The following is a 288,358-nucleotide window of genomic DNA, read 5'->3' as shown; positions in this document are numbered from 1 at the left end:
AAGTGCACTTTCACGACAAAGAGATTGCACTACGGTACTTATATGAGGTGAACTGAAAAATACTATTTCTTTTTTACAGTGCAAATATTTGTAATAAAAATAATATAAAGTGAGCACTGTAGACTTTGTACTCTGTATTGTTTAAATCAATATATTGGAAAATGTAGTAAAACATCCAAAAATATTTCTAATAAATTAAAATTGGTATTATTGTTTAACAGTGTGATTAAAACTGAGAATAATCACAATTAAATTTTTTAATTGAGTTAATTTATTTTCAGTTAATTACTTGAGTTAACTGAGATTAATTGATAGCTCTAGAGTAAATCCACCCCCCCCCACTACTCTTGTGCTTAAATTTAAGCATATGCTTTTCTGATTTAGGTCTGGAATGCTCAGCTCTTTGCACAATCAACCCATGTATGAGTAAAGTATTTCTAAATGCATTTCTAAATGTATTAGTACCTTGAATGTTTACAGCAGGCATAGATATTATTACTAAGGAAACTGTCTCTATATCTGTAAGAAGAGGAATTCCTTGTAGCTTGAAAGCTTGTCTCTTTCACCAATAGAAGTTGGTCCAATGAAAGATGTTACCTCACCCACCTTGTCTCTCTTATATTCTGGGTCCAACACTGCAGACATCTGTATCTGTAAGTCAGTCTTGGTTTGTGTGATTCATAGAGGCTGTGTCTACCCTAAAATATCTTGCTCCGTTTGACGCGTCCACACCACCCTCTCAGCTTTTGTTCTCTGGCTTATGTGAAGGGTACAGAATCCAATACTCCTTAATAGACAGTAATATTGACTCCTAATGAACCTGAACATTGGGCACTGACCCTGTTGATATCAGATGAATAGTTTCAACATCAACAAGAGGTGAGGTGATTTAGGGTGAAGTGTGCCATACTTGACATCCATATGGTTGGATGTTTCTAGCGCTGGCATAGCCAGACAGAAGCAGCCATTGTTCAGTTTGCATGGAAATGATAGAAAGGGAGAAGGTGATGCTTTCAGAGGAAGTGAAAGTGTTAACATTTGCCTCTGTTTGGTGGCCAGTGAAGATGTTTCTGCATGAGTATAAAATGATGAGGCACACAGAAGACATGCAAGATAAAGCAGTTTCTCCTCTCTTGGTGTTCACACCTCAACTGCTAGCAGAGCACCTCACCCTCCCTGATTGAACTAACCTCGTTATCTCCACACTGATTTATACCTGCCCCTGGAGATTTCCATTACTTGCATCTGAAGAAGTGAGGCTCTTCCCACGAAAGCTTATGCTCCCAATACTTCTGTTAGTCTCAAAGGTGCCACAGGACCCTCTGTTGCTTTTTACAGATTCAGACTAACACGGCTACCCCTCTGATACTTCAAGGAGGAAGTGTTTCAAAAGTTGGAGGAGGTGCACTAGCTCAGGATACTGGGTATGGTACCTGTGAAGTTAGCAATACTCTTTACCCTAGCAAAAAGAAAAGCAGAACACTTCTGTTTTATTCTTGCCTTCAATTTTTTCTTTTACGGTAACAAGTCACTTTTTCCCTTGTGGAAATGTGATTTGCATAAAATGGAAAAATTTCCACTTCTCATATATTCATGATTTTGCTTTGTGGTGGATTTCATTCATTTCATTACATAAAGCCACCAACCCCTTTTATTTTCCTTGGGGTGCAGGAGACTTGGCAAAAATGGTGAAATTTGTTTGTGGACAAATTCACATCTCCCCTCTCCCCATATCCATCTGAAAAACAGCATTTGCTAGTAGAAATGGTACATCTTTGCCCTGTATATTCATGTAAACCTTTGTTTTAATATGTGAATACTCACAAAAGTGTTGCAAGGCCCTGTATCTCTTAGCACTGCATGGACATGCCTAATTGGACTGACTTGATCACCAATGACTGTAGTCTATTGGATTCTTTGAATGTATGCTTCAACATTACTGTGCATTATTTCTTAGGATATCTAAAAATATAAATAATATGTAAATCTTTTATCATAAATTTCCATAGAGTTAATTTTTGTTCTGGAGGAGAAGGCAAATTTCTTATATCCTTCTCAGATTTATGTCACTTGTAAAAGTTAAGCTCCTGCTCTTGTTTACACTGATGTAAATTCAGAGTAACTTTATTGAATTAAGTAGCTTTCCTCTGAAGTTTCACTCATATAAATGAGATCACAGTCTGGCCTTGCTTTCATTCCACCAAAACCAAATATTATAAGTATAAGATCATATATAGGCATCCAGACTTTTGGAAACTTAAGATGAAGCAAAAAGTAAAAGTAGGAGGGTGTTGTTAAAAGCCTGAAAGGAATTGAGCTGCAGCACACACAGAAAATCCCACAAGTTCAATCTTCATTATGGATGTGGTGACACACTCTTTGCTCTCTTCAAATGAGTATATTCCATAAAGGACTGCAACATGAACCAGTAGTTAAACTAGCACAGATGTTGCTGGCAATATTTGAAAGATATTTACTTCATGTTATTAGTGATCAACTTTGTGATTTTGTAAGGGGAGTCCTCCTCATGATTTCCCACAAGACATAATGTTTGCCTAGTTGGAAAGAGCAAATGACTACATTGTAGGCAGGTTTTGTAACCTAAATACTTCAGACTGACGTCATAATTACTTGGCCCAAGTAGGCCTCTTCCCATGCCTTATATCCTTCCTTCCCTCTAGCCTTGAACCCTTAGCTTTTCAGAGTGAATGCCATTGGGACTTTCAGGGATGATCTAGCCCTGCCTTCCCTCTGTGGTTTCCAGAGCTCAGCTTGCAGCATTGCTTCCTTTATATTACTTTAGAGACCTCCCTTTGCAACCTGAAGAAGTGGGAGTGGTATGACCACCAGACTCTCAAGGTAACAGACGTCGGGATTTCCTACACACAGACATGCACTGGTTTAATTAAACTGAGTCAGTTAGGGCTGGTCTGTACTGGGGGGGGGGGGGAGGGGGGAGAAATCGATCCAAGATACACAATTTCAGCTACATGAATAGCGTAGCTGAAGTCGAAGTATCTTGGATCGAATTACCTGGGGTCCAGACGGCGCGGGATTGATGGCCGCGGCTCCCCCGTTGACTGCGCTACCGCCGCTTGCTCTGATGGAGTTCTGGAGTCGATGGTGAGCGTGTTCGGGGATCGATATATCGTGTCTTAACGAGATGCGATATATTGATCCCGGATAAATCGATTGCTACCCGTCAATACGGCGGGTAGTGAAGACGTACCCTAACTCTGATGAAAACCCCTGTGTGGACACACTTATATTGGTTTAAAAAGTGGTTTAGCTTGCTCATGTAAAGCTAGGGTTAAACTGAGGTAAGCGTGTCTATACTCAAAGAAGGATTAATTTAACTAGTTTGCTTTAGAAATCACTTTGGTTAAGCTGATGCAACTTTGTATATAGACCAGTCTTCATTGGTGAAGGAGAGTGTTAACAGCTGCAGCTTGCTTCTCTCTCTCCTGAGCCTCCTTTACCTTTTCAGAATGAAAAAATAGGGTATCCCATATTACAGTAAAAGCCAGGCATAAGGGAAAGAAGTTTCTCCATGTCTTCTTTGCAGTCTTCACTCCCTGTACTATATTTCTACTCCATAACATTAATTCAAGTTGCTATTTATTAATTTCCCTACTCTAAGTTTCACCATAAGTCTTGCTCCCCTCTGTAACAGTAACCATTGGACTCAGTGGTTATTGATCCCTGTCAGGTGACAGAGATCTGACCTCTTGGAACAATAGATCATTTTGTGAGATTGAGGCCAGGCAACAAAGCTCCATCTCTTTCCAACAGTCCTGTTTCACACCCCTCACATCATTGTCCTTTTCTTTGCTGTCTAGATTTTGGTCTGCTCTGTCCTTCCCCTCCCATCTTCTCCTTCCTCACTTTACCTTCTGCTAGTTTTTCCTCCCATCTTTTCTCCCCCTGCTCTTCAATCTATACCCTCTTTTCTCATCTGTCATGTTTTGCCTTCCCACCCCAGATGTTCTGCTAATAGGGCCATGAGTGAGCTAGAGCTAGCCTGAAGAGCAGGCACTGAAGTTTTCACACCACCTCTCAGCTGTTTATAGGTTTATCGGGGACTCGAGGCACTTTTGGGCCCTGATGCACAACTGAGGTGGTTGGCAGTGGAGAGGAGTTGTTGTAGGGAGAGTTGCCTCATTGTAGTGTTCAAGTGTCCAGGGAAAAGGGGGCTTAGAGAGGAAGACTGGCTTGGTTTCTCCCCCTTCCCATTTAAGGATGAAAATAGGCCAGGAACAGCACCTGAGCTGGGCTGCAGGTTACTAGTGCTCTGGCAAGTGTGCAAGCCTTTCTAGGAACATATAATCTCAGCCATTCAAATGCTGAAGGGGTTGACTGCTATGCGTTTCTTGCAGGAGATTTCTCTAGTACCAGGCCAGCACTATACTCAAAGTGCTTCTGTTATACTGTTGTCAGGTTTTAGTTCTCTTGGCAAAGGGCATAGAGAAACTCATTCTGCTCTTACCCTTGTGTAATTCCGTCAATGTCAGCAGAGTTACTGCAAATTTACATTGGCACAAATGTCAGAATGAAGTCCATCAATGCTTAAATATTGATATTTTATTTAGCATATTATATAATTACACATGCTGTGCTGTAATCAATAGAGTAGTCAGGGGGAAAAAAAAAAGCAGAGGCTTGATTTATACACAAGTTGAGTCTTATGTTGTATCCCTCCTCTGTACTAAGTCTTGTCCATACAACCTTCTCCAGAGCAACATGTTTTATTCATATGCATCTCTACAGCAAGGGTCAGATGATAAAATGTCATCTTTACAGCCTGTGAGAGCTTAAAAAACTCTATAACTTGCTGAAATAATAGGCCGATAACACTCCACTTTCTCTTTCATCATTCATCAGGATTTTCTACATCAGACATTCTGTAGAGTGTGCCTGTCTCTTGTCATGCTGCATGCGGCAGATTGGCTGTGTAACTGTCAGAACAGGGCCAACTCTCTCTGCCAGCAGCTTCCACTGAGACTGGAAAACACGACAGTAAGAGAGGCAACCACAGAATGTTTTTACTAACAAAATTGGAAATTAATATTTTTCTTTTCTATAGCACTCTCCATGAGAAGATCTGTACATGCTTTACACATATTAAGCTTCAGTCCCACTCTCATGGGTCTTATCCTTATTTTAAATTAATTGACCATGGCCACACAGAAAGGCTATAGCAAAGCAAGGAATAGATCACAGCTTTTGATCACCAGTTGATTATTTTTAACCAAAAGACCATTCCTCTTCCTCATTGTCTCTAAATTAAATGCTAAACATTAGTGTAAGAAATAGTTAATTGTGACCCGACACACTATTACCAGATTGTAGCTGGCCCTTGCATTAATGTGCCAGCATCTTCTATCCCTTTGCAACTGCTCCCTTACGCAGAGGCCAGTCACCCTTGCAGCTCTTGCTAGCCCTCCTTTCAGTACAAACCACTACAGAGAGGATAGGGCAGAGGCAGAGCCTCCTTTGAACCAGCTAACTGAACTGGCCAGTAATAGGGGTGTGAACATTGGACCCTCCTGAAACGGTGCAGGGGGTGAGATTCCTTAGCATGCTAAATAGCTCAGGGAGTCATTGTGTCTCCCCAAATCGCCATGCTTCCTGGACCTCTCGCTGTGGTAGAGCGGCTCTGCACCATCTCTTATGTAGGACTGTGCTTTAATGGCACAGTCCAGCCCAAACTATTCTAAGCCACAACTATAGCTAGAATTGGAAAGTAAAAAAAAGATTTCAAAATGTGTTCCCCCTCCCCAATAAACAAGGAGCTTGGCAACAACAGTAATGTATATCATGCAGTGTTTGCAAGTGCACAGTTCCTTTAACCTCTCTGTGACTCAGTTGCCCTTAGGGTCATCTTGGAAGAACAGGGATGACGCTCAGACCAACAATGCCCACATCCCCAGCGTAGTTGGATGTTTGAATATTATTTCACTACTAGTGACTTCAGCAGATATTAGGCATCAGAGTTAGCGCCTACTTGAGGATGAATGGGGTTAATTTGCAGCTCTGAGCTACTGTGCCTGCATACGCTCTATGTAATTCTCAGTGGCATTTGTTTCTACCTTCAGCTGACAGTAGTGCATTGGTTCACATTTGGAAGATTTCCTTTATCAACTATGAGGCCTAAACTAGTTTTAAAAAACATTAATGGAAAAGGATGATTTTGTATGTCCTTTACTGATCTTCTCATCTATCTAAAACTGAGTTTTCCCCCCTCCTTCTGTTTTTCCTTCATTTTAGAAATATGCGGAATTACAATTGCTGACTTCCTATGGACTAGGTAAAAATAAGGCCCTCAAAATAGGCAGAATCCTGAGCTGCAGCTTAGCCGTCTTTTGAAGGAAAGGTGTTAGGCGAAGAAAACTTCTTTGTGAAAGAGCTAATTGCTTGATAGGAATTTGAATTGAAAAGGTCTGTAATACTGAAACAAAAAGTTTAAACAATCTGACTTAACATCCCTTTCCTTTCCAACTGAGAATTGGAAAATTGAGAATTGTGAATTCAGAGTGTTGCAACTTAAGTTTCTGTCTCTTGTGATGTTACTAACACATTATTCCAGAGACACCTGTAGCAAAAAAATAGGGATGTTTAGACCGGATATTTCTAATATATATATTTTTAAATTATATATAAAAAACATTCAAAAGCCTTACAGGTCATAAGAATTATTTTTTTTAATGTGACTCCAAAACAAAAGTTAAAATTGTAGTTTCTTTCATGAAAAAATGACTCTAAAAATGGCATTGTGGGATCCCACATTAATGGCCTTTAATTTCCAAATCAAGTGTGCTCAATTTTTAAGTGAAAAGATGATTTTTCTAATTGCCAGTAATAAACATTCTGCAACTAAATTTAGTCTTCGGTAACACTTGTGCATATCCAGGGTCATCAACAGGTTTGCACAGGGATAGGCGATACTTAAAATTGTTTGCTAACACATGTGAAGGAATGGAAACTAGCTCCTTCCCTGTTAGCTGTGTTGACTCTGCAGGGCTAGCTGGTGTTTTAATATAATTTTTTTTTTTAAATCACCGAAGCAAGCAGACACTACAGAATACATATGAGTAAATCTGTTGACTAAGAGGATGCCAATTTTACAATAGAATTGTGCCTTCAGTTCTGCAGAAACTGATTGGATCACCAGAAAAATGCCAATACTTTCTACCAAAAAATTAAAAAAAAAGTTGCCTTTATCTAATCCCTAGCTGGCCTTTTTGTAAAACAGATTAATATTATTTAACTACCTTCACAGGGTGTTTTTGAGCTTCAATTAATATTTGCAAATGCTTTGACATACTCCGCTGCAAGTGAAAAATATGGTACTGTGTATATCAGGGGTCAGTAACCTTTCAGAAGTGGTGTGCCGAATCTTCATTTATTCACTCTAATTTAAGGTTTCGCTTGCCAGTAATACATTTTAACGTTTTTAGAAGGTCTCTTTCTAGAAGTCTATAATATACAACTAAACTATTGTTGTATGTAAAGTAAATAAGGTTTTTAAAATGTTTAAGAAGCTTAATTTAAAACTAAATTAAAATGTAGTGCCCACCGGACCGGTGGCCAGGACCCAGGCAGTGTGAGTGCCACTGAAAATCAGCTTGTGTGCTGCCTTTGGCGCGCATACCATAGTTTGCCTACCCCTGGTGTATATAAAAAAAACCTTACTAAAAATGATGATAAACAGTCACTCATAACACAAGTTTTTAAGTCCCATGAAAATGAGGAATGTATTATTCATATACTTCTAAAAATAAAATACCTAATTCTCTTTTAAAAAAAAATCCCCTTTTCTTTTGTTCAGTAGGAAAGTGTTTTCCCCTCTACTATTGGTAGCTCACATGCGCCTGTACACCATTTTGCAGTGTTTAGATTCTTCCAACATACTTCCATTTCTTGAATATCTTGGGTTTCCCATCCACATTCCTGTTGTTCTATTCCCAGAGAGAGTGTAAGGGACAAATCCATAGCATATATATGAGGTTTGTGTTCTTTTCTCCGCATTTCCAACATGTCATTTTGTCACTTCTGCCTGCATTCTGGCCACTTTCCAACTGGACAGTTTCCAACATGTTTCAAAGAATTTCCTGCTGGACTTTCAGCCTTAAAGAGGTGGATTTATTGCACAACTTGATCCACACTCTAATATTAAATAGAGCAGTTCAAATCTTTGCTGCTTGTCTCTGGTATGCAGTGTTGTAACTATGTCGGTCCCAGGATATTCGAAACACAAGGTGGATGAGGTAATATCTTTTATTGGACCAACTTCTGTTGGTGAGAAACTTTTGAGCTGACACAGAGCTCATAGTTAATGAGAGAAAAGAATTTTGTAGATAGAAAGACAAAAATTTACAAAATTCAGTAATGTCCATGCAAAGGGATGGATGCTCATCAGCATGGACTGGGCGGGAGTGTTACACTACTATAATATTCATTCTTTACTGCTTTGTCTTAGTAATAGGTGAGATTTATTTAATTTAGAAAGAAAGAACGAAAGAATCAGTCTTTATCATCAGGTAATGACATCTCTAGGTAAGGATTTTAAATACTTTCCATTATAAGGCCCTGTTTTCAGTTCTTATAAATTGGCCAAACTTAAACCTTTCAAGTTGAAATTTTCAATGCCAGATGTCCGTCTCAAACTGTTTTTTTAAGTTTCAGCTAAAATAGTTCTGATGTTTCTCAGACTGAGGTTGGGGAAGAATATTTTTACCCATGTTAAAAATAATTCTTAACAGTTCTACTGAGAAGCTCTAGCACAGTGGTCGGCAACCTCTGGCATGCGGTTCGTCCGCAGGTTCGGCCAATCGTGGCTCTCACTGTCCGTGGTTCGCTGCTCCAGGCCAATGGAGGTGGCGGGAAACCGCAGCCAGCACATTCCTTGGGCCACACTGCTTCCAGCTGCCCCCATTGGCCTGGAGCAGCGAACCGTGGCCAGTGGGAGCCGTGATCGGCCCAACCTGCGGACACAGCAGGTAAACAAACAGGCCCGGCCCGCCAGGGTGCTTACCCTGGTGAGCTGCGTGCCAGAGGTTGCTGACCCCTGCTCTAGCAGCTCCATGCTTTGGAGTAACAGAGGGTCCTGTGGCACCTTTGAGACTAACAGAAGTACTGGGAGCATAAGCTTTTGTGGGTAAGAACCTCACTTCTTCAGATGCAAGTAATGGAAATCTCCAGAAGCAGGTATATATCAGTGTGGAGATAACGAGGTTAGTTCAATCAGGGAGGGTGAGGTGCTCTGCTAGCAGTTGAGGTGTGAACACCAAGGGAGGAGAAACTGTTTCTGTAGTTGGATAGCCATTCACAGTCTTTGTTTAATCCTGATCTGATGGTGTCAAATTTGCAAATGAACTGGAGCTCAGCAGTTTCTCTTTGGAGTCTGGTCCTGAAGTTTTTTTGCTGTAAGATGGCTACCTTTACATCTGCTATTGTGTGGCCAGGGAGGTTGAAGTGTTCTCCTACAGGTTTTTGTATATTGCCATTCCTGATATCTGACTTGTGTCCATTTATCCTCTTGCGTAGTGACTGTCCAGTTTGGCCAATGTACATAGCAGAGGGGCATTGCTGGCATATGATGGCATATATAACATTGGTGGACGTGCAGGTGAATGAGCCGGTGATGTTGTAGCTGATCTGGTTAGGTCCTGTGATGGTGTTGCTGGTGTAGATATGTGGGCAGAGTTGGCATCGAAGTTTGTTGCATGGGTTGGTTCCTGAGTTAGAGTTGTTATGGTGCGGTGCGTGGTTGCTGGTGAGAATATGCTTAAGGTTGGCAGGTTGTCTGTGGGCGAGGAGTAGGGACCCTGCTTTGGAGTAGGGACTTGAAATTTGGCAAGGGGTAGTGATGGTTTTCACGATGTGCTTTTTGATGTTCCTGTGAAAATCTGCCTCAAAAATTTGACCAAGTTATAAACCTTCTGGAAAAAAAAAATCTCATTTTGTACATGCTCACTAGAAACTTGTTACAATTTGGCAACTAAATGATCTGGCGATTTCATCCGCCCTGAGCGTGCTCCATCTCTCACAGCTCCTACATGCCAACCAGACTGCTCATGAGCCATTGGCACAGAACAACTCACAATACTACAGCCCAGGACTGCAGGGACTGAGGTGAACTTTCCCTGCAATTGCTCCTCCTATCTGTTGGGTGCTACTGGGTACTGCAATTCATAGCAGGGAGACTCTCCTGTGTGCTCAATGCACCTCCTGGCTAGAATGCAGAGAGGGCTCCAGAACGGGAAGAACAAGGACGTGAAAGAGACACAAGGCAGGGAGCCAGGGGCAGGAGCTCGAGGAAAAGGAAGTGAATAAGCCCTTGGCAAGCATGGAGTTAGGAGTGAGTGGAGAGACTGGGAATGAACAGAAGTGGACATAAGACAGGGACGGATAGGAACAATGTGAGGGGTGGGGGCGGGGGAAGCCATAAGGATAGGAGCAGGGATGGGACAAGGGCAAGATTTGGGAGAGAGAAAAAAAATGGGTAGGAGCCAGGGAGCATAGCACCAGCGGAGGGGACAGAAAGAGGCTGGGTGGGGGCAGGAGCAGAAGGGTCTGTAATAAGTAGAGTACACACACTCCCTTCAGAATCTGGACGTGAACCTCTTATTCCCAAGTCTCAACATTCCTTTGGCATAGTGTGAAACCCACTGGCAAAGGGTGTATCTCCATCCCCCTCACTTTTGCATGCTTGACTTGGCAACCTTAGTTTTCTTTTAACATAGTGTTGGGATGTAAATTAAACATTTATATTGCAGTAGCACCTCAAAGCCACAATCTGGTTGGGCCCCATTGTGATAGGCAGTGTACAACACATAATAAATGGCAGTGCCTGGTCCAAAGTCTAAAAATTCTAACTTGAGATGTTCCCCTTATAGGCAGATTGTTTTGTAAATATGAATTGTTAATCCATCTGGGGGTGGGGGGTGTGAGTGAGTGAGTGTGTGTGTGTGTTAGAGAGTGAGTGAGTGAGAGAGTTTTAAACACTGGGATTGTCTATACAATGTTGAAAGTACTAATCCCTAGTACTATCTACAATGAAGGCTAATCTTGAAAGAGTTAGTGCTGTAAATGGCAAAATTTTAAAGTAAAACTAATGCCCATAGCTCTGCTTCTGACATCTATACAAATAATGAGTTTTCAAATGGCATATGACACATCCAGATTGGTTCAGTAGGAAAACAGGTTTTTGTTTTTTTGGATAAGGATAACCAGATGGACAAGGATTGTATAAGTATTGGCAAAGGTAATGCTGTTGAAAGGGTGACAAAATGTGTTAAGTTAAAGTTGGATACTCAGCTTTTCATCAACATTAAATTAAAATTGCAATCTGAACATGCCACTCTATTTTGTAAATTCATCTGCCAAAAAGAGAGAGAGAGAGAGAGAGAACACGAACAGCAGAGACTAGACTATTTTCCCCTTTTGTGGATATACTGAGTGCATAATGTACATAAAAAAGAAGTCAACATCAAGAGCCTGATTTTTAGAATTTTAGACATGTAAATGCACATAGAAAGTGAGCTCATTTGCATGCCTGATTTACAAGCATATGGTAATATTTAAGCTTGGAAATGGTGCATGCCTTTCCCCCCCATATACTTTGCCATTATTATCCCCCTCAAAGTAATGATGGGGAATGGAAAAATTTGGCTTCAAGAATGGCTTAAAGCTGAGGATATACAATGCTTTGGTGATCATGGCCGTTCCGTCAAGATTGAGAAGAAGTTGGATATCATTTAGATGAAGCATCTCCATATGTCAAAATCATTCAATGGTATGAATTCAAGTTGAATGAAGAGCTCTGTCTTCTAAACTGACCAGGTCCTATTCTCTCAAACGGTTGCTCAAGGCTCTGTAAGGTGTTACAGTCATCTCCTCCAGATGCCTTCCAATTTCCCTTCAAGAATCATCTTCAACTTTGACGCAATGAAACCAAGATGGAAAAGATCCCCCAGAAGACCTAAAACACTATGGCAGGAGGACATGGTCAGACACCTGTCCTTCAGAAGACTTCCCTCATGTAATGCGCCAGGTTTGGCTCATGACAGAACATCATGGAGGCGCATAACTTGTTCAGTGGCCTTTCCACTGTTCAACCAACAGCATGAAACCTAGCCTTATTTCTGTCTTGGAAGAGAAATAATTTGACCAGAGACAGACTATTAAGCTCTGGATTTAGCGGATCTGCAAGCATGTACATGTTTGAACAGCTATGTTAGATGGCAAAAGCAAAGCTCCATCTCCTGACAGATGTGCTACGGTTCTCTGAGAGCCACTGCTCTAAACCTATCCAGGTTACTGTACCCCTTTCAGGAGTCTGATTTGTCCTGTGTACCCCCAAGTTTCACCTCACTTAAAAACTACCTGCTTACAAAAGTATCACAGCACACTATCACTGAAAAATTGCTTACTTTCTCATTTTACCATATTATAAAATGCATTAGAATATAAATATTGTACTCGACTCACCACTGAGGCACTTCAGTGTGGCTACATTGTGCCTCAGTGGTGAGTCGAGTACAATATAATGTGGAATAGCTATGCTTACATTTCAGTGTAGAGTATATAGAGCAGTATAAACAAGTCATTGGCTGTGTGACATTTTAGTTTGTTCTGACTTCATTAGTGCTTTTTATATAACCTGTTGTAAAACTAGGTAGTTATCTAGATGTGTTGTACCCACAGAAAACCTCTGTACCCCTGGCTGAGAACCACTGCTTTAGAACTCCCAACATACAGCTCTGTGTTCAAATCCAGTTTCTAGCCAGACTAAAGTTTCTGAAATTGCTCCAAGAACTATATATTGTAACTCTTCATATATATTAAATTTGTGGTCTGTATATTGAGATTTGTCAGTTCAATATACAACCCCATGATTCATATGTCAATCAGCACTATCCTTGGCTTGGAATCTCTGAGACAAATTTATTCTGGTGTAACTATGGATTTCAGTGGAATTACACCAAGAGTAAGTTTCTGCATCTGTGTCTTATACAAATGAGAGACATTTGTGACATTAAAGGACCCCCACACAGAATTCTTCCTTTTGATACAATGGATAATTGTATTAATCAGAGAAAATATGGTAACAATTGTCAAAATTCCCCCCTTATTGCTGCATCTGCAGCCTCCAAAAAGTATGCTGGATGCTTTACAGAACACAAACAGGTGCCCTGCCTTGAAGAGCTTACAATCTAATTTTAGACATGTCAAGATGAGTAAAAGTAAGAACACTCTGAAGGAAAGGAAAGACAAGGATTATAGCCAATAAGATCACAGTTACTTAGTTTATGCATGTCCACATCTTGATGTCTTCATCATTACAATTATTGTTGATGCCCTTCGGTGGAATACTTCTGAAATGCCTATTTCAACCCCACTCAGCATAATCTGTAGTGGTTAACCCCTTCTGTAAGGGCTCACCTTTCCCTTTCAAATAGCACTTCAGCATTAAATCTGATGTTTATGTATTAGTCACTTTTAACACAACAGACCCACTCTATTTAAACAGGCAATATTTGTAGTGGACTGCATATCTGTAAGGACTCAACAAGGTATCTTGTTCAACTTGACTATAGGAAACAAAGCAGCATTTAGGAAAATCAATAGAAAGGTACTGTATTTGAAATATTTCAGAGTAGGTCAATATTTCCCTGACTAGTGGGAGATTTCAGTCAGGAGACCTTGGCACTGAAGTAGTTTTTGGAGGCTTCTTCCGAAGAGTAAGAAAACAGGATTTGCTTAGCCTGCACTGCCTCTGAGTAATCAAAAGCCCAGCTGGAACCCATAAGCAGCTATCAGCTTTGTGCTTGTGATGTCACTGTGGCACTGGGAACATTTTTCACATACTAGGACAGCTTGGATGCAGTCTGCTAGCCTAGGGAGCTTATTAACCAGTCAAACTACAGACAGTGAAGCCTTCCATTTTGCAAAGTAAACTTTTCATTTTGCTAGGGTGATTATGTATTGAATATGCCTTTCAAATGCAGTGGATGCATGCGGGTTTGGATTTTTTAAAAATATCACTAATGCCAGCCAACACCAGATAAACCCGAGAGTGTCAGAGCAGATTATATCTAAGTGTGGAATCATACACCATCCATGGTGGTTTTTTCTTCCCTCCCCTCCCCCAGATTATTTCTAGGGAACATATTTCTTAGTTGTAAATATTACTAACTGTAATGTCAAGAATTCTGTGTAACACACTTAGTATGTAAGCAGCATTTTAACCAAAGGAACTACACTATTTTATTTCAGTATTGGCAGCTCTTAGGAATAACGTGATTTTGAATACTAGTGAAGGCAGTCTTACAATGATGTAAAAAGAGAGAAGAACCAGCCATATCATACTATAGTTGTAGCCTAATGGAAGATACACTGAAGTACAAACCCAGAGACCAAGGTTTCATATTATACTTTGGGGTGTGGTTGTAACAGGATCTCTACTCACCACTGAGGCACTTCCTTGTGGCTACCTCTGGGAAATAGCTCCACCCAATCTGACACCCTTTCTGTCCAGGAGTTGCAATGCTTCCTCTCAGTCACTCGGGGTGCTCCTTCTTCATGGCTCAGCTCTCCAACAAAGGTCTGCATCATCCTTGCTGCCATATCCCTATTCCACCTTCATCAGGCCTCCATCCACCCATCTTCTGGGTAAACCTTTCCTTCAGGGCCAGGATCCCACGGCTTCTACTCTTACCCTGGGTTTCTGCCTCTGAGTTTCATACCTCCAGAGAAGAATTGCAGGCTTCCACACTGCAGCCTTCTTCTGCCTCACTTCCTGGCCTTATACCAGCCCTGCTGCTCCTCTCAGCTGGGCTCCATGCTCAATCAGTGCTTGCCTATCAAGCCTAACTCTCCCCCAGGTATGGCCTACCAGGTTACTTAACCCCATCTAAGCCACATTAACCCTTTTTGACAGGATGTCACTGTCACTCATCAGTATCACAGATAATTAAGAACTTGCATCCAGTCACTTCAGATAGAGCTCTAGGTACTATTTCAAACTCTAATATACAAGAGCCAAGTATCATCCACATTGCTAAAGGCTTTTAAAAGAAATATGCTAGATTAGGTGCCTCTGTAATCCACATTTATAAAGTGCCACCTCTACAGCTAGAGCACATATAGAAGCTTATGACCCTGATGGGACTTCCATGCTAAGAGAACTGCTTCTTTAGCTCAAGTGGGAAAGATTCATAATTTACATCCACATGTCCCAGGCAGAAGGCCCAAACGTGGCTATTGTTCCATTTGGCTGTGTTGCCTGTAATCACTAGACCACAATCTGCTTCCACAATCATGAAAAAAAACAACAACAACCAGGCCTGGTGCCCAGCGTTCCACTGCTGTCCCTCTAAGAACTATGTAATGCACTGGCAACACGTGTGTTGGTCTTCACCCATGTGGGCTGATTCACAGAGAGGTTAACAGCATACTTTTCCTTTTCTACCAGCAACTCCTCTAGTTGAAGTGTAAGACTCTATACTGTAGCTCTGAAGGTTGTGGGTTCAAGCTGTGGTGATTACCTGGGAATGAAAAAAATATACATATTTGTGCAAAAGATAGTTTAAGGACCCTGCACATAGTATCAGGATGATTTGCTAATATTTATTTTACTTCTGCATTTTTAATATTTGTATGGTGCTAAGGGGAGCTGTACCTTTAAGAATAAGATGAGGCAGTCTGTGCTTGAGTCAGAGAACAATATTTGGGAGATTTTGCCATTGTGTGCAGACACTAAAAAACCTGCCTGTGTCAGCTTCAAAAAAGACCAAGCTTGATTTAATATATAAACTTATCAAGCCATATTTTCAAAGGTGTACTGTTAGCAGCAGGACAGAATTCCTCAGGGCACTGTGAATGAGCCAAAGAGAGCCTTCTACCTATGGGTCACCAGTCTGAATCCTGCAACCATCAGCAGGGATTAAAAATTGTTGCAGTCTAAGGGATGCGTGATGTCAAACTCATTGAATATAGAGGCTAAGTCCCAGCTCCAGCTCCAACATCACAAACTCCCGGTCGTACTTAGCACTAGATTGTAAGCTTTTTGAGACAGCAATTCTCTTGCTTTTGCTTGCTACAATACCTACCATAATGGGGCATAACCTCAGCTCGGTCCAGTCCTCTACTGAGAGCTTCTACTGTGGGGGCGGCAAACCTCAGACCTTTGCTCATTGGCTGGTTATCAGCTTCTGTAGGTGTTTTTTTCACCTCAAGTCATAAACCTCTGGAACCTCAGTCATCTCTTGATGCTGACTTCTGGTGAGAAATAAGCAGGTAAACTCTTACAGAAGATAAATCCTATTTTTGTGCAAACACCATAGCAGGGAAGAGAAAGCCCAGAATATGTCACTTGCAGAATTGCTTTAAAACCATTTTTTTTCAAAATTTCATTCATCAGCAGTAGCTTTTTAAAAATATTGTTGGCAAGTCATGAGCCAAAAATGAAAAAATATTAGGATGGAAGAAACATATCTGTTTGGCAAATCGGTACCTGGATGTTTAAGCTGTAATGGCCTAGCCAGAGGTTTAATAGACCAGAAGTGTGCTGCTCCAGGGTAAGGATACACATTTTACTTACACCATGCTGCAGCCTGATATATAACGTAAAGCTAGTAAAGGCCAAGGGGAAAGTTTCCACATAAATTACTCCATGAAACTGCAGAAGAGCGTGAATGTTTATAGTGTGCCATCATTCAATCTGACTGGTTTGTTATCCAGCAAGACTCAAGAAAATGGCTGGTACAGTTCTACCAAAACAACATTTGTAGTTTTTCTGCTGTCATAGCTTCTCAAACTTCAGAGAAATTTTTCCCACTTATTCAAAGATGAAGAAGATAGAAAAATATTTCTGTAGCAGCATCCATATGGTAGATGCTTAAGGAAAGTCTCTGCTACAAACTGCACACATTCAGTTACAATTGTGAGTATAAACAGACATAGAAAAGCACAATGCACCTCATAAGAACTGAATATTATTCCTCGCTTTTTGGAGCAGTAAAGGGGGAGAAAAGCAAGTATTTTGGGATGCTAAATACTAGCCCTCAGACTTGCTGTCCTGAATTATTTGTATTACCCCACCATCCATATTTTTAACCAGAGCAACATGCCCAGAAGGATGGTCCAGTGCTAGGACACTTACCTGGGACTTGAGAGTTTAATTCCCTCCCCTGCCAGACTTCTTGTGTGACCTTGAGCAAGTGTAACTGTCTGTAAAATGAGGATCTATTACTTTCCCTATCTCTGTGAGAGTTAATACATTAAAGATTTTGAGGAGCTGAGACACTAAGATAATGGGGGACATGTAAGTTCCCAAGAGGAGGTCTACACTGTAATGTAAACCTAGGCTCAGACTCATCTTGAGACCAAATCCCACTTCTCTCTCTACACAGGACCCAGAGTCCTAGGAGCCTGCGGGGTTGGAGGGTTTGAGCCCCAGTCAAGCCAGGGCCCAAACCCTATTCCTTTGCAATGTAGACACAGCCCCCCACTCCACCACATGACTCAGATCCTAGGAGGCCACCAAAAGTATCCCACAATCCCATGTGCCAACTTCCTTTGTCCTCTCTAGCTCAAGAATCACCAAACCACTCCAGGGAAAGGTAAACGCCCCTTGCTGTAGAGCAGCAGTTCGGCAAGTCAGCATTTAACCCTTCTATTGCTAACTGCCAAGCTGCAAACACTTTTGGAGACCCTTCTGTGTTTGCAGTGGAAGCTGACCAGAAGAAGTCCTTTGCAAAGCATGCTGCTTCATGGTTGCAGGAGCACAACCAGCTTTTGGTTAATCTCTGGTGTGTGGCCAGCAAAACACTGGATTTTAGTAAGAGTACCAGGAATAACTACATATGCCAGCAAACAACAAGGAAACTGACAGCATTGGAAATTTGCTCGACCGGTGACCAGTGTAGGGAGCAGATTAAGTGGCTCAAGACTGAGTACCGAAAGGGACGAGAAGCATACCTTGGGCAACTTGCCAACATCATGCCCATTTTATGAGGAGTTGGACTGGGGGCTGGGTACTGCGCCGAGCACAGAGTCAACAGTGGTGCATGATGATCTTACATTGCCATACCTGTATGTTTGCTGTTCTATAATTATTCAATGGTGCAACAAGCTAGCTGGAAACAGTCAGCTGTGGGGCGGCAAGAAGGTAGCAATGTGTTCCATTTACAAATCTAGTCCATTTCAGCTAAAGGTAGCCCATGTAGTCAATAGGTGACAAAATCATTAGTCCCAAATACAACTGGGATTTGAAATTTTATGCAGAAATGTGCTGGGCAGGGGGCAGGGAGAGAGGATAAAGAGGATGGCAGTGGAGTTGTGTGTATAAGCATCCAATCATAACAGACTAAGCCATGTGAAAGCTAATGCAGCATCTTGTCGATTTCCCTCATGAATTCTGACCCAATCCTGGGGGCTGCTAGCTGCAAACTTTCCCTGTAGCAGGAACATCAGATAGGTAGTCACATTTGAGGAAGGGCGTTGTCACAGGGCACTCCACTCACCCCTAGGGGCCACGTCTAGGGATTAGCTCCATTCAGGTCTGATGCCCCCTTCTACTGCTCATTGCATGCGCTGCCGTTTTTCTCTCACTCCCTGTAACTCAGACTGCCCCTCCCCCGCAATCCCAAGTGGTTCTGCAATTTTTTGGGGAAAAATGCCATTTTGATTTTTAACTGACCATTGTCTCTGCAATTAAACTGGCAGTGCTCAGGGAACTTCTGTGGTCTGAAACAGCTTTCTCACAACATACCAAAGTTCAGTCTGGAAAAGTAACATGTTATACCCTTGGAATTTCACAAGGATTTTTTTCTGTGCTCCTGCACTGAGCCGTTTGAGACAATAACCCACTGTGTCTTGTCCTACTCCAAAGCCCCTCAACCTCTACTGGCTGCGGTACCTCTCTGCCGCTTAGCCATACAGCAGCAGAAGCCTGCATCAGCAGACCTTTACGGTCCATTCCAAGAGGAAGAGTTTTCATGATGAACTTATGGTTGAAATTCTGAAAAGGCACAACAAGCAGGTCCACTTCAAAAAACAGAGGGACTTACAACTAGAGGAAAGTCATGGCGAGAGGCAAGAGGAAAGGCTCATACTGGCTGCACAGCTTGAGTACAGGGTTTCAGCATGAGAGCAGGCTCTTGCTTCGCAGCTCCTGGAACAAGAATGGCAGCTAAGGGAGGATGACAGAGCATTGCGAACAGCTGACATCTCTAATGGCTGCCAGAGTATCAGCTCCTGCTGCATAACCCACACCATGGCCTGAGTCCCCTCCATGGTACCCTGTGATGCAGTCCAGAAACAGCTTGGACAAATCCATGGCTAGGTGACCCATGCAATCAGGCCCTATGAATAGCAGGGCAGGGCAGGGCAACTGTGCCCCATGTAGTCTTCCATACTGAGCTCCTTCCCCTGGCACTAAGTGCACTGCAAACAGGGAAGGAAGGGAAAGACGAATGAGGGGCCTGGGGACATTCAACCATAGGGGGTTTTGTCTTGTACATAGTTTCACTGTTTGCACTTGTTGGTTTGTGCTGTATGGTTTGTTTTGAGTCTTTTTAAGGGTGTTGTTGTTGTTACAGGTATTTTGGTGGGGTAATGGCAGCTGGCCTGCCTGGCAATGGATGAATGACGTGTTTTTCTAATCTATATTTATAAATAAAGCTTTTTATGTTATCAAGAAAATGTATTGCTATCACTGCATCACATCATACAATGTGTATTTAAAATAATAAAGGTAAACACGATCAGGGACTATTCCTCAGTACAGTTAGTTACATCAATCCCTATATCAATCACTTCCTGGCATCATTCCTTACTATGAATCCATGTCCCCCTCCATTGGATAAGCAGTCAGGTCATTCATAAGCACATTGCATGGCAATCAACCTCCCCCCAACCTCTCCCTAAGCAATGAAATCCCACCACAATCAATCAGCTCCTTCCCCCCCGCCACAAGCACATGCATAAAGGTACTATTCTCCCTCTTCCACTGGGCCATGTAAATCCAAAATGTGGGAGCACAAAGCATCCCTGACTTCTGTTGTCTTGGTGCATGCAGCTCCAGCTGTGGTAGGTGCACTTCCAGGCAGAGTGTACTGATTCAGTGGCCCCTTGCTGTCATAGGCCCATTCAGGGGGAAAATGGCTCACCTCTGGCTTCAAAAAGACTGTGAAGAGCACAGCAAGTCACAATAATGCACACAGCATTGATGACACTGGAATCGGTCTAAATATCTTTAGTGGGATTTCAGTCTGACAAAAGTACATTCAACAGCCATTCTACACCTGCTGAGAGTGTAATTGAACCTCCTCTTGCTAGGCCTCTGAAATCAGGGCATGGTTTCATAAGCCAAGGTAAAAGGAGGTACATCCAGGGTCCCCCAGAATAACAGTGGGGACAGTAACTCCATTTATTACAATGTCATTTGGTGGGAATAGTGTCACAGCTTGTCCATGAGTGTAGATTTCCCATAGGTGAAAAACCCTGGCATCACAAACTTTTCCAATACAACCCATGTTGACATTCACAAATCAACCTCTGTGGTCCACAAGAGCCTGGAGGAGTACTACTCTTTGTGATTTATGTACTCATGTGCTCCTTGAGGAGGGCAAACTAGGGGCACATGAGTCCCACCAATCGCCCCTGTGCAGTTTGGAAACCCCATCCTCTGAAACCCAGCTATTACTTCAGGAATCTCTTTAATGCCCATCTCCTTGGGGATAAAAAACACACCTGATTACCTAGTTGACTTGCCAACACCAAAGTGGTTGGCAAAGGACCTGTAGAAGTCTGGGGTAGTCAGCTTCCAGACAGTTATAGCAACTCGCTTTTGGACCTGCATGGCTGCCCTCATGTGGGTGTCTTTATCCTGGAAGGTTAGGGCAAACTGCTCACAAATGTATCTTCCTTCATGCAAAAGCCTTTCGACCCATTTATGGCCACCCCAGGTCTGTATGACAATGTGGTCCCACCAGTCTGTGCTTGTGGCCCTGCTCCAGAAGCTCCGGTCTGCATAGGGGACATCAGCAGTGATACAGAGTATCATAAACAGCTTCAGTTTGAATTTGCAATGTTTGTGTCTTCCTCCTCCTGCACCCTCAGAAGCTCTGTCAGGTGCCTCCAGTGGGTCAGAAAATGTACCCAAGCATATCTGCCTGTTTCCTGAACCAGGAGTGGAAAATGCAAGGGAGAGTTCTTCAAAAGGCACCTCACCTCATCCACACTGCTGGCCCTGGTAGCTGGGAAAATGTGGACCAAAATGATGCTTGCGAGGATGTGTTGGCAGGTTGTTCAAACTTCCTATAATGTACAGCGTGGACATTCAAGTTTTCCCATGCTGCACCATAATCAAAGGGATAGAACGGACGCATTTTGAGAAGGCAAAAGGGAGTCTGGGATACAGTTGACTTGATTTGTGTCTACGTGCAGCAGTGTGGACACTAGTGCCCCAGATTCGAGCCCGGGTAGAAAATTTTTAATCTAGGGTTGACAATCAGTGTAGACGCTCAAGCCCTGGATTCTCTAACCCAGGGTCTGCTGACTCAAGTCCCACTAACCCTGGGCTTACATTGCAATGTAGACATACCCTAAGAGTCTGAGGCCTTGTCTTCGCTACAAAATTGGATTATGTTTGAACATAAGGAGGGAAAAGTTAAGATAGCCACGATATTACTGAGCAAGGATTTTGCAGTCTCTTATAGACAAGGATGAACTGTGTCATGGTGACAAGTTATGGTAAACCTTAGCAAGTATTTGAACACAAATATAGGATAACAGTTCCTGAAGTTCAACCATGATTGGTTGACAACAATGCTGATCACAGCTTGCCCTTGTCTGCATTAAGGGCAAAATTGTGGTCTGCATCACTTTAGTTAATCTGATTCTTCATATGTGTCCTACCAATCAAATTTTGTAATGAAGACAAAGGCTTAGAGGCACTCTAACCAAAGCATGTGTGTAGGTTGTCAAAGTTACCAGGCTAACTGCATCTCAGATCCCTCCTGGTCTCTGAGTGTACCTACTCTAGGTCTCAGGCTTCTAGTGGAATCACACAATTCTCCCACTCTCAGACTGGCCCCCGTGTTGCAATCTACTGTGCATCAACTATAATTTACCACAGCAGGTTTGACTTATGCTCAGACTCTGCAATTCTGTTCCCTTTGGGACAATAACTGGTAACACTGGTCTACAATTTTTGAGAAGTCGTCTGCTTCAGAGATAAAATGTGCTATTTATTATGTATTTTGATGTGCTGAATTCAAATATGACAATTAAAACAACTGACTGGCTATTGTTTCTAAGATATTTAAGTTTTTACATTTTATGTCTATGTATATTGTGTAGATAGTAGAGTTTTAATCCTAAATTGTAAACCTAGGTCTTTTCATGTGTTTATGGTTGCTTTACATGATATTTCACCTGTCCTGTTTATGTAACACTTTAAAAATCAGCAAAAGGGTTATATAAATCAAATTTATTATGAAACAAAAGGCAAAAAACTATTCTGTACATAGTTTAGTCCTATTCAGTGTCTACTCGGCGCTTCTTGGCTTGTCTCTTGTATTCATTAAATAGAGCATCTCTTATCACTGTCCAGCAATAGTCTGCAAGCATTGATGGGCTCCATTTGCCCTGATAGCGTTTCTCCATTGTTGCAAAGTCCTGGTGAAATCGCTCGCCGTGCTCGTCGCTCGCTGCTCCGCAGTTCGGTGGAAAAAAAACTCTAGATGAGAGTGCAAAAAATCTACCTTTAGTGACATGTTGCAACCAAGGCTTTTGTATGCCTTGAGGAGGTTTTCCACCAACAAACCTGTAGTTGTCTGCCTTGTTGTTTCCGAGAAAATTTATTGCCACTAACTGGAAGGCTTTCCATGCCGTCTTTTCCTTGCCACGCAGTGCATGGTCAACTGCATCATCTCGAAGAAGTTCACGAATCTGAGGCCCAACAAAGACACCTTCCTTTATCTTAGCTTCACTTAACCTTGGAAATTTTCCACGGAGGTACTTGAAAGCTGCTTGGGTTTTGTCAATGGCCTTGACAAAGTTCTTCATCAGACCCAGCTTGATGTGTAAGGGTGGTAACAAAATCTTCCTTGATTCAACAAGTGGTGGATGCTGAACACTTTCCTTCCCAGGCTCCAATGACTGTCGGAGTGGCCAATCTTTCTTGATGTAGTGGGAATCTCTTGCACGACTATCCCATTCGCAGAGAAAACAGCAGTACTTTGTGTATCCAGTCTGCAGACCAAGCAAGAGAGCAACAACCTTCAAATCGCCACAAAGCTGCCACTGATGTTGGTCATAGTTTATGCACCTCAAAAGTTGTTTCATGTTGTCATAGGTTTCCTTCATATGGACTGCATGACCAACTGGAATTGATGGCAAAACATTGCCATTATGCAGTAAAACAGCTTTAAGACTCGTCTTCGATGAATCAATGAACAGTCTCCACTCATCTGGATCGTGAACGATGTTGAGGGCTGCCATCACACCATCGATGTTGTTGCAGGCTACAAGATCACCTTCCATGAAGAAGAATGGGACAAGATCCTTTTGATGGTCACGGAACATGGAAACCCTAACATCACCTGCCAGGAAATTCCACTGCTCTAGTCTGGAGCCCAACAGCTCTGCCTTACTCTTGGGTAGTTCCAAATCCCTGACAAGGTCATTCAGTTCACCTTTTGTTATGAGGTGTGGTTCAGAGGAGGAGGATGGGAGAAAATGTGGGTCCTGTGACATTGATGGTTCAGGACCAGAAGTTTCATCCTCTTCCTCGTCTGACTCAAGTGAGAATGATTCTGGTGCATCAGGAACCGGCAGTCCTTCTCCGTGGGGTACTGGGCGTATAGCTGCTGGAATGTTTGGATAATGCACAGTCCACTTTTTCTTCTTTGACACACCTTTCCCAACTGGAGGTACCATGCAGAAGTAACAATTGCTGGTATGATCTGTTGGCTCTCTCCAAATCATTGGTACTGCAAAAGGCATAGATTTCCTTTTCCCGTTCAACCACTGGCTTAGATTGGTTGCACAAGTGTTGCAGCATGTGTGTGGGGCCCACCTCTTGTCCTGATCTCCAGTTTTGCAGCCAAAATAAAGGTGATAGGCTTTCTTAACCATAGTGGTTAGACTGCGCTTTTGTGATGCAAAAGTCACTTCACCACAAACATAGCAGAAGTTATCTGCACTGTTCACACAAGTACGAGGCATCTCTCCTCACTCTGGCTAAACAGAAATGTGTCCCTTTGCAAAGTCAAACGCTGACAAATAAGAGAGCACGACACTGTATGATTTCTAGAGCTGATATAGGGCAATTTGTTCAGCAGAGTGATGTAAGCTTCGTTATGATTGCATCATCCATGACTTCTAGGAATAACATGATGCAATTCATATCATGTATGATGCAATACCAGCTTCAGATTGCATCATTCATTGTTTTGCCTAAAAAGCAAGTACTGTCCAAACCCAGTCATAGATTTATTCATAGATCCAGTCAAAGATGTATTTTAGTCATTTCTGGTTTAAATTGAAATCCCTTCCCTTTATAACTCACTTATCCTCCGCCATTCCCAAGTCAAGGGTCGTATATACTGACCCAATAGCATATCTTGAAAACTAGAGCCAATCAACAATTTTAAGCATCATTTTCTTTCTCAGTGACCCAGAATTAGTAAAGTTTGACTACATTTATTTCAGAAGCATTTTGGCTGTAGAGCAGTGTAATCGGTGACCAAACAGCTTCCTTAAAACAAAATTTTATTCATATAGCACAAAAGCATTCAGAGGAAAAATATAGCTTAAGAACAATAAACCAGACTGTACATGTCTGGCTTTTCCCTAAGGTGTCCCTGGCCCTGGGAAAATCCAGCTTTTTAAGACTTCCTCTCCACAGTCTCGCTCTGTGTCAGTCTGTCTCCTTGGACAGTTCTGACAAGTGAACTTTTTAACTCTTTAGTGCTCTTCTGATCACCAGGCTTCCAGCTTCAGCAAAACAAGGTTTGCAACTTGTTTGAGACAGGATCCTTGAAGCTAACAGCTTGCCCCATTGTTTTTAAAAAGCAACAGAGGGTCCTGTGGCACCTTTGAGACTAACAGAAGTACTGGGAGCATAAGCTTTCGTGGGTAAGAACCTCACTTCTTCAGAAGTGAGGTTCTTACCCACGAAAGCTTATGCTCCCAGTACTTCTGTTAGTCTCAAAGGTGCCACAGGACCCTCTGTTGCTTTTTACAGATTCAGACTAACACGGCTACCCCTCTGATTGTTTTTAAAGTGTATATATGGGTGTTCTTTCTTGGAAAGCCATTGTGTTGCTTTCATACACACAGGGCGTCCTTAGGCATACGCAGCATACACAGCTCTGTAGGGCACCATGAAAGTTGGGGCAAATTTCACGGTGCTCTAGGCAGCTGCGTGCTGCATACGCATCAGTACCAGCCCCGGCAACCAGCCCTATCCCTTGGCCGGCCCCCCCAGCAAGGGGCAGGGCCGTCCCTAGGAGGGTGTGGGGCCCTGGAGAACTCCCTCCGCCCTGCCTCTTACCCCTTCCTCCCTGCTCTGCCCCTGGCCCGCTCCCATTCCACCTCTTTCCCCAGCGACCCCACACTCACCAGCGGCGGTGGGAAGTGACGCAACCCAGCACCAGCCCGTTCTACTCCGCCAGTTCTCAGCCACGGTGCTCTGCTTCCCGCCACTGGTGAGTGTGGTGAAAGGATCGCCCCATGCACTCACTGGCGGCGGGAAGCAGAGAGACGCAGCCCCAGTCCGCTCCGCTTCCCTTGCCCCGGCCCCAGCCATAGCCATGTCACTCAGGTTGGGGAAAGGACCGCCCCTGGCTCTCACCGGCGGTGGGAAGCGGAGTGCTACGGCTAGGAGCTGGTGGAGTAGAGCGGCCTGGGGCCGGACCGCTCCACTTCCCACTGCTGCCAGTGAGTGGGGGATCCCTTTCCCCAAACCCCCTCTCCCAAGCGATATGGCTGGGGCTGGGGCGAGGGAAGCGGAGCGGCCTGTTCCTGGCCCCCCGCTAATCTCCTGGGCCACTCTGGGCCTGTGGGGCCCCCAAAAGTGGCCCCCCACAGCTCCTGCCTCCCAGACCCTGGGGTGGGGGGGGAGGCCTGAGGCTGTGTAGGGCACCCAAATGGCTAGAGACTGTCCTACATACACAGACCCCACTGAATTCACATATTATAGGCACATAAACTCTCCATTACCCCTAAGATACAACAATTTCCCCTTACCGACCAAGTCACAGTGTTAATAACATTACATAGCATTAGTCATAACACTATTACATATCAGCTCTGCATCTGTCACATAAGTGTTTACCATTGAGTAACATGAGGTACTACTCCCATTCTCTGCAAGCTAGGGAAAAGAGACAGGTTATCCAACTTGGAAGTCCTGCATGACAGAACAGAGCACTAGCCCTAGGTGGGCCTAGTCTGTACAGTTTAAATACTAGAGGATTATTTTATATCGCTTGAAACATTGGTACCTACAAGTTACATCCTCTACTGCAGCAAGCTGGCATATTTAGATTTGTATTCCTCTTTGTTCTGGGGAAGCAGAATAGACATAGGTATTAATAGAAGAAATCTTGTCAGAAGTCCCTGGTCAACAAGTCTTTAGAATTAATAACTCTTTCCCATTAGAGATATCAAAATCTTATCTAAAGATTTCTGAATGAGAATACTCAAAATAGTGGCACAAGGACTAAATTAACTTCTTACTTTCAGGGGTGATTTTTTTTTCTCTTTTTAAATTGTAGGCAGCCACCACGCAATATTCTTGATCTACAAGGCTGCAACACTAGGGGCAGGCTTGCCTGGAATTGCACTGACTACAACAACTTCTATCATGCTGACAGCAAATGGGCTACAATGACCAGGGATAGCTGGTCATCAAGGGGATCTGCGCTTCCCAGCTTAAAGGTACAGTACTTTCCCTAAATTTATAGCTGAAAATTTCAAATCGAGACTGTGGTAGTGGCAAGAAAATGATAGATTAAAGGCTGGCTTCTTAGGCCTCGTCTACATTAGGTGTGTGTGTGTGGGGGGAGGGGGGTCGATGTAAGATACGCAACTTCAGCTACAGGAATAGCGTAGCTGAAATCAACGTATTTTATTTAGACTTACCTCCCGTCCTCACGGTGCGGGATCGACGGCTGCGGCTCCCCCCTCGACTCCGCTACAGCTGCTTGCCCTGGTGGAGTTCCGGAGTCGACGTGAGTGTTCGGGGATCGATATATCATGTCAAGACAAGACGCGATATATCAATCCCCGATAGATCGATCGCTACCCCCCGATCCGGCGGGTAGTCTGGACATAACCCTTAGAGTTGTGGAGTTTGGTGCTGGTCCTGTAGAGCTTGGCAGCGCTTTTTAATTGAGGAACAATCATATACTCTGTTCTAGAAGAAAGTTTAGCTAAATAAACATGCTTAAAACTAAAGTGATCAGCATCAGCAGGCCAGTCCCTATACAGGTTTTTAGGGCCTATATAGAACCTCAAAAAACAGGTCTTAGCACCTGTAGTGTATAGTATTCTAGAAACACAGGAATAGTTGGAGCACTAATAGTCGCCAAAGCAATACTGGTTTGTTAGTTTAGTGATAACTAAACAAATACCAAGAGGAGATTAACTGTCTAGGCTTTTTTGTGTGCATGCGCACACACTCCTAGGCCACAGAGGTTCAATAGTAAAATAAAACGGCCCAACAGTTCATACCTGAAAAGAAATGATTATAGGCATTGTTGGAATTCAGCTCCAGAATGGGGACCCACTCTCTCGTTGCTCAGATACCAGCTCCAGTCCTCTTTCCATATAATTCAAGTTGGATACCCCAATCACCTCATCACTCTGTGGTAGGGGAAAGGCCATGAAAACAAAAGTACTCATGAATCCATTCTTCTCCAGCTGAAAACAGTTCTAACTCCATCCGTAACAGGGCAACTGATTGCTCTCTGTATGGGAACCTCTTTGCTCATAGAAGGAACAATGGAGCTTTCCTTCTGTCATAAAGGCTTTTTTAGCAGATCACCATGGGATCATTAGAACTCCAAAATTCAGTTTATAGGAGACTGCATTTATTTTTAAAAGCTCGAGATAGCACTAGCGAGCTTATGAGTGACTGTCTTGATCTTGAGGGCTCTCTGGACAACATGCAGTTCATACTTGTAATTCATAGACTGTCTTAGTCCTGGGATTGAGCCAAAACAGAAGATTGACTGTGACATATTACAAGGGTAGTTTTTCAGCATGTGGATTACTAGTATGTGGCAATTAAGCTAATTTTATGTGGGAACAGCAGTATCATAAGGTCAGAGTCTTGTGCTTTGTTTACCAATCCATCCAGCTGCCTTTTCCCACATCTAAAATCCTGGCTTTCATTTTTAGTTTCACTCCATTGCTTTTCAATTGTGTATATACAGAAAACAGAATAGCAAGAATATATTAAGCCATCACTGGTTATTGAACTGACTTCATCCTACCTATATTTTATCATGTCTCCTGTACTGGAGGGAAAAGCTATTCTTTAAAACACTATTTTTCTTTGTTTTACACCAGAGTTAGCATATAGTCCACAGTAGTTCTATCAATTGCAGCTCACTGGGGTAAAAATAAAAACAATAAAAAACTAGTGGTCTTCAATAAATAAGTAGAGAAGGTACATCACCACCAGCTTTGTAATTCCAGTTGCCATTTATTTCATGGAATATAAATCTTAAAGCAGGTATCTGCCTCTGGTATTAGTATTATTTTGTTTCAGGACATTTTTTAAACAAATCCTGAATTTTGTTGGCAAGTATCAACTCATGGAATTGAGGTTAATAGTGAAAAATTACATCCCCAAGCCTTGACTGCCTTAATCTGTTTTGAATACCCTATCAGTTTTATTACTCATTGTTAGTCTCAGAGAGTCTACGTTTTTTTATTTACAGATGTACACGCCCTCTCCTACTTTCTGACTCCTCTGCTTGGGTGTTGCATGTGTACTGATCTATAGCTCCTGTTGATACCATTCAATTTATGCTCCCGCTTCTTGTCCAACTGCTGATATCCTGTTCCATCCTCAACCCCTCATTCATTCATAAAATGTTCCCTAAAATAACATAAAAATTCATAGAAGATTAGGGTTAGAGACCTCAGGAGGTCATCTAGTCCAATTCCCTGCTCAAAGATGGACCAACCCCAACTAAATCATCTCAGCCAGGGCTTTGTCATTCCGGGCCTTAAAAATCTCTAAGGATGGATTCCACCACCTCCATAGGGAACCCATTCCAGTGCTCCACCACCCTCCTAGTGAAATAGTTTTTCCTAATATTCAACCTAGATATCCCCCATTGCAATTTGAGACCATTGCTCCTTGTTCTGTCATCTGCCACCACTGAGAACAGCCGAGCTCCATCCTCTCTGGAACCCCCCTTCAGGTAGTTGAAGGCTGCTATCAAATCCCCCCACTCTTCTTTTCTGCAGACTAAACAAGCCTAGTTCCCTCAGACTCTCCTCATAAGTCATGTGCCCCAGCCCCCTGATCATTTTCCTTGCCCTCCACTGGACTCTCTCCAATTTGTCCACATCCTTTCTGTAATGAGGGGGCCGCAACACAGGATGCAATACTCCCAATGTGGCCTCACCAGTGCTGAATAGAGGGGAATAATCACTTCCCTCCATCTCCTGGCAATGCTACTAATGCAGCCCAATATGCCGTTAACCTTCTTGGCAACAAGGGCACACTGTTGACTCATATCCAGTGTCTCGTCCACTGTAATACCCAGGTCCTTTTCTGCAGAACTGCTGAATTGTTAGGGTCAATGCATTAGCTAGCGTTCTCAGCCTTATTGATTAAGTCACAAGTAAAGATCCAGTTTATGGACTTATCCTAAACCTAGGTAGAAGTTTTCACTCAACAGGAGATAGCCGCATAACTCAGCACAAATGGTGCTCTGGTTACGGCCTAGACCAACAAGGGAAAATGCAAGTCAGGATTACGACCAAGAGGCACAGCTGTGCAAGTGTTCTCTGCATGCTACTAGGCCTTCAGTCTCATGAGCACCAAGTTCTGTTTACCTTAAAAAGGTCACTGTTTTGGTAAGAGTCCTATGTAAAGGACAGGCTATGCAGTTCACCACAAAGTGAGTGAGTGTGAAATCCTAGTGATAATAGAGTAAAACAAAGTTGTATTCACTGAATGTACGGGACAGAGCTTGGTACCACACCAAGCACTGTAGGAGATTCCAGATATATGTCAAAAGGCTACAAAGTTTACAGTTACTGGTTCAAAATAAAAGAAACTGAAGCCATTTCAGGGAGATGCACAGTGAGGAGAACTTGATGCCAGGAGTTATTTTTCTTGTCCCCTTCAGCCTGAGATATTACTAATCTTTATGGAGTTCAAACTGAAGATGGAATGAATGGTTATAAAGATACAAACCAGACTGTACCTCAGCTCTATTCCCAAACACAAGGGTGCAAAAAAAATTGTTACATTAATCCCCTCTCTTCTCCGTGTATGTAATGATTGGCTGCAAGGCCAACAGATCCAGTCGCTTCTACAGTTTCTCCATTCAAATCTCATGCTGCTCTGAGGCCTCCAGACTGGAGAGTTGCTTGGTGCACTCTGGACAATATCCAGCTTGGAAGCTTTAGAAAGATGATGGATTTAGCATAAAAAAACTGCCCTGAAACAACTGGAAATCTGGTGAAGTCTGTGATTGTTCATGCACATTAAAAAAAAATAAAAATAAAATAAAGTAGAGAAAATTGAGTGAAGCACAAAAATACAAATACAGAATCTCAGGCTCTTACGGCACTTGGCACATGGACAAGTATAAATAATTTTGTTTTTAAAATAAAGTCATATAGATGTTATGAAAAGCCTTATGTTATGAAAGGGTAAGGAGTGAACCTGGAAACAGGCACAGGCCTATGTGATATCTATTGAATTAAGAGATAACTAGTTCCTCCACAGAACCTAATTAGCGAGGGCATTCGGAACATTCGTGTTCACTCAATTTTCATTTCTGCTCACAGATCACTTTTAAGGTATCAGCTTTGGCTGTGTATAAATGGAGAGGGGGCATCTGTAGATTTGAGTAGAGTTTAGGGAACATAAGCCCTCGAACCTTGCGAATACTGTCTATTACAGTGGTTCCCAAACTGGAGTTCATGAACCCTGAGGGTTCACGAAATGTTAGAGGGGGTTCTCGGGAAAAAAATTCCCTAATGGCGGACAAAGCTGTCCCTAGGGACCCCGGGCAGCAAGGGGCCAGCAGCACGGAGCCATTAGACTTCCACGAGCTAAGCAGATCAAAGCAAGTATATCTATCACACTGAAGAGATTTAAACTTCAAGACTCCTTATAAATGGAAAGGGAGGTGGGTATTTTTTGCTGTTTTTAAAATTAAATAGGCAGCTGGTATTTTTTATTTTAAATTATTATGAAGAACAAGTTTAAGCTTTGTTGTAATGTGTATTGTTTGCCTGGATTGCCTGGAATGCTCAAGACCTGAATGCTTGTGTAGGAGGAATTCTGAGTTGGCTTCTTAAATACCTTCATGATGTTTCACATCTGATACTCCTTGATGAAACATAGGAGCCTTGTCTTATAACAGGCTTATTCAAAGTGATACAAGCTACGAAAGTGAGATATTGGAAGAGTGTCGCCATTTTCATAATGTAATAAAAATACTGTAATAATAAATAATAATAAATAGTGTGTAATAAGCATGTCATAAAAACAAATTTTATATTTCCCAGATCACTGCTTTTATAATTTATACTCAGATAAGGAGAAAATCCCTGGAAATATTCATTTTTAGGAGGGGGTTCGCGAGACTTGACATTTTAGTGAAAGGGGTTCACAGGTTGTTGAAGTTTGGGAACCACTGGTCTATTACAATGTCATATCTGCTGCTGCACTACTGATAATGGTACTAGCCAACTGTACCCATCAATGCAGTGTTCAAGCCGAGCTTTATCCACCAGAAGCAGAAAAACATTTCTAAGAAGATATTTAAAAGGAAAAAAAAAGGCAAGACAATTTAAACTGAATTCAAAAAGTTTATTGCACCAAATGTTGCAAAGAAATAGACCAAAATTATACTGTACATAAACAGCAGTAAGAAAAAAATTTCCACAGTTTGATACTGATACCCATTCAGTCAATCCTAAAAAAAGGAAATCCTCTCATAAAACATGCAATAGCAACACAATTAGATTTGCTTCTAGTATGGATAACCAGTTATGTATGTCATTTTAGTCCATTTAACTGGAGTAGCTAATGTATAGTATATAATTGGCAGTTTAGACTCAATTCTGATTGGAGTTCTTTTAAGTCAAGAGCGGAGGTTGGGGAGAGGGAATCTTGCTTTAGATAGTGACCAAGTTGTGTCACCTTTACATACAACAGTTTGGTGTTTTGAAAAAAGGCTTTTCACTTTCAAGAGTGAAAATATACAAGCAAAACAACTTACTTATTATTTTGTTCTCCAAATTATAGCTATGAAACACAAAAAATTAAAAGTATATATTCATACATTTGAGGCAGAAGAACTATAGTTTAGATTCATTAATAATTTAGGACGCTATAAACTAGATTAAAATGTTTAGCTCTTATTGAAACTGCTTTAGATTAAAAGACTTTAATTATATGCAGTCCTATAGCTTAGTGTTCACCTGTACTGGCATTTCTCCCCCAGGTCTGTAAAAGTTTAATTTAATCTGAAGAGTGTACATTCTTTACATTGGAATGTGTAAACTGCGGTTCTGTAGGGTTTTGAAAGATTACTCAGCCTCACTTGTGTGGAAGAAAAATATGGATTAAGAAGTTTACAAAAGATTTATAATACTGATAAAAATAAAAAAGCTTTGGAATCTTGAAGATTTAAGCTACATTTTTATTTCACTGTAAGTTTTAAACATTTTTCCTGTACATTCATATCACTTTTCATTCTATTAAAAAAATAAAACAAACATGCTATAAAGATGTCTAACACAACATTTGTACATACTTACTGCTCTGTCATGCCCAACCAGCAAGATGCTACAAAAATGTTCAACAGGTAAGCTTTACAAAGTTGAAGAGCCCTAAAGGTAGTATCCTGTCAATTGAGGTAGTATATTTGGTGGGAGGGAGAAATATTTAAGTTTCTTTAAACTAAAGCCACCATTTTTTTTAAATTAAGAATTATACAAACCTTAATTTTAGAGATCAATTGAGACTAAAAATAGGGCAGTCTCGTGTAATTAGTGAAGAGCAGCAAAGCGTTATATAAAAGGCAATAATTATACTGTAAAGATTTTATATTGGGCTGAGGAAAAGTTGATTGCATTTGAATCAATTCATACATCGCCTTAAATTAACGTACAATTTTATCAAACAGCAGCACTTGTTGGGGGTAAGTGGTAAATTAAGGATTTCTGATCAAGGTTCTAATCCTGCAACATGCTGTGTGCAGGTTGACTTGCCTTCAATGGGGCTCCATGTGGATACAGAGGTCTGCTTGCAGGCATCTCTCTGCAAGTCAGTTCAGACGGAAGCAAGACAAGCCATTTTTTGTTGAACATAAACAGGAACTAGACAAACTAAATTACTATGAAAAAACTGCAGGGCATGAAGTAATGAGAATGCATAAAATACAGAATTCTTGCATACTTACAAGGAAAGTCATTACACACACCTACACACTTACTAAGCGGAGAGGGGAAGTTTGCCAACAGGTGCACTTGCTATGTCATTTGGTTTCAAGCAAACCATGGAGTGGAGGTCAAAGCAGCTCGGGGGAACCAAATCAGGGCAAGCAGATTTCTTCATGTATCAGCAATAAGATAACCCAAACCTCAGGAAGACTGTAGCCACTCTGAAGAGCATATTGGGAAAAAGGATTAATTGTCTACAGTGCAATTAAACACCCATGACTGGCCTAGGTCAGCTGATTCATGCTCATGGGGCTTGGGCTGCGCGGCTATAAAATTGCAGTGTAGACATTTGGGCGTGGGGTGAAGCACAGGCTCTGGGACCCCAGGAGGAGGAAGTGTCCCACAGTCCATGCTCCAGCCCAAGCCTGAAAGTCTATACTGCAATTTTATAGACCTGCAGCCTGAGTTAGATGACACGGCCCATCCCTGGGTGTTTCATTGCTGTGCAGACATACTCTGAAAGTACTATGCAAAAGGAGACTCCTGGAATGTTAGATTGGAGAACCAAATCTTAAATAATCTTATCTGTTTAGAACTCATACCTGGAAATTAAGAGTCTTTCAACTTGGACACAAACCTTCTGCACAAAAATTTCTCATGGTAAATCTACACGTTCCTCTCAGACAGACAGAGACAGACTAACAAGATTAAGGGCAATTCTCTGTCATATTTAGAACAAAATGAAAATCCCCATAATACTCACCTTTTCTCACTTTAATTATTGAAGATTTTCTTTAGAAAACCCAATTATCAGGGCAGTATGAACTGAAACTCTGTACTTAAATGGGTCCCTACAATGCTGGGAATTCTGGAATCACCAGCAAGGATGGTTCAGTGAGCCAATTAATAAATCCTAGCAGGTAGGAATGATTCTAGTCGGAAGAGTTCATGTTTCTAAACAAGTATTTAGACAGCTTCGTATCAAATGCTAAAAGTACCCAATACTACTCATGTCTGTGTTTCCACGGAATGTTTGATAGTCTAACACTCTGCTTGGGTGGGTTCCTTGCCTCTAGCTTTCTTTGAAAATAATGTTTTTATTTTCTTTTGCCCTTTCTTGGTCTAAATAGTTTCATATGCTGCTCAATAGTGTTCAATGAAAAAAGTAACATTGTACCTTGCTGTGTATACATTGTATGTAAATAGTAAAGTTTGTGCCTGTGAGCAGAGAATTTTAGATAACTGTATACTATTATATGGAACAATATAGAGACTGGTGCTATGAACTATTTGACCCAATGGGCAAGTTTCTTCCTCAAAGCAGTTAGTCCTTAATAGATTAGAAGGCACTGAGATGATAGTGCAAAAGTTCTGTAGAATCATAGTGGATGTTCATATTAATAAATCATGATGTCCAGGCTTGTCATTGTCCTCTTTGTTTCACTTAAAACAGCCCCTACTTTCAGTGTGAATAAAAGGTCAACTCCAAATAGTAGCAATGCATTTGACCAGTATTTTTTTTTTTTAAATAAACTTTTGTTGAGTTTATGCCAATTGGTTGGTGTATGTGCGCACACACACACACACACACACACACACACACACACACACACACAGTGTAACACATTTGGTAACATATTGTACGTTAGCTTGTCAAACGGAAATATCTTAGATGGCAATATTGGATTCCATTAAGACTTAGGACCAATTCCCAGTTTTACAGGTCATACAGAAACTCAAAAATCTATTAATGTTGTAAATGCAACAATGTAAACTTGTAGTAGAAATTCTATAAGGCTTTCTAAAAAAATCCTCCTCTCTCTCAAAAAGCCTTCTTCATACTAATGTTGGGGTGGCACTACTTATAATCTGAGCTCATTCTGTTTTTTCATCAGTAAAACTAGAAGCAGCTGCAGCTTCCTTTTATCCTTAAAAAAAAAAAAAAGAAAAAAGAAAGAAACAAACCTCACACATGCCACATAACTCAGCTGCTGAGTCAAAGTTTCTTGTTTTGAGCTGGCCACTACTACAATACAAAAGGATGTTTGTGTTCTGCAAAACTTCATGTCCATCCAAACACCTCTGTATAGGAATGCTACATACATAGTTTACAGCGCCAGCTCTGCAACCAAAGAAGCACACAAAACACCATGCGATCACAAGTGCAGTATTAGAAGAACCATCCTATTCCACCTGTTCTTTTTACTGCCACCTCATGGGTTTTATTAGCAGTGTTTTCTGCTAACAGTTCAGTGTTCGCTGTAGTGTTTACTTTTGTCATTTAAAAAGACCGCAAGGATGCATTCACCTTCATGATTCGTTAACTTCAGAAGCGAGTGTAAAAAAAAAAAAAAACCAACCTGAATGCCTTTTACATTATGTAAACTGAAGTCTTTAGATAAAGTGTCCAGCTGAAAGTTGAATCAAAAGGTGTTGGAATGCACTGCCATCACCTGCTCCCCTTTACCGGTACTTGGCACGTCTGTTCTTCATTCAAGATTCCTGTAGTTTGTTTAGGGAATGACTATCCTGAGATTTTAACTTATAAGAGTATTTGAGCAACATACGGGGAGTGAGTGCTTGCGATAGCAGCCAACAAAGGCAAGTCATTGGATTCAATCCTAGAAGTTTAAGAAAAGGAAGAAGGCTTTTAAATATTTATCTATCCACCTTTTACCGGAAACAAAGAAACAAAAGTTTCCCCCTCCGTCTCCCACCTTCCTAATCCACACCAGAAATAATTGGAGGTCACTCCCTATATCACTGGTGATTTAAAAGGCTGAAGTGAGGTCTCTTATCATTAAGGGTTCATTATTTTTATTATTATTTGACCAGTCATAGCATACCAATAAATGTACAGTAGTATATTTTCATTTGTAGATTTTTACAAAATAAGAGATCAGTGTTCTTGTGTCATGCATTATCTTTGCTTGCTTTTAAATTCTTCACTAATTCACAAAATTCAGTTTGCAGCTTCTTCCAAGCCATTAGTGTGAAATAATCAGGTTCTACTGCATTAGTACCACACTAACACCAGTTTGAAGAAAATAGTCAGTTTTTCACAAGTATTGTATATAATCAAAATCAGACAGGCTCAGTGTTTCAGCACCACAACAGCTTTGCACCTCCTGAGACAGAGGTTCATGTTCTTAGCACTCCAGGTAAAAAGTTAAAATTTATTCACCCAGGCTCTACAAAACTCAAGATTCCACAAATTGAGACTATGGCCATAATAAACAATTTAACATTCCAAAGGCATATTGCATCAAAGCCTCAGTAGATGTTTTTGACAACAGATCCTGATCTGAACAGCATTACAGCTGAAGTTGCTTGACAAGAACACATACCCACTCTGCAATCAAAGCAGGAGTAGAAAAAGCACGGCCCTGTCAGCTATGGCGTTCAGATCAGGATATGAGATTTGATGAGAAACAGAATGGAGCACCTCATATAGCTGTGGGGAGGGAAAGTTAAAGAACAGGGAAAGCAAAGAGTAAAAGGAAGGAAGTGTGACTTAGTGGCTAGAAAACTGGACTGGGACTCAGGAGACCAGATTTCTATTCCTAGTTCTGACACTGGCATGGTGGGTGACCTTGGACAATTCCCATAACCTCTATGCTTCAGTTTCCCCATCTGTAAAATGAGGATAATGATATGGCCTCCTTTGTAAAGTGCTTTGAGATCTACAGATGAAGAGTGCTATGTAAGAGCTAAATATTATTATTATTATTAAAACACTAAGAAATAGCCAGAGAAATTGCAAGCTCTTTTGTTCGGTGTTTGTACAGCACACAGCACAATGGGGTCCTTGTCTATGATTAGGCTCCGAGGTGCTACATTAATACAAATAATGAAAATCAATAAATGTAGGATTGACAGAGGGAGAAAGACAGAAGAAAAAAATGGACACAGTCTCTTCATTTGGCTGTTGGACAAGAGGAATACAGTGAATGTACAGAAAGGCTGAAAAGTGAACAACTGAGAAAAACTTCAAAGAAAACCAAGTCATGCACCTTAGTGACTGAGTTACTGTACATAACTGATTAAAAAAAACAAACCCAAAATGTCACACATGATTAACAGCAAGAAGGCTAGCATGCATTTTTAACAGTTAAAGCTAATTAGTATCAGAACTGATTTCTGTCTTATTTCTGAAGATGGGCTTTTAAATTATTGTAGAGAACAAAATCAGTAGGAAAGGGGAGCGGAGAACACAAGCCAGTCTGACCAGCACACTGAGAACAGCTATGTGTGTGTGTTTGGTCTTCAGGATGTAGACAGGTGCACGTGTAAAGGCTGCATGTAAAGTGAGTAAAACACACTATTATATATAATTGCTGAAAGGAGAACACCCGTTCGTGTCCCCACACCTGCCTTTTGTATCCAGAACAATGAATACTCCTGACCCCCCCCCCAAAAAAAACCCAAACAAACCCCAACACCCCAACATTTGGAGGCACTGCTTCTGCCCACCCTGAAACTTCGATACAAAAGGGGGAAAAAAAGATCGGATTGACTGATAACAGGCCAAGTCCCATTCTGTTTGCCCGACAAACTGCTCATAAAAAAAACGTTAATTTTTCTTCAAGAAAATAAGGACCTGCTATGGTTCTTGATGCTAAATTTTAAACAGTTCAGTTTGACTTCCAGATAGCTCAGTGGCACACGTTTTCACACTTTATTTAGCATCTCTCTCATACAAGCCTAGAGGGTAGTGAGAAGCAAGCCTACTCACTGAACAGTGGGGTAGCATTTGAACTTCAAGGGAGTTTGGTCAATCTTGCCAGTAGTTTATAGCAGCTCTAAAGTCTTACTCACCCCAATACAATTCCTAGCTCTTTTACATGAACTCTTGTATGTCCTCGCAGGTATTCCGAAAGCATTTTGCTTTTGAGGTACATCTCCTGTAGCCTATCCTCAAGATGCATTATGCACTGTAAAAAACACACCAGAAATTTCAAGAATCGATTTAGCTTTCATGTGAAATCATTGTAAATGTGTAAACTCATAATTTTAGCTATTATACCAGGAGGCATGATGTAAGTTTAGCGTAACTTAAAACCCCCAAAAGAATAGGCATAGTGCTCTTTGTAAGTGGCCAACACAATCATAGCAAAACGGATCATTTTTCAGAGATTTGGGTCAGGCTATCTTTCCTGGCTAGCACTTTTGTTGCAGTCAACCAGCCATATCCAACTCCCACTGTAGTCAATGACAGTCTTTTCACTAACTTAAATAAAAGCTGGATCTGACCCAAAGACATTTAAGGCATCTAATTAAAACTGAAACTTGAAGACTTTGACTAGGCCATCTTTATTACTAGTCACTACTGTTTTTCTGAAAGATACAACTTAAATAGCTGAATCTAAAATCGGAACTTTATAGCTCTGCAGAATTGCCAGTTTTGAAGAAACTAAGAATTATAAAAAATAGCACTTTCAATTTTATTTTATATTTGCAATAAAGTGTATGAAGACAGTGACGTGGGCTGGAGTGACAGGTTCTTTTGTTCATTAATTTATTTTAAAATCTCATTTATGAACCCCTTGTAGAGGTTTTGCAGTACTAGTGCTAAAGGGTTTTAATATTGGTTCAACGGTGTTTAATAACTAAATACTAGTTGTCAAATGGTAAAAGTTGAAGTTAAATTGGTATTTCAGTAATTAGACTTTTAAAGATCGCATTGTCCATTAACTAAATATACTAGAAGTTCATATGCTTTTTATAGATTTGAGAGAGAGAAGTTAAGTGTGAGAGCAATTATGTAAGAGAATAGGTGAAATACCGGGTGCTATTGCAGTCAGAGGCAAAACTACCAGGGGGCCAAAATTACACCCAATATTTTTAGTGCTAGAATATGAACTGGTAAGACACTTTATTGCATATTTTGGTACAGGACACAGGATGTGTATTAAATTTGATACATCATCTCTCTGCAGCAAAGACCAGTTCACCAAAATCAAACTAATTCAGCTCTGCATGCTCCTAGAGATGAAGGCAAGCAGCGTATGCAGTAAGTCACATTGCAGAGTACATCTGACAGGAGAAGGCAGCAATTAGACACGCACCAGGAGCATGCAACTTTAGGTCACATTAAGTATATTTCTCAAGTTTAAGGAGTAAAAACCCTGCATTTGTTAAAGCATATGGAATTCTTAACACTGTCCTAGAAGTTTGAATTTCCTTTTGTATTTTATGCTAATGTACAATAAATTCTGCTAATTAAAGTGTAAGACAGAAGAGAGCTGTGCTTGGTAGGTAAGATAACATTATTTTGATGTTCTTTAACAGCATAAATAAATATTTGAACAATCATTCTTTCAGTTCATAATGGTTCTTATATACTTGAGAACAGATAATGGACCAACTGTTTAATACTTTGGGTAGTAGGAAAAGGAGATACCATCTCACGACACAGTGCTAGCTAAGGTGAATTGACAACAGCTTGACTTAACATTTTCACTAAATACCCACATCACAGACGAGGATCAGAACATGGTATGAGCTAGGATAACACATTCTCCATGCACCCTCAAATGCAAAGGGAATCCATTAATGCAGTGGTTCTCAACCAGGGGTATGGGTACCCTTGGGGATACGCAGAGGTCTTGTTTATACTGCTCTATACTGAAATGTAAGTACAATATATCTATTCCAATCGATTTTATAATTATATAGTAAAAATGAGAAAGTAAGCCATTTTTCCGTGACCGTGTGCTGTGACTCTTGTATTTTTATATCTGATTTTGTAAGCAAGTAGTTTTTAAGTGAGGCATAACTTGGGGGTACTCGAGACTAATCAGACTCCTGAAAGGGGTACAGTAGTCCGAAAAGGATGAGAGCCACTGCATTATGCATCCTCAATAGACTGGCTTAGGGATAGACATCCATATAAGTAGGTGTACACTAGGAATTAATTCCATAAACTCTTGTCATCTCCTGAAATTTGCATTTCCACAGTTTACCTTCTCAGTTCTTATATCATTAATGTTATATGGGATTAAGAATTTTCTGAAAGTAAAGAATATGGATGGTAGGTAAAGAGAAGTGTTTACCTCTCCGTTATACTCCATTCTAAAGGAGATTCAGCAGCGTCACACTCTTATATGGTAACCTTTACAAATAGAACACTTCCATTCACTGAATGCCAGCTAAAAATCAGAAGATACTTAGAAATTTTTAATTTGATGTGTGGGTACACCAGAAAAATCCCCTTCATTCTTGATGGCTGAAGAGTTCAGGCTCATCATGCCTACAGAGGCGTGAGAAATGAAGTGGAATTTTTCAAATTTTCCTTATGACTTGTACCATTGAATGAGTGAAAAATTATTCACAAGTCAGCTTTCAATATCAAAGATATGACTCAAACTGGGATATAAAAGTTTTGGGTGAGATTTCTTTTTAAAAAGGTGCATTTAAGCAGCATCTATGCCGATTTTAGTTTGTTCTTTCCACTAACCATGGACATACTCCAATAGGTGGGCTTTAATATGGTCACAAATCTTGACGTACCACAATGAGCACACCATTGACCTGTGTTGCCTATAGCTCAGAGCTGTTCTGTTTTGTACCATACAAAACACAGTCTGTTGATCTAAACAATGGGTGGGTGGCTCAGAAGAAAAACTGACAAGAGAGACAGTCTGCTAAGACACAAATTTAGCAGCATTATGTTCATCGTTGGCAGGGGTTCTGTGGGAAAATAGTATGTGATCATGTAATTCAAGACTGTAGTATAATGCATACACACAAGGTGTCTGAATTAAGGCTGAACAGGCAACCTTAATTCTGGCATTTACTAACTTCTGAGTCCTTGACTTTGCAACCTTAATGTTCTTTTAATACAGTTTTATATGGGTAATGTATCTGTAGGTGGGCTACACTGTGCATGTTTAGTATATTTACTAAATTGTTTCACTGTAATTGAAAATCAGGCAGGTAATACCTGAAGGCCCTAGCATAAGAAATTTAGCACACATGACTAAACCATTCTTATTAGCCACAGTTGTTCATAAAGAAATACTTACAAAGTCAGCTGGGAGGTGGAGTTTGTAAAGCTGTAAAATGGACTGCAGCAAATTGGACACTTGACTGGAGACTAAGACATCTTTGCCTAGCTTCATACTGTCCATCATCCTTCTCTGGCTTGTAGCCACCTGTACATTCCATTTATCCGTATCGGCAATAATACAGACAGCTTCTGCTATGGGCTCATCTAGTACTGGATGCTGCAATAGGTACAAAACAAGAACACTAGCTATTCAAAACATTTTCAACTGGTGTTCACAACTGAGACTAAAAGGCTTCACTAGCACTTAAGTTTTGCGGGGGAGGGGTGGAATGATAAAGTGGGAAGAGTGTTTCAAAGAAGTGAGACCAAACATTTGTTTTTGTCTAATAACAAAAGTTTTTATAAAAATAACGTGAAAACTGTGGAGAATTTGGATTGGATTTTGTTATGGTGAAATAACTAACAAGACAAACTTGATTTGGGGCCAAAGTAAAAATACGCAAGTCAGATGTGTTGATTTTTTTCTTTTAAAAAAAGATGGGTGTGAAAGAGACAGCTATATACTAATTGCAAATTTCTTTATACAAAAGGAATCCCCAGCTCCCATATTGGACCAGCTTTAGTGCTGCTTTCTCTTACAGGGGAGGCATAAAAGGGTTAGACTGGGGGCTAAAGCTGCGGCCTGTGTGTTTCAAAGACAAATTTCTGTTCTGTAAGTGTGGAAAAAATTGCAATTTCATTGCTCAATTTAAAACACTCCATTAGAGAAACACGGTTCTTTTTACTGCTTACTTCCTGCACTGCTACAGATAGCTAAAGGCACTTAATGTCTGCAACTAGGGCTTGTTAATCTTTAGTCGGCATTTACTGTGCAACTATAAATGTTAATTTAGTGATAGATCAGTTACAATAAATTACTTGTTTTGAACGTACAAATAGAGTAAAAATCAGACATTTTAGACATGGTCTAACACACAATGAAGCTTGTGCTTATGGCCAACTAATCTGCACTCAGTCATCTGTGCTAATGACTGGCAAAATCTCCGTCCCTACAAGATTTCTCATCTCCATAGTAACATGTACCGTAGTAGGTGGTAACTGCATTAACAAGCTTCCAGGCACCTGCAGACCATCTTAGTTGTGTACAATGCAATGCAGTCAGCCTGTTAAGGTGACTGAAAAGGGAAGCACTTCAATATTACATTTTTTCCTATTGTAAAGAATAATCCTGTTAAACTTTTCAAGTTGTAAGTAGAGAATTAGATATTTCCCTCCCCCCCATTTATGTTTGCATTATAAGATTTATACAGTACAAATGAAAGGGCACATGTGAAAGGGTTGTGTGTGTGTGTGTGTGTGTGTGTGTGTATGTGTGTGTGTACTGTCACATGTTCTAAGAGTCAAGAAGTGTGAAGTCTCCATATTGGTCACTAACAACTTGTTTTATTGAACAGTAGCTATCCTCTATCTTTTCCCCATCCAGAAAATGTTCTCAGTAAGATCATATCATTCCTACTATTAGAGGTCAGTGGCTCTGAAAAAATGTAGGGAAACCTACATGCACTGCATGAAGCAGATCTGCTGGTAACCACTGCTTGAGTTTTTCATCATTACTTATTCCATGCAGTACCAGATCAGGCATGTATGTGGGACAGTAACCACCGAGAAGTGACCTTCCAAAGTTTTTCACACTTGGACTGCTGATTATGTTGGATCTGAAACAGAAGAATATGAAGCCCATTCAAAAGCCAAGAGCATAGCCATCCTTCAGATATCTCTCCCCATTCCTCCTATAGGCACAATAAGTATGGTGAACTTGTCAGCATAATAGACTTGTCACAAGATCTTCAAATACATGAAACTGATGCAATTCTTATCTGACAGGCTACATTTAGATGCTGTTGAGAGACCTGACATTAACTAGCCCTCAGGTTTACTCTGTGCCTGGATCTGTAGCCTGTTTAAATTTACATAGCAAGTCCTCTGGCATTTAAAATTAAGCAGTACTAAATGAAGCCACACAATGAAAAAAGAAACAACGAAGCAGAGTTAATATTGGTGTACCTTAACATTCCCTGACTAAATTTAAACAGTTAAAATCTAGAAAACTAAAATGTTTTGAAGAAAAGAAGACAAGTCTGCAACTGTTAGGCCTTGTGGAATATATAAGCTCCCTGTTTTGCAGCTAGTTGGCTTGCTGAGCTTGAGAGTTCATTGCTTGGTTCAGTGAACACTTAACTAAATGCATATGCAGTCTCCAGCAAAGCAAAGGCATCCGTCTTGAATCAGAATTATGCTTGCATTAAATTTTAGACTTCATCCGTGTACCAAAAAGTGTGATTAGAATTTTTATACTCTCCCTAAACTCAAAAGGATGAGAAAAGTATTTTACTCAAACTTTCACAGATGTTCACCTTCTGCCAGAGGACAAACATGGAACATTTCAGCCTTAAGGGAACAGTTTTCAAGACCCTACACAATAATAAAGCCCAAATAACTGGCTGATTGAAGTTCATAGAGCTCTGCCTGGTCACAATGGCTCTCCTGCACTGTTCAGAACTTAAATGGTAAAAGATGTATGTGGGGGATGGAGATGTTATAATGGAAATTTAATAACAACTTCTAGCAAATATTATACGTTAAAGTTACTTTAAGTACTCCAGACCAGTCTTAGGAGGTTTATTTTATTTGTTTTTGTTTTTAAGTAAATGAATTTAAATGTTCATGCTGGGTAGACAGTGAAGTTTTCAATTCAAAGCAAAGGCAATAACTATGCACACTCCCTACCCCACCAGCATGTGTCTTAGCCCTGGTGAAGGACCAGAAATCTCTGAGAAAAAAAGCCCTGTCAAATAAACAATTCTTTTGGCAAGCAGTCAGTGTATCATCCTACTCAATCTCTGCCTTTTGCTGAGACTGCCAACAAGGGACACAGTTGCAACAGCAATTTTTACAGTACAGACACATCAGCAAGAAACTGAGTTGAGACCCCATGCATTTCACAGACCACTGAACAGCTCTTGGGTAGCAACAGCGTTTGACCCCAGTTGGCACAAGATTCACTCAAATACATTCTTTACCTTGGTAAAGGAAGTTCTACTTCTGTAAATTCTTCATGCCTATTGCTGACATGGCCTCGAGGGTGTAGATCAGAGATACATGAAGCACCATCGTCGTCGCTGTCTCCAAGTGCACTATCTGAACTCTCATTCCTAGGAATATCCCCTTCAATTCGGAAGGAGATTTTTCTTCCAGCATCCCCATAGGGGACATCTTCAGTGACTACTTGGCCAGAGTCCTGTACGTCAGAACTTGTTTTAACAGAGTCAAGTGAATGGCCCTCCCCATTCTTGGAGCACAGGATTCTAGCTTCCTTTAAGATTTCAGTTTTTACAGTTTCTATTTTGTTATCAGATGGCTTAAGTGATTCATCTGACAAGCCACACCGAGTAGAAGTATTTGCTACATTCATTTCAATTTTATTACCCTCAGCAAAATATTCATCAAATATACTTGCACTCGCTTCACATGACGGAATTTGTGCATAACAGATATTACGCCTAATGTGTAATGGGTTAAGGGAGGCTTTGGAAGTTTTTTGTTGGCTCTGGGAAGTTTCTGCAGGCACATTTGGTGGACTTGAAGTACAGCTTGCTACCTGTAGATTTTTTTTGAACGCCCTAAAATTTTCATCCATGTCCCTCTTGCGAGTTTCTAAATCAGACTCTGGCGATGTAGAACTTCCAATCTGGAAGGTGACCCTTTCTAAATGAGGACTCCTATCAACAAACCTCTCAGGACACGGTAGAACAGATGATCTGCCAGATGGCTTTTCTGCCACTTCACTCGTGGTCTGGTTGCTATTCTTTAAGTCATCCGTTAAATCCTCTGATTCTATTTGTTCTTCAAAATGATAGGACACAGTTCCTATATCAGCTACCTTCCCTTTCCTACTGTCATCTACCATTCCTTTAGACTCAGAACTGCCAACTGTGCAGTCTTTTGATGCAATACAGGATGCCCAGGAGCTCTGATCACCCTTTCCTGTTACTTCTTCATTCTTTTCTTTTGAGGGTATTGGCAGAGCAGGAGAGCTCTCTGGGTTACTGACATGCCCCACCTTGCTACTGGTTTGATTTCCACCATTCTTCTGAGGTAGGATTGGCGGCACAAGAGCAGGTTCATTCTTAACAGTGACAACCACATAATCAGATTCTTCAACCTCTCCCTTTTCCAATGTAGTTGTGATCTTCCTTCCATTTAGCAGTTGCTCTTCCTCTCCAACTTTCCCATTCCAGGTCAGTTGATTTTCCTGTAGCTCAGAGCACCGTAGGAAGTATGTTAGAACGTAGAGAATACGTTGAACTAATTCTTTATGTTTTCCAACAATCACAGTCCGTGTCAGCCTAACAGGAGAGCCTATGGCACCATACAGATCACCTGTGCAAACATATAGGGAAACAGGTACTTCACAAATGTGTATGTGGTTACACTACAAGTTTCAGAAGTAGAAAACAGACATTCAATGCATTCTTTGTAAGAACACACTTACATAATTTGGGCAATTCCTTTTTAGATCATTTTAACATGCTTTGCCTCACAGCAAATTAATGGAGGTTTGAAACATTTGTTTTTCCTTTTTTAAACCCAGTATTTCCTCTTATTTGCACCCAGGCTTGTTTTCATAGGGTTGATCATGAGCATGAGACTGCTAGCATTCAATCTCAGTCACCTCTACACTACTGGAAGTTTTGTTTTACAAAACAAAGCTTACAAGATGTTATTTTCATTAGGAAATGGAGACAAGGAAAGTAAGTCTTTTTACTTATATGCTGAGCACATTGCTACGGAAATCAGAAGCAAACAAACAGGAAGCCCAATTGACATTTTTAATAGAGTTTCTAGGAATAAAAGCCAAATCAAAGCCTTGATCCTAAGAACATACTCACAGGATTAACTTTATGCATGCAAGTAGTCCCACAGGGAATAGGGAAAGAACAGGTTAAAGATTGTTAGATAATTTAGATGTATTGAAGTTGGCAGGGCCTGACAAAATACACCCTAGGGTACTTAAGAAATTAACTGATGCAATCTCTGAACCATTAGCAATTATCTTCAGGAACTCATGGAGGATGGGTGAGATCCCAGAGGGCTGCAAAAGGGAAAACATAGTACCTATCTTTAAAAACGGGGAACAAACGGGGACCAGGGGAATTATAGATCAGTCAGCCTAACTTCGATACCAGAAAGATACTGGAACCAATTATTAAACAATCAGTTTTTAAGTACTTAAAGGATCATTGGGTGAACACATAATAGCCAGCAAGCATTTGTCAAGAACAAGTAATGCCAGAACAACCTAATTTCCTTCTTTAACAGGGTTACTGGCCTACTTGATTGGGGGGGGGGGGGGGGGGGGGGGGGAGGGAGAGAGGAAGAGGGAAGCAGTAGACGTGATGTAGCTCGATTTTAATAAGACTTTTGATGCAGTCCCAAATGCCACTCTCATAAGCAAACTAGGGAAGTATGGTCAAATTGAAATTACCATAAAGTGGATACACAACTGGTTGAAAGACAGTACTCAAAAAGTAGTTATCAATGGTTCACTATCAAACTGGGAGGATGTATCAAGTGGGATCACCGAGGGGCCTGTCTTGGATCCGGTATTTTTCAATATTTTCACTAATGACTTGGATAATGGGGTCGACCGTATGGTTATAAAATTTGCTGATGATACCAAGCTGGGAGAGGTTGCAAGCACCTTGGAGGACAGCATCAGAATTCAAAAAGACCTTGTCAAATTGGAAAATTGGTCTGAAATCAATAAGATGAAATTCAATAAAAAACAAGGGCAAAGTACTTCACTTATGAAGGAAAAACCAAATGCACGACAACAAAATGGGAGTAACTGGCTAGACAGCAGTACTGCTGAAAAGGATCTGTTCTAGTGCATCACAAGTTGAATATGAGTCAGTATCAGTTGTTAAAAAGACTAATATAATTCTGGGGCATATTAACAGGAGTATCATCTGTAAAACATGAGAGGTAATTGTTCTGCTCTACTTGGCACTGTTGAGGCCTCAACTGGGGTATTGTGTCCAGTTCTGGGAGCCACCCTTTAGGAAAGATGTGGACAAACTGGAGAAGTCCAGAGAAAAGCAAAAAAACTGATAAAAGGTTTAGAAACCCTGACCTATGAAGAAAAGTTAGAAAAACTGTATAACCTTAGTTTTGAGAAGAAGGGGGGAGGGACCTGATAGCCTTCAGATATGTTAAGGACTGCTGTAAAGAGGATGCAGCAAAGGAGATTTAGGTTAGATGTTAGGAAAATCTTTCTAATTATCATGGTAGTTGAATACTGGAATAGGTTACCAAGGGAGGTTGTGTAATGCTCATCATTGGAGATTTATACGTACAAAGTTAGACAAACAACTGTCAGGTATAGTCTAGATATACTTGGTCCTGCCTCAGCATGGGGTGATGGACTAAAAGATGACATCTCGAGCTCCCTTCCTTTACATTTCTATGATTAACAGTTAGGTGTATTAAAGCAAATGCTTGCTTGCAGGATTCAGGCTTAAGTTAGTATTATATGTATATAAACTTATAATAATAATAATAAATAATAATAATAATAATAATAAGACAACACAATATAAAATTTTAAAATAAAAACTTAAGGTTTGCAGAGACTGAGCAGTTCCTTCATAATTAACAATATAGTTTTATCACTTATGGAATGCTGCAATTAACTGAAATCATAGCATTTTAGTATAATTTAATAATAAAACATGCATTTATAAAAAGCTTTCCATTTTTAAAGCTCTTTACAAATATTACACCCTAACCTTCCAAAAGATTTGTTTTTAGAAAGCACTTTTGTACTATGAACCCTGTCTTTTTAGGATGGAACCACCAGAGGGCAACATTTTCCTTCATACTGATGTACATTACAATAAACATCTGAACTCACTTTTTTTTATGTGAGAATAAGAAAGAACTGAGATGATTCGAGTTCAATCATTTAGAATTTGTCTGGGTCTTTAAAACTAGTATTAGCTTCCTTCTGAGCCTACCCCATAATGTACACTGTTACCAGCTCTGAGTTTGGGTAACAATTTATTTCCCTTCTTTCTTGTAGAACTACTGGCAGCTCTTCCTGGGAGAGAGGACAAAATCTACTGCCCAAACAGGCATCATACAGCTCCCTCCAGCTGGCTTCTATATACCTCAGCCCTGGCTTCTTGTTTCCCTAAGCCAGCTCCCACTTTCCTGAACCTCAAAACACCCAGTCCCTTACTCCTCTCCTCAATTACTCAATAACTCAGTAACTTTTCAAAATCTCTCTTTCTGAAAGCAAGCAATACAACTCTTCACCACAAATATATATATAGAGGAGTTCGGAATCTTCAGTGCCAGAGAGGCACTGTTCTCAGTGGTGGCAGATGACAGAACAAGGAGCAATGGTCTCAAGTTGCAGTGTGGGAGGTCTAGGTTAGATATTAGGAAAAACTATTTCACTAAGAGGATGGTGAAGCCCTGGAATGGGTTACCTAGGGAGGTGGTGAAATCTCCATCCTTAGAGATTTTTAAGGCCTGGCTCGACAAAGCCCTGGCTGGGATGATTTAGTTGGGGTTGGTCCTGCTTTGAGCAGGGGGTTGGACTAGATGACCTCTGGAGTCCCTTCCAACCCTAATCTTCTTTGATTCTATGACAAGAACCAACTAGAACTAAGCTAGATGATAAGCAGCAGGAACATCATACTGACACGGAACTATTGTTATTCAAGTTGCTTCTTTAGAATTTCACTAAATTTTCTGGATTGTTTTACATTGGACAGACCATATATAGGAGGGCAAAATGGAGTGGGGGTGGGATTGCCCAAGTAGTGGAATTTTTGAGAGTAAGATTTTATGCATGTGATTATCTACTCTGCAAACATTCATGTCCACGTACGTTGGCTCTGAAGAGAAATGTTCGGAGATGAATAAAACTGCCAGTTATAAATATTTTGCCAGCTCTCACTCACGTGCTTCTTAGATCATAGAATATCAGGGTTGGAATCAGTCTAGATCCATCCTCTTTGGAACCCCCTTTCAGGTAGCTGAAAGCAGCTATCAAATTTCCCCTCATTCTCCTCTTCTGCAGACTAAACAATCCCAGTTCCCTCAGCCTCTCCTCATAAGTCTTGTGCTGCAGTCCCCTAATTATTTTTGCTGCCCTCCGCTGGACTCTTTCCAAATTTTCCACATCCTTCTTGTAGTGTGGGGCCTAAAACTGGATACAGTACTCCAGATGAGGCCTCACTAATGTTGAATAGAGGGGAATGATCACGTTCCTCGATCTGCTGGCAATGCCCCTACTTATACAGCCCAAAATGTCGTTAGCCTTCTTGGCAACAAGAGCACGCTGTTGACTCATATCCAGCTTCTCATCCACCATAACTCCTAGGCCCTTTTCTGCAGAACTGCTGCCTAGCCATTTGGTCCCTAGTCTGTAGCAGTGCATGGGATTCTTCCATCCTAAGTGCAAGACTCTGCACTTGTCCTTGTTGAACCTCATCAGGTTTCTTTTGGCCAAATCCTCTGATTTGTCTAGGTCCCTCTGTATCCTATCCCTGCCCTCCAGCGTATCAACCACTCTTCCCAGTTTAGGGTCATCTGCAAACTTGCTGAGGGTGCAAGTCCACGCCATCCTCCAGATCATTAATGAAGATATTGAACAAAACTGGCCTTAGGACCGACCCTTGTCCATAGCCACGTGATTTCATGTATCGAGATACGTAGTAAGCTATGTAGGTAGAAGAGAGTCACCACATCGGAGGACTTAGGGCCAGATTTTCTAGCCAGTTTACTACCCCTTTGTGCAACTGAGAAAGAGCAAAAGGGCTGCAATTCCATTGCCAATGCCCAGATAGAATTTCCCTGGCATAGAGGAACCCTCTGCTTGCCCATCTACACTGCCGCCAGGCACTGCGCCTCTCTCACGCCCAGTCTCCCTTTCCCAGCGAAGGGGGTGCACCAGCGCTCTACTATAATAATACTCCACTGGCATAGGGTCCATCAGGGACCACAAACCAGTGGCAGACTTTAATGCTGCCTGGCAGTAGCTTTAGTTTGTGTCAGACGAGGGCTGGCCAGAGAATCAGAGAGCTGGAACCAGCTCCCTGACATCCTCCCACCCCAACCCCAACATGCTTACAGATGACATACAACTTTTAATCTTGTCTGCCTCTGCATAGCTCCCATCTAAGAGGTATTTTTAAAAATAACTGTGTATATTCAATGTATTTGTAGGGAAGTGCTACATTTCAATTAAATAGGTTAAAGTTTAGAAACTGTTTTATACCATATATATTTTTTTTGTTTAAAAAAAGGTTTTCTACTGACCGAGCTGTGCCCAGAGAGAGTTATAAGGATGCGATTTTGCCAGCAGGTTTACAGATTGTAATGTGCCTTTCTCAGAGAAGGCCTTTATGGGAGGATGGTCAACTGGCATTACAGTTGGGACCCACGCCAGGTGATAGGTCAGCACCGCAGTCAATAAAGCAGCTAAGAACCTAAAGAGAAAGAATAAAACAAAAATAAGATCCCAGAAAAAAAAAAAAAAAAAAAGATAAAGGTATTCCACCTATGCTCATGTCTGCGTGCTTCCTATTATGCTTGTAAGCATTAGAAAACAAGTTACTGTGTATGTAAGGGGATGATGCAGAAGGAAGCATACTGGTTTTTGTTGATCTGTTCTATCAGAAGTGTAAATTCCTTAAGAAAGCGCTGGCATAACTGGTTCTTTTCCAAAGTGCTGGACATCATGGTAAGCCACACAGGTTCTGCGATCCTTGGAACGGAATACAGGTTCCAGATTGTAAGTCTACCAAAAGAAAGAAAAAAAATAAGCTGTTAACCTGTGAATGAGGTTGCAAAAATATATAGAAGAAAAAATAAACAGTTTTCTTCAATCTCTTTTATAACATCTGTTAGGAGTTCTAATAGTTATGTAGGTTCTGTGCAGCTAGTTAGAGGCTCCACTCACATAATGAGAGGTGTTCGGTAGGACACTAAATTATATGAGATGTACCATAAGTGCGTTAACAATATTCTAATCAATACAATTGCAATTTCCTTGACAAAGAAAGTATTCCTCTGAGCATGCAAGGAGGATATGAAATTCATCTCAACACAAACTAAACAGTTGGACTAAACATTATAATGTTTTAATGAATCAAAATGTATTGCTGCATCAAGTTCAATAGGTTAGTTTTACCCAGTAATTGCTTCACATACAATCAACATTTATTTCATAATACTTTCCGGTATATTGTGTAATCAAAGGATGCAAATTGAGACTCTAGGAGCACCTTTAAGACTGAAGAACTATGCTGCAAAAGTTTAACTCTGAATGAAATCTGCAGCTCAACTCATCATCCTGGCTATGCAACAACCAGTCAGGTGCTTTACCACCTGAGTAAATATGCCCAGATGATTAGTCAATACATTGATCATGCAGTTTTAGAAGTGTGATCTTAGACATACAATGATTTGATGGGTAGCCTGATATCAAAACACAAACCCATCACATATGGCCACCATCTCCAATAACGGCTGTTAGTATACCTCTAATTTAATTCCAAACAGATTTGCATTATCCACAGTTAAATTTCTAGCTGAAGAGATTATTGGCTTCTACACATTTAAAAGTTTTGTACAAATAATCTTCACAAGTTAGCAAGTTCAGAAATAGCCCTAGTATAGTGGAAAGTTTGGGGCTTTCCAGATCATCTAGTTAAATTTTCTGTTGTTTTATGGGTGATTAGTGCATGAAAATTAACAACAAAACGTTCTGTCCACTTTACATTTCAAAATCTACCATTTACTAGAGCAATCTAGCGGTGTGTCCCCAAGCAATTACTTGCATATACATACAGTGTAAACATACAATTCAATTTGTGTGTGTCAAGTTTCTTTCCTTGGATGTTTGTATAAGTTGATTTTACCTTTGATCTCTGGTTATTTATGCCCATTTTAGGTTGTCTGTATACAATTTACTTTTTCAAATTTGCTAAAAACATTTTTTCTCTGGTGATAAGAAGAGTTAGTTTTCTTAAGCATGTTATTTAAAACATGCTCTGGTGTGGTATGAATGGCCTCAGTTTGGTCTCTTGCCTCTGGGGCTAAACAGCGTGTGAAGGCTGATTTTTTAAGGCTCGTTATTCTTCAGTGATCATTCCGCAAAAGTTACAAAAGGCTTAGATCCAAGCCATTGTAGCTACAGTACTCCATTATCTACATTGTGTATGTTTTAAAATGTATATTGTTTTAAACTTCATATCATTTTTTCCTTTGCACTGTATACTATCTTGCCAACTGTAGACAGGAAGTGTATCGATGCTACAAGAGAAGCAAAGGGTGAGGGGTACGGAGGGAAGAAGAGGAGAGCTTGAAGAGGAGAGCTTGGGGGAAAAAAAACTAGTGGCATAAGACAGCAAAAATTGATACAATAGGAAAATATTATATTGGGGAAAAAGTCAAATCTAAGTCATAAAAATCAAGTCCGTGGTGTAACACTCATATTTTACAGTTACATACTAAGAACTACCTTAAAAGAACATTAAGATCGAAAAGTCAAGCACTCAAAGAGTTAGAAAATGCCAGAATTAAGGTTGCAAGTAGGCCTTAATTGGACTTCCATAAGTATATGAATTACGATACAGTCTTTAATTACATGATCATATACTATTGTTCCACTGGACCCTAGCCTTCTTCAGTGCACAGAGTAGATGTTGCTCACTTAATGATATTCAGTATTTTGTTTTGTCCTGATTCAATGGCCTGATTTTCTGTATGCTATTCTAACCCTGCTCTATTATTATCAGAACTATTCGTTTCCTGAGGAGCTATTCTACGGTGATTTTCAGTTTAGTATGAGTGCTTCACAACATTGACTTATTTTCACAAATTCTATAGCAAGGTCATTTTTTCAGTCAGCATGCCTAGTGGTCGGGGCCTATGACCCTCTCTCACTTCAAGTGTGTCCTGAACCCCTTGGATGGGGTTCAGCTATGTCAGCTTCCTTGCTGGTAACTCCTGGTCCTGCCCATTGCAGGGTAGGCACAGGGGATCCTGACCCAGGATCCTCAGAGTGTGATAGCATGGGATGGCCTAGGTTCAGCCCACTTCCTGCTCATCTGCTCCTGGGCCATTTCCCACACACCGGATGCCTCAGTTTGGGGCATGGCTGTCACTGAGTTACAACACTTTGCTTCCAACCCCAAAGTCTGGGGGCTTATGCAGGTGACTCTCTGGTTCCTGTGTACATGGTTCTCCATACCTCTGGGGTGATGTCTCCACGAGCAAGAGGGAGACTCACAGCCAGACCTTCTCATTAATGTTTTTTTCCCCCTACTGTTGCAGGGTAGTCCTCCTCCAGAAAATGGCTTCTCTCCTTCCCCCTTGCTTGGGCTGCTAAAGCTCTTTTTATACTGCTCCTTTCCCCAGGCAGTGCCTGAGGGTCAGAGCTTTCCCAGCCCAGTACAGCTCGTGTCCTTCCCCTGCCTTAGTGTGGCGTTTATAAACTCCATCACACCCTGTGAGGCTAGGGATCAGTATTCTTCCCCATTTTACAGATGGGGAACTGAGGCACAGAGAGTTTAAGGTCAAAAGTACCCCCTAGTTTTGGGTGTTCAATTTGAGACACCTAAAATGTGATTTTTCACAATACTTAGCATGATATAGCAGTGTGTTCAAAGCACAGCTCCTGCTGACTTCACTTGTAGATTTGAGTGCTCAGCACACTTCTACACATCAGTCCACAGGCGAGTGAGTCAGGCACCCAAAATATGAGGTACACACAATTAGTGACCACCTGTGAAAAGTTGGTTCAAGTAGCTTTCTTGCATCACACAAGAACTCTGTGGCCCAGGCAGGAGTAGAATCTAATCCTGCAGGCAGCACTCAACTGCCTTAACCATGAGATTGTCCTTTTTGTTCCTGCCTGCCACCCCCCACCTCTGCCACTACACACCTTCCAACAAGCAGGTGTCCTATTGGCAACACACTCCTTTATTATATGATCCTGATTCATTCCCAGAGCACAGTCCATGCTGAGTTTTAAATGAGGCAGAGGTCTTGAAGAAATAGTAGTTTGTGATCATTCTGTTAAAAAGACTATCCTCATATGTGCAAGGGGACCAGATTAAGATTAAATGGGTCTCTAGGGCATCAGTTTGGATCTTTAGAGCCACAAAACAGACCTATACCACTTAAACTAATAAAGTAACTGATAGCAGTAATAGGCTGTTATCCTCTGTGTGGACAAGCGGCTAGAGGGGGATCAGACACACACTTTGCATGTGGATTTCACAACTATCTGCTGACAGCAGAGGGTTGTTAGACTCATGACTCCTGGGTTCAATTGGAGGAGAGTGTTCTCTAATGGTTATAGACCCTTCTCCCCTGTGCCCCCAGCCTGTCTGTCTTCCTCTGCTCCTATCCATCCTCCAACTTATCACCTCAACTCCCACCCTCCAACTCCTGCCTCCCTCCTTCCACCTCTGCATTCCAGTCAGGTGTTCTCCTGCCTCTCTTCCTCACCTGGTTGCTGAAGGACTGAAGTGGGGGGACCAAGGGAGGGGCATTGAGAGCACAGGAAACAGTCTCCCCGCTATCCGACACCACAGCTGCTTTTCGCAGCCTGGGGGAGCAATTGCAGGGAAAGTCTTAATCAGTCTGTGGGCTGAAGCATGCTCCTTTGCTCTGTGGGGATGGTGCACATGCAGTCCAATCGGCAGGTACAAGCCACGAGGAGAGATTAGCTACTAGATTAGTAAATCTCTTTGAACATGTGTGAACTGAGATTTTTCAGAGACTTATAGCAGGGCCACATTTGGGTGGATTTTCACAGGGATGGCAAAAGGCATCACCCCTCTGCCAAATTTCAAGTACCTGAGTCAAAACAGGGAAGCATTCAAGTTTCTCAACACAGCAGCTGTAAGAATTTTTTAAATATAGGAATACAGTGCATTTTCCCCTACTGTCATTCTCAGAAATGGCTGAACCATTTTTGCTGAAGTTTACCACCTGAGGCAGACACCTAACTTGGAAAAATTTAGCCCAAATGATTAGTTTGGCAAAGTTATTGAAAAAACAGGGTCTTAACAGGAAATACCAGGTGACCTTAACTTCCTCCTATAATACAATGTAATAACAGCTCACCTGAATTCTCCCAGGGCATCCATGACACGGCTGATATAAACCTGTACTCTTAGGCTGGATTCTGCTATTTTTCTACAGAGGATCATGGCCTTGAACAATAAAAAGTGACATCTTAAAGAATGCAAAATAGTTTATATCATCTTTATAGGCTCATCAACATTTTTGAACTGATTAACAGACACTGTGGCTCTAGCCCCGATGTTATGTGGCCACTTAGGATAGCAAGAGCTGCCCACATCCCCATGTGTGACTGCGTAGGACCAATCTAGGACATGTGATCAGGTGCATGGGGGGGGAGGAGAGCAAGGGCTGTACACCAGATACTCTCCTCCCCGCCAGCCCTTTCAAAGCAAGCATGCACGCACTCTCCCATAATGCATCAACCAGTTGAAAAATCATCTAAATGGGAGAAGAGGATCATCTGCACCCCCAAATCCTCCTTCCAATGCAAAGAGAACCCAGGGAGGGACTGTGGTCCCAAGGCACAACTTTTTCCAATGCAGTTAGTAAGGCAGAGAAGCTATGGGTTACCCCCCCATGCAGGGCTCAGTCTGCAAGTTGGCTTCACCCCCTGATTATTTATGCCTTTCTAGGCTCTAGAGTATTCCATCCCTGCTTAGTGCTTATTGTTCAGACTCCACTAAATAGCATTCTGTACCTTTTCAATTGCACTCTTTAACTTGTTCATATGGGATTCAAATAGAGGGAAGTGAGAGAAAAAGAAGTCCTGGAAGTGCCTCTGTGCGTCTTCTCTTTCAGGCAGGGAGAAAATTACACTGATGGCAATTTTTTTCCTCCGAATCACTGCAGGATTGGAACTGCAGCTTTCATCAGCCATGCTAAAAGTCTCTTCGGTGGACCTGCAATGAGATAAATGGTAGGCCAGTTACCCTGTGCGTTTCCTACATTTGTATACAATGCATAGCGCTGTATGTTAGCAAGAGATTCTAACTATACCTCCAAGTCTCCTTCAATGCCCTGCAAAAATTTTGCCCCCGCTTACTCCCCTCCTTAAAAATGTCACTCACTCACAGGTAGCAGAATGTTCTCAGTGGCACAACTCAAACTACAGAACCCTTTGCTAGAATGCAAGCCACCTTTTCATTAAAACTTTCCTCTAGGAATAGCACCCATAAACAGAGCCCCTGAAAACACTTCTGTGTGGGTATTTCTGACTGACATCACCATCATATCCAAATGCCTTATAAGAATTAATACATTTATCATAATATCTCCGTGTGGTAGAGGCTATTATTGCCATTTTACAGATGGGCAATGAAAGCACGCGGCACATTAAATAACTTTCCAAATATTACAAAGGAAGTCTGTGGCAGATCTGGAAAATGAATCCTGGTCAGCTGAGTCCCAGTTCAGCTCCGTAATCGCAAGACCATCTTATCACTGAATTCACACAATCCTGTTCATGGCAGAATTCAGAAAATTTGTTATTTGTACAGTGATTAAGTATCTACTCCAATGAGCTTACTAACTGAGAAAAAAAGACTTTATTGAAGACAAATCACCACCACTTTGATACCTGACTCAAGTCAAGTATCTTGATATAAAATACTAGTGGAGACAACACACTCATTCCCCCCCCCCCCTTGATGTAGCTAGTTGGTAAGCCATAAGTGTGTAGGGATGTTGTGTTGACCTCAATTACCTAAACCAAGGTAAAAACTGCATGGGCCTTATCTCCGCTAGGTTATGACATCAGGATAGCTCTCTCAAAGGGAAAAAAAACAAAAACAAAAAAAAAACCAACAACACTTTTTTTTCCAGTGACAACATAGCATTGTTTTGTGTAGTACTAAACAGGACCAAGTTAAACAGGTCATTTAGCTACTTTCACTCTCCCACTCCTACCAGTCCTCTCTGTTCCCTTTCTATCTTATGGCAGCATCCCCGAGTTTCAAGGAGTAATTTTAAATCACTTAAGAGCCTTGCTTACTGCTCCAATCAGCCAAAAACTAAGTCATGGCAACTGCACAAAGTAATCTCAATAGAAACCACAGAAATATATGGCGGAATAGGACAGGACCTCTTAGCCTGTAAGGTATGACCCAGAAGCCAGTCATGGGTTGTCCCCTCCTGATTGGGTTGTGCTATCCTTAACTTCTAAGCACCATTTCTCTAGCATTGGCAGTTCCATGGTGTCAATGAGTACAGTATGCAGTACCAGGCATTTGATCAAGAGTGAGAGACAAGTCATCAGAAAGTGTTTGGAGCCAGAGATCAAGAAACTTATGGTCCATGATGAAAACCATCTAGCTTTTGACTTTACATATACTTAGGGGTCTGACTGGAAAAAATAAGTAGTGGTTATCTCTGACGCTCGGCTACTCAACACCAAAATGAGACAATGCTTACAATAGAGTGTATAGACCTTCATAAAATTGTTTAATTTCCTGCAAGCTAGGATCAGCAGTGGAATAGTTAACCATGCTGACATTGTTTTTAGGGTTAACGTCCTATCACGATGAGAAAGTTCACAAGTGCCAGACCTATGGCAGATACAGGCAGACAGTTGAACTCTGTTTACATTTTGATGGTTATTGTCTCAGCCATAAAGACTAGAGAACCTATTTAAGGGGAAATTTTGATTCCACAGCACAAGATGGAGATGACAAGAAGAGATGAAATAAGCACCCAGTGGTAGCTGCTCCTTTGCAGGCCAGTCTGATCCCTACATTTACTAACCACAATGAATTTCTAAAGGCATTGTGACTATGTCTACCCTGCAATAAGACACCAAAATACCTCATAATGAACATGCCAGGAAGCCAGTAGAGTTTTTGGAGGCTATTAACGACCATAAACCAAAAAACAGTGCTTTTCAAAAAGCTACTTCTGTCTCAGAAATACAGTATAGAATGCCTTTATGGCTTTTTTTTTTTTAAATAGACTATTACAACACAGCGTCATGTAACTGGCAAGGTATTTGTCCTACCATACATTACCAAATGTCACTGAAGTCATGTTTCAGTGTGGCAAGGAGGGAATAATCTTGCATAGTTTAAATGCACCCAATATCCAATAGTGCTGCCAAATGCCAAAGGATTGTCAGAAAACCACATCAGAAAATACAGATATTTGCAATGCAACTCTGAGTCTACTGATGTTGCTGGCTTTGGAAAAGTTATTGCAATTAACTGAACTAAAAGAATGTTTCAGAGGGTATATTATTGTGCCAATCTCTAAAAATACTACTGGTAAATTTGTAGCATTTTCATTTTTTTTAAAAAAAGGAAAGCATTACATAGATGTTGTTCAATCTATACAGACTGCACTTCAGTTGCAACAAGCAAAAAGCTGGCTATTTGAACTAAGGTCTGTGTATTTTTGAAAACTCATTCTAAGCAGAAACTGTTTTCTGGCTGATCTAGTCAATGAGTTGAATATACTAAATTTGTCACCACAGAGGCACTAAAGAGAAAACTGAGCTTGTGGGAAACAAGAGCTCAAGATGATACCATAACCTCCTTTGAACTCCTTAGTAACTTTAGTGCAAAGATAGAAATTCCCATGAACTTTGTGAAAGGGACAGTAAATCAACATATAAGGAACATCGCAAACGGAGTTCTTGTATAGTTTCCTATAGTTTGAGATTGAGAAACAGAAGTCTGACTAAAACAACAAGGAATACTAACACGGCTACCGCTCTGACTGTGAGAACTCTTTTCAACAAAGCTGCTAATTGTGCTTGACTGACAAGTAACCGTATGGAGCTGCAGACAGAAGGTCTATTTTCTTTGGGAAGCTGGTCTAAAGATCAGTCAGATGCTGTGCAGTTTTGGCTGTATGAATTAAAGCACAGATTGAGATCAATAGCAAAAATCCGTTGTTTCAACGGTACTTGATTGTTTGACCAAATGAACCTTTGAACATAGCAACACCTGTAATGCCTGACAGCCTAACTATGGATCTAAAATACCTTTGTGCAATTTCCTTCTCTACTATGGCTGTGATGAAAGCAAATGCACAGAAGTCATTTACCTCTGGAGAAAGATTTGACGCTGCATACTGCAAATATTACACCAAGAACAGAGAAAATAATGTTCAGCAAGCAGACATAAATTCTGTCTTTAGGGATAAGAAGTTAACCACTTTCAGTTACAAAAACACTGAAATATATTTGAGAATGAACTTTTTTTTAAAATGCCTCTTTAAATGAGATTTTAATTAAAGGATATTTTTTTACACTAACTTAACTGATCACTATAAGATGATCTAAATTGAACACAATTTAATTAGCTAACCAATGCCTTGTGCTTTGTCTAAAAGGTATTCCATTAGTTTTTGAACTTGAGGTCACTTTCATATGGTGGGTTTCAGGATAATTTCTTTGGCCCACAGACCAAAAGAACGCCAAAATATCTGTCTGTAGCAATGATTAATGGAACAGAGATATGGGGCATGGAAATGGTTCTTCCAAAGTGTTTGTAGGGCACTTAGCCTGTTTAATTTGTATATTTATTAAGACAACCTGTGACCCATTGGCCAAGTATCCCTTCCAATGGTAAAAGCCACAGAGGGGGCTTTTCATGTGGGAAATCTGTACATAGAATCTCTGTAAGAGAATCAACTATGTCATCTCATTGGGGAGAAGTGGGCTTTGCATCTCCTTGATGAAGGCTACAGGAGCACTTGCATAAGCCTGGAAAACCCTCAGAATCCACAAGAGGACAGGGTTATCAACCTCTAGCACCTCCAGCTCCTTGGCAGTGGCTGACCCCAGCTTCCCTGAAAATATATTACAGCATTAAGTTGGATAACCTTTTCCAGGTAACTTCCACCACACTGGAGGGCAAGGTGAGAGAATGAAAGCCAATTCCCAAAGCCTGCATCAACTCCGTACTGTTCCTAATCTGCACAGAGAGGGATCCACTGGCGTCAGGCCTATGAGCATGCATGCATATATGCAGGTCCATTTGTGAGGGAGGGAGGTAGCTGAGAGGCATTCCTTATCTTGCTATGAAGAAGCAAGACTGTCTATAAGCCAAGTCTTGATGAACCCCATAACGTTTTCGTCAGACCAGTGGCAAATGTATTGAAGTTATTATAGCCAAGCTTTTGGCTTTTGTTTTTGGGTCATAGCTTTCCCCTCCCCCCCCCCCCCCCCCAAGTTGTGCCAAAATCACTGCTTGAGGCATCCTGTACATGCCAAGAGAGTTGTCATAGTCTATTGCACCAAAGTTTTGTTAACAAACTGGTTAGTGACTAGTTATAGTAGAATATAATTGTGCACTAATGATGTTACATTCTCCCGCATGTCAGTAGGTAGCTCCATTCGTTCTTCCAGTAACAGCTGAGAGTTTAATTTTCTTGTTTGAATGGGTGCCTCAGAAATAAATGATAATCCTTCATTTGAAATGTGTTCATTTTCAACCTCATTTTGTAGTCATTCATTTGTAATAATCTTAAGCAACACTTAACACTAGTATGTAGGAGAGATCAGACTGTTACTAGGAAAAAAAATGTTAAATTGACTTGCCCCTTTAAGAACAGAGGTTTGGCCAATTTTAGCAAATGCAGCCCAATTATTATTGTATTCCAGCAGGGAGAAGCTCACAACACTCACCACCTTGGAATAATTCCATTTTCTAAACTTGTTGTTTGACTTCGGAGCCAGCGGCGCTGGTAGCTACTGGAAGAGGAGGATGAGGAGCTTGGTGATGGGAATGGTGTAATCAAGAGACTACTCAGAGATGCTGTCAAGAAAACACACACATGGACATTTTGTAGGGTGCTGATTAAACAAAAACACTTTTCCCTTTGGCCAGGTTAACATGAATATAATTTTTGCCTATTGATTTTCTCATTTTTTTAAAAAACAGTAGCTTTCCTTTCTGTCTGACTCATTCCCAGCACGTGAAACCATAATTATTTGAATTATTCTTGCTGCCTTAACATAGAAGACGGCTTTTTTCTTAACAGCACCAGAATGTTATATGTAGTGGAGACTAGACTGATGGCATCTCTCTCCTCTGTGCTGGCTTTGTACTCTTAGGACAGATTGCTTCAGAGGAGATGTTGCCAGTCATGACAGGCAGGCCAACCTCTACCCACTGCTTTTCCACCCACTGAGCAAAAAATCTTCTCCCCTCTTTTCTTTAGTGGAAATGCTACTGTTGATTTCTTCCCTAGCTTATACATTTATATTACTGAAGTACTACATCGATGAGAACCAAATGAGTTAATGATGTAAAGGCAGAGTATCACAAGACATCCCCTTTCTTACTGATTTGTAGGGGAGAAGGGGAAGAGTATGTCCTAGCAGCAGAGCTGATGAGCAGAAACCTAGTTTATAGGGAAGGGAACTGCTCAACAGATCCACAAGTTCGTGCGGATGTGTTATAAGCAGCCATATCCAAACTCCACCCCACTGGTTGGGCGTAACCTGAATCTGTTGAATCACTGTGCTAAAAAGCTTTGCTTTCATCAAATGGGAGAAAAAGAAACGCAGATACCTGACCGAGCAATGCCGCTGTCTCTGTCCTCATTTTGCCCTCTGCTAGGCATATCAACGGGGGTGCTATGTGCTAAAGTAAACAGATCAGATCAACAGAAAACATTACATGCTGCCTCATATTGTCAGTGTTAAGCAAAGTTTATGTTTAAAGGCCACACAACAGCAAAGTCACATCCAGTGCAATTAATTTAAGCAATAGCTATGTCCACACTGTGTAAAAAATAGTCAGTGTTTGAAGAGGTGATAGCACGCAATATTTCAATACTGAACACTACTAGTGGAATTGCCTTTTTTATTTTAGACTAAAATACCTTCTAAGTACCTGTAGGAATCTGAACATTAATTTATATACACTGAAAAAGTCATACAGCTGAGAATCAGCCCCATGAAAGTGTCTCAGGTGGAGTACCCAAAAATGGGAGCACCCAAAATCTCTAGTCACATTAGAAAATCCTGATTTAGTTTATTTTTGTAGCATCACTGGCATTGAACAGGCTAACAATACTTTATATGGAGCATCAGTTTCAGTTGTTTTTAAATTAACCACTATGCTTGCTTTATAGCATGAAGCAAAAACTCAATCCAGTGTAGATCACCAGTAAGTGTTAGTAGCATATATTCACTTAACTTATGAAGCATGCAAGATTTGTGAGGGAAGTGAAGTAACTTTTCATGTTTGCAATCAACAGGATCAGTTAGATCCAAGGTTTCCCCAACAGCATAAGTAATCATCAGGCCTGTAAAAGGATCTTTTCATATGTAAAGTAGACTAAATGCTACTTTCGAATTTAAGATAAAGCCTTTAATATTGTAAAATCAAAAAACTTAACCACTCCCAGACTCAGTTCAATAATGTCTTAAAAGCGTTGCCATTAAGTGAAAAAAATCCACAGGTCAAAAGATATGGGAGGAAAGCAAAGAGGGAAAGAAGCAAAAGGGAACTGCACACCAGCAAGAGATCAAATGTAGACCAGGAAATATAAATCCTCTTAGAAACATAAGGGCTCATTTATTATTGAATACACATTACATTAGGAAGTTTCCTTAATGTGAACATTTGTGGTAGAGGTGGGAGGGAAGAATAGGAAGCAATTTAATGCAGCCTGGTATTTCAAGGCGGCTTGAGTCAAAATATAAAGCCAATATGTGCCTATCATCAATATCTTCATCACTTTAGCCCTTTGTTTCTAGAGTGTAATTATGGCTCTCCTGACAAGATTCAGAAGAAGCTGGATTACTGTGGGTGGGTGGGTGGGTCATACTGTGCTCAGCATTCCACACAAACCTGCAAAGAAAGAAGCACTCCGGATGAGCCGGAGGGGAACTCCTTCAGACACACCCTGCAGCACTTTGCTGCTACACAGCTGTAACACACCTAAAAACAGCAACGCAGAGAGAGCGCAAGACAAAAAAAAAAAAAAAAAAAAAAAAAACACAATTAAAGACAATGCAGGGGAAAATAATTTAAAAGAAAGAAAAACAAAAACAGATGGCCTCATCAAGAAAAGATTATTTTTTTAAAATAAAATAAAAAAATATTTACCTAGATTACTTCCACTACGGCAGGTCCCCAAACCATTTTGATTAGAGCTTAATTTTCCCAGACTGGGATCTTGGTTGATGTATTCAAAGCTATCTTGCAAGCTAAAAAGGGATAAATATCAAAATTTCTAAGAAGGGGAATAGAATGGCTTCCACTATCATCAAACTACACTCTGTTTATTTGCTTTGTTACATAAATCTAACTTTACCACCAAGCTTAAAGATTAGCAGATATTCCTATATTGTAACAGATATTTATAATGGAAAATAGATTGTGGAGGACTGTAAACTTTAAGACTGTACCTTTCAGAATTAACTAACTTTCCATGTTTGATCTCTGCCCACAGTGATTTTGAGGGGTAGAGGGGAATTGAGCAAAATCACATCAGCAATTTTTGAAGGGCGGGAGGGGGAAGAAAGAGAGAGAGAGAAGTAGAAAAATATATGCACACCTTCATTATATTAAAAAGGCAACCTTGTTGGCAGTGGGAACTTGTCACTAAAGATAGAAACCCAAAACCTTTGAATGTTTTTACAGGCCTCTAAACTTTGAGTTTCAACCACTGCTCATCCAGAGCACACTTAAAGAGTCAAAGGGTACATCTACGCAGCAATTAAACATCCATTGCTGGCCTGGGTCATCGGACTCTGGTATATTGGGCTTGGGGACTGTAAAATTGCTGTGAAGATGTCCAGGCTTGTCTTGGAGCCCAAGCTCTAGGACCCCACAAGGCGGGGGGTGGGGTGTGTGTGTGTGTGTGGGGTGTCCCATAACCTGGGCTCCAGCCTAACCATCTACACTGCAATTTTTAGCCCTGCAGCCCAAACCGCACAAGCCCAAGTCAGCTGACCTGGGCCAGCTGCTGCCATGCTGTAAGTCATTTATTCCAGTGTAGATGGACCCTGAACGATCCCATTCCTCTCTAGCCTTCGTGGGACAGCTAGAGCTCAGCATGTGAATACTGCTCATAAACAGTCTCACTCTCTCCCCCTTTCACTCACTGCCAGCAGACATTTGGGCATTTGGTTTTATGAGCTTTCCAGTTTTATATAGACCAACCTTAGGAGCAGACACAGAAGAAATCTAAAATGAGAGTGAGAAATGACAGGAAACAACCAAACTTACTTATTTGTGCTTTCACTGAAGCTTCCCACTCTGGCTGAGAAAACTTTACTTATCATAAGCTGCGGAGGAGAGCTGAAAGGATAAACAATCATCATCTCAGTGACTCAACAGTTCCAATACCAATACCTTCTCCATCCCCATTTCCAAGCATTTGGCAATATGGATAATCCTAGAAGAGGAAATTCACTTACCGTATGTAGTGGATTTTCAAGGTAGAACCTTTGTAACTCATTGCCACTGAGCCAAACATCATTTCTCCAAGCATGTTGACATCAGAGGCTGGTCTAGTGTACTATAGATAAGTAAGGGGAAAAAGGCCAGTCATAACCATTGTATTATTTTAGTGTGGTGCTCAGTAGTACTAAATTTTGAACGTGAAGTACAAGTTATCTCTGCTTCCCAGTGAAGATCAGCATATACCAAGTGGTGTTTGTGCAATGCGTACTGTGACAGGTTCGGGCCAGATGGCTACAGGAGAGTGATCCTATTGGGATCCAGGAAGTGGGTACAGGAGAGTGATAGAAGGCAGATATATTAGCCTCAGATTAAGCAGGTCCCTTTTCCCTGGGTAAGGTAACAGGAGTGGTTTCAGAACAATCAGGAACTTGCTGGAACCAATTAAGGCAGGCAGGCAGGCTAATCAGGACAAAAAAAGGTTTAAAAAGGACCTCACTTCAGTCAGTGAGGGCCACGCAAGTAGCTGAGAATGAGAGGGTGTGCTGCTGGAGAACTAAGGAGTACAAACGCTATCTGGCATTAGGAGGAAGGTCCTCTGGGAGGCAGCCATGGGGAAGTAGCCCAGGGAGTTATAGCTGTCACACAGGTGTTACAGGAAACACTGTAGACAGCTGTGATCCACAGGGCCCTGGGCTGGAATCCAGAGTAAAGGGCAGGTCCAGATTCCCCCCATCCCCTCAACTCCCTATTGGATACAAGAGGAATTGATCTGGACTGTGGGTCCCACCAGAGGGGAAGTTCCCTGGCCTGTCCCCTGACCTACGAGGTGGATCAGCAGAAACTGCGGGGATTGTTCTCCTTCCTTTTCCCCATGCTGGTCAGCGATGAGGTTAGCTGAGTGAATGGCAGGTTTGAGCCAGTTTAGCCACTTTTGCAACAAACAAAACAAAACACTGAGGGCTGCCGTGAATCTCTGAGGCGAGCAAATCCGCCAATAAGCGCAGGATCCACCAAGGTAGAGGAGGAACTTTGTCACTAGTTCCTATTTGCACCAACTCTCTCAAAGATATGCAATGAAGAAACTCATGCAGTCTCTGCAGCTGAGCCAGACACAAGTAATTTTATATCTCCCAGCCACATTTCTTTATTGTAGGATGTTGCTTAAGAAAGACTGAAGCATTGCAGGTCTGAAGAGTCTGGACCCTTAGGTGTTGTTACTTTTAAATTTAAAAATCCTTCCCGGTCTAAATTAACTCATTTAGATGGCAAGATATACTTGGAATGACAATTTTTAAAAAAGGAAACAAAATAAGTCCTATTTCCTACTACAGTCCAAAGATCTACTACCAGTAAGAGGATAAATTCCTATGTACAAGTTCTCACCACAGTTAAGGTAGTAACTTGCATTTCAACACAAGGATACAATTTCTTAAAACAAACCCAATCCACATGCAGTCTCTCACGTGTCTCTTAGCATAGGACAAAGGTTTGCCTTTTGTGAGGAGATTCACACAAGCGATTTTAGAGAAGCACATAGGAATTTTAAAAAGTAGAACACTCATTTTTCTGAGTCTTGAATGTCCTTTTTTGAAATCAGCACCCGAGAAACTCACATGTGGGCTTTAGGAGACTGGAAAAGTGCATAAAAGCAACAGACCTTGCTCTGTGGAATTAGCTGCCTTGCTCGGACTAAATTTAAAAAATTCAGTTACTAGAGGCACAACCACACTAGAGAGCTTACAGGTGCAGCCATGTCGCTGTAAGCTGTCTAATGTAGCTGCTCTAAGCAAACGGGAGAGAACTCTCCCATTAATTACTCCAGCCCCAGCAGAAAGTTGTGTTGGTGGGAGAAGCTCTCCCGCCGACACAGTACTGTCCACACCAGCACTTATGTTGGTGTAACTCAGGGGGGTGATTTATTCCTCCCCCACCCCGAGTGACATAAGTTATGCCAACATAAGCTGTAGGATAGACATAGCCTCAGTGGCAGGCTTCTAGGGATTTTGCAGGGGGGGGGGGGGGCGAGACAAAAAAAAACCCACAGGGTACGCACTTTTTAAAGAGAAATTTAACTTTAAAAAGTCACTTACGACTGAAAGCTTTTTTCTAAGCCTATTGTTAAGGTAACACCTAGCCAAAACCAAAGGCTTTCTTTGTGGTTGTACAGAGGACCTGAAAGTATTTAGCCATTTTTTAGAAGCTGACTAGATTTCATATTGACAGGGTCTGTTTAAAATCTTTCCCATAATCAGCTGGGTTCAACAGCTCCTGCAGAAGTTATGAGCATTGGCTCCTGCAATGGAGGACTGAGGGGAAAAAAAAAAAACATTTATATTTTTCTAGACCAAGAATGTAAGCACCATAAAGCACTTGCATATTTTTGAAATGTCTAAGTTTAGACTATAACTATTTTATGAAAAAGTTCAGAAATACTGAATTGTGAAATTTTAAAAACTGAACATAGGAACTGCTAAACTTACATAACACCTTAAAAATAAAACACCCCTCCTCCTCAACATGTGGAAGGAAAGAAATACAGTTCAGATCCCCAGCATCAGTTTCATATTTGACATACTACAAATTCTACTTCAACACTTAAACAGACATTTGTGAATTTAACACAAAGTTATCATCTTTATTAATTCAGTGAAAATCTATATATAGATTTGCATCCATGTGTTAACATTACCTGGTACTTTGGAAGCTGTTCCTTGACATGCTGTGTACAGCCCACTGATGGACTATGGGAAGAAATACTATTGGTCCCATTGCTTGCTTGGCAGCACTTGGCAGAAGCCTTTCCTGGAGCATCCTCTACTATTTTCTGTGTCAGAAAAGGTTGATGATGAAAGTAAGTTTAACAAACATGAAGATTTCTGTTTCTAGCGGCACCCCTGTGATCTCAGAAGAGTTTTATTAAGAACATACTGGAGCAAAAAAAATAATTTTGAAAGATTTTATTTGTGGGTTAAAAAAAAAAAAATCAATCCAAGTCATGTTAGTAACTTTGGCTTTTCAAGAAAAAGGGAAGTGATGCCCCGGAGAACAGAAGTGTAGGATTATTCTTGAACTTAGTCTACCAATGAATTAAGTTTTTGTTATAGAAATACATGTCACACACAGTATATAAATATTCTGCTTCTTCAGCCATCATGATCCTGGTCAAAGTAATTTGTTACAAATCTATCTACAGCAAATGTTTTTTTTTGTTTCCTGTTTGCATACATTTCATAGAAATCAGGAGTGAGATGCAATCTATAACATAATTTGCTAACATTTATGCAAATAAATCTCATTTTATGAGCCACTTTCTATGGATAGTGTGCGGTCAGTCTCTTAAATTGCATGGTATTGTTTCTGCTTCACAAAATTAACATCAGATTTCTTCAACAGAAGCATAGTGAGAAAAACACAAATAGAGAATAATTGGCAGGAATATTAGGATGAATGATCATTTGCGTAGAAGTTTAAGAATAAACCACAAGCTGCCTGAATATTTAGTGTATAATATTCACCTGTCAATAACTGCATTGCCAACTCCCTGAGTTTACTCTCAAATCACTGTTTGTATTATTTGACTCGCTCTACCTAGGCAGTTTTTACTACAGAAAGACTCTTAACCTTTCAACAATTGCATGCTGTTTACATAGTAACATTGTGGTAAATGTTATCCAAGAAAAGCAGCATTTAGCTTTTTGAATAAAATTAAAAATAGAAGTTCTTGCATGCAGAGTTGCCAATTTAAAACCAATATTTTTTGTTTAAACAACAAACTGACACAAACCCCTTTTAGGTACCCATCAAAAGGGCTAGTTTGCCTAGAATAAATGCTGGCAAAGCATATGTCTGGCTACATCTATGCTAGGAGCGGGGGATGTGAAATATTGTGCTCTCGTAGAAATATCTGCGGTAGCTCTCATCAAGCTAACATGCTAAAAACAGTAGTGTGGCATGAGCAGCAGCATGGACTAACCACCTTGAGTCCATACCCCTCAGGTTCAGGTAGGTTTGTGCTCAGGATGGCTAGACCATGCTGCTGTTTGCTGCCACCCGTGCTGCCCCAACTACACAACTACTTTTAGAGGGCTAGTTTGATGACAGCTAGAGTGGGTATGTCTATATGAGCCGGGAATCAGACGCCCAGCTCCAAGTGTAGACATACTCTTTGAAATTTTTTCATTTTCTTAAACTATTAGCATTGCAATCATGACAAAAGGTCTCAATCTGGACCTCATTGTATTGGACACTATACACAAATACTGAAACAACAATCTTTGGCACAGCATACATTAAAAAAAAAAAGCCCAGTGTTGTAACTACATCATTGCACACATGCTTCACTGGTGCAAAGCAGGGTTTAGTGGATTAAGTTGCATCTGTGTAAACTTTGTTTTACACTGATACATTAGGAGTTTGTACTGAAATAGTTATAAAACCAAGAAAATGGGAACTTAAGATGCTCTTGGGTGGGGCTCGGTGAGAGATGGCAGAGACAATCCAGTAGCGCTCTCATAATTCTAGAGAACAGAAATGGGTTTCACTATAGCAGTGGCACAAGCAAGCCCTCTTACTATCAATTATAAAACTAACCAGTCACGTGTAGAGGATTTTGTTGTTTTTTCTACATGGAGCCGACTGGTCTTTCATATTTTACCACATATTTGCATTCCTTTTGTGCAGCTTTTGCTTGGCACTGCATTTATGTAACTGCTGCTTATCTAATTCCCAATGTGACTGTCATTAGGTGGTTATAAATGCACAAATGTTAGTAGTCATGTGCTTGACACAAGCTATTGACAAAAACAGCCTTAATATAAAGTGTTCTGCTCTATGCCACCCACAGGAATAGCTAGAATGAAACACATTAACTATACTACAGCACGATTAACCATACTTTTCAATATCCTTGTTAAATAGAAGATAATCTGCCTAGTTTCCCAGATAAGCAGATTTAAAGGTAAAACTGCCTTAAATCTATCCTATTTGTTTATATGAAGGGGAGAAGCTCCCTAATTCTTTGCTCATTCGGGGCTTGACCCTGTTCCAAACTGAAGTCAAAAGAAGTGTCACATAGACAAATAGCTGCAGGTTTGGGCCCTAGCCTGGAAAATGCCAGTGCTCCAAGTGTTAACTAGGGCATTTCAAACCCATACGTATTTTCTGACTTGCAGTTCTGAATATTTAGCTTTAAGTGGTTATTTCAGTGTCTGGTATGAAAATAAGGTGCTATGTTCTATTTGTTATAGGATATTTTGAAAACACAAAGGAGACTCTCTCGAAGGACAATATTTTAAATGGAGATTTATATTTTATAAATTAACCTTGTTTAAAATGTTTATGTCTTTAAGAGGAGCAAAACATTTTTATATAATTGTAAATACACCTTCCCATTCTTCTAAAGCATATGCAACGTTGTGTAATCAACCCCTTGGATATATAGTACTGACCTTGGTATTGGGGCTCATAACAGAAAAAAAAAAAGAATTAATATAGGCTGCTTTGACCTGTTTACCCTCATAAGTAGATGATCAGTCAAGCTCATCATGTGTGCCTTACTAATGTGGGTTAAGCCAACATGTGATACTCGTGCAGCTTAATTTAAATACAGTTTCAGATGGCTGTGTTTAAACTTTTTCATGAGAGCCATTTCCACAAAGCACTGCTATTTAAACTGTACATTATAGCTAGTAATTACACATTGACTGTATCAGTCAACACATTCCAGTCAACAGTATTAGTTGTAATTTGAAATCTATCCAATGAAACTGTTTTATAACAAAATGGAGTTCCAGGGTAGGTCTATGCTTAAAATGCTGCAGCTTTTCCCGTTGGCGTAGTTAATCCACCTGCATGAGAAGCCCTCACATCAACACAGCGCTGTCTACACTGCGGATTAGGTCAGTGAAACTGTGTTGCTCAGGAGTGTGGGTTTTTCAAACCCTTGAGTGATGTATTTATACAAATGTAAATGTATAGTGTAGGCCTCACCTCAGAACTGTAACTGAGTAGAAGAAAAGTACAGCTAACAAGGAAGACATACTGTATCACTTTTGTCTTCTTAATATCAACTGGACATATTCAAATACTGTTTAAGTGTAGCCTTGTAGATCCAGATACTGGCAGAGAGCAAACCACACCTTAATTGTACATTTCCTTGTTTTTGCTGGTTTGTCTCATAACATCCAAATTATGTATTGTCTGCTATTGCTTCAGTCACATGCACATACTCTACAAAAAGTAACAAAAATGGAGTGGTGACAAAAAAAAAAAAAAAAAAAAAAAAAGAAGTACAGTGACTTCATTGGTTTAACTAAAGAGATCCAAAGGGAAGACAAGTGTATCTGAACACGTGCCAACTCCCAGTGAAATAAGCAGATATCTCTGTGCAACTCGTGCAAGGATTGGGCCTACGAAATGAAAAATGATCAGCTTCAACATATACAAAAATTGTTGATGTCAGAAAAATACTAAATTAAAAAAGGACCAAGTGCATTCAGAAATGCCTATGAGCAGGGCCTACATTGTTTTATATCAGTCACCATATTTTTTTAAAACAGCAGTAAGCTGGAATATGTTATTTTAGGCTTTTCGGATGTAGCTGTAACAGGTGTGTCCTGCAGATTTCAAAAAAGTTTGCACTCACAACAAATGCAGCAAAAACTTCCAAAATAAAATGCAGAAATGAACACTGTCTTTTTAAATTATTTCCATTCGGGGCCAGAGAACAAAAAAGAATCAAAGGACAGAAGCATATTAATGTTTCATACCTGAGCTGCTGCCTCATCAACTTTGCGCACTGCTTTGGAATCAAACAAGACCTGTCTGCCTCTTCTCTCACAATCCTGGTAAACTATCAGGCGGATTTCATTCAAGTCAAACTCCGAACAGGACCAGCTGTGGATTGCAAATACAGTCAGAAGTTATGTTATCTCACCAAAGAGCTAACGGACTTGAATAAGTGAAGGAAGTATGTACTATCAGCTGGATCTTTTGCACAATGGTGGCAGGAACCACAGATGCTGTTGAAATGTCAATGAAGAGGATTTCATGGAAGTGCTGAGTGAGCTGAGCACCCATGTTTTGATAATGAAAAAGCCATGTTACAACCAAGTACATGTAGGGAGGCAGTGCAGTTATAGTGGAAACAGCACAGTCTTCCCTGCAAGGATTTTTAAAATCCCCCTTTATTGACTGCTGTGCTATTTACATATTGTCAAAGCTGAGTTATCCTCATACATTAAAGGAAGACTCTAAAAAGAGGGAAGTCCTTTCAATGCAGTAATGTTTCCTGTGGTATTAAAAAAACCTGAGAGCTGAAAACTATGCCACCAGTACCAAAAGGAAATTAACAGTAAAAACATGAATAAGCCTGAAAACCCAGTGTGACACAGTTCCGAGCCTGTATTGGTGGGTCTCACGCTTCCGGGCAGATTCAGGGTCCTCAGAAGCTCACTAAGGCCCTCAATGTGACCTCCCTTTCTTTGTGTAGTGGCAAAGGTCACAGCTTTATTAAGCTCCTTTCATCACAGGCCAGTGTGGGAAGGGGGGAATACCCCACAGTCTTTGTTGTTCCTTAGAGCTCAGTTGGTGCAGTCCTGCCTAGACCTAGGCCTGCGTCCCCTTTCAGGGGGTTGCTGTAGAGCAAGGGAGTGGGGGGAACCCAGGCCCACCCTCTACTCCCGGTTACAGCCCAGGGACCCTAATAGCAGCAGCTGTTGGCAGCTTCCCCTTCACCACTGGTGCTGCTTTGATTCCCTGGGCCACTTCCCCTTAATCCCCTTTTCCTAGCTGCACCCTTACCTTAGGATTCAGCAACTCTTCCTCTCCTCCAGCTCCTTCTACCTGGGCTCTCTTTAAGGACACTGGAAGGAGAGCTTTTAAGCACTATGAGTGGGACCTTGATTAGTTCCAGCTGTCTCCATTAGCTTAACAGCCTTAACTGACTCTTTGCAGTTAATTGGAGTCAGGTGCCTGCATTAGCCTAACTACCTTAACTGGTTAATTGCAGTCATGTGTCTTGATTGTCCTGGGGTAGCCTTTGTTTGGCTACCCAGGGAACAAGGACCTGCTCATCCTGAGGCTGATACAGATACGTTCTGTTCCGGAACGCCTTGCGTAAGTCGAATTTTGCATAAGTCAGGAAAGTGTACCCGACAATTACGCCAAAAAGTAAAAAAAAGAAGAGCGTACAGAACTTTTTCCGTAAGTGCAGATTTGCGTAAATTGGCTTGCGTAACCCGGGGAGCATCTGTATATTTGCCTTCCACTACTCTTTTATAGCCTTCTGGTCTGAGTCCGTCACACCAGATAGCCACCACATGCACAGGAGCTTTAAACTCCTTTTGGGGAGGGGAGGAGACACCCCAGAAGGCCACAAGTCAAGTACTTAACCGCATGGAGGGAAAAAATGTGAATAAAAGCAACTATGGTTTTGTAATTTAAAAAGATAAATAGCAGTAGTGCAATGGCCACATTGGAAGGTAAAAGTAGACATTTTAAGGTAGAGTCAGAACCCACACTTTTAAAAACAGGACTGAATGTGCATACTTTTACAAATCATGGTTGGGTTCAGCAGGTTTTTCTACTGTGTGCGATCCTTATGTTTGGAGCTTTGCCATCAGAAACGTGGAGGCCCTCAACTGATTGTTGACTGAAATCTAAACTTTTATCTCAAATAAGCATGTGACAATCAAACTATTTTTGTCCAAAGTGCAGTCGAACTAAATATTTGTCTCTATTTAAAACATAGTACCGTAGTAAAGGACCCAAGGTTTTTACCCCACAAAAACCAAAAAATTCCCTCTTCCTTTTGTTCCTTATATTAACATAATAAGGGCCCAGTTTTAAATTCACATGAACTAATAAAATTTCAGGGGTAGATCTTAGAAACTAAGTGAACAAGTTACAACAAACAAACAAACAGCGTTTTCAATAATGCCAGAATGTAAACTAGCTATTTAAATGTACACACATTTGTTATATTCTATAAAAATTACCTGAACCTGTGCATCAGCAACTGATTTTTGTCAAAAATGTAACACTCATTTGAAGACTATACATACATATACCACGATCAGACACAACAACAACTGTGTAGTAGGGTGAAGGAATGCATATGGCTGATGTCTTGGTGTCAGTGCAGTTAAGAACTCTTTGTGCTAGTTGATACGATACCAATAATGAAACCTATGTATAATTAACATGTCTCAGTAATGCTTAAAAACGTGTTAGGCCTCGAATCTGTAAGCTCTGACCGTCAAACCTCTAGAGTTCAAGGAGGTTGCAAACTCTGTGCCCTCAGCCTAGGTTAACCCTCTTACATTAAGAACACACTGTTACAAGCATTCTGATTTCAGAATAAGGTGACCAGATAGCAAATGTGAAAAATCAGGACAGGAGGTGGGTAGGTGGGTAATAGGAGTCTATATAAGAAAAAGACCCCAAAATCAGGACTGTCCCTATAAAATCAGGACATCTTGTCACCCTATTTTAGAATGACTGTTATGGAGACTTACTGCTATTTTATGTTTTTTTCAATGTTCAAATTTCATAAGTGAAAGATTTAAGATTAGAAATATGACACCTTCTTATATTGATTTACTGGTTTGGGACTTCATACAAAAAATCCTACAACTCTACCAGAAGCACAATCCAAGTGTGAATAAAATTAAGTTATCACAGACATGATTGGTTTGTTAAATATGTGAAATCAGAGACTATACTCAATTTAATAAAATCTTTAGAAACAACATGTCATGGATATGTAATATGTTAACACCCTGTTAAACAGAGAGATGAGGACTGTATTGCTGTATATCTCTTTAAACAAAAGCTCACTGCTATAATGATCATGCTTTCCTTTTTGATACATACCTGGCAAGAAATTTGTACAAAGTACAATAATTTCATAACTAAAAAGAGTTAAAAAAAATCACATTGCTTTGCAAATAATTCTCTCTTCAGAGCACTTTTCCCCCTTCACCTTAGTTGGAAGCTTCTCTTCTTTCACTTTCCCCATGCTGTAATTTCTTGTTACATTATTTATGTAGCTTTGACTAAGCTCTTCAGGGCAAGGCATATCTTCTTGTCTGTCAAGCACTAGGCAGTTATGGCATTAATAAATCATAACAGAAAAAAGAATATACAAATTAGAGAAGTTCTGAGACAAGAAACTCATACTGAGTTACGGATGTAAACAAATATCTATTAACATTTGTTGTTTCCCTGACTTTCACTTTTTGAAAGTGAGGAAGACAACCAAAAGAAAGAGACTACTGCAGTCCAAATCTTCTACATTCAGTAACTTCAACACTAACCTTAGCTATGCTCCATTGATGCAGATTACCGCCGTGCGTCTAACTTTTGGCTAGTGCCCAGACACCCATCATTCAAAACATAACTCAGCATAGCAGCCTGTTAACCTCAAACCCACCTGCTCACCAATCAGAGACTAGAGATTTGACAAGCACCTTCCCCACCCCTTTTTTTGTAGTATAAACCAGAAACCACTTCTACATGCAGTCAACCCAAAACCCTTTTCTAGTCACCCAGTCATGTAGGGTAAATAAGCTATGTAGTTTCTAAAGACCTCATGAAGGCAGGCCTGAGATCATATTTCCCATATCCTACTTTAACCTTAGGCCTCCTAACCTCCACTACTTTCACACATCCTTCCAAAATAGGCTTGGATCTCTAAATAACTGAGGAAGGCTGGAAGAATGGGTGCAGGCTATATCATGCTGTAATAGTCCTCATTTTACATTCATATATTCAAGCAGGGAAGATTTAGTTTCATTCGTTCAGCAAGGGGTGGGATTCTCCCACTAGTAAGGAGGACAGATAAAGCTAATGGAGGAGAGTTAAGGTTGATGCTGGAATCATTCTGATATTAATGTTTCATGAATTGTTTCTTAATCTACAGAAAAACTTGGAAGATAACAAAACAGTCTAATAGTGTTCTAAGTGAAAAGATGTTTACAATCTTAATTTTGTATTAAAAACAGGTTTCAAGTAATAGCATGGTTCTCCTCTGAAAATCCCTCCTTGCAATTTCAACTGGAAGCAGTTTTTTTTCTTCACTCCTCCCCCACCCCCAAACTGTTGTATAATCAAATGCAACAGGGCTTAAACAATCATTGGTGCATCTAATGGGGAGGAAGGTGGGGGGGCGGGGGGAAGAGACATTCCTTCCTAATCTCTCAGGCAGTCAGCCTACACCATAGAGTATGGAGGTTCGATTATCTTTCTTAGGTTACATAATATTTTTCACTTTACATAGCGTAAGAGAGTACATAAATTTTACAGCTCATGTAAGAAGCTGGAATGACATATGTGCACTGAAATCTTCTATCCACAGAGCAGCACAGGTAGCAAAAGTGCAAGCTTCTCCATACCAGGCAATGTGCTGAGGTGACGTGCCTCAGCTCTGACCTGAATGGACCATATCTAGGGGACAACAGTACAGCTGTTATTAATAGTCATTTTAGTTTATCATGTTGCATAACAGACTGTCAAGGCCACATTGATTTCCTACACAGAGTGCCTTTGGAATAGGAATTTTCCTGACTAGGCTCTATAGAAAGGAAAAAAGTATATCACACAAATAAACAAACTACTAGAAACAAGAAGTTCATAGAATCTCTTTGCTGCTTTAACTTGTCCTCTGTTAAAGGGCCCAATCTTGCGAAGAGCTGAATATCCTCAACTCCTACTGATTTTTATAGGAAAGAAGGATACACACCATCATGGAAGACCAGGCTTAATTGCCCTCTCCCATGAACAGGCCAGTGTTTCACAAATAGCTGTTTTGTTTCTAAATTATTTTAATTGGCTCTTCGTGTTTTATCTTGATTCTTTGGGCTATTTCCTCTGCTAAGTTTTGCTAAGTGTACTTTGTGTTCCAATCCACTGGTATTGCTTAGGCAGGACTTCCATGTTTGAAAAGGATGCTTATTTAGCCCTAACCAACTCAAAGGGTATCATATGCATGTCTACAACCACAAAATGATGCGAAGGCTGTTTTGCTATTAATGATTTTCCTCACCTTTAATGTTTTATATATTACACACACACACACAGCTTTGAAGAGGTAGGAGTACTAGACAAGCACTAAGTTTTGTTTTTAAGTCGGCCCTTTCAAAGATAGTCACAGTTATTATTAGGGTTAGTTACCCTGTACGCGATCAAACCTAACTGGGCTCTGCTCACTGTTACCCAGTGGAAATCCTACACACTTCATGTATGCTAAAAACTACAACCACGCCATCTACTGCACTCCAAACTACATCACTAGTTTCTCACCCAATGCCTATTGAGATTCATTATAGGATCCAGTTCAAAAGTGAACCAAGGAGGAAATCAAAACAGCCCATGGATTTGCCTCAATTTACCTCATGCATTTGGTCTCTTTTTCCAATTCCATCCCTGTTCATTTATAGCTTGCCTCCTCAATTCCTTTCCACATTCTCTCAGAAATCACAGTGCTAATTTGTTGAAAGGGGGACCTAAACTCCTTTAAACAAACAAAAATGGAATCTTTCCATGTTTGATTTTAAATTAAATGTAAAGCTCCTGAAAAGCACTAAGTTGGCTGCTTTATTTACCCACAGAACAGGGATAGCAGGGCCAGGAGCAGTGCAGACTTCCCCATACTGCCCCTCGTATTTTACATGACCATCAAAGACCACATTCAGGTAGCAAGGCAACAGCTTTTGGCCAAGAATGGACTGAGTTGCATTTCAGCTCTGTATTCTGTTATCAGCCTGCTGAGGTACTGTGTCCAGTTTCCCATCCCAGCTACACTGCACACCAAAAGCAATTAGAATCAATTCAAACTAACAATTTTTAACTCCAGACATTAGCCCATTAAGATGATGTTACCTAAGCTTCTGTCAAGCAGATCTCAAATCTTGCATGAGAAGGGACTTACACATAATATGCTGAACTGAAAAGGGGAACTTCAGAGAATGCCTCTCACCAGTCTAATTTGTGATGCTATATTTTGACAGACCACATTTTAATGTTATAAATTATATCAGGGAAAGGAGGGGGAGGGGGGTTCTTGAACGATCCAGTTTCACACTACAGAACTGATCCATCCATGATTATAATGAGATCAGATGTCATTCAAATACACATGGATGTGTGTCCATGTGTTGTTTTCCAGTAGTGTCATCTCCTTGTGGAATCCATCACAAGGCACAAGTTTCTCACATGACTACCATTTTTTCCCCTTCACAAAAGCACATAGCTGTATTTCCATCCTGTATTGTCTAGGCAGTTTCACATAACGCACAACTCCAATACTGTGGTGTCTGAGTATTCAATCATTTCCTACACTTAACGTGTCTTGGAGTCTCACACAGAGCTTTGTGTTTAATTGCATTTGATATACGTTAAATATAAACATTACTAGTGTAACTATCTATTGACCAATTTCACCCTTGTTTTGAAAAGCAATTTTAGGCTCATCTTCATGTAAGAGAATTTCCCCCCCAAACTATAGTGACATTTGGCATTGCAGGAATGTTGTACAGTTAGTCCATGTAAATTATAGCAAACTTCTGCTTTGGCGAGTTATCCTCTGATGTTTAAAGCAAGTCTATTTTATTTAAGGGTTTGATGGAAGAGAAAAAACTCACCCACTCTTGCATCACTAATTTCTAAATTATAGTGGAAGAATATTCAAAATAGAGAATTTGCACTTTTTTCTGAAGTCCTAACAGCATACTTAAGGGCAATTCCGAATTGTCTATTTGTAACACACTAAAAAAGTTCTATTGGTCCATTTCAAACCCATTTACAACACAGAAATACTTAGCAAACTGTGATGCTTAGTCAATTTTAAAGTAAGTTTTCAGTTCCTCTTTAACATCAACGTGTAATACAATCAGGGATACGCTTCAGTAGTTAAATCTTTGTGCTCAGTTGGAAAAACACAAAGTAGCTACACCTCTACCCCAACATAACACGACCCGATAAAACATGAATTCGGATATAATGCGGTAAAGCAGCGCTCTGGGGGGGGTGGGACTGTGTGCTCTGGCGGATCAAAGCAAGTTCAATATAACACGGTTTCACCTATAAGTAAATACTCGGTAAGATTTTTTGGCTCCCGAGGACAGCGTTATATCGGGGTAGAGATGTATTTACTTTTTGTTGTTTTGTTCTGTTTTAATTGTTCTCTTTTTTTAACAGCTGGTCCAGCTGTTTGCAGTTACCTAGCTGCTAAAGGGAGCTACCTAGACATTATACAAGATCCACCAAGTATTAGGACTATTTTTGGATACCTGCCTAATACTAATATTGAGTTAACTTTAAGACAGTTGGAACCAAACAAAAATGAGGAGCTGTGATATGCAAAGAGTACAGTAGGGTAAACTTCAGGCAGATTAAAAACTGACAGTGGTGAGCAGGAGCAGATCACCCCAGTGTATGGAAAGACGCCAGAACTAATAATTAAGAATTTTAGCAAAAAAATTTCTATGTTCACATGGTTTTCATATAGCTTTTCTATAGTTAATATGTGGTCAGCACTCTTCAATATCTGTTTGTGGTAACAAGTCCTTTATTTTCCTGAGTGGATGACATGTTTAGAATTTTTTTTTTTTTTTTTTAATTAAAAGCTGGCTTGTTCACCAGGTTTCTTTTTAGAATTAGGTAAAAAAAATTCCTTCACTCTCCCAAAAATAATGGCAAAGCTGCTTCCTTAGACTTATTCAGATGTCTTCTGCTATACATAAAAGAGGATAAACTTGGATATAAGGTGACCTCTTTTGCTTAGGGGAAAATTAAAATTATATTTGCTTTTCACAAGCCTTGATTTGATTTCTTGATGTAGCACTTAGTTCCTATACTATTTTCCATGTGTGCATCGCTATACACAGAAGGACAGTATTTTTTTTTTAAATGAACTAGAAGAACATTCTCAGTTGTTTTAGAAAATTTAAAGATAGCTGAAGTGATTCTAAAGATAATAAACAGTTTGAGATAAAATAAATACGCAGAATTTAATTGGTAATATAGATCACATGTTAAAAATTGAAAAAAATCACCCCTTACTGTACCCAAATGATAATTAGAAAGCGGCAAATACCCAGAAGCCTTAACCAGCATATTGTTTTCAGATCATCCCTTCTTGCCGGGGTCAACAGAACTCTGATCTCAACAAACAAAGCTTACAGCTCACCTTCATAATAGTCACATGTATATTCTGAAATCTATACATATACTCCAGCTGAAAAGCAACTCATTTGTTTAGATTTGAGAAATATTTCAGTTTGCTTTAAAAATATTATTTTGAGAAGGTACAAACTGATGTTTCAGCGCAGCAAATACTGAACACGCTGTTAGGTTAAAAAGACATCACTAGCCTATTTCAACTAAACTCAATATGGTAATTTTTACTTTTAAACCCAGGATGGAGGGGAAAGAGTAACAGAATTTTGTTGCACGGTAGCGTAAGAAAACAATACACGTTGGAACTGCTTCACAGCTTTCACTCAAGAGTTTTATTCATTGAATAAAAAACATCACTAAGAAGTTATAGCAGGACAGTAACCAAACTCCGTATTAGTTTATGGACTGATCTTGGGATTTGTTCCTGGAAATGTTCAGCAACTGATGCAAACGTCCCCTCATTTCACCACTTTTCCCCCCTTCTCCTGCAAAATGTCACTGATTGACGCTCTGACATGGGGCAGGCAAAGAAAATCAGAAACAGTTTTAGGAGGGAAAGGAAAGTTTGTGCCAGTAGCTGAAACTACATGGTATTACCGAAACTAAATTTCTCTTTCAACTATTGTCATTTAGCACCCAGGCATTTAGACTCTAACTTGCACAATTTGGTCACAAATTTGGTCTGAGTAACTAAAGAAGAACAAAACAACTTTGGAGTATTATGGCCCATCTGGAATAAGAGGCCCCACTTGAAAAACAGCTTTTGAATTTGTTGACTTTATGGCATTTTAGGCACATGGTTATATTTCCAGTAGAATTTAAGCTAGAACATCCAATTACCTCTGAAAATTACATTTTCAAAAAAGATAACTGGCCTACCTGTTTTGCAACAATGTATTGACACTGCTTTTATGGTCGGTGTTCTGTTCTGCCACAAAAGATTTTTTAGCCTTTTTAGCTAATCCTGTGTTTGAGATATTATTTCCAAGTGGGCAAGAGGCATTATTACTGTTTCTTGCTTGGTCTGTTTGCTCTCCTGTGCTGTGTGCAGTCTTTGGAGTACCTCCACACATCTTCTTAGTTCAGATGTACTCTCCCAAAGCTTCTTGAAAATACTGAACACTGGCTTAAGAGATATGGCTATTAGTGAGTTGCTTCACTATGGCTCAGCATCCAGCAACCATGGACATTTCCTCTCCGAGAAGAAATTCAACCAAGTCTTTTGTAGCAATCCACTGGGTTTCTTTTTTACAACAAGAGTAGCATGTTCTGCCAACCATAATTCAGGAAGACAATTGCATCCAATGTAATGTAGTATTTATCCCAAATTAGACCACCACACAGAACTTTCAAATTTCAAAGCCCATCCAAGATTATCTCCTGCTTCTGTTGCTGGAGTTTTTCCACCAAGACCAGTAAGCAGTCAGCAGATATTGATTTTAACTACCTTTGTTTCCTGGTATGTGATTATGTAGCTGGCAATTATTTATTTGGTCACAAGACCAAACCATATGGCCTCTGAAAGAAAGAGCATAGGTGCTTTTGCACTGACTCGCCCTTAGCTGCAAGGTTGTTCTAACACTGGCTACAACACCCTCTTAATGGCTCTCATGTGAGCAAGTGTCATCTGACAACTCTTAGCAACCACCTATGGCTCAGCACCATACTTCAAATGCAAATAAAAATCTGTCACCAATACCCTACAGTTATCAGTAAGGAATGATTAACACCAGCAAACACCCCAGAATTTTTGCACAGTAATGGTTTTACTCTGTAGAGTAAACACTTTATGTTCAGCTAAGAACCTGATACTGCTTCAAAAAAAAGCTTTTACACAGTGGAAGGGAAAACTGCTTACAGAATATAATTGATAAGTAAAATCTGGTGAATATGAGGGAGATAATGTTTCACTTTTACACTTGCTTAAAAAATATTTCCCTTAAAAAGACTGATGTTTTAAATACCAAATAGGAGTTAAAAAATGTAGTCCAACTAAAAACATTCCCCCCCCCCTTTTTTTTTTTAAATGACTAACATCCACTTGGAGAAACAGGTTTAGAATTAAAACCAGACTTTCGTTTTTACAACAAATGGATATTCAATCCCTTCAGTGGTGCATGTGTAACACCGAGAGACCCCTGTCATTGGCAGGCCGGTCAAACCAGGGACCTCTAGAGCTATATGCATGAGCCTTTACTGCATGAGCTAAAAGCCATGCGGCTGTTAGCGAAGGCTGTAGCAGACTCATTAATTTAAGTGGTCTCGGTGCCACTAGATGGGACAGAACACTACACAGGTGTTTGGGTTACACAGACCAAGAGGACACATCTTGTTTTCTGTAAGCTCAACTATCATCATCATGTTAGAGTATATAATTGTCCCTTCTGCCCTTAAAAAAAGGATTCTACCCAAAAAACCTAAGCACCCCACACAAGATCACCATTTTCCGCTAAAATTTGCTGTAGAGTACCGTCTACCAAAAATAAGTTTTGCATTCATAAAGCCCTTTTCATCCACAGACCTCAAAACTCTTTATAAGGTAAGTATTATCTCTTCTTACAAATGGGACAACTTAGGGGGAGCAGTGGTTGATGATGGGGGTGGGTGTGCAAGGCTGGTGGCGGGGCAGAGCTGCAGCATGAGGGGCGGACGCTCCCCCTGCTGGTCCCTCAGTGAAGCCCCCGCTTCGTTCCAACTCTTGGCCAGCAGGGCCCCGTCCCCCATCCTGTTTCTGGCCGGCACTAGCTGCGTGCTGTGAGCTGTGAGCTGTGAGCTGCAGTGACTGGTGCGTGCGGGCAGGCGCCAGGCAACAGCCAGCTATGTGTCGCCTCTGCTGCCCACCCATCGACCCTTTATGTGCTCCTCCTCTCGCTCTCCCCTCCCTGCTTTGCTCCTTTGCCCCCTCAACCCCGTTGCTCCTACATATCCCCCTAGGCAGGGTGTATCCTGCTCCCAGCACTGTGCGGAGAACCAGCCTCTGGTCGGAATGCTTGGCTCACCAGTAGCCTGGTCAGCAGGCTCCTTCCCTCCCCCTGTCTACACTGGCAACATAGCGCTTTAACGTTGCTTGTATGGTCGCGGCAGAGCGCTGGGAGCCAGCTCTAAAAAAACCCACCTCCACGAGGAGTGTGGCTCCCAGCGCTGGTGCACTGTCTACACTGGCACGTTACAGCGCTGAAGCTTGCTGCGCTCAGTTGGGTGTTTTTTCACAGCCCTGAGCGAGAAAGTTGCAGCGCTGTAAGACCCGCTGGCCCAGGATGCTGGCTAGGAGGAGCATGTGCCAAAGACCCGTTCAGCCTCTCTGCCCCTCAGCTAAGCTCCCGAGTGGAGCCCTAAAGCGATTTTAAGCCTGTTCATGCCCCAGCCGTGCAGGCTCCACAGCAGCCCCCTGGGCAGGGACTTAGCTCCCTCTTCCCCTTCCCCTCCTGCCCCTCCCCCCCCCCCCCCCCCGGGTCCTTCCCCCAGGGAGTGTGAGGCTGCTTTGTCCCCTAGGCACCCCCTCCTGCTGAGCCACCTTTCTGGCTGGGTTCGCTGAAGCCCCTGCAGTCAGGTTCCCTTGGCCCTGGTGCACAATGCATCCTTAGGGCTTAACCCCTTCCTGCCTGCGCTGTAGCTGGGAGACAGGAGGCAGCTGTGTTATGTCGGTGGCCAGCAGCAGCCTGAAGGCGTTAGCTGCCTTTTGACACCGTATGGGCAGGAAGGGACAAGCTGCTTCCAGCCACAGGGGAGCAGGGAGGGAGGAAGAGATGAGCTCTGCAAAGACATGGGCCAGTCATCCCTTCCCCCGCCCTCCCCTGCGGCTGGAAGCAGCTCCTGTCCCTTCTCTCCCACACACACAGTGCTGAAAGGCTGCTGCTGCACACATCCTGGTGTAAACCCTGGCAGAAATCTGGGGAGGGGAGCATGTGACCCTGCATACCCCTCCACATGTTGCCTCGGGAAGACGCAACACCAGGTAACAGGAGATGCAGGTCCATCCCAGGGACCCAGCCATCCTGTAGAGCGCCAGGCAGGGAAGGTTGGATCTGACAGTCGGTCACGCTTGCCCTCTCCTCCCCACCATGTGAGAGGTGTACGGGAGAGTGTGTGTGTCAGCTCTCCCCGTATGAGCCTTAAAGATAAGAAGATAAATAAAAAGAATCCAGCTACACAGTATTTCTTTTTAACATGGGCTCAGTCAACTTGATGTTAATTTGAACGTTTGTACTGCATAGTTCTGATTGATTGCCATTGAACTCACTTGAACATGAGTAATTTTACCAGGTGTCCCGTATTCAGCACAGGGAAATATGGTCACCCTAAGCATGAAGTACTTCACTTATTACTCTATTTGAGACCTTAGTTATGCTATCAGTTACCATCATGGATCCCCAGGAACTATGCTACACTGCAGCTTTTGAAAAGTCTCTTGGAGGAACCCCAAGGGGTCTGCCTCATTCTTCCTTTGGCATAGGCCACGCAGCCTCACTGCTTCCTAAACTGAGCTACTGGACTTCTGCTTCATACTATGAGCTCTACTCTGCAAGTCCAACTGAGAGAGATTCCTAGTAAAGGTTTCAGAGTAGCAGCCGTGTTAGTCTGTATCCGCAAAAAGAAGAACAGGAGGACTTGTGGCACCTTAGAGACTAACAAATGCTCTAATAAATTTGTTAGTCTCTAAGGTGCCACAAGTCCTCCTGTTCTTCTTTTTGCAGATTCCTAGTAGATACCTGTACACTCTTCAAGGGCTAATGCACTCCAGCCAGTATTTGCAGTGACACTCAAGCAGCAATTTCAAAACAGTAGGGTTTATTAGTTGACTGGAGCGCAGCACTGGAAGTCCATAAGTTAGCATAGAGAAATAAAGGTTAAAGCACAGTCCATTCTGGTCAGCCCAGTGCAATTCACCAGCCAAGCTGTAGTGAACTCCATTTTCAGGCTCTGTCTCTCTCTGCCTCCTCCTCAGTCAGTTCCCAGTGAAAGAACCAAGCTTCTTCCAGAGCTCACACTTATTCCCCCACCTCAACCCTCCCAGTCCTTTGTTCTCACGCTGGGGGGTCTCTGCTCAGCTCCCCTGCTGAGAGTGCAGCTCCATGAGTCATTAGAGCTTGCATTGTCTCTCCGGACCCCATGTTGATCTGGATCAGTTTCAGCCAGTTCCTGAATGACTCTATTCATTCCACCCAGACAGGGACATGACGCACATACCTGTGTCTCTTAGAGACACAACTTAATCCTGAAAGACAATTTAATCTTCCCCCGCCCCCTGCCCTTGGGTAGCAACGCCAAGTATGGGGGAAACTGAGGCACACATAGGCCTCAAAAAATTACCACTTACACCAAGGCAAAACAGAACCCTTAGAAAAAGTTCTTTCTAGAAATACACAAACACTTTTTGATTATGATCAACAAAAGCATAAGATTACAACTTGTAAGACTGCATTTCAATTTTAAAAGACAACAACTGAATGTGTAGGACTTATGTTTGTGCAGCACTGCAATACAGTGAACCACCTGAAAGTGCAAAGTATTAAGTTTCACTCCACTTAACACACACACTTACTACACTGGACTAATTTGACTAGCAGTATTTTAGTGTCATACTTCCAAGATATTACTAATACTGAATGAAAACGTATATATATGTCTTCATATGTATACAACTGTAAAATAAATTGAGGAGGATGGGCTAAGACTAGTGGAAGAACAGAAGATGCTGCCAGTTGCACTATAAGCTTTCCCCCCCCTTCCCAAAGAAGAATGCTCAATTACTGTATATTGATTACAATAGCTTATCAGTGTCTGGTGCTAGAAACATAGAATGCAAGACTGGAAGGAACCTTGAGAGGTCATCTAATCCAGCCCCATCTACTGAGGCAGGGCCAAATAGAGTCAGGCCACCCTGGACAGGTGTTTGTCTAACTTGGTCTTAAAAAGCCTCCAGTGACCAGGATTCCACAATCTCTCTTGGAAGCCTATTCTAATACTTAACTATCCTTGTAGTTAGAAAGTTTGTCCTAATATTTAACCTAAATCTCCCTTGCCAATTGAGGATTAAAACACACAAAAATAACTCTGCCTGATATTTTGAGATGCAGCGTACTCAATTCCCACTTACGTCAATGGGAGCTACAGATACTCAGCACTTCTGAAAATTGGGCCACCTAATTTTCTAATCTTCTACTCATATGACCTCATTTGCCATTTTGACTGGAATTGTCTGTCAAGGAGGAATATGGAATTATAGCTTTGACTTCCTTTTTGCCCTTTTCTTTCACCACTACTGCCATCCCCAGGCACCTCTGGATTAAACACTAATGGCCACCATATTGGAGGCATCAAGTGATTACCAGCTCACCACTTCCTTTCTCTAACCAATTTTTGAAGGATGCTCAATCTGCAACACAAGGCCCAAAGAAGAAATCAACCTACAGGCAGGCACAGAGCGTCCATAAACAGTGATTCAGGAAAGCCTCCTACCCTCCTGCTATAATCCATTGGGAAAGGGAGGTTAGTCATTCCTTTTATATGACTATTTGGCAGTATGTCACCTGTTCTGTTTGTAGGTCACTTCTAAACCTAGATAGACCTAACTCTCTTCTTCACTTTGATTGCTTTTAAAATGGCAGTATTGGTTATGCATTATTAATCCCAAACGCAATTTTAACACACACACACACACACACACACACACATATACCCCTCTCAAATATCATGATGAAGTCCAATAGGATATAAATTCCTGTACCAAAAAAACCTATCCATTAAAGTCCAAGCATTGTTTCAAGATTTGTTTCCTTAGAATATTGTAGATTCTTCATGTACGTCTCTAGTAGGATTTTCTTTCCCACATCCTTTAAAGAGATAAACTAGAGATATTTGTAGACAAGCAGAAACTTTCACAAAACTTCTTGCCAAAAGAGCAAGTGGGATTCAGGGACACAGACAGCAAAACCAAACCAACTTCTCTCCTTTCAGCCATATACTATTACACATTGGATGGTTCTCCTAAAACTGAAGCAGTAAATACAATAAACGAAGCCTGTTAAAAGGTAGAGAGTAGCACCAAGTATTTGTCATATATGAACAATACGAAAAACAAAACAGATGTCAGATTCCACTTCACCTAAAGATAGATTTCCTTTTGTTCCATTTGTTGAACCATTTATTTGTGGTACTTTCCAAAAAAACATGATTGCCAATAAATATCATGTTTTCCAAAAAAAAGACACTTCTCCCCATATTTACCATGAACATGCAAAATTCTGACACACTATATAGCTGCATTCTTTTTCTTACACTTATTCACCTAAAATAACCCTGAGACAGTGAACAAGCTGCTGAGCTTATCTAATCCACCTTGTTTAACTCTGATGCATTGTTACCAGTTTCACACAAGTTAGACCAGATACTTTCTACATTAGTCACTCAAGTGAACAAGCATGTGATTTACACTGCCTCTCTCTAGCTTTAGATTTTCCACGTAAGCAAGGAGTCAGTGTAATGGGGAAGTTCTTACTACCAGGCTAGAAATACCAGAACCACGTTAGAGGCAGGCAATGTGAATTTCAGAACACAATTTTTTACTTTATTAAATGAAATATCTGAGCAGTACTAGATGAGGGTTAGAAGTACTGTACATATCTCTAGGGACCACTTAATACAAAACACACCCAATACTGGGGCTGGAGGAGATAGCTGAAATTGCATTTAAGCAGGCAAAAATTCAATATACTCTATCTTTAGATTGTTTGAAAACAGACCCTTCTCTTCTCAAAGAAGAAACTACCTACTGTTAATGTCTGCTTTCTTCATCTCCAGATTAGATTACCAGAACTCATTCCCCATCAAGTTAAACACAGTTGTCATAACTAAAAAGAGCCAGTGCGAATACATCACACCAGGGCTTCTCCAACTCTGAGGTCTCAGTTTCAAGACCTGCATGCAGAGTCTTACCTAATCTACAGAACTCAATAGTTTGGGACCTAGATACCCAACAGAGCTGCAAAGATAAAATGCAAAATTGGAACAGTGACACTGAGGAAGTCCTGGACAAGGCTCAGATGCAAAGAATGTTTTCAGCAGTAACACCAATAACGGAATTTCTTGCCAGAGAGAACACTGAGCCCAAGCATGGCTGTGTTCAGATCAAAGAGATTTGTTTTAAAGTTTGATCAGTTACTAGCTCTAGTTTATTATAAATTCATGTCAACTATTTCTCAGATTTTAGTTCTGGAATAAAAACAATTTGTTGAAGAGTTTCAAAAAATTCCATATTTACTTTTTTTTAAAAAAAGGGTGCAAAGTACATCTTTAGTAACAAAGTCCAGCCTTTGGGCTCTAACACCAATTTCAGATTTGTCTGGACACCAGCAGCTTGACTGAAGCAAGCAGTATTTGTTCTGTTTAATGTGTCCCAATCAGCAGAAGAGCTCCACCTCCTCATATAGTCATCCCCCAGTCCTGGTCCATGCATAGTCATATGTCACTTGTTCCAGACTGAATCAGGTGATCAGGCCAACTTCCAAGAACACAGCTATTAAATAAAGATGCTGCCAAGGCACATCTAACAACTGCTTTCACCAGAAACTGAAATGGGGCAGAATCTCTTACCCTGCCAGTTTTACTGCCCATACACCTACGAACCTTACCAGTTATTGTAACAGTATATTTGATAGCAGAATTAAAACTACACATTGTACTTTTAAAAAGGCCAATTTAGCCAAGAGAGTGGAAAAGAAAAAACAAAAAATCTAGTATTTTTATACTGTACCAATTCTTGTTGTATTTTTAATCAATTAATAAGGAATAAAATAAGGAGCATCTCAGAACCTAAAGCCAGCAGACAGCATCCTGGGGCTGACAGCCTGGAACATGGGCTTGCCTGTCCTTTCCTACTACTTTGCCGTCATTTGTACAACCTATTTTCTACTAGGTAGCTTCCAAATTACTGCTCAAAAAGAATTTTCTTAAAATCAGAAAACTCCAACATCAAGTAACAAGTACGTACAGATTACAAGTGGTTGAGAACATAAGGCCTGATGCTAAGAAGTACAGAACACCCTCAATTCTTGATGACCTCAAAATGCTGTTCAAGATCCATTTCAGTAACAAATAATGTAGACTTTTAAAAAACAAAGTAGTCAAAAGCCAACCTCCTTTATTCACCTGCCAATAACAGAGTTTCGCCTGCAACAAATGAAGACATTACTTGCACCTAAACAAAAACATTCAATGTGCTGCTTCACACTGCTTCAGGTGTTTGCAGTACCATCAGTTTTCTGTGACTACTGGAATTCCAAATAAAAATAATATCATGATACTAACCAACAATCCATTAGTGAGACTAGACCCTTGAGGTTTTTTTCCCCTCCATCCCCAGATTGTCAGGAAATTTTGGAGGAGCTAGTGGTTCTTAAATCCCTTTGTCCCATTGGTATGTTGACTTTGTGACTGTTGGAAAATAGACTATAACAAGTAACTTGCAAAGTGAGGTTATTCCAGACATTGTTAGCACATCAGGGGAAGGGAGAGATGAGAAATGAGAATAATGTGTTTAATACTCACGAACACTTACTGGTTTGTCTACATGGTAGAAGGGTGGATGTATTTATAAATAAAACAAAAACACACACACCACAGAGAGAGGGACACAAACAAAAACCCAACAAAAACAAAAAACAACCCCTTCCCCTCCTCCCCCCTCCACCACCACTCCCTCAGCACGGACAGCATAATCCATAGCCAGCGTGGAGATGAATGCCAGGAAATCCTGGAGCAGATGAGTTAAGTGATAACTGCAGACGGATATAGTGTCAAACCAACAATTTTCTCTAGTTTTAGCCAGAGACGTGATTTGTTCCTCTTGTTGGTTTTATGACAGTTTGCCTGTTCTGCACAGAACATTCTCCTTAACTGTTTTTTGTAAAGAGGGCTGTTGATGAATTGTCCTATACATAATACTGAAACTTTCAGGTTTGTGAAGTTAGAGGCGTGTAACCAGTTCTAGGACACAGCATTAGGGCTCTTCTGCTGCAACACCCTAAACTCAGTTGCTAGCGTCTTTTTGGATTGCAGAAGAAATCACGACAATGCTCGCTGCTGGATTTAGGTTCAGTTTGCCCCAAAGTACATGGGGCCCTGACTAATTCAGACACCAAGTTGTAAAATAAAGGGATTTCAATTCAGCTTTAAATAAAGGCTTAGTATCTTACCTATGAAGTTGTATGTTTCTTTTAAAAGAAATTATATTTATCAAGTCCAAGTGTACAACACACATAGCCAGGTATTTCATCTTGTATTGCAATACGCAAGCTATGGAGAGTTTTAAACAATAAGAAGTTCTATGAATACCTGTACAGTGTTTAATAAAAATTGTTATTTTACACTAAGATGCCAAAATGTTGCTTGCAATCTAAAAAATTAGTCAGTATTCTGGAATTCACTGAATGTGTCTGCACGAAAACATGCAAGGCTAAGTACATCAAAAAACTGGTAGGTACCTTGAAATGTAGAGGTCAACTCTTCACATGTGGAAAACATACTGCTAATTTAAGATTTTTCCCCTAAAGGTTGCCAAGAAGTATATGGCTAAATGGACAAGTGTCAAACATTGGCAATTCTTTTTTGGCTGTAGTAAGGGACTTCAGTATAGCTAGAGTTAAAATCTCAAATTCTTACTTCCTGCTGACTAAAAATTTGTCAGGACAGCTGGCCAAATCTCCGTTTCACATCATTGTTATTTTAATATTTCACTAATGAAAAATAAAAAGCCACTGTTGCACTCAAATATCTAGCAGACATGCCAACACTGCATTTTAATACAAATATCGTACTGTTCCTTTACACTACTGGAACTAAGTTTAACTCGTAGGTGCAGATTACCCTCGACATTTCATCCAGTGGTTTATTTTATTAAAAAAAAAAAAACAGATGGATAAAGTGTCAACAATAATTGTACCTGTAAGTGAAACAATTGACCAACTAAGTGAATTTAAGAACCAGATGCCGGTTTCAAATTTGAAATTCTTCTTCTTATTTTCCTCCCTGTTACACCATTAACTACTGAATACTTTTTACCATTAGGATCAGCCCTAGATAGGTATTTTGAGTTATGCCATTTTAATGGCAATATTGCTTGATTTAGGTAGAAAAAGCACAAATTTTTACTGCATAAAATGCTTGTATAATTTTCTCCTCAAAGTATTTCCTGTGGCACACCCATAAAATTACACGTGGGGTGTTTTGAATAGAAGAAAATTGGCTCTTGGAAAATGTCTGGAGGTAGACAACTGTTTGATCTGGTCAGGGAATGGATAGATTTAACTGCATTCTGGAGTCTCCTAAGCACTAGACTTTTATTGATTGAGTTACTCCCCTACACTGGGGCTTGGAACCATGTCCAAAACTGCTTTAAAGCACAGTTGTAGCAAATATGGTTTGTGGTCATATACAGGTTTTATAGGTTGGATTGCCAACCCTCCAGGATTGTCCTGGAGTCTCTGATTAAAGATGTGATGAAATCTCCAGGAATACATCCAACCAAAACTGGTAACCCTACTTATAGGTCCTGTCTTGATGGGTAAGAGGGTGTTTTCTCCCAATTGTGTTAGCTTGACGTGTTTGAAGAGGTCTCTTAATGCTTGTTAAGACACAGGTTGAAATATCTGAAGGTGTGTTGGCTGGCTGTGATGTAAGCTCTTCCCCCCCCCCCCCCCGGCTAAAAAAACAGGGCAGCTAAAACATAGCTTCAAATATGTTAGCTTAATGTGATTAAAAAGCCATCTCAATGCTTGTTAAAATGCAAGATAATGCAATTGAACTAACATGACTGAAAACCCCACACCCTTTTTACCAATCATGATAAAGCCAAAATGTTGTATTAATGTGTATAAAATGGCCTGGCTGCCTTCACAACCTAAGCTATAAACATAGTTCAATCTAATTTACTATTAAACAGTTCTTTCAGGAATTCATAACTGTGTTAGCTGCACTGAGTTAACCAGTCCTTCTGACTCTCAATTTCCCCTGAGATCGGTGATGCTATAATGTTCTCTGCGACAATATTCCCAATACTTTCTCTCTATGCATCAACTGCCCTAGAAGTCAGTGCAAGTAGTAACCAGGCAGTTAGCCATGACACGCAAGCAACTTTTTGTGATACTCTATATCCAGGTTTATAAAATGAAGAGATCACCACAGTGTTCAGAGTCCAAGATGATGACAGATCTCTGTTTGAAATCTGGAACAACAAGTTCATCTAAACCAAAGATAGCCTGGCAAAACACAGACAGTGGATTTAATGCAAACAAATAGCTGTGAATCATTCAATAAGGAGAAAGAGGGTCAGGAAGAGATTAAATGTAACGGTACTTTGTATTTCTAGAATTATTTCAAACCAGAAGTCTAAGCATTTCACTAACATTGAATTTAGCCTCACAACTAGGGTTACCATATTTAAAAAATAAAAAAAGAGGACACTCCACGGGGCACTGGCCTCGCCCCTTTCCCACCCCAACTCCGCCCCTTCCCCAAAGTCCCCGCCCTAACCCCGCCCCCTCCCCTGAGCACCCCGCATTCCCCCTCCTCCCTCCCAGACACACGAAAAGGGCTGCCCGAGCGCTACCGGCTTCACGGTTTGCCGGGCAGCCCCCAGACCCTGCGCCCCTGGCCGGCGCTTCCCCAGTGCAGCTGGAGCCTGGGAGGGGAAGCGCCCAGCCGGGGGTGCAGGGTCTGGAGGCTGCCCGGCAAACCGTGAAGCTGGTAGCGCTCAGGCTTCGGGCAGCCCCTGTGCCTCCGGACCCTGTACCCACAGCCGGGCACTTCCCCTCCCTGGCTCCGGCTGCTGTGCTCCTCCCCTGACTCTTCAGCTCTCTTTAATAGCCGAGCTGCCCGAGCGCGACCTGCTTCGCGCAGCCCCCATGCCTCTGGACCCTGCGCCCCCGGAGGGAAGTGCCCGGCTGGCGGCTCATGGTCTGGAAGCATGGAGGCTGCCCGAAGCCGGTAGTGCTCGGGCAGCTCGGCTTTAAACAGAGCAGAAGAGTCAAGGTAGGGAGCACAGCAGCTGCGGGAGGGGAAGTGCCCAGCCGGCGGTATTTTTCCCGGACATGTTCGGCTTTTTGGCAATTCCCCCCGGACGGGGGGTTGATTACCAAAAAGCCGGACATGTCCGGGAAAAAACGGACGTATGGTAACCCTAATTCCAAACAGGAATGTTGTGAAGTAACTACAGTGGAACTCACAGGTTGTTTACAGGGGTGTTGTGAGGCACATTTCATTAATATTTCTGTGCACCTTACTTGAGCGTGTTGGGCAGAAAGATATAGAAATGGAATATGTTAGCAAACTTTGTGAAAGTACATAGCAGTGAGAGTGCCTAATTGACTCAGCTAGTTTCACAACACTCACAGCATATATTTCATTTCACTGTAATCTCTCTTCTGCACTGGGCAAAACAGGAATTGCCACTGATAGTAGTAGAAATGCCCATAAAACACTGCATTTAATATCCTGGAACCAACAGGGCTACAACACTGCATACATAAAAAGCGTCTTGTCTACATACTAAAGTGGTCTTATAAATACCCAATAAGTTTGTTGCTTTGTACAACAACACTTTTTAGCTCACATCTAGATGCCCCAGTACAGTCCATAATAGTTCCCCTGCCCCCGGTGCAGATGAGAAGGCACAGTTATTGCAGCTGAAGCAATAAATCTAGTCCTCCTAACTCCATCCCACAATGCAGTGCTTCTCTTCTCTGTCTGTACTAAGGTGTATCTTGCAACTTTTCTTGGCACTTCTGAAAAGAGCTGTGTGTGATTAATTGATGCACACAGTTATTGACATTGCATACATGGATCAGTTCTAATCTGGTCATTTGCAAAGACAATTAAAAAAAAAGTCAGAAAAATGGCATATTTTTCACAGAAGTTAAAAAAATAAAGATTGTCAAGAACTCCAGGAATAAGACCTACACATGTCCACTCAGCTCTGATGTGGGGGGAAAAAAACAGAATCCCAAGATTTCTTCCAAGGCTGCAATTGAAGTAGAGATGGGGGTGAGGGGGGGGGGGGGGGACAAGAAGAAGAAGAAAAAAAGGAGGGAAAGAAGAGCAAGACAGTCAGTACTCTTGTAGTAAATCTGGAAAACTCAGAAATCTCTGAAGGCTCTTGCTCAGTAGTGAAGAGGGTGGGAAGGAAATCAAAACAGCTTTACAGAGAGATATAAGGACATGGTACCTACAAGAGTGAAGAGCCAGAGGACTTGCTTTTTCAGATGACATCCCCAAACTGGGAGCCCAATTTCTGTCTAAAAGTATTTTTTAAAAAAGGTCCTTATTTAGACACCCAGTGGCATTTCTGGCTACTGTTGCTATCTGGATATCTAAGGATATCCAAGGAGCCCAGGTGAAACTCAGTTAGATTATAGAAATCTATTGAAGTGAACAGCAACAAAATAGAACAAACATACAAATGCCACTCAACAAACCTCACTACTGCTTTCTTTCCTTTTACAAAGAGTGGAATATTGCCAGGCTTGCAATAAAGTGCTGTGAAGTAGTGCTTAGCGAATGGGATTTCCCCAAGCATTTCGGCACTATGACCAAAGGAATTACTTGTTTCAACTGCCAAGTGAATCAGGGCCAGCGCTGGCTTTTTTGCCGCCCTAGGCAAAAAAGCCACCCGCCGTCCCCCCACCCCCCGCCAGCGCAGCAGGGGAGGGCACCGAGCAATCCCCGACCGGCCGGAGCGCCGGGGGGAGGGCGGGGAGCCCAGCCGGGGCTCTCCGCTCTCCCCAGCGGCCAGAGCGCTGGGAGCAGAGCGGAGAGCCCCGGTTGGGGCTCTCCGCTCTCCCCGGCAGCCAGAGCGCCTGGGGGAAGGCGGAGAGCCCCTGGCAGCCAGAGCGCCGGGGGGAGGGCAGCGAGCCTGCTGCATCTCTCTGCTCTCCCCGACGGCCGGAGCGCTGCGGGGAGGGCGGCGAGCCCAGTCGCGGCCTCGCTCTCGGGCCGGAGCGCCCCACCGCGCCGCCCCCCTCCAGGCGCCGCCCCAAGCACATGCTTGGTGGGCTGGTGCCTGGAGCCAGCCCTGAAGTGAATATCATACACCAAAGCTAATAAACAGTTACCAGCTAGAGATCCTGCACAGTTATAATACAACATCCGTTCCATTATGGACACCAGAAGCACCAGTGAATATTTAAAGATGAAGTAGTGGCCTGTTTGCCAGTTTCACATCTTTTACAGCATGCATGTTAAATGAAATTATATCCTCTTTTACAACATCCTTTCACTCAGTCTCCCAACAAAGATTTTATGGAAGTCATGAAGCAGAGACTTTACCAACCTAAATGTAATCCAGAAAGAGTCTGATTTATTTTGCTTTACACATTCTGACATGTCGTGTAAACTGTTAGCTTCACACGTTTCCCCCTCTTAGTTAAAATTTTTACACAACCTCAGCCCTCAGCTTCCTGAAGACAGTTTCAGTCTATAGAGCTGAAAAATGCAGAACAGCATTAATATGAGCCAGAACAGAATTACAATTGCCATGACAATTAAAGCATGATCAACTTATCCAAAGCCAGAGTCATTCATTTCTCTAGAGCCACTACCCTCCCACACACAAATGTTTCACTTTAGTAATTAGTTGAAATACATTAGCATTAGAAGATTCTAACTGAATACATTACATTATTGTAGGAAGCTCCCTTACTGTAGTCCCCAAGATCTGCATTCCTAGTGTCTGGCTTTCTTAATGGACTTTCTACTGAGCACATGGAGCCAGGAGCTTCCCAGAATCTCTAGTATCAGCTGCATAGCTTTTTCTTTGAAGTGCAGTAACAGCCAGTATTAAAGGTTTTGAGGAACATTTGGGATTTTAACTATACAAAAGTATGAATGTTTTCTCTCACACACAAGAACAATTAGGATTTCTTAGAATGTTACCAACAAGCTACAGCCATCAAATGCTTCTCAGCTGAAAGTAGTATCTACACATTTTTTTCCAGTTATGAAGTTGGTCATATTTTTAATTTTATTATACTGTGTTTTCCCCTTAACAGTAATCAGTGCTAAATGACAGAAACTGAACAGGTTTGAGAAAGTCACCTGTCGGTAGCAAGAACAACTTCTCATGGTAAGAGGTGAGGATGTCTCATCATTTTCTGCAGAATTTAAACTTTCATTTATTAAAAATAAACCAAAACACAAAAGTTTCTTGCCTTTATAGGTCCAAAGATAATTTCCCAAAATGTGAGTCGTACAGTATTGTTTCCCAAGCTGCAGACAGACAATTTAGAACATAAGAATGGCCATACTGGGTCAGACCAATTTAGCCCAGTACCCGGTCTTCCGACAGTGGCCGGTGCCAGATGCTTCAGAAGGAATGAACAGAACAGGGCAATTTATTGACGGAACAATCCCCTGTTGTCCAGTCCCAGCTTCTAGCAGTCAGAGGTTTAGGGACACCCAGAGCATAGGGTTGCATCTCTGACCATCTTGGCTAATAGTCATTGATGGACCTATCATCCATGAATGTATCTAATTCTCTTTTGAACTTCTGGCTTTCACAACATCCCCTGGCAATGAATTGAACAGGTTGACTGTACGTTGTATAAAGAAGTATTTCTTTTGTTTGTTTTAAACCTGCTGCCTATTCATTTCATTGGGCGACCCCTGGTTCTTGTGTTATATGAAGGGGTAAATAATGCTTCCATGTTTACCTTCTCTACACCATTCAAGATTTTACAGATCTCTATCACATCTCCCCTTAGTCTTCTCTTTTCTAAGAGTCCCAGTTTGTTTTAATCTCTCCTCATATGGAAGCTTTTCCATATCCCTAATCTTTTTTTGTTGCCTGTCTCACTTTTTCCAGTTCTAATACATCTTTTTTGAGATGGGGCGACCAGAACTGAACTCAACTCAGTATTCAAGGTGGATTTATATAGTGGCATTATGATATTTTCTGTATTGTTTTCTATCCCTTTTCCAATGGTTACTAACATTCTGTTAGCTTTTTTTTTTTTTTATACTGTTACTGCACATTGAATAGATATTTTCAGAGAACTATCCTTGATGACTCCAAGATCTCTTGAGTGGTAACAACTAATTTAGACCACACCGTTTTGTATGTATAGTTGTAATTATGTTTTCCAATGTTCATTACTTTGCATTTATCAACACTGAATTTCATCTGCCATTTTCTTGTCCAGTCACCCAATTGTACGAGACCCTTTTGTAACTCTGAGCTATCAGCTTTGGACTTAACTATTTTGAGTAATTTTGTATTATCTTCAAACTTTGCCACCTCACTGTTTACCCCTTTTTTCAGATCATTTATGAATATGTTGAACAGCACTAGTCCCAGTACAGATCCCTGGGGGGCCGCACTATTTGCCTCTCTCTATTGTGAAAACTGATACTTTATTTCTACCCTTTGTTTCCTGTCTTTTAACAAGTTACTGATCCATGAGAGGACCTTCCCTCTTATACCATGACTCTTTACTTTGCTTAAGAGTCTTTGGTGAGGGACCTTATCAAAGGCTTTCTGAAAATTCAAGTAAGCTATATCCACTGGATAACCCTTGTCCACATGTTTGTTGACTCCCTCCAATAATGTTAATAGATTTGTGAAGGGAAATCATGCCTCACCAAAACTTTTTCCCAACATATTATGTTCATCTATGTTTCTGATAATTCTGTTCTTTACTATAATTTCAGCCAACTTGCATGGCACTGAAGTTAGACTTACTGGACTGTAATTGCCATGATTGCCACTGGAGACTTTTTTTTTTTTTTTAAATCAGCATTATATTAGGTATCTGCCAGCCATCTGGTACAGAGGCTGATTTAACAAATAGGTTATATACCAAAGTTAGTAGTTCTGCAATTTCATAACTGAGTTCCTTGAGGACTCTTGGATGAATACCATCTGGCCCTGGAAACAAATTACTGTTTAATTTATCAATTTGTTCCAAAACCTACTCTGGCACCTCAATCTGAGACAAGTCCTCAGATTTATCACCTAAAAAGGATTGTTCATGTGTGGGATCTCTCACATATCTTCTGCCACGAAGACTGATGCAAAGAATTCTTTTAACTTCCTGCAATGGCCTTGTCTTACTCGAGGTGCTAACGGAGCACTCAATCGTCCAGTGGCCCCACTGACTGTTTGGCAGGCTTCCTGATTCTGACGTACTTAAAATGTTTGCTGTTAGTTTTTGTCCTTAGCTAGTTGGCCTTCAAATTCTTTCCTGGCCTAATAATTATGCTTCTGACTTGCCAGAGTTTATATCCCTTTCTATTTTCCTCAGTAGGATCTGACTTCCAATTTTTAAAAGATGTCTCTTTGTCCCTAACCACCATTTCTACTCTGTTGTTTAGCCATGTAACATTTTTTTGGTCCTCAATGTTTTTCTTTTTTTGGGTATAAATATAATTTGAGCCTCTATTATGGTATTTTTAAAAAGTTTCCATGCAGTTTGCAGGCACTTCACTCCTGTGCCTGCTCTTTTTAATTTCCATTTAACTAGACGACTCCTATTTGTGTAGCTCCCCTTTTTTGAAGGTAAATGGTAATGTGGTGGGTTTCTTTGGTACTTTCCCCGCTCCAAGGATGTTAAATTTAATTATGGTTGCTATCACTGAGCAGTTCAGCTATTATCATCTTTTGAACCAGATCTTGTGTGCCAATTAGGATGAAATCAAGAATTGCTTCTCCACTTGTGGGTACCAGGACTAGCTGCTCCAGGAAGCAGTCATTAATTTTAGAAATTTTATCTTTGCCTCCCATCCTGAAGAGACATGCTCCCACTCAATATGGGGATAGCTGAAATCTCCCATTATTGATATGTTTTCTGCCTTTATAGCCTCTCTAGTCTCCCTGAGCATTTCACAGTCATTGTCCCCATCCTGGTTAGTAGTATATTCCTCCTGCTATATTCTGATTATTCAAGCACAGAATTTCTATCCATAGAGATTCTATGATACTGTATGATTCATTTAAGATTTTTACTATATATAACTCTAGGCTCTCTTTCATGCAGAGTGCCACCTCCCCACCTCAACCCCCATCAGTAAGACCTACTCTGTCATTCCTATATATTTTGTACCCTGGTATTACCCTGTCCCACTGATTATCATTGTTCCACCAAATTTCTGTGATGCCTATTATATCAATATCTTCATTTAATACCAGGCACTCAAGCTCACCAATCTTAGCATTTAGACTTCTAGCATTTGTATACAAGCATTTATAAAGTTTGTCAATATTTAGTTGTCTGCCTTCATGTAATGTAATTGAAGGGGACTCTATTGTTTGACTGTTTCTCTTCAGTTCCTACCTAAACATTATCAACTTCTATCCTCCTTACTAAGATATGGAGTATCCCCTTTAATAAATCCTCTCCAAGGGATGTATCTGTCTGAACCGCGTGCTCCTCCGTAGCTGTTGACTCTCTCCCAGCCCCTAGTTTAAAAACTCCTCTATGATCTTTTTAATTTTACATGCCAGCAATCTGGCTCCGTTTTGGTTTAGGTATAGCCAGGGGTGACCAAACTTATTGACCCTCTGAGTCACATAAGACAATCTTCAGAAGTTCAAGAGCCAGGGTGTGCCTGCTCGGGTTTCAGCCCAATGGGAGGTGCCTGCCAGGGCTCAGGGCTTCAGCCCTGCAGGGAGGGTGGTCCTGGCGCACGTGGGATCATGTGCCCCTGCAATTTATGCCAGGGTTTGCTGGCCCCGCTCAGTCACATGCTGTTGCTGAGTCCCCTCCCTGCATGGCAGTTGCTGGAGCTGCAAGCTGTGGCTGTGGGGAAAGGCAGAGACAAACAGCTGGGAGCTGCAGGTAGAGCCCCTGCTTTTGCTGCTGCCTCTCCCTTTGGAGTTAAAGCAGCAGCCCCTCCCTGCAGTTCCAGGTGCTAGTTCTGCATGGAGAGGCAGTGGCAAACATCTGGGAACTGCAAGGAGGAGCCGCTGAGTGTAAGAAGGGAGGCCCAAAGCTGTTGGGGGAGGCGACCTTTAAATTGTGTCACCCCTACCCCCCCCCCCCCACAGCAGGCAGCATTCATCTCTGGAAAAAGCCCCTAGCCCCACCACCCCACCGCAGGGCAGAAGCCCTGAGCTTCCTCCCCCCCATCTGATAGGTGGAAAATTGGGGGGGGAGAGGGAGAACCTGGGGGGGCTCCATGAGCCACACTAAACTGTAAAAGAGCTGCATGTGGCTCACCAACCACGGTTTGGCCTCCCCTGGTATAGCCTATGCTCCTCCTTTCCCAAAAGGTTCCCCAATTCCTAAATCCCTCGGAGCACCACTGTCTCATTCACACATTGAGACCCTGCAGTTCTGAATGTCTTACTGGCTCTGTATGTTAGACTGGAAGCATTTCAGAGAATGCTACCATGGAGATCTTACCTAGCACACTAAATTTGGCCTCCAGGACCTCTCTCCTATCTTTCCCTATGTCATCCATACCTACATGTACCTCAACCACTGGCTCCTTCCCATTACTGCACATAAGCCTGTCAAGCTGTCTTGAGAGGCCTGCAACCTTCGCACCCAGCAGGCAATTCATCATTCACAAACCCAAATATCTATATTTCTAAAAATTGAATCCCCCATAATATTACCTCCATCTTCCTAATACCATGAGTCCCCCCCTCCAGAGAAGTATCCTCAGTGCAAGAGAATGACATAATACTATGACATCATCTGGAAAGAGGGTCCCAATTATGGGATCATTTCCCTCTGCTCCAGCTTGATGTTCTCCTTCCCTGAGACCTTCATCCTTCTTAACAGTGCAGAGGCTTTCAGACTAGGGGTAGGCATGCTCTGCTGTGTCCTGGAAAGTCTTATGCATGTACTCCTCTATCTCCCTGAGCTCCTCCAGTTCAGCCACTCTGGTCGCCAGAGCCTGCACTTGGCCACTGAGGGCCGTGAGCTTCTTGCACTGAATGCACACATTTACTCCTTCTCAGAATACAAGAACTAGGGGTCAACAAATGAAATTAATAGGCAACAGGTTTAAAACAAACAAAAGGAAATATTTTTTCACTCAACAGTGTCAACCTGTGGAACTTCTTGCCAGAGGATCTTGGCCAAGACTATAACAGGATTCAAAAAAGAACTAGATACATTCATGGAGGATATGTCCATCAATGGCTATTAGCCAGGATGAGTAGGGATGGTGTCCCTAGCCTCTGTTTCCCAGAAGCTGGGAATGGGTGACAGGGGATGGATCACTTGTTCTGTTCATTCCCTTGGGGGCACCTAGCATTGGCCACTGTTGGAAGACAAGATACTGGGCTAGATGGATCTTTGGTCTGACCCAGTATGGCTGTTCTTATGTCACCTGCCTACAAGGCAGGTAAACATACATGCTGCATTCACGGCCATAAACAATTTCAGGTGCTCTGCTTGTTCATCACTTTCTCCAGCAGTAGAGTGAAGGTAACAAGACTCTAGTCAGTTTCATGGCTGGAAACCCTGTGGAAAGAGGTGAAATTTACAAATATTGTATCAATTTTACAGCATCTGCTTAGGAGTGCCAAGAGAAACAGTAAAGGCAGACACAGGAATTTAAGGGTCAGAGACTGTAGGGGAGATAAAAATAGCAGAGATCCTCTTCTCTCCCCAACCAGTTTCAGCCACATGTTCCCATTAGTACAAAGATCTTTACTGTGAACTTTCTGCTGAATCATGTTGAGCTAGAAGCCACCAAATCCCAGATGTACCCCCAGAATATTTAGTACTGGCTGTCACAGCTCATCCTTCGAAATTCAGTACTAGATGACATTAAGGGTTTTCAGGAGGGCTGGGATTTGAGGGTTCAGTTAAAAAAAGCAAAGACCCATATTAAATGAAGAAGTGTGGGTTGTGTACAGGAACAGAACTATGAATCATGCATTACCATCATACATTTATTTAAGAATGGGAGTATTGAGGATTTAAATATTCCATAAGTGGTGGTGGGAGACAAATAGGCATATAACTCCAGAACACAATTTAAAAAAAAGATAGAAGTGAAAACCCCCAAAAAATTGGGGGACAGGAGAAGAGATAAAACTGCAGAACGAGTGCATGAAATCCTAAAAGGCATAATATATGAATAATTTGTTAAAAATGTTAGCGTTTTCTGAATTTCACACAGTATTTCAATATTCTAACCTGAAATTCAGTCACCTCAAAAAAATCTGGTATAGTAAATAAATAACCTTACTATAGGCCCCGATGCTGCAAGGAGCTCCATGCTGACAGGCTCCCTACTGACTTCAGTGGAACTTTGTGCAGGAGTCTGCCCTCCTGGCGCTCCTTGCAGGATCAGGCCCTTAAACCTAGACCTGGGGACATTTTAATTAAAATGAAATCCCTGCAAATGGGTTTGCACCTTAATCGATTTTTGTACCTCTGATCCAAACAATATACATTAAGGCATCCAGAATTATTCTTAACTTAAAATTTACAAGTACATAACACATGCTTTCGCTCTTTCAGCCTTTCTCCATGCCCCCCAGTACCACAAGGCTTTTTGTTTGCATTATGATTTAAAGGGACAATGAATTCTGGGCCTGGCCATTTTAAGTCTTCCCAATCCATTAGCAACATTCTAGAAATAATGTGGCAATAATATTAGATTCCCCAGTGATTCATAACATTTACAGCAAATCACTTTAGAATCTGGATATATAAACCAAATCTGACATTACCCAATGTTGGCTCTGATCCTGAAATTTGTTTCAAGCGGATGACATTTGACCCATTCAGAGCACCTCTGAACTCAAAAGGTTCTATGTTGGTGGTCCCCTCTGCTTGCACTAAGTCACTTGTTGAATGGGGTCTTTGTTTGTTTTTACTCCTAGGCCTTGGCTACACTTGGGGATTAACAGCGCTGCCGTGCCAGCGCTGCGAGAGCTCTCTCGCGGCGCTGCGAGCACTCCACCTCTCCGAGGGGAATAGCTTGCAGCGCTGCGAGCACTCCACCTCTCCGAGGGGAATAGCTTGCAGCGCTGCGAGCGAGCGTGCAGCCCTGCAGGCGCTGATTACACTGGCGCTTTACAGCGTTGCACTCGCTGCGCTCGGGGGGGGTGGGGTGTTTTCACACCCCTGAGCGCAGCAAGTTGCAGCGCTGTACAGTGCCAGTGTAGCCAAGGCCTAAGTCTCACTCCCCACAGCATTCTTAGCATTTCAGGAAGTGAAGGTCAGGAATCTTATCAATTTGTTAGTCTCTAAGGTGCCACAAGTACTCTTCGTTCTTTTTAATCAATTTCTATATGCTATCTACTCACAAGACCAAGCTAGTCATGGTGAGTACTCACATGAAGGTTTGGTTGGACACATATGCAATACCATTTATTTTGCTTGCCACAACCACCCTGGTCTTGTGACCTGATAAGGTATAGAAAAGGGATCCAGAATCTTTTCACTTAAGTTGTTTAGAATATGGTCCCTGCGGATTTATTTTTTTTTAAAGCCATCATCAAATCAGGATTACACATCCAGGCCCCTAAAGGAATCCCTATATGTTTCATGTGCAAAAGTTCATGAAATCATTAGCACCTAAAGCAATGGAAGGCATGCAGCTCCCTGCTGTTCCACATGATCAGAGGTAACAAAAGATGAAACCCTGAATTCAAGGTAAGACACATTTCAACTCAGATTTAAAAAAAGAAAAGATTTGAATTCAAGTTACCCAAGTAATAAGATACAAACACTAAGAAAGATGAAGGCAGAATGTTTTCTGTATTATTTTATTTGGAGTCTGGAATTAAAAATTATAACAGTTTATGCATATGAGGAGATTTGAAATCCAGACAAAATGGCTGAGACATCAAAGAGAAGAAAAAGAAGCAGAAGACAGCAGAGAGAAAGCAACTATATAGGTACAATAATTTTCACCTGCTTCTCTGCCCCCACTACTCTTTTGCATGTGTTTTTCTGCACTATTTAAGGGTAGTAACAAAGTGACATCAAGCCATTTTGTTTAATGCAGGAACATGTTATATTCTCAATTTTTAATTAATCTGGCCCATAGTGAGACTTAATAACTCAGTTTTGCTGCCCACACCAGACTTTCTATTCTATGTAATATCATATTCATAGTTACAGCACCTGTGGCTATGCTACTTACAGCAGTTGTAACTTGCTCAAAAGTCTGGAGATTTTAAGGACAAACCCGAAGGACTCAGAAACACCCTAGAAGACTGAAAATTAGTCTGTTATGTCTGATGCTGATTACACTGAAAAAATCCAGAGAATAAAGGTTATAGACCTTCTTTCACAGTGAGGAAGGATGGTCTGAGGTAGATGTCCAAAGTGTGAGTGATCAATTCCATACCCCAGGATCCATCACAGTTAAAGCTCATTCACCCAATTTAAGACCCTGAAAGGTAGCTGGCACCGGACCCCAGACATCCACACAGACCAGGTTAGCACAACATTAATGCTTAACAAAATGACTTTTGTACAGAAGGCTTGTAATGAAACAGCTCTCAAACATGTATAAGTGTCTGGACTAGTGGAAATCTCAGCCATTTTCCCAAACCTGTTAGATCAGAGGCCAACCTAAAATTGCAGAATATTCCCTAACAGAGGCACTAACTCTCTAGCTGGCTCTAAATCAAAAGTACTGAAGCAAACTATTACCAATAAGAATTATATCAAGTTCTTAACGCGCTTTATGTTTCCAAAGCACTGTGTGAACGTGAACAAATCGATACCAGGGTGATCAAAAATGACAAGAGCTGGGGGGTGCGCGCGCGCTCCGGCGGGCTCCGGGGAAATGTACACACCCCTTCGTTCCCGCTGGTGCCCCTACCCAGGGCTTGCTTTCTTGGCTCCAATAAGGCTACCCCCCACCCCTTGAGTAATGTCCTTTTAGTAATATCCCTGGCATGAAAGAAACAATTTCTCACCTAAAGGCAGGTCCTTCCTTAGGTGCTCTGCTGGGGGGAGAAGCCGAGCTGCTGCCCCTTTTGTTGAACAGCTTCTGGAGTAGAGTAGGAGCCATGCTGCTACTTGCTGTTACCGCCGCCCGTACTCACAGCAACCCCAGTGGGTAGCGCACGCACAACAGCTCAGCTGGCTGGGGATAGTAAGAGCGGCGGGGGCAGCATCCCCGCTGCAGCGTGGCCGCCCGGCATTGCACGCAGGAGTGAACGGGGTCTACGGCTAGCTCAACGTCCCCACTCCCAGCAAGGGAGGAAACAGCCAATCATATGACTAAAGAAGACGAACCCGTCGCCCAGAGGCGCTGACAGCTCCCTCTTGCAGGACGAGCCCCTCTCAGCCCGGAATCCTGGGATCCGAACGCGCAACATCCATGGAACGTTCTCCATTGGATACTCGGGATTCCAAGCCTTCCCCCGACACGTGGTCAAGAGCCAGAGTTAAAGGGACACGAGCCCTGTTTCAAAGTCCTCTGAGGTTGGAAGGTTTGAATGGACGGGCTTGGGCGGGAGAGGAGTAAAGATAGGATTTCTGATTCTTTCCAACAAATATTTTATCAGATTTCTCTCCTCTCCCAGTTCGGTTCCCTCTCAGTGAAGTAAATTATTAAAAAGTATGCACAAACTGACCTAACAGTACAGAGGTGTTTTTGTTTTTTTCCATTTGCTGATATTGAAAAATCTCTGATTTATTGGGTGGAAGTGTGCATTTTCCCTAAAATCAGAGATAGCCCAAACCAAATCCCTGGATCCAAAAAGTCCATTGAATTTTGTGAATGTTCAGATCCAAGCTTTGCCATTGGGCCCTTTCTCTATAATAGAACAGGTCCAGATCCTGAATTTGGAGACTTTTGGATTATTTTTTCTTCTAGCCCTTGTCTGACTAGCCCCGACTGACAGAGTTCGCTGATCCAAAGACTGAGGAAATGCTAGCTTATGTGTTTAGCAAGGATCCAAACTTTGGCCCTCATCTGTTGATTAGGCATATACTTAATTTTACCATTCAAGTATTCCCATGGGACTTTGCAGGATTGGGGCCTTTGTGGCTTTGTTCATTTCTGCTTTTTTATGGTTTATTTTGTTCACAGGTGAAATAATCTAATTAGCTGATGCCACCATTCTGTTGGGGGTTATGGGGGGAGGGTTGTTTTGGATGGTTTTGTTTGGTAGAAAGACCACACATCTTATTCCCCACATTCTTTTAATTACTTATCCTTCAAAAATGAGTTGGAAAGGTGTGATATGCTGCCTTTTTTGCATATAGCCAGCTCCACAACCTACTACAGGAGGAGACTTTTTGGGGCAATTTGGCAAATGGGGGCAATTGAAGTAAGCAGTCCCTGCACTTCCCCAAAGAAAGGGACTGGGCCCTTGTGCAGTCATGCACCTTCCTCCTCTTCCCACCCATGATGAAGCCACAGACTAACTCTTGTCCCGACTGATTTGCAGAGAGATGAAGAGCCTTGTAGAAGGACTAGTGTTATCTGCATATGGAGTTGGGAAAAACTAGGGTGACCAGATGTCCCGATTTTATAGGGACAGTCCTGATTTTTGGGTCTTTTTCTTATATAGGCTCCTATAACCCCCCCCCCCCCCCCCATCCCAATTTTTCACATTTGCTGTCTGGTCACCCTAGGAAAAACTTTTGAAGAGGATCCAAAAACATGTTTCAGATTTCCTCATGCCATTTAGTGCTATTCCAAAAGCAAAATAAAGTAAAATAATACAGGAGAATCTTTTCAGAAATGTCTATATGAGCCCAAGATGAAAGTCATCATGGCTGGCAGGGATATTTAATAGAATTGAGAGAGAAATAAGATGCTCCACGGAAAAGGAAATGAGAGTTCTCTCTCTTGCCAAATAACTCTACCCCAATCAGTTCAAACTCTGTATATAGCCAGTTATGATTTCTCAAGGTACTAGGGCACGTAAGCAGCTACTCCCACAGTCAACAATAGGCACTACTTGGATGATCTTTAATGTAGGCATCTGAATAGCATCCCTGAATAGCGGACTATGTCTTTTTCATAAAGTTCTCAAGCAACTTTTGCTGTTGCAAAGACTGTGGGCTCTAGTCTATTTGAGGGCTGATGCTTGGTGCAAAACTGAAGTTTTTTTGCTGTAAGATGACTACCTTTACATCTCACTACGCAAGAGGATAAATGGACACAAGTCAGATATCAGGAATGGCAATACACAAAAACCTGTAGGAGAACACTTCAACTTCCCTGGCCACCCAATAGCAGATGTAAAGGTAGCCATCTTACAGCAGAAAAACTTTAGGACCAGACTCCAAAGAGAAACTGCTGAGCTCCAGTTCATTTGCAAATTTTACACCATCAGATCAGGATTAAACAAAGACTGTGAATGGCTATCCAACTACAGAAGCAGTTTCTCCTCCCTTGGTGTTCACACCTCAACTGCTAGCAGAGCACCTCACCCTCCCTGATTGAACTAACCTCGTTATCTCCACACTGATTTATACCTGCCTCTGGAAATTTCCATTACTTGCATCTGAATCTAACTGATGACACTCTTCCATCAGAAGAGAAGCTAGTCTTTATGGTGGTAGCATCTGTGTCCCCATTAGTAAGCTATGGAACTGATAGGTTGTCACCCAAAACTTTTTGATAACTGGAGGCTTGGATAATCAAAGCATCAACTCTGCAGAGCTCCTAAATTTCACAGGAGAGTAACTTTTCAGAAGCTACATTCCTACAAAGCTTAGGAGCTATGTTCTGCACCTAGGACAGGGCAGGGAAGGAACCAAGTCCCCATACATATATACATACATACTTGACTTCCCCAGCCTGAAGCCAGATGAAACTTCCTGTTCCATTAGGGCTGATGCCTCTGGCTGCTGTCTCTGAATCCTGAGCTCACTACTTAGGTTTCAGCTCTGCAGAGCTTCTAAACTGTTCACAGCCAAAGCTAAGCTTTGTAGGCTCTACGAAGAAGCTCAGAAGCTCCACAAGAGCTCAACTTATGAGTAAACTCAGATACAACTGATCTTTAGTTAATCCAGAGTTTCAATTAACCAAAGAAGAGTTTACAAAAACAGACCTAATTGTTTGATATGGTGATGTATATTTTATAAAAGTCTTTGATGATGGGGCCATATCTTTTTATGTGTTCTGTAAAGCAAATAGCACATTTTGGGCACTGGAAAAAGAATTAAATAAAATTTTTCTTGGCACTTCAAAAATACTGAATAAAATATGATCATTTTAGGAAATATCTAGAGTTTAGAATTTATAATGCATTATTATTATATAAAATGGTAAGATCTCTTTACATAGAATTTAAAAAAGACATGATCACTGCCACAAAGAATACCTTGCAAGAAGCCAGACAAGCTGCCAGCAGCAGAGAGCTGGGGACTGTAGAAAATACCCTCTTCTCCTCTCCCCCCGCCCCCACCTCGCTTACTCATTCTTGTTTGAATGGAGTGTTATATAACATGCTGTTGCTGCAGCAACCTTTCCCACCCTCTTGGCTAATGTCTTAGCAAGGTGTGTTGCTATGATATAGATGAACAGTTTCACTGTCTTTTACATAAAGAACATAGTGAAAAGTAAAATTTTTTAAAGGGAAATGATCCTCTGAAGTAATTATCTTAGCAGAGTGGTTCTGAAACACCAATGATGTATAGAATAAAGCACTTGTTCGTTAACATTTTCTGATATTAAAAATCAGCAAAAAGGGTTTATTAGAGATGTCTTTTAATCACTGCAATCTAAATATTGAATAGCGTGGTGGGGATGGAGAAGAAAGAAACGAAGAAAATGCATAGCTGTAAAAGGTGAGCATTTATAATCTTTTGAAAGCCATCCCATCATTTATGTATGTTATTAGGCAGTCTCATTTTTTCTTGCACCTTTTTTTTCCTCTAGAGGTCAGGGCATCTGAAAACCGGTGGAGGATAAATACATAACTTTCCCTTTACCCTTTTTAGCCCATCCTTCCTCTTTGAGTTTTACTCCAACATGTCATAGGTGGGTTTTCTTTTTTAAACTACCTCACAAGTTTAGGATGTACCAGATACATTTGAATTCAGTTTAAAGACAGTTTCTCTAAATCCTGCTAGGAGCCAAACAACCCCCTTTGTCAGTGAACTGCAAGGCAAGATTTTCAAAAGATTTTTCCTCTTGAAAATCTGGCTAGAAATGTCTTTCTCTCTTTTAAAAAGAACAGGAGTACTTGTGGCACCTTAGAGACTAACAAATTTATTAGAGCATAAGCTTTCGTGGACTACAGCCCACTTCTTCGGATGCAAGTCCACGTGCATGTGGGCTGTAGTCCACGAAAGCTTATGCTCTAATAAATTTGTTAGTCTCTAAGGTGCCACAAGTACTCCTGTTCTTTTTGCGGATACAGACTAACACGGCTGCTACTCTGAAAACTTTCTCTCTTTTAGCACTTGAGTTCACAGGGTATTCTGCTGAACAACTACATATTTTTCAGTTAGGGTTCACTCCTGCATCATGCTAAGTGCTTCAATTAAATGAGGCACTTAAGCAAGTGCTTAACTTTAAGCATGATTAATTCTATTAAAGTCAATAAAACTTGCAGTCAAGCCCTTATAGCTTAAACTTTTCTTCCCTATGTCAAATGCAGGTTCACAGCCTAATAAAGAGTAAAGGAATGAAAAAATAAAACTATATTTAATAGACAGAAATCCTAGTGTGTAACAATTTCATCATGATTAAAGACCTGTGGAGAAGAAGAGGAAAAATACTAGGGTTATTCCTGAACTCTGATACTTTGTACAAGTTAGCTCTACCAACCAAGACAATGAGAGAGAATACAGCTTTCCCCCCCCAAATGCTTTTTGACAAGGCAGAATAATGAAATGTGTTTATTATAGAGGGCATTGTGTTCTTTCGTCAGTTAAAATGATGATGCCTAAATGTAGAGTCTGAATGTCAAGTTTTAAACTGAGTTCAACTTTATATATTCTGTACAAAATGTTATCAAGTAAAGAAAACACTAATTCCTTGAAATGTGTTTGTTTTTCTCTTGGTGTAAATTCCTAGTTCTACTCTAGGAAATTCATGGTTTATATAAGACTTACTGGTGTGAAAAATTCAGTCACAGTTAGTATCATGCCAGCTTTCATATCCAAAAAGTTGTGCGACAGGAAGTATCATATTTGCTCCCTTTTTCAGGATGTGGACGCTGATATTGAAATGCTTTCCCTTTCTAATGGAAAATTAGTATAAAACAAAGGAAAAATTGAAACAATACGCAAGAAAAATAAGCAAGCCAAATAGTGCCCAGATTAAATCCCCTTCATCATAATTTTGACTGTCTCATCTACGGAACTGCTCACACTCAGGAGGTTCATCACAACAGTACTTCCAGATTGCTGGGACAGGAACTGTCCTGCTTTATGGAGCCAGTACTGGGGCTTATGGAGGTATTTGCTAGGAAGGGCGAAAGGAAGTTTGGGAATATATTATTAGAGGGACATACATGGCAATGTAGCAATAACACTCATAACCTCTCTCCTGAAGTGGGGGGATATGGTAGGAGCTGGGATATTGGATGGGGAACAGGGCAAAGAGTTGGTTTGGGGGAAAAATATGGTCAGAAAGGAGACAGAGGGTGCTGCATATTTGCTTCCCTTTGTTGAATGCCTTCCCTTTGTTTCCTTCTATCCTCTGCATTGGGGCAGCCCTAACAGGCCTCCTACAGCTCATAGCTCCCTAACTCTATCACAGCCACTCCCTTTTTGATGAAGTATGAGAAATATTATACAGGAGGTTAGACTAGTTGATCATAATAATGGTCCCTTCTGACCCTAAAATGTATGGTCTATAATGAGGATTATTGTGATTAAATTATGTATTTATATCCATCCCAAGTACAGCTTCCTTAGTCAAGGAGGGTAGAAGAGCAGGAAACTTTTTTTTTTTTTTAATTGGGTTGGTTGATGTATAAGTTCGACATGATGTGAGGGGGACTCTGCTTTGACTGATCTTATGAGACCCATCAGAGCAAGACGTCTCTTCTTCAGATGTTAGCAATAATTGACTTGCTCAGGTGGAGAAAGAGTTATACCTGGATGAGATATGAAGGGCAAGAGGTTTGGACAGTGGAGGGGAAGATTTCTAATACACATTGAAAATTTTATGTGCTTATCCAATAGAAATACTGATTTACTACAGTGAGAGTTGGATTGGTCCCTTAATGCTATATGTGCAGAAAATTAAGCATTTGAAGTTAAACATGGATAAAGTAGCTCAGCAAGCAAATCAGCTACTGCTTCATCTTCAAAATACTTATAATTAGTTTCACTAATCAACAGAACTAATGAATATGGGCCTAGAGATGTAGTTCCAAATTAAGATAAGGCTCATGAAGTTCCCCATCTGTAAAAATAAGGGCAATAATACTTTCTACCACCCTTTGTTTGTCTTGTCTATTTAGAATCTTTTTGAGGCAGTGATTGTATTTTTCTATGTCTGTAGAGCGCTATAGACACTACAGTAATATAAATTATAGTAATGTAATAATAAAGTATTGACCACATGCAAACTAGATCCACTCCCTCCCTTCTGCCAGCTAGTAAAATACTGCAGGGACTGCCTTGATGGTCTCCTGGAAGCAGGGCCGGCTCTAGGCACCAACAAACCAAGCATGGGCTTGGGGTGGCACATTTTCAAGGGCGGCATTCTGGCCGTCCTTTTTCTTTTTTCTTTTTTTGCTTCAGGAGGCAAAAGCCTAGAGTGGGCCCTGGCAGCAGCAGCATGTCACCCTGGGCCTGCTGCGGTTCACGCAGTGGGGGAGCAATGCCCACACCTTGTGGCTGGGCCAGGCAGGCTCCTAGTGGGGGGACACTTGGGCTGGGGGCCGCCCCTCAGGGCACACGGAGCTGCCTGCAGATGCCGCAGGGCGGCCGCCCCCCAGCCCAGCGCCGCAGCCGGGACTGGGCAAAGCGGCCCGAGACGCCAGGGAGTGTGGCAGGGCAGCCAGAAGCAGCCATGGGGCCATAGAGGGCGGGACGCTACCGTGCAGGGCCCGTGTCCCGCTCTCCAGGGCTCTGCTCCCTCTGGGGCTACCCTGCCCCGGCTCCTCAGCCCCTTGCCGGGGCGGTCCCCTGGCTCTGCCCTCCCGGGTCCTGGCTAGTCCTGGAGGCGGGAGCGCCGCTGCTTACCCTGACCCTGCCAGTGCCCTGGCTGGAGGCGAGGGGGGAGCGGGCGGAGTCAGCACTGGGGGGGAGCAGGTTGGCAGGGGGAGCGGGTGGAGTTGGGGGGAGAGCCCAGGGCTGGGGCGGCAGGGGGTGCTGGCAGGGTTGGGGGGACAGCCCAGGGGTGAGGTGAGGTGAGGGGGCAGCCAAAAATTTTTTTGCTTGGGACGGCAAAAAAACCTAGAGCCGGCCCTGCCTGGAAGACATTGTTAATGACTCTTCCAGAGGAAAAGTTACCATCAGCGCTCAAACACTTTAGTCAGACCTCTGGTCAAAAAATCTGTTCTAGACACAAGCATCTTAGCCAACTACTGCCTGGTTGAGATCATTTCTGGGAAAGATAAATGAGAAGTTGTTGGCATCATCACAAACAGCTAACAACTCATCTACCTGGACATCACTTAGTTAGGTTTCAGACCAGGTCATGACATAAAAACAATGTTAATTGTAATGAGATCTCCTGAGGCCAATGGATAGAGGCCAGATATCTGATGACTCATGGTTTTGGTGGCCTTTGACATCGTTAAGCATGTGCAATTACTGACACCACTGCATGACCTGGCTTAGAAAGATGAATTTGTCTTAGACTGGTTCCACTCACTCCTTTCCAATTGTTCCCAGATGGTGAAGGATGACTTCTTTCTTCCAGCTGTATGGTCCTTTGCAGAGCTCAATACTAATCATCTCTTCTGTTCAACATTTATATAAAGGCACTCAAAATTATCATGACCCAGTGTCATCAGAACACCAGTGACATACCGCTCTACTTTGTTTTATGTTTTGATCTTGGAACTACTGTCCCCACACTCTATCAGTTTCTGGCTGGCACATATTAGGAGATGGATGAGAGCCAGCTTGATGCAGCTCAAACCAGACAACATAGAGGTGACACTAATTGGTGGGAAAAGCACTCTAAAGAGCTGGTGAAATGTGAATGCTGATCTATAGCCATCTGTCCAGCCATTACCAATGTACTGTGCATTTAAGGGGTTTCACTAAAACATCAATGTCCAACCTGTATTAAGAAGAAAATTTGTACACAAGATCCTCAAAGTTCTTTCCCAATCAGTATCACTTCCATCTTGTTTCATATTGAAAATATGTTTCCTGAGCCATGCCCCAGGATTTTAAAACTGGTAATAAATAATAACGTAACAAAAAGGATTTTTCCCCTCAAGCATTTTGATGTTGGGGTTTATTTTTTTAGAGACACTGTCAAAGGGTGCAGCAAAAGACATTTTATCTAGTTAATTTTAATTTGGAAACGGTTAAAAAAAAATTAAACCCAATATAAAGTTAAATACTTCAACATACGACCACCCAAAGGTTTCCTGTATATTGCTTACTAGAAATTTGCAGTCTTACAATTTAAAGTCCAGTCCACCAAGTTGCCTAAAGCTGGAGAAAGGATCAAAAGGGCAAAAAAGTTGTCTCCAACTCCAGTCCTGCTTCCAGGAGAGGAGGAGGGCAATCTAGCCATGAATTGCTGAGGTACCCCCAACCACTTGTTTGTCATGTGCATGCTTACATTTGGTTCTTGTTTGGACTTTTTGTGTAGCAATATCCCCCTCTCCCCCGCCTTTGAGATGTGACACAATTGCAGTACCATCTCTGTGTCCATGCAGGATAATAATATTATTATGAGTGCAATGTCTTTACACTAGATTACTTTGTGACCTGGGGTCACCAAGGTGTCAATTGCCCTATGCTGGCAGAGAAACCAGGGACTGGTGGTCTCCTCAAACTGGCACAAGAGCCAAGATCCTCAAAGCCTAAATAGTTCTGAGGCCAATGTAACTGGCAGGAAATCTCAAACAATGATTCAGTAAGCCAACGCACAAAAAGCAAAATCCTCTATCAGCAGAGGACGAGAAGCGCATCTACATGGGATGGGGTTCCCACGAATGTCTCCCCCAATTAGACTTAAGCAAGGGTGAGAAACGACAGACACAGGGCACGCAGTGCAGGCCAGTGCAACATTTAGTGTGTCCAACCATGAGGCTGCCCCACCCCATCCCTAAAGCAGGGGACTAGGAGGTGCAGCTGCCAGGATAGATGGAAGCTGCTTTTCTGCACCCCAGGAGTAGGGTGACCAGCAGGGCCGGCTATAGGATTTTTGCTGCCCAAAGCAAAAACAATTTTGGCCACCCTCCCTCCCCCTGTTCTTTAATTACACCACCCCCGGCCCCGCCTCAACTCCGCCCCTTCCCCAAATCCCCAGCCCTGCGTCCTCCCCCCAGGCTCTCAATCCTAGGAGGGAGGGGGAGATCCTGAGCGGCCGTTTCGCGCGCTGCTGCTCCCCCTCCCTCCCAGGCTTGGGAGCCAGGGAGGGAGGGGGAGAAGCGGTGCCCGCGCCGCGGCCACTCGGAGTCTCCCCCTCCCTCCCAGGTTTGAGAGCCTGGGAGGGAGGGGGAGACCCCGAGCCGCCGCGGCGCGCGAAACAGCTGATTCGCGCGCCGCTGCTCCCCCTCCGTCCCAGGTTTGAGAACCTGGGAGGGAGGGTGAGTAGCGGGGCGCGAATCAGCTGTTTCGCGCGCCATGGCAGCAGCAGCGGAGGTGAGCTAGGGTGGCTGGGGCACATTTTTAGGGGTGGCATTGTGGCGCCGGCCATGCCGCCCCAAGCACCAGCTTGTTTTGCTGGTGCCTAGAGCCGGCCCTGGTGACCAGATAGCAAGGGTGAAAAATCGGTGGGGGGGGGGGGGGAGGTAATAAGACCCTATATAAGAAAAAACCCGAAATATCAGGACTATGCCTATAAAATCGGGACATCTGTTTACCCTACCCTAGGGTAACCAGATGTCCTGATTTTATAGGGACAGTTCCGATTTTTTGGGTCTTTTTCTTATATAGGCTCCTATTACCTCCCCACCCCCTGTCCCGATTTTTCACATTTGCTGTCTGGTCACCCTACCCTACTCCAGAGTATCGGACAGGGAGGGCTCCCGTGCGGTCACACAGACCCCTCTGGATGCACGGTTCCCTGCACTAACTGGCCTGCGAGAGGCTTACAGGCAGCAGCAGTGGGAGGGCCAGAGCACAACGCCTATGGCCGGAGCTATTCTCCCGATCCCTGCGGAACGGAAGCCAACTCAGTGCACGTGGCAGGGCGGGGAGGAGCGACCAGCGTAGCCGCCGGTAGCTGCAGTATGGCGCCCCCGTCCCCGGTCGCCAATCCCAGGGTCTTCTTCGATGTGGACATCGGAGGCGAACGCGGTGTGTGAGGAAATGGAAGGTCCCCGGGCAGGGGGGGCGCGAGAGGGACCGTTCCCGGGAGGGGCGGCGATGGAACGCTGCCCCGGAGAACGGGCGCGAGAGCCCGGGGAAGGAGCATTGGCGGCCGCAAGGGCGTAAGGTTCTCGGCGGGCAGCTCCGCTACAACCCCGCGGGGCGAGTCCGTGCAGCGCGCCGCGGCTGTCGCTCCCCAGCCCCCTCCCCCGGAGGGCGGGGTAGAAAAGGGGCAGCAGCAGCCGCGGTTTCTGCGCGCCTTGCTCGGGGCCCCGGGTGGCTCTTGTGCAGCCCCCACCCCAAACTGCTTTGTGTTTGTAGCGCGTCGGGCTGGGAGACCCGGTACGGGGAGCGGAGGGGGGCTGGTCCCGGGAGCCTGGCGGGGGCTTCTGTGGGGAGTCCCCCTCTCATCCGAGAAGGGATTTGTGGCTGTCACGGCACAGCCTGCCTGCTGGCATCGCGGGGTCTGCGTGCACTTGCCCCGCCCTGTGCAGGCCCTGAGCGCTCCTAGCCCAGCCCTCTGTCGGGGCCTGCGTGTGGTGCGCAGGGGCGACACTGCTCCTGGGACAGCCCTGAGAGCCCTATCTGGGGACATGTCTACACTACAGTCCTAAGTAAGGAACATAGGTTGACTTACAGCTGCTGCAGTCATTATTGTGGTGGCTGGTGGCCCCCTTACTCTCCTTTTGTCCTTGATGTGCGACCTCACCAGGAGCGCTTCCAGTGACTGAAGCGGAGCAGTGGGGAATGGGGGGCTGAGAGCCAGCTACCCGCATGGAGCTCAGCTGCTACCCCTCCACCCCCCAGGGGCTTCTCACCTTCAGGTGCCCAGCTTAGAGCTGAGACCCAGCAGCAGCCCAGCTGGGGAGCCAGGAGCCTGCTTTCTTGTCAGTTTCAGGGCTCCCAGAACCCTGAATTGGACAAGACAGCCAATGCAAGGAATGCAGTGTCTCTACACAGATGCTGTGCATACCAACCTAAGCCTCTTGTGGAGGTGTTGGTTTAGTTGCTGTAGTAGGGCACTTACATCAGGGGGAGGAAGCCTGTAGTGTAGACACTGACATAGTTAGGCCAGCGTAAGCTGCCTATGTTGACCTAACTCTATAGTGTAGACCAAGTCTGGGCCACACAGGCAGCCAACCAGCATTTATGTTCTATACAGCTCTGAGTCAACCACATTGAGTCCAGCAGCTTGCCAGCCATGATCACAGACTGCTCTTCTCTATACCAGACTTGGCTGATGTGACCTCTCCCCCACACCTCCAGTCTTGAACTTTCCCAAACCCTGGTGCTCTGCAGCATTGAGAGGAATACAACTATCTGTTTGCTCCTTTAAAGAGATAAATCGCAACAGCTTGCCATGTTCACTGGTGTTAACATTCACTTTAATTTAAACACGTGCTGTTGGTTTAGATTAACAGTAAAGCATGTTTATTAACAGAAGAAGATAGGCTTTTAAGTGAGTTCAAGAATAAAAGTTAGAAATGTTTACAAACAAAAGTGAAAACACACATCTAAAAGTCTAAAACATAATTTAGCAAGGTACAGGCTTTGTTCAAGCAGGTACCTCATCTATAGTGAGTTTCTAGAGGCTTAAGAGCCCACCTTGGTTGAAGGACCTCTCTTTCCAAGCTTCCAAGAGCTCTGCTCCCATGTGTCTATCTAATGATGGACACAAAGATGGTTTCGGTTCTTGCTTATATCTTCCAGAGTTAAATAACTTTGTTTCAAGAGACCTCCTGACCTTTTTTTTTTTTTTTCCGTTCTATGATCTTCCCATTTCATTGCTGATATCTGTGTAAATAGGGCTTCCATTGTTTGGATTCTTTCATACTTAATTTACATAGGAGACAGGTAAATAGCTTCCTTCTCTCCTCTCTGGGATAGAACCTGTCTCCGTTTGTCCACAGATATCAAAGCATAATATCATTAAGTATCCACACTCCCTCATATAATGTTAATACATACATTTCACGGTGATATTAATCAGCAGAGTGTCATTAGCTTTCAGAAAAGACCTCACTCTAAATACTCTTATAGTACAGTCATATTGTGTATAATCAGCTCATTCACTTGAGATTCAGACTCCCTGTCTTTATAGACCAGTAAACCTTTGAAATGGATTCTTCTGAGGGTATGAAGGTTACCCCTCAAAGTAAAGTTTATTCAAGCTGTGAGGAAAACTGCATGACATCTAGTGGTGAAGGAAGCTCCATACTCTTTCTTCCCATGCTGGTGTCTACTAAAATGCAAATTGCTCTCTTTCCTACAATCTTGCTACGCCTCCCCCATCCCCACCCCTTGTTAATTTGATGACCCTATTTATTGTTTGGGTAATGGGTAAACCCCATTCCTTTGTTTAGGATAAACCTATTTTAAAATCTCCCCCAACGTGCCTGATAAACACACTTCAATCATAACTCCAGCATATATGCATAACTCTTAATACACACCGTGTACATACATCATGCAAGAATATTAATGATCAGTGAGTTAACTTTCAAATGATACCTCACTAGGCATATTTTGTACAAAGATTATAATAGTGTATACAATGTGAATAGAGAAAGGGGTGCTTAGGGCTACACCATCAGAATCCAGAGAAACAGACCCATGCACCAGGCTTCACAGGCTGACGATTAATTTGGGCATAACATGGGAGAGCAAATTATTGGGGATTTACCACCATAATAGGAGTCCTTGCTATGGCAATAAAGACACACAGTGTGATGTGTCTGCTACCCTAAAGAGTTCACAGTGTGCAGACCTGACTCCACAAACACTAATCGAAAGGCACAAGGTGCTATGTGAATGTCACACTTAAAACAGGGGCTGGCTGAAATACCACCCAGTCTGGGTCATATACTGTAGCACACACGATTGTTTTGACTTTGGATATGTGCCCCAGAGGGACTATTAGTGTCAACGTGCCATGTTCCATCTTGTTTAGAGTGATCCTCTCAGCTGGATAAAGTCTAGTAGCCCCTGATTCAAAACTTCATGTCACTTTATTGACTTTTTTTTTTTTTTTAAGTGCCATGGCACAGTCATAGCGAAACAGGACATAAGTTGGCTGCTGCTGCAAAAAAGGAAAGTTGCTGCTAGAGGGAGGAATAAGTGGTGGTAGCGGGGAATGATTCTTCATAGGTATTTTTGCCTCCAAAAGCGTGTTAGTCGATGGCCTCTTGAGATCATGGGTTTTACTGAAGTAGAACTTTCAAAAGCTACCTCCAAATTGTGTAAAACACATCAACAAAACAAAAGACACCAACAAACAAACAAACCAACAAACACAACAACAACAAAAAAACCAACCAACAAACAAACTACTCTTGGAAAATTTAGCTTTTCAAGATTTAGGTAAAGATAGACATTTCCATATTATCAGAATTTCATGTGTGATTTATTTAACGGTAATATTGAGAATAAAAAAGGTAAAAGTAAGCAATTCTTTAATAAATGCTAAAACCAACTTACTGAATTACAGTTTCAAACATTTTAATTTACTTTCACTCCCTTATTAGATTTAATGTTCATATATTTAGCTTTCATAAACAAAATTATGTTAAGAATTGCCTTACTTGGAAGTTGTCTAATTGACTGTCAGATTGATGAGAAAACAGCAGCACCACTGACAGTTAACAGCTGGTTGGAGTGGAATCATTGTAAGAAGGCAGCTTTGTGAAATTAGATTAATGCTTTATGGATTTGTTTACCAATTGAGGTTTCATTTTTAAGTAAAAACATTTGTAGCATCTAAGAGTAGATGTTTTTTAAAGGGAAACTGTAGTTCCATTCAGTGATTGTCCACATACATAAAAGTGGTATTGCTTATAAATTTCTGTGGGATTGAAGTCTAAGTATGGAGATTAGGGCTGGTCAAAAAAATTCCATTTATACTATTTTTCAATGGAAAGAGGTTTGATTTTTTTTTCCCCACAAAAAGTGTTCACTTTCTTTGGAAGATTTTGTTTAAAAAAATATGAATGGCTGAAAAACAACCCTGCATGGCCACCCTGGTTTTGAGCCAAAATATTTCGGTTTTGATATTTCAACAAAAGTAGTTATCTTCCATGGAAAATGACAATGAAAAAGAAAAAGCAGTTGAAATTTTCCATAGAGCAAAACTCTATTTCCCCAACCAGTTCTAACAAGAATACATGCTGCACAAATGTGGTGCACTTTTAAGTCTATGCGAGTCCTGTGAGTATATCCAAGGGCAGAATTTGACTCATATAATATATGTGTGGATTGTTTTCAAATAGTTTTTAGACACATCTGTCATTGTCTCCCCCTTAACCAGTTCCCCCTTAATCAGTTTTTCACTGACTGTATCTATGGTAACAAACATTGTAGCTGTAATTCACTAGCTCCACCCATGGTAGCAGTAGGAGGGATATAGAAAATTGTATATTTTAAGAATTAGGTTAGTTGAATCAACAGTATTTAAGCCATTGTTAAATCATTAATTCCCCCCCTGCCCTCCGCCCCTCTCCTACACTTATAGAACTGCCATATAAACATGTTTGTCTTGAGATGTTGGGCTCTTCCACGTGTTTTTTCAGGATTGGACCGAAATGTGTGTTCGTTCTCTTTCTCTCTCTCATATTCCAGTTGGTCGAATTGTCTTAGAATTGTTTGCAGATGTTGTGCCCAAAACTGCTGAAAATTTCCGTGCACTATGTACAGGAGAAAAAGGGATAGGGCCTACCACTGGAAAGCCTCTTCATTATAAAGGATGCCCTTTCCATAGAAGTAAGTTTGAATCATCTTTATTTTGTTGTTCTTTTTCCATTTTCTATTTAAGTTGCATAATATTAACAGTTGACTTCAAGTATTTTGAAACCAGTTTGATTTCAATATTGGGGTGGTAGGGATGTGTGTGGATTTCTAACTGTGATCAATACTTAAGTTATGGGCTGATCTGGCTTTCATGGAACTCAGGGAGAGTTTTTTTGGACTTTCAATATTTAAATCCTTTTGAGTTAGCAATTCAGAAAGGAAGAAAAGAAAACGCAGAGTCAAGCTACAGTAGAAATATATTAAGTGATTTAGCATAACATATGGCCTTTCATTAGATATTTTGGTTTAATACAAGAGTTTTCCGTTTAGAAAAGTAATGGATTAGAGAATAGTAGAAATGCATTATTTATCCCTCTTTATTTTATCTTTCGTCTACCTTGACCATGTTTTTGTAGAGAGTGCATCAATCGTTGGTAGTAGGCTTGCTCCAATGGCAGTAGTACAGCTGTGAGAGTCTTTCCACTGACTTCATTGGGCTTTGGGTAAGGTCCAGTATGAGCAAGGGATTTTCTTTGCTGCTGCTTACTAGTGTTTTTCTCCACAACAGCTGGTGGTGGAGGTTATTAGGAAGGACTGTCATTTGTGGACTGAATCCTGGTTTTGTGTGTACATGTTATGCTTTGCCAGAACATCCTGCAGTCTGTGCTGTAGGCTTCCTAATATGAAACTGCATTATAATAAATATAAAATCATTAGTTAATGTGAAAATAATTTTTTTATATCCCAGATTGCTCTGTTGTAATTGTGGACTTTTTTTCATATGTTGAGGAGATAGACTATTAAAGCTTTGAAAAATACATTTCTCTATAACAATCATCATACTCCGGGACATAAGGTTTTTGAAATTATTAATACTTTTTAGTTTTTAACTGTCATCCAAAAATCTCAAAGTGCTTTATGAAAATGAGATAATAATTCTTTACTCATGTTACACATGGAGAAATTGGGGCTCAGGGAAGTCAAACAGTTCACCCAAAGTCATGTAATCAGTGACAATCTGGAATAGAAACTAGGCCTTCTGACACCCTGACCCCTGTTCATCACCTAAGTGAAAGCTATTTGACATTTGCAGATATAAATGAATCATTTAATGAAATATTTTACTGAGAGTGATAAATAGGTTAAATGGTTTTCCAATTGAGGTGTGAGAGTCAAGTGTTGTTCAAAAAGCTGAAAATGGATACATTCGACGGAATCTGATAACTAAGAAGTATTGTTCACTTTTGTTTGGGTATAACTGACTCACCTGACTGTTTTGCTGATCATGATTCGCTCTCTGCATTACCCTCAAGATTACACTTCTGTTGTCCGTCCTTCTCTTGCATAAAATAATTGTAAAAATACATAGGCTATAGATGCAAGTTATCAAACCATGCTATATGCTAAGGATATATGGCTTATTTCTGGTATTGCACAATTATGTGCCCAGTGAGAAATTTGATTGAGTGTTAGCCATTTTGCTTTTGCTATATTAAGCCACAAGGCGGCATGAATTTCTGGTTGCAACTATGGAAATGTTTAGGGGATTCAAATAATAAAGGAATTAAGGCTCATGTTGAAGAAGTGGGGTTGGTCTTCACCTTGAATGTAATCCTGCTTAATACTCTTCCTGCTTTGACACCATGTCTTGTGACTCATTTTCTACTTAGTTATTAAGAAATTCATGATCCAGGGTGGAGACTTCTCAAATCAAAATGGCACAGGTGGAGAAAGTATATATGGAGAAAAATTCGAAGATGAAAACTTTCATTATAAGGTAAAGTAGTTAAAAATGCTAAATGGAATCAGTTTTTGAAATTAGGGTGGTTTGGTTCTTATTATTCCAGTGGAATTTTAGTACGCTTATTATGATCTATGATGATGTCGGTCTATGAGGAGGTGAAAAAAGTAGTAGCAGTTTTACCTGTAAAATATTTCAGTTTTAGGGAACAGACTATCACTCCTACAAAACAAGGGCAGCAGCACTTTAAATAAACTTTATAATTTTAAAACATGAACAGAATGACATCATTAAATTGTGCATTGTGTACCTTGGTTGAAGGAGAGGAAATATTCCCTGATAAAATTATTACATTGACTATCAGAGGAACTTTATTTCTGGAGCAAATTTCATATACAGTGTTTTAGAATTAAATAAATCCTATAGGTTTTGTCATCATATATTTGTGATTTAAAACAAGGGATTTCTCACACTTAATCTTGTAAATTCAGAAGGAGGAATCTGTGGCATCACATCTTTTTCCATTTTTTGGTAAATACTGGATTCATGTTGTCTTTGCAGAATCCAGCAGACGCAAAATTTGGGCAGGTTGGGAGAAAATATTTACTTCCATGCAAATATTTTCCATAACAGGAAAAGAAACATTAATAAAGGCCATCTTATATTCATGTTTTTGCACTCCTAAGTTTGTATTAGTTGGAAAGTCTTGCTGTAAACAAAATTTGTGGTGTGTCGGTGTGGATTCCATTATAGGTGCACATGCAGCTCATGCATGCAAGATGGGATTTTATTGTAAATAGAAATGTCCATGGGAGCCATGCTTGCACCCAGTGCCTTCTCGTGCTCCTGTGCGAGAACCAGGGCTTTGGAGCGGAGCACGGAGCAGCTCTGGAGCAGTGGAGCTGCAGATTTTTGCCTGGAGCAGGGTCGGAGCACAGCTCCAAGCCCTGGTGAGAACATAAAGGGTAGAGTGACCATGACCCTCACTCAACTCCTTTTTACTGCCTGTGACAAAGATGGAAGCCAGCAAGTGTCTATCCCACTACTCCTGAGCTTCAAACTTTTTGGTGAAGAAAAAGAGAAGAAAAGACCCATCTACGCCTCCCCATACAGCAGGGCTCAGCACTCTGAACCTACTGTTCTGGTGGATTCCAAATCATCCAGGTTTAAACTCTTCCTGGCCTGTGACAGACTTATCTTGCTGGTCAAAGGACATAGTCAATATCTGTTCTGTTTGAGGGGAAAGTCGCATTCCCAATAAGTATATGTCGTGCTAATTTTTCTCCTCAAGGACTTGCAACTTGAGGGATGTACAGCTGAAACTGCACCTACTCAAGCAATTGATATATACCACCGTGGAGCCTACCATAGTTCCAAAGAATGGAAAGGTTCATCTTCAGCAAGTGCTCCATTGAGTAGACACCACTCCACAGCATCAAGCAGCGACAGGAAAGAAAACATAGTCAAAAACTGTGCCAACCATATTGGCATTAGAGTCATCGACACAGGCACCAATAACTGTGTTGGCACTGGGGCTGGTTGACTCAGCACTGCCAAATAGAAGAGTTTCTCAATATGGGCAACCCAACACCAGCCTTTATACCAGAGATCCATGGTACTTACTGCACCTCAGATAAGCCAGTCTTTCACACAGCTCTTTTAAAATCCACCTTAGTGATTTCAACTTGTCGCCTGCTGATGCAATCATGCTCTGTCTTCTCTCACCCATGGTATCAGTTCCTTAAAGGGCTACTAGGCAATTCCCCACCAATCAGAGGATGTATTTGTGCCATTTGAGCATCTGTCAGTATTCTTCCCTATGTTACCTCACTCTGAAGATGATCTTCCTAGTCGCTATCACTTGAGCCAGAAAAGTGAGTGGTGCTTCAGGCTGAATCTCTCTATATAACATTCCATGGGGACAAGGTGGTACCAAAACCTCATCTGAAATTCATCCTTAAGGTAGTCTCAGAACTTCATCTGAATCAATTCTATCAAGCTGCTTGTCGTCTTCCTGAAACCACATTTGGCACCAGTTGAAAAGAAATTGCACATACTGGATATGTCCAGGACTTTGCTTTTTTCACTGACAGAACCAAAACACTCAGACATCCCTCTCCTGGTATGTTTCTGGTTAGAGCTATTCCAAAGGTCAAGCCATTTCATCACAGATATTAAAATGGAATACACAGTGCATTTCTTTGTATTACCAGTCAGCTGTTTTATCTCTCCCACCAAACATCCAAACTCACTCCATCAGAACTCAAGTGACATCTTCTGCCTATTTCAGAAGTGTACCAGTATCAGAGATTTACAAGGCAGCAGCATGGACCTTTGTCAAACACTGTGCTTTGAACTTAGCTACTAGGTCAGTTGCCACATTTGGGAGGACAATCAATATTCTACTGAGGCAGCTGAAACTCCTCATTGCCACCATCCTGAAGGGATACTGCTTGCCAGCCACCTACTGTTGGATCCACACTGACACATACCTCAAGAAAAAAGAATTGGGTACTTACCCTACAGTAACTGTGGTTCTTTGAGGATGTTCTTTCGAGATCAGTGTGGATCCCATGACATGCTCTCCATTCCTGCTTTCCAGAGTCCTCATCTACCATGGGCTTCGAAGTGTGAGGGACTCGAGGGAGGGTTGCGGCTGTCCAACCCTTTTTACCCTCATACTGGAGCATGAGAATGCAAAAAAAATCAGTCTTGCATACATGAATTGCACATGCACCTACTTTGAGATCCAGAGTGACTACGACTTCTTGAAGAAGCATGGCTTCTGTAGGGTAAGCAAGCATTCCTATGTCGCAAGTCTATCTTTCCAATATACATGAAACTTTTTGGCTGTCATTTAGAAAAAAGTATTAAAGAGAAAAAATCTGGATGGTGAAGCAAAATAATCCATGTGCTTACTTACAAGGAGGCAAAAGAATTGTAGGGGGAAAGTGTGTGATTATACAGCAATAAGTTTTAAAGTATAAGGCCTCAGTCCTGCAAACAGCATGGAAGTAACTCAGTTCATGTGAATAGGTGCATTAAGGTTAATGAGACTACTCATGTAAGATAAGTAATGCACAAGTGTTTGCTGGATAGGGTTTAAGAAAGTATTTAACAATTTCCTCTTAATTGCATTATTACTGAGTCAGTTACTGTATCTTGTTTTTTAAATGGGGCACAGAGAGCTGGTTTTAATGTCAGGAGATTGAATTAGGGAGCATCACATCAGGCACCCCTCAACTGATTTCTCCAGTTTTGGTGTTTAGATAACATGGAGCTGAATGATGCAGTTAAACAGCCAATGCAACATTTCTTGTTAACTGATTGGGTAGTGTCAAGTGCCAAATCACTAAGCTTGCTTGCAACCAACTATAGGAAATACAATAAAGACAACTGTCCTCTGATGTCAGAGAAGATGAAGCCAGTTGCAAATTATGTGTGGCCCTCAGGCCCCTTGCAGGTTATCAATGTGTGCTTCTTATTTGGGGTACACTGGCTTTCCTAGTAGTATATTGTAGTAACCTTGTAGAATAATCAGATCTTACTTATATTTGCTTTGATGGTGTTTTCTCATACAGCATGATCGGGCAGGGCTGCTGAGCATGGCAAATGCAGGACCCAATACAAATGGCTCTCAGTTCTTTATCACAACGGTGCCAACTCCTCACCTGGATGGGAAACATGTGGTGTTCGGCCAGGTGATCAAAGGGATGGGTGTTGCTAAAATATTAGAAAATGTTGAAGTGAATGGAGAAAAACCTGCACAGGTAAGATCAGGACATCTCGGAGGACACTTGTTCCATTATATGGTGCCTTCTGTGAGAATTGTTTTAGTATTCTGTGAGAATTAATTTTAGTTGTGTTTTTCAGTATGATTCAAAATTGGTTTGCTTTGTTAGATCAAAACTAGAAAAAGTACAGCTTTTACTGAGCTTTGTCTTGCAGGACATGTAACATTTTCAGATTAGCTTTTATCTTCCATTGTAAAAATGATTTCCAGGCTAAAAGTCACAAGGTTGGTAAAGCCTTTTACTAATCCTAAATAAAATATTTAGATCAAAGAAAGTATTAAAAACTGGAAAAGGGAGAAAGGTTACAGTATTTTATAGTTGTTAATTCTTAATACTCTACATGTGTAAAACTCTTACAAACATTAACTAGTAATCACTAATCAATTTTCACACCACCTTTGGAAATGAGGGAGGAAGATAATGTCTCTGCACCTTGGAGGTATGAGAAACTGAAACCTGTATAAATGAAGTTGTGACTTGCCAAAGGTTGCAGAAGGAGTTAGTGTTAGAGCTGAGTAGACATATGGAGTTCTTGGCTCCCATTCTGTGTTTAGGGGACCGGTGGGAGGGTGGGGGGGATAATGGTCTAACAGCATTGAGCAAACAGTATAATTAGTACATTTAACACGGCTATGTTAGGGGACTATGCCTCTTCGTCAAACAAAATATGACCAATTATTTTTCATCATCTAAATCCCCTCCATAATATCTGAAAATTTTCCCTTGTTGTTGGAAAGGAAAGCATTTATTTTGCTACCAACCTAAAAATACACATACTTTTCTTTTCATGTGTGGTAGCCTAGATGAGCAATGCAGTCATTCCTAGTGTAATGGCTTCTTGTGGTGTGATCCTGCTAGATTTTTACAAGCTAAGTGGTCTTAGGCTTAGTTGGTGCTTCCAAGAAACATAGAGCAGCAGCAGGAAGCAGTAGTGTGTGTGTGTCACCCTTTCACATATGACCTTGTCTTCTTCACTGCTATAATAGGGTTTTTTTTTTACCTCGGTAACTAACATGCATGAGCTATCCTGAGGTAAAAACACAGTGAAAACTAGGCACTTTAGTTTTACTCTGGGATAAATAGCCTTATGCTTCTTCCAGTGGTTGAACTTGATGAGTTTACCTTGCAGTAAAACTGAAAATGAAGCGGATGAGTTTCATAAGGATAGTTAGGAGCAGCTGAAGTAGGCCTCTGAAATCTGTAGTTTGGGAGTGACAGGAGAATACTTTCACTGATCTTTTGGAAATACACAAGAACTAAAGCTTTCCAATTAGTGAATGGCAACATTGTATATTGTACGCCTCCTGTTTTTTACAGTTGTGCATTATTGCAGAATGTGGAGAGCTGAAGGAAGGCGATAACTGGGGAATTTCCCCAATGGATGGCTCTGGAGATACTCACCCAGATTTCCCTGAAGATTCAGATGTAGATTTAAAACATGTAAGTGTTTTTTTCTTTGAAGACAATTATTTTTCCTGCGCAATGACATTTACATAACCTCAGATATATGGTGATTGTTGTCAGGTTCACCAGACTTCAGTTTATTTTTAAGAAGTCTGTTAGGGCAAGTTAGATGTAATGATGGGGAATTTTGTGATACTTTTTTAGCTGCTCTTTTTAATGCTAACTATGATTTATTTTTTCCAGTGCACATAATGCTAAAAACAAAACCTTCCACTTAGATGTTTTTTTCTATTCTTCCTTTATTTCTGCTACTCAGTTCTTCATTGTGGTGCTGTAGTGACAAGTTTCCAGAGGCATAATTTATATAGGATTTCATAGTATTAATAGCATACTCTGGAAATTATTTAACGGTTTATTTAGTTCCTTTCCATAGTTAGAAAATCATCTCATTACCACGCTTTTCATCCACAAAGCAATTTCTAGGCATGCCCTGTGTAGACAGACAACACTGCCACTGTATTTGGCAGGATAGGCAGTTATCTGCCACATGTATAGTTTTATTGGGTCAGTGCAGCAGTAGACTGAATGGAAATACTTTTTTGAAACTGAACTTTTAGAAGTCTAGATTTTGCTGGGAAATTGGAGTAGGCTGTTGCATGTCTGTGGATGTGGTAAAGACAGTACTAATTGCAGTTTGTTAAATTACTGATAGAGACATTTGTTGACACTTGAAAGCCTTGTACCTTCTAAGTTGAAGCAGGAGTGATGGATTTAGAACAGACAGGCAGTTAACTATCAGCTTTACTTTATGGATCTAGAAGTGGTTTGAGGGAAGGACAGAAGTGTGTTAGTAGTTGATTGTTGGTTGGAGGGCCTATGCAGATCAAGTATCTGTGCCTTGAACTGTGGGAAACAAAAGACAAAATACTTTTGGGAATGAGAAGTTCTTGGTTATATACCTGCATCACTAATAAATCTCTCATTTTTTTTATGGATACAGCCAAAGCTTCTGTTTACCTGATCCTGGATTAAGGAGGAATGAATGTTTATTCATGTAACTGCATTTAGGGGCAAACAATTAAATTAGTGATTGCGTGTTCTCTATTAATCTTAGGTTTTGTTCTCTTAAGGTCTGTCCCCCTGATCCTAGAGGATAGGTCCACTAATGGCTATTAGACAAGATGATCAGGGATGCAATCCCATGCCCTGGGTGTCCCTAAACCCTAACTGCTAGAAGCTGGGACTGGACAACAGGGGATTGATTGCTCAATAATTGCCCTGTTCTGTTCATTGCCTCTGAAGCATCTGGGGCTGGCCACTGTCAGACGACAGACCAATGGTTCATCCAGCTCCATATCCTGACCCAGCATGGCCATTCTCATGTTCTTTCCCTCATGTACAACTCAATGGGAGTTTCATACCATTGATCAAGGAGAATGTGTTGCCCACATAATAGAGTATTGTAGCAGTTTGAATATAGTTTTCTTTCAAAACTTGGAATATTTGTGTGTTTTGGGTGCATTTTGGCAATCTTTGAAAGAGAGTAGACTTGGGATCCTACTGTTAAATATTAAGTTGTCCAAAGACTTGTTGCAGCTTGGTATAAATTACATAATTTAATACTTATATTTTATAGGATTTTTTTCTCGTCTTCTCAATAGGTTGACAAGATTGTGTCTATAGCAGAAGACATAAAGAATATAGGAAATACTTTCTTCAAATCACAGAACTGGGCAATGGCAACTAAAAAGTACATTAAGGGCTTAAGGTAAGGGTTACTGCTATTGTAAGTCAAACAGTTGCTTTTAATCCATTTCCATGAAATGTTAGCACATGGTAATTTTTAAAATAAACTTGTTTTCCCCCGCCCCCCATTTGTATTTGAAAATGAATGTGTGATTTTTAGTTGCTCATTTAAAAATGAGTACATGCTGCACAAATGGGTCATCCATGCACACCTTGGACGTGTTTTGAAACACCAAGAGCAAGGTCAGAAAGAATTGCTTTATGTATTAACTGCTTATTAATTCCAGTCCTGCACTCATTTTCACTTGGAAACACAAGGTTTTATTAGATACTTTTTTGCCTTTTAAAAATGTAAAATTTCATTTGGTTAGAAATCAGAAAAACTTTCAGTAAGAAACTTAGGGGACTGAATGGTTCAGGACATGTGACACCTTCCACCTCTAGGTCACTGGTATGAATTTTGTACAGATTTATAGTGACCAATAACCATTCTTGCTTGCTGTTCCAACAGTTATTCCCCCTCCCCCAGAGTCTCTGCAGTGTTTGCCAATGTCTCTCTACAACTTCGAATTTGGCCCTCACCTTCAAGACCCTGAACAGCTCTCTGCACTTGATTGCGTAGTCTCTATACTCCTTGTCATGCCTGTTGCTCTACTTACTTGGCATGCTCCTGCCTGTCTCTCTCAAGCAACTCTTCACCTTTTCTTTAATGCCATCCAAAGTTGTTTGGAATGTTGTCCTTGATCCTTGTGCCCAGGCAACCTTAGTCTCTTTCAAATCTTTCTGCTAGAGTGGCTTTCGGATGTCATTCCTACATTGATCTCTTCATCTGCATTCTTACTGATCATTGCTCACCAAACTTTGAATATAGTAACTTAAAATGCCACTGTCAAGTTAAATTAGTCTGACTTTTAACTTATTAAAGAGCTAAATTAGTATAAGTAAAAGAGATAAGGATGAAAATCAAGTTTTTTTTTTGGTGTGCATTTGATATTACTGCATATAGTCAGGTTTCACAGTGGTAGCTGTGTTAGTCTGTATCAGCAAAAACAACGAGGAGTCCTTGTGGCACCTTAGAGACTAACAAATTTATTTGGGTATAAGTTTTCGTGGGCTAAAACCCACTTCATCAGATGCATGGAGTGGAAAATATACTAGGCAGGTATAAAAACACAGCACATTATACCTGCCTAGTGTATTTTCCATTCCATGTATCTGATGAAGTGGGTTTTAGCCCACGAAAGCTTATGCGCAAATAAATTTGTTAGTCTCTAAGGTGCCACAAGGACTCCTCGTTGTTTTTGCATATAGTCAGTTTCACTACAGTCTCATTTTCTCCCTTTCTGTACTGGTTTTTGACACAACAGGGAAGATATTTTTTAAAAATAAGACATGATTGTAAAACTAAAAACACTGGCAGAGGCACTCAGCGGCATGTGTAGTGCTGAAAATTACTTAACTCACCTTTTGAAATTGACTCGATATCAAGCAGTTGATGTTTTTCTAGAATTAAAAAAATCCTAGCACTAAAAACAGCATTTAGAATCTAAAATGATAAGCTTGGATACAAAACAAAAACCTTCAGTCTTTTACTGTTCTCTTCATCCTTCCCTGCCCTCTCCTCCCTGCCTTTATTTCTTAACTTGTCTGTTATGTCTAATAGCTGAAAACTAGTTGGAGCTGGAACCCACTAATTTGTATTTGAAATACCATGCACACCAAATAGTAGGTGTCTGTGGTAACTGTGTCACAGTTTCAAGGCTAAATGCACCTTTGACTCCTTCCCCCTCCAATCCTCTACCACTCAGGTGTGGCTGGCCCGCTGTCTCCATCTGCATGATCAGATACACCAAACCTGAGTGGCATTGTCACCCCTTATGCTATGTTGCAAAGCCCAAAGCAGGGAACCAGTCCCGATCCCACAGGACAGGTGGGCTTGCTTTCCAGCCCTGCCCCCCCAACAGAGCTCCCCGCTACCCTCTTTCTGTGACTTACCTATTTTTACCTGCATCCCTGCCATGAAACTTATGAAAAGTGTCCATGACATAATCATAACCCTAGACATCAGTAAAATTGGTACATTTTAAATCGACAGGATAGGTCACTTGAGCTAATGGAGTCAGTGATAGCAGCCATAGGCTGTCATTCTGTGAACCAGCCACTGGGGGAGGATGAGATGCATTTTGCCAGAGGTTTTCACAGATATTTGCTGACAATAGAGGAATGTTGAGGCTCAGGAATCTTGGGTTCCATTCCAGGTTCCTGAGAGGGGTGTGTTTTAGTGGGCAGACCCTGCTGCCCATTCCCTCCAGCCAGTCTGTGTCCCAGTCCCATCTCCTCCCTCAGCTTCTCATCCGAGTACCATCTCTTCTCTCCCAACCCATTTCTTTGCCCTAGTCCCAGTCTTCTCTCCTAACCACTCCCAGTCCACATCCCCCAGGCTCCCTCTCAAGGCTCCTCACCTCAGTTTCCTCCCATCCTTCTGACTCCTCATCCTAGTCTTCCCACCCTGACTCAGGCTTCTTGCCCTCCCAGTCTCCCTGTTCATGTGATCTTCATCAGTCTGTCTTCCACCTGTCCCGCTCTCCCTGCTTAGGCATGTCATCCAAGTCTCCCCATACATCCTTCTTACCCAGCCAGATCCAGTCTTTTCCCTACCCCCCAGATCTTTTCCTTCTTGCATTCCTCTGCCCTGAGTTAGGTTGCATACTTCATCTCTATGCCTGGTCAACCACAGAAGGAGCCTGGAGAGACTGTCTCTCTGTTCACAGTTCTAGTGCCTGTTGCCACAGCGGCCCATAGCAGCCAGGAGCAGCAATCACGAAAGGAAGGTCCAATTCAGCTGGTGCCCTGGATTGAAGCATGCTTAGTACAGATACAATTTTCAGAGAATGTAGCTGTAAAAATTCTTATTTAAAATCTCTACTGACCATATATGAATTGAGATTTTCAGAGTTTCATAGCTTGGCCACATTTGAATGAATTTTCATGCAAAGGCAAAAAGCATGGCCTTGACACCTGGGAGATTTATTTCCCTCTTTCCCCAAGCCAAAATTCAAGTCTGCTCTAAAGCATTAGAGGTGCTAGAGCTATTCAGCAAAACAGTTGCAAGAATTTTGACATGGACAAAACTGTACTTTAATCTCATTTTCAGAAATAGTTGAACCTTCTCTGCAGAAACTACAAAAAAATTCAGCCTGAGGCAGACACCTGGCATGGAAAATTTCAGTCCAATTGAAGTTTACAAAGTATAAACAGTGGAAAACTGCTCTTATTCTGAGAACTATTGGGCAATCGGAACTATACATGGTGCTACCAACTCCATCTATCTTCACTTCCTGTCCTGAAACATGTGTGTGTTTTCGCTGGAAAATGGCGATTAGTTGAAATTAACATGTTCCATAGGAATGTTTTCGTTTCACTGACACTTTAAAACAGAACCCAGTCAGGTTTCCTGTGAAAAACCTGTCATGTTTTCTGCCCGCTTTCCTGCCCACCTCTCTTGCACCTTGGCACCCACCAAGGCTGCTCTTTGGTAGCAGTCCTGCGGAGCTACTAGAGCTGGGATTTGCAGGCTCCAGCGCTCCCCACCCTGTAGGCTGCTTGTAAGCCCGGTCTTCCAGGCTCCCTAGTAATTTCACCATTCCTCTTGCTGTCAGCAACATTTTTTTGTACTTTGAATGTTTTCAAAAATTCAGAATTTTTTATACGAGGGAAAGTCTTTATTGCGGTCAGCTATAGTTCCAGATGCAAAATTGGATTAATTAGTACTACAAAGATGTACATGAATATACAGTCATTTTGTTTACTAATTTTGGTATTAATTGGTTACTTCCTTGATATCTTTACATGTGTAGGCATTTAGGAAGTTGTTCATAAATAAGAACTGCAGGATTGGCTGTCAGAATAGTGTCAGTTTTGTCTGAAAACTTTACATGGATTAGGGTTCTTCTGTCAGACCACCTGTTTCCTCGTGTAGTGCTGCAGAAACCAAGATGAGGCATTCTAATTAAATGTTCTGAGATTTGAATATTGTCAGGGGCTTAACTGTTGGCATAGGAACATAGCTTCCATACTGGATCAGACCGTGGTATGTCTTGCCCAGTATCTTGTCTGTGACAGTGACTCCTACCAGAGCTTTGGTGGGAGTATACAGAACAGGGCAATTATGGAGCGATCTACCCCTGACGTCCACTCACAGCTTCTTGGTAGTCAGAGGTTTTGGGTTGTCCCGAGCATAGAGTTGTGTCCCTGATCATTTTGGCTAATAGCCATCAATGGACTTATCCTCCATGAACGTATCCAATTCTTATTTTAATCCAGTTATTCTTTTGGGCATCACAACATCCCATGATAATGAGTTCCATGATTTAATTGTGCGTTGTGTGAAATGTACTTCTGTGTTTGTATTAAAACTGTTGCCTACTAATTTCATTGGGTGACCCAGTTTTTGTATTGTAAGAAAGGGTAAATAACACTTCCTTATTCATACTTTCCATGATTTTATAGACTTCTCTCTTATCTCCTTTAGTTGTCTCTCTTGTAAGGTGAACAGTCCTAATCTTTTTTTGGTCTCTGCATACCCTTGATCATCTTTGTTGCCCTTCCCTGAACCTTGTCAATTCCACTATATTTTTTGCTTTGACATGGGATGACCAGGACTGGACACAGCATTCATGGTGTGGGTGCACCATGGATTTATATGGTGGCATTGTGATATTTTCTGTCTTATTTTCTATCCTTTTCCTAATAGTTCTTAATATACACTGTTAGCCTTTTTGACTCTGGCTGTGTATTGAGTGGAAGTTTTCAGAGAACTATCCACAGTGACTCCAAGATCTCTTTCTTGGGTGGTAACAGCTAATTTAGAACCCATTGTATATGAATAGTTGAGATTATTTTTTTCAATGTGTATTACTTTGCATTTATCAGAGTTGAATTTCATCTGCCATTTTGTTTCCCAGTCACCCAGTTTTATGAGATCTCTCTAGCTCCTTGCAGTCTACTTTGGACTTAACTATCTTGAATAATTTTGTATCATCCTTACACTTTTGCCACTTCATTGTTCACCCCTCTTTTCTAGATCATTAATGAATATGTTGAACAGAACAGGTCCCAGTACAGATCCTTTGGGGAGCCCCACTGTTCACCTCTCCATTGTGAAAACTGACCACTTATTCCCTCTCTTTCAACCAGTTACTGATCCATGAGAACATGTCCCTCTTATCCCATGGCTTCTTAATTTCCTTAAGAGCCTTTGGTGAGGGACATCGTCAAATGCTTTCTGAAAAGCAAGTACACTATTGACTGGATCAACCTTATCCATGTTTGTTGACTCCCTCCCAAGAATTCTAATAGATTGAGGCATGATTTCCCTTTACAAAAGCCATGTTGGCTCTTTCCTAACAAACTATGTTTATGTGTGTCTGATAATTCTGTTCTTTACTATCATTTCTTTTATCTCCTACTGAATTTAGGCTCATCAACCTGTAATTACCAGGATTGCCTCTGGAGCCCTTTTTAAAAAGTGGTGTTACATGAGCTACTACCTTCCAGTCATCTGGTACAGAGGCTGATTTCAAGATAGGTGACATAGTATAGTTAGTAGTTCTGCACATTCATGTTTGAGTTCCTTTAGAACTCTTCAGGGAATACTGTCTCTTCCAGGTGACTTATTCCTGTTAATCAATTTGTTCTAAAACCTCTTTTATTGACATCAATTTGGGGCAGAGCATTCAACTGCAGAATTAATTTCCTTCCCCCTGTCCAGCATGCTGTTTTTTTTAGTGTTTTATATAGTATCCATTGTTGCAGTATTCAAACATTTCATAACTAAATGGGATCTCCTTAGCTAAGTCCCTAATGAATTTCAGTGATCTCTGCTCTCTTCTCTTCTTTGCTTACAGGAAGCTCTGACTGAATTGGGCATACGTGAAATCTTTTTTTTTTTAAAGTCAATCTTGTGCTGATGGAAACACTGTTCCAAAGAGGAAGGTCTTAGAATGTGCATCTTAGAAACAGATGAATTGTGGAGTAATCAGATTTCTTCTGTAGGATCGTTTTGTTGCCAGGCTGACTTCCTTACCTCATCTGATTATGCTTCCACCTTGCCTTTGTCAGCTGCATTATCCCAGAAGATCTCAACTATCTTTGTGGTTCATGCATAGAGATGAAGTCACTGATGTAGTTGAGTCCTGACCCATGTTGACTTTGAAGTTCAGAAACAGAGCCTTGAACTGGCTATGACAAGTGTTGCAACTGCATGCAGTATCTTTGGGGAAACATATTGTATTAGGCTCATGTATAACTGTGGGCCAGGGTTTGTATGTATGATTGTGTTTTACTCCAAGAAGGAGGTTACCACAGCTCTTCAGGAACTAAAACAGTGGGGGTCATTAAAGAGAATCACTCAAGTTGTAATCACCTCCAGAGAGGTACTACATCCTTTGAACGTTTGCATATTTTGATTCAAGTTGGGTTTCCAGAGTCTTGGAAGACAGGGCTTTTGGCATACAAAGGCTGTGTTTAACCTATTGCATGGCCTTCTTTCTGATCCAGAAAAGGGACAGGATCATCTGTCCAAGGGAGGCCCCACAACCCTTGCAGAAGGGTTGGAAAGACAATGACTCACTAAGGCCCCATAAGACTGAGGGGTGACCTCGGGTAAGGTTTTAGCATGCACATAAGCATTTTCACTGTCGTCTCTGTAATGCGTTTACCTTAAGAATAAATGTGCTTGCTTCCAAAGAGCCATGTGGTAACTTGTAACTGCTGGCAAATACAATGTGCAGAGCTATTGGAGAGAAAACAATGGCCTTTAGGTAGTCTGGCTTGTTTACCCTGTACTGTGATATCCCAGGGAGCTGTGCAGCTTTAAAACCCCAGTCAGAAGGCAGTGAAACAAGGGTTCCTGCCCAGGGACTGGTGCTGGCTGGAGACTTGACTAGGAATTCCTGGAGTGGACCATGGAGCCGGGTGGGGGAGATGTAGGTGAAGTTTCTTCAAACTATGACACTAGCATCACAAGAAAATGGGAGTTATACCCCTCCTCTTTTCTCTCCACTAATTTTCCTACGGCAGTCTTGTTTGTTGGAGGTAAATGACTGCATTTTGCAAACTCTGCAGCTTATATTGTTTACGTGTGCAGTCCCAAATACAAGAAGTTAAAATAATTCAGGTAGTGTAGCCAAATACTTGGAGAGGAGGAAGGGGCAATGTTGTGTAAAAGATGGTTATTTAAAATTGAGTGCTTTTTATTTTTAACAGCCAATTATAGGAAGCATGATAAGTTCAGTTTAATTCCTTTATATAACAATATAATGGGCATGGATGTTTAGAAATAGTAACCTAAGGTAGATAGGAGTACATGTGACTGGTAGTTCTTGCATACACTTTCAGCAAGATAGCAAAGGGCAGAAAAAAGTTAATGGTGCAAGTTACAGTATATACACTAATACATAGAATATGTAAACTTGTTTTGTGCAGGTATGTGGAGGCTTCTAAAGCCATAGTGGAGGAGTCAGATACAGCAAAGTTGAATCCTGCTGCCTTGACCTGCCTTTTAAATATTGCTGCTTGTAAACTGAAGGTGTCAGACTGGCAGGGAGCTATTGAAAGTTGTTGTGAGGTAAGCTAAATTTCATCTTTTGATTAGCAGAAAGTGATTTGGAAAATGAAGATAACACTAAAAGCCTTCTTTCAAAATCAGGTTTGGAAAGGCTCATTTTCCTATAATAAATTAAAGGAAGATAGGCAAGTCTTTAGTGCAAACCAATTTTAATATACAAATTAACTCATTTTTGGCAGGCTGTTTACTTGTTCAGAAAAAATATTAGTGGAGTCACATCAATATTTCAGAATACAAGTTACTATTTATTGGAACTAAATGCAAGCTGTGCATTTCCTGGGAGCACTATTAATTTGTATAGAACAATAGATTACATTATCTTTCAGAAACAAGGAATCTTTTTATAGCTGTGTAGCATTCAGTAAGTTTTATCCTCACTCTTTGAATCAGATTTCTAGTTTTATTTTACAGGTTAATTGTAATGAATGGATAACTTTGGCTAAATGGTAAAGAAAAGGCAGCAATAAGAAATGAAAAAGCAATATAGCAAATTGATGTAAATTGGAAACAAAGTACAGAACATTAGTAGAGAAAACTGAGGAATTCAAGGGTTAAGGACAAATAGGAGTTAAGTTTGAGGAACAAAAGAACACCTAGCAACAGTTATAAGCCCATAACTACACCTCTACCCTGATATAACACAAATTCAGATATAATGCGGTAAAGCAGCGCTCTGGGGGTGCGGGGCTGTGCACTCTGGTGGATCAAAGCAAGTTTGATATAACACGGTTTCACCTCTAACGCGGTAAGATTTTTTTTGGCTCCCGAGGACAGCGTTATGTCGAGGTAGAGGTGTATTTGGAGCTCATAAATTAATAATGATGAAAAAAGGCAGAAGTGTTCAGTAACTGTTACAAATTTGGAGAAAAAAGCATAATGCTGTACTCCTCATATAAAGATGAAGTATTTTCCAGACCATTAATAATTGAGGGCGTTAGACAACTTTTAGTAGGTTATTTTTATTAGTTGGTCCAATAAGATATTACCTCCCCCACCTTTTCTCTAACATTATTGCAGATAAACACTTTGAAATCAGCAGACCCAGATAACTTGCACTCAAGTGCTGAAAGAGTCAGCTGAGGCAATCTCTGGTCAGCTGATCACTTTTGATAAATCTTGGATTGCCAGGGAAATTCCAGAAGATTGGAAGAATGCCAATATTTAAAGGAAAACACGATGAGCCTGGCTCATAGGTAAGCCAGCTTGCCTGACATCAGTCCTGCACAAAAGAATGGAAAAGCTGATAAAGGATTCAACTGAAAATGAATTAAAGGATAAGAGTAGAATTAATGCCAGTCAGTATGGTTTTCTTGTCAAACAAATCTGATTTCATGTTTTGAGATTACAAATTTGGTTGATAAATTTAACTACATAAATGTAATAAACTTTTGTAAGGCATTTGACTTAATACCCCATGACATTCTGATTAAAAAAATTAGCAATTTAAAAATCAGAGCAAACATTAAAAGGACTAAACTGTCTAGCTGACATCTCAAAGTAGCTGTCAATAGGGAATCATCATCAAATGAGGGAGTTTCTAGTGGGATTCCATATGGCGTGGTGACAAGCCTGGTGCTAGTCAATATTTCCATCAATGATCTGGAAGTTAATGTAAAATTGTTGCTGATTACAATTGCAGATGACACAGATTGGCAAAATGGTAAGTGATGAGGACAGGGTAGTCCTACAGAGCAATTTGGATTGCTTGTAAACTGTCCCCATTCAAAATTTAATATAGCCAAATGCAAAACTATGCATCAAGAAACAAAGAATGAGGGGCTGTATCCTGGAAAGAGACTCTGGAACAGGTTTTCGGTGTTACAGGGAACAAATAATGCAGCAATGAACTCCCAGTATGATGCAGTGGCAAAAAGAACTAATGCAATCCTTTGACGTATAAACGGGAGCAGTAGGAGTAAAGAGATGGTTTTACTTCTGTATGTAGCATTGGTGAGACTGATACTGGAATATTTCACTCACTCGTGCAGTCCACATTTTTAAAAGGCATTGAAAAATTGGAGGGGGTGCAGAAAAGAGACATTAGAATGATTTGAGGATGAGAGTTTATCAAAATGATTGAGAGGTGATTTGATTAATGTACAAGTAGCTTCAGGGAGAGAAAATAGTGAGTACTCTAATCTAGCCAAGAAAGGCTGAAAAATTAAACCAGACAAATACAAATGAGAAATAAGGTCCAAATTTTTAATAGAAGATGATTAATCATTGGAACAAACTACCAAGGGAATTGGTGGATTCTCCATCCCTTGATGTCTTAAAAATAAAGACTGTATACCTTTCTGGAAGATACGGTTTAGCCAATCAAGTTATTAAACTCACTGCAGGGGTAACTGGGTGGAATTTAATGGCTTGAGTTATTCAGGAGATCAGACTGGATGATTTAATGGTCCTTTTTGTCCTTAAATATTCAATGAATCCATTATTTAAGTGGTTAGAAAATTTGCAGTTATCATACAAATCTATCCTTAATACCACCATCCCTGAATTTTCTGGGGTAGGAGGAGCTGCACCTGCTTTTGGGCTCACTCTGTAGACAGGGTATCAGCACTATTAATACACAATACAACAATGTGCTAGATAAACCCTTATGGTTATACTGCACTCTATTGATTAGATTGATGGTGCTTTCATTTATAAAATTTGATGTGTTTATAGGCAGTTTACCCTTAAGATAGATGGGTTGCCTAATTGTGTGTGTTTCAGTGCTCTTCATGTTAGCTGAAGGCTTTAGAGTACACTGATTAATACTAAATCACTTTTATTCATTTTGCAGGCACTTGCACTAGATCCAGCAAACACCAAAGCACTTTACAGGCGGGCTCAAGGCTGGCAGGGAATAAGAGATTTTGATCAGGCACTGGTAACTATTATTTTTGTGGCTGTTGTTTTTTAAAGGATCAATAAAGCATCTATTTATTTTTTTTGTATTTTTTATTGAAGGCTGATCTTAAGAAGGCTCAAGAGATAACACCTGAAGATAAAGGTAAATGTGAGGTAGCAATGTGGCATCTATTCTCTGTAAGAGTCTTTTACATAGTTTTACGTTAGTTCTGCAAGAGATGAACTAACAGTGGACCGATAAGAGTGAGGATTTTTCCTTTTGTGAGGTCTTTCTAAAAATTGACAAGTTTCAGAATCCCCCCCTCTTCCTGTATGTGCACCTGCAGGGCATAGAATACAGAGGAATTCTGCTGCTGATAACTTTTCTCCACACACAAAAAGTGACAGCTTTCTGCCTTATCACTGTTTTTTATAGAGGGAGAGGCATTCATCTCCTTTGCTCAGACAGTTCTGCTTCGGCAAGAACTAATTGGGGTTTGCGCATTCTTTATCCCTAAAAAAATCTGAAGTTGCTTTCTGGGCTGTTTCCATTTTCTGCTGCTTAACTGAACGTTACTCGTTGGATCAGGAATTCTGTGTCATTACTGTTTCCTGCTTCCATTCCTGTGAGCTTATTTATCCTATTCTGCAACTGTATGGAAAAAACAGTTTGGGAAGATTTATTTCATTATTACGCAGCTTGATAACTACTCCCTGACTAGAATGCAGGCAGACACAGTTCAGTCTATGTAAAGCATAAAATAGAGATGGATACTTGATATAGTGCTGTGGGACAACTATAAGAGAGGGAAAGCCATGTATTATGCTTTTGTTTTTTTTAAACAGCTATCCAAACTGAAGCACTCAAGGTGAAACAGAAGATAAAGGCCCAAAAAGAAAAGGAAAAAGCAGCTTATGCTAAAATGTTTGCTTGAGTGAAGGGTTTTCCTATTAAAGTTTAAGCACTGAATGACTAACTTGTACAATAGGAGTGTTTACAGAGGTGGTAGAGGCAAGTGTTACTTCTGTTATCTGCCCCATACTGCAATCAGTTGATTGTGTCCACTGTTTACTATTTAAATTGGGGTTTTATAATAAAGGTAGAAGTTAAAATGTTGGTGTTCAAGTGTTTTTATAGCTAAAGTGACTCTCAGAAAACAAAGACACATACTTAACCATATTAGTGGTGATAATGCTTGTCCTTTTGCAGGGTAGATATTCTTAAAAGTTTACCAGAGCAACTTCAGTTTTAACACCCAGGAAGCAAGTTGAAGTACAGTATTCTCCCATTAATTCCTTCACTAGAGCAGTAAGTCAGACTTTCCCAAGGTAGCATGTATGCATCAACACAGTAGTGCTGTCTAAAATAAACAGTTTGTAAACAGTATTCATGAACTCAACTGTTCACACAAAACTAAGTTTTATGGCAAACTAGCTTTATTAAAAGTTTCTTCCCTTGAAACAACAGGGAGCTTGTTAAATATTTGCTTTAATATGTAATCTTTGAAAGCAGTGATACAGTATTCCCTCACTTGACTTGTTTTCCCTAATGCAAGTAGAAATTAACCAAGATTGCATTGATAGAACATGTTAGGAAGGAGCAGAAAATGTGAATTCACCATAAATTATAGGACTTCACTATTTTTTACACCTATGGTTCAGGGTGTTTCCACTGAACTTTGGCAAGAGATAGATCTAGCATCAAGTTGTAAGTCACAGAAAACAGCACTTTGGGGATGTGGTACCACTGTCTTTGATCCAGTAAAAAGGCATATTCTTTCATAACTAAGGCTAGGGTCTGTCTGACTGCATTGACTTTGCATTCACTATTTAACATAGTGGTTAATGAAATTTCTTACCACATAGTGGTATGAAATTTAGCTGGCTCAGTAACCTCACTCAATTAACATTCAGTCAGTGATCAGCTTGGTTACAACATGTCAGGGAAGTACACTGGATAGTTTTGATCAAATTTACATTCCATTATAAGCTGGCCCCCCTCCCCCTTCAGGTACTACCCAGTTAATATTCTGGCTTGGGTCTTTAATATCACATGTTTTGCAGTGGACACAATTCTGAGCATTTATCTGCAGCCGTAAACCTTCTCCTGTTTCCAGGGGAACATATTCATAAACACCTGCAAAGATGAGAATATGTCACTATAGTGGATAGGTGAGAAGTATACAACTGAGTGCTAAGACCTAGATTTAAAGGATCCTATTACAAACTCTTGCACTCTTCAGTAGCCATTATCTTACAAATGCTGTGACTACCATTTGGGAACTTCATTATGCAGGTCAGTTGTCCCTTATACACTCCTAATGACAACTGCTTTATCAAGAAATGTATTTTTCCCCAAAAAAGTAGTTCGGAAAGGACCTTGGGTCCTGTGTACCCCAGAAGGCCTCCCCCCAACTCTTCCCCTAGGCAGCAGCACCAAGGGAGTGTCCACAGCGCACATGCAGGGCAGGGAAAGGCTCCAGCTGCAGCTTCTGAACTGTTGATGCTGCCCATAGAAAGTGGCAGCAGCACAGAGGAAGGGGGCCAGTGAATACACAGAAAGCAGCCCAGCCATGGGGAGTGCATAGCTAGCTGGGGGGGGAAGCCAAGCAGGATGTTGGAGAGGCGTAAGCAGGGATATGGGTGGGTCCCTAAGACAGACAAAATGCAGCTGGTAGTTCTCTTAATAAAAGGTTTGGGAACCACTGCCTTAAGGAACTAAAAGGCCTACTAGCCAGGTTATTTCCTCTACTGAAACATTTCAGTAAAAATATATAAGTACCTTTGCTTTCACTTTGCAAAGCTGTTAGTTTATTCAACCATTATTCATTTTAATTACCTACCTGCAGGACAGAATCTCTGTTCTGGCCCATCGTATATAGCTAAATTTTTGTTCACAGGGACACTGTCGTCCTTCAGAGTCAAATGAGCAGGCTGGTCATGTTCATGATTTGTCCCACTTAGAGCCACAGAGGACAGGAGATCAAAACTGATTTTTCCATCAGGCTTTGGATATTCAATAGGAGTGCAATCTTTGGCTGGCTTTAGCTGATCAGAGTCTGGCCCTAAAGTAATTTTGAATGAAACAATATTAAGTTTTCTAGTGTGCAAATATTTAGTTGAAATTAATTTGGAGTTATCCAAATGAAATACTATAATTTATAATAAGGCAACTGGAGATAAGACTCCCATTATCTTTGCAAAATGTTCTGTAGAATTCTTAGTCACAAATGGTCATGTTAGCTGTGTCTCAACAAAGATTATCTCCAGTAGTGTAGTGCCCCCAATCCCTCCATTGAACTACACCAGGTCACTGATTCCATAGACACAGAAAACCACCATCTACAGACACTTACTTTCAACATCCTCCCTTTTAACATCTGACTTGACTACTGACCCAATCCAACCTTGCTTAATGCAAAACCATAAGAGACCATGTACATTTTGTATTTTCTGAAATAAAATTACCTGGATGTTTTAATGTCCATGGTTCCATTCCTCTCAGTATCCAATAAAATATACCAGTGTAAATCATTCCTCCATAGACACCCAGTACTCCATGGCAGGATGGTCGGATATTCCTAACAGAATAGAGCTCTTTCCACACCCAGGATTTCTTCAAGTTTTCTTCATATTCAGGCACATCAAGTCCTAGTTGTAAACATATATTATTTGTTAAATGTTTATAATATAGCATGATTTCAGGGAAGATTAGGTCCTTGAAATAAGAACTTGTTGCAAGTTGAGAAGTGTTTATTAGCAATGGATTAAATCATTTGCAAAGCATAAAGATCAGTTTTTTGAAAACTAGATTTAGATCCATTTATAATATAATGAACCTAAATTACTACATTTTATATTGCCATTGAAGAAAATAAGAGCTTGCAACTATAGCCAACTGTACACTTACACTCCTAAAATGAGGATTATTTTCTGAAATAAAATTCTAACTTTCTCAGACACTTTTTCTAGGATATTTGTATGTAAGATCATCAAAACAGGTATCCTTAAATTCAATTTTTAAATATTTTTAAAACAAAGCAAGTGGTGCTTCAGGCTCTTGTGTTCAGGAACGGGACCCCTCTAAGTCCTTATATAATACCCTTTCAAAAACTTCTCTTTCTGGGTGATGGGAGAAAAGGGACTTTGGAATGGGAAGTGAGAATACACAAGACTACAGTGCTTCACGATGTTTGGATGGCAGATTTCTAGAGAGGCCTGTGATTTACAGGAGGTCAGACTAAATGTTCTAAATGTTCTTTCCGGCTTTCAGCACAAGTCTATGAATACTCTGAGAAATGTTAAACTTCCAAACAGAGGCAGTTTATCAAAATAATGTTGCCTTTGAAAATGCAAAATGACTGAACAGATGATAATGAGGACACAATTAGGGAATGCCAATGCCGTAAATTCACTTTTGATTCTACTAAGATGTAAGCTAACCAGAGTAACCCACCTATGATCCGAGCGCCAAGTTTTCCCATTTTAAACTCAAAACCTTTGAACTATATAGCTTCACAAGATTATATATACATACACACACACACACACACACACTTACAGCTATGCAGCCATGAGCACTGATTTGTATAACTCCATCCTTGACAAGAAGTTTAATAGTTTATTACACTATGCTAAATGTAATGTCACTGTAGCAGACCATCTTTTAAGTAAGGCCTCGAGAAGACAACTTATTTAAACAAAACTCCATGAGGAGACATTTCCCCAATTACTAATGTTATTTGGGAATGGATTCTGAAATACAGTAAATAGAATTTATGGAACCATCTATACTAAAAGAGCCACTAATATATGTGCACTGTTTTGCCATAGGGTTAGGGTGTCTGTTAAACAATTTTATTACCTACATGCATGAGAAAGCAGTTCTGTAACCAAGTTAGGAAACATTTTCCTGTCCACACTGACAGCGGGTCCATTATAAAACAGATTCCCATGACCATGGAAGAAAACAGTGCACTAAAATAGTGGGCTTGTTAGTGTAGATAGTCCCTAAATATCTTTTTGCCTGCTGTATTAGGGAAATGCTGGAGAGTCCAGTTGCTAAAGACGCAACAATAATATCTCACACTACATCTGTACTTACCAGATAATACACTTTAAAAATGAATAAGAACTTGTAGTTGTGGGGAAGCAGCTGTCATTAAAAAGTATATTTTGCTTAAACAATGTACTCGAATCACTGTGGCTAACTCCAGAAGGGCTCAAGTTCTAGCTAGGGCAGTGGTCTCTATAGACATCTGTTGCCATCAAAGTTTTTAAGAGATCAATTAATATACAAAGAAAGCTTCGCAGTACTCTCCTCTTTTGATGAGCCATAAAGCAACCAGTATAAGAAGACACTAAGGTTAAAAGTTCTATTGAGGGGTGGGTGGGAGAGGGTTGTTACATACATTAATATTATAGTTCTCTAAAACTGGAAACTGTAAAACTGTAAAAATATCCATTTTCTTCTCACCATTAATGCTATGAGGATTTTGGTTTTATTTGCATTTCTCTCAACTGCAATGAAAACACACTAGTCTTATCTTTGTTCCTATTTTTTAGTCTTTCACTTTCTGGTTCTGCACTAATGCAATAATCCATTGCAAACACTGCAGAGGAATTTATGAATAAACAAAAACACTTTCTATAGAATTTTTTTAAGTCATGAAACCAGATCTGGTACGATTTGTAAAAACAATAATTGACAATATACATTGTAAATTTAGGCCTAATCTTCCCGACTCCCCCCTTTAATGTTAAGAGCATATCACATTCTCTGCTCCAGTCCAAGGACCTGATCTATTCACAATAACCAAACAAAACATTCTGAATCCATTCTATTTGTTTCTTGTATGTGTTATAATTTACTATAGGTATATCAATTTTCTCTTAAACCAACTTAGAAGAGATAACTATTTGAAAGCCAAATAAACTGTTTCAACCAAACACACAAGCCAGCTACAAGTTTAAATAAGATCTTACCTATTGTCTTCGACTGGAGGTTTTCATTAGTTAATTGGTTGAAAACAGCTTCTGAAGCCAACATGCCACTTTTCATTGCAGTGTGCGTACCTTTGATTTTAGGAACATTCATGAAACCAGGACTGCAACCAATTAATACTCCACCAGGGAAAGTGAGTTTGGGTATAGACTGAAGAGAAAAATTCAGTGAGATTAAGATTTTTTTTTTTTTAAATGAGCATGTATGATGGAAAAACACATCTGGCATGAGACCAGATCCTGAGCAAATAAGAGATATCAAGGCCAATATTGCAGAACTTCATGGTTTTTGTTTAATCAAGTGGAAGCTCAAGAAAACAAATGTGATCTTGTTATACTATTCCACTCAAAATGATTGCTCTACTGAATAGACTATGATAAAGTCACTCAGCAGGTGCCTCCTTCCCCTGCCCCCCACCTTCTGCTCTTGAGTTTAAAATGACAAATGCCTATGTAGCCTGAAAGCTTGTCTCTTTCACCAACAGAAGTTGGTCCAATAAAATATATTACCTCACCCACCTAGACTCTGCTTTAGTAAGTCAAGCTTCCCTCCTCCCATAGTAACCATATCAGTCTATCTCCGTGTTTAGTTCTCAAGTCTGCGTCCTCTTTCTTAGTGGACAGATTGACTTTCCAGGTATTACTGAGTTTGGCACGAAGTCTCAGTTCCTTTAAGGAAAAAAAAGTTGTGCAGAGACTAATAATGGAATGGTTTCTGGGCACATCTTTCCCTCTCCCTTTCTTCTGAGAAGTATAATATAATCAGGTAGTGAGTGTCACTTCTGAGAAGTTTGCCTGTGGAAAAGTAAACCTCTAAAGCTACATCCCTAAAATAACGAAATGATTCATAAGTATGTCTCATGGAGCAAAAAAACACCAAGAAATTCTAATAAGTATATATAACCACATTTGGATTATCTCTGAAGATTTTTTTTCTTGCTAAGTTTGAATGTTTACAGAGGATAGTTACTAAAATTTGAAGATGCGTTACAGCATTCCTCCCTCTTTACAGTACAGTGTTTGTTTTGTGTACTGGATACTCCCCTCAAGCTGCGAACTTGGTGATTGCCTTCACAGTGAAGGCAACTGGGCTTGGGGGTCAGACAACGTAATAGCAGTTTTAAATCTTCAACTGGACATTTTCTCAAGTGATGTCCCTAAGCACAGTTATACAGCTAAATACAGATTTCGTGGGATTAAATGCACTTGTTACATCCTCTGTGTTCATGAAACCTTTGGATGGAATATACAGTAAAATACCACTATTACTGTATTATAACCAAGTCTGCTTGGCATAGTACTGGGGACAATAAAAGTGGTTTCCTGGCTGTTTTTTTTTTTATTAAATATATTTTTCCTGTTCCATCTGTCTTTTCCTAAATTTTGCAAATTCCCATATCTTCCTGCATCAGTGCAAACACTCTCCTTAGAGAGAACACAATCGTTAAGCCACTTCAATATAAATCATTACTAATCGCCATTCATCTTTTGTGCATTCCACAGGACTCTCAAGCAGATAGTGCTCTCATGCTATCAGGAGAACCCCAGGTGTACTCACGATAGTGTTACAAATATGGCAATTTCCTGCAATATTTTTGGGAGACCAAAATACTGTATTAAGTTGTATCATTGCAGTCCAGGAATTGTGAATAATTCCATGGCATTCATTGCCATAGGATGTTGTGAAGGCCGTAAGTATAACTGGGTTAAAAAAAAAAATTAGATAAGTGCATGGAAACTAGGTCCATCAATGGCTATTAGCCAAGATGATCAGAGATGCAACCCCACGCTCTAGGTGTCCATAATCCTCTAACTGCCAGAAGCTGGGACTTGACGACAGGTGATCACTCGAAATTGCCCTGTTCTGTTAATTGCCTCTGAAGCTTCTGGCACCAGCCACAGTCAGAGATGGGGAAAGGTGGTCCATTGGTCTAACCAAGTATGGCCACTCTTATGTTCTTATGACTAGGATAAGAAGCTCAAGCAGTGGAGATTGGGACTGGGTAGGCAAGGTAATAAGATTGGGATAAGGAGCCAGGATGGGGAAGAGATAGGACTGAGCTATAGAGAGGTTGGATTAGAGGGTGTAGAGTGTCTGTGCCCACTATTAAATGCTCCCTTTCAGAGTGTGAAGGAAATTGGTTTGTTTCAGTGTGCGTTTTAAAAATGTAGGAAGTTACACACAGGCTAAATAAAAACAACATTTTTAAGGTTGCAAAGTCAAGTGCCCAAAATTTAGGAAATTCCAGAAATCAAGGTTGCTTGCTTGTGTGATCTTAATTTTCGCTCCTTGCATGTATGCATTATGATAAAGTCTTCAATTGCATGATCACATCTTTCCCCCCCCCCATGGGACCCTTGCCTCATTCAATGCACAAGATGGACCTGCTCTGGGAATGGATCAGGGTTGTGTAGTAAAGGAGGCTGTGGTCTATAGGACCCTCTGCCTCATTTTGTGCAAAAGGTGGAAAGTGTGTAGTGAATGAGGCAGTGGGTTGCAGGAAAAGAAAGGACGGTCTCGTGGTTAAGGCAGTTGAATGCTGTCCTGGGAGAACTGGATTCTATCCCTGCTTCTGACATATATTTCTAAGTGATACTGGGCAAGTCACTAAAACCAAGCTTTTCAAATTGCATGTTCCTCAAAGAAAGAGGCATCTTAAGTTTATCTATAGCACACAAATTTGGAAAACTCCTGCTGTGGGTAATTTTGTACATATATCCTACATGTATCCTATGTATGAGGCAATATTGTCACCAAAGAGAAAGAAAAGCTAAGAGCTATAATTCTACTCACATATGAACATAATTCTGCACTCCATATGCTAACTGGTCAAAGATTTCTACTATAGATATTGTCAAGGCACCATATACGTTATTATGATTACTCCAGACAATTACTATTCTTGTGCCTATGGACATTTTATTTCCTATTGATTCAATGAGACATTTTTAAAGCCAGCAAACACACCTTTAAAAAGGCACACACCTTGAAGAGTGGAGCAGTTAAAAATTAATGATCAACTAGCAGGTTTTAACATACAGAAAAGTAAACTCCATTTAATGTAGATATAACACAAATTACATACAATAAACCAAGCTTTGCACTAGGAACTACATAAAATAAGTTATACATTATTCAAAACAGAGGAGAGATGGGTACAAGAGCAGGATATTCAGCTGTACTCACATAGAGCTCTGGAGAATGTCTATAGCAACTGTCTTATTCTCTCACATAAACTGGTATAACCCAAGGCAAAGTGGCACATCTGGCCACTTCCTCCTAGCAATAAATACAGTATTGACTAGTCAACTCTCTCTCTTTACTCCTGTACATATTTTGCTGTAACATAGACACAAGACATATCCTAGGACATTCTAATTTAATAGATAGCATGGCATTTTCTCAAGGCCTGGCAATATTCATAGAATTTGATCAATTTATTTTAGAATGGCCAATGAGACTTCCTGGTGCCAAAAGGCGTTGCTTTCTGTCCAGAAATTCCTTTTGTCTTTATCCAATCTTTTATTTCAATGGACACTTGCCAACAGACAAATTGAAGACATTTTAGTTTAGATATTACAAGTATAGATAGTTCTTGTTAGTAGGGCCACAGGGAATTCAGAATAAATAGTTTAGTTGTGTTACAAAAGAAAAAGCCCACACCCAAACAAAAACCCTAAACACACCCTTACCTGGAAACCGCCTTCATTCAAGGCTCTAGCACCATAGGCAATCCTTTTTCCACCCTCAAAAGTGGGCTCCACACTGGGATGATGTTTCCATCTCTGGAACTCTTTAAATGGGCTCAAATAGGGATTTTGATAATCTAAACCAACCTTTAAAACAAAACAATAAAATAAAACATGCCATGAATATTAAAATGTGAACATTTCAACAAAAGAAGTTATTTTATACTCCTTGAAGTTTTTAAAGTGCTTGTACACAAATGCTAGAAGTCTAAAGAATAAGATGGGTGAACTAGAGTGCCTCATGATAAAGGAAGATACGGATATAATAGGCATCACAGAAACCTGATAGACTGAGGACAATCAATGGGACACAATCATTCCGGGGTACAAAATATATCGGAAGGACAGAACAGGTCGTGCAGGGGGAGGGGGAAGAAAAGGGGGAGTGGCACTATATAATTTAATAGTTTAATTAAATGTGAAATTAAATTACATTAAATGTGAATTAAATATGTGAAAGAAAATGTAGAATCAAATGAAGTAAAAATCTTAAGTGAATCCACATGTTCCATGGAATCTCTATGGATAGTAATTTCATGCTCTAATAAGAATATAACAGTAGGGATCTATTATCGACCACCTGACCAGGAAAGTGATAGTGATGATGAAATGCTAAGGGAAATTAGAGAGGCTATCAAAATTAAGAACTCAATAACAGTGGGGGATTTCAATTATCCCCATATTGACTGGGAACATGTCACCTCAGGACAAAATGCAGAGACAACATTTCTCAATACTTTAAATGACTGCTTCTTGGAGCAGCTGGTATGGGAACCCACAAGGGGAGAGGCAATTCTAGATTTAGTCCTGAGTGGAGTGCAGCAGCTGGTCCAAGAGGTAAGTATAACAGGACCGCTTGGAAATAGTGACCATAATACAATAGCATTCAACATCCCTGTGGTGGGAAGAACATCTCAACAGCCCAACACTGTGGCATTTAATTTCAAAAGGGGGAACTATGCAAAAATGAGGGGGTTAGTTAAACAGAAGTTAAAAGGTACAGTGACTAAAGTGAAATCCCTGCAAGCTGCATGGGCGTTTTTTAAAGACACCATAATAGAGGCCCAACTTAAATGTATACCCCAAATTAAGAAACACAGTAAAAGAACTAAAAAAGAGCCACTGTGGCTTAACCATGTAAAAGAAGCAGTGAGAGATAAAAAGACTTCCTTGAAAAAGTAGAAGTCAAATCCTAGTGAGATAAATAGAAAGGAGCATAAACACTGCCAAATTTAGTGTAAAAATGTAATAAGAAAAGCCAAAGAGGAGTTTGAAGAACGACTAGCCAAAAACTCAAAAGGTAATAACAAAATGTTTTTTAAGTACATCAAAAGCAGGAAGCCTGCTAAACAACCAGTGGGGCCCCTCGATGATCGAGATACAAAAGGAGCGCTTAAAGACGATAAAATCATTGCGGATAAACTAAATGGATTCTTTGCTTCAGTCTTCACGGCTGAGGATGTTAGGGAGATTCCCAAACCTGAGATGGCTTTTGTAGGTGACAAATCTGAGGAACTGTCACAGATTGAAGTGTCACTAGAGGAGGTTTTGGAATTAATTGATAAATTTAACATTAACAAGTCACTGGGACCAGATGGCATTCACCCAAGAGTTCTGAAAGAACTCAAATGTGAAGTTGTGGAACTATTAACTAAGGTTTGTAACCTGTCCTTTAAATCGGCTTCTGTTCCCAACGACTGGAAGATAGCTAATGTAACGCCAATATTTAAAAAGGGCTCTAGAGGTGATCCTGGCAATTACAGACTGGTAAGTCTAACGTCAGTACCGGGCAAATTAGTTGAAACAATAGTAAAGAATAAAATTGTCAGACACATAGAAAAACATAAATTGTTGGGCAAAAGTCAACATGGTTTCTGTAAAGGGAAATCGTGTCTTACTAATCTATTAGAGTTCTTGGAAGTGGTCAACAAACATGTGTACAAGGGGCAATCCTAGGACCAATCCTATTCAACTTATTCATAAATGATGTGGAGAAAGGGGTAAAAAGTGAGGTGGCAAAGTTTGCAGATGATACTAAACTGCTCAAGATAGTTAAGACCAAAGCAGACTTTGAAGAACTTCAAAAAGATCTCACAAAACTAAGTGATTGGGCAACAAAATGGCAAATGAAATTTAATGTGGATAAATGTAAAGTAAAGCACATTGGAAAAAATAACCCCAACTATACATACAATATGATGGGGGCTAATTTAGCTACAACGAATCAGGAAAAAGATCTTGGAGTCATTGTGGATAGTTCTCTGAAGATGTCCACGCAGTGTGCAGAGGCGGTCAAAAAAACAAACAGGATGTTAGGAATCATTAAAAAGGGGATAGAGAATAAGAAGGAATATATTATTGCCCTTATATAAATCGATGGTATGCCCACATCTTGAGTACTGCATACAGATGTGGTCTCCTCATCTCAAAAAAGATATACTGGCACTAGAAAAGGTTCAGAGAAGGGCAACTAAAATGATTAGGTGTTTGGAACGGGTCCCATATGAGGAGAGATTAAAGAGGCTAGAACTTTTCAGCTTGGAAAAGAGGAGACTAAGGGGGGGATATGATAGAGGTATATAAAATCATGAGTGATGTGGAGAAAGTAGAAAAGGAAAAGTTATTTACTTATTCCCATAATACAAGAACTAGGGGTCACCGAATGAAATTAATAGGCAGCAGGTTTAAAACAAATAAAAGGAAGTTCTTCGCGCAGCGCAGTCAACTTGTGGAACTCCTTACCTGAGGAGGTTGTGAAGGCTAGGACTATAACAGTGTTTAAAAGAGAACTGGATAAATTCATGGAGGTTAAGTCCATTAATGGCTATTAGCCAGGATGGGTAAGGAATGGTGTCCCTAGACTCTGTTTGTCAGAGGGTGGAGATGGATAGCAGGAGAGAGATCACTTGATCATTACCTGTTAAGTTCACTCCCTCTGGGGCACCTGACATTGGCCACTGTCGGTAGACAGGATACTGGGCTAGATGGACCTTTGGTCTGACCCAGTACAGCCGTTCTTATGTTCTTTAAAGTGCCATATCAGCATTAAAACATGGTTTGTTAAGTCCATTGTTACACCAACTTCAGGATCTTTTCATTACATTCAAGATGCAAGAAGCAGCCAAACTATATTCATGACTTACTTCAGACCTATTAACAATATGCTCAGAACCAAGTCAGAGGACTTCGTTACAAGGTTGTCTTGAAAGTATCTAACTAAGCTGTAACCAGCTCTCCTAACAGTCCATCCCATTGGAAATTGAATCATCATAATGAAAGTGCATTTTTAAACATGGTTTGCCTGAGCAGTGTGGATGAAACAAAAAACTTTTTAAAAGTCATATCAAAATTATGCTCTGATCACTAGGTATTGCCCAGGGGCTTCTCCTTCAACCCTGGGTAGTAAGTCCGGTTTCAGCCACTCATTGATAAATTTTTCAAGCACTACTTTTACATGGCTTAAAGTTGAGTCAATTAACATTTTGAAATGAGTGAAGCATCTATATAAAGCAGCAAAGGAACAATGATACAAAGACAGAATGAAAAGAGACTTCACCAGTTGGCGGAACGCCCAGGAGTTCATATTTTACATTCAGTCAAAAGCTAGTGCTAAGATGTGTCTTGCATTTTTCTAGATGGTAAAGTTCCAGCTTTGACATATTCCTGACAGGAGCAATTCCAGAAGCATGATCCTTATGTCAAAAAGCCCTGTTTCTGGCTCTTGCAAGCTTTACCCCTGGGACAATTATTTCCAGGGTTTTAGACAACAGAACAACATAATATGGGTGAGAGAAATAGAGAATTTTTTAGATAACTTGGCCAAAGCTACCTACATCCATCTCAGCTGATTCCATCTCAGAGTCCACTCGCTGCCAATGGAATTGACAGCTCACCATAGTCTGACAGAAGACAACTACTTTCTTCATCAGTTTTACAAGGAGCTTTCATAATTAAGGCTTATGTACCAAGGGAAGCTATTGCAAAATAAGCTAGGGTGTGAATTTAAAACAGCAATTCTGCACTAGCTCCCAGTGTGGACTCTCTTATTCTACACTAAGTGCCTTTGTGCAGTTTAGTTTAAATGGATTAAGCTAAACTGCACAAAGTCACTCTTCGTATGGAATATGAGTGGCCACATTGGGAGCTAGTGTGCAGTTGCTATTCTGTGCTATTTCCTGATGTACACAAGACCTTAATGCATTGATATGCAAACTTTTCCTGTCGCGCCCCCACTTACCATTAATGGAATCTGTGCCCCCCTCCCCCATTACTGCACAGCCAAAGTCATCTTAGCAGTGGAGTTGGGAGAGGAACTGGGGTTGGAGGAGGAGCTGGGGCTAGAAGCAGAGTTGGTCAGAGAAGAGAGGGAATGAGGACACAGCTGGGCTGGGGGTGGAATGGAGCTGGGGGCAAAGCAGGACTGGAGGCAGAGCAGGGCCTGGAAGTGGAAAAGGAAAGGGGCTGAAAGAGTCTGGGGCGGAGCAGGTCTGGAAGCATGGTGCTCCCTCCCCATCCCAGTGGAGCCTGGCCTGGGTCCTGCTGCATGCCCCCCATATGTTCCTCAACACTCCTTAGGGTGGCGTACCCCACAGTTTGGGGACCACTGTCTTAATGCAAAGCCCTTGTTGCAATAGTCTGGACTGGAGGTTATGAAGGTATAGAAGACAGAGGCAAACAAAGGGAAAAGGAGGCTGGGGGGAGGGGTTGTTTATACAACTTAAACAGGAGGGAATACATTTATCCATGATCAGCATGGTAGTACAAGAACCAAATATTAACAAGCATTCTGAAAAAGCTGATACAGTTTGCATGAGTAACTGAGTACCTGAGTGCTAACACATGCAACTGGTCATGCAAACATTTACAATTTTACTTGATACATATCTTGCTCTTATTATAGGTGACATAAGTAGCAACATCTGTAGTTATGGTTGCCTCGCACTTCCCATTATAGAAGACTGTTGCTTATAAATTTAACCATCCGAGCTGAAATTTCCAATGCTGGGTGCTTGCCTCAGGTTGAATGTCTTTGGGAAAATTTTCGTGTAAATGGTTTAGCATTTCTCAGATGAAGTTAAGGAAAAATACATAGTTCTGCAAATGTTAAAACTCAACTGTTTGTTGAGAAATTCTAGCATTTCCTGCTTTAAAGCAGGGACTTAAATTTTGTTCTAGCAGCAAACCATGACTTACCACAAACCCAAGAGCTACCAATGGTTCACCTTCATTTAAATGATAAAGAAATGATCCTCCATACGTATGTCGGTCCAAGGGCCAGCCCACAGTGTGTTCTACTCTTCCTGGTTTCCATTTCTTTTCATCAATAAGCCACAACTGGAATAGAGACTACTTTATAATGCAAGTCATTTTAATAATGCAATATAAAAACAAAACCCAACTAGAAATGATATGGACAAGATTGCAAAAACATTGCTTTGAATTTACTATGCTGTGGTATATGATAAAGCTCATACAGCTGAGGACAGAGTAAGGCAGTACAAATGCTCTCTCAGCATATTTTCAAGTGACAATTCAAATACTTTCCTTCCTTAAAACACCTCACATCAGCAAATTCAACAAACAGCATGGTCTTTAATATTTACACCATGGAAGATAAAATTTGTCACAGCCCCAGCACCCACCAGTAATCACAGAAGAGCCTGCATTTTGCATCAGTATTTTAATAACTTCTGAATGTATGCAAGAAAAGCACATGCTTAAACTGACTTTTTTTTTTAATTTAAAGAACACAAAAGTTTTGGGTTACTTAACAGTGAAAATTCCTTTCAATAACTTCTTTACTTGGGACCTGAAAAAACTACTGTAATCACTCATTTGGAACCTCAAAATCTCAAAGGCCAACCTTCTACTTCTACTATACTGTACTACTTGAAGTTTTGTAAAAGATCATATAGTTTCACAGTTTTAAAAAAATACAGAAGTCTAAAAAATTATTTTGAATATACATAGTCTGGAGTAGACACTGATGGTTAAGGAACACAAGTTAATACATGTTAAAACCTTGAATATATTTTATGTAAAACCAACAGTTACTCTACCAGTGTAATATATTTGTACTCAGAAAAAACATTAAAAATATTTTCCAAAAATATAACCCCAACATGTCTTAATTATATGCATATTGAATTAACACTGCAGACAATGTGTAGCTAGCACAATTTTGACATCTGCTGTATAGATCAAAGAAAGTTTCCAGCTATCACTTCACTATAATGCAACAGAGCACTAGCTAGTTTATACCCCGACATGTCACAGAATAGTCACAAGATGGAAAGGTTGTTGGGGTTTGTTGACAGCTGTGCAATACCTGGACAGTTTTCCAACCTAGCTGTACCTTTGTTCTCCCTTAATCAGGGACAGTCCGTGCTAGGCTAAAAGTGGACCTTAAAAAGAAATATTTTGTACTCTTAAAATATGAAATTATTTACAAGTTAAATCAATTTAAAGAGTGAATTTAGTTTGGAAACAAAACTCTTCACAAGAGTTAAAGAATACCTGCACTGTAAATGGAAAAAAAAGAGGATGGGAAACCAAACAAAACTACCCAGAGTTAGTTATGATGTTCAATAAAATGGCAGCAGAAAAGCAACGAGTTAATGTCATATAGGAAGTTAAGGAGAGTAAGAAGGAAAAATACAATAGGGACTAACCCTGCCTTGGCCAGGAGATGGATGTCACAACTTAAACAGGCCTTTTCACACTCCTTATTCTATAATACCAAAACGATTCAAAAGTTTACAAACTTAACTCCAAGCTCTTGTCAAAATCCACCACTCACTACTTAAGTGTACAATCTAAAGAAAAAACCTCAGTTTTAGAAAGCAGTTTATACACACATTTTGAAACAGTCTAGTTTGCAGCAAGTCTTATACTTCAATCATTTAAGCGTACAAGTATTATGATAAAACTAAGTACAGATACCTCTTTCAGTCCGATACCATAGCTCTGGGGTTGACATTTCTCCCTTAGATTGTATCTGTTGTACAATTGTTTGGCAAGATGTCCATGACAACCTTCTGCAAAGAACGTGACTTTGGCATGTAGCTCCAGACCTCTTTCAAAGTTAGTCTGTAAAAACAAAGAACCTATAGTCACCACCTTGTTTAGATAACATGAGAGAGGGAAAGGGAGGCACAGAGTGCTGTTAAGGCACTTTAGGATCTTCCTGATTCTGGGATACTCTAGAGATTGAAGCAACTGCTGGGCATTTGTCGATATTACTGCAGCCTTCCTGGGCTTGCCCAGGAACTATGCAGCACTGTGTGCTGTGGTCCCACCCTGAAACACTCCTCCCACCCCACCACAGTACTCCCCCTGTGCCAGAGTGTGTGCAGGGCTGTCTTCCACAGTTCTCATATCAGGACAATGATCCTCTAGCCAAATAGGGGGCTCCTAGAGCACATTTACTCTATACAGGCCCTTTTACCCAGCATCAGGAGGCCAGAGTGGAGGTGAGGACCTCACCCAGATAGCGGTGTCACAGATTCGCAGGATCGGTGCTGTGCCCCCAGTTTTTAAATAGTCCATTTGAGGAACCCCTTCAATATACCTGACCCCCAGGAAGTCTCACTCTTCCCTCAAGGTAGGCTATGCAGCCTCACCATCTTCTGAGACAACTTCTAGGGCTTCAACACTCCCGCTTCACACTGTGAGCTCTGCTCAGCAAGTCCAACTGAGAGAGACTCCTGGTTAGAGACCTGTACACTCTTCAAGGGACTAACGCACCTCATCCAGTATTTGCAATGATACTCAAGCAGCGATTTCAAAACAGTGGGGTTTATTAGTTGACTAGAACACAGCATTGGACGTCCTTAAGTTAGCATAGAGAAATAAAGGTTAAAGCACAGTCCATTCTGGTCAGCCCAGTGCACTTCACCAACCAAGCTGTAGTGAACCAAGTGTCCATTTTCAGGCTTTGTCTCTCTCTAACCTCCTTAGTCAGTTTCCAGGTGAGAGCACCCAAGCTTCTTCCAGAAGCCAGTTCTTGATTCCTCCATCTCATTCCTCTTAGTCTTTTGTTCTTGAGCTGGGGCCTCTGCTCAGCTTCCTTGCTGAGAGACAGGGAAATTCTCTTCCCTCTAGGTCATTGTTTGCTAGGTGTCCAGATCCTGGTAACTGGGTTTTCAATTGTCTTTTTGGATTTTCCACTGATGTGGGTTGGCCTTGGCCAGTCCTTTTTAATGACCCATTCAGTCTGCTCAGCTAGGCAACACTCACCCACACACCTATAGCTCTTTAGCCTTCCACACAAACTTAATCCTTCCCATCCTTTACTAGGTAGCCAGGCAAAGTATGAGAAAACTGAGGCACACATAGGATTAATGAAAAAAATATTACAAAAAATCCCCACTTTGTCACAGCAGGTCATGCTTCTGCTGACCTTCCACTGCATGACATTTTGTCCATTGTTTGGATGGAATGGGATTTAGTATAAAACTCGACATCTTCTTAGCATATGCGCAATGTACCTCAGGAGGCACTTGACCAGGATTCATCACTGAATTTTGTGTGCTGGATAGATCATTAACTTCCCCAGCCTGGGTCAGGCACTGACAGGGAGTGTGATGTGAACACTGATCCATGCCCAGCAACATCTTCTTGGATATATCTTGTGATAGTCAACTATGACAAAGTGTCCCCAGTTCATACACAGGACTTAGATATCAGTACCCTGGGGCTAGATTCATAAGTGAAAAAAAGATGAAATGATCCAAACCAATTATTGCACAAATCTGGTATGTTGAAATATACAAAGAGATCTTACTAGGACTGGATATTAGCAGAAAAAAAGTCAGCCAAAAAAAGATCCGGTGCAAGGTAAGCAGTTTGGATATGTAGAATACAAAACTAAATATCTTATTTTAGTAATAATTGCCTTTGTTACCATAAAAGTTGTATTAATATGCTTGTAGATGTATTATATTATGGAAAAACTCAAATGATATTTTAGGAGGAAAACAGGATAAAAAAATTCTCCCAGGAGATGGATTAATAATTCTCTTTCGGCATTTTTGTCATAAGGCTATATCCTACCCAAACTCAAGAAAGTGGTACTGAAATTTTTTATTTCACTTAATTTATGACAGTTTTCTCACAGGGCATTGGGGATGGAACTAAACGTACTATGTTCCTTAAATACTGGTATTCATGCTTAGGGGTAGGTAAGTGCCAGTTTTTGCTGGAACTTTCCCCACTTTCTGCATTTCTGATTGAGAAGCAGAAGGTGAACTGTATTTGCAGCATACAGATGAATAAATAGACTTGTTACTTATGTTAATATGACTATGCATGCATATGGTGCTGTTTCATAGAAGCCATGTCCTTGCTAAGATAACGGCAGTTACATTAGCTATTTAATTATGGTTTCTAAATGTAGACATCCTACATTAGCTATGTTTCCAAATTTATGTAACAAAAAATGTTTTGCAGTTGGCATCTTTCTCCTGCACCTATACAAGAACCAGTGCTTGTTTTATTGTATATTTATACCGTTGCCTTCACATTTTTAAATTAATTTGTACTACAGTAGTGTGTTGGGGCTCCGGTCATGGATGAGGGCCCCATTGGTTAGGCACTGTTCTAAGACAAACAAGAGACATTCCTCGCCTCAAAGAGCTTATAATTTTAGTAAATTTACTGATCAAGGCCCTGATCTTGCAGACACTTGGACATCTTTAACTCCATCCATTGTGAGTTGTACTGCTAACTTCAATGGAACTACTCACAGAGCCTAAAGTTAAACACCTGTGCAAGTGTTTGTAGGAGTGGGGCCCTAATCATTAAGATTAATAAATTAAACGAGTTAATAAAAAATGTCTGTCATGAGAGAAATTTCTGAATAAGTGGTGCAGTTTTCTTACAAGTCATAGAAGACATTCTGCTCCTTTTCTACAGTTCCTAGGTCTGGGGCTCTTTACATCAGGAATAAAATCAGGCTTTCAACTACTGCAACAAATGTGAATATTACTGGTACCATCTACTGGTGAAAATATAGAATTGAAAATAATTTTAGCTATTTGGTGTAACAAATAAAGGTATAATGAGAGGTGACAGTTGTTCTGTTTGAATTCTTTCAAGACAAGAGTGTACTAAATATATGATTTCATGGTCAACTATTTTAAATGTAGGAATGTCAGCCTCCTTATTAGCAGGAAAAGCACATTTTAAAAAGTGAACAAAAAAAAATAATAATACTCCAAAGGAGGAAGCACTAAGTGGATGCAGACAGCTACCACACAGGCAGGAGGATTCATCCAGTAAGCACCTTGCCCACAAAAGGCAGATGGGATGGAGTCAGCAAAGTACAACAGAACTGCAAAAAGGGCAGACGGCAGCAACCAGCCATTAGAACAACAGTGTTTTGTATTTTATGAGTTACCAGTTGGACATATCTCTCTCCCACTCACCTTCATGACTTCTTCCATTCAGTCCCCTCTTTCCTCCCACTCCATCCTTCCAACCACCACCTATGCCAAACAAACCTCTCCAATTTTCATTCAAATCCCTCCTTAAACAATTCCTCCTTCTCTGAAGACTTTCACTGATAATACCAGGGACTTTTGGTTTGTTTGTTTTAAGGGTATAACACCAAGCACAACAATGGCACCAGAATGATGTATGTAGAATAAAGAATTGGACCTTTGCCTATTAAAAAGGTAAGTACTCACTTTAGGTGCTCCATCCTTTTGAATGCCTACATCATTAGTGGCAATCCCTTTCACACTGCCATCTTCATGAAAAAGAACCTATGGAAATATTCAAACAACATCTATTTTAAAGACCTGTCATTTTAAGCCCATTTCTAAAATTATTTCCAAGTGCAGAAAACATGGAGTTTAAAAAATCCAAACCTTTTAACTAAGAGCTCAGTCTTGAAAACAATGGGATTAATCATGTGTTTAAATGCTTTGCTGAATTGGAGACAGAGTATTCAGGAGTATTTGCAGAACTGAGCCCTAATTTTTCAAGCATTTCTGTGTAATATGGGACTTGCTAAAAAATAGAAAATTGGGCTAAAATCTCACACACAAATAGTTATGTTATTACCTCAGCTGCTGCATAGCCTGGATACACCTCAACACCCAAAGCTTCTGCTTGCTCACCCAGCCAATTCACAAAGTGCCCTAGGCGCACTATATAATTCCCATGATTAGTCATTGGAAGGCCTGGGCAAAAGGGAGAAGTACACCACAATCTATTCAGGTTTATGGATTAAAATATATACACATATACACAGGAGATGTACATGCTTAAAATTTAACACTTTTAAAAATACAAACGTTTGGTTCAATGCAATCTACTAGTATCTTTTTGCTATGATTGCTGTCTCTATACAGAGACGTTGTGTGAGTTTTGATATGTACAATCTACCTACTTATATTCCCATCATTATAGTTTGTGTACAAAGTTGCTAAAAAGCAGCTGCTGCAGCATTGCTTGCCTCCCAACATATACCATAGTTTCTTCTTGAAAAATATAACATAGCCCCGGTGAGCTTTTTATAACCATATTAAACCTCAGCCCTGTTTTTTCAGTAAGTGTTCTAGCTTTTCAACAAGCTGTACCTGGAAGAATTGGCACTGGAATTCTGGAATTCTTTGTTAAAATCCCAAATTTGTCTTCAGTTACTGGAGTCTGAAGTGGAGCCTAAAAAGAAAAGTCATCACTGTGAACTGTTTTTGCTGCCTGTCAAGAAGCAGACATTTTCTCTCCCTTCCCAAGGAACAAATTAAAGATCTAGTGTAGTATGACACAAAGATATACTGGTCTTGTGAGAAAGTTTCATGACAGAGGTAAAGGACAGAGTCTCAGGCAGAGCAATATTCAGGTAAAAAGTCAACAAAATTAATACTCAACTTTTGGAATTGACATAGGGCTCCCCTCCACACACCCCCACACCCCACAACAAACAGTTCCTTTCTTATCCAAGAGTATTTTTTACACAAAAAGCATAAAGGAAACAACTGTGCAATGAAAGGTTATATTTATAAATCATCTTATTTAAAAATAATATATAGAGGTGCAGCATGGAACTTGATGCAGAGTTTGTTTCAAGCTAGAGATTAATCATAATGATTAAACATTCATACCCCTCGCTCCTTCCAGTCCGGTAAGAGTTCTTCCAAAGCACGTGGCTCAAGACAAGCACCAGAAAGCGTATGTGCACCGATCTGAGCAGCCTTCTCCACCAGGCAAACACGAACTTCTTTGCCATACTCATTGGCTAACTGTTTGAGTCGAATAGCTGCAGAAAGACCCGCAGGGCCTGCTCCAACTATGACAACATCAGCTTCTTCTGCAAATCTTTCCATGTTCACCCCTTTAATAGAGCAAAGTATGATACAGCGATTTTGTCCAATAATACATACCTCTCACCATTCTCTTCCCCTCTCTCTCTAAAGTTTATTGTTTTGCTTTGTCGTATCAGCCATCAAGTATCAAAATACTGTCACCTTGAACTAAGTGGGGTTATTCAACAGATGTGAACACAATGTACATGAACTGCATTTTAATTGTGCTTTTGCCTATTGTTTGGAATATAAAACTAAGCCTTTGCTAATAAAGAGGGAGACAGAAAGAACTTTAGATTCTCATCTCCAGTGCTTGTGCCATCCTAGAATGCTTAAAATAAAGGCCCAGATCTACGCTTACTTCTCAGGTGTGTTTGGTACAGCTCAGGAGAAAAGAGGGGGGAGAAGTGCCATTAAGCAACCTTAATGGTTCTCCTCCTTCCCCCTGATGCTAGGAATGCTGGTCCAGACCCAGGTATCTGCTGCTTTGCTCTGACAGTCAGGGGTCCCCAAGAGCTGTTCTGGCAACAGGGATTGTTTGGACATAAAGATGACCCAGTCACACCCACTTTCTCCAAGGAGCTGCTAAGGTTAGTGAATTTATAGATTAAAATAGCATAAATAAATATCTTATTTGCCCTATTTCATCATCATCAACTCATGAGACCACATTATAAAAGTAGAAAAATACATATCCTGACTGCAATAAGGTAATAAGATAAATAAGACAAACGTTAACTTTTTAGTTTGTATATCTATAGCTACAAGATGCATTTACACATTTGCATCATGAAGTCTCATACTTTCTTAGTTTAATTAGGAGCAAACTAAATATGATCAGTTCTGCTACACTAAAGCTGACCATCACAAGCAAGCAACCATAAAATGGCATCTGAATCTTTAGTATTGCACTTAACAGAACAACATTTCTGTAAAATAACTGTGCTGTTAACATTTTAAAATGCCTGCAATTAATATAGACAAGCTGTTTTCTTAACATGCAATTTTTCATTTACCTTCCCATCGTTTGTCTTTGTTCCGAGAATGAATAGTATAGTGTGTAGTGATTCGAGGCACAGAGGAAGTAGAAGCCCATCTTGCAATACACAAAGGCGGTAGACAGTCTTTCTTTACTGACTTTAAAGCACGCAAACAATGATGTGCTGTAAAAAAAGGACAACTAGATTAGCTGAACCATTTAACTGTTAACATAGATAATAGTTAACACCAAAGGCTTGAACCCACTTTTTTTTTTTTTTTAAATCTTTAGGATACTCAGTACAGAAAAATCCTAAACAAATTAATAAATCATGACCCTACTCTATGTTTCAGGATTAAAGATAGGAAGTTGACTGCAGGAGGCATTATTCCACCTGGTGGTACATGATACATTTTGCAACATCACACTCCCATTATCAGGAAATGGGAATAGGAAAACAGTGCCCACCACATGGAAAAAACAGTTCTTAACATTACTTTTTAAGGCTATAATGTTTTCACCCCTCTACATTGCACTTTTGTCAGCAAAACTTTTGTTGGTCAGGGGTGTGGAAAAAAAACATATTCCCAACCGACAAAAGTTTTACCAACAAAAAGCGCCAATGTGGACAGTGCTTTGTCAGCGGGAAATGCCCTCCTGCCGACCACTCGTTAGTGGTGGTTTTATTTTGCTGGCAGGAAAGTGATCTCCTGCCAGTGATGAGCAACTACATGAGAGATCTTAAAAGCAGCACAGCTGTGCTGCTGTAAGGTACACAGTGTAGACATAGCCTTAGTTTCAGCTGTTACATTTGAGATATTTACCCTTCTAGCACACAAAGTCTTTATTTTCTGTTTTGCTGGAGTTTTCTCCTATTTTCTAGTTCCCTGTGTTCCTTGCACAGAGATAGTCTACAGTTTTATAACAGGCTTAATTTCCTCTACTTGTGTCTACTGTTAGTAATTTTAAAGAAAAGTAATTAAGTAGAGAGGGAGGAAACTTCCATGCCTGCCATATATGGCAGGTTTGAGGGATCAGGAAGATGAATTTCATATTAAAATAGAGTCTATGTTTATATTTTAGAGTATCCACCATCATAATATATTAATTCTGTAATATGAATGACCTAGTCATCGGTGGAACCCTATTTGAACTTCGGGAAATTCACAAGCTGACATGGTGTTCTCCAAATGGCAGAGAGAAGAACCAGATTAGCTATATAAAGAACAGGAGTACTTGTGGCACCTTAGAGACTAACAAATTTAGTCTCTAAGGTGCCACAAGTACTCCTGTTCTTTTTGCGGATACAGACTAACACGGCTGCTACTCTGAAACCTGTCATTAACTATATAATGATCAATGGCAAATGGCGACACTCACTGACAGATGTGAAAGTGAGAAGGGGTGCAGATGTTGGCAGCGACCACCACTTTGTGATAGCCTCCATCAAGCTAAAACTGAGAAGTGTGGGTCCACCAAACAAGGGACATAGACGCTATGATATTGACAAGCTGAAGTCCCTTGCAATACAGAAAGCCTTCGTTCTGCAGTTAAAGAACAGGTTTCAAGCACTTGCAGACCTTGATGAAGAGGAGGGGAATGCAGATGAGGAGATCAAGAAGTGGAACAAAGTAACATCAATTTTCTAAACAGAGCAGTGAAGCCTGTCTAGGCTACAGGAAGAAGAGAAGGAAGGAGTGGATTACAACCAGCACATGGAATGCCACAGAAACCAGACGAGCCCTGAAGAAAAAAGCTTCAGACACAAAATCACAGAAGCTAAAGGACAAATACCACGAGCAGTATAGCAAGGGTCAAATGCTTTGTGAGAGTGGACAAACATCATTATATTGATAATCTGGCAACACAAGCAGAGGATACAGCTGCTTGTGGTGAACAAGGAACCATCTACAAAATGACGTGGCTTATCAGTGGTAAACGGCAGACACCAACAAACACTCTCCAAGAACAAACAAGGACACCTACTAACAACTGAAAAAGAACAAGAAATGCGCCGGACAGAGCATTTCAAAGAATTGCTGAACAGGGAGCCACCTAAAGAGGAAGCAAACATCTAGGAGGCAGAAGAAGATCTTGATATCAACACAGACAGCCCAACTAAGGAAGAGATCATTCAAGCCATCAAATCCTTAAAAAATGGGAAAGCTTCTGGCAAGGATAACTTGAATGCAGAATTGTTCAAGGTAAATCCTAAATTAGCAGCATCTATCCTGCTCTATTTACATCAGTCTGGGAAAGGGAAAAAGTGCCAGATGAGTGGACCAATGCGGTCATAGTGAAGATATCAAAGAAAGGAACTCTGTGATTGTAATAACTGGCATGGTATAACACATTTATCTGTGCCAAGCAAATTATTATGTAAGATCATAGTCCAGCGTATATCAGAGGTAGTTGATAGCATTCTCAGAAAAGAGCAAGCTAGTTTTCAGAAAGGGCATGGATGCACAGACCAGATCTTCACTCTACGAAACATAATAGAACAGTGCTTAGAATGGCAACGGCAACTTTACATAAATTTCATAGACTTTGAGAAGGCTTTTGATAGCATTCACAGGACCAGCCTATGGCACATTCTGTGGGCATATGGAATTCCTTTCTGTATAATTGTCATCAAAAGCTTCTATTTCAACTTTACATGCAGTGTTGACCACAGTGAAGCTTTGAAGTCAAAACAGGAGTATGTCAGGGGTGTGTCATGTCTGCAATCCTCTTCAACATTGCCACTGACTGGGTGATGCGGCATACAAAAGAAGACATGCCAAGAGGCATTAAATGGAGACTCTTCTCATCTTTTGAAACCTGGACTTTGCAGATGATGTCATGCTCCTATCACATACCCAACACCATATACAAAGAAACAACAACTCGACTCAACGCATTCAGCCAGCAAATTGGACTGACAATCAATCGCAATAAGACAGCTATCGTGATCTTTAATAATGCCTTATTGGCACCAGTAAGGAGAGAGGATTATGTTCTCAACAATGTAGAAACATTCACATACTTGGGTAGCACCATCAGCCAGGACGGTGGAACAAGCCAGGACATCCAAAACAAAATCAATAAAGCCAGGAACACCTTCAGGAGCTTAAATACAGTCTGGAAATCATCAAAATACAACATCAAAACCAAACTCAACATTTATCAGAGCTGCATACTTTCAACACTACTTTATAGTGCAGAATGCTGGGGAATGAGAAAGTATGACCTGCCCAAACTGTCTTCGTTACATACAACCTGCCTCAGAAAAATCCTCTGTATCTTTTGGCCCAGAACAATCTCAAACCAAGATCTATTGACACAGTGCAACCAAGAATATCTGAGCACCATCATTGCCAGGAAGCGTTGAAGAAGGATTGGTCATGTGCTTCGGATGGAAACTGATTCCATCACCAGAGTAGCAATAAGATGGACACCTGAAGGCAAGCGAAAATGAGGCCACCCAAAAACAACATGGCCAAGAGCTGTGGAAGCCGAGCTGAAAAACCTGGGGCACAGCTGGGGAACCATTGAAAGACTTGCCAGAAACAGACAGGAGTGAAGGAGCTTCGTCACTGCCCCAAACTCCAGAGGCATAATAGGCACATGATAATTATGATGACCATCATAATATATGAGCATCAAAATCAGGATTTATTCTTGTATGTAGTATTCCATAATGGACCCTGCTTTTGCCATCCCTAATTTTGGTCACTAAACTTGGATTTTTAAAAACGTACAATATACAGATGTGACTAGTTTTGCTGTAGCTCAGACACTAAAACATAACCCAGTAGAAGAATAAAAAAACATAAGTTAAAATAATAGAAAAAAAGCCATAGAATTTCTCTGTCAACTAGCTTATCGAGTAAGGACAAACAATATTAGTTGCTTAGTCCTTAAAAGGAAAAAGAAAGTTGAGCTAAGTTAGAACTCAAGGAAGTCTTAACTCTGAAAAACTAGCCAAAGTACAGGGATGGGCTAGGCAACTTTCCTCACCAACTCAAAGTACAACTAATAGAACATATAATTCCTTTTGTGTTCTTTTTAGGCCAAACAAATGCTTTGGTGATCTTCATCTCTATGATTAAAAAAATCCTCACAGAACCCACAACCAAAAAGTCCTAGAGCTAACAAAAATAGTATGCACATACAAGAGAAAAACATATCGTAAGAAAACATTCAATTTCAAACTTCCAAAGATTTATAGTAAACATCAACATACAAACAAAAAAGGGTTACAAAAATTTAAAATACCTTCAATGTGTATGTAAGTTTGCTTCATACTGTACCTGAACATATGTTAGTGAATGCTAGATGGGCAGCTAGTCCTTGGCTGTGGGCCTGAACAAAACTTCATGTCAACAGTAAAAATTTAGATTGGTTAAAAGAACAGGAGTACTTGTGGCACCTTAGAGACTAACAAATTTATTAGAGCATAAGCTTTCGTGGACTACAGCCCACTTCTTCGGATGCATATCCGATTGGTTAAAGTATACTTTGTTTCAAAAGTAAGATTTACACATACAGTCAACCGTCAACTGTGCTTCCTAAACATTACTCAAGCACAACCAAATCCTGATGATGGTCAGAAGCAAATACCCCAAATGTAAGTTTTCAATACTTAAAAAAATACTTTAGAGAGACTATTATATCACATACTTACTATAAAGATAATTTCCCCTTTTCACAAGTAATAATGTGGAGTATAACCTGATGACTATTTTCCCCTCACCACTATGCAGACGAATTGGTAAATGTAACATGAATGAATAAATATAGGAGCGTGCAAAAGTGAAAGAATAGTACCTTGTCCTGGTTCAAAAGATTCAGAATATTAAAAGTTGATTTACCTGGTCTTACTCTAAATTAAAAAAAAATAATAATCTAACATTGGGTCATTTTGAACATAATGGAAATAAAAGGAATTATGGACCCAATCATGTTCTGGGTCATAAAGCCAATGGCACTTTTGCCTGTGAGGACTACAGAATCAGGCAGGTCAAGTTAGTTTCTTTCAGGCTAAATGCATAAGAGGGGACTTGAAATACCCAAAGTGTATTAGTTTAACTACCCAGATTCATGTAACCATTCAACATCATGGGAGCTGGAGGGGGAGATGAGGAGGAAAGGAGTTGGAGATTGGAGGGGATAGAGAAAGGAGGAAGATTTGCTTGTTATACCATGAAAAACTGCTATCTCAATAGTTTAATCAGGCTGAGCTTGGAATAGATTTTTACATCTATAAATGCCCTAGAATTTCAAACACTATCTTATGCTCCCATATCTTCATATAAATATATATTAATTTGTAAAGTGTCACAGCTCATAAGCCAGATGAACTTGAAAGACCTGTGTCATATCATCACAAACTAAGAATCCTCTCTCCCTCACCAGACTCCCACCCCCCAAATCCCTCAGCCTAACTTTACAGATGAAGAAAGAACTTAAATAGTATCACTTGTTTTCTAAAATGCTTTGAACATTTATAAGGTATTTCTTCAAAGTAGCATGAGCAATATATCCAAGATAGTGAAGAACAATTTTTTTACTGGCACTTGTGAATAATGCACCCATCCCAAATGCAGACCAATATAACCTTTATATCTCCACACTCCAGGGTGCAATCTCTTGGAACAGTGTAATGTACATAGACAACAAATATTATTTATGTAGCTTAAGTCATACTAACTTAAATAGACAATCCAGATGTCACAATTAACTGCCTCAGATTTAGGAGTGAGAGTATCAAGCAGTATTTACTTTAAAACAGAGAATCATACAATTAGTAATGTATTGCAGACTAGAACATATTTCATAATTGCAGAAACAATTGCAGGTACATTCCTTAAAACATGCAACCTTCATTTAGTATTTGAGAGAGCTATGATAAGATTCCTACTTGACTAAAGTTATATGAAACTAAGATAATTAGAATACATTTGTTAAGGATCTTTTAGGTCTCAATCCTGCACAGGCAAATGAGCAGACTCAAATTACCTTCCTGTATAGAAGTCATTGCAGGATTGGGGCCTCAGTGACTTGGTACTTCACTCATAACACTCGTAAGTCTGGAATTTTTGCAAACCTTTTAAAAAGTGAAGGAACTTGTATCCGTATGAAACTCTTTGCTAACCGCTAACAAGGGGATTATTTCCATGTTCGTTATTTAAATGATGGAGCAAAGATGGAAAAGTAACTGTGTTATTTTCTCCTATTATCCATGTATGACAACACTGGGAAGCCATCACTTAAAAAAAATGTAAGTACTTTACAGCACATAACACACCAATAAAATAGATACACATATGGGTCAAGTCCTGCACACAATTATGCAATTTTATTCATGTGAGTAAAGTTATATGAATTAATGTTCCCCAGATTGGACTCTCATTTAGGAACAGTTACTAGTGTGTTTTATCTGATGTAAAGTGCTCACATGTATGTATGTGTATGTGCCTGTAGGATCAAAGTCTACAAAATTAAGATCTGACCTTGCAAGACCCTGATCCTGCAATGAGTTCTGCATGGGTGGACACGAACAGCACTGCAATGACTTCAACAGGGAGAAATTGTGAACTGAATACACAGTCAAATGAGGTAAATGAACTAACAACAATTGTTATTCTGGCCAGTACTGTGGGGTAGTGTCCTTTCCGTTCTAACTAAGTTAAATCACTACCTCACACATCAAGCACAAGCAAGGGGGATCACAACACGGCTGATTCGTGTTCAAATATATGTTTTGTAAGAGTCACAAGGCAATGACCTTTGCTCCAGTTTTGTGTCTCGCTGTAAAGACCAGGGGAGGGGCAGCCGTGTGCGGTGGGCACGGCCCACAATCAGACTTGATACTGGACAGGCCCCCTAGCTTGTCACTTTCACTCCCCTGTCCTAACCCCATTGCTATTCCCGCACACACACACTGGGGGAGGCGGGCTCCTTCCCACGAGCAAGGAATCGTGGTAGCAAGTTAACAGGGCAGAGGAGGATTTTCAACCACCACCCGAGAGTCAGCCTGCAGCCCACTAGCCCCACGGACCAGCAAGGTGCCCACGAGCGACGCCCCACTTTACCTTGGCTGGAGAGCGTGCAGAGAGGGAGCGGCATGGTGCCTGCTTGGGCGCCCCCCGGGGACAGGGCAGCCTCCCCTCAGGGACTGGAACGGGGGCGAACGCTGCCTCCAGCCCCCTACCCGCTAGGCTCACCCCGCCCCCCTAAAGCGCTCTGGAGCTTCGGGTCAGCCTGGCGCTGCGACGCCACACACAGCCGCTGCCAATTGCATTCGCTACACACACTGCACACCCGCAGCTCTTGCCACCCCGTCCCCACCCCAGTGCGCCTGCGCGCCGGGCTACCTGCCGGGAGACGGAGTTCCCTCCCCGCGGAGCGGGGACTACTACCGCTCCCAGAATGCCCTGCGGGAAGAGGGGCGCTAACCACCGATGTTCCCTGATAGGGAAGTGTGCAGTACGGCGCATGCGCTAGCCCAGGGTGGCCGGAGAAAAGTAATTTCTTTATTATCCCATAATTAAACAAAATTCCCGGGATACGAGAAGGCGGAGCTGTATAATGGAATCCATGGCCGCCATAGCTAGTTGCCTGACGGCCGCAGGCCGGGAGGACGTCTGTTTCCGGCATGCATTGCGGCAGGAGAAAACCATCCCTCCCAGCATGCTTTGCGCCTATCAATGGTCTAATCTGTGTTCTCTTGAGAGTGCCGCACTGCATGCTGGGAGTAGGAGTTCAAGTGGAGCTGTACTGTGTGTCCGGATATTGCGGACCACATTACCGAGCCCCTTCCTGCCCCAGCAGAACGGAAGTTGGGGTGGTCTATGCGGAGGGGGCGGGGATACGCTCTCATGGATCACCGACCCTACCACGGAGGGGGCGGGGTCGTCGCAGGCTCCGACTCCGCCCCTCGGGTAGGGGGCGGGGCTAATGAGTTTCGCGCGCGCTGCAAAACCGGTTGATTTCGAGCGATCGTTTTGCTGCTGGCCGTTCCGAGCCCGAGGCAGGGACCATGGCCGAGGCGGGGCCGGTGCAGCCCGTCTCCCCCGGCGCCGGGCCCAGGAGAAGCCGGAGCGGCAGCAGCGGGGCGCGGCCGCTGGAGCAGCTCACTGACCCGCGGGAGTTGCTGGAGGAGGTGGAGATGCAGATCGATGACGTGAGTCTCCCCCGTGCGGAGCCGGCCCGGCTCTGCCCAGCGCCCGGCCAGCTGGGGAGCGTCCGGCCTCGCAGCGCGTGGTGGCCCCGTTAGCCCTTAAACCGGAATATGATTGTTTGCGGGGCGGGGAAGGCATCAGACTTCTGCTCATACCTTTGTAGACAAGGGCTGATTAAAGAACCTGCCTTGTAGCCCTGACTTGGTCAGAGCACGGGGAAGTCCAGCCCAGTAACTGGCCTTCCAGGAACACGACGCAAACTCCAGACCGGCTGCACCCCCTCCCTGTATCTCTGAACACCCCCTGTGTGTCTAGTGCCCAGGGCTGGCTCCAGGGTTTTGGCCACCCCAAGCAGCCAAAAAAAAAAAAAAAAAGCGATCGTGATCTGCGGCAGCAATTCGGCGGGAGGTCCTTCGCTCCGAGCAGGAGTGAGAGACCGTCCGCCGAATTGCCGCCGAACAGCTGGACGTACTACCCCCCCCTCCCAAGTGGCCGCCCCAAGCACCTGCTTGGTAAGCTGGTGCCTAGAGCCGGCCCTGTTGTTGCCAAAACTATAATAGGGTTCAAGAAAGAATTGGATACTTTCATGGAGGACAGGTCCACCAATTGCTAGTACAGGGGTCGGCAACTTTTCAGAAGTGGTGTGCTGAATCTTCATTTATTCACTCTAATTTAAGGTTTTTGCGTGCCAGTAATACATTTTAACGTTTTTAGAAGGTCTCTTTCTATAAGTCTATAATATATAACTAAACTATTGTTGTATATAAAGTAAATACGGGTTTTAAAATGTTTAAGAAGCTTCATTTAAAATTAAATTAAAATGCAGAGCCCCCCGGACCGGTGTTCAGGACCCAGGCAGTGTGAGTGCCCCTGAAAATCAGCTCACATGCCGCCTTTGGCACGCGTGCCGCAGGTTGCCTACCCCTGAGCTAGTAGCTAGGGTGGTCTGGGATGCAACCCTACGCTTGGAGTGTCCCTAGCCTCTGATTGCTAGAATCTGGGAGTGGGCAATGGATGGATCACTCAATAATTGCCTGTTCTGTTCACTCCCTCTGAAACACCTGGCATTGACCACTGTTGGAAAATAGGATACTGGGCTAGATGGACCATTGGTCTAACCCAGCATGGTTGTTCTTATGTTCTTGCTGCAGGCTGCGTTCTCGCTAACTAAGATCCTTGAGGCAACATCTGCTGTGTCAGCCCAGGTAGAAGAACTCGCAACTAAATGTTCAGAAAATGCCCGATTTCTTAAAACGTGGCGGGATCTTCTGAAGGAAGGGTATGAATCTCTGAAACCCAGTGACTGACACTGTGCAAACACACACAGGAGGAAATCTGAAGAGGGTACCTGGGCAAGCTGAAGCTGAATCATCCCACAGCATTTTCATTTTGTTACCCTTGTCTTGTAATGACAGGACTTGGCTCTCGGCCGTGCTGGGTTAAGGAACGTCTGTATAAATGAAGACTTTAACAACTTTTTTGTGCTTTTTTTCTTGATGGCTTAACAGGGCTTTTCATCAACTACCCACCTTCAAGGAAATGTTTTGTTCTGTGCACAAGCTGTTTCTATGGAGAAATGCCTGTTGATACTGGTGCATGCATGAACATCATTCAGAATCTGTTGAATAATAGAATAGACTGTTTTAGTTTGGCTTGGGAAGAGGGACCAAATTTGGATTTTTAAACTGTTGGTTTCCTTGCAGTTCTATTGATTATCAAGTACAAATGAAATGTACTAAATGAAATTATTAATGTTACACTTGTGTTCAGATACTATACATAGGGAAATATCTGATACCTCTCTAATTGACCACTGTGATTCTGTAAATGAAGAATTCCCCAAGTGGTGTAATCACTTGCAGACAGCTATATTTTTGTTACCCCCCCTGTCCTTCAGGAATGTATATAAGCTTGTCACTGCCAAAATAAGTCTTTTTAAAATCTTGTTAATCAAACGAGACTCCTGGTGAAACTTTCTGCCCTCACTTATACCTGTATAAACTCCATCCTTACTCTGCCATTTAACAGGTATTAATATAGATATAACTGAGTCTAGAACTTGGTCTCTCATTTTTAAGACTGTAGCCCAGCTCCCTCCCTACACTGACAATCATCTTAGCCAGTTTTTCAATACTTTTCTACATAGTTGCATTTTTACAGATTATTTGATCACTGCAAACCCTTCTACACCTGATATTTTTATGTATTTTGGTTACTAAACTGTATTTAAAGTGCCTTATTGTGTGCTTAGATCATATTTTTCTTACGATAGAAACTCAGCTGTATTGTGTATTAAAAGGTTGAGTTGCTATTTGACATATACATTTCAGTTTCAATAGTATCTGTGCTAATTCTCTGTTTTCTGTAATCTTTGAGATAATAGGCTGTATTAGAACTTGTTCTGCATTTCCTCCCATTTATTGAACTGGTAGGTTTGTGATTCAAACCCTATAATCTGGCATACCATTGTAAACAAGGATCTACTATCTAAAATATTTTTAATTGGTGGTAAATATTTGGATCATAGCTACTGTACCCAGAAACATATGAAATAGCAGCACTGAAATGAGTTGGGAAGCTATAGAAAAATGTAGTGGTGTGCCATGACTGAGTAGTCATTGATCCCTATTTCTAGGTGTCTCCCACCCCAAGAAAATCTAATTATTTTTTTTAACCTAAAGAATAAAAGACATTAGAACAAATATTGACCAGCTAATTATGGCAGCTTGTTTCTTCCTTCCTCCCATCCGTCAAAGCGTAGAGAAGGCTGTAAGTAATACATGTTCTCTTACTGTTCCTTGATTATTTAGCTAATCAACTTGATGTTCTCAAAGTGGAGTAAAGGAGAGTTAATGTTGCAGACATTCTGCATGATCCAGAGTATCAAGTGAGGATGTAAAATGAAATATGGTGTGTTTACTATTTTCATCAAGGGGAAAACAGTCAGTTTGATCAGCAGGTAAATCTTTATTCCAAATAAATCAATATATACAGTAGCGGAAACATGATACACATCTGTTCTGTATTTGATTCTAACATATTTCAAAGTTTTGTAAACAGTAAAGTGTGAGTCACACTATATTTTACTTCTTGTATCTTTTAAGAAGTTGAGTGCAAACATTAAAAACATCTTTTTGCTTTTTTTAAATAAAGCTTCAAAGTGTAAATGCAGAAGAGCATTTCCTCCAGCTGTGTTATCTTGGGAACTCAGCTGGCTACAAGCCAGTTACTGAAAGTCTCCTTATCCAGTATCCCTTTATTTCATAATATCAAAAAGTGTCTTTTTTTATAAAAATCTGACACACACATATGGAGAATCTGCCTGATTGCTCCAGTTGGGATCCCCCAAAACTTAGCTCAACGTTGTACCTTTTTAAAGTATTCATAAATCTGAAGCATTGTAATTGGTGTCCAGTGCCCCATGCCTGACTTATGAGTAACTCTTCAGAAAAATACTGCAACTGACTAAAGTTTAGGAAGCTGCATAGCCATTCATAGTTAACTTTTATATCACTAGCAATCTGGTCCTCTAACAATAGACTGCATATGAATTACATTTTAGAATTTAGAAAGATACAAAGTGACAGCTTTAACCTTTTTGACTTTATCTGCCCAGTCCCAAAATGAAAAAAAAAAATTGGATTGTTAGTAGAATTTTATTCGCATAAATATTTTTTTCCTATGGCTACTACTCCCTAAGGCTCTTCAAAAATGTATGTACTGTTAAGTTCACTCGCTGTTGTCTTTTTCTAATTTGACTTCTTGGCCATCACTGATGCGAATCCGTGTTACAGCTTTTTCCTTACTGCTATAAAACAGTGAGTCTACATCAAAGATGACTGTGCAAATTTTACTGTGACTATTCAAAACATTTATCTGTATGAATTCAATCTTGTGGAATGCGTGGTTACTGATGTTTCAGAGGAGTCTGTATAAATTGCAGGCTTTGTTAACTCTGGTGTGATCTCTTGCATTGGCCACATCTCTACCCAGATAAATGATGGGCCATATGTTTTCTGACTGCTTTTGCTTCCTATGGATCTTCCTTGTTTGTAATTATACCAAACCTGATGAATCATTTCTTTGAAAGGTCGTGTGGTCAGAGTGTAGAGGAGAGGATTCAAAGCACTATTTATGGGCAGTATAAAAATCACCACCCAGGAAGTTATAGTACCTTTAAGAGGAAAAAAGAAATTTAAATATTCAAAAGTGTATGTACTCAATAACATTGTATTAGTATATAATACTTTGTGTTAAAAGTAGTGTATAAATATTAACTGATATCTTCACAGTGTTAGCACGTTAGCTTTCTTTTTCTAGCTGACTTTCACACAAGCCATTTAACTGAAATTTGTATCTAGAAAAGAAACAAAAAACATACCTGGTATTTCTACTTGAAGTAAAGAAAGCAATTTCAAAATAAAGATGGGAATCCAGCATAATGCATCAGTGAAAACAATGAAGAAAAACCGTTTTGCAAGGGTCATCTCTTTTTTAATATGATTCCGGATTTCAGTTGCTGTGATGGCTGTTTGGTGAACACTGTAAAACATACTTCCATAGGAAAACACAATGATGATAAAAGCTGCCAAGTTTACACCTGTTAAGAAGTTGAGGGATGTTAGTGATTTAAGACATGAATGATTATTTCCAGGCATGCAGCTTACTGGCAAATTGGGGAAGTTATAGGGCAGGTAGCAAAGGAGAATCTTTTATCCAAACTACTAGTACAACTGGAATTTAGATAGGTAGGTAGAACTTGAGTCAGACTTTATATAGGACATTGAGGTTAATGCCCCCTTACTTATAGTATATTTGTTAATTATCACTAAATAGTGAACATTTGCCATCTAAATCAGGTTGTGCATCTTGTAGGTCTGTGTTCTTTGGTTTCAGCATTGCTTTACTGACAATCATCTACCCAGATACATTACAACCCCTAATCCCTGTAGTATCTGAGCACCTGCTAACTACTAATGAATTTTATGCTTACAACAACCCTCTCACGTTAATATTATCCCCATTTTACAGATGGCTTATCGAGGCACAAGACAGATTAATTGACTTGCTCAAGGTCTCACAGGCAGTCTGCGACTGAACCAGGAACTGACTCTAGATCTCCTAAGCCCTAGTGCAGTGCACAGTCCACTAGACCATCCTTTCAACCCTAGAAAGATGTGGCCTAGACAGGCAAAGGTTGGGGGCTCAATCCCTGATTAGCACATGCTCCAACTCACTGGCCATGACTGGTCATCACACCATCATCAAACTAAGCAGTAAATGAGTAAACTTGTGTATAATACTGAGATTTTAAAAGTAAATATTTTTAAAATATTTTAATAAATTCATGGGTCTCATACTTTCAAGGAAGGCCCATTTTCAAACATGAGTAAATAAGGTGTTCAAATCTAATTCTTGGGTGCCGATCGTTGTACTTAAGTGCATAAAGTGGGCATTTATATACTAATCAGAGCATCCAAATATGGGATTTGGGCAGCCTAGTAAGGCTGCCATCTTCGTTTGAAAGTTGGGCTCCCCCTGTAGCTCCAGCGAACATATGTAAAGGAAGAAACATAACATACTTACCTAAAAAAATAACAACAGAATAAATCTGGCCTCCTGTACTTTCTGCCTGTTCTGAATGAAGAGGAAAACAGACCCCATTGGTGCCATAGTAGTTGCTGAAAAATTCCTTGTGGCTCAGTGGAATAAAAGCAACCACAAAGCCAATAACCCAGATGAGAATCAAAATGGAAATTGTCCTGCATTTTCCTGGCTTCAAACACCTAAAAGGGTAAACTATGCATATATATTTTTCCAAAGTCAGGTAAGTCAACAGTAAAACTGACACCTCTGTGGACAGAATAGCCAATGAGCCCACCAATTGGCAGTGGATACTGTCCATCCACAACTGAGCATGCTTGTTGTATTCTCCACGATATTTAACATCAAAGACTCCAATCACAAATAAATATATTCCCATCAGACAGTCAGCACCTGTAGAAATAACATTTAAGAACATGAATAAATAGGGAATAATTTGGTTTATATATCTGAATTGTCCTTTATTTTACAATATATATATATTTTAATAATATACTTAAAGTTCTACCAGCAACTATAAATAAGGTTACAAAATTCTCAATTCTAACTGGTTTTTAGTGACTGCTGCCTTTCTGACATTTTCACCATTTGGACTGACATATTTTCATTCTTGCTCTCTGCCCTAAGGTGATTTTTCTTTTAAGTTCATGCAAAAAACAGTTGTGATAAAGCATGAATAAAAATAATATACATTTCTCATTACAAAATATTTCTTGAACTTTTTTATGAACAGTTCTACTTCCAAAATGTCTAGAACACTGAAACTTGGTATGCAAAGTGTTCACATTGAGTAGAAGTGTCTTTGCTAGTGTTACAGAAATTTGGTTTTGATTTGCCCAAGCTATGATCCTATGAAAAATCATATGCTAGGCATGCACAATGCAGATTGCACAGAGCCTTTTGCTGAGGCTGAAAAGTTCTCAAGTAAGGTAGGCCACACTCCACATGTATGTGGCTGACTAAATAAGCTCCACAGTGAAAAATAAAATATTGTGGGAGGGTTCCTGCACATTTTCAAAGTATGCATTAGGGAGTTCTTCTCTGAGCCACCTTAGGCATTGTCAGGATTAGAGCTGTGTAAAGAAAGAGAATTCCATTTTGTGGAGGATTTCAGTATTTTGAAATTTGGTTTAATTATGATCTGGAACAAAAACCAAACATTTTAAAATACTCCAAAAATGGGAAAGTCCTGGAGTCTGCAACTTCAGGCCAGTCCACCCGGCTGATGACGCTGGAACTGTGGACTGTGGAAGCCTTGGTGTCCCTGACTCGGGGCAGTCCACCTAGCTGGCTGCCTCGTGTGGAGAAAGTAAATAAGGAGGTATTATTTACTCCTTCTCATAACACACGAACTAGGGGATCACCAAATGAAATTAATAGGCAGCAGGTTTAAAACAAACAAAAGAAGTATTTTTTCACACAACGCACAATCAACCTGTGGAACTACTTGCCAGAGGATGTTGTGAAGCCCAAGACTATAACAGGATTCAAAAAAGAACTCGATAAATTCATTGAGGTTAGGTCCATCAATAGCTATTAGCCAGGATGGGCAGGTGTGGTATCCCTAGCCTCTGTTAGCTAGAAGCTGGGAATGGGTGACAGGGGATGGATCACTTGATGATTACCGGTTCTGTTCATCCCCTTTGGGGCACCAGGTATAGGCCACTGTCGGAAGACAGGATACTGGGCTAGATCGACCTTGGCCTCAACTAGTATGGCCGTTCTTATGTTCTTAGAGCCACAGACCCTGGAAAGCCATAGAGTCCCTGACTCCAGGGCAGTCTGCATGAGTGGTTTCCCCTGACTCCTGGACCTTGGAAGCTCTGGAGTTTGCAGCTTAGGTGTAGTCCACCTGACTGTACCAGAGCCATGAACCTTGAAAGCCCTGAAGTCTCTGGCTCAAGGACAGTCCACCTGGCAGGCTGCCAAGGAGCTGTGATCCTAGGAACAGCGCTGGTAGGCAGGGTTCCATAGAACAAGAAAGTTGTAAGAGATAGCAATGCTGCAGGTGGGAGAGACAGGGTTGCCGTGCTGTGGACCTCGTAAGGATTTGGGATAGGGGTTCCTGGGGTGTCTAGCGCAGTATTTTGGACAAACCACAGAGTTCTGGACAGTGGGTATTTAGAAGTGCTGCTATCCTGTTTTATATGCAATTGACAATTACTTTCTAATGTGATTAATGTAATCTCATGAAATACCAAAGTTAAAGTAGACCTCTTTGTATTTAATTTATAATAAATGCAGTATGCAGTGTTGTAGCCATGTTAGTCCCAGGATATCAGAGAGACAAAATGGGTGAGGTAATATTTTTTATTGGACCAACTTCAGGTCCTGAAGAAGAGCTCTGTGAGCTTAAAAGCATGCCTCTCTCACTAACAGAAGTTGGTCCAATAAAATATATTGCCCCACCTACATTATCTCTCAGACACAGGCAGGGAATTTGTGATTACATTGATCAATTACGAAGTCGTTTGTCAACAATTCTTGGTTTTAAAATTTAAAAAGAAGCTCTGACATTCAGGGTCACATTTTCAAAGTCAATCCTGCATTTGCACACACAATCATTTGGTCATGTAAGGAACAGAATTTTCTCATGCAAACAGAAATCACAGAATGTGTGTAAAATTGAGTTGTTACAACCGTTATGAAAATTGGAATGTTTAGAACACAAATCCTGCTGGTGTGCACAAATTACTGTGTGTTCATAATTGTATTGAAGCTGGGTTAATGTTCCTTTGAAAATTTGGGGCTCATTCCTGTTCTTATTGAAGACAGTAATTTGACACTCAGCCTCTATAGGAGTAATATCAGACACTTGGCCTTCAGTGTTAACCCACTCTCCACAGTAACTTAAAGGTAGAATCCAACAACCTTTGTGTTGTTTGAAGTATAGCATTTTATATTATAATTTGGCTGAACTTTCTCGCTCTTGCAATCTAGTGCTGTGGGTGTGTCACTGCTGTATAATAATAAAATTTATAGCCAGACACACTAAAACCAGATTTTTATATTTGTTTGATACCTTTTATTTTGGGGAAATACTCACAGCAGAGAGACATTATTGACATGGCATGGAGCTTGTTCTCAGATCTGATGTAAGGCCGCATGCAGATAACAAAGATATTTCCAAAGCAAGTGACAGCAGAAACAACCCAGACAAACACTCTCTGTACAGTGCTAGCTAAGAGATTCTCAAAGGATGAAATCCCATCGGTATTTGGCTTACAGCTGCGCACGTGAGGGGCATATCCACAATACTGGAATTTCTTAAAATATCTGGTTGAGGAAAAAAGAAAATGAGAAAAATGTTTCACTCTGATTGTCAAATTGGTGTGGTTTGGGATACATGTTTTTCACAATAATATGGGCATTTGTGGAACACCTAGTAAAGATTCAAAGCACAAAATGTTTTCTGGTAATAGAAAACTAGTAATAAAGGTTTTTGATTTTTTCAGTAAAAAATAAATAAAAAAAAAATTAATGGAGATATCCTATCTCCTAGAACTGAAAGGGACCTTGAAAGGTCATTGAGTCCAGCCCCTGCCTTCATTAGCAGGACCAAGTACTGATTTTGTCCCAGATCCCTAAGTGGTCCCCTCAAGGATTGAACTCACAATGCTTGGTTTAGCAGGCCAATGCTCAAACCACTGAGCAATCCCTCCCCCTTTTTGTATACACATAAATGCATAAATTCATTAATGGATTCCAAGGCTAGAAGGGACCATTGTGATCATTTAGTCTGATCTCCTGTACGATGCAAGGCAAGAACTTTCCCAAAATAATTCCTAGAGCAGATCTGTTAGAAAGTTATCAGTGATGGAGACTCCACCACTACCCATAGTAAATTGTTTCAGTGATTAATTACTCTGACTGTTAAAAATGTAAACCTTATTCCCAGTCTGAATTTGAAATAAACTTCAAGTCTGTATAAAACCTGTCAGGGTATGAACCGATTAGTTAGTTAATGTTTGTTAGTGGTTTGATGCCAAAGAACGCTACGTATATGTGCTAGACATTAGTAATAACAGTACTTTAAAAAGTAATTATTTTAATTGAATCCATAGCACACACTATAAAAATATATGATTGTGACAGAGTGCAGAGACAATAGTCCTCACTAAACTGGGAGTTAACTATCTCTTGGCCCCTTTCCCCTTTCCCTAGTTTAATTACGTCTGTGAAGGCATATAGGAATGTCTGCAGGGGAATCAAAAAGCAAAGAGTGTCTGTAGAAACTCAAAAGATCTATACCTAGCTGCTGAGTTGGGGTATTTCCCCCGCTTTGTTTTACTTATGACAGTTCATTTTAATTTATGCTGATAAAGGTTTGATCATTCTTGCTGATTATGGTTGTATTTTTTCATCAGCTAAAAGTGATCTGGTACATTCTGAGAGCCACAGAAACATTATTAATAATGGTCTATATCAGAATACATTATACATATACTAGCATATCTAAACTGTACTATTAATATTACTTTAGATCATGTATACATCAATAAGCAAACCTAGATAGGGTCAGTACAATATCTGTTTACAAGGAACTGAAGTTTGCTGTTTAGGAGATTTAATTATAATCTTAACTTTATCATTATGTTAAAATGAATCCTAACCTCCCCCTTGCCCTCATCACTTTTTCTTAATGATATTCTCAGCTTTCCTGACAGCATCAATTGGTTTTTCAACTACTCAGCAGCCAGAGAGGCAGTGAATGCAAGTTCTCATATATTTCTATTTTTAAACATTCTGCACTTTGTCAAATTAAAAAATCAAAACACAAGAAGGAAAACCGGAATAATCTACTTACATATGGGAGAGATTTCTAAGTGGTTTGAACATCCTTCTTTGGATATTGGTAATTTCAATGCCCTCCAGGCTGCTATAACCAATATATTCACAATAAAAAAAGGCAACATAAAATCAGTGGTAAAACACAACAAGCTTATTGTGGGCACAACGTGTAGCTTTGATTATATGAAATTATAGATGAATGAGAATTGCATCTAGTCCATTCATATATTTAAAACTTCTGCAGTAGAAAATCTAAATAAAAAGCTAAAAAGTGAAATAAAATAAATTACAGTTAATTCTGATAACCTCACTGTCCTAATAGCACAAAGGAGCCTCTTTCAGTGCTCTCAGCAATGTTATCTATATTATTACTTTGCCCTTCCAAAGTACTGTTCTATTGATGTTCTTCCATTATCTCAGGGAAAATAACAGTTCTAATAATAGTATTTTAAATTCATATTGTGCCTTTCATCTCAGAGGGTCCAAAGTACTTCACTAGCTATAGTAACAACCACTGGAATTCACCCAATGACTGGCACACTGATTTGACAAAGACTGAGGAAAATCACAGAAATGTAGGGCTGGCAGGGACCTTGAGAAGTCATAAAGTCCAACTCCCTGTGCTGAGGCAAGACCAAGTAAATCTAGACCATCCTTGAGAGGTGTTGGTCTAACATATTCTTAAAAACCCTCAATGATGGGGATTCCACAACCTCCGTTGGAAGCCCATTCCAGAACTTAACTGCTCTTATAGTTACAAAATCATTCCTAACATCTAACCTAAATCTCCCTTCCTGCAGATTAAACTCATTTCTTCTTGTCCTGCCTTCGATGGACATGGAAAACAACGGATCACCGTCCTCTCTATAGCAGTCCTAAACATATTTGAAGACCTTTATCAGGTCCCCCCTCAGGCTTCTTTTCTCAAGACAAAACACACCACATTTTTCAACCTTTCCTCAGAAGTCAGGTTTTCTAAACCTTTCAAAATTTTGTTGCTCTCCTCTGGACTTTCTCCAATCTGTCCACATCTTTCCTAAAATGTTGGGCACTCTTTCAAAACTACCAAGGGATTTTTTTGTTTTTATTTTTTCTTAATGTAAGAAAAAAAATTGCATTAATATCTTCAACTACAATATTGTGTCACTGAAGTATAATTTCATAGTGTTATATTAACAGAATTACTTAATTATTTCAGTTCAAACAGTGCAACAGTTAAATGTATAGTGTGTTTTCTAAATACACATTGTCGTTTTTTGATTTGGACTGAGATGAATTTGTGGCCTATCCTATAAAGATTTTAGTGCAAAGTTCACCTGAGTTCACAGCAGATCAAGCCACAGGTGAAGAACAGTATTCACCTTAATGGTTAGTAGCTGGGGGGGTCTTTTAAGGCCCTTTTCTCAGGGCTTGTTTTATTGTCCCCAGAATGATTGCTTTCCCTTCTCCTCCCCACCAACTTTCTGCTTATCTCTGGTCACAAATGCAGAAGTTTCTCATCTGCTTTCTTCTTCTTCTAACACCTCCACTTGTCCCAGTGACCCAATCCCATTCCATATCTTGATCTTCCTTATGTCCACTCTAATTCCCCTCCCTTATTCTTCTTACCACTCACTCTCCTCTAGCTCTTTCCCTTCACAATACAAACATGCTTTGGAGTCTCCCATTTGAAAAAAAAAAAAACACACCCAACCTTCATCCCACTTGCCCCTCCAACTATTGCCCCATGTTCATTCTCTCTTTCATCTCAAAGCTCACTGAACACACTGTTTACAAATACTGTTTGGAGTTCTTCTCCTCCAATTCCATCCTAGACACTCTCCAATCCAGCTTCCACCCCTTGCATGCCATGGAAACCACTCTTGCCAAAGGCTCAAATAACCTCTTCTTAGCCAAATCTCAGAACCAGTACTCCATCCTCATCCTCCTTGACCTGTCAGTTGCCTTAGACACAATCAACCATGTTCTTCTTCTTGAAATCTTGTTCTCCCTTGGCTTCCATGAATCCTCCTACTTCTCTAATTGCGCCTTCCGTGTGTCCTTGCAAGGAGCCTCCTAATCCCTAATTCAGTGGGGGTTCCACAGAACTCTGTCCTTGGTCTCCTTCTCTTCTCCCTCTACATCTGATGTCTGGATAATTTCATCTATAAACACAAATTCAACTATCATCTCTATGCAGACAACTCACAGATTTACCTCTCTACTCCAGACCTGTCTCCTGTCCAGACTAAAATCCCAGCGTGTCTCTCTGACATCTCTTCATTGATGTCTAACCATCAGCTCTGGATCAACATAGCTAAAACAGAGCTCTTCATTTTCCCCCTTAACCCCTCCTTTTATGATCACCATGGACAACACTAACATCCTACTTATCATTCAGGCCTATATTCTGGGTGTCATCTTTGACTCAGACCTCTCCCTTGGTCCTTACATCTGGGTTACGTCTAAATTGTATCAAGTTTTTCTGCATAACATCTCTAAATTCAGTCCTTTCTATCACTGGAGTATGGGGTAGGTCTTTCTCAAGCTTTCCTGTGGCAACTCTTTCACCGTGTATAAATAATTAAATACATATTGAAACAGGGGGACTGGAACTCATCCCAGATAAGTGACTATAGTCCAGTGATTAGGACATTCACATTTGCTCTATGGCCTAATGAATATTTAATTTATGTGCAGTAGAACAGCTTCAACAGGCGAGGTTGAGCGTAATCTGCTCCAAAATACCTCAGACCTCCCTTGGGAAAGGGGAGACCTAAATTCAAATCTGTTCTCCACATCAGGGAGGAGTGGGGGACTGAACAGTGTCTCCCACATCCCAGGTAAATACCTTAATCACTGGGCTAAATGTTAAAGGGGGGGGGATCTCCTCCTCCACCAACAGGCTTAATTGCTTAACTCTAGGAGAGGGTTCATGAGCATGAATCCCAAGCAGAGGAAGCCACCTCCCTCCAGCCTGGAATTAGGCACCTAAGGGCTTGACCATATGGTGATTTAGTGCACAACAAGCTGGGGGGTGTAAATCCACAGCACATGAGTCTGCTGTGCACTAAGTCGCCCTTTGGACTCTGCTACCATGCACTAGAACTAGAAGATCCATTTCAAAGCATGCTAGAGATCTTTTAATGTGTGGCAGCATTGTTCACATGGAGAGTTAGTGTGCAACACACCAGTGTGCTGTGGATTTACATCCCAGCATGAGGCGTGCACCAACTGTTCATCTAGAAAAGGCCTTACCTTCATGACAGTGGAATTGATTTCACCCTTTCTGGATATTTTATATGATATCTGGACTGACTGGTCTCTTTTTGTGCTTCAAAATTTCCCCCAAAAGAAGCTGGAGAGCTCAGGAAGAAATCTGAATACTGGAGGTAATTTTTTTCAAAGTTACATCTTTGAGGGACACCAACAAATATAGTAGAGGAGCAGAGGTACAAAGCACCTCATATATGGCTTGTATTACACATGTTCTGCAGAAACAATTTTTCTCAACAAGAATTGCAAAATCAAAAAGAAAATATCCATAACACATATATCAAAAGGACTAAATACTTACAGGGATTTGAGTTTTAGTAGGTAATCAAACTGGTTTGCTTGTATTTTCTGGATTGGGTTATATGAAAGGTTCCTGTAAATGCAAACAGTGATATCTAGTACTATGCAGATTCCTTAAAGCTTGTTCTAATGATAATGTCTAGCCACATTATCCCTTTGTTTTCAATTCCTGTAATAGTGACTCATGTAAGGCAGTTATAATTATAAATAGTGACACTCCTCTACCTGTGAACTTGGTAAACAAGAACAGAGAACAGCCTGATGCTTCACAAGCATGGTGTCACTACAAGAAATTTTATTCAATGTTTTTAATTGCAGAAATATTTCAGTTGCTAAACTTTTTGGACCTTATATATTAAAAAAACTCCAAAGAATTCTTCATCATCATCATAGCAAACCCCAAAGTGGCGTCGCCTCCTTGCAGATCAAGTGCCACCTAGACTTATCTCTAGCTAGGACTGCAAGATTACAAAAATCACATATATTTAATATTCCTGAAGGCATTCTGTGCCAAAATATTAAAAATTCTGTGCCAAAAAATAAAAAAATTATGCCCACAATATATTTAAATTCTGCAAATTTTATTTGTCCTATAAATGTAGAGGCTCCAGCATGGCATTGGGGAGCACAGGCTACTGGCTGCACAGAGGTGGGAGATATCTGTGCAGATCCCCCCTGGCACACAGACTCAGCAGTGAGGTTTCACCCAACTCTGAGACAGCGCAAAGACCAGGTCTGCCCCAGAAACACCCCAGGTCCCTGCCTCTTTGTGCCAAGTGCACCAGGTGTGTGTGTGTGTGTGGGGGGGGCAGGCTCAGCAATGCAGGATCCAAATGTGTGTGTGGGGGCTTAGTGTGGGGAGATCCAGGTGTGGGGCAATTTGGGTGCTGGCAGCTCAATGGGGGATGTGGGTGTGGGGAGGATCTGGATGTACAGAGGCTTGTTGGGGGGTTCTGGGTGCAATGGGACTCTGCAGGGGGGTCCAGGTGAAGGTGGTTGGGGCTCAGCAGGGAGAGGTCAGCGTGTGAGGAGGATAGAGCTTGGCAGGGGGTCTGGGTGTGTGTGGGGGGTGCAGTGGGGGGTTCAAGATGCTGGAGAAGTGGGGCTCAGTGGGGTGGGGAGCCATGTGCAGCTGTTTGGGTCTCACTAGGGTGGGGATTCAAGTGCAGGTAGCTTGTCGGGGTGGTCCAGTTGCAGGGGGAGTGGGGCTCATCGGGGGTGGTGGTTCTGGGTGTGGGGGGTGGTGGTGAGGCTCAGCAGGAGGGTCTGGGTAGGAGGGGGTCTGGATGCATGGGATTGAGTGGCTGGGGGAGCAGCTCCATGTACAGTGATCCCTCCCCCTGCAGCTGAGGAGCGACGGGTGCAGGAAGTCAGCGGGGGGGTTGGAGGGGGGAGGAGAGAACTTGAAGAGCTTCCTTCAGCCAGGGGGAGAAATCTGGGGGTAGGTCTAACATGGCCACAGATGCTGTGCAGAGGAAGAGGAAGTCTGGTCCTCCCCAGCCCAGCCTAGCAGCTGAGCCCAGCACAGGGTAGGAGCCACCAGCCAGGTCTTCTCCAGTCCCCTCTCCTGCCCCACAGTGATTTACCTCACTGCCAGCTGTCCTGGGCACCTGAAACATACTACTGGGGAGGGTAGTATGAGCGCTCTTGTGGCTTCCCTTTGCTTCCATCAGAAAGTCATTTTTCTGTGGGGAAGCAAAGAAATCTGTGGGGGACATAAATTCTGCGCATGCACAGTGGTGCAGAATTCCCTCAGGAGTAATTTAAAAAATAAGTCACAGGTTTTTTCCCCTAGTCTCTAAAATGCATCTTTTTTACATGCATTTATGTGACTTGAGAAAGAAACTTGAGGGCAATAGAATAAAATAATATAAATTAGTATCAGGCACAACCACTCTGAGTATTTATATGTATGTGTATGTGTGTGTACCTCACAATTTTTTGCTGTCCTCCTGATGTCCCCTACAGTAATTGCGGGAGTAATGTCTTATACCCAGTCTCTCCAGCTTTATGTGCACCACTGCATGGTGCTGGCCCTTACCAAGGACACAGTGTGAGGGGAAGACATTAAAAGAATACCTACTCCCGATTAAAGGTATTTATGTAGATTTTTGATGCAACAGAATGAGAATTTCATTGTGTTGCATTATATCAACCCAGTTACAGTGGGACCTGATCTAGCTGGATATAGGATACTATACATCTTGTCGTTCACCACAGAAATACATTAAAAAGGTGAATGTCAATGGGGAGGATACAAGAATAACAGTTCTCTGAGGGATCCCTGTTATTACTGCACAGTTCATACTAATCCTGTCTAATGTGGCCCATGGTTTAAAAGTCACAATTTGGCCCTAAAGCAGGACTGAATGAGAAGAATCATGCTCTGAAAATGTCTTTAAATTTTGACTCCACCACTCTTTAGAGATAAGCAAATATGATTGGGATCATATAATTCCAAAGTGATTTCCACATTTTGTAAATAAACCACCCCACAGAAATATACAAACAGGTCTGGGCACTACATTTTTGGTTTAATCTCAGTCCATCCCTGCTTAAATATTTTTTAATATTCTTCCACTAATTTCCTGGTGTTATTCACTTTGTGCCTTTTTCTCTCATTGGTCTGTCAGCCTTTTCAGAGCTGTTATATTTTCCATGCACAAAGAACAAAACTGTCTAGATTACTTCTATTTCAGATTCAGGCAACCACCAAACACAGGGCCTGATCTTGCAAACATCTGCTTTTGGGTGTGATACTTGATATAGTGAATGGCTATACTGAAGTCAGGAGTCCATGAAGTCAATGGAACAGCTCATGATAGTGCCCAGCAGCAGGGTTTATACATTTGGATACAAAGATCAAACAAATATGAAGAGTGTTTTTTTTATTTTGTAGTAACCTCTCTCTTGACTCTTGTTGCAGCTCTGCTATCAAGCACAGAGGCAGATTTCTATATTTCAGGTTGTAATACATAGAAAACAGAATCATAGCAGCATAAACCACAGAAACCAATAGATTCCAGTAGAGAAAATGTGTCATTTTAACAGTAGATTCAATACTCGAGGAAAAAGTGTATTCCTAAAATATATTCTTAGGGCCAATTCCTGTCACATGCTGAGCTCCTGTTGAAGTCCATGAGATCTCTCATTCTAAATGGCATATTCATTTTCTGTGTGCTGAGTAATGGAATCGAGTTATTAAAAATACTAACAATATATTGGCAGGAATAATTTTAAATAATTGCTCTTTTTGGATAATCATGATACTATGCATCTTTTATGCAATTATTTTGTACATAATCTTTTTTTAAAATCGCATATCAGACTAAGTTTGGCATTTTCAGGTAAAACTCAGATTAGGGTTACCATACGTCCTCTTTTTCCCGGACATGTCCGGCTTTTTGGCAGTCAAACCCCCGTCCGGGGGGAATTGCCAAAAAGCCGAACATGTCCGGGAAAATGGCGGCTCTGTTTAAGAGCCGGGCTGCCTGAACGCTACCGGCTTCGGGCAGCCCCGTGCCTCCAGACCCTGCGCCGCCGGAGCCCGGGAGGGGAAGTGCCCGTCTGGGGGCGCAGGGTCTGGAGGCAGGGGGGCTGCCCGAAGCCGGTAGCGCTCAGGCAGCCCGGTTCTTAAACAGAGCCTCCAGCGGCTGCGGCTCTGTGTAACTGACACTGTGTCAGTTACACACAGCCCCGGCGGCTGGAGGATCCAGCCGCCCCCGCTCTGTTTAAGAGCCGGGCTGCCCGAGCGCTACCGGCTTCGGGCAGCCCCGTGCCTCCAGATCCTGCGCCCCCAGCCGGGCACTTCCCCTCCCGGGCTCCGGCGGCGCAGGGTCCGGAGGCACGGGGGCTGCCCGAAGCCGGTAGCGCTGGGGCAGCCCGGCTCTTAGAGCCTAAGAGGAGCAGAGCCTCCAGCTGCGGGGGCTCTGCTCCTCTTCGGCTCTGTGTAACTTATACAGTGTAAGTTACGCAGAGCCGCCGGAGCCCCGGAGGGGAAGTGCCCGGCTGGGGGCACAGGGTCCGGAGGCATAGGGGCTGCCCAAAGCCCGAGCGCTACCGGCTTCACGGTTTGCTGGGCAGCCTCCAGACCCTGCGCCCCCGGCTGGGCGCTTCCCCTCCCAGGCTCCAGCTGCGCTGGGGAAGCGCCGGCTGGGGGCGCAGGGTCTGGGGGCTGCCCGGCAAACCGTGAAGCTGGTAGCACTGGGGCAGCCCTTTCCCCCTGGCTGGGAGTGGGAGGGAGGAGGGGGCGGAGTTAGGGTGGGGGAAGGGGCGGAGTTGGGGCGGGGCTAGGGGGTGGGGAAATGGGCGGGGCCATGGCCCGTGGAGGGTCCTCTTTTTTTATTTATGAGATATGGTAACCCTAACTCAGATATGAACATGACTTTCTTGGTTTTGCTTCCTGGACTGGATGACTGAAGCTATCATTTCGAATGAATAATGTACAATAGCACACAGTATAAGGAAGAGTTATTATAAAGCCTTACAGCTGTGAGAGCTCCTTCAGATCCTTAAATAGGTATGGAGGAAGTGATTCAATCTTGTTGCTAGCCAAGTCTCTGTGGAAACAATCACAGATATAATATAATTTGTTGTTAGTGGTTTCTCTTCATTATGACAAGAAGCATTAATAACGTAAAGAGGTCCATAATTTTGAGTCCATTTGTCAACTCAAATTATAGGTTGTTATATAGGTTATCAGAAACCAGGAAAATAAAAGAATGATGTTAAAGGAAAGGGTGAAAGATAGAGACCTCAGACTATATGAGACCATATAATACTCACAGGTCTTATTATTTTTTACTTCACTTTTGCTTTGATTTTAATGATCTTTTCATTTTCTCTTCTTTGGTGCTGCTTCTTCTCTCCAGTTCCCCATCTCCTCCCCAATCGATTAATTTATGGTCTTGGACAGAAATATCAAAGGATTTTTCCTGCCTAAACTAACCAAATAATCTAATTTCTCAGTTAATAGGCTAAGACCATTTCAATTACATTTACAGTAAATGTTTAGTCAGTTTCCACTTTAATTCCTTACTTATGGTAGTTAATTGGTTTGGAATAAAATTCTTATCCATTGTGCAACTAAAATGGATTTTTAAAAAATGTCCTAATGGATGCATTATTTCTTACATCTAGTTTTTAATAATAATATTTAGCACTTATTAATAATGTAGCTATAACAAAGATTAAAAATATGCCTATACTGGGCAATAGGATTTGCATGCTTTGACATAATTTAAAAAATACAACATTTAAAAAAATCCCAGCAGTTTCCCCAAATCATTAAGTTAACTAACGAGCAATATATCAAATCAAACTCTTCAAGTCAATGGAGATACATCCAGTTACATGAGTAGGGAATTTGGCCCCTGACCTTTATCTATCACACGAGACAATCATCTACCAATGTGACCAGAACAGAATCAGTGCTGTAGCCAGGCCCCTCCCCTGACTGACAAAAGTCAGGTAGATAGAAGGCAACCAGATATTTTGAGGGTTGTGTCAGCACTATCTTCTCCATAATGTTAACCCAAAATGGAAGATTAGATACTGGGTAGTAGTTGGCCAGAGAGTTTGCATCAAATGAGGAACCCAAATCTGGGATGGGCTCACAGTACAGATTCTTCTTGGTCAGCTGCTTTCCTGTTCACTGGTGGTAAAAATGCTTGGGGGGCCTAATTAAATTACTGGTTTAACCTCATGCAGCTGTGTTATTGCTGGCATATGGGTGCTAGTAGACATATCCTCTGTGACATGCCTTGTCCTTATTCAGGAAACACAATGCCCTTGTAGGCAGACACCAGAACGCTGTTTCTCCCGGATTACGTATTTTATTGAAATGATCTACTATCTCATATGCTGAATGCCTGTGAAGTTTGATGCTTTCTCTAGAGCTTGTTATATGAAAGCAGAATTACTGACAAATACATATAGTACATCTTCACAATTTAAATGATCTAAATTATTCAACTGTTCTTTGGTTTAAAAAAATCAACTTACAATTCATCTAACTTCTGGAGAGAGGAAAAGCTGTTTTCATTTAAGGAGCTGATTTTGTTTCTTCTCATCACCCTGAAAGTATAAAATCAAACTTATGCTTCCTCAAATGTGTTTGTTTTCTGAGAAGACTGTGATACATAATCAAGTAATTGATTACATTCTATATAATTTTGCACATTCTGTCTTTAATTTACATCTTGTTTTAAACAATGTTTCATATCTTACTTAATTGTTCAGTACATTAAAAATATGCCAAGTTATTAAAAGTTCATAAATTGTAATATTCTATAAACAATTTTAATATGAATGTATAAGCATATATATATATGCTATATGCTCTTTCAGTTGTATTTGCATCTACTGACAACTAAAGTTATTCAGAAATGTCAAATATCTTGATATTTTGTATGCCATGTGACAGTATGATGGCATTAACTTTTGGTTATTTGAAAATTCATGACATTTTTGAGCATGTGACTGAAGCACACGTTTTATGCAAAAAGTGTGAAAGTCCAAATCCAAAACCTGATATTTCTGAGAAATTCAACCATCAAGGACTAGAGCCTACATTCTTTGTTCACCCCAAACCTCCCAATACACAAGGAATAATCAGGGGAGAGCCGTGTAGGAAAGAGACAGCTGAGAGAGAGAAGTGCAGAAGAGATGAGAAAGTGACAATAGGCAGAGAGCAGTCCAGAGGCTCATCAACAGCATCAGAAGGGAGTGAAGGGGAATTGTGATGATGATTGCAATGGCTCTGAGGAAGCTTTGGGGAGATTCTACAATGTCTCGGATCAGCAACCTGACCGAATGATATTATCCTTGCATCTGGTTAGTTCATGTGGTAGAATTTTTTTTCTTTTACATTTAGTTTCTAAATCTTGGTATTTGATACTATCGGTCAAACTCACTTAAATGGAGTTATGCTGCATTCATTGGTGGTGAATGTTACCATATGTTCATAAAATAGTTCTACTTTGTTGTGTATAATTAAAATTTAGCATTTTAATAATCTCCATCAGTTCTAAGCACCAACCAATATTTTGGAAACTTGATGTCGAACATTGTGCATTATGTAACAGTTGTTCACCATAAACACTGCTCATTCTGGCTGCATAGAATGTGCTATTACTTACAGTACAGTTAGAGTGCTGCAGGAGATGAAAGTGACATTTCTTAAATTATGTATATGATTGCCTTCAAAGTCCCTAGGAGATAAAACCAAAACATTCTATCACTGAAAAAAGTTAACTTCAATCAGATAGCTACTTTGAAGTAATTATTTATTAAAGGGAAACCTGAGCAGAACCTTAGGGCTGCACAAAGCATAATAATACTTGGATGTTTCATTTTTTAGCACGCCCTGAACTGCTTTAGGTGATAGCAGTGTCATTAACTCAGGTGGGTGAAAATCTGAATCCTGAACTCAGGTTTTGACAGGTACTATAGACTAACTCTTTTTGTTTTCAAAATCTGAGAGTCAAATTATGACTGCCCTAATGGCAGTGATTGAGTGGTCTCGAGGGGGAAAGAACTCAGGGAGCTCCTGGTCTCCAGGGCTTCCAGCAGGATACAACCATAATGTAGTTGCCCGCTCACCATGACTGCAATATTCTCCTAGCAGAATTCAACACACCTCAGGAAGTCAGTCTAGTTAGGCTGGCATGAAATGGGGATTGTCTATTCTGCAGCATCATTCCCCTCCCTTGTATTACCCTGGTAAAAAGTGTCATGGAATGACACTGATTTAAAGAAGACAAAAGGTGATTTTTTTTTTTTTTGTAAAATAAAGACTTACAGCCAATGTAACCTGGGCATGTGTTGGCAAAGAGGTTTATCAGGCAAACGCGCAAGAGAATTATTCATCAGCACTCTGGAAAAAGAAAAACAGTATCGCTAGCAATTGATGTTAAAATAATGCCCCAGCCCCTTTTACGGTTTTGTTTCTTCTCAGTACAAGGCAGGCAGAATTTATTCATTTTTCATATTGTTAGAGATAGTACAATGATTAAAAACACTTCAGTGTAATTCGTTATGAGCACTGGTGTAATCCTATCATGTTTTGAATTACTAAATGACTGACCTGGGAAAGGGAAATCTTTTGCAGACGTTGGGACAGATTCACTGGTACACTCTGGCTGCCTTGCATCACTGGAGCAGCACAAAGCACCTGAAGCATATATGTGAATCTGGCCCCATTTATCTTTTTGAAATTAAACCTAGAATCTGATCATTTTCCCATTGAATCAATAGCAGCAGGGCTGGGTCCTTGTTTATATTCAGCAGCATTTGAGATTTGCATAGATACATAATATGATTATTACCTAATTGGCCATAGTCTTTTCTCACATTGGTTTCAATTGAGTTGCTTTGGATTTACACTGGTGGGAGAAGATTCTGGCCTTTTAAAATCTGTGTCAGGACAGAATAGAGAGGGTGGAGGTGAAAAGATCCAGGCCCTTCCCTAAAACCTGTTAGATTCCCAATTATAAGATAAAGGAGGAGAATGCTACTAAATATCTTATTGTGATGGATATAAAATAGCCTAGAACTAAAATATCACAAAGCACTATGTACTGGAAAACATTATCCAATGATTTAAATGTGTGAGAAAGATATTGAACAAAAGAAGGTTGGTAAAGATGTATAAGAATTTAATCAAATAAAGCTAGGTTTTACTAAGGAAACATTTATTTCTTACTGTAAGTTTCCACAAAGTATGTGAATATCCCAGAATATTGAAGTCATTGAGTCCAATAAACTTGGAATAAGATACAATTTACTGAAAACCATAGTTTCCATGAAACTGTATGCAATGCAAAGCTATTGAGAAGTTGATATCACTGTTCCCCTCCAAAATGGATACAAACAAATCTCTCTCTCTCTCTCTCTCTTTTCTCTCCATAGTTTGTCAGTACCCATGTTTTTATTGGGTCCCAAATTATCCAGCTGATAGTTCGGGATATGATATATGACTGACTTTATGAGGCTGCTCCCGCTAACCTCACTATGTTGACTTAATAACACCACCTTCCCGAGCAGTGTAAAGTCACAATTGATGTAATAAGTTCAACACAGTAAGAGTGTAGACTCTGTGTTACTTATATCAACTGTTAATGGTCTCCAGCAGCTGTCCCATAATATCCCACACTCATCATTCTGGTCACTGTTGTGAACTCCATTGCCCAGGGGTCTGGTGACAGGAAGCCCTCCCTGTCCTTTAAAGCCCCACAAATTTTTGAAATTCCTTTTCCTGGTTGCCCGGCTTGCTAATCACATCTAGCAGCCCTCTATTGCAGAGTGTAACTTCCCAGCTGACCATAAGCCCTGTGCTTGCAATGCTCATGACAATAGTGCAGAGTTTTGCAGGCACTATGTTTCTGTCAGCGAGGAGGGATGCATGGGTTTGTGGGATTTTGAAAAGAAGGTGTGAAAATTATGGGATGCAGATGAAATTATGGAATGGAGAACACTGTATCGTGTAAAGTTGACACCATGATCCCAGTAATCCCTGTCTGACTTGTTTCAGTCCCATCAGGCTTTGCAAAAACTTCCCAAAGACCCTGCACTCCATGGTGGCAATTTGCACAGTGGGATATCTACTCATGGTACACTGCACTCTTCATTGATACAAGCACTCCTGGTAAGGATGCACACCGCTGACACAAGGAGCCAAGTGTGCACACACACAAGCAATGTAATACGCTGTATGCCAACGTAATTTAGGTCAACACAAATTTGTAGCGTAGATATGGCCAAATGTAGAGAATTAAGTGCATCCTGATTGGTTTCCTATGTGTCTTTTGAAAAGCAAGGACATAGAGCTCACTTCTGGTCCTTCTGAGTTTAGCGGACTAATGCAGGACTCATGTACTTTAGCATATAAAAAGACTGAAAAAGCTAGGTTTTGGAGGGGGATGGGGTTCAGTTCTCCCAAAATAAGCTCCATTACTGGAGAGAGTTGACAATACAGCTTGACAAACAAATCTTATAAACACACATTAGTTTTCGTCTATTCTCTTTTTTTAAATATTGCATTTAATTCATATTTTAATACCTACAGGAGAATAAGTGAGTTGAGTCCATGAAATGTTAGTGGAGAGATCTGATTGATCTTGTTATTTTCAATTATCCTGTAAATCAGAACAAACAGTATATCAGACTGATAAAATAGTGGGGTCTGAAACGGACAGACATTACAAAAGATAATGTACCCTGAAGTGGCATTATTCAAATACCCATTCAAACTACATAAGAATATTGAATTAGCATACTGTGATATATTGAGGTAGAGTATTGAAGTTTCATCAAATGACATGGGAACTCCTTTTCCAATGCAATTCACATGATTGTTTGAAAGATTTTTTTAAACTTAAAAACAAGAGCAATTTTCTTGTCAACTTTTAAAACAATGTCATCAGAACTTTGACACTGTACAGAGAATTTCTTCAAAGTAGTAGTACATCAAAACATCCCTGAGACAATCCTGCAATTGAACATGCACAGTAAAAGTTTGTCAGTCATTCTTCATCACACAGACAGATATGTAATTAATGTCCTCAAATCTCAATGTTATTTTTTTCAAATCCCACTGCCAGAAGAAGCAGTAATATTGTCAGGATTTCATATTATGAATGTCATCTCCTCTGTGGGATGTGAAGCACCATATACAGGCAAAGGACTGTCCAAGAAATTCCATTCTGAAGTGCTCCATTTCTGTCATTTTGGAGTATCTGATTTATTTTATGTATTATTTTGTGTTAATCAGTTACTTATTTATAACTGTGTGTATTACTGAAAAATAAGCTACAACAGAGCCATTAAAGTTCTAGGGTTCAATTCTGCTTCCAAAGTCACTGGGAGTTTTTACATACTGGGAGTAGAAGGATTCCCTTAATTACCATGCTGTATACAAAGAAATAAAAAAAGATACAAATATTTCTTTGTGTTAACTTAACTATTTCTTGAGAAAATCTATCCAAAACTAAGAACAGTACGTACAGCCACTCAAGCTTATGCAGATCTTCAAAGACACCAGGCTTTAAAAAGGTTATCTTGTTGTGACTCAGATACCTGAAAAAAGATCAATAAAGATAAAAAACTATAGACTCTCTAATCAATGTTAGAGGAGTGAAGAAGAATTTTAAGATTTTCCTTTATTATTCCTAACAGTATTATTAAATTGCATCCTCAAGAGATTCCATTGTTAACAATAAAAACATTTATCTTTGTGTGACTGTGATCACATACTGACCCTTTGTCTCTTTCAGGACGCTAGTGTTTGCCATGGTAGCAGCCTGGCATTCTGATTAATGATATGGCTGCATGGACAGTGAAACAATGGCCACTTGGAGCTTTTTGGCAATGATCATCTAGAACATCTTCATCTTTTCTATTAGAAAACACAGTAGGCTCTAGCTACCCTCCCTGCATCAGAAGAATTTGGAGCCTGCTTCAGCTCCCACTGAAATGAATGGCAAAACTAAAATTGACTAAAATGGGAGCAAGTTCACAGGTCATAGGTCATTAGGCATAGGTTTTAGATACTGGAATAACTGGAAAAGACTGAAAAATAAAGAGTGGGGCTGCAAATTGTCTGGAGTAGTAGTAATAATAAATTATCATCCAAAATTAGGGTGAAAAAATACAAAGAATAAGGGTAATAACAGATTTGGAATTTACCTTTTAAGTGATTTCAGTACACGGATTTATTTTTTTCTACGATCTCACTCACTGACCAAAAGTATTTTTAAATTGGAAGAGTCATCTTTTGTAAAATCTGCTGCACAATAAGAAACAAGGGTCCTTTCCTTATGTAATTGCTTCTCTCCAGGAAAATAAGAGTTTTCAATTATCTCAAATTAAACATGGCAGCCCTACTGTTTTCATTCCTGGCTCTTAATTCCATAATGACTGGCTCCAGGATAGCTGGCATTTAAAATCACTGAGGTTTCCTCCTTTTCTTTCTGAAACAGCAAATTTTGGGAATAGGAACGGACTACAAGATCCATGAAATATTTTAAGAGTACTTTCCTGTCAAATAACCTTGCTACCACTTGTCCAAATCCTCTGAAGTTTTCAGTGAGAATAAGTGCTCAGTGAATTGGAGTTCAGAATTTGGGCCATTTCGGAATTATTTAAGGTCCACAATAACTGAGAGAGAAATGTATAGCTGTTTTCAAAAGTTGCCCCATTCCGCATTGCTTCAGCACTGCAATGGTAATACTTACAGTTTTGTCAGGTTGTATAATCCTTTGAAAGCATGTTCCGATACAGCTCTGATTTTATTATTCTGAAGAAACCTGAGAAGATATAATAACGACAACAATTCATTCTTTAAAAATGCAAATGCAAAAAGATCCCCAAACTTATCAACTAAATTTCAAACTAAGATACCTATATTATTTAAAAGGATGCTGTCAAGATGGCTAGGTCTTAAAATTAAACTCTCATGACAGTTATTTCACATGGCTGGCCTTATCTTAAAGATTTCAAAAAGTGTATTTACATTAAAAAATAACACATTACTGCAGTGATAATTCAAAATCAGCCAAAACAAACACCTGACTGGCTTTGCATTCATTGTAAATGAACCAGTGCATGCATGCTGCCTCCTGATTTCATCCCTAATCCTGCAATCTGATCTGTGTAAAGAGGAGACATTTATGCCTGTGCAGAATCCTACTATAGTCAACAGGCTTGCGTAGGTGCAGGATCTGCCTCTGCAGATAAAACTACAGAACTGGTATAATGGAGTGCATGCAGTGGTTTGTTTATATTGATGTATATAGACAGTTGTGGGGTTGATGTCATTCTAATTAGGCCAGCAGCAAAGGTCAATTAAAACACTTTGCTGGAATTTCTATTTATAATATGGGACAATTGTCAAAGAGTTGCATTTTACGGTAATTTAATCAAAATGTATGATGAAACTTACTGATTGTTGTTAACAAAGTATTATGCATACTTTCCCCCCCTTTTTTCTCCATCTCTTTTGCAGTTAATGAACTGAGTTTCAAAATATTACATACGGTATCATTACTTTTGGGGATAAGATGTTAGACTTGTATTTGATTTTAAAAAGCATGCTTCCCTTCTCTATACAATATTTTATTTGTTGTAAAAAAAAATAAATGTTTTCAACAAAATCAAATAAAGGATTCAATCCTGCTCCTGTTGAAATCAATGGGAGATTTGACATTGACTGCAAAAGAAACAGGATTGGCTCCAAAAAGGTCTTATCAATTTGTGAGAGATGAAGAGATCCCTTAGCAAACTCGCACTTGTGAATCAGAAGTAAATGAGAGGAATTAAATTCTGTAAGCAAATGTTTCATGTTTCCTTTAATGAAACAAGTCACTTTGTTTACAGAACTTTTTTAGTTTGAGATCTAAATTGTACTTAAGTTTGTGAACACAAGATGGTGCTGCACAACCTCAGAATTCAAGTTAGACTCCAAGAATGTTCTAAGAAAAATATTACATGTCTTGAGCTGGCAACAATGATAAGTGGTCCTATGCTTTCACACTTTATTTCTCAATTGTTCCTTATTTTTCATGATTCACCCTCATAAAAGGACTGGGATTTTTTAAAACAATGAAATGTATACAGAACACCTATAGTAATATACAAGAAATAATTCAATCAAAAGGTTTTGGTCATGATATAAGCCATTTTGTGGTAGTAGTCACCAGGTAGTAGTCATCACCAAAAGGCTCAGAAATGTGATTTATAAAAAAAAAAAAAAATGTTCTCAAAGACACGAATGAGACTTTTCATGACAAGGAATGCCTTTTACTTTGCAAACTTTCAGAATATTGAATGAACCTCTCAGTTTTCTTTCATTTCTTCTGATAGAATTGCTGTCTAGTATAAATTTAATTTCCTTAAGATGCGATAGATGTTAAGATCCACATTATTATTAGTTTTCTAATGTACAAAAAAAAATGATAAAAATGTAATGTCCAGAAAGTTTAGGCTGCAACAAAGGGATGGAAGCTATTTGAACAAAAATAACTTGCATGATTGAAAATTTCAGCTAAAGGTAAGAAACAGTAGATTTTTTTAGTATAATCAGAGTTTTGTCAGTAAGCCATAAAATTGCCTTATCACAGTTTGCTCTTATTTAAGATTTTAGGTTAAAATGATTCCTTACAGATTTTTAAGGTCCTGGTACTTCTTGAAACTATCAGCAGAAAGCTTTCTTAACTGATTCCGTTTAAGGGACCTGGAAAAAAAAATTCTGTAAATACACTAAGTAGGCCAAATATTTCCAGTAAGGTTACCCTATATGCCAGTACGTGTGTGTTTTGAAAACTAAATGGAGAAGGGATTTTTTTGTTGTATACCCTCCTCTCCTGCCTCCGCATCATATTAGATCAATGGAATCCATTTATGTCAAAGGAGTTAAACCAGGGATGCGTTTGGAAGGGAAAGGGATTGTTTAGAAGTGGGAGGGGGTGTCACTTTTCTTACATTTCTGGGCAGGATTTTGGTTTGATTTTTATAAGCACTGTTCCCCCAACCCCTTTCTATATATAAACTTATAGCAGCTGCACATTATGCAGCGGATGAAAGATGCAATTCAAGTGGCAAAGCTAATCTTACTGAAAGAGCTTAAGGGTATGTCTACACTGGAGCGGGAGGGTGTAATTTCCAGCTTGAGGAGACATAGCACGGACTCTGATCAAGCTAGTATGCTAAAAACAGAAGCGTAGCTGCAGCAGCACAAGTAGTGGGAGGGGCTAGCAGCCTGAATGCAAATCTGGTGCCTCAGAGGGGTACGTATTCAGGTGGTTATGCCCTCTGCTGCTTGCGCCACTGCGGTTACACTTTTAGTTTTAGCATGCTAGCTCCATCATAGCTGGTGTGGATATATCTCTAGCTGAAAATCACACTTTCCAGCTCCGAGGTAGACATACCCTAACAATATAAGCCCTGTAGACCCAGGAATGAGAACTGCGTAGTGGATCAAGAATCTTTCATAGGGCAATACATAAAATTACAAGTAGAGCTCTTGGATCAGCATTGTAGGATAGGTTTCAGAGTGGTAGCCGTGTTAGTCTGTATCAGCAAAAAGAACAAGGAGCACTTGTGGCACCTTAGAGACTAACAAATTTATTTGGGCATAAGCTTTCATGGGCTAAAACCTACTTCATCGGATGCATGCAGTGGAAAATACAGTAGGAAGATATATATACACAGAGAACATGACAAAAATGGGTGTTGCCATACCAACTCTAATGAGACTAATCAATTAAAGTGGGCTATTATCAGCAGGAGAAAAAAACTTTTGTAGTGATAATCAGGATGGCCCATTTCAAACGGTTGACAAGAAGGTGTGAGTAACAGTAGGGGAAAAATAGCATGGGAAAATAGTTTTTACTTTGTGTAATGACCCATCCACTCCTAGTCTTTATTCAAGCCTAATTTAATGGTGTCCAGTTTGCAAATTAGTTCCAGTTCATTGTAGGATAGTATTTTTCCCTCTCAGAGGGGAGGTAGTCTTTTCAGCCTTGAGAACTCTTCAGTGTTCCCTTCACTTTCACTCACATTCTCACTCACGTTCTCACATAACAGCTACTATCCTTCTGGCCAAAGACGACTAGAAGGGACTCACTTTGGGTCCTGGTCATCGCTGCTTCTTAAATCAGTTTGAAGGGTGGCTGTTTTATGACATGAGGCACTTGGAGCTAAATTTGTCACCACTGCAGCTCTCTGGCCTAGGGAGCAAGAGACTGGGACTGGGACTGGGACTGGGAGGGATAGCTCAGTGGTTTGAGCATTGGCCTGTTAAACCTAGGGTTGTGAGCTCAATTCTTGAGGGGACCATTTAGGAATCTGGGGCAAAAATCTATCTGGGGATTGGTCCTGCTTTGAGCAAGGGGGTTGGACTAGATGACCTTCTAAGGTCCATTCCAACCCTGATATTCTATGATTTGGCCCAAGTCTCTTGTATTACAGAAGACAATAATCAACAGCTGGGAATCACAGTGTGAAGCCATTTTAATTACACAGATAATGAAAACCTCTCTATGTCTCTGCTTGAACTCTGAGAACTCATTTTTTTCACCTACTTTAAACCTCTCTCAATGATGCATATCATAGCCATTGTCCTTCCAGTTTAAGATTTGTCTGGATTCCCTTCACAGCTCACTAATGCAGCACTCCTTAACCAGCAGGGAGGGTTATTGTTAAATGATGTGAAACAATCCATTTCTTGGGGGTTGAGTGAGCTGTCTCCACAGGCACACTCACTCTCTGCTGACCTCATGAATAAGGGATAAGAACTAATAAAAACTGTGTCTCTAGCACCAAAGGCCCCGCTAGCCTGGCCTTCATGCTGGTTTTTAAACTGAAAAATTAGCAGGCACAGTATTTCCTTCAAGATGTGAATGAAACTTCCACATATAAAGACAGAATTTAAAACTGTCTAGAAGAAGAGTTGGCTCTGGGATTACCTGATTATGGATTGTCATTAGTTTGTAACAAAATTTGAGGGCTGGGACATCTTGTTAAAATAAAGTGATAATTCTATGACTTCTGTTCAGGAGTAAATTGCAGGGCAATGTCTTACAGCATTAGATTGATCAGAACGTGCAGGCAAATGAACAGCAGATACACGGGATGGATTTAAGCAGCAGGCTACAACTTTATTAATTTAACACTGGGGAGGGATGATATGTGGCCGCCCCTCATTCTGATGTAACACACTTCCAGTGTGGGGCTACAGGGCTCCCACCAAATAACTTATAGCTCAGGGTATACATGCCCAGCACTACCTTTAGGACTCAATTTGCTTCTGGATCCTCTCTGCCTCCCCCTGCGTGAAGGGCGAACAGAGGTTAGTAAGGGCAGACCTCAATCTACAAAGACTTCAGGTCTCCCTTATTACTTTAGGCACAAGGTCCACCAGTGACATTCCAGGTCTCATTTACCTCTGGGAGCTGGTCCTTTATCCGCACTGGACACTGGCTGCAAGTTGTGACGAGCTAAGTGCTATCTTCTTAATGTTAAACTTCCAAGTCCTACTGCTTGACCCAGCTGTGCCTCCATGGGTATGTCTACACAGCCAGCGGCAGCCCACGGCAGCAAGCCTCCGGTCCAGGTTGACAGGCTTGGGCTCATGCTAACACACTAAAAACAGCTGTACAGACAGCACTTTGAAGTTGCAACTCAGGCTCTGAAGCCCACCCCCTTCCCTAGGCTTCAGAGTCTGAGCTGCAGCTCAAGTTGCAACATCTAGACAGCTACTATTAGTGCTGTAGGGTGAGCCTCGCAAGTGTGAGTCTGTTAACCTGGGCTCAGAGGCTCACTGCAGTGGGCTGTGTAGACATACTCTAAAATGCCATGAGGAAAGTGAAAAAACCCACCAGACCCCTACCTGTTTGGACCAATGGGAAAAATTCCTTCCTGTTACCAAAATGGGCCAAGGGGAGGGACGGCCATTTGGTTCTTACACAGCACCCCCCCCCAATGTATTTAAATTCTCCAACTAGCAGGATCAACAGGATTATGAAAAGCCTTGAAGAATTTAAATAGATCGGTAAAGGAGCAAGAGCCACATGGCTAGACTTATCCCCTAGCCCCAGCCAATGGGAAGGCAGCGGACCTGAGGAACCCTGCTTGCTGCCATGCATGCACTCTCGCATCCCCCATACCCAACCTTTTGGGCACCATGTTATGTCACCTGCAGTCCATTCAAGATCGATCCCCAGTTGACTACATATGGCGGAGCATAGTAAAAGCATGTGAAATCGTCTGAATTTGTCAGACAGGAAACTGTTGCTTGGCTGTCTGCACCTGCTCTCAATCTAATTAATGACAGGCCCAGAGCTGCAACACCACAGAGTCTGACTTGGTGTCCACACCCTGTTGACAAATGGCAGCATAGCAAACCCAAGAGTTCAAAAATCAGAAGATAAATCTCATAGGTTTGAGTTTATTTCTAACCTGAAATACACACAAAACCTACCCCCAGAGCATATGCCTCTGTGCCCCACATGTCCATTAAAGGCACCACTGCAAGTAGTTTAATGTCCTGAAAATAGCAAGTAACTTTACAGAAAAATTCCTCAGGTGGGGATGTTTGATGCTGCATTTTGTTTGCCAAGTGGGAAGCACAGCTTCAGACTTGTGTGTGTAAGCCAGGACCAATGGTCAGGCCACCCTACAGATCTCTCTCAAATCTTAAATCTTGCTGTACTGACTTCTTATCATGAGATAGTGAGCAAAATCCCTACCTGTAAGCCCCTATTCATACAGGTATTTCCCTGAATTTCAGGTTATTGGTATAAGTAAAGGCTACTACAGGAGTAAGGGTTTCAGGATGAGGTCCTGAGCATATGTGATTCACAGAGTTATTTCTCTTGCAGTGTTTCTTGATGCTGGTGAAATTGTACTCATTTGAGGCATTATTGCAAACAACTGCTGACTGCAGACTCACTATATCTCACACTTTGAACTGTGTTTTAATTTCTTTTCTCTTATTTTATGCAGGGGTAATCCGTGTTTAAAAGCGTTTTACTACAAGGCTTGTCAACACAGAATGATACTGTACTTTCAGTTTACACCAGTTTCAGTTAAACCAAGTGGCTATAATTATAAGGGTATAATTATGAGATGGTCTGCAGAGTTGATATTCAGCGTTGTTCAGTTCAAGAAGCTGCTTGTTCTGCTCTACTTACATCAGAGTTACATTTGAAGAGACTGAAGGGACAGCGCGTAAATTGGCACCTTCACAGTCAAGCTCTAGCCCTCGGCACAGACATTCTGCTGGCACAGAATCAACCACTGAATGAAGAGAAGATAGCAGTCATGGCAGAAGGTAGGTGATGGGATGGGGAGAAAAGAGATGGGTAGAAAAATGGTTTTAGTATAACAACATGTCAGAGCACATTAAACAGAGCTGGATAATGCTTTGTTTTAAGGTTCTCAAATATGCCTTTAATTTAGATCTAGTAACACAGTGACTAATATAAATACAGATAATTAAAAGATTGGTATTGACTCCTGAGTCCAATACAATAGCAGCACATTTAGGACACAACTTTGAGCTTGATATTGTGATTGTGACCTGATATGGTGGGGAGGATGTTTTATCTGTTTTAGGTCCTATTTCTGTGAAATCCGAAGTCCATGATTTCCTAGACTCCCCACCATCTTATTTAGTCTGTATCACATTATCTGGGCTAAACTGTACAGAGTTCTGTGCAGGTGTGCAAGGGGCTAAGAATGGATCCAAGAACATTTCTTATCCCTTTATTACTCACCCTGAGCCTTGCCTGGGCATAATCTCAGTTTCTGTGCTTTGACCTAGCACCTCCAGCAGTGCTAGCTAAGGCTAGGACAGAAAGAAGGCAGGTCTATGACCCCAGATTTGCACTGGCCAATGAAGAGCATGCTGTTGGCTTTTAAGAGCATGGGGGAGATTTTCAAAGGCACAAATTGCTAGTAGGTGTCCAACTCTCACTGAAAATAAATGAGGGTTGGACACCTAATTGCCACTTAGAAAATCTCCCCTGATAGCAGCAAGCACACTCCCCCCTCACTCCCAGAGATAGTGTCTGACTCCAGCGCAATGCCGGGACCTCTTGTTGGTGTGCTGTTGCCCTCTGCCCCCTCCAAAGTGCTGTGAAGCCTTAGCGGTTTTTACTTTTTTTTCTGATGTCTGTATAATTTGAGATAAACAATATTAGTAAAAACATGTCTTTTTAATAACACATTCAATAGAGGAACCCAAGAAGAAGAAAATGAGGTGGAGTCTCAAAAATTGTAGCCAATGATTAACTCAGGAGCAGGATGAAAAATAACAATTGTCCTCTGGGCTGACTTCATTTGTTTCCATAAGCTGTGTGCAGTGCTGAGATGGTGGTATGGAGTTTAGAAATAGTTCTAAATTGCTAGTTAGATAATTTGTAGTTGCAAGTAACAGAACTTTGATATCTGCCTGATATGCAAATACAAACAGGTTTTGTGACCAAAAGCAGGTTGTGGTACATGAAGGACCAAAATGTCAGTGGTTGTACTAGTAGGAGTTGGCCCATGTGCAAAAAAAAGTGCACCATTGCATGCCCATATTAAAGCATGAACTACATGTAACTACATGCATGAACAAGCATTTAAATATCTAAATATTCACTTGTGTACATAAATTTAGTAATTGTGTACATAAATACAGACAGGATTGTGCACACATTGTACTTGGAGCATGTATATTTTAAAAAATATTGACTCACAAAATTCTATCATTTGCTCTAACAAATGATTGCACACAATCACAAGATGGGTTAGCTTGCCCATGGTGTTAGGTTTAATGGCACACTATTGTAGCATGTAATGGAAAGCACGGGATGTATAAAGAAGAACAAAAACATACATTTTGAGAAGATTTAGCAAACTTACAGAATAGACAGCAGATTTTTTTTCTATATTTTAAATTTCACATAAATGGCTACATTTTGAAAAATGGAGGCTTAAGGGTCAGGCCCAAAAATGCAAGCACATGATTTGTGCTGCAGAATTGTGATTTCAAGGACCAGTTTGACAATTGCACATGCCGTTGTCTGATTTACATGCAACTGTGCTCTCACAGAGAGATTTCCCTTTTAAATGTTGGCCCCAAACAATGAGATTAATATAGTCCCTCACAAGAATGGCCAAACCTTTCAATTTTTTTCCAGCTCAGACACAAAGGGCTTGTCTACACTTCAAACTGCTACAGTGGCACAGCTGCCACCCTGCAGCTGCACCACTGTAGTGTTTCAGTGTAGACACTTCCTAGTCTGATGGGAGGTGTTCTCCCATCAGTGTAGGTCAGCGGTGGGCAACCTGCGGCCTGTCAGGATAATACACTGGCAGGCCGCCAGACAGTTTGTTTACATTTGCACGGCCTCCTGCTGCTCCTGGTGGCTGCGGTTCATCGTTCCCGGTCAATGGGAGCTGTGGGCCACAGGTTGCCCACCACTGGTGTAGGTAATCAACCTCTCCGAGAGGCAGTAGGTAGGTCGATGGAAGAATTCTTCTGTCAACCAGAGCTGTCTACACTGGGGGTTAAGTCAGCATAACTACGTCACTCAGAGGTGTCGGTTTTTCACACCCCTGAATGATGTAGCTGGGTCAACCTAACTTTTGAGAATAGACCTGGCCTAATTTAGTGTTAAATTATCTGTGAACAAGAATTGTGAGCTTTTACTTGCAAATGAGCAGACCAAATCTGAATCAAATGCGCATTTAGGAATCTTAATTTATCTTTACTCAATCTTTCTACAGCATATTTCACATCTGGCTTTTCAATTAAGTCAGTTTGCACAAAACCACGTTTTGATTAAATGAAACAAAAACTGACAGGCAGTACCAAGATGCTTTTTCCTTTTAGTACCTGTAGTTTGTACCGTCATCTATTCGTTGCACAGTTACAACCCTGATAATTTCTCTTTGTTTTGTTATATTCTTCTATAACTGTTAGCATTTCCAAAGGATAAGATATTAGGAGTAGTGATTACTGCAGTGAGGGAAGGCGATCAAGCCTCTTGGCGCAGGAATTGAATTGTACAGTTCAGAGCCACTCAATAATAGATCTTTTATTTTTCAACAGTTTCCAGTGTGGAAAAAGTTAATCAAATTTTTTTTTGAGTACTTGTGAAAAAAAAAATCATATCTGCTCCTCTTCATTCCCCATGGTGTGAAGCTACCTGCTATACCTCCTTCTGTGGCTGTGATACAAAACTCAATTATTGTGTCTTCTCTTAATCCTAGCTCTGCACAGAGCAGATAGTGAGGAATGAGCCTATCTCAGGGATGGGCAAACTTTCTGGCCTGAGGGCCACATCAGGTTTTGTAAATTGTATGGAGGGCCGGTTAGGGGAGGGGGTCATGGCCCGGCCCCCACCTCCTATCTGCCCCCCCCCCGGGACTCCTGCTCCATCCAACCCCCCCCCCCCGTTCCCTGACAGCCCCTCTGGGACCCCTGCCCCATCCCCACACCCCCGCCCCATCCAATCCCTCCTCTCATTTCTGATGGCCTCCATGGGACCCCTGCCCCATCCAACCACCCCTTCTCCTTGTCCCCTGACTGCCCCCTGCCCCTATTCAACCCTCTGTTTCCCCCCCAACCACCATCCACACCCCTGCCCCCTGACCATCACCCTGAACTCCCCTGCCCTCTATCCAACCCCCCCCGCTCCCTGCCCCCTTAGTGCGCTGCCAGGGGCACCGGTGGCTGGCGGCGCTGCAGCTGCGCTGCCACTGCCGCCACCACACAGCACAGAGCACCGAATCGGGTTGGGCTCTGCAGCTGCGCTGCCCCAGGAGCTCACAGCCCCACCCCCCAGAGAATTGCGGCTGGCAGTGGAGCGAGCGAGTTGAGGCTGCGAGCGAGGGGGAACAGTGGGGGAGGGGCTGGGGTGAACCTTCTGGGCCAGGAGGTTGGGGACCGTCTCTCTAAGAATATATATAGCCTTCATAATTGGTGTATCTGTGATATTTCTAATAGAGGAATTAATCTTTTTCGAAGAGCAACTTCACTGTAGCCTGAAAGTCACTATTAATGGACTTAAAATTTGCATAAATGCATCAAAACTATATGAGATATTCAATCTATTTCACTATAAATGGAATGACATTGCATCTGAATATGTTGTAAGAAGATTTCCCAGAGAAAAGTATGTTGCACTCACTGTAATAATCACATGAATAACTCCTGTTAGTACTTACAGCACTCCGATGTCTTTACCTCAAAAGCACGCGAGGAAGTCATTTCATTGTATTTTGCAAAATACTTATCAAATTGTTGAGACCATCCATTGTTGTCTCCTAATGAGAAATCAGAGAAGGCATGTTATATCAAAACAAAAACAAAACAAACAAAAAAAACCTTCAAAACATTTCCCACAGGTATGATAGATAACAGGAGCTTCATTAAATTTGGTTGCACAATCCTTTGCGCGCGCGCGCGCGCACACACACACACACACACACACACTTTCTAATTTGGTGTGACTGTTGTGACAAAGAAAAAAAAAGGCTTAAAACCCCAATTTTCCCTCAAGCAAAGTTAATCATATAACAGAATCCTAAAAATGAGAGGTAAAAAGAGACCTATGAGGTCATCTGTTCTTCTTTCTGTCATTGCAGGCTTATCCCCCCACAGTATATTCTCAAGTGCTTTGTCCAGTTTAGTTTCAACGACTCATATGATGGGACTTCCACAATTTTTCTTGGAAGACTGTTCCACACTGTAATAGACAGTGTTGTGAGGAAATGTTTCCTTATATCCAGCCTTAATTTCTCTTTGCTTAGTGTCTTGGTCAAGGTTATATGTGCAGTACTTTTGGGGACAAGTTATGTGACATATTCACACCAACAAGCATAACCTAAGTTCACCATACAATTTAAAGCAGCATTCAACACCACAGTCTGAAACTAGTTATTGTGCATACACTGCAGCAGCAGGTCAAGGACATAAAAGTGAAATAAAAGAGCAGCTCTTTTAACGTCTGCCAAACGATGCCACTAATTATCAAGATAGCAGCCACCAACTAGTGATTCAGAAATGTCAATGGTAATTTAAAGTGTTACTTGTAAATGCAACTATGTCTTCACTGTCAGAAACATCTGTGTTATGAGGTTTACAATGATTATGCTTAGCCAAATAATTGCAGTTTTATTCTAAGTCATGAATCTCCAGGAATGGACATTCTTCCTTCTGAGTTTTATACTTTAGTGTATACTTGATATCATTTATTGTGTAAGCATTTAATAAAGCATTTATAATTAAGGGGCCATGGCCACATTTATTAGTTTGGTAACATTGAAAAAGGGAAAAGAAACCAGAGGTAAAATTTACTTACCTAGATGTAATTTTTTCTTCTCTGAAGTGGGCATCTGAGTTATTCCTCCTCATCTTTCAACCATGGAAGTGCCTTATTTTTAACCCCCCTCCCCCATCTTTCTAGCTTCACAATGCAGTGCCAACAGGTGGAGTTGTTCTGAAAACTGATTACTGGCCAAAAACGATGAATTCCATTTAATAATTTTTTTTGATGTTTTGACATGTTTCATTCCAACATAGAATGACATTTTAATTAAAAGGAGAGAGTGTGACCTCAAGATAGCCAATAGCTCAGTGATTAGGGTACTCACTTAGAATGTCGGGGACTCTGAATCAAGTAGAGAAGGGAGTTGACCCTGACAGTGGAGTGCCCTAACCATTGGGATATAGAGTTAGTCTCTTTCTGGCCTGATGAATGTTTACTTATTTATACAAAGTGAACAGCCTCAAGTGGAAAGATTGAGAGAGAAACTAACTGTAGAGCCCAGAACTTAGGGCACTAAATTCAAGGCCCTGTTCCAAATCCAGAGAGGAAGGACCCACATGAGTGTCCTAATAACTGAACTATTCTACAGTGGATTTTTTCATTTGCTCGTTTTGGCCAGAAATTCCATCCTGGACCTGAGAAACCTTCTGAACAAAAGTCTGGTGGAAACGGATACATTTCTGTGAAAAGTTTTTTTAATCCATATTTTCTGATGAAAGAATGTTTAGTCATAAAATTCCCAAGCAGCTCTGCTAATTACCTCTATAGTACCCTAGCAAACTGCCTGAGCTGAGAAAAACTATAAATTATGATTAATAAATATTAGTAAAGATTAGCCATCTCCAGCCAGGCTACCATTATGTTATATCCACTTATTCATTTATTATACAAAAAATGGCAAAAAAGACTTAAGGCAAAGCAAGACCTCACCATTGCTGTTGTTGGAGTCAGCCCTAGCTGCCATGTTTCACCTGGGTCTGGAGACCAAATAGCCAGGGAATACTGGCTTGGAGATTTTGCAAAGCCAGCTCCTGCTGCTGAACTTCTACCCCAAATAGGACAATGCTAGCCTGCCACATTGCTGTAAAGCAGGCAAAGCAGTGTTCTATTGTGCACTTGGGCCACAATCAGGAGCTCTTTTGATCTTAACTGGGCTTGCTACATGACTACGTTTTCTCTTCAAATCCCATTTTCCTGCAGACAACTGTTCTCAAAAATCCTCTGTATACCAGGGGGACACCAAGAAGAGGGAGAATAATAATAAATGAATAAATATTATAACAATAAAAACAAGGGGAAGGGCTCTTGGCTTGAGTCAGAGAAAGAAAAGGCCTAGAGGAATCTCCTGCCACTTCAAGCAGAAGTGAAATACTGGCAAGTTAGAGAGGCACTCAGGTCTCTGAACAGCTTCACTGACTGGCACTGCACTGTTAAGCTAGGAAGAGAGTTAAAAAACATAAAAATGTTCCCATGCTTGGAAAACGAGGAATAACCCAGTTATAATAGATCACAGAGCACCAGGGAGAAATGCCAGGCACCATTTCATTTTAGGATGTGGCTTACAAGTGGATTGAAGTGTTGGCTAGCTGCATGACTTTTATAAATATTAATAAACTTATAGGTGAGGATAAGACTGGCTTCTTCCATGGTCGGTAGAGGTTAGTGATCATTATGTGTTATAAATGTTTCCTGGGCCACCAGGGGTGCTCCATGATATTTCTCTCAATGTAGGGACAGGCTTTTGGGAGTAGGTGCTGTGTGGGGATTTATGTTGTGGTTCAGAGGACTGTGGATGGGGGGATGCATTTCTTCAGATCAGGATATAACCACCATTAGGTGATAATGGCTAGTGGCCTTTTACCTGAATGATTTACGTTGCGCTAGGAGATCAGACAGGACTATCTGTTGAACCTTATTTGTAATCACCCCTAAGCACTTGGTTGCCAAACTGAGCATTGACTGGATAAGAAGCAGAAAAACATCACTGGCAAGATTTTCCAAAGGGTTCCACATCCAATCCGACCACTTCTGAAGGTGCCTGAAGAGGAGCAGAGCTCTTTTGAAAATCTGTCTCTAGGAGGCCATAATTCCTGTCCCCTAATTAAGGTTGTAGTGAGGCTTCCCTTATTACTACTATATTTTAGCCCATTCCTCTAAATGGAGAGACTCCATTGACTTTTATTTGCAAGATCAGGGTCTTAAATGAGGGTGGTTGAGCCTACTATACAGGACTGGAATCTGCTGCTATTAGTGGACTGTATTTTTACCCAGAGAAGGGATAATTGAGATGGAGATGAAAAGGATCTTTTTGTAGATGATTTTAAAGAGGTATGTCAATTTTGCATATTTCTGGTGCACTGTCACAGGCATGGTGCCCTGCAGCACACCTGCATCAGCTTCTTCTTACCAGGGTTTTCTACCTCTTCCAGGGATTCACGTGACTCAGCCCTCTGGATAGGTCACTCTCAGCGTTCAATCCTTTTCTGGGGTAATAAAAGTCTAAACAAACAAAAGGTTCTTCCACCTCCCCCCTTGAGCTACTCTTAATCCTACCCTCTAGGCTCAGTTCTCAGCCCCTTCTATGCTTCCCTTAAGTCTCTCTGCCTTGGGATAGAGTGCTGACTCCAAGACAGCTTCCCTGCAGCCCCTCGCACACTCTCGGCCTCCCTCAGCTACCTTTTAGCCTTCTCTGCTCTGGGACAGAACTCTAACTCCCAGGCTGCTTTGCTCAACTGCACCACTTCTTCCAGACCCTACGCTCGGCATTTCCCAAGAGTCCAACTTGCTTCTTACATTTCCTCCTCTATACACTGTTCTCTGCCCTTTTATGAGGCCCAGTGTTCTTTCTCCCCCACCCCAGGCCATCACCTGACCCCAATTAGTCCTGTCCCTTAAGCAGGCAGGCAGCTAGTTATGGCACAGATGGGGCTAATGGAAGAGGACTAGCCCCAGGCCTCCTGGCACTTAAAGGGACTGGCCATCCTGTTATAAGCACAGTTGTACTAAGTAAACACTTTTCACTCTTTGGCTTCCTAAATACAGCAGTACCAGTAAAGGAACACTTGGTAAATGAACCAGTTAGTTAGATACTTTGAAATATTGTTGAAAACCATTTGTTCTGGTGTTAAAATATACAAACAACCCTAACTCCCTGCCCTCTTCTAAGCCAGCAAAGACATAGGGCCAAATTCCCAACTACATCGAGGAAGCTGTGTGCCTCTCTACTTTTTAAGGCCAAACAGGGAGATATGCTTTTATCCCATTTGACAGTGTTTGAGAAAATTTGCCAAATGGCAAGCAGCCAACTGTGGAGTGCGTATGTGTATGGAATGTTTATAGACAGTCAAAAGGCAGCCATGCATGAGTGTGGTGTAATAAAAGAGGAGGGATCCAGTTACAGATAAAAAGGAAGTCAGATGGGCTCCCATACATATTACTTTGCACTGTTACAGCCCTCATTTCCTAAGATTTCTGGTGTTAACTGATTAAAAATACTGGGCTTTTCTTATGGCTTTTCTGGTCCTGGTTTCCACTAGCAGTGAAGAGGCATGGAAACATTTAAAAACAAACAAATGAATAGGAAAAAGTTAGCCAAACTTTTCTGAACTTCAAACAATTGATCTGATTTAATTTGGTTCAAGTTTTGGAACAAAATGTGGGACAGCTTTTATTTTAGCCATACTGTTTTTCCCAATCATAAATACACACCCTGTGTAAATAACTATATTTAATAGAAGCACTAAGTCAGGTACAGCATGGCAGAGATATAAATCACATGGTGGTCATTTAAAGTTTATGTTGTGGGAGACTGATCTTTTTACACACCATTAAGAAGAGGTTCTTCAAGCACTTTCAGAAATGATTAATTATAGTACTGGCCCACAGATTACAGACGCATCATTTTGGGGAGTCCAGTTCAGATGGCATAACTTTCCTGAGCCAATTCTAAAATAGGTTCTATTGGCTATACTTCTGGCAAAGCAAGATTTTGAGACAATGGCGCACCAGCACATCTCCTATGATGTGGAATAAATAAAATGAGTAATTGACAATGTCTTACCCAGGAACACTGCAAATATCTATGGTCCATTAGATGGATTTACATTGTGTTGATTACCATTTATGTATTAGCGTCATAGAAGGTGAATACGGACACTAATCCTGACAAACTACAGATTTGAATAAATACATATGACAAATCCAAGAAAATATCTCCCAAATCCAAGAAAGTATCAACTAAAGATACACAATGAATTGTTTAGAATGGCGCTTACAACATGAATTCTGTATACAAGAATTCCTGCTCTTTGAACCATGGCCTGATAGGTATCTGTGCACAGACACTATACTTATTTTAAGGTGTCAGATACAGCGTACTGGCTCTTGCCAGTATGCCGTACCGGCTTACTTTCACCTCTGGCATGGTCCCTCATTCACAGGACTGTAAAGTCCAGGAGCATTCTAGTAGCAATTCAGGTAATCATAGAGGAATCACCTTGCATCACTTTCTCTCTCTCTCTTCCCTCTGCTTCCTCTAGGGAGTCATTTTAAATGTAACCTGAGTGCTTCTGTTTGTTTCAGTGGCCTGGAAACAAGTGGCGATGACACCATCATTTCAAGAGAAGAGAGTACACACTGCAAACAATCACCACCTAGCTGCCAAAAAACAATGTTGCTGAATTACAAGGAAAATTGGCCAACAACCATATTTTTAAACACCGAGAAGATTGCTGTCCTCAATATAGTTCAGGCCACCCAATTAAGTATAATGACCCTGTTTATGAAGAAAGTATCATTTACATAGTTAAGTTGTGTTCTTTCTACAATTCTCTTATACAGCCCAATAAGTGGAGCACTAGCCAGATGAGTAACAGTAGGCACTATTTTCTTAATTCAATGTTCCATTCATAATGGAAAAGTCCAGTTTACCCAACTACCAGTTGCTTTGTACCTAAAGGTTAGGCACAGTATATACAGATTCTTGCATAAAAATAAAATGTTTTTAGAAAAAAGCTTATTTTTAATAAATAATAAATAATAATATCTTATATGTGTATCTATTAAAATGCCATCCTGAGGGGTTCTCAAGTGATTTACACATGTGTGTGTGTGTATATATATATACACACACAGTATATACACACACATATATATATACACACACAAACACACACACACACACCATATATACAGAAGTCACTTCAGCAACCATTTCTGAGCTGGAACACAACAACTATGTAACAGTGCAAAGCAACATTGTACAACAGCTTTAGACCTTGAGTGAAGAATAATACAGAGTTTTATTTAATTAAATTAAAGTTCAAGGAGAATGCAGGTAGGTGTTTATAAGAACTTGTAAACTGAAATAAGACAAGATGCTGGGTGTATCATTCCCACTCTTGAGAAAAGTGACATGAAAGCTTTCCTCAAGACAAGTGATCAGGGCCTTGGTTTTACATCTCACCTGGAAAAGAGCACCTCCAGGAGCACAATGGTCCCTATCACTGTCTTGGATACTTATTCAATACTGTCTTAGAAGAATGTCTCATAGTGAATAACAAACAGTACTTCTTGAAGACTCTAGATTTTCTCCACAAGTCTCCCAATTCACATAAGGAATGATCCCATGCTCATTAAGTTAACAGTAGTCATTCCATTGACTTCAATGGGATTTGGTCCAGGCCCATAGGCAACAATATTTTGTGAGAAATGAGGTGATAACAACCCAGGATGGCATGGCTGCAGATTTTATATTGGTCTAAGCATTCACATTTTTATTTAAAATGGTAGAGCATTAATCAAATGTGTACTAACAGTAATGATCTTTCTAGTTGTTTTTAACCACAACATATATCTTTGGGTATTACTAAGCCAGGATGAAAGTTACAAAGCATGCAACATGCATAAAACAGAAAAGGCAGAGAAGTATGTGTATAATTTGCATCCATGTAATTTTAGAGCCTGTAACTACACTAAAGGGTGCTGATAAAGAGCACTATATATTGAAGGGACAAGCCAACGGGTTTTGAAACGGAACTGTGGAAAATGTCACATAACATTTGCACTGAAACTCACAAGTATCTTCTTAGGGTCTCAGCTTCAGCATTGCTGATTTCAATAGGAAGCAGGAATGCTAAATATCTCTCTAAATCCTATTTTTTTTCAGTATATACAATTTTCATTACTGAGGGCATAATCTAAACTATTTTAAAGTAGAGATGGGCCAAGGATGCTTTGTTTTGATTCAGATAAGGGTATGTTTTGAAATTCAGGTTCAAAGCTGAACCAGGCTAAGTTTCATGTTCGTATTAAAAAATGTTGAATTTTTGTGATCTGTTTTTACAAGGTTATTGTCTTATGATAGAGGAAAATCTCATGAGACCAGCCATTCTGATTAAATTTCTCCCATATGTAGCTGCATATGAACTGAATATGGAAGCTAGATCCTTTCCAGTTTTGGACCTAACCCAGATTCAAAACGATTGCGGTAACTTCACATCCTGGGCTTTGAATCAAAGTACCACTGAAATTTGGGGGAAGGAGGTATTTGGATTTCAGGATCATTACTATTTTAAAGCCACAGTGAACAAACTATTCAGATTATCCAGGAAAACTATTGGTATATTATGGTTAAATGTGGATGACAGATATCAAGAGATCACAGAGAAAAAATTTAGGGGAATTCAAATCACACAGCAACATAAAACTTTACCATGCTAAGAGCCGTTCCAGAACTATAGCTCTTGCTATACCAGGTAACTTCATTTTCCAAATTACAATCAACAAGAATGGAAGGTTAGATATGGGATGGTAACTTGCTGAATCTGCTGTTTGAAATGGGGTTATTTTTTACATAAATCAGGAAAGATGAGAGCTATTATAATGGCATTTAGAAAGTCTACACTTAATCGAGTAAGAATAACAATAATGAGAGTAATCACAAGAATTGACAAATCAAGGTATTCAGAAGTGTTTTTGTAAATTTAGGAAAATGATTGAGACAGTGTTGGGTTGGTGAGTGTGTTGTTGTCAAGAAGAGTTTGGATTCCTGGGGTAGGTTAATTTATCATTAGAAAGAAGACACAACATAGACCCAAGAGACAATGTGTAAATAGAAGAACAGGAGTACTTGTGGCACCTTAGAGACTAACAAATTTATTAGAGCATAAGCTTTCGTGGACTACAGCCCACTTCTTCGGATGCATCCGAAGAAGTGGGCTGTAGTCCACGAAAGCTTATGCTCTAATAAATTTGTTAGTCTCTAAGGTGCCACAAGTACTCCTGTTCTTCTTTTTGCGGATACAGACTAACACGGCTGCTACTCTGAAATGTGTAAATAGTTCTTATTCCCCTTGAACAAAGAAGGTACGACACTAAAGCAGAAAACTCCACACAGCTCTATATTTCTGATCTCTGGCCAAAACTGTTTCTCAAACTCTTTTCAAATTATTTTGGTTCTGCGTTAATTCCATCTCCAACATACTAAATGCCTTTGTCCCAAATCCATCACCCAAAATCAAAATTCTTTATTGGGATATAGTTATATATATACACACACACACATACGGTAACTCTTCACCTAATGTCTGCCCGCTTAATGTTGTTTCAAAGTTATGTTGCTTCTCAATTAGGGAACATGCACATTTAAAGTTGTGCAATGCTCCTTTATAATGTTGTTTGGCTGCCTGCTCTGTCCACTGCTTGTAAGATTCTGTGGAAGAGCAGTGACTTCACAAAGGAGCATTGCACAAGTTCCTCTTCTCCGCCTCCTCCCCCTCCCTCCCAGCGCTTCCCCCACCGCCAAACCGCTGTTTGGCAGGGCTTAGTACTGTCTGGGCTGCGTCTCCACTCCTCCCCTTCCCTCCCAGAAAGTCCTAAGTGCGAAGTGCTGGGAGGGAGGGGGATGAGCGGGGAAGTGCCATGTCTCCGTTCCTCCCCCTCACTCCCAGAAAGTCCAAAGCGCAAAGTGCTAGGAGGGAGGGGCAGGAGTGGGGAAGCGCCGCATCTCCCTTCTCCCCCTCCCTCCCAGAAAGTCCTAAGCGTGTAGGACTTTCGGGAGGGGAGGGGGGAAGGAGCGGGGATGTGGCATGCTACAAGAGGAGGTGGAGTGGGGGTGGGAAGAGGTGAGCCTGGAGTGGAGCAGGGACAGGAAGAGGCGGGCCTGGAGCATTCCTGGCAAAGTCGGTGCCTGTTCTTCTCCGGGGAAGCTGCTGCTGTTGCTGCGAAGGTGCTTCCTAGTGTCCTTGCCTGCAGTGGGCTGTGCCTGTGTGGGATAAGCCAGGGGCACTTCCCAACCACAGTACAGTACTGTACAGTATATAATGCCTTTTGTCTGCCCCCCAAAAATTTCTTTGGAACCTAACCCCCCGCATTTACATTAAATCCTATGGGAAAATTGGATTCGTTTAACATTGTTTCACCTAAAGTTGCATTTTTCAGGAACATAACTACAATGTTAAGTGAGGAGTTAGTGTATATAAAGAGTTACATACTTAAGTTATATAACGTTGTTAAAGTATAAAGGGAACAAAAGACTTCATGTCTCTATCAGAGGTAAATATAACACATTAAGCATCTCCCCACAACTGGGCTTTACATGTGCTCAGCGTTTAATCCCCTTGTCCATTTTTGATTCATTGGCAGATTGCTCCACAGCGTGATGGCTCTCTCTCTTTTCTTCTCAGGTTAAATGCCAAGAAGTGTGGAGGCCCTTGGTCTAATGGAGGGATCCATTTCCAACTCCAAAGAAAGAGTACTTGGATGACTGGTCCCACGTTGTAATAGACCAGATTTAAAATCATGACATTTTTATGCACAGAAAAGCTGTCCCTGGCCCAGGATCAAATTTTGTTCATCCCAGGACTCAGATGAGCAATTGGGGAGCAATTGCACATTTTGTGGAAGGCAGAGAAAACATTTATCTAGTAGCAGGCTGTTATTAAGAAAATGGTGGCTGTTTGAAGCAACTCAGGGGTGTGAGATTTTAGAAAAAAGATTCAGGAGCCTGATTAGTGGGCAGAGGGCAGGTGAGGCAGTCAAAGATTCATCAGACATTTTATTTATGACATGACCTTGTAATTTGTCATAAGGTTCTGCCATGTATTATACAGCTATCACCTAAACACACATACGCTCCCATTAGCTGATGAAACACACATTGATTCTATAAGAAACTAAGTGACAAATACTAAAGAAAGACGGACCAGAAGCACTGTTGTTCTTATCTAGCATTAGTAATTCTAATTTCATGAGATTCATCCTTAAGTAGACTGACTGCACCAATGGTATTTGGGTATCTTCCTTGAAATGCAGTTGAATAGTTAGATATCTATCCTAGATTTTCTACAGTCCTCTCCTATATCTTGAGTAGGGTATTAATAATTGTGGTATTGTACAGAAGTTGCTCTTTTGTACTGATTTAGTGTGTATGAAATACTGTAAATCTTTTTTGTTTTAAGTATAATGTCTAAGACAAAACTGGTAGAGCAGACTGTATTTGTTGTCATGTTGTCACTATCTTTTATTTTAGTTTCATCCAATATTCACATTGTACTGATATTCAAATTAAATCCTGTTTTATTTTAATATTTTAATTCACATGCAGCACATGATTTTTTACATTGCACATTAGCTAACCATTAACAATTCATACACATCAATTAGCTAAATAACAGAACAGATCAAATAAATTCTGTTCTGCAAGTCTATTCCGAAATGTCAGTTACAGAATTTGCAGGGCCAAGTCTTGTAGTCAAAAACAAGAAGAAAAGTTTTTTTTTTCCCTACTGAAAATGGTCATCTTTGCTGGAAAAGCTGACTGAAGAATCATAATGTAGGACAATTTATCAAACTTGCTGTGCTGCCTGCCAACTTGAGTTTTAATTAAACTCATGCACAGCAGGGTGCTGGGATTATTACCACTTTCACACACTTCCAGTGTTTGTTAATAGTTTCACAAGCAGCTCCAAATAAAATACAGCATGTAGGTCAAACTATTCAGCATCACCCTTAGCCTTTTTAAAAGGAACTAAAAGCTTCTGGAAACAGCTGGCAATGGGCAAAATAGTCCTGACCATAAAATATCTTTGGAATGCTCTGTGCTACTGTGTTTTAACATTAGAAAAACGTAACATAAACACTATTAGAGTTAAATCCTCAGGATCTTGCAGCAATAGCGGCATTGAGCTAAATTAATCCCTGGTATTACTACTTTGCCTTTAAAGGAGTTTTTACACTAGGGATGAATTTGGTCTTAAGAATACAGATATGTCAAGCAATTACTTCCAGTGTCTGAAACCTAATGAATATTTTACAACTTACGACAAAAATAATAAAAGTACACTTAAAATAAAACACTTTCAAGTTCTAATGCAGAGTGTATGAATATTTACAACACATTGCAATTTTTTTGCAGGGTTATTATCTGGATTCTATTTGTTTACAATTTTTTAAAGTCAAGTTCATCCCCGTTATCATGGAATGTTCCAGCAGAATGAAAGTTAGTCTCCACACCAGCCATCTGGGAGCCTTCAACATTCTCTGAGCTGGACAAGCGCACACTGTAATGACTCTATGGCCATCTAGGACCAGCAAGGCAACTCAAAGCCATTTATTGCTGGCCCCAAGCATTCAAAAATCATGAGTGAGACTAGGGTTACTATACCTCCAGGTTTCTCCGGACATGACCTTTTTGATTGGTTGCCAACCCTCCAGGAATTGCCTGGAGTTTCCAGGAATTAAAAATTAATCTTTAATTAAAGATTATGTCATTTGATGAAATCTTCAGGAATACAGCCAACTAAAATTGGTAATCCTACCTGTGCAATATTCAGCCGAAGGAAGCATTATTTATCCTTTATTTGGATGACTAATATCTGATCATATATTATTTTAAAAAATTAATTGGTACCATCCCCCATAAGAGTGGATATGAAAGTAACTGGAAGAGGCTCATAATGTTCCAGTGTAGTGGAGAAGAGCTTTTGTGTAGAGCTAGCTGGGGACCGATGATTCTTTTCACAAAGAATTTTGAGATTTTTGAAGTTTGCTCTTGTTCCACATTTCAACAAGAAAAATAGTACTTTTGAAAGTGGTTGAGAAACAAAATTTTGATTAAATGTCTGTCTTTAAATTGAAAATGTCAGGTTTTCAATTCATCTCTTTCTGTAGAATTGATCAAGGAGTCCACCCTGAACTTCAGAAAACATTCCATCAGAAACATAAAACAAAAACAAAATATTTCAGTTTCAATGGAATGATATTTTTTGACCAAAAAAGCTTACTTGAAAATATTTCTATTTGTGTGCTTTTCTCCTTCCTTCCCAAAGAGAGATGGCCTTCTGTTAGTTTTACCATTCCAGCAACATAGCAAACAAGCATGTCACATAAGAAAAAAACATGTTAAATGTTTATAGTCAGATCTATTTACAACATCATCTTTCAAGCTTCTGTTCACATCCTTCAAAAAGGAAAAGAAATCTGAGAGACTGAGCCCATAGACAAAACCATAATCCCTGAAACATCAAAGAGGTGTATTCCAGTTCAACACTATATTTCAATAAAGTTTTGTAACCTAAACATAGATTGTTTAAGTGGTAACTTTCAGCCGATTCACCTACATATTCTTCATATACAGCCCTGTATTAAATCTTCTGTTTTAAATCACTTATTTTATTTATACAAGATTTTTAAAGTACATGTTATTGGGGGAGGTGGGAGTGTGTGGCTCAGCAGATTAATAAAGGGGATATGGAACTTTTCACCTCTGTCATTGTGACACTGGCAGACCAGCCAACCTGTGTATGACCCATAACAACTTTTAAGAAGAGGCATTACAATTGTATCAGGACAATTCACTTGTATATGAATTTCAAAGAGATATACTAGACCAGCAATCACTAACCCATACATTTGTAGTAATAGAAATCAAGGGCAGATGGTAAATGTGTTTGTCTGTGTACCTGTATCATGTTAGAGGTTTAACAATGTAACCAAATTACCTTGTAGATGCTAATTCACTTTTATGTCTTAATTGCCTTTATGTGACTGGGTTTAGTCAACCCTAAAATCAAAGATGTGAGACACTGCATGAAATTAACAATATTATGTATATTGTCTTCAGCTTATCTATGTTATAATATATCACCAGCAGTTGCCTTATGTTAATCAATGTAACTGGATTACCTGTGTATGCATAGTAAATAGAATGTTAACTTCAAGGTGATGGGACAGTGCGTGCTCAACAAAGAAGAATCCTCAGTCACATGCTTTGCTCAAAGCACTTGAAAAACCTGCTTTAGCTGGGCCTGATCCTTTCATCTCTAGTCTGCTGAACTTTAAATAGGGAAAGTGTAAGCCATGGGAGTGAGATCTTTTAAGTAGTTATTTGGCATACCCTGGAAAATACATGGAAAGACTCTAACAGACTTTACATCTAATCTGCCTTTGGATTCTGACCTGTTGGGATAATTCCAAAGAGACTTTTGCTAACCAGTAGATATAATATCACTGCTATGATCCTGATCTATAAACACTAAAAATCACTTGTATGTATACGATTCCTTAACCATTCAATACCTCTCTTCTTTTCTTTTATTAATAAAACTTTAGTTAGTTTATGAATGATTGGCTGACAGCATGATATTTGTGTAAGATCTGAAATATATATTGACCTGATGGTAAGTGTCTGATCCTTTGGAACTGGTAGAACTTCAAGTATGGTGAAAAGGGTTTTCAGTAACCTCTCACTATATTAGACCAGTTTGGGATGGGAGCCAAGGGCTAGAATGTTGAAAGGGAACTGTGTTTGGCTTCTTGTTAACCAATGTGGTGCTACAGAAGCTCTTTGGGTTGGGGAATCTAATTATAGAATGAACCACCAGTTTTGGGGGATTGTCTGCCCTGTTTCTTACAGTCTGCCCTGAGGGTGGCATTCTCAGTGTGGCCCATCCCCGGCACCCGGTCACAGTCATCAATTCAAATCTGTCTCAGATCTGATTGAGTCTAGGGCACTGTTTTATAAACTATAGATTAAAAAAATTTCTGTCCCCACTAGCAAAAGGACTTAAACTAGAACCTTGCTGGCAATAACTATACTTCTGATTCCAATGCAAACATGACCATAGGCCAGAAGTTACAAACAACTAAAAGGAAAATAAAAAAAGAAGAGCAAGGAAATGCAAAACAGAAACTATGCAATGCAGGAACCAGTATTATCATTTTGTCCTTCTGGCTACATCCTGGACTGGCTTTAGATTGCTAATCCTATCATGACATTGTTACTGATCAGTGGATATATGTTTGTATGGATAGTGAGTCCCTGGCTTACCAAAACCTTATGTGGATAGACCACAGTTTTAGGTTTGTTTATTAACCCTCTTCACATTGAGCATATGGAGCTATTCAGCCACATGAGACATGATAATTGGAGCTGACCAAGATTTTGATTCTAAATTTACTGGCCTGATTTAGGATTAGTACTAAAGGGTATGACAATCTTTCCATCTCCCATCCCTGAGAAATGTGTGCTTCCTGAAGCTCTCATGCTTTTTACAGGTCTTCTAATTCATCTGCCTCTAAGTTCTGTGAATGCATGAATGCAGACAGCCATTCAGGGTCTCTGAAGACAATCCTCTCTGCCTTTTCTATTTTATATGCAGCTTGCCCAACTATTATCTATATATCATGGTTGCTTACATGCTGCTACTTTGGCTTACTAGAATTACAGTCAATATCTGGTCAGAACCATGCTGAAACATTAAACAAGATTAATCTTTTCTCTTTGACAATGAATGTTCTTTGTCAACTGCAAGCTGTAATGTGTGTTCTTTTTCCTCTATAATTAAAGATTTTTGCTAGAATGTCTCTCCAGAGATGCCCTAGGATACAGCCAGTCGGGGTGACTGCCCCAGGCCCAGTGCTTTGGGGGACCCTGCGCTTTGTGAGGAGGTGGACAAGGAGGTGGACGAGGAGGTGAGATGGGAGGCGGGGCAGGCAGGTAGACGGGGGAGGAGGAGCCCTCCCCACGAACCTCCCTCCCAGTGCCTACCACTGATCAGCTATTTAGTCCGGAGGCACGGGGGGGGGGGGGGAAGGAGTGAGGGCACACCGTGCTCGGGAGAGGGGGCAGAACTGGGCGGGAAAGAGGTGGGGTGGGGATGGGAAAAAGCGGGGTGGGGGTGGGGTCTTGGGGAAGGGATGTTCTCTCACTCTGTAGCCCCTCTTTCACTCCAGGAATCGTAGAATCATAGAAGATTAGGGTTGGAAGAGACCCCAGGAGGTCATCTAGTCAACCCCCTGCTCAAAGCAGGACCAACCCCAACTAAATCATCCCAGCCAGGGCTTTGTAGAAGTGGGTTACTAGAGTTCATCCTGATTTATGTCAGTATGATCCAGATCAGTATTAGGCCCTGTGACTTCGCTTCCACTGCACAGCAGTGGGAGATGCAGGAGAGTGACACTCATGCATGGCGGAGTGGATGCTCCCTGGCTGATTGAGTGAAAGTTAGGCAGACAGTGATGGGGCCAAATGACCTTGCCTAGAAGCATCATTTCTGGCTGTTAGGGATAGGAATACACACCCAAGAAAATCAGATCGGGGCAAAGCAACCCAGCTGATCACTCAGTTGAGTGTCTTACAATGAACTGAGTGATCTCCAGCCACCTCAGGCCTCCTAAGCACCTGCAGGCTGTTCCATATTCTATAACCCCAGGAAAACAGTTGCCTCCACAGGGTCCTCCTGAGGAAGAAAGTGAAGATTATGCAGAACGGCAGTGGGAAGAGAGACAATTTTACATGAATTACTGCAATGCTTTTGCACTCTAAATCCTGATCACACTACATCTGAGCGGACACTGTATGCTCCTGGTAAGCTTGCCTTAATAACATCAGGATGTGAATAATGCAGGTTGTCCCACAGTTTTTATATGCATTACCAAAGAACCTTCCAGATTTGACTGTACAATTATATATGTTGACCTACAAATTCTGAGTAAATGTATTTGAGAAAAGAAGAATGGATCTTATGAATCCTTCAGTTCTGTAGTCCTGTTCAAGAACTATGCCATGTGCTGTCCAAATAAAGTAAAATTATGCTTTTCAGTCCATAAGTTTAACGTAAATTCAGGAAGTGAACATGTACACTCTTTGTCAGCATGGCTCTCTTGCTTGCAATGTAATTTTATGCTATGTATTGTGTATGTAGTGGGAGCGTGTGTGTGTGTGTGTGTGTTCGTTCTTTCCTCTGGATGTTTATACTGTAAGTCTATAGTGTAGGGCTAAGCTGAATTTAAGGTACTTGATCTTTATTATAAATCTTGTGGTGTTATCATAGCTATTTCATAATTATCTTTTCTTTTTGTATCAAAAGTTCAAATCAGAAGATAAAACTGGAAAATACATCAAGATAGACAAACAAAGATTTGCTTCTCTTCCTAGCAAATGAGTGATGAGTTGGCTGTATTTATTTTAAGGAAATATCTATGTTGTTCTCATCTACAGTATATTTAATTTTTCTATAGTTCCATTAACTTTGACTATTTATTTAGCCTGAACAGTATTTATGTTTCACTGAAAAGTGGCCCTCAGGGTATATGTACTAGAAATGAATTAAAAAAAAAAGTCTTTATTAGCTTACCACAGTTGTCTTCATCAGCCTGGTTCCCACAGTCATCCACACCATTACAGTGAAGAAGTTGAGGCAAACACTTTGTTATATTGCCACAAGGGAAATATCCCAGAGGGCATATGACTTCATGTCCAGAATCTTGATTTTCCGAAGTACAATGGATAACTAATAAAAAACAAAACAAAGAATATGCTTTCTTCACACATATGTTTTCTCCTTAGCTGAATTACTCAGTTGCATTTGAATGTGAACCTCCAAATTACTATACATATTAGTTTGCCTTGTGTTTAATTATAATACTGTATCACCAATGTTAACTGAGGAGGAAATATTCGTGTGTCACAAGGTAACTAAAATTACAGAGTAATTTCGTCCCCCCACATCCTAGGGTGTACTGAAAACACTAGAAAGAGTACAAGCAAAGTGTCCTAGAGCCCTTATCTAAAAGGATAGTCTCCTGTTGTGATGGACATTAATTTGTTGTAGCAATACACCAGATGAGCTGTGTAGATATGGAAATCATTAATTTGTGCTGGAACTTCTGACCCAATAGAAATAAATTAAAGATGTAAGTCAGACATGTGTTGTATCTAATTTATACCAGGTAAAAAGTGATTATTATAGACAAATGATCAGAGAGCAAAAATATCAAAAGAACAGGACAATGACATGGCTTGGCTAAATGATAAATAAGAAGTGATATAAATATAGTATTTGAAAGGTGTAAACTGTTTAGTTCCCTTTGGATCGTAGGCCCCCAGCCTTGGCAAACCAGCTGTGTTGCCTGGATGCAGCACCTTCCCAATTAATGGCCCAATCATTAATTCTTTACCTCTCTTCAAGTTATTTATCCAGAGATGTCTTATCTCTGACCATTATTTTAGTGGCTGATTGCTCTTCCTAACAGATCCTTGTGAGTTATCATTCTGTCTAATTACATGGAGTTATCAAGCAGATAAACTGAAGTACAAATAATATTAATAAAAAACAATACAGATCTTCCCCATGTTATCCACAGATAGCAAAAGTAAAATCAGGAAAAGAAACTATGCAAATGTTCCAGGCAAACCAATAACATCACTAGGAAAACTCACCCAGAAAACTGAGGAACATAGAAATTCTACATAATGTTAACAAACAATATTGTGTCCTGTATATAAATAATAGCACTAAATTGATTCACTTTTCATTAGTTAGCTGAGTACTTGTGGTAGAAGGAGTTTTAGTTAATGGAAAGTGAGTGTGCACTCTAGTGTTTTGTTCTGTAAGGACCAAAATACAAGGGAAACTTCAGCAGTAGCTAATAAGATAAGGGAAAGTCTCCCAGGGAAAAGAAGGCGCAAAAGATCCATCTCTTGACTTTACATATATATTTCAAACATATAGCCTGGTGCTTCAAACTGGCAGGGTCCTCTATTATAGGGGTTGATCCTGTGCCCACTGAAGTCAAGCTCCCATTGATTTCAACATGGCACACAGAGCCAGATTTTCAAAGGTATTGAGGCATCTAAAGATAGGCACTGTTAGAGGCTAGCTGGCTCTTTAAGAGGAGTTAGGTTCAGTCTCACCTACAACAGGTCAATCACCCTCTCAACTGGTCCTAACTGAATAGGGATCAGAGGGTCTGGTCTGTTATTGTGTCCATCTGGGGAGAGGTCATAGGGTTATTATAAAAAGGTTGGGCAAGCTCAGCCAAAGGGACAGTGACAGAATGGTGGCTGCTTGCTCTGAGAGGTCCAGACAGGTTGGGAGCAAAGCAAGGGTAGATCCCTAGAGCAGAAGTGGAAGTGCCTGGTGGAAAGCAGCAGGTAGAAGACTAGTATGTCTCGGGTTTCATCTTGTACTTTGATTAGTCTGGGAGAGAAATGAGCTCTGGAGGAACGCCATCAGGTGGTCGAGGGCCATCTATATAGAACACATCACTGGACATCGGCAATACGAGGAGCAGTGGTGAGCTGGAGCCGGTTCTCACCGGTTCATGGGGACCAGTTGTTAAATTTAGAAGCCCTTTTAGAGCCGGTTGTCCTGTGTGGACAATTAAATTTAACAACTGGTAATTTGAAATGACCCAGGAGCGTAGCTGGGGGGCGGGACATGGGGAGTGGCCGCTCCCCCTGAGCACATTATCCAAAAGTGGGGCCTTAGGCGCCGAATCCGTGGGTGCTCCAGCTCCCCACCCCCCAGCCCCAGCTCACCTCCGCTCTGCCTCCGCCTCCTCCCCTGTACGCTCCGCCCCGCTTCTCCCCCTCCCCCCCGCTTCCTGCAAATCAGCTGTTTGCACGGGAAGCCTGGGAGGGTGGAGAAGCGGTGCGGCGGCTTTGTGCTCAGGCCCAGGGAGGCGGAGATGGAGTGGAGGTGAGCTGGGGTGCGCAGGGAAACCATTCCCCGCCCCAGCTCACCTCCGCTCCGCCTCCCTGGGCCTGAGCGCAAAGCTGCCGCTTGCGTCTCAGCCCTCCCAGGCTTCCTGCGTGAACAGCTGATTCGCGGGAAGCGGGGGGCTGCAAGCTCGGCCTGACCTGGTGCTCCAGGCGCTGCGCGGTGGCAACGTGGCCCGGCTCCAGCCGAGCGGCACGGCTGTAGCGCCACCAGCCACCTTCAGGCACCATGGTAAGGGGGCAGGGGAGTTTGGGGGGGGGTGGATAGGGGTCTGGGCGGTCAGAGGGAGGGGAACAGGGGGGTTGAATGGGGGCAAGGGTCTTGGGGGAGCAGTCAGGAAGGAGGGGGGGGGTTGGATGGGGCGGTGGGAGGCAGTTGGGGCAGGGGTTCCAGGGGCGGTCAGGGGACAGGGAGAAGGGGTGGTTGGATGGGGCAGGGGTCCTGGGGGGCCATCAGGAATGAGAGGAGGGGTTGGATGGGGTGGCGGGGGCAGTCAGGGGACAGGGAAGGGAGGGGATGGGGCAAGGGTCCGGGGATGTGTGTCAAGCAACACGGGGGGTTGGATGGGGCAGGAGTCCCAGGGGGTGGGGCAGGCCACGACCCCCTTGTGGGGTGAGGAGGGAACCAGTTAAGATTTTGGCAGCTCATCACTGACCAGGAGGGATGAGACGCGCAGTCAGGAAAGTATCAAATACGTTCCTCATGAATTGTATTTTCTAAATGGACAACCAACCTAATTGTCAATTACTAAGGGACAATCTCCACTCATTGATATATTTTGCTTTCCACAACCAAATTGCCTTACAACTTTTCATGAGTGATGTACCGGAGTATTCGGATTCTAATATCTAAACTGTATTGTTAAATCTATTCACCTAGATTTGGGTTATTGCTGATTATGTACTCTATGTATCATATGACTTTTAAAAACTAACTTTATATTTGTGGATAATATAAGCACTATACCCAGATGTACAGACACTCTTTTCCCAAACTATTTTAACTTTAGCTTTAATAAAAATTTTAAATCTGTTTTTATCTGTTAAAAATCAGGGTGAGATTCTATTGTTAGATAGATAATTGGACAATAATATTTGTAAGCAGAGGGGCATGTTGATTTGGTGGTTAGGGTACAGCACCAGGAAATTATTCCTTGCTTAGCCATAGATTTTCTGTGTGATCCTCAGTAAAGTAACTTGTGGAGCTTGATGGAAATTTGTGTGTATAATTTTCAAAGTTTTCCTTAGAATTTTATTCATGGTTTGGCAACTGAAATGTAAGTGTTTGAGGTTTAAAGCTCTAATAGGCTGAGCAAAATATTAGTAAGAAACAAAGTTTTCAGGTTCTGCTTTTCAGTTGATTAAAAAAACAAACAAACAAAAAAAAAACCAGAATTTTTTTCCACAAAAAAACCCCAAAATATTAAGCAAATAGCCATTTCCCATTGAAAAAGCATGTTGACGGAAATTTTGGATCATATCTAGTCATTTAGCAGAATCTGTTTCCCTATCTGTATAACAACGTGGATAATAGTACTTGCTATGGCTCCTGGTGAGGCAGGGCTAACTTTATTAATGTTTGTAAAGCATGGAGATTCTCAGATAGAAAATACTAAAGGGCAAAATATTTTATTATTGTTAATTTAAAACTGTCTACACTGAGATAGGTTCATAAATATTTTAAACCAGAAGTAACTTTAATCTCCACCAGCTCAAGAGGTTTCCCAGGTCTGTATGGTTCAACTCAAATAGTTGGCAATATTACTGTACACGTCTTAACAGTCTTCAGTTTAGCATTGCCTGAATAAATCTTGTTTTCCAATGCACTGGGACATGCTATCCATTGAAAAAAACAACAACAACACACTGATTACATGTTCCAATGTAAACAGAAACCTTTTCATCTGCAACTAACTACAGCCTTGTTTCAGCTATTTTTGCCGTGCTTGGGTAATATTTAGCAATATACTCAAACTCCCTGCCCAAATTATTGGTAATATTGAGCAATACCCCATGATGGAAAAAAGGAATACAAAATGTCAGTCACATGGGCCTTAAGCCAAACTAATAGCATATCCATATTTCTAAGGCCTCAGTCCTGCAAATGCTTATAAATGCATGAAGCCACTAGCACCACTCATTTGTTTAAAGTCAAATATGTGCCTGATTGTTTGCAGGACTGTTGCCTAAGCCTGACCTTTTTTCCAATTTCTCCCTTCTCCCCAATTGCAGAGGCCAATTTATATATTAATTAGATTGTGTGACCAGCAAGGAATATTTTTTTAATGTGCTTGTGACTGTTTTTGTTTCTCTGTGAGGCATAATTCAGTTTTGTTGTTTTCTTTTTAATTAAATTCTACTTGCTTACTGTGTTTGCTTCAGTTCTACTTGCTTACTATCAGCAATGTCAAACTTGGAACTGTGAGGGCTTCCACGCACATTTACTCTGAGTTCCAAAACCTTAACTGAAGGGGCAGGGCTGCTTGAACTGTTAGCAAACCTTCTCCCATAATGTTAGCTAGCTATTAACATTAAGTGTGAACAGAACAAAACAAAAACAATGGCTCAGCTCCTCAGCAGGTATAAATCAACGTAGCATCACTTGCCATCTCCCATGGACATATGCCAGTTTAAATCAGCTGAGGATCCCCTCCTCACTCAGTTACTTAACTTTCAAACTCCTGGTTTTTTTGATGTAATTTTTGCATTAGTTTTTCAGTTACCATAGAGTCTTTCAGGGCAGATAAAACCTGAATTTCTAATATGAAAAACAAAACAACCCCACACCAGGCCTCCTTTATAAATCATAAAGAAGAAAAAATAAAATAAAAAGGACACTGGCCCCATATTTATTTTTGTCTTTGCAGGTCATCTTAAACATTGCTGATGGTTTCCTAAGTGGGATATTATCCTCTTACTCCTAACTTACTATGGAGGTTATTCATCTCAATGACCCATACTTATTGCAGGGTGAAATGATAAAAGAGATTCCAGAAAACTAAAGGCACTTTCTTCAAGAAGGCTCCAGGATTCAGTTATTACTATGGTAACATGCATTTATTCCCTATCATTTCCTTTCTCCTTTTATCTCTTACTCACAGCATCAGAGGATGAAATTTTATAGCAACCTCTTCACAAGTTCAAGTTTTGGATTCGAAAGTCTTAGCCTAATGCTTGATTACCATCATGCAGCTGTACAAATTATCAGGCATGATATAGCAATTCATTCTCAAACTGGTGTTCAAAAAAAGAAATATTTCTGGAGAAAAGCCTACTAGATTGTACACAGAGAAATTTTAGGAGATTGATATGTTTTGCTTTCCACAACCAACTCTCTGCACAACTCTTCACAAGAGATGTACCTGAGTATTCAAATTCTAATATATAAACTGTATTCTTAAATTTATTCACCTAATTTGGGGTATTGCTGATTATGTACTGTATGTATCATATGACTTTTAAAAATAAGCTCTGTATTTGTGGATAATCTAAGCAGTATACCCAGATGTACAGACACTCTTTTCTCAACCTATGTATTACATGATTTTTTTTAACATTAGCTTTATTAAAATTTTTAAATCTGCAAGTTTTAATCTCCTACAACTGTTATCTTGAAAATGAATTTCATTAAATGTCAAATGCCTTTGTCCTAGTTGAGGATTGAGCCCATAGCAAAACTAGAAGTTTTTTTTAAAAATAAAAGTAAACATTTAGCAAAAGCAAGGAGAATAAATTTCAGCTCAGAATTTTTTTCTGAAAATTCTTAGTTTCTGTAAACTTATAATGAAATTGTCACATCAATCGTAACTACAGCAATAAGACTATAATTTTCAAATGGTCTTTAATATAGATGCCTACACTATTATATATTGCTTTTGATCAAATTTAATACATATGAATAATATATTTTAAAGTCAAATTGTCAAAAAGGATGGTGGAAGCTGGAAAGTTCCCACCTTCCTACAACCAGAGTATACATATACATTGATTTAGTCTAAACCTATTCGTTTCCTTGGATTTGGCTTTATGGGTAAATCAAACTGCAACAAAGCACAAACCAAAGCCTAAATGTTCCCCCAAGTCTGGCTGTTTGTAGAATTTTCATGCAAGACCTCTTCTGTTCCATTTCCTAGTTCCTCCTCCTTTACCAGAAAGAAGCTCCAACCACCTTGTTACAATCAACCTCTTTTTTGAGAGTTCACATTACAGTTGCTGTCAGTTCATTTAATTTTCGATTTATACTTTCAAAACAAACCACCCAATCTGCTATGTCATGACAAGGATATTTAATCCAATGAAGAATATTGTTTAATTATGCAACACTGGTGCCTTGCAGCATTTGAAATGCTCTGCATAATCTTCACTAGCTCTGTTGCATTGCTTGCTCAGATAGTACTGCTGCTTCTGAAATACGTGATCATTTTGCCGCACTAGTTACATAAACACAAGAAGCAAATTTTGTATTCACCTTTTACTGGATATCATGCATTTATTTCTTTGTGGCATTTCATTCCTGTTCTCAATCTTATCCTAGATTGGGGTAAAATTTTCAAAAGTACCTATGTGATTTAGGTGCCCAAGCCCCATTTTCAAAAGCAACTTAGATACGTAAGAGCATAGGTCTTATTAAATGTCACTTAGATAATTCTGACAATTTCCCCCTAAATCCTTTTACTTTAAACATTGTCTTAAAAAGCCAAGACTACATGCACAACTACTTCAAAATTAGAATATTAGAGCAATATTGTCCTCTCACTTCTACACCACAGATCTGAGAATCCATGTTCTGCTCTTCTTGTATGCACAGAACTCTTATTGTGTCAGAGAAGTTCTGCACATATAGAGAAAGTCTATTGGAGCTGACCTTCATTATGTGGCTCTGATGGGATAATTTCACCTTAATGTATAACTGCCAAACTTACTTAAATGTTCAAAGAGCAGTCTGAATTAAGTCCCTGTTTCCTAGATATGTTCAGATAATCTTATATTTGGTTTCTTGTTGTCCCCATTAGTGTTTTATTCAGAGGATAAATTCACTGTTCATTAACCTTCTCCGATGCTCTGGGCTCAGATTCAGAATGCTGTACTCCAGCCTGCTCCAACTTGCCCTCACCAACCCCCAGTATTGGTGCAGAATTCAGCACACAAGCAACATGTCAGGTACTATATGTGCAGTACCTGAGCGTCTAAAGCCACAACCAGCAAAAAGATGAGAACAGCTAGCCAACTGGAGTTTGTCCGGATGGAGTAAATTGCAGGATCCGGCGCCTGAGCGACTGGTGAGCTATCAAACACTTTTCATGAACATTTTCATTTGGTTGAAAACCCAAATCTTTAGGTTGAAAACCCAAACCCTATCTTAATTTACCTAATCTTGCAATTCTGCACAAGAGGGTGCATGATGCTATTAAATTAACTGCTCTAGTTCACTTCATTATAGCTATCAAAGGACTATTCCATATTGATGTTAAACCAAGACAGAGGGAAACATATTTAATTTTAGTCATTTTTATTGTGAATTAGTTATTTTTGTAATCTCATATTTATATCAAGCTTCGAAGGTACCTCTCTTGTTTTATAGATTGTTTCTCATTCACAGGCCCATCCAGGATTGAACAGCTCACCTTTGCTTCTTAGTCCTATGGCCCAAAATTGAACTGTTAAATCCCAGGACACCCTATAATGCAAAAGAAGTACCATCAGGGAACCATATAAATTAACTTTAACAATCTGAACATCAATATGGCTTTGATTAATATTTTCAAATAGTTGAGATTCATAATGTGTAAAGTCGGGCCAAGGCTGTATATGTCACATATATTTGGCAGAAATGGCCAAATTTTCAAAGGTGTCCTCAAATGTATCCACAAGTTTTGTGGATATAAACAGATGTGTGTCTAAAGCCTGCATGTGCACTCACAAATCTGGTAGACAGAAAGTTAAAAGAGAAGAAGGAAGAAAAAAACCCTAAGGGACTATAGTAATGAGGGACACATAAGAACCTAGATACGTAAACAGAAAGGAGTGAAAAAAATGTAGAGAAGGAAAAGTTATTCAAGGTCTTAGCTGTGAGGAAAAGATGTCTGAACTTGATGAGGAAGGTAAATATATACCAGAGCAAGGCTTGGTTTTCTCTAGCACTTTTCATCCACGTATTTTGTTAATAAAATGGTATAGAGCAATAACATAGTGTAAATGTTATATAGATTGCCCTCTTAAGTATCAGCTCAGCCGGCCACATGCAGTTTAGCTGTGATCACCCTGCATGGATAAAACTATTTCTTCACAATGTCCACAGTGGATTTTGGAGCTATATTTTCTATACATCTGGCATCAAGTAAATGGGAAATAGGTGAATTGTTATTTATACAAAGGACATCCCAGACATGAACAAACATCTTGCCTGCAATGCACATGCCATCTCACATAAGAAAGGACTAATATACTCAACTAAATATTCATGGCCCTGCACAACTATACTCTTACCTACATCTTTGTTCTCTTGCCTCTTACTCTGTCTTTTGCTGCCTATGCAAACATGATTAAAACAGGGTCTCCCTCAGCCAAAGTGGAGTTATGATGCCTGGAGTGCTTCAGCCAAATACCAGAGATAAATAGGGAACCTCAGCTGGTTCTCTTCTTAGCTTCATCCCTTTTCCTTCAGATTCTTCCTCCCTGACACACACTTCCAGGTTCAGTTCCCAAATCTACATAATATGCCCTGGTAATTGTTCGTTATGGAAAAATGAATTAATTCTAAACAGCTGGCCTACCCCTGCTCCTTTGACATCCTTGTGCTCAGGACAGGCAATTAGAATAATAGAATATCAGGGTTGGAAGGGACCGCAGGAGGTCATCTAGTCCAACCCTCTTATCAAAGCAGGACCAGTCCCCAACTAAATCATCCCAGCCAGGACTTTGCCAAGCCTGACCTTAAAAACCTCTAAGGAAGGAGATTCCACCACCTCCCTACGTAACCCATTCCAGTGCTTCACCACCCTCCTAGTGAAAACGTTTTTCCTAATATCCAATCTAAGCCTCCCCCACTGCAACTTGAAACCATTACTTCTTGTTCTGTCATCTGCTACCACTGAGAACAGGCTAGATCCATCCTCTTTGGAACCCCCTTTCAGGTAGTTGAAAGCAGCTATCAAAACCCCCCTCATTCTTCTCTTCTGCAGACTAAACAATCCCAGTTCCCTCAGCCTCTCCTCATAAGTCATGTGCTCCAGCCCCCTAATGATTTTTGTTGCCCTCTGCTGGACTCTTTCCAATTTTTCCACATCCTTCTTGTAGTGTGGGACCTAAAACTGGACACAGTACTCCAGATGAGACCTCACCAATGTCGAATAGAGGAGAATGATCACGTCCCTCGATTTGCTGGCAATGCCCCTATTTATACAGCCCAAAATGCTGTTAGCCTTCTTGGCAACAAGAGCACACTGTTGACTCATATCTAGCTTCTCGTCCACTGTAACCCCTAGGTCCTTTACTGCGGAACTGCTGCCTAGCCACTCGGTCACTAGTCTGTAGCAGGGCATGGGATTCTTCAGTCCTAAGTGCAGGACTCTGCACTTGTCCTTGTTGAACCTCATCAGATTTCTTCTGGCCCAATCCTCTAATTTGTCTAGGTCCCTCTGTATCCTATCCCTACCCTCCAGCATATCTACCACTCCTCCCAGTTTAGTGTCATCTGCAAACTTGCTGAGGGTGCAGTCCACACCATCCTCCAGATCATTAATGAAGGTATTGAACAAAACCAGCCCCAGGACCGACCCTTGGGACACTCCGCTTGATACCGGCTGCCAACTAGACATGGAGCCATTGATCATTACCCATTGAGCCCGACTTTTTATCCACCTTATAGTCAATTCATCCAGACCATACTTCTTTAACTTGCCGGTAAGAATACTGTGGGAGACTGTATCAAAAGCTTTGCTAAAGTCAAGGAATAACACGTCCACTGCTTTCCCCTCATCCACAGAGCCAATTATCTCATCATAGAAGGCAATTAGGTTAGTCAGGCAGGACTTGCCCTTGGTGAATCCATGCTGACTGTTTCTGATCACTTTCCTCTCCTCTAAGAGCTTCAGAATTGATTCCTTGAGGACCTGCTCCATGACTTTTCCAGGGACTGAGGTGAGGCTGACTGGTCTGTAGTTCCCCGGATCCTCCCCCTTCCCTTTTTTAAAGATGGGCACTACATTAGCCATTTTCCAGTCATCCGGGACCTCCCCCGATCGCCATGAGTTTTCAAAGATAATGGCCAATGGCTCTGCAATCACATCCGCCAACTCCTTTAGCACCCTTGGATGCAGTGCATCCGGCCCCATGGATTTGTGCTCATCCAGCTTTTCTAAATAGTCCTGAACCATTTCTTTCTCCACAGAGGTCTGGTCACCTCCTCCCCATGCTGTGCTGCCCAGTGCAGCAGTCTGGGAGCTGACCTTGTTCGTGAAGACGGAGGCAAAAAAAGCATTGAGTACATTAGCTTTTTCCACATCCTCTGATACTAGGTTGCCTTCCTCATTCAGTAAGGCGCTCACACTTTCCTTGACTTTCTTCTTGTTGCTAACATACCTGAAGAAACCCTTCTGGTTACTCTTAACATCTCTTGCTAGCTGCAACTCCAAGTGTGATTTGGCCTTCCTAATTTCGCTGCTGCATGCCTGATCAATATTTTTAGACTCATTTGTCCAAGCTTCCTCTTCTTGTAAGCATCTTTTTTGTGTTTAAGATCAGCAAGGATTTCACTGTTAAGCCAAGCTGGTCGCCTGCCATATTTACTATTCTTTCTATACATCGGGATGGTTTGTTCCTGCAACCTTAATAAGGATTCTTTAAAATACAGCCAGCTCTCCTGGACTTCTTTCCCCCTCATGTTATTGTCCCAGGGGATCCTGCCCATCAGTTCCCGGAGGGAGTCAAAGTCTGCTTTTCTGAAGTCCAGGGTCTGTATTCTGCTGCTCTCCTTTCTTCCTTGTGTCAGGATCCTGAACTTGACCATCTCATGGTCACTGCCTCCCACGTTCCCATCCACTTTTGCTTCCCCTACTAATTCTTCCCTGTTTGTGAGCAGCAGGTCAAGAAGAGCGCTGCCCCCAGTTGATTTCTCCAGCACTTGCACCAGGAAATTGTCCCCTACACTTTCCAAAACTTCCTGGATTGTCTGTGCACCTCTGTATTGCTCTCCCAGGAGATATCAGGGTGATTGAAGTCTCTCATGAGAACCAGGGCCTGTGATCTAGTAACTTCTGTTAGTTGCCAGAAGAAAGCCTCGTCCTCCTCATCCCCCTGGTCTGGTGGTCTAGAGCAGATTCCCACCATGACATCCCCCTTGATGCTCACACTTCTAAACTTAATCCAGAGCCTCTCAGGTTTTTCTGCAGTTTCATACTGGAGTTCTGAGCAGTCATATGCTCTCTTACATACAGTGCAACCCCCCCACCTTTTCTGCCCTGCCTGTCCTTCCTGAACAGTTTATATCCATCCATGACAGTACTCCAGTCATATGAGTTATCCCACCAAGTCTCTGTTATTCCAATCACATAATTCCTTGACCCTGTGCCAGGACTTCCAGTTCTCCCTGCTTGTTTCCCAGTCTTCTTGCATTTGTGCTTCTTCTAGCTCAGTGGTTCTCAACCTGTTTATTATTGTGGGCTGTATATGTGGCCCACAATGTGTTATGTGGGCTGCATCCAATACTACCTGTATGGCCCTTAGGATGTCACATGGGCCACAGCTGTGAGCTGACTGGGCCACAGGGTGAGAACTACTGCTCTAGCTGGATGGAGGGAGACAGCTAACCCTTTTCCTGATGAACTCTGGATGATGGGGCAATTTTAGCACAAGGACAGAGAGGAGACAGCTTGTGCTTTTCTTATTCAGAGACAGCTAGTTGCTTGGTTTGCCTCCTGCGGCAAAGATGCCCTAGCTCAGGGGTACGCAACCTATGGCACACGTGCCGAAGGCGGCACGCAAGCTGATTTTCAGTGGCACTCACACTGCCCAGGTCCTGGCCACGGGTCTGGGGGACTCTGCATTTTAATTTAGTTTTAAATGAAGCTTCTTGAACATTTTAAAAGCCTTATTTACTTTAGATACAACAATAGTTTAGTTATATATAATAGACTTATAGAAAGAGACCTTCTAAAAACATTAAAATGTATTACTGGCACGCAAAACCTTTAATTAGAGTGAATAAATGAAGACTTGGCACACAACTTCTGAAAGGTTGCTAACCCCTGCTAGCTTTTGCTCTTGTTGCAATGGATGCAAAATCCCTGGGGTGCAAGACTGTTCTTGCCACACCTTCCCAAGCTCCTATTTGTATTACTCCCATTTAAAGAGGAGAAAATGGAATGAGAGAATGCATATGGGCAGGCCATGCAAAGAGTGTACCTGAGAGAGCTAAGAGAATATGTTTAGCTGTTGAACTAAAAAGATGCAACTCTTTCACTACTTTTGCAAGACATTACTTGGGCTTTATTCTGCTTACAGCCTAGTGCTCTATGTTAAAGTAAAGTTATGGAGATGTTTCCTGTTTGGTTTCGCTACTTCCATCTTCTTTTTCTCATGCACTAGAGGAGTGGTAAATTCACATGGCTTTTTGTTATTTCTCTAAAGCAAATGAATATGAATTCAAATATAGACTACAAAAACAGCACAAGCTGACTAAATGCCAAGAGTCCTGAGCAATGAAATTAATCAAAACAGTATGATTCACTGCTTGGTATTCAATACCACATCAGCTTCAAGCACATTATTATACTCATATAAAGGAACAACAAAGTAGTAGGGAAAAGGTTTTTAATTCTTCTATTTTTAACAAATAAAGCTCAACCTCATTGAACATGAATGAATGAATTCAAAATGAATCTCAAATCCTATTGGTATTAGGCTGAAAGCCAGCAGATCATGTTCTTTCTTCCAAACTGGAGCGACTAGCAGTCTGGCGTTTGAAAGTGGCAGCCCTTTTGAAAGTGCAGAGTCTTGAGAAAACCCAGCTGCTAGTTCCATAAAGGGGCTTTTCTGAAAAACATGAGCTATTAGATGAGTGAGGAGAGAAGCAGGGTGGTGGTACTGGAAAAGCCATAACAGCTTTTTCAACACTAAGTACAAGTGGCAATAGCGGTTGAACATACAAAGGATTCAAGGGAAGGTGACCTTGCAACAGCCTCCAATACTTCGCTGATGACAGGCTCGTCAGTGATCGACTGGGGAATTTTTGAGGTGAGAGAGGCCATTATTCATTACAGTGCTGAAAAGTGTCTCCCAGTTCCTAAGATTAACAACAAGACCTGAGCAAATAGTGCAAAAAATTATTCACAAATCATTCAAATTTCAAAACAAATTCATGTTGTCATAGTTGATGCCCGATGAAGAGTGAGAAGCATGAGAATCTGTGCATCCAAGAGCAGAAGATAGAAATGCCAGGAGCTGGAGAGTCACCAGGGGGCAGCAAGAGAGTCTGCCAGGTGGGGAAACTGAGGCAAGGTCAGGGTCCAGTAAAGGCTCAGATAAAACCCTGTCACAGTTACTTTTATGTCTAATCAGAACACGTCAGCCTTCCAATTACAAACATCCAATAGCCAAAGCAATACTCAAAATGAAGAGTTTGTGGGCAGTTCACAGAAGAGTCAAAAAAACAATAACTGAACAATTTTGACCAATAAACATGGACAGCATGATCTGTTCAGACAACATGGGAACAGAAAAAAAGGTTAATTTTTTTTTTGCTGTGAATAGTTCACACAGCTCTAGTATCAGGTTTATGCAGTTGAGACCAGCTGGTGATTTGGATAGTGAATAGCTCGGGTCTGCTGTTTAAACAGATATATATATATATATATATAGTTATTCAGGCCAGGCAGCATAGGTCCTGCTTAGGTTTTAGATTTGTTCCAGATAAGACACTAGCTGTGAATTACTTAAGCCATAATTCACATCTTGTATATGTTTGTTTGCTTAATTACATAGTTACATTATCATTTACAGGTAATGAAGTTCTTTAAGTGCTCTTTGCAAATTGAACATGTGACATGAAACAAATAAAAAAGCACAGGTTGGATTTATTTTAATAGCTGCATTGTGGCACATTTAAAAAATACATGTGATATGTGTTGATTGGACATAATCAACAAGATAGGCCTGATTCTGAATTCACCCATTTTACAGTAGGTTAGCTCTATTGACTCCAGTGGAGTTGTTCCTGATTTACAATAATATAAGTGGGTTCAGAATCAGGCCCAATAAGTGCATTTATCTGAAGTTATCATATGTATGTAGCTTTATGCATTGAAATAAGCACAACTATGTATTTTTTTTTATTGAGTGAAACTCCAAATATAGGTACTCACATGTGTAAGTTATGCCATATTATACAATTGATTCTTATTAGTAATAAGTTATAAAAATACTGGACATTGTTAAACAAAAACCTAAGCAACAGACTTGCTTAAAAGTTAAATATGCAACACCAGTAACTTCCCATCTGCAAAGTCTCTACGATTGAACTATTAAGCCTTTGAATTCCTCAAATGAACGAAAAACTACATTCACTGTATTAAAAATGTGCCCGGATACTAACCTTTACATTCAGAAGAGGCGTCTCTCAAGCCTTGGCATAGTGCTTGTATTTAATAAACTTTGTCTTCCCAAGAATGTACTAATTTGTTCAAATAGAATGTCACTATGTTAAACTATTAAAATTATTTTTAAACCAAAATGTTCTTGGCCAATATTCATTTTAACTTCATCACTTCCTTTGGGAAAAGAATTTCTGTAATATTTTTTTAAATAGCTGACTTTCTACTCTACTAGATAAACCCTTTGCTGTTGCTTTGAACGAATGTTTCCCAGAGGTAGCAATACAACTTTAGGATGTGCAGTAAGACTTGTACCGTATTTTAGCAACGTTTGCTTGATTTTTGCTTTTTTCTGACACTGTAATTGGGGTGTGACAAGGTGGTTGAAAATTTTATACTAAAAGGCTTTGTTGACAGATTTGTTTTCTTGACTAGATAGAATTTTTTGCCACAATTAAAACATTTTTGGGTTTTCACTGAATTTTTTAAAAACTATTTAATAAACTGAAAATTTTAATTTTTTAAGTAAATGAAAAAATTCACTTCCATTGACAATTTTTGTGCCAGGAACAGGGGCAGTCCTTTTCCAATAAGGTTGAGGTGTGGGTTGGTCACAAAAGGTTTACCCCTTTTACCTGGAAACGTCCATGTAAATGACTGCTTCTTGGAGCAGCTAGTTCTGGAACCCATAAGAGGAGAGAGAATTCTTGATTTAGTCCCAAGGATCTGGTCCAAGAGGTGAATATAGCTGGACCTTTTGGTAATAGTGACCATAATATAATTAAATGTAACATCCTTGTGGTGGGGAAAACACTACAGCAGCCCAACACTGCAGCATTTAATTTCAGAAAGGGGACCTACACAAAAAATGAGGAGGTTAGTTAAACAGAAATTAAAAGGTACAACGCCAAAGTGAAATCCCTGCAAGCTGCATGGAAACTTTTTAAAGACATCATAATAGAGGCTCAACTTAAATGCATACCCCAAATTAAAAAAACAAAGTAAGAGAACCAAAAATGTGCTATCGTGGCTAAACAACAAAGTAAAAGAAGCAGTGAGAGACAAAAAGGCATCCTTTAAAAAGTGGAAGTTAAATCCTAGTGAGGAAAATTGAATGGAGCATAAACCCTGGCAAATAAAATGTAAAAATATAATTAGGAAGGCCAAAAAAGAATTTGAAAAACAGCTAGCCAAAGATTCAAAAAGTAATAGCAATTTTTTTTAAGTACATCGGAAGCAAGAAGCCTGCTAATCAACCAGTGGGGCCACTGGATGATCAAAATGCTAAAAGAACACTCAAGGACAATAAGGCCATTGAGGAGAAACTAAATGAATTCTTTGCATCGGTCTTCATGGCTGAGGATGTAAAGGAGATTCCCAAACCTGAGCCATTCTTTTTAGGTGACAAACCGGAGGAACTGTCACAGATTGAGGTGTCATTAGAGGAGGTTTTGGAACAAATTGATAAACTACACAGTAATAAATCACCAGGACCAGATGGTATTCACCTAAGAGTGCTGAAGGAACTCAAATGCGAAATTGCACGACTACTAACTGTAGTCTGTAACCTATCATTTAAATCAGCTCCTGTACCAAATGACTGGAGGACAGCTGATGTGACTCCAATTTTTAAAAAGGGCTCCAGAGGTGATCCCATCAATTACAGGCCGGTTAGCCTGACTCCAGTACCAGACAAACTGATTGAAACTATAGTAAAGAACTAAATTGTCAGACACATAGATTAACAATTTGTTGGGGAAGAGTCAACGTGGTTTTTGTAAAGGGAAATCATGCCTCACCAATCTATTAGAATTCTTTGAGGGGGTCAACAAGCATATGGACAAGGGGAATCCAGTGGATATAGTGTACTTAGATTTTCAGAAAGCCTTTGACAAGATCCCTCACCAAAGACTCTTAAGCAAAGTAAGCTGTCATGGGATAAGAGGGAAGGTCCTCTGATGGATTGGTAACTGGTTAAAAGATAGGAAATCAAGGGTAGGAATGGTCAGTTTTCAGAATGGAGAGAGGTAAATAGTGGTGACCCCCAGGGGTCTGTACTGGGACCAGTTCTATTCAACATATGCATAACTGACCTGGAAAAAGGGATAGAAAGTGAGGTGGCAAAATTTGCAGATGATACAAAACTGCTTAAGATAGTTAAGTCCCTGGCAGACTGCGAAGAGCTACAAAAGGCTCTCTCAAAACTGGGTGACTGAGCAACAAAATGGCATATGAAATTCAATGTTGATAAATGCAAAGTAATGCACATTGGAAAACATAATCCCAATTAAACATATAAAATGATGGGCTCTAAATTAACTGTTACCACTCAATAAAGAGATCTTGGAGTCATGGATATTTCTCTGAAAACATCCACTCAATGTGCAGCAGCAGCCAAAAAAGCAAATAGAATGTTGGAAATCATTAAGAAAGGGATAGATAATAAGACAGAAAATATCATATTGCCTCTATATTAATCCATGGTACATCCACATCTTGAATACTGTGTGCAGATGTGGTCGCCCATCTCAAAATAAGATATATTGGAATTGGAAAAGGTTCAGAAAAGGGCAACAAAAATGATTAGGAATATGGAATGGCTGCCATATGAGGAGAGATTAATAAGACTGGGACTTTTCAACTTGGAAAAGAGATGACTAAGGGGAGATATGATAGAGGTCTATAAAATCATGACTGGTGTGGAAAAAGTAAATAAGGAAGTGTTATTTATTCTCTCTCATAACACAAGATCTAGGGGTCACCAAATTAAATTAATAGGCAGCAGGTTTAAAACAAACAAAAGGAAGTTATTTCTTCACCCAATGCACAGTCAGTCTGTGGAATTCCTTGCCAGAGGATGTTGTAAAGGCCAATGGGGTTGACATACATAGCCAAATATAGTGCTCTTTCTTGTACAAGAGAACAGGAAATACTCCACAGGTCACTCTTACGGTGTGCCTCTCCCAAAAGTGCCTCCCCATTCTACCACATGGTATGTCTGCTCTGCAATTGAAGGTGTGATTGTAGCTCATTTTGGCACACCCATACTAGCCTTAATCTAGCTAGCATGGCTAAAAACAGAAGTGAAGACGCAGCAGCATGGACTGCAGCATGGGCTAGCAAGGTGAGTATTTGCCTGGGGTTCTGGGGAGGCTTGTGCAACCTGCACCAGAGTCTGTGTCGCCATGTTTTCATGGCTATCTTTAGCCACACTAGCCAGGGTATATATTTCTGTCCCTGGTGTAAGACCTAAAGATTACAAACTGGAAGGGTGCCTGAAGAGATCACTGGGACACTGACTTCTCTCTTAGAGTATGTCTACGCTGCAGTTGAAGGTGTGATTGCAGCTTGGGTGAAGTATACCCATGCTAGTATTAATCCTAGCTAGCACAGCTAAAGATAACAGTGAAGACATGGGTAAGGTTGTGCAAGCATGTCCAGGACCCCAGATACATAGTTGTGTTGCTAACCCATCCATGCTGTTGGGTCTTCACTTCTTTTTTAGCCCTGCCAGCTAGAGCTATGCCTACTTGAGCTACAATTGCACCTTTTATTGCAGTGTAGACATGCACTAAGACATGGAGTCAGTGCACCAGTACTCTCTTCAGGCACTCTTCCTCCATTCTTCAGGAAACAGAAACCATGTAACTTAGTGGCCATTCACCCAGCTTGATTAGCGAACTCTGAAAATCAATAATTTGAAGCCAAGTACCAGAGGGGTAGTTGTATTAATCTGTAACCACAAAAACAATGAGGAGTCTGGTGGCAACTTAAAGACTAACAGATTTATTTGGGCATAAGCTTTCCTGGGTAAAAAAACCACATTTCTTCAGATGCGTGGAGTGAAAAAAAGATGCACCTGAAGAAGTGGGGTATTTTATCCACAAAAGCTTATGCCCAAATAAATCTGTTAGTCTTTAAGGTGCCACTGGACTCCTAATAATTTGAAGGAGAACTTGTTATGAACACTTCATAAATAAAATGTGCAGATAAGGATTAACTGTTCTTCTTCTTCTCATGTCCTTGTCACAAATTAGATATTTTTCCAGCAATGGTTGTTGATCAGCTGTTGATCAACCATAAATAAGACTAAGATTTTGTCATGGTTATTTTTAGTAAAGGTCACGGACAGGTCACAGTAAATAAACAAAAATTCATGGAAGCCGTGACCTGTCTGTGACTTTTGCTGCTGTGGCTCCATGGTTTCTCCCGCCACCATGGTGGCTGGGAGCTGCAGGGTTCTCCTCTTTGCCCACGGCAGCTGGGAGCTGCAGGGTGACCATATTTCCTAAAGAGAAAATGGGACACCCCCAGCCGCTTGCCCAAGGTGTCCCCCTACCCCTCCCACAAGGCTGTTGCCTGTCACTGGAACCTTGAGGAGGGCCCCCTCAGGAGTCTGTCACCTGTCGCTGGAATCTTGCATGGGGGCCCCGGTCGCTGCTGTCGCCAGAACCCTGCCAGGGCCGCACTGGCTGCCAGCTCCAGAGTTCTGCAGCCCCTGAGGCTGAAGCAGAGAATGTCGTGGACATCTCTGGAAATCATTGATTCCTTGACTGCCATGCCCTCTGTGACATAAACGTAGCCTTAACTATAAATAATCAAACAAATTCATGCTTATGAGTAAGGTTAAGATTTTGTCACTGTTGTTTTCAGTAATAGTCACGGACAAGTTGGAGAAAATAAACAAAAATTCATGAAAACCTGTGACCTGTCCGTGACTTTTACTAAAAATAAGGGGGGGGGCTGACTGAAGCCAGGGGGGGGGAGAGCCCGCCCCCACTGTGTGGGAGTGTGTCCAGCATGCTCCAGGGCCCTTGCCACAGCTCCAGTGGCTCAGAGCTCTGGGGTCCCCTCATCGCCCGCAGTGGCTGATGGCTCCAGGTTCCCCCCCACCACGTAGGGGCTGAAGCGGAAAATGTCACAGAGGTTTCTGAAAGTCACAAAATCCATGTGGACAAAAAGGGGCTAAATAAGAATAAATTTTCCTATATGGGGTGGATCTGTCTGTTCATAGCAGTAACAGCTGGTGGTGAATGTCATTTAGTTCAGTCTTTCACATATGTCTACATCTACGCACTTGATCTTCTCTAGAGCATTCTGCTTCTTTCCACTGAACAAGACAAGGCAACAATCTTTTCAAGGTGTCACAGACTTGTTGGTTTAGTAAAGGAACAAAAAGATCCAGCACTCTTTGCTTAAAACAACTATTCAAAGAAACCGAAAACATAATTTGAAAGGAAAGTAACTCCCTGCATGCTCTTTGATGAAAGACAGGATAGAGTCAACCCTATATATTTCCAAATAAACTGTCCAAGGATATTTACCTTTATAAACTTTAATTTATGGCTGTTTTAGCAGTGAAAATGTGCTGGATCTTTCTATTCTGCTAGTGGTTTAATAAATGGCCCTCCTAACATTGGAACTTCATTTATTAACTTTAATGACTATATCTATGGAGTTGCAATTAGAGTAATCTCTTCCTGCTTATTGCCTTTAAAAATGCACTAGGTGATTCAGTTGAAAATAAATTCTGGAACCCAGAATAGGAAAAAAGAAAATAATTTGTGAATTTGACAATACTAGTATAAATGGACCAGGGAAAGTACTGGAGAGGACTCTAGTGTTGTCCATTTACTGGGCTTGATCCACCCCTCCTCCAATGGGGCAGCTACATCAGCAGTGGCATTAATTCAGGATTAAGGTAGGTAGTTGTAACAGGTTGCACCAGGTAAGCTGTTTTAATGATCTGAGGGACTCTACAGGAGTACCACCACTATAGTCTCTGGGGATGCATTAAATCTTCATATCTTTAAGATATTTTGTCCCTGCACTTTCCTGCATGACTGGCTCCTCCTACATCCTGGGCTGTTCTTCGACTTCGGGCCCTTCTCAACATCCATACGAGCACTGTGAATTATGCTCAGAATTTCTGATCTCACATTGTGTAGTATTATGACAAGGTGTCCTTTGTTCAGAATCCCATTATATGTAACAATTTCACCTTTATAGTACCAATATGTTTTATTATTTGCTGGTGCCTGGGCTGTTTCTGTTGGCCATCTATCTATCTAGTATTATGCTCTCTCCATCTGAAGCACTGAGTAATCTTGTACTCATTTGAATGTTAGGTTTTGTTTCAGTAATGGGTAGTACTTGAATTAGACATACCGGTACTTCAAATTCCTTTTCCTACAGCGTTTTGCTTTTACTATTTATAAGTATTCTTGAGCATATTCACTAGAAGCTCCAACATGAAATTCACCTTTGTTCATTTTTTTCCAGTGTCACAAACCTATCTGTTGCAGAGCCTTGTTTTGCAAATTTATAAAGTGGCTCAAAAACAACTATTTCTGCATCAGAGTATAGTCCTCCAGTTGTATGTCCATAAGCATATGTATTTTGATTTGGTATTTCTTTGCAATTTGTACTGAAAGTGAACAGTTGCTTTTATTGAATGCTGTCGCTGTACCTCCAGTGTGGGAAATCTTTGCATTGTGTTGTAATTGCCTTCACATATATTGCAGATAAATATGGTGTTTGCCCCATATTTACTTTTGTGTCGTGCCTTAGAATGCATTTTTAATTATATGCACTTCCTTTTTGTCACTGCTCACTAATACTTCAATTTGGGAAGGACAATTTTCACCAGCCCAGCAAATATCAACGGTCTCGTGCAAAATGAAGTCTCTCCCTCACACAATAACATTACTTTGACTTAGTTATCAACTCCTCTACAGGTAATTTGGTCTCTAATTAATCCATTTGTATGCTGGATCCATACCACCAAAGGATTCTCCTTGGTCCATGGCCAGACACATCAGCTCTTTGGCCAGAAACTGCAAGCAACGCACTTCAAAGTGGACACATGGCACCTTGTCAGAGATCTGATGCTTATCTTAATTTGGCAAAGCCCCAATATGTAGTTCAATGGCCCTGCTTCCTAAAGGGAAGTTTTGCCATTAACTTTCATAGAAGCAGGATTTGGCTCAATGTGTAACAAAAACTCAGAATAAAGGGTACAGATGAAAGAATAATGCAAAGCAGCTTAAAATAATGTTGGATAATTTCTTCTGCTTTAAAACATGCTCTATTATCTCTGCCTTATGAAACAGAATTTCTAATGAAATGTTTTACTACCTTTGCTTTCAATTACTTCTGATTTACACTGTTTTGAGCTCAATATCAGGTCTGCAGCAGCGAGTGTAAATTACCACCAGAGGTTTGTTTGGGATAATGATTAGAATTAAGTCTAAACAAGGGACACCTTCTACTTCAAGCCTTCCCTCCCTCCCACTTCCAATCTTTCCTTCCCATCCAATCCCAGTCCAGTTTCTCTCCCCCTTTTCCCCAGTCCCAGTCTTACCAGTCACCTTGTCCCAATGTACTCTGTTCCTCCTGCCTAGTCTGGCTTTTGCACACTGTGTACTCCAGTCAGATGGCTTCCTCCTACTCCTCCATGCTGCCTGGGTGCCAGTGGGTATGGAGGTCATTGAGAGCAAAGGAGAGACATGCTTTCAGTACCAGTGCCTGGTTTGGTTTCACCCATACCCAGTCACTCTGTGGAGATGGCTGTATATGCAGCCAACTCACTGACAGGAGCTGTGAGAAGATGGAACGTGTGCTGTAACTTTGTGGGGATGGTGCATGCACAGTCTCGTCAGCACTGGGAGTTGTGAAAGACTCAAGCATGCTCAGTGAAGACAAAATTCTTCAGAGAATTTTTTAAAGGCTTATAATGTGGTCAAATTAGGGTGAATTTTCATAGGCACAGCAAAAGGCACATTCCTGACACAAAGGCCAGCCCTTGCCAAATTTCAAATCCCTTCTATAAAGCATGGCAGTGCCGGAGCTGTTCAAAGAAAAGATCACCAGAATTTAGCACTGACAAAACAACATTTTCCCCTATCCTCATTCTTGGAAACTGTTGAACCATTTTGGCTGAAAAATTTCCAAAAATCCAGCCTGAGGCAGACACCTGGCATGGAAAATTTCAGCCCAAATAGTTAAAGTTTGGCAAAGAGCAGCTGAAAACAGGATCTTCTAATGGGAAGTATTGGGCAACCTAAATAACAGTCAGCACTACCAGCCTCACCTAGAACACTATTTCAGGCACACTGGCAGGAATATATTCACACACAAACAGTGGCTTTTCAAGTGCTTTGATTTGCCATTGTTTAAACTTTCAAGATCTTTCACTGTGCATTAATTAGCAATAGGGAAATGATAATGTAACAATAACTCAGCAAAGCTGGGCTTCATTCTTGATTTGAATCTACTGGTGACACAACGAAGAAAACTTTCAGGTTAAATGAAAGCCACGAGAAGCTAACAAAAAATATTCTATACAATGATTTTTCCAGCTTTCCCATTTATCTCAACCTTTAGGCCAGTGGAAATATTTATGAATCCAGAAGAGGTTTGACATTTGTAAAAAATCAGCTAAAACAGATGAGTGACACCGGCAAAGCTTATGAACTTTTACACCTCCAGATGACTTGGGAAGGGTACTTGTTACAGTTGCATCTCTGACTATCTGACTAAATGAGCAGCACCTTTGATATAAAGGAATCCGGTCTTAAAAAAAACAGAGGCACAAAGAAATGCGGACAAGTTTCAGGTAATGCTAAATAAGTTTTCCTTCTTGTTTTGTAGGGGGAAAAAGGAAAAAAAGGAATAGAAAGAAAAGAGGAAAAACAATAAGAGGAGAATGGGGGGCGGGGAGGGGGAGAGAAAGGAAGAGAGGGGACTGAGAGAAATAGCCTTAAGTTAGACATAGAATAGTAACAGGAATGACAAAGTGAAGGAAGAGGTAGAGAGTGCATGGAAAGAACCAGGGTTACAACAACAGTAAAAGATAAGTCATTTTCTCCTTCTTTTGAGCTACTATAGTTCCTCTTTTTTTTGATAGTTGATATACTAATAGTTTGAGACTATAACTAGTCAAAGACTGTCAAGAGGGAGTGGAGATCTGTAATGGAAATCTAATAAAAAAAAGTGAGTCTTAAGGAAGGATTTAAAGGAGGAGAGTGAGGTAGCACAATGAACAGAATTGCGTATGTGTATGCCGTTATCTGTCTGGGGGATAACAATTTGGACAGGTCAGCCAACAGTGATTTTAGCAGGACCAATTCCTTCTTGGGGCTTTTTAAGAAACACCCGAGGATCTGGGCCTGGGAGAGGTCTTTAAAAATAGAACAACCCCAAAACAAACTCCTGGATACCTGCACTTACTCTTACTTTCTGGTGGTCCAGATAGTGACTGAACAGACTCTAATTGAACAAAGTACAATTAAGAAAATACTGAAAGTTAAAATAAATTTGGGAGAAATTTAATTATACAGAGTAATTCATGTGCAAAACAGAGTACTGAAGGCAGAGACAGAGGCTGCAACTGTGTGTGTGGGGGGCGGGGGAGGAAGTATATTACAATTGTAGACACTTAGAGGGGAAAAACAGTACAGAGGACCAAAACAATATAGGTGAATTAATAAATTGAGCTTCCTTGTAACCAAAATTATGTTCTATGATACACATTAAAAAGACAAGGTGGGTGAGGTAATATCTTTTAATGGACCAACTTCGAAGCTGGTCTCTCTCACCAACAGAAGTTGGTCCAATCAGAGATATTACCTCACCCACCTTGTCTCTCTAGTATCCTGGGACCAACATGGCTAATACAACTCTTCATATATTACTTATTGTGAGTCAATAAATGCCTCAAGTTAATTGACATTATAGTTAGGCTTGAGAGAATTCTATTTTTTATATAATTTTGATGGATGATATTGATTTTTTAAAGATATTTATTGATTTAAATTTTCAGTTACAGGAAATTATGCGGGTGGGTCAGACAAATTTTTAATGACAGCAGACATTCATTAATTCTTTCGCGGAGAGACTGTCCGGTTTGGCCAATGTACATGGCAGAGGGGCATTGCTGGCACATGATGGCATATATCACATTGGTAGATGCAATGGCCCTCTGCCATGTACATTGGCCAAACAGGACAGTCTCTCCGTGAAAAAATTAATGGACACAAATCTGACATCAGGAATCATAATACTCAAAAACCAGTGGGAGAACACTTTAACCTGTCTGGTCATTCAATGACAGACCTGCGGGTGGCTATATTACAACAGAAAAACTTCAAAAACAGACTCCAGTGAGAGACTGCTGAGCTGGAATTGATATGCAAACTAGACACAATCAACTCAGGATTGAATAAGGACTGGGAATGGCTGAGCCATTACAAACATTGAAAACTTCAAAAGTTTTTTTTTTCTCTTACTTAATTGGCCTCTCAGAGTTGGTAAGACAACTCCCACCTGTTTATGCTCTCTGTATGTGTGTATATATATCTCCTCAATATTTATTCCACTCTGTATGCATCCGAAGAAGTGGGCTGTAGTCCACGAAAGCTTATGCTCTAATAAATTTGTTAGTCTCTAAGGTGCCACAAGTACTCCTGTTCTTTTTACGGATACAGACTAACACGGCTGCTACTCTGAAACCTGCAATTATGGTCTGTATCACTCCAGGAATGATATCACACAAAATCAATACTGAATTTATTGCATAACTAAAGCTCACATATTATGATGATATAATCTGTAAGGGCCTGAGGAGAAGTGGCATTGTCTAGTGGAAACAGGTGTTTGACTGGTGACTTAGGAGACCTGGGTTCTACTCCTAGCTGTACCACTGAACTATTGGATGGCCTTGGGCACGTCACTTCACCTCAGTGTGCCTCTTCCTGGGCAGATGGGGCTTGTCAGCCATGGAAGACAGTCCATCTAGAACAGGGGTCGGCAACCTCTGGCACGCGGCTCGCCAGGGCAAGCACCCTGGCAGGCCGGGCCAGTTTGTTTACCTGCCGTGTCGGGAGGTTTGGCAGATCGCAGCCCCCACTGGCCGCGGTTTGCTGCTCCAGGCCAATGGGGGCAGCAGGAAGCTGCGGCCAGCACATCCCTCAGCCCGCGCCGCTTCCTGCAGCCCCCATCGGCCTGGAGCAGCAAACCGCAGCCAGTGGGGGCCGCGATCGGCCGAACCTCCCGAAGCGGCAGGTAAACTAACTGGCCCGGCCCGCCAGGGTGTTTACCCTGGTGAGCCACGTGCCAGAGGTTGCTTACCCCTGATCTAGAAGAATGAAAACTCTGATCTCAAACCAAGAATATCAAGCATGACTAGCTGGTTTGCATAAGTTGTGCCAATCACAGGTGTTATCTGGGTCTTCACAAGTGACACTGGCTAACGGGACAAGGTCTGTTAGGGCTTGATCCAAAGCAAGCTGCAGGCAACAGGAGTTTTTCCATTGACATCAATGGGCTTTAGATCCCCGGGCTATATAACCCCAGGAATATCATCACACAATGTCTGTCTTGCAATTAATTTCTTACATACCCTAAACTCCAACTGAAGTCAATGGGAGCTTAGCATATTAAGTAGTATCTTACCCCTAAGTAATCACACTATCTGCAGAAAGGATTGATTTAAATGGAACAACATGAGGAATAAAGCACAGCTTAATATAAATGAAGGTGGCAGAATCTAACTCTACTTGATTATGACATTTTAGTATGTCAAGCATTTTGCTAAATCATTTTGTTTACAAAATATTTAAATTTACTTTCAGTGATTATAGACTTCAATAGTAGTTACAATTTTATATAAAAATGTATATTTATTAAGGAATGGAGAAACTAAGAAGAAAATCTAATATATTGATCAATAAATAGAAAAACATATTCAAAATAGTACAGTAAACGTTCTTACTACCGGTTTTACAGTGTTTTCTTATGGCAAGGAGAGAACCAGTTAATTCAGAGGGCTCACACACCCTTTGGATTTATAAATAGTCTAATGTCCCTAAGAAAACTGTTTCTATTTCCAATTACTTTTAAAGACATGAATAAGGTCACATAAAAGTTGTAATTCTATGGGGGCAGCTTTGCCCAAGTGGGTAGCAGTTTAAAATAGAATATTCAAATAAAATGAAAAAGCAGCCATTAAAAACAAAGTGTGACACAGAGATCACAAAAGGTCAGCTGAAAAAAACATGATAAAAATTATTAGCATTTCAAGGAAACACTGAAATTAAAATCCATTTTGATCTTTAATGGAAGCCTGTTGACAATGTTGAATATTATGAGTGAGAATTATGGATGTCTAAACAGAAATTTGCCTTTTAAACAATAATAAAAATATTCAGTGCTAACACAGTGTAGTACATCAGGCTAAGAAACTAAAGATATCTAAAATATTGATTACACTGGACTTTTGAAATTAACCTTTATGTTACAGGAGTCTCCATTAAGTATTTACAGCAAGTAAAGACGTACCACTGGAGATATTCATTACAAACACAACTCCTTCCTTCAATACTTAAATACTGTCACTTATTTTTGAATTTCATTCTGTCTAATTCCCGTTAATATAAACCATCAAAAGAATAAGTGCAAAAACATTTGATACAATTCTAGCCCTGTTTGCAGCTAGCTAGACTGATAGTAAATTACGGTATATTATAATGCCAGAAATCCATTAAAGATCATGAGCTGTCACAAAGGATTGTTAAACTAAAGTGCAGAATCATATGCATATTTATTTTAAAAATCTGTTGTTGAAGTTTATCACATATCTGTTTTGCAAAGTACTAAATAATATAAAAATGTTAGGTGTACTTACAATTTGTTCCAAAAATAAAGAATATGTAGAACCAGCAGCCAGATGTCATTTCTCTCTCACACAGCAATAGAGTAAATAAAAGTGAGCGTATATTGTCTCCTAAATAGCACTCAAACCACAGTGATTGCTGTATGTTCTATTTCTGACTGCAACCTTCAGCAGAATACAAAGCAAGCTTCCTTCCCTTTCTTTGCTCCCTCACTTACTCTCCTTGCAGTCTCACTCTCAGCCACTCTCTCTCTCCCCCAAGCAGTGATAGGGGGAAAAGTTTCAGAGAACGTACAGTCTCTTCTTGTTTACACTAAGGATCTTGTTTCTGTGTCCTGTGACAGACTAAGGCTGGGGTGGGTGCATTGACAGATATTTGCCCTGATCAAAGCCATTACACAGAATAATCAGTGCTCTAGACAATTATCAATGGAACTAGGGACTTTTTAATATTGTTATTAGGAGAGTATTAAAGGAAAATCATTTAAATTAATCCCTTCTAAATTAAACATTTGTTACATCTTGGATAAAAGATTAGAGGTTTTTCTGGTAAGGGGAAGTAATATGTATAAAAACAATCTCCTATTCGGAAGTCAATGATTAGCTAAAGTATAGTAATATAAACAGAATTTATTTCCTAAAACACCACATAATTTGCATCTTTACCAATGCTAAACTAAATTACCTGGAAGGGTGAAGAAAACAGTCCCATTCAAACATTTTTTACAGAGGAATTAACATTGCCACAGCTCCTAGAATGTATTTTCCTGCTACAGTAATTGCTTTCTCCTTATTTCACTTCTCTTGTGTTACTGCCCATAACAACATCCATTTCAAGAGTCCCAAACCCCTTTAGCCATCTCCATCAGTCTTGAAGCACTAAACCTTATAGGTAGACTTAGTTTGTTTCAGTAGTGCTATTCACTCTAAACACCTTCTTGTTCCTCTATCTCGTATACCTGCCTACACTACAGAAAAAAAAAGGTGTGGTTCTAAAATGTGATAGCAAACACCTTTAGGCAGGGCAAGTTTTATTTTAACATTTGTTAGCTGGTTGAGGGGGGAGTCCAGGGTTCATCCCCACCCCCAAAGCCCAGAAAACTGAATCAAAAAGATTTTCATATTTTCCAGTTTAAAAAAATTTCAGAACTGACACACCTCAGGGAGCCCTAGAATATAATTGGTAACTTGCCAGCTGTTGCACCACCAGATACGAGAAAGGAAAGGCAATTGTGAGAAATTGTGTGTGTGTGAGAGAATGTGAATTTAGAGAATGTTAAAAGTACTGACCATGTTGCAGAGTGAAGTCCACATTATTGCTATAGCAATTGTATTAATAAAATGCATGTTATAAATTCTTGGTTGCTACATACCCAGTATGAAACTCCCAATAGAATTAACACAGAGAAGGTCTTATGCACATAAAGGCCAGCTGCAGCAACCAGACTGTCATTAGGGGGACTGGATGGGTTACACAGTCCTGTCTGGTTGGGGACTAGCAGAAGAGCCAGCCTCCTTGCAAAGTGAGTATAGTTACACTTGCATCAAAGAGCTGCACAAAAGGCAGGTTAATACCCAGGCTGCGTGTTCCAGGGTTACTGACTTTGGGCTGAAGGGCTTCCAGTGTGGGAGGATAGGTGGAAGGGTACTAGAACAGACAGTGAGCAGAGAGAGAATGAGAGAGATACACCACATGCTGTTGTTCTGGCCACCTTAGTCCAAGGTATACAGTATTTGTGTACATTTTGGAAGTAAATAAATTAAACTAGAAAATACACTGAGTTGGTCACCTATTTCTTGCCTTCCAGGAAACAGACCCACTACAAAGACCCCAAATCTGCTGCTTCTCAGCAAAAGAGCAATAATATTTATCCACAAAACAAGTACAACCCAGATATTTTCAGCATAAGTTTCCCACACTACCTTGTATCTGAACCTTTCCCTGAGGAAACCACCTCTTTGATTGAAAGAGTACTTTTGTCTCATGCCTACTTGACCCTTATCAGGGGGTAGCCGTGTTAGTCTATCTACAAAAACCAACAAGGAGTCTGGTGGCACCTTAAAGACTAACAGATTTATTTGGGCATAAGCTTTCGTGGGTAAAAACCTTACTTCTTCGGATCCCAAATAAATCTGTTAGTCTTTAAGGTGCCACCAGACTCCTTGTTGGTTTTACTTGACCCTTAGCCACTTTTCTGAGGACTGCTAAGCAGGTGCCAATTAACAGTAGTTTTGATGGGGATCCAGTTCCCTGGGAACAATACTGAGCCAAAAGCTAATTTTAGCTAGGCATAAAAAAGGTATGATAGTAACAAATATTGACGTATCTAAAGCTTTATATCACATCCCCAATCCCAAGAAACACCCGGTTTCTTTTAGAAATTATGTTTAAGTAAACAAGCTATAGTGACATTGAAAAATATAGACATTGTGAACTTCAGAGAATAAAAGGGAGTGTTTGCATGCTCATGGTGCATGCAAACACACACCAGTTCTATCCCAATTTTATCTTTTAAGAAATAATGGAGATTTAATAACACAGTGTCAGAGGGTAGCTGGCTGTCTGAAGGGGTCAGGGACTAGCCTACCTCTGACAGGCTCCACAAGAGAATGAGGCAGCTCAGGTTCATCTGAGGCTACATCTACACTACAGGGGGGGGGGGTCGATTTAAGATACGCAAATTCAGCTACGCGAATAGCGTAGCTGAATTCGACATATCGCAGCCGACTTACCCCGCTGTAGGGATGGCGACTTCCCATCGACGGCGCTTACTGCCACCTCCGCTGGTGGAGTAAGAGCGTCGATTCGGGGATCGATTGTCGCGTCCCGATGGGACGCGATAAATCGATCCCCGAGAGGTCGATTTCTACCCGCCGATTCAGGCGGGTAGTGTAGACCCAGCCTGAGAGTAGTTAACTCACCCAGTAACTGGGAGGCAGTTAATTAGGCATGGAAGCACCTGGGCATGATAAAAGGTTAAGGACCTAACTTAGAGGGGAAATGCCTCAGCAGAAAGGGGCAGGGGAAAGACTGTAGAGAGGATATTTCTAACAGAACGATGAGAAGCCAAGGCTCCAAAAAGGGAGCACCAGTACAGAAGACTGGGAAAAGGTACTGAGGAAGAGAAATAGAAGGTAGCTCAGGGAAGTTTGGAATAACAGTTCCAGATGTTGAAGGGGAAAGATGGGGTTGGGGAAAGGGGAACAGTATAATACTGTTTTCCAGTTGCTTTTGTGAGAAAGTAATAGGCTGGTTATGTGTCAACTTTCTATGGAAAGCAGGCAATAATAGGCACACCACACTGAAATAAAATCTTTGTTCAAATCAACTTCAGGCAGATACTCAAATGTGTTGAATGTTACGAGGGTCAAAATCTTAATTTTCCACCTGTAACTATAGCAACGTTTATATTTCACAAGTGAAACTTAAATGTTGTAAAGGTTAAGATGTTGATTATAAAGTAAGCCTGTGCGTCACCTACATCAGTGGTGTACAAACTGTGGGGCATGTCTCCATAGGGGGGCACAGAGGAATATTGGGAGGGGGGGATGAGCGGGGATACCAGATGGTTTGTGCCAGCCTCATGCACTGTGGCCTGGGCTAGCCCCCATGGGAGCTGGGGAGAGAGCACTATCTCCACCAACTCACCTCAATGGGCCACCCAGCCTATGGGTCAGTGTGCTGTGCCGATGTCCACTCCCGGCAACCTCCATGCCCAGTGCTCGCTCCGCCCCCACAGACTGTCGCATGTGCCTTCCCTCATCCTGAAAACCCAAGGGGGGAGGGGCAGGTATTGGCCCTGCCCTAGCAGTGCAGGCTGGCTGTAAGGTAGAAGCAGCATGCTGCTGAGGCTGTGCAGTAAGAGGGGGGAATGGACAGATTCCATTAATGGTAAAGCAGAGCACGACTGGAAAAGTTTGCACATCACTGATCTACATCACTAAAGTCCTTAAGCAGACACCAAAAGAGGTAAATATGTTAATCTCGTTTCACTGGATTAAAAAAACCCTCACTTGAGCTTTCACAATTGAAAAACAAACAACTCAGACTTATAAGTGATTACCACTACTGGTCTAGTAGCAGAGGTTGGTTGGAAACATCCATGAAGACCCTGCTTCCCTCACCAAAACCCACTGAGACGGATCCTCTGCTAGTATAATCTTCCATTGGAGCCAGTGCTGCAATGACAATTTACAAGACTGGAGGCTCTGCCCCACTACATTTATCCAAACATATGTTGTGGCTGTAATATTATTGCCAGCAGCTATCTAATGGTGCTGTTATAGTGTTAGATATTTTCTTTATCTCAATGTACAGAAGTTTGACCTGGAATGAAATGCAAACTGTTTTGATGCATTTTTAAAAAAGATGCCGAGCACAGCACCAGCAAAGTCTGTTGTCTTTCCCTGAATCTGTTTTTGACTGGGTCTCTATTTAACTGCAGCTGCTGCCTAGAGCTATATTCATGCAAGGAAACAAAACATTATAAGGGTAAGCAACAGAAAAATATCCATCAGTGAATTAAGGCCATAGTTACCATGTCAGCTGAGAGTGAGGGATTTCATCTCTTTCTGCACCTTCCTCCATGGCCTCACCTGTACCTCTCTCAAACTGCCTTCCAGGTCCCACTCCCTACACTCACAGCATGCCCCTCCCCTTGAAACCTTTAATAAAGTGCTTTGCTTTTCACCTTTTCCCAGGCCTGAGGGGAGGCAGCAGGATGGGATTATCTAGAGCTCCCTCTCTAAGGCTTTGGGGGAGGGACCAGCGGCCATGGTGGGGGTGCTCTTGGGGCTGTAGGGGTAGAGAGGAGAGTGGAGGGAGAGAGAGAAGGGGGATCCAATTCCATTTTTCTATGTGGGGGTGAGGGGAAGAGAACCAGAAATAGCCCAGGGCTCACTCCTTGCCCCTTATTTCATGCACCAGTTTTGAGGGGGAGGTGGGTGGAATAGACTGGAAAGGAAGCAGAACTGTCCCTTAGTGGTTGGGTTTCGTGACACTCCTACCCACTTCCTCCTGTGGAAAAAAACACATCTGCACAAAATTGCTCTCCATTTCTGAGAGGTGCAGAGCTGGGGTGGTCTGCCAATCATATGCAGCAGTTTGATTAGCGATCCTTCCCTAGCTGGGGAGTGGGGCAAGGCAGCTAATCAGATGGCAGTTTTCCCCCCACAGACCCATAGGAAGGGGTGAAAGCATGTAGTTATATTGTAAATTGGCCAAGACTTATGCATGTGTGTATTCCAGCTGTGTATGTTTAATAGCTTCATAGAGTCTAAGGCCAGAAGGGACCACTGTGACCGTCTGGTCTGATTTCAGGCCCTAGAGTTTCCCCAGAATAATTACTTTTGAAAGTGTGTAAGCTGGTAAGTACATCTTGTAGATCAACATTAAGTCTGTTAACAGAATGTATAAGGTGAATTTCTTCATGTCAATATTGTCATTAATCAAGTGTATGAACTTATGTATATGATTTCCAATCTTTTTAATGTTTATAGTTATTGTCTATAAAACTATAGTTATGTATTTTACATAAGAATTCTATTAATTACTGCAGCAATCTTAATTCTAACTTAACATTTGGGAATTTATTAGGTGTTCTAAGTGACATCCTGCTTTTTCAATGTCATTATTTATTCATTATTTTATTGGGATTTCCTTTTCTTTTGACACAACCCCGAGGTCACAATGTTTTCTGGCGGATGCAAAATTTTCTAAAGAAGTTAAGCTTTCATTTGAAAAATGTTTATAGAATATCTGTTTGTGAAGAAAATCCTGCTAACTAGATGCAGTAATTTGATTAATTGAATATATACCATTGGATGATGTGAAGTTCATGAAATGTTCACTAAGTATCCCTGCCAGTGAATTTAAATACACACATTGCCATTATGTACATTAAAAAAGCACAAATAACAAACCATGTTATGTAAAAACATTTTTGGAGTTATTGGCTAAAGAAATGCGAAGAATTCTGGGACTTGGAGACAAACTGGGTGGTTTTAAGGATTCAGATACAAAAGGCTGAGACCTCTGAATTGGGGATCATTGGGCCTACTATCAACTAGGAGAGAAATGTTTGTGTTCGTGCCATGATTCTTTGTCACTAGTTACATACCAAACTCTTTATGGTACTGTAGTGATCAACACCCTTTGTATAAGGTGGTGTCTTATGGTCTCATTACTGTGAGAGCGTAGTTAAAGTTGTGACAGAATTTTCTGTTTCAGAGGGTCTGTCACTTAAGTATCTCACCTTTTTTTCTGAACCCTTTTTTTGTAAACATGTCTGGGAAATTTGAACCAAAGTTCAACAACTAATTAATGTATGTGATGAATGACCTCCAGTCTGTAATTTGTCATGTTGGGCTTTCTTAGGAAACTTGGGAAAAACTGGAACACTAGGAAAGCCTGACTCTTCTCCACACAGTGTACGTTTGCTGACCCCTCCTGCATTGTGCTATCAGAGAAAACCAGCCACTTCATCACTCACTCCATCTAGTTCATTTGCATGCTTGGGGAGAATCACTATTCACAGAATCATAGAAGATTAGGGTTGGAAGAGACCTCGTCTAGTCCAACCCTCTGCTCAAAGCAGGACCAATCCCCAACTAAATCATCCCAGCCAGGGCTTTGCCAAGTTGGGCCTTAAAAACCTCTAAGGATGGAGATTCCATCACCTGCCTTTGTAACCCATTCCAGTGCTTCACCACCCTCCTAGTGAAAGTGTTTCCTAGTATCCAACCTAGATCTCCCCCACTGCAACTTGAGGCCATTGCTCCTTTTTCTGTCATCTGCCAGTTAGTTAAAGGCACTGTTGCCCTGGCTGTCACAACAATGGTTACCTTTGATAATCAGAAGATAATTACTGAGAAGAGTCTAAGAAGGAACTGCAATGGAAGCAGGCTGGGTTTGCATAAGCGCTGGTGGTCCTCCTTTGGGTTTGTAATGGGGGTAAGTTAGTTACACTGATTCTTTTGAAAGGGTAATTGTTTATAACTTCCCTCCAAAAGGGTTAGATTAAAATAAGATACAAAATTCCAGCTCCTTTTCATGCTCCTCTCAATATACTGCTTGCAAATTGAGGGCTATGACTTTAGCTTTTAAAAAAAATAGGGAATTGTAGCTGAGAGTCCCTACTAAGTTTTCCATTATATTATAATTTTTTTTAACAATGTAGAAGTTGTAGTAAAACTGATGTTGCATTAGAAAAGTTTTGTCTGAATGCAGTTTACTTTCAAAATATTGGTCAACATGGCACTAAGTGGTGAAATATGGAGCTTCACAAAGATAACAATGCAAAGTGTACCCTGAAGACAATACATGTGTAAGCACTTGATTTAAATAGCACGTATATAAAATATTTTCTATTAAACTAAGGAAATTCACAAACAAAAAAACGTTATTTCATGTTAAGGTTGCTCTTTTCAATAAACTAACCCATACAAAGCTAAGGATTAAAAGGTTGCAAAGTCAAACACTCTCAAATTAGAAAATGCCAGAATGGACATTGCCCCTGTAATCTTAATTCAGTTTTCTTGTGCATATGCAGCCATTAATTATGTGATCACATTCTGTATTTTCCACAGGACCTCTGCTTCATTCAGTACCTAGGATGCATCAGGGGATGAATCAGGGTTGTATAGTGAAGGAGTCTGTCTGTAGGACCACTGGCTCATTTGCTGCAGAAATTGGAATGTTTGTACCTATTGAGTTTCTGGGAGACTGCAGGCTGGGAATGTGTGTTGTGAATAAGGCAGGGGATTGTGGGAAGAGAAAGGCTGGTCTCATAGTTAGGGCAATTGAATGCTTCCCTGGAGACTTGAATTCTATTCATACCTTGGTAACTGAGTTGTTATGTGATGCTGGGCAAATCGCACTAAACTATTCACAGCTGGTCGCTTCTGCAATAATTAAAGGCTGTATGATAAGGTTCTGTAGGTAGCATTCATTCTGGCATTTTCTGACTCGACCGCTTAACTTTGCAACTTTTTAATGCTTACTTTTGTATTTCCTATTTTGTATAGTTTAGTTTATTGATGAGAGCAATCTTAACAAATGGTAAAAAAAAGTGTTTTTGTTTCTGAATTTGATTAGGTGTATTATTCCCCTTAAGCATTGTGGAAAACCAAAGCTTGGTGGGGGATCCTCATGAGGTTACCTCCTCTAAGACCCTTCTGTGATGCTTTGGGGTTTCACCCAGACCTGTAAGTGCTTGTGTCACTCCCTGCCCTTTAACCCTGGGTGCTTCTATGCTGTGCTACATTGGATCACAGCCCTAACCCTAGCAGCATGCTCATAGCACAGTGATTTCACCCTGGCTTCTACCAGCCTGGTTACTCCTTGCAGGGTGACAACAACAGCCCCTCCAGTCCAGACTCTCCCCAAAACCATCTCCCCTGAAGTGTACAGTCCCTCCCACTGGACCCTCACAGAAGTTACTTAGTTTGCTGTGTCTAAAGAGATAGAACATACATCAGCCTGCTAGTTTGGCTGATAACTAACACTTCAGTTTAATAAACCGCATTAAGATGGTTTTGTAATAAAAAAGAAAGTTTATTAACAAAGACCATATGTTTAAATTATTACAAGTAAGAGTGAAAGAGATAGGAAAGTCTACAAATAAAACAAACAAAACACACTTTCTAGTGGCTAAAACTTAACTCTAGCAAGTTACAATCTTTGACTAAGCAGTTTCCTTATTTACATCAAGTTATCAGCACCCCTAGTCCTCCAGGCTAGGAGTCCCAACTTTCACAGGCTTGAAGGGTGCTGTACTCTATCATCCCCTCCGTGATGCATGACAAAATATCTTTTTGCCACCACTTATTCTTTCCAAAGTTAATTGACCCAGTTTCAAGAGGCAGGAAGGGTTGCTGGTTACTGCCTAACTAGCTATTCCCCATTTTGTATTTGATTTTTTTCCTTCCTAAGTATAGTAATTAGCAGTTATCTTTATTGAATTTTGTCTTGTTGACTTTAGACCAATTCTCCACTATAAGGTCATTTTGAATTCTAAGATTGTCCTACAAAGTGCTTACAACTCATTCCTGATTGATGTTATCAGCAAATTTTTTAAGCATATTCTCCACTTGATTATGCAAGTCATTACTGAAAATACTGAATAGTACTAGACCCAGGGCAGACCCTGTGGGATCCTACTTGTTACGCCCTCCCAGTTTGACAGTGAACCATTAATAGCTACTCTTTGAATATAGTTTTTCAATCAGTTTTGCCCTCACCATATAGTAACTTCATCTATATTACATTTACCTAGTTTGTTTATGAAAATGTCATGGGGAATAGCTCAAATTGTAAGGATAAAATCAGCCTTACTAAAATCAAGATACATCACATCTATTGCTTTCCCACATTCCCAAGCTAGTAATCTAGTCAGTGAAGGCAGTTAAGCTGGCTTGGCACGATTTGTGCTCAACAAATCCAATTTGGTTATTATTTATCACTCTGGGATCCTCTAAGTGTTTACAAATTGATTGACTGATAATTTGTTCCACTATCTTTCTAGGTATTAAAGTTAGGCTGACTGATCTATAATTCCCTGGGTTCTCTGTGTTCCCCTCTTTAAAGATAGGTACTAGATATGCCCTTCTCCAGTCCTCTAGGACCTCACCTGTCATCCATGAGTTCTTGAAGATAGTCACTAGTGGTTCCAAGGTTGCTTCAGCTAATTCCTTAAGTGCCCTAGGGTGCATGTTGTCACATCCTGGTGACTTGAATACATCTAATTTACCATAATATTTTTTTAACCAGTTCTTTCCAAATTTGGTTTGTGTTCCTTCTCCCTGGCTGTTAATATTAATTGTGGTAAGCATCTGGTCACCTTTTTGTGAAGACTAAAGCAAAATAGGCATTAAACACATCTCTATTCTTGGTGGTGTTCATAACAAGCTCTCCTTCCCTGCTAAGTAGTTGACCTACACTTTCCTTCATCTCTCTTGCTCCTAATGTACTTATAGAACCTCATCTTATTGCCTCTTGTGTCCCCCTCTTAGGTGTAACTCATGTTATGCCTTAGCCTTTCTGATTTTATCCTTACAGCTTGAGCTATTCTTTTTTACTCATCCTTAGCAATTTGTTGAAGTTTCCACTTTTTGTACATGTGCATCCCTGAGCACGATTTAGTCTCAAGTACCAGCCAATTACATAACATACCTATTTTACTACTGCTTTGCAAGCCAGAGTGCAGACTTCAAGATTTTTTGTGTGTGCAGAGATTTGTACTCTTTACTGTAAAGAGTTGTGCTTGCACTCTATTGGTTAATGTTTTGGGTTTTATTCTTCCTGTGCTAGCTCCAACACAGTTAACAAACTCAATTTCCAGATCTGGACTAGTGTCAGCAGTGATGCTGCAACACAAACAAGGAAGCAAACAATAAAAAACATTATTTCCACACTCAGCAGAAGATAATTTGTTTGCATAGTGGAAAAGAAGAATGTTTACAATCTACTTACAAAAGACCCAGTACCTCCCACTAGGCCTCACTAACAAGGAAGAAGGTGGGTTGTAGGTTGCAGCTCAAAGTATCCCGGTACTTCCAAACCTCAGTGGGAGACATTAGCAAGCATATATTTAACTGGGGTTTGAGGAAAGGAACAGAAGTGCAATGGGAGTCACCAAGGGAGAGGGGAGGGTTAAAAAGAAGACAAAGAGGAAAAAATGAGAATAAAAGCAGAAAACAAAACAAAATGTGCACGGGGAAAATGGGCATGAGAAGGGAAAAGAATAGAGGGCTTGGAGATGAGATGCACTTAATTGCCAAATGTATCATATGAGAAGAATCCAGCAGAAAAAAGGAACCACTGGATTTTAGTCTCAAGAAAGACACTTGAGAAATAAAATCAGAAGGGCTGTATGTGCCTTTGATATGCATTATTATTTCCAGTGGTAAATGAAGCAATGTTGTGGAGTCATGTAATGTATTATATACAATGAATTACCCTTCAGGGAAATAGATATTTCAAAATCCAATTGCCTAGATGTAAATCTTAAAATTTGTAATTTTCCAGTTCTAAAACTGTCCACATAGAACAGAACAGCATGAGCAGAAGGGAAAGGGTGCCATCCAATTTAATAGTCTGGAGGTCGCAACCTTAAGTGGTCAGTAAAATACCATTCTTTCTTTCTCAGTAAACATCTAGAAGCTGAATTCACTAAAGCATTGTGTTCATTGGCACTTGGCTTACAACTCAGATTCTTTGTTGTACATAGACAAGACATTCAGTTGGCACAATTACCAATGAGGATGCTGCATTTACTCCTATCCAGAATTAGTGTAGGCAGAGCATTAAAATAAGGATTGCTAAACACAGACAATAAAGATGTCAGCCATGTTATGTTGATGGTCCTCAGTGAGAAAATTTAGTTTAGCAGACACTTTTGTTATGTGTTTGTCTTCCTTTGTCTATGCCAACTTGTGCATTTTAGTAAATGTTTCTATGAGCCCACTGAGCCAGCAAAAAGTATTGACTAACCATAAAGTTCTGTACCACTGTGCATGACAAATAAGGGTAGGACTACATTATCAAAACTTTGCATGGTATATGCATATTTGTTTTCAGGTTTGATTCTGATCTGTACCCCAAAATCTGGAGGCTTATATGAACTCTCTAAAACTCTTTGGTTTGCAAAATAGAATGGTTATCTCACAGAATCAGTGTTTCTAGTGAGATTTCTGGTCCTTCCATGCACTAATGAATAAAAAGTTCAAACATTTCCATAATTCAAAAAAAGGGGCTGTACAAATTTCAGGTGAAAGTTTGGAGCGGTTATGCAGACCAGTTCGCTTATCACTGTCAGAACTGGGCAAACAAATATAATTTGTGTGTGTATTCAGAAGATCACATGAAGTCGGGCCTAGGATATTCCATGGCAATAGAATTTGACTTTGGAATCACCCCTTCCTGTAGAGTTGTGCTCCAAAATGCACAGACAAATTAAGATGTTCTAAAGTATTCTTTCCTAGGCAGTCATTTCCCATTTTGATTGTGCAACTGATGATTCCTTTTTAAGCAAAGTACTTTGCATTTGTCCTTACTGAATTTCATCTTATTTACTTTAGACCATTTCTCCAGTTTGTCCAGATCACTTTGAATTTTAATCCTATCCTCCAAAGCTTGGTATCATCCGCAAATTTTATAAGTGTTCTCTCTATGCCCTTATCTAAATCATTGATGAAGATATTGAACAGAACTGGACCCAGAACTGATCCCTGCGGGACCCCACTTGAAATCCCCTTCCAGCTTGACTGTGAACCACTGATAACTACTCTCTGAGAATGGTTTCAGAATGGTAGATGTGTTAGTCTGTATCAGCAAAAAGAACGAAGAGTACTTGTGGCACCTTAGAGACTAACACATTTATTTGGGCATAAGCTTTTGTGCGCTAAAACCCACCCCAAGCCCCTCATCCCCAGTACCACCCCAGAGCCCACACTCCCAGCTGGAGCTCTTACCCCCTCCCACACCCCAATCCCCTGCCCCAGCCCAGAGCACCCTCCCACACCCTGAGGCCCTCATTTTTGGCCCCATAGCAGAGCTTGCACCTCCAGCCGGAGCCTGGGAAACATACTTCAGTCATGATCTCAGCTTATGTTCATAACTTTAAACATAATGTTGTTCCATGCATTTTACCATGATATTACTGATCAGCAAGTTCTTCTTCAAGTGATGGTCCCTATTGTATTGTATTGAGAGGTTATATGCATGCACCATGCGTCTGGAGCTGGAGCTTTCGAAAGTAGCATGCGCCCTTGCTCAGTCTGTATGTTGGCCTGAGCAAACTTGTTGCACCGTTTCCATCTAGGTTAAAGAGACTTCTACTATCAGAAGTCTTCTCCCCATGTAGGTAATTTTAGACATTGATAAAGTTACTTCTTCTTAACCTTCTCTTTTTGTTATGCTAAGTACCTTTATACTTTGCAGTACAATAGGCGTCAATCAAAAATATCAACCCAAATTTAGAAGGAAATAATGTATTGCTTTAAAGTTATGCACTCTTAAAATTAGCAGTTTTGCACATGTAGCTTAGAACTTTTCTATATGGATTTTGCAAGCACCTTTTGAAGAAAAACCTGTTAAGGCTGCATTAGAGGATTTCATTTAACCGCATTTTATCAATAGGTGAAGGACATAAATGCTACAAGATGAATGTCTCGATTATTATGTGTAAGATCTTATACTGGTAGTTAAGGTTGTTACCAAGGTTGCAGGTAAAGGCTGTCACCTCCCCATGCTACACAGCTTCATGTGAAGGAACTTGCAAGGTCAGTTAAAGATGGCTCTTTTGGAGCTGCTGGGGTTGGGAACCTGCACAGCTTTATAAGGGATGCATAGACAAGAACTACTGGGCTGGGATGTGATTAGCGTATGCCTAGGACTAAAACACACAAGTTTTTGCAAACATTGAAAATGTTTGTAGGCACGAATTTGTTCCATTTCCCCCCATTTCATTTCTTTTGTCTTTTAAAAATGGACAACATGAAAATACATTACTAACAACAAAAACTATTTTTTTTTATTAGAGTGGGTACAGTTACCATCCTTGGTGGTGTTTGTTGGGGTCAGAGCTCTGGCCCAAACTGCACAGCCACAGGATGACCAGGTTACAAGGCAGAAGATGACTGAACCCCTTACTGGCCTGGGTGAACCCCAAAATGTCACAATGCTATAAGTGAAACCAGTTGAAACTGATCTTTTTATGGTAAAACAGGATCCAAGTTAGTTTTTTTTTTCATCTAAACACTTTAAAAGTTATATGAAAGATTGCTATGATTTTTAAAGGTCTTTGAGGCAGGGATCGTGAAAGGTCACTAGATAGGACAATCTACCATCTAAAATGACAACACTGCTTTAACAATGCATCTCTTTTATTCTGTTTGTTTTGGCCTCATCTACACATTTAATTCAGTTCATTTGATTTTACCTAATGGGATGCTGAAAAAATTGAGAGGGTGCAGAGAAGAGCCATAAATATGATTCGTGGGATGCAAAAAAATACCTTGAAGTGTAAAACTCAAGCAGCTCAGGCAAAAAGATCAGGAGGTGACTTGATTACAGTGTATAAGTACCTTTTATGGGGAGAATATTCAGGGTACTAAAGGACTCTTTGATCTAGCAGAGAAAGGCATAACAAAAACCAATGGCTGGAAGTTTAAAACCAGATAAATTCAAATTAGGAATAAGGTACACACTTCTGGCAGTAAGGGTGATTAACCCCTGGAACAAATTACCACAGGAACTGCTACAGCTGGATTCTCCATCTCTTGTTTTCAAACCAAGTGTGAAAGCTTTTCTGGAAGATATGCTTTGGTCAAATTGAAGTAATGGTGCTCACTATAGGGGTAACTGAGTGAAAATTCTGGGGTCTGTTATATAGGAGGTCAGACTAGATCAATGGTGGGCCACCTGCGGCCCATCAGGGTAATCCTCTGGCGGGCCACGAGACAATGTTTACATTGACCGTCCGCAGGCATGGCTGCCTACAGCTCCCAGTGGGTGCAGTTTGCTGTTCCTAGCCAATGGGAGCTGCGGGAAGCGGTACGGGCCGCAGGGATGTGCTGACTGCTGCTTCCCGCAGCTCCCATTGGCCAGGAACGGCGAACCACGGCCACTGGAGCTGCAGGCGGCCCTGCTTGTGGATGGTCAATGGAAACACTGTCTTGCGGCCTGCCAGTGGATTACCTTGATGAGCTGCGTAATTCTTGATGGGCCCTCGGAATGCAGGTTGCCCACCACTGGACTAGATGATCACTTTTGGCTTCACAATCACTGACGGCCAATAGTCATAAAATGACAACCAAGGATAGTCAAAGCACAGAAATCCTAGCACCACACCCAAGAATCTGGCCCAAGACCTTAATTATCCATGTATTGGCATTTGATCAGTGTTTGACCATACTAAGCAAGAGACATAGCAATTGTTATATTTATATTATATCCCTTATTAAGGCCCAGATCCTGCAACTGACTTCTTTGGGGCTTGGTGCAGGTGTACACCCATTGCATTGAGTACAGAGCCATTAAACTGTTCAGTGCAGGAAACATGTAGTTACCTTTGCTAATAAAATCTCCTATAGAGTTAAGGCACTAAATCTATTATAATAGAGATTGTGACCCTAAGAGCACCCCAAGGGCACACAGTTGTCATTTACCCAAAAAGTCATGAAATATGTATTGGAAAACTAATAACTCACTAATCATTAATATTCTTGCATGACATATATATGGTTAATCCATAAAGAACTTTACAGATGTACTAGAAATACATGACTAAAATGTGTCTACACCAGGCAGTTCAGGGGGAGTTGAGAAACAGGTTTGTTCCAGTCAAAGGAAAGAGGCCTACTCCTCCAACCAGGTGTGGCCAAATTCAATGGGCTATTCATTTGTATCGGAGGTTACAGGAAGAGATCACCTTCATTATATAATCACCAGTGGAGAAGGAAGTATCACGAAGTCTATACCAGAGAGCATGGGGTCTATATCCAGCAGGAGAATGATACTCTTCACAAGAATATATTTCAAAGATTTATCAGACTACCAAGATAGGGGGAGAGAACCCTTAAGTTATCTTCTACTTGAGGAGACAAGGAAACTGAACACTTTGAGTTCTGTGAAGGGTCCTGGCTAGGGTTGCCAGGTGTCTGGTTTTCAACCGGAATACCTGGTCGAAAAAGGACCCTCGCGGTTCTGGTCAGCACCGCTGACTGGCCTGTTAAAAGTCTGGTTAGCGCAAGGCTGGCAGGCTCCCTACCTGGCTCCACGCAGCTCCCCGGAAGTGGTTATATATTGCTTGGTTCCTCGGTGGAGGGACTCTGTGCACTGCCTGAGCAACAGCTCCGCAGCTCCCATTGGCTGGGAACTGCAGGCAGTGGGAGCTGCGGGGGTGGCACCTGCAGGCGGTGGCAGTGTGCAGAGCTCCCTGGCTGCCCATCCGCCTAGGAGCTGATGGACATGTCATTGCTTCTGGGGAGCTGCCCAAGGTAAGTGCCGCCTTCAACCCCCTGCCTCAGCCAGGAGTTGCCTCCCACACTCCGAACCCTTTGGCCCCATCCTACAGCCTCCTCCTGCACCCCAAATCCCTCATCTCTAGTGCCACCCCAGAGCCAGCACCCCCTCCCACACCTCAACCTCCTACCCCAACCTGGAGCCTCCTCCTGCACTATGAACCCCTCATTTCTGGTCCCACCCCAGAGCCCACATCCCCAGCGACTGAGGGAGGGGGGATGGAATGAGCAGGGGCAGGGGCTCAGAGAAGGGGCAGGGCAGGGGGCAGGACAAGGGCATTTGGTTTTGTGCTATTAGAAAGTTGGCAACCCTAGTCCTGGCTAAAACACTTGTCAACCATGCTGGAAGAAATACTGGTGAGTCTAGTTTGGTAAGTGAGATTAGAGTCTTAGAAGCATATTCTTGATTTTGTTTGCTTGTAACCATTTCTACCTTTATTCCTCATATGTGATATCACTTAAACCTATGCCCTTTTATTAATAAACATTAGTTTTCCTATAAGCCAGCCCTGTGCTTTGATTGAAGTGGAGGGTTTGTCAACTCCAGTTAAATTAATGAGCTATGGTGTGCTGTCTCTTTAATGGAGCAGTGAGCTAGATAAAGTTTAGCGAGTGCCACAATCAAAGGGGATGAGCACTGCAGAGAATGTTGTTCTTGGGGAGATCTTGGGACTAGGAGGGTATTGGTGTTACCCTGCAAGGAGTAACTATGCTAGTGGAAGCTAGGTAAGGTCAGTGTGCTGTAAGCAGGCTGCTAGGGTCAGAGCTCTAAACCAAAGCTGCACTGCAAACAGGCACCTATGAGACAACCCCTTACTCCGCTGGTTTAACCCCAGATCACCACAGAGATACTACTTCATTCACCATGGATAGCTCATTGACATTAATGACATGTTTCAGAGTGGTAGCAGTGTTAGTCTGTATCGGCAAAAAGAATGAGGAGTACTTGTGGCACCTTAGAGACTAACAAATTTATTTGGGCATAAGCTTTCGTGGGCTAAAACCCACTTCATCGGATGCATGCAATGAAAAATACAATAGGAAGATATATATTCACAGAGAGCATGGAAAAAAATGGGTGTTGCCATACCAACTGTAACGAGACTATTCAATTAAGGTGGGCTATTATCAGCAGGAGAAATTTTTTTTTGTAGTGATACCTTAATTGAAAGCTTATGCCCAAATAAATTTGTTAGTCTCTAACGTGCCACAAGGACTCCTCTTTCTTTTTGCTGACATTAATGAGAGTTTGATACATGAAGTGCCCTTGTATTTCAAAATAAGTCACTGTATTTCTCATATGATCTTACCACAAGGGAACAGTGCACATTTTAGTATGAGCTGAACATTTTGTGTCCTTCCTCAATGAAAGACCAGCCCTAAACAGCGTGCAGTTAACAGGAAATTGCTGGTTTCACAAGTTAATGAACAAAAAGGTTAGTACAATGTAGATAATAGTCTACAGAATATTGTTGCTTAACAGTTCACAACAGATAAAAGTGTGATCAAGAGCTGGGGAAAAGAGGTGCACATTCGGGTGTGTATTTTATCTGGAGCCAATAAGCGAGGCCGATGTAGGAAACAGAACAAACATAATCACATCACTACTGTTATTTCAAGCTTTGAAACAGAACTTGCCATGACAAAAGCTTCATTTTACGTAGAGGAAAGCAGCAAGTTCTGCCAGTCCCGGGTGACTGGAGCACTGAGAGACAGATTTTCTTCTTGTGTACCCTGGAACATTTTGGGTAGTGCTCGGACACCATGATGATGTGATCCCTATGATGGAATACAGAAAGATAGGAGATGGCATGAGCTCTATCTTGAGAACAGTGCTTTCCAAACTGTTCCTGAAATACCTCTCTTATACTAAAGCCTGGAGACACAATACAATACCTACGAATTTAAGTTTATCTCTACACAGAGTGGTCAGTTAATGAAGTAACATTCCAACAATACAAAGAGTGCTAGGTTTAGACTACACTGCGGGTGTTCTGTTGAATTCTATTCAGCTTCTTATACAGCCATCATCATATCTCAGCACCTTCCAGAAGTGCATTAAGTGATATGAATAGCATCTCTCATATGTAACACCCTAGTGCACCATCGGCCCAAAGTGAATTTAGCTCAGCAGTCTGTAACCAGTAACCCCCAACTCACCCAAGACCCTCAGGGCACACAGGAGACCTCTGGTGAGTGTAACTTTGTAAATATTTGTAAACATTACAAAAAAAAAGCAAGCGTGTTTAATGATTACTTTGCCCTGGCAATCGCGGCCAGTACATCTACTGGAAAAGTCTGTTAACGTGTATGGGGATGGAGCGGAAATCCTGCAGGGACATCTCCAGAAAGCTCTCCTGGTTGAAATGGGGTGATTTTATTAAGGGGACATTCAGAGGCGCCCGTTCCTGCTCTTCTGAACAGAAATGTTCCCCGCTGTTAACCACGCGGTGGGGGGAGGGGTGAAGTGATCATCCCAGAGAATCGTGTGTGTGTGTGGGGGGGTGGTTTACTTGTGTTTGTGCCGCATGTTAACCGGGATACCGCAGCCCCCTCCTTTTACATTGAAACCCCATTTTAAATGGACAACCCAATTCATCCTTGATATGGGAAATGCGCTGCTGTTTGCAACCTTTCCCGCATGTTAAGAAGGTTAAAAAAGCCAAAACACTGTGGCCTACCATGGCTGCCTGCAAGCCGAAATATGCGACCTTGTAATGAAAGACTGTACCCATTGTTCTCTAAAATGTGTCTTTTTTAACCACCTCTCCCTTCTCCTCCACCAGCTGCAAATGTTTCTCCTTCGCAGAGGCTTGTGAACATTAGAAAGAGAAAACGTAGGACGAGGGACGATATGTTCACGGAGCTGCAGATGTCCTCCCATGCTGATAGAGCACAGCAGAATGCGTGGAGGCAGTCAATGTTGGAGATGAGAAAAGCCCAATATGAACGAAAGGAGAGGTGGCGGGCTGAATCGCGGGATGAACAGAGCAAGTGGTGGGCTGAAGACAATAGGTGGCGTCAGCTTGCAGACAGACGGCAAGAGGCAATGCTCCGTCTGCTGGAGCATCAAACTGATATGCTCGAGCGTATGGTTGAGTTGCAGGAAAGGCAGCAGGAGCAGAGACCGCCGCTACAGCCCCTGTGTAACCAACAGCCCTCCTCCCCAAGTTCCATAGCCTCCTCACCAAGACGCCCAAGAACACGGTGGGGGGGCCTCCGTCCACCCATTCACTCCACCCCAGATGATCGCCCAAGCATCAGAAGGCTGGCCTTCAATAAGAGTTAAAGTTTTAAAATGCAGTGTGTCCTTTTCCATCCCTCCTCCCCCACCCATCCCAGGCTACCTTGGCAATTATCCCCCTACTTCTGTGAGGAACTAATAAAGAATGCATGAATGTGAAAAAACAATGACTTTATTGCCTCTGCAAGCGGGAGGGGAGGGTGAGGTGGGGTGGTTGGTTTACAGGTAAGTAGAGTGAACTGGGTCGGGGGGGGGTTTGGAGGATTCATCAAGGAGAAACAAACAGAAGTTTCACACAGTAGCCTGGCCAGTCACAAAACTCGTTTTCAAAGCTTCTCTGATGCGCACCGTGCCCTGCTGTGCTCCTCTAACCGCCCTGGTGTCTGGCTGCGCGTAATCAGCGGCCAGGCGAGTTGCCTCAACCTCCCACCCCGCCATAAAGGTCTCCCCCTTACTCTCACAGATATTGTGGAGCGCACAGCAAGCAGCAATAACAATGGGGATATTCTTTTCGCTGAGGTCTGAGCGAGTCAGTAAGCTGCGCCAGCGCGCTTTTAAATGTCCAAATGCACATTCCACCACCATTCGGCACTTGCTCAGCCTGTAGTTGAACAGGTCCTGACTCCTGTCCAGGCTGCCTGTGTACGGCTTCATGAGCCATGGCATTAAGGGGTAGGCTGGGTCCCCAAGGATCACGATAGGCATTTCAACATCCCCAATGGTCACTTTCTGGTCCGGGAAGAAAGTCCCTTCCTCCAGCTTTCGAAACAGAGCAGAGTTCCTGAAGACGCGAGCATCATGTACCTTTCCCGGCCATCCCACGTTGATGTTGGTGAAACGTCCCTTGTGATCCACCAGGGCTTGCAGCAGCATTGAAAAGTACCCCTTGCGGTTTACGTAGTCGGTGGCTTGGTGCTCCGGTGACAAGATAGGGATATGGGTTCCGTCTATGGCCCCGCCACAGTTTGGGAATCCCATTTCAGCAAAACCATCCACTATTGACTGCACGTTGCCCAGAGTCACTACCCTTGCTATTACCAGGTCTTTCATTGCCCTGGCAAATTGGATCACAGCAGCCCCCACTGTAGATTTGCCCACTCCAAATTGATTCCCGACTGACCGGTAGCTGTCTGGCGTTGCAAGCTTCCACAGGGCTATCGCCACTCGCTTCTCAACTGTGAGGGCTGCTCTCATCTTGGTATCCTGGCGTTTCAGGGCATGGGAAAGCAAGTCACAAAGTTCCATGAAAGTGCTCTTACGCATGCGAAAGTTTCGCAGCCACTGGGAATCGTCCCATACCTGCAGCACGATGCGGTCCCACCAGTCTGTGCTTGTTTCCCGGGCCCAGAATCGGCGTTCCACGGCATGAACCTGCCCCAGTGACACCATGATTTCCACATTGCTGGGGCCTGTGCCTTGTGAGAGGTCTATGTCCATGTCAATTTCCTCATCACTCTCGTCGCCGCGCTGCAATCGCCTCCTCGCCTGGTCCGGGTTTCGCCTTGGCATGTCCTGGCTCTGCATATACTCCAGGACAATGCGCGTGGTGTTCATAGTGCTCATAATTGCCGCGGTGATCTGAGCGGGCTCCATGATCCCAGTGCTAGCTATGGTGCCTGGTCAGAAAAAAGGCGCGAAAGTAGTATCTGATGGACCAGGAGAAGGAGGGAGGGCGGAAGGGAGGGAGGGCCGAGTGAGGACATGGCGTACAGGTACAGGAACAGGGAGAAACACAAACAACTGTCACACAGAATGGTCCCCCCAAAGATTAAACTGAAAACCCTGGGCTTAGCAGGCCATTGATTTCACGGAGGAAGGGGAAGCAAATGAATACAGAACAAATCTATTTTTTACATCTTAAGCTGGCAGCCGACGGTGCAGCATGAGTGATAGCCTCTCCAGTACGATGATGACGGTTACCAATCATAAAATACCATCATCTGCCAAAAGGCAAGGGGCTGCTGCTGTGTAGCAATGCAGCCCCACGTCTGCCAGCCCCACGTCCGCCAGCACCCAGCATCGCCCTCGGCCTCTTCTGGGTGCTTAGCAGACAATACTGGGCAATTGGCAGAAAATAGTATATTACGACTGGTAGCCATCATCATCGAAACAGTAGAATGTCTGCCCAGGTGACCATGATTGACAGCCACACCAGTACGACGACGATGGGTACCAGTCATAATATACCATCGCCTGGCAAGGGGCTGGTGCAATGCAGCCCTACGGCTGCCAGCCCCACGACTATCACTCATGCTACACCATCTACCGCCAAAAGGCAGTTAGCAGCTGCTGCTGTGTAGCAATGCAGTCCCACGTCTGCCGGGACCCAGAGGACATATGGTGACGGTGAGCTCAGCTGAGCTGAGCGGGCTCCATGCTTGCCGTGGTATGTTGTCTGCACAGGTAACCCAGGTAAAAAGGCGCGAATCTATTGTCTGCGTTGCTGTGACGAGGGGGGAGGGGCCTGACGACATGTACCCAGAACCGCCCGCGACACTGTTTTGCATCATCCGGGCATTGGGATCTCAACCCAGAATTCAAAGGGGCGGCGGAGACTGCGGGAACTGTGGGATAGCTGTGGGATAGCTACCCATAGTGCAATGCTCCGGAAGTCGATGCTAGCCTTGTACTGTGGACGCGGTCCGCCGACTAGAGCACCTAGAGCATTTTATTGTGTGGACACACACAATCGGCTGTATACAACCGATTTCAATAAAACCGGCTTCTATAAATTCGAACTAATTTCGTAGTGTAGACATACCCTGAGTGTAACAGAAAATGTTTAATAACATGAGGTAAACGACATCAGCATTAAATTGGAAAACCACCACAAACAGGATTCATAACACAAACCATGAGCAAAAAACCCACCCCAGCAAGTTGGGCTGTGTCCTTTCCCTTGGGTTCTTGAAACCAGCAACCCAAGGATCACCAAAGTCCCAAAAGTCCAACAACCCCCCAAAGTCTCTGTCCCTGGTCAGTGCAGCCCCAGAGTTCGGGGGGGGGGGGGACGCAGGGTGTTAAGGGGCACCTTACGTGATCCAAGGCTGACGGGGTTCCGCCACAGCCTTCACCACGAGCCACTCCACTCCACCAGCTGCCCCGTGAGCTGCTCCCGCCGTCCCACGAACTGCTCTGGCAGCTGCTCCACTCTGCTCACCGACCTGTGAGCCTCTCAGCTCTGCTCCACTTCAGCCGTCCCTTGGGCCGCTCCCACAAGGCTCCGCTCTGTTCTGCTCCGCTCACCGACCTGTGAGCCGCTCAGCTCCACTCCAATCATCCCTTGGGCTGCTCCCACAAGGCTCCGCTCTGCTCCGCTTAGCAATATAGCTTCAGTTAACACAGCCTCGGTGATCTCAGCTCTTAATAACTTTAGCTCTTTTGTGATTTCAGCTCTTAGGGTATGTCTACACTACGAAATTAGTTCGAATTTATAGAAGCCGGTTTTATTGAAATCGGTTGTATACAGCCGATTGTGTGTGTCCACACATAAAATGTTCTAGGTGCTCTAGTCGGCGGACCGCATCCACAGTACGAGGCTAGCGTCGACTTCCGGAGCATTGCACTATGGGTAGCTATCCGACAGCTATCCCACAGTTCCTGCAGTCTCCGCCGCCCCTTTGAATTCTGGGTTGAGATCCCAATGCCCGGATGATGCAAAACAGTGTCGCGGGCGGTTCTGGGTACATGTCGTCAGGCCCCTCCCTCCCCCGTCACAGCAACGGCAGACAATAGATTCGCGCCTTTTTACCTGGGTTACCTGTGCAGACAACATGGAGCCCGCTCAGCTCAGCTGAGCTCACCGTCACCATATGTCCTCTGGGTCCCGGCAGACGTGGGACTGCATTGCTACACAGCAGCAGCTGCTAACTGCCTTTTGGCGGTAGATGGTGCAGTAGACTGGTAGCCTTCATCGGCGATCTGGGTGCTGGCAGCTGTGGGGCTTGCCTTTTGGCAGTAGATGGTGTATTACGACTGTTAACCGTCCTATTACAAGTCGGGTCATCGCACATTAGCAGAGTCTTCCCCGAGCAGCCGATCGTGCAATAGGCCTGAAGACCATCGTCATACACTAACTGCCAAGCGCCCCGTATTTGCTGCCAAGCACCCAGAAAGATGCCGAGGGCTATCAGTCACGCTGCACCGTCGTCTTAAGATGTAAAAAATAGATTTGCTCTGTATTCATTTGCTTCCCCCTCCCTCCGTCAAATCAACGGCCTGCTAAACCCAGGGTTTTCAGTTTAATCTTTGGGGGGGACCATTCTGTGTGACAGTTGTTTGTGTTTCTCCCTGATGCACAGCCACCGTTCTTGATTTTAATTCCCTGTGCCTGTACGCCATGTTGTCACTCAGCCCGCCCTCCCTCCTTCCCCTAGTCCGTCAGATACTACTTTCGCGCCTTTTCTTTGAATTCTGGGTTGAGATCCCAATGCCCGGATGATGCAAAACAGTGTCGCGGGCTCCTTCCCCCTCGTCACAGCAACGGCAGACAATAGATTCGCGCCTTTTTACCTGGGTTACCTGTGCAGACAACATACCACGGCAAGCATGGAGCCCGCTCAGCTCAGCTGAGCTCACCGTCACCATATGTCCTCTGGGTGCCGGCAGACGTGGGACTGCATTGCTACACAGCAGCAGCTGCTAACTGCCTTTTGGCGGTAGATGGTGTAGCATGAGTGATAGCTGTGGGGCTGGCAGCCATAGGGCTGCATTGCACCAGCCCCTTGCCCTTTGGTAGGCGATGGTATATTATGACTGGTACCCATCGTCGTCATACTGGAGTGGCTGTCAATCATGGTCACCTGGGCAGACATATTTCGATGATGATGGCTACCAATCGTAATATACTATTTTCTGCCAATTGCCCAGTATTGTCTGCTAAGCACCCAGAAGAGGCCGAGGGCGATGCTGGGTGCTGGCGGACGTGGGGCTGGCAGACGTGGGGCTGCATTGCTACACAGCAGCAGCCCCTTGCCTTTTGGCAGACGATGGTATATTATGAGTGGTATCCATCATCATCGTACTGGAGAGGCTATCACTCATGCTGCACCGTCGGCTGCCAGCTTAAGATGTAAAAAATAGATTTGTTCTGTATTCATTTGCTTCCCCTTCCTCCGTGAAATCAATGGCCTGCTAAGCCCAGGGTTTTCAGTTTAATCTTTGGGGGGACCATTCTGTGTGACAGTTGTTTGTGTTTCTCCCTGTTCCTGTACCTGTACGCCATGTCGTCACTCGGCCCTCCCTCCCCTCCGCCCTCCCTCCTTCTCCTGGTCCATCAGATACTACTTTCGCGCCTTTTTTCTGACCAGGCGCCATAGCTAGCACTGGGATCATGGAGCCCGCTCAGATCACCGCGGCAATTATGAGCACTATGAACACCACGCGCATTGTCCTGGAGTATATGCAGAGCCAGGACATGCCAAGGCGAAACCCGGACCAGGCGAGGAGGCGATTGCAGCGCGGCGACGAGAGTGATGAGGAAATTGACATGGACATAGACCTCTCACAAGGCACAGGCCCCAGCAATGTGGAAATCATGGTGTCACTGGGGCAGGTTCATGCTGTGGAACGCCGATTCTGGGCCCGGGAAACAAGCACAGACTGGTGGGACCGCATCGTGCTGCAGGTATGGGACGATTCCCAGTGGCTGCGAAACTTTCGCATGCGTAAGGGCACTTTCATGGAACTTTGTGACTTGCTTTCCCATGCCCTGAAACGCCAGGATACCAAGATGAGAGCAGCCCTCACAGTTGAGAAGCGAGTGGCGATAGCCCTGTGGAAGCTTGCAACGCCAGACAGCTACCGGTCAGTCGGGAATCAATTTGGAGTGGGCAAATCTACAGTGGGGGCTGCTGTGATCCAATTTGCCAGGGCAATGAAAGACCTGGTAATAGCAAGGGTAGTGACTCTGGGCAACGTGCCGTCAATAGTGGATGGTTTTGCTGAAATGGGATTCCCAAACTGTGGTGGGGCCATAGACGGAACCCATATCCCTATCTTGTCACCGGAGCACCAAGCCACCGACTACGTAAACCGCAGGGGGTACTTTTCAATGCTGCTGCAAGCCCTGGTGGATCACAAGGGACGTTTCACCAACATCAACGTGGGATGGCCGGGAAAGGTACATGATGCTCGCGTCTTCAGGAACTCTGCTCTGTTTCGAAAGCTGGAGGAAGGGACTTTCTTCCCGGACCAGAAAGTGACCGTTGGGGATGTTGAAATGCCTATCGTGATCCTTGGGGACCCAGCCTACCCCTTAATGCCATGGCTCATGAAGCCATACACAGGCAGCCTGGACAGGAGTCAGGACCTGTTCAACTACAGGCTGAGCAAGTGCCGAATGGTGGTGGAATGTGCATTTGGACGTTTAAAAGCGCGCTGGCGCAGCTTACTGACTCGCTCAGACCTCAGTGAAAAGAATATCCCCATTGTTATTGCTGCTTGCTGTGCGCTCCACAATATCTGTGAGAGTAAGGGGGAGACCTTTATGGCGGGGTGAGAGGTTGAGGCAACTCGCCTGGCTGCTGATTACGCGCAGCCAGACACCAGGGCGGTTAGAGGAGCACAGCAGGGCGCGGTGCGCATCAGAGAAGCTTTGAAAACGAGTTTTGTGACTGGCCAGGCTACTGTGTGAAACTTCTGTTTGTTTCTCCTTGATGAACCCTCCAAACCCCCCCCCCCGACCCGGTTCACTCTACTTCCCTGTAAACCAACCACCCCACCCCACCCTCCCCTCCCCAATTCGAGCACCGCTTGCAGAGGCAATAAAGTCATTGTTTTTTCACATTCATGCATTCTTTATTAGTTCCTCACAGAAGTAGGGGGATAATTGCCAAGGTAGCCTGGGATGGGTGGGGGAGGAGGGATGGAAAAGGACACACTGCATTTTAAAACTTTAACTCTTATTGAAGGCCAGCCTTCTGATGCTTGGGCGATCATCTGGGGTGGAGTGAATGGGTGGACGGAGGCCCCCCCACCGTGTTCTTGGGCATCTTGGTGAGGAGGCTATGGAACTTGGGGAGGAGGGCTGTTGGTTACACAGGGGCTGTAGCGGCGGTCTCTGCTCCTGCTGCCTTTCCTGCAGCTCAACCATACGCTCGAGCATATCAGTTTGATGCTCCAGCAGACGGAGCATTGCCTCTTGCCGTCTGTCTGCAAGCTGACGCCACCTATCGTCTTCAGCCCGCCACTTGCTCTTTTCATCCCGCCATTCAGTCCGCCACCTCTCCTCTCGTTCATATTGGGCTTTTCTCATCTCCGACATTGACTGCCTCCACGCATTCTGCTGTGCTCTATCAGCGTGGGAGGACATCTGCAGCTCCGTGAACATATCGTCCCTCATCCTACGTTTTCTCTTTCTAATGTTCACGAGCCTCTGCGAAGGAGAAATATTTGCAGCTGGTGGAGGAGAAAGGAGAGGTGGTTAAAAAAGACACATTTTAGAGAACAATGGGTACACTCTTTCATTACAAGGTCGCATATTTCGGCTTGCAGGCAGCCATGGTAGGCCACAGTGTTTTGGCTTTTTTAACCTTCTTAACATGCGGGAAAGGTTGCAAACAGCAGCGCATTTCCCATATCAAGGATGAATTGGGTTGTCCATTTAAAATGGGTTTTCAATGTAAAAGGAGGGGCTGCGGTTTCCCGGTTAACATGCGGCACAAACACAAGTAAACCACCCCCCCCCACACACACACACGATTCTCTGGGATGATCACTTCACCCCTCCCCCCACCGCGTGGTTAACAGCGGGGAACATTTCTGTTCAGAAGAGCAGGAACGGGCGCCTCTGAATGTCCCCTTAATAAAAATCACCCCATTTCAACCAGGAGAGCTTTCTGGAGAAGTCCCTGGAGGATTTCCGCTCCATCCCCATACACGTTAACAGACTTTTCCAGTAGATGTACTGGCCGCGATTGCCAGGGCAAAGTAATCATTAAACACGCTTGCTTTTTTTTTGTAATGTTTACAAATATTTACAAAGTTACACTCACCAGAGGTCTCCTGTGTGCCCTGAGGGTCTTGGGTGAGTTCAGGGGTTACTGGTTCCAGGTCCAGGGTCACAAACATATCCTGGCTGTTGGGGAAACCGGTTTCTCCGCTTCCTTGCTGCTGTGAGCTACCTAAAGTACCTCCATCGTCATCTTCCTCGTTCCCCGAACCGTCTTCCCTGTGTGTTTCTCCAGTGAGAGAGTCATAGCACACGGTTGGGGTAGTGGTGGCTGCACCCCCTAGGATCGCATGCAGCTCCGCGTAGTAGCGGCAAGTTTGCGGCTCTACCCCGGACCTTCCGTTTGCTTCTCTGGCTTTGTGGTAAGCTTGCCGTAGCTCCTTAATTTTCATGCGGCACTGCTGTGTGTCCCTATTATGGCCTCGGTCCTTCATGGCCTTGGAGATCTTTTCTAATAGTTTTCCATTTCTTTTACTGCTACGGAGTTCAGCTATCACTGCTTCATCTCCCCATATGGCGAGCAGATTTCGTACCTCCCGTTCGGTCCTTGCTGGAGCTCTTTTGCGATCCTGGGACTCCATCACGGTTACCTGTGCTGATGAGCTCTGCGTGGTCACCTGTGCTCTCCACGCTGAGCAAACAGGAAATGAAATTCAAACATTTGCGGGTCTTTTCCTGTCTACCTGGTCAGTGCATCTGAGTTGAGAGTGCTGTCCAGAGCGGTCACAATGAAGCACTGTGGGATAGCTCCCGGAGGCCAATAACGTCGAATTCCGTCCACACTACCCCAATTCCGACCCGCAAAGACCGGTTTTATCGCTAATCCCCTCGTCGGAGGTGGTGTAAAGAAACCGGTTTAAAGGACCCTTTAAGTCGAAAGAAAGGGCTTCGTTGTGTGGACGTGTCCAGGCTTAATTCGGTTTAACGCTGCTAAAGTCGACCTAAACCCGTAGTGTAGACCAGGCCTTAGCAATTTCAGCTCATAGTAGGGGAGCCCCAGTGCTAGTGCACCATCGGCCCAAAGTGAATTCAGCTCAGCAGTCTGTAACTAGACTTATAATGGAATCAAAGTTAGCTCTGATATTCAACAGTGGAGAGAGGAGGTAGTGCAACTGGTGTTTCAACCCCCTCAGAGAGGGCCCATACCATCAAGTACAGACACCTGTCCCCATCCTCTCTCTATTCACTGGGTTTTGTAACCCAGGCCCCTTGTCAAGCAAGTGCTACTTAGGTAATGGTGAAGGACTCACTCAGTCCTTCTGTCATACAATAGTTTCACTGGCCTTGATTCACAGAATCAGGGTAACAAAACTTTATTCTTCCTGTCCCAATAACAGAGAAAACTGGGGATCCCACACCAGCCAAAGTAACCACTTTGAGTTGCTGTTGTTTCATGCCAGGCGAGTGGGTGTGCCTATGCAAACAAGATCAGCCCCTGGAGTTCTTTTCCACACTCGCCATAATTCACCACCAGATGTCAGGGTAGAGCTCATCCTGACTCTGCTTACACTTATGGACACTGATATGGTCTATCTTGTGTGATACACAAGGGCCAGGGAGCAGTGGAAAGTGTAGAAGGGAAGTATATAAACCCTAGGTTAATTAAGGCATGGTTCCCTGTAGACTAGGGAGGGTTGCTACAGGTTAATTGGAGTACCTGTAATCAATTAAGGCCCTGTTAGAAACCTAATAAAACCCCCTGCTTCAGGCCCTCAGGGGGAGGGAGAGAGGACTGGAGCTTGGAGGTGTGCTGTGAGACTTGGAGGAACAGAAAACCGCAGTAAGGGAGACCCTGCCCCAGTGTTTAAGGACTGAAGGTACCCCACCCAAGGGGGAAGAGGGTAAGAACCTGCAAGGGTTGAGAAAGGCTGGGACTCAGAGTGAGGAGCAAACCCAGGCCCCTCCCCTGCTTCCCTCCTTTACCACCTTCCTGGGCCACTAGTGGGGCCCTCTGTGCCCCAAGAACAGGGGTAAGGGGTGGTATTTTAGCCCCCACCACCAAGAAAAGTGCAGGACCCACCATACTATATTGACCATCTTGTCACACTTGATTAATTTTTTTCTCCTCAACATGACTGAAGCATTTACAAAATTACCTACTGGAATTAGAGATGGGATCAGATTTGATAGTCTCAGTCTAGATATGAACTTTTCCAAAGTTTATATGGGATGTGGGTGGGTGTTTGGTCATGGAGTTTTGGTTTGGCTACAGAAATAGGGACCAGATATGAAATGCGGATAGCTGACCAGCTGCTCCTGACAGCAACCCTGTTTACTAAAAACAAACTCCTTAGCAGTGATGGACAACATCAGCTCTCTTGATAGAAAACTGGTCCAATGAATGAGATGGCAGCTCTGAACAATTATTTATAAAATACTGGACAGATCTGAACAATTTGCAAAAATATAGTTTTTATATTTGTACCTTTATTCATTTTGACCAGAATTGTTCCTAATGCCATATACTAATATAACACAACCAGATCTATCTGTATTAGTCTGAGCTAATCGGTTTGCCAAAATTATTTCTTCATCAAACAATACTGTGAAACTTGTTTCCTTTTTTGATTCAAAAATTTATTTTAATGAGATAAGGGTTTCCCTTTCCCAGTGATAAACTGTGCTTCTATGGGTATGTCTTTGCTTTTCTTGCCTGAAATAAAACAAACTGCATATTTGCAGAACAGTTAAATGAGTTTTCAGATAGTGACTTTCTCCTAATTCTGTTTCTAAACAGACCCAGGAATAACCTAAATTTGTCCAAATGCAAGTGCCCCCCACAAAAAAAGTTTCAGGTGACACCACAATTTTAATAAAAAACTTATATAAAAAGATGGAAAAATAATATTTTTGGTTACATTTTTATTTTACAAATATCTATCTGCAAGGAAGATATGACTTCATCTCAAAGTGAATCTGATCTAATCACATCTGTCTGATTTTTGTCCTTTTCTTGGGAAAATCTAAGTCCAGTAGTTTGAAAAATAATAAATAATTTTCAGCATTATACAGTGGTTGTTAACTAATGTCTTGCTTAAATCTCTGAACTTTAATGAATGTGTTTTTATTTTTAATTTAACCTTGTTTCTTAGTACTGTTTGTATTTTACACATTACTAGGATTCCTAACTAAACCAAGAACAGGAAGGGGTGAAGAGTTGGATCAACACATGGCTTAAGAATTGTTTTCCTAAAATATGCTGCTATAGAAGATCGTTCTAGACTCTGGATAAACTTCTCTAGGTCATTCCATATAAGTAATTTCTAGTTGCTAGTCATGGTGGATAACATGCAACTCAATGATGGATAACATAGTGGATATATATATTATATCTCAAATGTAATATACCCTAGTTTTAGCGATCTATGTATAAAAATTAAATATGACGTTGAGGTTTGCTGGTTATTTACAAGTGAATTTAGTTTGATCTAGTTACAGTGAATGCTCTTAGAGGATCTCAGGCTGTTCCAAAGAAGAATTATTATGTTGTTCTAGTGTGTCCTGGATTAATCCTGAAACAGTGAAAATTATTCTGTGAAATGTAGTTTGTTGGGTAAAATGGCTATTTAAAAGTGCTCTGTATCTTTAGAAGGGCCTTTTAGCATTTGAGTGGGTTGCTTTTACTTAGGCTAGAGTAAGTAAACAAGAGGCTGATATTAATTACAGCATGCAACTGAGAGAGTTGCTGTATAATGTAACAGTTAATATATTGCTAAAGATTCCTTATTTTGGGTTTTTTATGCAACAGCATGGCCAGTGAATGTTGAGAGGTTTCTGTTTACTAAGAGTCCTTCTTGTAACAGGGGTTCCTGTAACTGGGGCGTGGCTAGAACATGAGGTTCTTATAACTGGGAGGGTGGTGTAAACTCTGGCTCTAGGCCTTTCAAGACATGTAGTTACTGAGTGTCCAGTTTGTTGTGATTTTTTTTTTTTTTTGCAAATTAAAGAATGTGGCTTTACTGAGAGATTTTTTGCATTAAAGGAGGAGGATAATTATTGATGAATTGATTATTTCCTTAGCCTACGTAATTTAAGTGCAAGACAGGTTTGAATGAAGATTAATTTTGTTTATGAAACTTTTTTTTGTTCATGGGTAATCTCTTCTGGTAAAGAGGGTAGAGTTGAACAAGTAAGGACTCATTCCTGCAGTCAGACCTGGTAGCATAGATTGCTGGGTTGCATATAGATTAATAATGCAAAACCCTAAAACAGAAAGATAGTTACATTTGCCCAGGACACTGACTCAGAATTCATGGACTCTGCTTCACGAGTGGTATCTTCAGCTAACCATAATTTCCTAAAAAAAGTTGTCATCAACAAGCGTGACTGTGACTCTCTCTAGATATACTGGGAAACTTTTTCCACTGATAGATACTGGCCACCATATATATGTTTATCTCAGGTCACTATTTCATTCATCACTTTTTCAGGCCTGGTACACTGATAGCCTAATAGCTAAATCCTCGGTGTTTCTGGCAAATATCTGACATAAACCTTATAATTTCCTTTCATGACTGGTGTTCCGGCACTGCAACAATAATGACATTAAAAACAGTTAGTGAAATTCTAATACAATTTCCCTTTAAATCCTCATAATAGAAATTATTCCAAGGAAACAATAAAAGATCCTCTTGCTTTTATGGTCTTTGCTATTGTGGCATTGTCTTAATGCAGCCAAAAGATGGCCAGTACTTTATCATAATGTACAGGGATATGAGAAAGGTACTCTGTTCCTCACCAAGTAATGATATTATTTCACTTTTAAAAAGCAGGCCCTGCAGAAGAGGATGGAACCTGCATGTTTTTCTTACTCCTGTCTTTTCTGCAGTCCCTTTATATTTAATCTGTCCTTTCCTTGTCTCCAACTATCCTGTATAATTCTCCACTGGTCTAAAGTCAGTAGAGGGTGAGATTACATTTCAAATACTGAGATTCATATTCTGCTGCCTGTGAATCCTGCTGAGGAGTAGAATGGTGGTAACTTCAATTGGAGTACATGACTACTCTTTTCTCTTTGAAAAGGAAAAAAGTATTAAAATTGCTGTGAAGATTTTAACAGTGGATTTATTTTAAATGTTATCTTTTCTGATGTATTGCACATTTAATGGGGCATGACAGCATATTTATTTACCTTAGAAATACAAAATAGCATCTTTGAGTGCTTTACTGCAAAGAAAATCACTGCCAATCTGGCTTAAGAGAATATTTTATATTATTTGAAAGTTAACTCTTAAACTATAAAACCCTCAGTATGGCACACCCCCCCCCCCCAGAGATGTGCAAGCCACTTTACAGATGTTAGCCAATTAATCTTCACATCATAAGTTCCATTACAAAGATATTTTGCTGAGAATGTTTTTAGCAGCAGAGACAAATTCCAATGTAGAGATAATCTTTATGATTTAGAGTTAGGAGTGTAGAGCTTTTATTAAACCTTACCTGAATTTTCCTAATAAAGATCTTAATCTGTTTGGGTTCTTATACTATGCTAGTCACTGTGGAATCTGAATACCCAAGGAAAAATGTGAATCTTCAGCTCTCATGTTTTTTACTAATTGTGATTAGCTCACAGGGTTGAGTAGTACTCCCATTTTGCTGTTAGGCTAGTCTACTATATAGTATTGCAATAGTTAGGACAATAAGATCAATGAGTAGAAAGAATGGCACAGGATAGACTTTTTTTCCCCACTCAGTTCTAAATGGATGTATACAATCAACATACCACACAATCTGTTTCTTCAATTAAGAGAACTGCACTTTAAGCAGTAGCAAAATGAGTTGAATGGACAAATGAAATTTTATCAGAGCACAAAGAAAATGAACAAAAGGGGAATGGAGAAATGCCAAAAATAACCTATAAGGGGAAATGAGTTGAGAAAATTAAGCTGTTATAAAAAAAGATTGTGTGCCAAGGTTCATCTGTCTAAGTTTGCTAGCTAAGCAATAGGGAAAACTAATAAAATAGGCAATGCTGATACATGAAAAGGGGCAGGTAGGAAAGAACTATGCAACCACCTTTCCTTTCTGTACAGTCCCATCTCCCCTTGCAGTTAGGGCCCTTCTGTTTCCATACATGTTGTGTTGGAAGAAGAGAGCTTATGGACCTGAGTCAACCAATCAATTGCTACTGCTTTTGTTCAGTGATAATGCATATGCTTAAAATGTAAAGTCTCTTACCAATTTTCTGTATGTTTTAAATTTAAAAAATCAGAGAATTGACTCTTTTGTCATGTATTATGGATGCAACTCAGAGTTGACTGTCAAACAGAATAGCCAGCTTCTGGTAATTAGTCCATACAAATGCATTAAAATGAGGACCTATGAACCAGAAAGACGGAGCATGCGATAGCTGCATACATTATAAGACAAAGACCATAAAGGCCAAATTCTGCTCTTATTACATTGACTTCAGTGGGAGATGCACTTATATACATGAGAACTGAATTTCACCATATGAAATTATCTGAGGATTGGAAGTTTTTGTATTCAAAATAAGAAACCCATGTACAGAGAGTAACCATCACTTCTTTGGAACACCCAATAATAAAAGATAGATGGGAAGATCCTGTACCATGCTAAGTCCTGTTTGACTTAGACCCAAGTGACTGTGTTGGCCCTAAAATTTGCTAAACTTTGCCTTTGATAACTAGATTGTATTATCATGTCCCAAGTACTCAATATAAAAATCACCTCAGGACTACTGCAAATACTGTTTTATTATTTGATTACTAAGGCCACAGAGAATTTCTTAGATGGGACAACAGTATATAGGTAGTCAACAAGTAATGTATATATGATACCCCAATATTTCCATGAAAACAGAATGAAGATAAGGAAATGGTGTTTTTTTCCCCCCTTCCCCAACAATCTATTCATGATCTTCATGGAATAGTTTGTACAGAGGATAAGGGATAATCCAGACATCTGGTGAATAAATATATACACCTCTACCCTAATATAACGTGACCCGATAACACATTTGAATATAACGCGGTAAAGCAGCGCTCTGGTGGATCAAAGCAAGTTCGATATAACGCGGTTTCACCTATAACGTGGTAAGATTTTTTTTTTTGGCTCCCGAGGACAGCGTTATATCGGGCTAGAGGTGTAATTCCTTATGCCAATAATGACTCAATCAGTTGTCTTTCTTTCAAATGCAATCCGGGAAATAAATTCAGATTTGGTGTCAAAGTACATTAAAATAAATCTGAGACTTCTTATTAAAGTAGAAGTGGACAAGATATTCAGACCAAATTTAAATTTTGCAGGTGAAAATTGCTGTGTGGTGTACAAGGCAAATTGATGTGTAGTGTATCCGAGATAGCACATTGATTAATGTAGGGTATATGACCTTAAAAAAAAAAACAGATAAAAATGGGTTTAAATTTGCTGGAAGAATCTATTCTCCCACTCCTTTGCCCCCCCGATAGTGGTAGGATAAAAAAGTCAGTATTTGCCAACATAGTTACCTCCTTATCTGAGGTACTACAGTTTTACCCCTCTATTTCAAACTGGAAACAGCTCTGGTAATTACATTTCCCAACAGATATCTTGTTGACTTACTGAAATGGTGACCACTGTATGTCCTAATTTGGTAAATCCTATACCTGAGCAGCTCCTCAGCGTCAGGAGTGGCAGGGCTCTCTGGCAGTTTGGGCTGGTCCTCAGAGCAGCAGTGGTTCTCCTTGGAGTTCTACTCCAACAGCAGGGAAGAAGTATTTGTCTCCCTCAGCAGATCCCTCTCTACTGAACTGCTGGGCTGGCCTTTTATACCTCCTCTTCCTGTTCTCCCCCCTCTCCTTCCAGTGTGTGGGCGTGGCCCTCATGGTTCTACCCACCAGGTGGTTTGTGGTGTTACCTCCATTTCTGCCTGTCAGGGAGGCCATGCCTCCTCACTACATGCAGGTTGACTACGCATTGTGTGAAGAAGTACTTCCTTACATTTGGTAATACCTGTTAATTTCATTGAATGACCTGTGGCTCATGTGTTATGTGAAGGGGTAAAGAATATTTCCTTATTCACTTTCTCCACACCATTCACTTTCTCCACACCATTCATATCCCCTCTTAGCCATCTCTTTTCTAAGCTGAACAGTCCCTGTCTTTTTAATCTCTCCTCATATGGAAGCTGTTCCATACCCCTAATAATTTTTGTTGCCCTTCTCTGTTGACCTTTTCTAATTCTAATATATCTTTTTTGAGATGGGGTGACCAGAACTTCATGTATTCCAAGTGTGGGTACCGTGAATTTATATAGTGGCACTATATCTTCTGTCTGATCATCTATCCCTTTCCTAATGGTTCCTAACATTCTGTGGTTTGTGATTATGGTGATTAGTTTTATAGAAAACCTATACCAAAATAAAATACGTTAATTCTTTTAAGTGTTGCAGTTAAAAATGAAAGGTATATAAAAGCATAATAGATGAAGACCTTTGATTCATATAACTTTTCTTTTTGGAGATATTTCTATAAATTGTTTTCTCCTGTTTAAATATAAAAATTGTACAGTTCCCACAATGCTCTGGTGAGCTGAGAATCTTTTCAATGCATCATTGAATGGAAAGGAGAAAAATAGAAAGTAATACAAATAATCTGATCATTCTTTTCAGTCAGATTCGCACTCCTTCTTGAAATGCATTTTTTTCCTCTTAACCTTTCCAATAAACTATTTATGGACTTTCAGTCCCCCAAAAGATGTATGAAGGTTTTCATGTAATTAATAAGAAGTTTGGCCAGGAACAGTAAAGCTCCTTCCACTCATTCATCCAAGAAATCCTGTTTAATGTCTCTGAGCTCTTGTCTCTGACTGAGTCAAGGGACTGAAATCAGCAAAGATAAAAACACTCTCCACTTCACATTTCCCTCTTAACTGCTGGCCACCTGCTAGCAGTCTCTGGAATTCATGAAAGCGTCAATTAATGTTCCTCCTAAATCTTTTCTCCTGTTCTTTTTTTTCCTCATGAGAATCTGACCGCATTTCTCAGTGTACATTAGCATATCTTCTATATTAACTAATTTTAGGATCCAATTTAAATTGCTCTTTTAAAACACTCCTCCCCCCCCTTCCCCTTCACACTATTTCCATTGTTGGTACAAGAACTTTTTTCTCTGCTTCCCTTATCTGGAACAGCATTTCTGCATCTCCCCACAGCATGAACTCTATGGACCTAACTCTCATTTACATTAAAGCCCCTTTAAACCACTTTGGCAATGTAAAGGGGCCTTAAAGTGGGACTAAATTATATTAAC

The 288,358-nt window shown here is 41.2% G+C and overlaps 7 protein-coding genes across 39 annotated transcripts in view; 3 read left to right on the top strand and 4 right to left on the bottom strand.

Moving 5' to 3' along the window:
* The window catches only part of SPMIP2 (sperm microtubule inner protein 2), a 124,719-nt gene extending 28,159 nt beyond the window's left edge, over window positions 1–96,560 (top strand). Inside the window, exons 4-5 of one of the 8 annotated variants that reach the window (XM_065597928.1) lie at window positions 26,796–26,958; window positions 96,423–96,560. In XM_065597928.1, the coding sequence (XP_065454000.1) occupies window positions 26,796–26,958; window positions 96,423–96,425 (166 nt within the window). In that variant the 3' untranslated portion in view covers window positions 96,426–96,560. Of the gene's footprint in view, window positions 1–26,795; window positions 26,959–27,156; window positions 35,623–37,536; window positions 38,486–39,605; window positions 39,976–48,818; window positions 51,073–61,445; window positions 63,809–96,422 lie in introns of those variants that run through there. The other 7 variants (XM_024106213.3, XM_024106211.3, XM_024106212.3 and 4 more) reach the window with 7 other exon arrangements.
* FNIP2 (folliculin interacting protein 2) lies at window positions 13,061–105,720 on the bottom strand. Of its 12 annotated transcripts, none has more exons than XR_508903.4 (19): window positions 81,262–82,040; window positions 71,973–72,099; window positions 67,895–68,029; window positions 65,220–65,320; window positions 65,029–65,100; window positions 63,904–64,004; window positions 63,646–63,735; window positions 62,359–62,430; window positions 61,470–61,599; window positions 56,547–56,748; window positions 55,889–55,977; window positions 51,402–51,548; window positions 51,068–51,237; window positions 44,758–46,117; window positions 43,236–43,392; window positions 41,694–41,894; window positions 38,485–38,600; window positions 16,116–16,284; window positions 13,061–15,551 (listed from the first exon to the last, which is right to left on the bottom strand). XR_508903.4 is itself a non-coding variant. In XM_008169388.4 (18 exons), exons 1-18 carry the CDS (start codon window positions 105,361–105,363, stop codon window positions 36,209–36,211), a joined length of 3,444 nt encoding a protein of 1,147 aa, XP_008167610.1. In that variant the 5' UTR covers window positions 105,364–105,686; the 3' UTR covers window positions 32,076–36,208. The 12 variants fall into 12 exon arrangements, 7 of the variants coding, with proteins under 7 accessions (XP_008167610.1, XP_065453994.1, XP_008167609.1 ...); XR_010601832.1 differs by lacking the exons at window positions 13,061–15,551; window positions 16,116–16,284; window positions 81,262–82,040 and adding exons at window positions 32,076–33,887; window positions 36,027–36,287; window positions 105,269–105,686; XR_010601830.1 differs by lacking the exons at window positions 13,061–15,551; window positions 16,116–16,284 and adding exons at window positions 32,076–33,887; window positions 36,027–36,287 and having other exon boundaries at window positions 81,262–82,034.
* A 9,698-nt stretch (window positions 105,721–115,418) lies between these two features.
* Window positions 115,419–140,763, top strand: PPID (peptidylprolyl isomerase D). Of its 2 annotated transcripts, none has more exons than XM_005299306.4 (10): window positions 115,419–115,706; window positions 120,333–120,473; window positions 122,171–122,277; window positions 125,823–126,011; window positions 127,353–127,475; window positions 129,101–129,207; window positions 136,671–136,812; window positions 139,604–139,690; window positions 139,771–139,813; window positions 140,497–140,763. In XM_005299306.4, the coding sequence occupies exons 1-10, from the start codon at window positions 115,640–115,642 to the stop codon at window positions 140,583–140,585; spliced, it is 1,095 nt and encodes a 364-aa protein (XP_005299363.2). In that variant the 5' UTR covers window positions 115,419–115,639; the 3' UTR covers window positions 140,586–140,763. The 2 variants fall into 2 exon arrangements, with proteins under 2 accessions (XP_005299363.2, XP_065453972.1); XM_065597900.1 differs by having other exon boundaries at window positions 115,545–115,706; window positions 125,823–125,942.
* Window positions 120,740–170,319, bottom strand: ETFDH (electron transfer flavoprotein dehydrogenase). 3 transcript variants are annotated; one of them, XM_065597899.1, is made up of 13 exons: window positions 170,052–170,072; window positions 162,731–162,877; window positions 161,514–161,743; window positions 160,989–161,070; window positions 160,471–160,589; window positions 160,092–160,169; window positions 156,346–156,492; window positions 154,597–154,737; window positions 149,347–149,490; window positions 145,636–145,804; window positions 143,119–143,301; window positions 142,494–142,715; window positions 120,740–121,188 (listed from the first exon to the last, which is right to left on the bottom strand). In XM_065597899.1, exons 3-13 carry the CDS (start codon window positions 161,733–161,735, stop codon window positions 121,178–121,180), a joined length of 1,518 nt encoding a protein of 505 aa, XP_065453971.1. In that variant the 5' UTR covers window positions 161,736–161,743; window positions 162,731–162,877; window positions 170,052–170,072; the 3' UTR covers window positions 120,740–121,177. The 3 variants fall into 3 exon arrangements, with proteins under 3 accessions (XP_065453971.1, XP_005299362.2, XP_005299361.2); XM_005299305.4 differs by lacking the exon at window positions 170,052–170,072 and adding an exon at window positions 169,770–170,043; XM_005299304.5 differs by lacking the exon at window positions 120,740–121,188 and adding an exon at window positions 141,066–141,787 and having other exon boundaries at window positions 169,770–170,319.
* Window positions 170,320–170,586: 267 nt separating this feature from the next.
* C5H4orf46 (chromosome 5 C4orf46 homolog) lies at window positions 170,587–174,010 on the top strand. The gene is made up of 2 exons (XM_005299303.4): window positions 170,587–170,860; window positions 172,010–174,010. Exons 1-2 carry the CDS (start codon window positions 170,717–170,719, stop codon window positions 172,163–172,165), a joined length of 300 nt encoding a protein of 99 aa, XP_005299360.2. The 5' UTR covers window positions 170,587–170,716; the 3' UTR covers window positions 172,166–174,010.
* RXFP1 (relaxin family peptide receptor 1) lies at window positions 173,806–252,203 on the bottom strand. 12 transcript variants are annotated; one of them, XM_065597896.1, is made up of 20 exons: window positions 251,901–252,106; window positions 232,253–232,305; window positions 224,263–224,418; window positions 219,910–219,966; window positions 207,525–207,623; window positions 203,498–203,603; window positions 198,967–199,038; window positions 197,042–197,113; window positions 195,813–195,884; window positions 194,873–194,944; window positions 192,610–192,684; window positions 191,948–192,019; window positions 190,812–190,883; window positions 189,296–189,367; window positions 184,810–184,881; window positions 181,270–181,341; window positions 179,509–179,738; window positions 176,445–176,855; window positions 175,240–175,458; window positions 173,806–175,032 (listed from the first exon to the last, which is right to left on the bottom strand). In XM_065597896.1, the coding sequence occupies exons 5-20, from the start codon at window positions 207,565–207,567 to the stop codon at window positions 174,731–174,733; spliced, it is 2,034 nt and encodes a 677-aa protein (XP_065453968.1). In that variant the 5' UTR covers window positions 207,568–207,623; window positions 219,910–219,966; window positions 224,263–224,418; window positions 232,253–232,305; window positions 251,901–252,106; the 3' UTR covers window positions 173,806–174,730. The 12 variants fall into 12 exon arrangements, with proteins under 12 accessions (XP_065453968.1, XP_023961985.1, XP_042698087.1 ...); XM_024106217.3 differs by lacking the exon at window positions 232,253–232,305 and having other exon boundaries at window positions 251,901–252,203; XM_042842153.2 differs by lacking the exon at window positions 219,910–219,966 and having other exon boundaries at window positions 251,901–252,141.
* A 25,712-nt stretch (window positions 252,204–277,915) lies between these two features.
* LOC135983658 (uncharacterized) lies at window positions 277,916–280,079 on the bottom strand. The gene is made up of 2 exons (XM_065596495.1): window positions 279,150–280,079; window positions 277,916–278,553 (listed from the first exon to the last, which is right to left on the bottom strand). Exons 1-2 carry the CDS (start codon window positions 279,685–279,687, stop codon window positions 278,051–278,053), a joined length of 1,041 nt encoding a protein of 346 aa, XP_065452567.1. The 5' UTR covers window positions 279,688–280,079; the 3' UTR covers window positions 277,916–278,050.
* Between the last annotated feature and the right edge of the window lie 8,279 nt (window positions 280,080–288,358).

The sequence above is a fragment of the Chrysemys picta genome, chromosome 5, assembly GCF_011386835.1.
Source record: "Chrysemys picta bellii isolate R12L10 chromosome 5, ASM1138683v2, whole genome shotgun sequence".
NCBI lineage: Eukaryota > Metazoa > Chordata > Testudines > Emydidae > Chrysemys > Chrysemys picta.
This window is presented reverse-complemented; position numbering and strand designations above follow the sequence as displayed.

What these genes read in the sequence shown, in the direction of transcription:
- FNIP2 (XM_008169387.4), bottom strand. Translation starts at nt 81,455, where the DNA reads ATGTGTGGAGGTACTCCAAAGACTGCACACAGCACAGGAGAGCAAACA. An exon ending in TTGATGAGGCAGCAGCTCAG is followed by an intron (nt 68,030 to 71,972) that starts GTATGAAACATT and finishes TTTCTGACACAG; the next exon opens with AAAATAGTAGAGGATGCTCC. An exon ending in CTCTCTCTGGGCACAGCTCG is followed by an intron (nt 46,118 to 51,067) that starts GTCAGTAGAAAA and finishes ATGTTTGCACAG; the next exon opens with GTGATCTGTATGGTGCCATA.
- PPID (XM_005299306.4), top strand. Translation starts at nt 115,640, where the DNA reads ATGGCGCCCCCGTCCCCGGTCGCCAATCCCAGGGTCTTCTTCGATGTG. An exon ending in AGGATGCCCTTTCCATAGAA is followed by an intron (nt 120,474 to 122,170) that starts GTAAGTTTGAAT and finishes TTTTCTACTTAG; the next exon opens with TTATTAAGAAATTCATGATC. An exon ending in ATGAAAACTTTCATTATAAG is followed by an intron (nt 122,278 to 125,822) that starts GTAAAGTAGTTA and finishes TTTCTCATACAG; the next exon opens with CATGATCGGGCAGGGCTGCT.
- ETFDH (XM_005299304.5), bottom strand. Translation starts at nt 169,803, where the DNA reads ATGCCGCTCCCTCTCTGCACGCTCTCCAGCCAAG. An exon ending in ATGGACATTAAAACATCCAG is followed by an intron (nt 142,716 to 143,118) that starts GTAATTTTATTT and finishes AAATTACTTTAG; the next exon opens with GGCCAGACTCTGATCAGCTA. An exon ending in ACAGAGATTCTGTCCTGCAG is followed by an intron (nt 141,788 to 142,493) that starts GTAGGTAATTAA and finishes TCATCTTTGCAG; the next exon opens with GTGTTTATGAATATGTTCCC.
- C5H4orf46 (XM_005299303.4), top strand. Translation starts at nt 170,717, where the DNA reads ATGGCCGAGGCGGGGCCGGTGCAGCCCGTCTCCCCCGGCGCCGGGCCC. An exon ending in TGGAGATGCAGATCGATGAC is followed by an intron (nt 170,861 to 172,009) that starts GTGAGTCTCCCC and finishes TTCTTGCTGCAG; the next exon opens with GCTGCGTTCTCGCTAACTAA.
- RXFP1 (XM_024106215.3), bottom strand. Translation starts at nt 246,705, where the DNA reads ATGACCTCCATACCCACTGGCACCCAGGCAGCATGGAGGAGTAGGAGG. An exon ending in TACCAGGACCTTAAAAATCT is followed by an intron (nt 197,114 to 198,966) that starts GTAAGGAATCAT and finishes ATATCTTCTCAG; the next exon opens with GTTTCTTCAGAATAATAAAA. An exon ending in TTATACAACCTGACAAAACT is followed by an intron (nt 195,885 to 197,041) that starts GTAAGTATTACC and finishes ATCTTTTTTCAG; the next exon opens with GTATCTGAGTCACAACAAGA.
- LOC135983658 (XM_065596495.1), bottom strand. Translation starts at nt 279,687, where the DNA reads ATGGAGTCCCAGGATCGCAAAAGAGCTCCAGCAAGGACCGAACGGGAG. An exon ending in GGGCACACAGGAGACCTCTG is followed by an intron (nt 278,554 to 279,149) that starts GTGAGTGTAACT and finishes CTCCTCCACCAG; the next exon opens with CTGCAAATATTTCTCCTTCG.